The sequence below is a fragment of the Patiria miniata genome, unplaced genomic scaffold, assembly GCF_015706575.1.
Source record: "Patiria miniata isolate m_02_andy unplaced genomic scaffold, ASM1570657v1 HiC_scaffold_3, whole genome shotgun sequence".
In the NCBI taxonomy this organism is placed as follows: Eukaryota; Metazoa; Echinodermata; class Asteroidea; order Valvatida; family Asterinidae; genus Patiria; species Patiria miniata.
Window position 1 is genome coordinate 33,913,719 of NW_024037069.1, and position 235,173 is coordinate 34,148,891.

The 235,173-nt window shown below is 38.9% G+C and overlaps 10 protein-coding genes and 1 pseudogene across 10 annotated transcripts; all 11 read left to right on the forward strand.

The window, feature by feature from the left end:
* Positions 1-409: 409 nt before the first annotated feature.
* LOC119736733 (angiopoietin-1 receptor-like) lies at positions 410-17,019 on the forward strand. The gene is made up of 22 exons (XM_038210746.1): positions 410-641; positions 2,801-2,887; positions 6,690-6,793; positions 7,951-8,119; positions 8,232-8,522; positions 8,826-9,043; positions 9,379-9,448; positions 9,649-9,755; positions 10,442-10,646; positions 11,282-11,381; positions 11,742-11,989; positions 12,495-12,530; positions 12,628-12,797; positions 13,112-13,340; positions 13,910-14,017; positions 14,685-14,869; positions 15,135-15,248; positions 15,511-15,581; positions 16,011-16,051; positions 16,163-16,259; positions 16,566-16,671; positions 16,911-17,019. Exons 1-22 carry the CDS (start codon positions 572-574, stop codon positions 16,971-16,973), a joined length of 2,889 nt encoding a protein of 962 aa, XP_038066674.1. The 5' UTR covers positions 410-571; the 3' UTR covers positions 16,974-17,019.
* Positions 17,020-21,382: 4,363 nt separating this feature from the next.
* On the forward strand, positions 21,383-35,321 carry LOC119736734 (tyrosine-protein kinase receptor Tie-2-like). The gene is made up of 20 exons (XM_038210747.1): positions 21,383-21,416; positions 22,273-22,335; positions 23,424-23,510; positions 24,473-24,697; positions 25,241-25,516; positions 25,629-25,919; positions 28,403-28,602; positions 28,908-28,977; positions 29,113-29,219; positions 29,498-29,702; positions 30,479-30,639; positions 31,191-31,419; positions 31,930-32,037; positions 32,712-32,896; positions 33,162-33,275; positions 33,543-33,613; positions 34,304-34,344; positions 34,456-34,552; positions 34,860-34,965; positions 35,216-35,321. Exons 1-20 carry the CDS (start codon positions 21,383-21,385, stop codon positions 35,276-35,278), a joined length of 2,733 nt encoding a protein of 910 aa, XP_038066675.1. The 3' UTR covers positions 35,279-35,321.
* Positions 35,322-50,057: 14,736 nt separating this feature from the next.
* LOC119736736 (angiopoietin-1 receptor-like) lies at positions 50,058-62,327 on the forward strand. Its single transcript, XM_038210748.1, has 22 exons — positions 50,058-50,085; positions 50,652-50,738; positions 52,643-52,867; positions 53,410-53,685; positions 53,845-54,135; positions 54,360-54,577; positions 54,871-54,940; positions 55,138-55,244; positions 55,645-55,849; positions 56,491-56,590; positions 56,950-57,197; positions 57,698-57,733; positions 57,831-58,012; positions 58,352-58,580; positions 59,090-59,197; positions 59,689-59,873; positions 60,092-60,205; positions 60,479-60,549; positions 61,252-61,292; positions 61,476-61,572; positions 61,866-61,971; positions 62,221-62,327. Exons 1-22 carry the CDS (start codon positions 50,058-50,060, stop codon positions 62,281-62,283), a joined length of 3,087 nt encoding a protein of 1,028 aa, XP_038066676.1. The 3' UTR covers positions 62,284-62,327.
* Positions 62,328-68,942: 6,615 nt separating this feature from the next.
* Positions 68,943-81,022, forward strand: LOC119736737 (annotated as a pseudogene).
* A 9,749-nt stretch (positions 81,023-90,771) lies between these two features.
* LOC119736738 (angiopoietin-1 receptor-like) lies at positions 90,772-102,402 on the forward strand. Its single transcript, XM_038210749.1, has 20 exons — positions 90,772-90,864; positions 91,406-91,678; positions 91,791-92,081; positions 93,998-94,215; positions 94,491-94,560; positions 94,699-94,805; positions 95,083-95,287; positions 95,948-96,047; positions 96,396-96,643; positions 97,143-97,178; positions 97,280-97,461; positions 97,798-98,026; positions 98,600-98,707; positions 99,701-99,885; positions 100,187-100,300; positions 100,575-100,645; positions 101,342-101,382; positions 101,566-101,662; positions 101,957-102,062; positions 102,313-102,402. Exons 1-20 carry the CDS (start codon positions 90,822-90,824, stop codon positions 102,373-102,375), a joined length of 2,787 nt encoding a protein of 928 aa, XP_038066677.1. The 5' UTR covers positions 90,772-90,821; the 3' UTR covers positions 102,376-102,402.
* Positions 102,403-107,849: 5,447 nt separating this feature from the next.
* LOC119736739 (angiopoietin-1 receptor-like) lies at positions 107,850-123,315 on the forward strand. Its single transcript, XM_038210751.1, has 23 exons — positions 107,850-107,919; positions 108,669-108,800; positions 109,761-109,847; positions 111,719-111,943; positions 112,502-112,777; positions 112,890-113,189; positions 113,497-113,714; positions 114,015-114,084; positions 114,786-114,886; positions 115,165-115,366; positions 115,649-115,748; positions 116,156-116,399; positions 116,869-116,908; positions 117,644-117,804; positions 118,935-119,163; positions 119,661-119,768; positions 120,446-120,630; positions 120,996-121,109; positions 121,407-121,477; positions 121,761-121,801; positions 121,953-122,049; positions 122,359-122,464; positions 122,720-123,315. The coding sequence occupies exons 1-23, from the start codon at positions 107,850-107,852 to the stop codon at positions 122,780-122,782; spliced, it is 3,240 nt and encodes a 1,079-aa protein (XP_038066679.1). The 3' UTR covers positions 122,783-123,315.
* Positions 123,316-132,879: 9,564 nt separating this feature from the next.
* Positions 132,880-148,403, forward strand: LOC119736740 (receptor-type tyrosine-protein phosphatase mu-like). Its single transcript, XM_038210752.1, has 27 exons — positions 132,880-132,961; positions 134,543-134,773; positions 135,323-135,595; positions 135,708-136,007; positions 136,431-136,537; positions 136,903-137,110; positions 137,818-137,920; positions 139,042-139,279; positions 139,502-139,541; positions 139,951-140,065; positions 140,461-140,531; positions 140,617-141,179; positions 141,753-141,840; positions 142,063-142,139; positions 142,234-142,270; positions 142,444-142,541; positions 142,764-142,883; positions 143,024-143,172; positions 143,493-143,628; positions 143,963-144,112; positions 144,332-144,431; positions 144,828-144,904; positions 145,474-145,608; positions 146,471-146,605; positions 147,075-147,223; positions 147,596-147,731; positions 148,204-148,403. The coding sequence occupies exons 1-27, from the start codon at positions 132,880-132,882 to the stop codon at positions 148,294-148,296; spliced, it is 4,011 nt and encodes a 1,336-aa protein (XP_038066680.1). The 3' UTR covers positions 148,297-148,403.
* Positions 148,404-161,886: 13,483 nt separating this feature from the next.
* LOC119737646 (receptor-type tyrosine-protein phosphatase mu-like) lies at positions 161,887-176,283 on the forward strand. Its single transcript, XM_038212132.1, has 31 exons — positions 161,887-162,051; positions 162,211-162,510; positions 162,805-163,022; positions 163,314-163,383; positions 163,542-163,759; positions 164,039-164,108; positions 164,308-164,525; positions 164,821-164,890; positions 165,017-165,123; positions 165,418-165,622; positions 165,854-165,956; positions 166,561-166,804; positions 167,016-167,055; positions 167,457-167,577; positions 167,977-168,044; positions 168,130-168,548; positions 169,111-169,198; positions 169,420-169,496; positions 169,591-169,627; positions 169,798-169,895; positions 170,406-170,525; positions 170,748-170,896; positions 171,223-171,358; positions 171,687-171,836; positions 172,067-172,166; positions 172,561-172,637; positions 173,170-173,304; positions 174,153-174,287; positions 174,751-174,899; positions 175,268-175,403; positions 175,924-176,283. The coding sequence occupies exons 1-31, from the start codon at positions 161,901-161,903 to the stop codon at positions 176,014-176,016; spliced, it is 4,302 nt and encodes a 1,433-aa protein (XP_038068060.1). The 5' UTR covers positions 161,887-161,900; the 3' UTR covers positions 176,017-176,283.
* Positions 176,284-182,574: 6,291 nt separating this feature from the next.
* Positions 182,575-201,433, forward strand: LOC119736741 (angiopoietin-1 receptor-like). Its single transcript, XM_038210753.1, has 22 exons — positions 182,575-182,608; positions 183,249-183,380; positions 187,351-187,575; positions 188,071-188,346; positions 188,594-188,881; positions 189,191-189,408; positions 189,730-189,799; positions 190,237-190,343; positions 190,722-190,926; positions 191,575-191,674; positions 191,972-192,219; positions 193,454-193,489; positions 193,587-193,768; positions 194,107-194,335; positions 197,411-197,518; positions 198,198-198,382; positions 198,647-198,760; positions 199,028-199,098; positions 199,810-199,850; positions 199,967-200,063; positions 200,368-200,473; positions 200,711-201,433. The coding sequence occupies exons 1-22, from the start codon at positions 182,575-182,577 to the stop codon at positions 200,771-200,773; spliced, it is 3,135 nt and encodes a 1,044-aa protein (XP_038066681.1). The 3' UTR covers positions 200,774-201,433.
* A 4,052-nt stretch (positions 201,434-205,485) lies between these two features.
* On the forward strand, positions 205,486-210,431 carry LOC119736742. The gene is made up of 5 exons (XM_038210754.1): positions 205,486-205,498; positions 206,163-206,294; positions 207,315-207,401; positions 208,347-208,509; positions 210,371-210,431. The coding sequence occupies exons 1-5, from the start codon at positions 205,486-205,488 to the stop codon at positions 210,429-210,431; spliced, it is 456 nt and encodes a 151-aa protein (XP_038066682.1).
* Positions 210,432-212,590: 2,159 nt separating this feature from the next.
* LOC119736743 (angiopoietin-1 receptor-like) lies at positions 212,591-224,581 on the forward strand. Its single transcript, XM_038210755.1, has 20 exons — positions 212,591-212,712; positions 213,984-214,273; positions 214,437-214,736; positions 215,042-215,259; positions 217,025-217,094; positions 217,232-217,335; positions 217,710-217,914; positions 218,562-218,661; positions 219,013-219,254; positions 219,713-219,748; positions 219,846-220,015; positions 220,329-220,557; positions 221,093-221,200; positions 221,869-222,053; positions 222,331-222,444; positions 222,666-222,736; positions 223,401-223,441; positions 223,611-223,707; positions 224,000-224,105; positions 224,349-224,581. The coding sequence occupies exons 1-20, from the start codon at positions 212,591-212,593 to the stop codon at positions 224,409-224,411; spliced, it is 2,871 nt and encodes a 956-aa protein (XP_038066683.1). The 3' UTR covers positions 224,412-224,581.
* The last annotated feature ends 10,592 nt before the right edge of the window (positions 224,582-235,173 follow it).

Genomic DNA, 235,173 nt, shown 5'->3' on the forward strand with positions numbered 1-235,173 from the left:
CATAACTCATAATATAATTATTTCCCTGTTAGAGCTCACATTTGATAAACATGTGATCGCACCTTTCGTTTTTAAAAAGCTCTCTAAATATTTGTCATATTTTCTCCTGGTAGATAATTCCTATGTAGAGTTCAACCCTGATTTGCTGGATTATTTTTTTAATGATTATAGTTATTGTCACTGTTCCTGTGCTGGATTATTTTTTTGTCACTGTTCCTGTTCATTAAGGAAATAAAGGTCAGATAGCACAAATATTATTGATATATACGAGACTATCAATTGTTTAACAAGGAAAACAAGGAAACGACGTACTGCTAAGCCAGTGTTTGGTTTGGCACCCAGCCTCACTGGATGTTGACCCAAAAGAAATGAACTCATTTCCTTTCATGGACTGGTTGTCCATTTCTACTTTCTACTCTCCAGAAGGCATTCACGTCTATACTTGAATTGTTCTCCCATCGTAACTTCAATCTGCACGTGATCTTCATACGCTTTGCATACTTAAAACCACGCGTGTATTTCGCCTCTGAACGACTTGCGATCCACTTATGCAAATAGTATCCAAAACACCATGAGTTCATCAGCAAAATGTCGTCTCCTAGTCCCAGTGTTTGTTTGGGCTTGTGCCATTCTTCACAAAGGTAAATATACAACTAAAAATATCAAAATTACAAGCAGGAAGTAAAGAAATTAAAGATAAGTGTACATGTATTTGTGCCAATGTACATGTACATGTACATGTACATAAAGAATTGCCACCTTGAATGAATATTGGAAGATGTTCTTTGGCAATTTGGACAAAATAGTACTCAGACAAATATAATGTTATTTACAATACTTCAAGTTCAAGTATCCGAAACAATTCGTTGAATCAAATGTTTGAAAAAAAGTAGAAAAAGAAAACGAAGGCGGTGAAAACTTGAACGTGGGCACGTTGGAAATTTTGGCCCGATTGTTTATTAACGAGGCTTCGACTCGCCCGCTATGCGAGAGGGGGAGCTTTGCCGCGTGTCGCCCGCTACGCGGTCGAACGACTTGCGAACAACACAGATACTCAGGTTTGTTTACGGTGTAAATCGAGGATTTCCTTTTGTTCTCATCATCGTTCTTTTTTTCATTCAGCAACAGCTCCCATGTTTTTTGTACACGTTTTCTAATCAAGGACGTCCGCGATTTGATTCCTGTCTTGTATGTGTGTTCACATGTGTGTTTCCTCAATTTACACCATAAGAACACCCACATGAGTGTAATATGTTTCACGGTACCCTGTGGAGACATGGGTATAATAGGGAACAACGTCTCCACAAGGTTATCACGAAATAGATACATAAATTTTGCTCAAAAACTTGGAATTTTTAAGTTGTGTCCTCTTTTGTTCAGCGTCCTCTTTATAATATAGTACAGTATATTTCATTTTTAAGTTGTTTTTAAAATCGCCTTGTAATAAAGGAACGGCGGTTTAATCAATTGAACATATTTTACACTACAAAAGAAAAACTGTTTTGATACAATATTTGTATTACTTTTTATCGGCTTCAATTTTATTTTTAATGTAAAACAGTGCTACTTGTTGTTTCTTTTTTTTCTTTTTAACGTATTGTAAACATGTTTAAAGGGGAAGTGTCATTACAAAGTGTTGGAATTAAACTTTCGGAAAACGTATTAAAATGTGATTTTCGTATTTGTCATATTCTTGTGTGGCTTGTGCCAACCTCTCATACCACCAAAATGGTGAGAAATATAAAACGTATGCATTATTGTTGGGTAGTTTCATCTTTTTTTTTTACATTTTTGACTGTAGGGTTATCCGTTGATCTGGATTTGCGAAACAAGCCAGCCACACAGAGTAGCACTTACTATGCTGATGATCTCGGTATACCTCTTACTGCAGACAGAGCACTAGACGGAGATACCTCAACAATTTCACACACGCGTAATTATTTTCCAAATGTAATAATATGTATATATTAGACTTTATAAAAACCCTAAGGGAAAGATTCCAAAGTTTCATTTTTCAAATGACATTTTTCAATTGATCGAAAAATTATATTGTTTAAACGACGTAGTAAATTAAAAACGTACATAACGAGAAGGCATATTATTGATGTGTTCGTAATAGGCTTACTAATGTTTATTGAGCGCAGAAAAACTTGAACATTATATGATAAACTGTCACTTTAAATATCATGAAAGCCCTCAGTCGAGTTCGCGTCGTACATGGTTCCAAACTATTAAAGGCCAATAAGTTTGTCTCAAAGAAATCGCTCTTGAAGTACATAATTAGCGAGACATTAGCGGACAATATAAAGTTCAGCCTTGTACTCCTACCTGACAATATGCCGAAACGTTTCACGATGATAAATGCATCTCTGGCATGTTAGTGAAGAAGTCAATTGTATTGATCCGTCTGCAAATATTTTAGTTAAGATCGATCGCAAATAACATGCTGGGTTAATATTTTTTTCCAGTGGCGTAGCTAGGTCATTTTATTTGGAGGTGAGGGAAGATACATGAAAAAAAGGCACTTGCATGCCGATCAGGCACTATCGGAAAATAGGTGGCGCTTTTTATGGCAGCACAATTGCCGACGTTCGTGTGACATTCCAAGACTAAGAAAGGACATTCGTGAAAGAAAGGGCACTTGTGAAAAAGAATACCCGTTACACCGTTTTCATCCCTCCTTTCAGAAATGTCTCTTCATTTTTCCCGCCTACCTTAAATGATAAACCATATTTCAATGAATAATCCACACCATGGTTGCAACTTATTTCTATCCTTATTTTCATTCAATTCTCGCCAGTGTGTGCAGGAGACCAATGGTGGAGAGTGGATCTGGAGGCTGCGTACTGCTTGACAAGAATCACTGTAGTCAACACAAATGTTAATGGTAAGTCTAACAATGCGTGTGCAGTAGCAAGCAAGAAAGTTAATTTTATGAATTATCTGGGTTGGGCATTCATTTAAAGACCTGATTTGTATTCTGAGGAAAACTGTTTCATCAACTCACTGCAATTCAACTCAGAAGACTTCGCGGATGGAAAAGTGAAAATAGAAAATAGAAATATTGATGATTCCGTCAGTTCCGTCACTGGTTTTGGGCTTTTCATTAAGAACCTTCTTCGAAGTACAGTGAGACTTGACCTACCTAGAATGTTGATGGATGTTTCGCGCTGTTTCGAATTTGCGCTGTTCATCCATTTAAAAATTTTTGTCAATCTGCTATAACTTTGCGAAAGTCACTCGTTCAACGTACACACTATTTAAAAAAATGAACAATACCTGTACATACAATCACAAGCAGTGGCGTAGCCACGGGAGGGGGGCGTGACGGGGCGACTTCCCCCCCCCATGAATCCTTGTCGCCCCCAGTCGCCCCCACTGAGATTTCGAGTTTCTAAAAAAATATTATTGATCTACATGACGCCCCCCATGAAATGTTCCAGCCCCCCCCCCCCCTCTCCAGCGCCCCCCCCCCCCGGAAAAAATCCCTAGCTACGCCACTAATCACAAGGGACAAAAACCTGCCAATCATAATTATGACATCATAAAACTCAATTAAAACAAAGTCGGAGACACACAAAAAAACAAATTATAATGATGGAATTATTCAAATCAGTGAAGACAATGGTTTATGGACAGGAGTATCATTCAGAACAACTTTCTGTGAAAGAAAGATAACAATACCTCATCCAATAACACATATCGCATATAAATTGAACCCTAGCTCAGAGTTCAAATAGCCTTGTTAAGGGTTTCGACGATAGTGTTCGATGATCGATGGTCTGCCGCTAGCATAAACAGCAGCCGCCTGCTATGAACTCACACGTACTGTAGGGCAAACAGCGACCCCAGATGGCTATAAGCTACAATATGCGAATTAGTTGGTGATGACCGAAAACCTTGGAAAAACCGTCGCGATGGCTTATCTTTTCAGGGCAATTTTCATTATTTTGTCGTTGGATATGAAGCAAATTTCTGGACTCCAAATTTGTTTGAGAACGTAGCCACACTTTTCGGCTCTCTATCTTTGTTAACAAAAATGAGCCACCACAAAACACTGAATAGCAATCTCTCCTTTATTCGCATACGTATTCGTCTTCGGACATCCGGCGGCAAAATAAAGAAAAACATAGGCTAAAGTCACGGCGAATAAGTCGTCACCGTCACAACGAAGTAACACTCATAGTGTGCCAGCCAAACAAGGAAAAGTCCTCTAGAAAAAAATTTCACGGCATTTTTGGGTAATAGCTGGCACCCATGCTAGATCAATTCTTTGAACCATTACAAATAAGGTGTGGGTGGATGCCATCGTCAATTTTGGATTTCAAGGTCATTTTCAAGGTCAAGTGAGGTCAAAATAAAGAAAAACATAGGCTAAAGTCACGGCGAATAAGTCGTCACCGTACATACCAGTAAAAACTAGCAATCGGAGAAAACGGCATCTAAAGTTTTACGCCTTCTAGAACAACTTTTTGCGTCAATACTGCAGGGTATTTTCAGTTGGGTTTCTCGTTGAGGACACTCAAATTTGTTGTTTTTAACCCATTTGTGTATCAAAACAACAAGAAATAAGAGAAAAAGGTGAGTGCTAGTGAGTGAAACCAAAAAAGCTTCGAAACTGTAAATTTTCGTAGCACGCTTCAATGTATTACAACACTAGGAGAGTGTTACTTCGTTGAAACGGAGGTCAGCGCGCGCGTGCTCAAACAAGTGCCCAATTTCATAGCCCTAATTAACAGTAGACTAAAAGTTGTGCTTACTTTAGCAGAAAATCATGCCGCTGCTTAAGCACTATTTCATGCTGACGAGAGTGCGCGCCATACATTACAATGGTAAATAGCGCTTGAGTGTTATTTCGTGAAAACGAAAATGTTCACTCTGGCGCAAAAGTTGCCATGGATAATTAGCATAATTGTAAAGAAAAGCTCTTGAAGCTTTGAAACTTCGTGCAATGCTAGGCCTTGATGGATAATGTGTAAAAAAGTAAAAAAAAAAAAAAAAAAAACAATCAAAAAAAAATTAAAAAAAAAAAAAAACCCAAAAAAACTGAAAACCGAAAAAAAATATGGTTAAACACATGGAGCGTCACTTCGTGGTGTCGGTGACGAAATGTTTCAAGCGTGAGGTCGCTGTTCGCTGGTCACAGTACATTTTGGGATCCAAGAAACCAAGCCGGGAAAAGAGGGAGACAAAACAGAAGATAAAGAGATGAAATAACAACACATAGTGGCATTGCATGGCAACGGACAGCTCAAGATAGAGCGAGATTGAAATTGGTGAAGAGGCTTTCCTTTTGCAGTAGAGCTAAATAGGCTGGATACGTGTGAGTAGGGCAGAGCGCGCGACGCTTAGTTGTTTTAGTGGCCGACCACCAATCATCGGACACTATCGTCAAAAACCTTGACCGATGCTGACATTAAATGAAAAAGAAAAACGCGAAAAAGAAATCCTGTGCGCTTCAATACTTTTAATTTGATTGCAGCGGTTGGAAAAGGACTGTGGATATTACACTCAAGAGTGGTGAAAATATAGTCTTGAATGTCTATAAACGAACCTGAATGGCAGGACCAAAACCATGTGCCCGAAAACAAAATTGAATGCAATAATAGCAAAAAGAAAGCCGGTGTGAACAAAGTACACAAAAAAAACAAGTCTGAAAGTTTGTTGATCAAAATGAACGTTTTAGGCTGAAATCGGTCGGGAAAATCTATATTGATGAGACTTCATTGCAGGTTTGCGACTGAGAGGTGCCGTAGTACGGGCTGGTTTGAGTTCAGATCGCTCCCAGAACACCAAGATAGGATCTGCAGTCACACGTTCCCAGGCAAAGAAAGGAGCAATGATTAATTTCACATCGAGCCAAGCCATCGCTGCTCAATACGTTAGTGTGGAACTGTCAGGGACATGCCTTACTATGGCTGAAGTCAGGATTAGCACAGGAAACGTCATTACCAGCGGTAAGAGTAGAACTTGTCGATGAAGACTCAATAATCGCCGCATTCCGAATCATGGTGACCGATGATACAGGCGGCATCTCAGCTATGCTGGTGATATAACGAAAAGTCCGGACCACATGTTCACTTATATATCAAGTCATGCGATCACCAACAGAAAGACTTGATCCGTTTAAAAATGGTTGATAAAAGGTGACTCCCATGCTGATTTACAGCCTTCTATAGGCCTAAGCGATTTAATTGTCACGTTTCCATCGGGGTTCTAATTGGATGCTAATGCAGGATATTTTGAAATCGTCCTCACGAAGGGATTAAGTAAAGAGGGGCTGGCTTAAAATAAGGGAAGAGATAAATGATCATGTCTTCCTACGCTTGAGGATTATGGACTTTCATCATGGCCAGTGTGTTGGGAGGTATATGATTTTCACAACTAATTTTATGTAATGGTTAATAATACTCACACACTTTTTTGCCGTTGTAACGCAAACCATGGATTCTACTAGTATAACAGTCAGCTGGTCTGGAGTGCGATGACGCTATACACACACTATTAAGAACCAGATAGACTTACATAATAATATATTGGCTGGTCAATGATTTTCACAATTACTTTTATGTACTCGTATATAACAATCGCGTGTATTTTATTGCCGTAGTAATGCAAACGAAAGCCATGGGTTGTAATAGTTTGACAGTCAGCTACCTAATATCCATGTTCAACATTTCTTTCCATAGTAACGCAAACAAATGTCGATGCTACACGTATGACAGTCAGCTGGTCTACAGTGCCCTGTGCTGATCATTACAGCGTGGAGTATGCCCTGACCTATAAGGATAAGGCCTAAAAAAAAAAAGTGTTATGTTGGCGTAACCCGACCGACCCTAAAAATGCGGCCGACCCTGGATATTTTTTTTTTTTTTGAAGGGAAGAAATATAATTAAAATCTATAGAAATGAATTTTAAATACGTTTTGAAACCATTTCTGACCGTTTCTCCTCAATTGTATGACGATAGCGCGCGTGGAACTTTGGAGTGCACAATGTTTTGCACCTTCCTCTCCATGACACAACGAACATGCAGAAGATCGCGCAGGCCTAGCCTAGTGCGCGTGCGGAGATCGATGCACCATGCATGCATGATAGATGCACATGTACGTGTACAGTACATGTATAGCCTCGTCCTAGACTGTTGCACGGCGCGAACTGCTACATACACTATTGAAAATACTTCGCTATTTATTCCATGTTAAAAAAAAATAGTTCATTATAATATAAATTATTTTAATTAATTTTTCACTATTTAACACGATAACAATTGATATATATTTATTCTAAAAATGGTAAACTATTCTGTAACCCCGGCGGCCGACACGACCCGGCCGCGCCGCGCCGGCCCCCGGCCCGTGGTTACGCGCGTACGCCGTCGCATCATGGCGCCCGGTACCGAAGCGTACAGTGTTTCCATCAAGGGCAAATGGGGATCTTCGGTCATTTTCGACCGTTTAATGCGGATAAATTTGAGTCTAGAGCTGGGGGTAATCGCCCAGAGCTGTGCCGATGGTGTACAAGCGGGTTACACCGTGCTAAACATACAAACTTCAAGGAAGAATCGGGTCCATATAAAGATGTCGATGCCAGATGAAACGGCTAACAGTTTGTCTGATTTTGGATTCCGCTTTTTGATATGTACCTTTGATATGTACCATGCCTTCCTTAAATTTTCCTCGATCTGACAGTTTTTTTTTTATTTGCACAAAAACAAGAAACTATAAAAGAAAGACATAAAAAGTGAAATAAATGTCACTCAGAGTTTAAAAGTATACAAATAGTAGTCTTGTTTTCTTTTGTTATCGTGTACTACTACCGGCTTAATGTCATTTTCGTTGCTGGGATTTAAAAAAAAAAAAAAAAAAAAAAAAAAAAAAAAACCGACCGACCTACCCTATTTTTTCTGGCCCGTTACGCCAACATAACTTTTTTTTTTTTTAGGCCTAAGTGTGAACACATCAATACACCAGCGTACAGTAGCCGCTGCATGTGTCAGGGAAGCATGACAATTATAAACAGTCTGATGCCAAACTCTGGGTACACTGTACGAGTCAAGGCTTATGTATATGGTGCATACGGACCAATAAAAACAGCAATCGTCACAACCGCATCATCAGGTATGGCACTATAGGTTTTACGGTCTTCAGTCTTTTGGCTTGTTTGTTGTAACTTATTGTCTTCATCCAAATGCAATATCTCTAACCCTCTGGTACTTATTTGATATTGCAGCACCGACTGGACCACCCACTATTGTGACACCTGGGTCTCAAGCCCAACGCAGCCTAGCCTTCTCCTGGAGCCTCCCAGTGTGTGGAAACCGAGGCGGTGTCATCACAGGATACGACTATAGGCTTAGTACAAGTGGAGCTGCACCAATGACTCGCCAGACTACAGCAAGCCTCTCAGTTACAATAGATGGACTTACTCCCTTTACTTATTACAGTTTTCAAGTTGCTGCAAGGACTAATGATGGGACTGGACCGTACAGTGCGGCTGTAGCATCAAGAACACACGAAGCAGGTAGTCTAAGACTTTTGTTCTACCTCGATCTCATTTCGCCATCTCCATCTTCTCCTTCGTATTTCGGTTTGATTCTAATTTTGATGCGGTTGTCTTGCAGTTGTTTATGGATTCTATATACAAATAACCCCTCGAACAAAGTAAACAAAAAGGTCAATAATAAAGGAAATTCCTTTAAACCAGGAATTTAATTCAAATACATATTCTTAATTGGTTAATTGTTTTTTTAGTGCACGGTGCCGATAGTTTTATATCAGTTGCAAGAACCAATCAAATATTCGTTTTGGTGTTCAATCTTAACAGCGCCCACAGTTCCCCGCAATGTTCGCATCCTGTCGATAGATTACATGTCCGTCAGTCTGGGCTGGAGTGTACCGGATCCACCGAATGGACGCATCACACACTACAATGTTCGCTACTGGAGGAGTGGAGACATGCAAAACATGGAGACTGATCCTATTGTCATAGGATTGATGCACAGTATCACGGGCCTTGAAGCCGGTGTGCCATACCTGTTCGTGGTATATCATATTCTTTATTTTTTCTATAAATCGGTACAACTATTATCGTTACAAGATAATTGGTGCATCAGAAACTAATGTTCTTCCCACGTGTATCTAAAACTGACAAGTTTCGTCTACGATCCCAATTATATCATGGCAGAGGCAAACACCATCAAACTGCTACATTGACATGATTAACAATAGATAACTTTGCGTAACAACATTAAATGTTCGCCTACGTTTTTACGAAAAACAGAACTTATAGTGTTTGAGGATCACAAATAATTTTAACCGATTTCATCTGAAGCATCGAATTGCAATAAAATGGCAGGGTTTTGATATGATTGCTACAGGTGCAAGCTGTGACGTCTGTTGGTCCTGGCCCTTGGAGTGACTATATCGAAGCAACGACAGCAATCGGAGGTAGACTATCTGGGAAAAAACAGTGAAATAAACTACAATGAGACGCTTAAGTCGATTTCTTTGTTCAACTTTAATCTTGATCTTTGTGTATTGTTTCTTTGGTATTTATATCAATGACGTAAACACATCGTTCTGATTGTATTCCACAAAAGTATATCGTTCACATAATATTGTGCTAATGTAAACTTTGATTTCCGCAGTTCCTCGACTTGTAAGGAATCTGAACTTCACGAAGAGGACAGAGACATCTATCACTTTGGTCTGGAACCCACCGCTACGACCTAGAGGACCAATCACTGGTTACATAGTATGTACACTTGTCCATCTATCCCATTGGAAAATTGTGTGTAATTCAAATCCAAAATGAAAAGTATTTAAAAAAAGTATACATAGTCCTAGGACGGAGCATGCAGCGGCGTAGCCAGGGCTCTCATCCTGGCGGGGGCGGGGGGGGGTGGAGGTGCTGGATGTTACAGTGGAGGGGCGCCCAATTTGATCCGTACTCTAAGGTAGACAGGCTTTTCCATCGGACAGCTGGCCTCCATAAAATCAAATAGTGTGAGGGGACACCATCTTTTAATGAGGGCCCTGAACAAAACCAAATTCATGGTAATTGTCAGACAATAGTATTGCTATACGCATTCCAAGGGACGTTAAAATAATCAGCCAATTGCGAAAATTAGAGTTTTTTTCGATTGCCTAATTTTCAGAGTGGGAAGGGGGCGACTGGGGGAGCGACGAATTTTTTTTTATAGGGTGCGCCCCCACCCCCGTGCGAAGCGAGTAGTGCTGAGGATGTCAAATGAGATCAAGGACTGACACCTACGTTGCTCCTGAAATTATTGTTAAGATGTGAACATTTTGCGTTGACATAGGTCCTGCTAGGACTGACATGTTAGGCCACCTTTTTTTTGTGCTTAATCAACTCCCCGAACACAATCTTCTCAGAAAGTGCCTGGATTCTACTTTGGAATTCTCTCTCTTTTTTGGTAGGTAGAGTACCGTATCTTGGACAGGCCTTATCGACCAGACTTCACAGCAGGGGACACATACGAAGGCAGTGAAGCTCAGAATTCACCCTTTACAATAACCAACCTGGAACCTGGTACTAAATATGAGTTTAGGGTGTTGGCAAAGAATGAAATGTTCACAGGGACAGAACACCGAGTGTTGGAAGTTTACACGAAGCCGATGACGGGTAAAAATATTTCCTTTTTTTAATTAATGATTGTCAATACGTATTAAACCTGTGCGATTCGTCTGATGATCAAGACGACAGCCACGAAGGTTGGGTTTAAAATCCGTTTCGAAATGTACCCTTTGGCGACTACATTGAAATATTGTCTTGTTGGGCCCATGTACTACATGACAGAACGGTTAGTTAGATTTCAGTTTAAAAATTTCATGTCAAAGAGAAAGAGATATCGCTAAAACGAAATCTTGACAGGAACACTAAGAACTTGACAGGTGTATACAGAGCCACAATCAGGTATGATGTCCGAGTCACTGAGTAGTTTATGAATGTCAGTCGATCATAAAATTAAAACAGTCGTGTAGAATACTTTTGAAAAGCTGACTGATTCCTCTGTTGATCTTGAGAACTGACTTTAACGTCTACGAGATTTTCAAAGAAAAGGAAAACAACAACAACAACAATGGCCGACTGTTTCCACTTTCGAAAATATTCCAATTCAACTTAAATTTTCTATTTATTATCACAAAATATATTTATTGTATATATTTACCCATCTGAAACTATAAGACTAGGACAATTTTAAAAAGGATTTTGATGCTTTTATTTAATGACAAACTGCAAATTTTTAATTTCAACAGATCCACCTGCTCCACCCAAACCCACTCCAATTCAAGAGAAAACAACAGACATGACAGTCACAATCAGTTTGGCAGCTCCAAAGTCTGTTGTGTACATTGAGTAAGTAAACAGAAACAACCCTTTTTTTTTAGAAAAAGACGTCGATTTAAGATATACTTTTAACACCAAAACCTATTATAGCAAAATATAAATGGGATCTATTGTAAGAGCAGCTACCAACGTTTTTGAGTTTGTTTATCTTGAATGTTTTTGAAAACCTGACCCTTGTTACGATCAATAATTGTTTTAAGTTGCGCCTTGCAACTGCAATGCTTAATTTTCATTGATGGCATGCACATTTCGATGTGTTATGGTATAAGTTAACATGTCCGTTTAAAATGTAGTATTAGACAACATTACATGCTACATTTAAAAATCATGTATTTTCAATTACAGTTGTATTATTACATTTTATTACAGATCATACGTGATTGAGGTTAAGAAGGCTGGTACATTGTCTGTGACCAAAAGAGATGTTCTCGTTACGAGACGTTCTGAGGACCTGGGTGACGGTTACATTGCTGCTGAATTTCCTAAGAATAGCCTTCCTGCTGAATTCGTAGTCGGAGACTCTAAGATGTATGGCGGCTACAGGAACGCACCGCTGCAGCGAGATGCTGTATACAACATCCGTGTTGGGTCTGTTACCAAAGGCAACGAAACTGTGAGTTTCCATAACAAGGTTTTGCCCAAAAATGTGCCAAAACAAAACAAAACAAAATATCAACGAATGTTTATTATTTGCTTACGCTGGACGGTCGTATAAAGGGTGTATGTTATTCTAATTAAATAAGCCTCTGTTATGGTGACATCACACTTTGTTTACATGTGTGTTTTTTGTGGGAGCCTGGTAGGAACGACGCTTTCGTAGCCCAATAGAAACTCGTACAAGTAAACAAAGTGTCACGTCAGAGGCTTATTGAGTTCATGAAAAGTTCACTCATAGCAACACGGCGATTTTAGAAGCTGATATGGTTCCCCATTTTGAATGACAGTTCTTTATGTTAAAAATACTCTTGGCAGAAGTGATTAATTTTCCCATTTCATGTTTCCGATGTTTCTTACAAAATTAGTGATACCAGTTTCTTTCATGTTCTTTAGTTACCTATAATGTCGTAATTACAATGTTCTTCGTATCGCTCACTTTGAGTCACATTGTCGTTCTGCAGGAAGCCACGGTAACATATTCTGAGCCACTGACAGTCATTGGTAAGTATATATGAAGAATTTATTACAGAACAGCAAAATACCGTAAAAGTGCTATGGAAATAACTGACTGGACTAAAACTTCTGAATTTCTTTTAAGTGCAAAAACCATCAACGAATGGCAACGGAATCATTATTGCTGCTGCCGTGTTTAGTGCGATAGTGGTTGGTTTTGTCCTAATTATTTTCGTTGGATGTGTGGTGTGGAGGAGACGAAATCGCCAGAATGCTTCAAACAGTTCTCTAATAGTGCCCAGACCTGTGGAACTGGTAAGTGTCACTCTCATAGCGTGCAATTTGGTATTGATTTTTTTTCATGTGATTATTTGTTTGATCTAGTTATGAACTGTAAGGTACACAACTAGGATTGTTTATTGGATGAGTTAATGTGTAGGCTCTGATGCATACAGTGTTATTGCGAAACTAAAACAACCAAAATATTTCTTCTGTCATTTGAGCTAATTGACTTCAACAAAATGTGTTTCACTTACTTTCAATCATTGTCAAAACTTATTTCATTATTGATTGTGCAGCTTTCAGCTTTATAGGGATTTTTTTTTTACCTTTTTTTATTTATTTCCTAGGTTGCCAAACCCACAACCTACGAAAACTACCCACCAAGAGCTGTCAACCCCGATGGCGATATATATGAGGATGTTGGGCTTCCCGTCTGGGCCAGGAAACTGGAAATCAAATGGGAGAATTTGATGATCGATGATGAGATTCTTGGTAAGGGTAACTTTGGCGAGGTACGGGCAGGAGGCGTGAGAATCAGAAGCCAGGTCACCAAAGCAGCCATCAAAACTCTCAAAGGTAACTGTACTCGTGATTAGGATAAACACATCGTAAATGCTGGTTCCCACAGTGCCAGTCCTGTGTTCTCTTACTTCATGACGCACTCACCGACTGACTCACTCAGTGACTCACTGAATGTCACATAATGATCCCATCAGAGATGGACCAAGTCACCCTGCATCGACGATGAAGGGGCTATAAACAGATGCATGAAGAGGCTTCAAGGAATAGCCATGTTGAATCAATAGCGTAAAACTGTGTGCGTTATGCAACCACAGACTGAGTGACTGACTGACTGAAGTTCAGATAATATCCTAAATCAAGGCTTTAGGTTCCAGCTTGGCAAACCTTGTGTTGTTCATCAATCAAAGATTGACGATGCGACTTCCTTGTTTGTCGGTATACTGTATTTTCATTACAGTAATTCGCATCGCACTGTAACATACTCATTTTTAAAAAAAGTAGAATTACCAAATAATGAACTGTAAAATATCTATATTTACTGTAAAAATATTTTGGCGGTCAGCTGAGAACGAATTTTTGAAAGACATGTCAGATCTGATATTTGTTTCCTTTTCTATATACAGACAGCACCTCTGATGCTGCTACGGACTTCAAGGCAGAGTTGCAGACGATGGTGGGCATTAAACCACACCCTAATATTGTACGTCTCCTTGCCGCATGTTTTCATGAAGGTAAACTAATCATGATTTCTATACCAAAAGACAGCCCAGTGTTTTACATTTTGTAACTACTTTGCGCTAGTCAAGACTGGGCGTTTAGCAAGGTCAGAATTGAACCAGTTACTGGAATTAATTATCTCCAACATTAATCATATCAACTGAAATATGACCAATTCAAGTTCAAACTACATAGTTTATTTTGATTACAGACAACTAATTATTACTCTATATTTGTAACTCTATAACTTCTATGGAGCTTAAACTTGAAGAACACACACTCAAACATTTGAACTGCTTGAACCCAGACAAGAGGCCATACTTTCAGGTAGAAGCGTAAGTTAATTAGCTGACCGGACTTTTGTCAATCTGAATTTACGTTACCCTACGTAGAATCACACCATGAGGCAAGTGAATTCACAACCATTGTTTTATAAATTATTGCAAGTTAAGCTAAATTGTTTGAGAAACGACAACTAATCCTAGTTATTCTAGCTTCGATAGAGCTTAAACGTTAATAACAACTAATAGACACGTGGACATACTTTTAGGCAAAAGGGGAAAAGTGAATTGGCCAACTGGACTTTTGTCAATCTCAATTTTGATAACCTAACGCAGTATCACATCATGAAGCGAGGCTATTTCAAAAGAAAACCCCTTGTAATTATTTTTCTTATCAAAGGCATTCTGTATGTGGCACTGGAGTTTCTTCCCAATGGCAATCTTCGTGATTATCTGAGGAGCATTCGCCCGAAGCAGAAAAGAGCTGGCCACTCAACTGACGGCGCATCTCCGGTGACTTCTTCAAACTTGTTGAAATTTGGCACAGACGTTGCCAAGGGGATGGACCATCTCTCCAAGACAGGAGTAAGAAGTCTATTCCAACATTTTAAATTATTCTAACTTTTGCATGTATTAGTTTGAATACCACAGCTCTGTCGTGATTCTAATCACTTTCAGCATCTTCATATGCCATTCTATCTCTACGAAATTCCTAGGGAAAATGTCCTTTTCCATAGTCTAGTGTAGTCACAGGTGAATGTTTGCTTGAGGCTTGCAGTAAATGTTCTGGATGTCACTTAATTGTTAGATAATTGCACATGGTCGGTTGAAATACTTGTCTGTTTTATAGATTATCCATCGTGACTTGGCAGCAAGGAACATACTTCTGGCCGAAGACCTGACCGCCAAAGTGTCTGATTTCGGCCTTTCACGAGGAGAGAACATCTACGTTCAAAAATCATCGGTAATGTGCAGAAAGTAGAATCATCTTTAAAGGATAATGACTAATCAATACGAGAGGAATAACTCAATTGCTTTTAGTGAACATTGTAACAAAACATCTAAAGAATTACACATACAAAAAATCATCTCGGTGTTGTTTGGTGTCAATCAAGTACCCAAGAAAGACGATGTTTACCAATCATAAATTTCGGCTGAAATTCTTTCGGTTTATATGGCACCTTATTTCATGAAAAGAGTTGAAATATATGTTCTTTCGATTGTAGACCAGGATTCCCGTTCGCTGGTTGGCTATCGAATCTTTGACGCGTCGTGTCTACAAGTCCAAAAGTGATGCGTAAGCAAAATTTAATGCAACATAATTTTGTCACAGAATTTGATTCTCACACCGTTACTTAGTTTAAAAAAAATACAAAGGAAAAACATATGAACTCTATATAATTGGCCTCCGCCAAGGAGGTAATGTTTTCATCGGATATGGCTTGTTTGTTGGTTGGTCAATTTGTTGGTGTGTTTATTAACAAGATAACTAAAAAAAGTATGGGCGGATTTGCCTGAAATAATGTTTAAGTACAAATCGATTACATTTGGCCTTGGCGGAAGTTTGCGCTCTATGAGTGATTTCTAGTTGAATATGAGTTTAAATCAATGATTTTCATTGTTTACCTCAGTTTTCTATCCTAGGGAAAACAATTCAATCGTCTTGCTAAGGTATTTCCATTTTCATTTTTGCGAATCATCTGTTCATCATCTGTTCATCTTTTAGGTGGTCGTTTGGCATCTTGCTGTGGGAGATAGCAACATACGGTAAGTTATGTAAGCTGGGATAACTCTGTACTGTCGTAAGATTGCTGCTAATGCTAACACAATGGTACTAATTAATCCAATTTACAACTATTAGTGGATCATTGCTTTTAGGAGCCACTCCGTACCCTGGTATTGAAAGTAAGTCACTGGCCGAGAGATTGCTGGATGGATACCGCATGCCCAAGCCGGACAACTGCGCCGATGAAATGTAAGGAAACACACTACTCTCCTTTAGCAGTATGAATACAGATTTCGATTTCAATTCACCAATATTCACTGAACTATTCGAATATAAACCTTGCAATAACTATTGTTTTGATAATGATAAGTAAGAATTAATTGTAAAAAAGGGCAGCAATTTCAAGTGAAGACAGACGATTTTTAGAAGTTTTCTTTGGGCAGCGATGACGCAGGAATAAGACGTTCAGACCTACTTGAGTAACTGTGACATGTGTTGATTTAGACTCTCACTGGGACTCTCATTTTAGTTTTCTTTGAATTTGTATTGATTCAGTTATAATCTGATGTTGAAGTGCTGGCATGAGGTGCCAAGTAAGCGTCCAACCTTCAAAGTACTCTACGAAACTCTCGAGAAAATGAACTCCAAATCGTATGAAAATGTAAGCGTGCTGCCGAGTTTCAAGAACACTTTTAGGTTACAGATCTGATAAATATTAGATACATTGGATACCTTCTTTTACCAAAATGTATGATAGATGCAAATAACAATTATCAATGTATTTGGTTTGGCTATTTCTCTCAGTACATTAAAGCAAACCTTATTTTCTTTGATAAACAGATTTTGTTTTGTTCGATGTTTTGAACAGTTCACTAATGCAACATCTTTTGATTTTTGTAGGTTGTCTTGTCACCGACTGTCTACGAGAACTTCATCATCAAGCATGAGTTTGATGACAACTAGATGACGTCATTATCTTTACGCTGTAATGCATCATCTTCGAAATTACTCAAGCATGTGGTTCAGCATTTTTCCCGATTATTTTCAGTGTCGGGTTTGAGTGTTAGCATTAACGCAGACTTTTTTTTGAACAATGTCAAGTAGAATATTTAAATCATCTTATGTCCTTGTACATAGTGGATCTTAATTCGTTCAGAATTTAGCCTCTTATATTATATATTTGTTACAAGACTTACTAAGCATGTTTACATTATTATCAAATTTATAACTCGTTTACAGTTTTAGAGTAAGCATTTATATTATGTTAAATATCGTAGTAGGCTGCTTAGAGTGTTGTTTTAAATCTCAAAAGCTTTCGCAGAAGATCAGGTTTCAAAATGTAATTGTACAGCGAGGACGTACCGAATTGTGTATAGTTCACTCCTAAAGCATTGTAATTAAATCAACTGTTGTATTGAACAGCGAGGACCTATGCCGTGAAATACCGATGTACTGTATGTAGTTCACTCCTAAAGCATTGTCATTAAATCAACTGATGTTGTATTGTATAGCGAGGACTCACCATGAAATACCAATGTACTGTGTGTAGTTTACTCCTAAAGCATTGTCATTAAATCAACTATTGTATTGTATGGCAAGGACTTACCATGAAATACCGATGTACTGTGTGTAGTTTACTCCTGAAGCATTGTCATAAAATCAACTGTTAATTGTATCGTATAGCGAGGACTTACCATTAAATCAACTGCTGTATCGTATAGCGAAGACTTAGCATGAAATACCGATGTACTCTGTGTAGTTGAACTCTAAAGCATTTAACCTTTGGTATAGCGCAGGGCTATTTTGTTTTGTAAATAATGTGTAATCAACATTATTTACTGAAATTAACGATTTTAAGGATCAATTGTGTATGTACAAACGAATCTGTTATTTTCAATCACACATATAAATGGTTTATAACTAAAACATTTCTTCCTGTGTAGCTGTCAGTACTGTCAGAAAAAAATATGCATCTAGGATTAGTGGAATGCTTGTATGCTTAATACGTTTTATTGTCAAATGATGTTATCAACATTACCTACTCAGATTAACGTTTTTAAAACTAAATAATACCTAAACATTATAGTGTAATTTTCGATCACTGATATTTAGCCGATAAAAAGTTCTGAAATATATTTTTTTTCAAAGGTTATTTCGTTAATTCTGTCAGAGAGATTAGGAAGGATATTACAACTTATTTTCAAAATAGGAACTTACGACAGCTGTTTAAATGTAATCTCAACATTCTCAATCTTCACAAATATGTTTATTTCAAAGGGTCAGCGTTTTTATAAGAATCGTATTTTTTTTTTCAGATTGGTTAGTCTTTGTTATGAGACAACGACATGTCGTTATGTTGATTATGTTGAAATCCTTTGAATTGTTCTATATTCGACGCTTTTTGTTCCGAAAAACAAATGATTGACCCCCCAAAAAAGTGGAAAATAGCCCCTTACGTTCAGTGACAGTGTGAGATCAATTTGCGTACACGGCTTCATTATTTGTAGTTGATAACAAATTAAAAAAAATCTGAATGCCAACAGTTTTGCTTCCGTAAATTTCACAACCATGGACTTTATACTGTGAATAAATCGCACACCATCCGTTGATGAATATGAATGGCATAACGCAAGAGTAATGGGTTTAGGGAAGGAATGAATTTCTCCAATCACAAATTCATTCCATCGGTCATTAATTTTGATGTATTTTTGTCAACGGTTCCAGTATGTGCAAACTGTGTTCTTGTTGGAAGTAACGTCGCCCTCTATCGCAAAGTTGTAGGTTTGCGTGTCCAATAAATAGCGCCCTCTTAATTTTTATGAAAGCTTCGGGCGGTTATTTTGGACCCGTGTTAAAGTGATGACTTCTTTTAGGGGAAATGGGAGATTATATGTTTGTGACCTCATAATGTATGCGTTCTTATTAGGTAGATTTTGTTTTACCGACGCAAGGGTCACACACCACGCGCAAACTACCTGTGTATACGAGAATGTACGGGCACCGACCGTAAAAACGGCACTACGAAGTATACTTTTCCTTTAAAAGATTTTGTGAAAACAGAGAGCGGTTATCAGCAGTGGGTGCAACCGAATATAGCCTATAGCTTGTGAGAGCTGGTTGGAACTTGTCATGTGAGGGCGCACAAATTGAGACTTTGCTCACCCCAACAGCTCTCTGTCAATGACCTTTACTTTCTTTTGAAGTCTAATGAGACACTTTTTGGGCGGCACGTGTCCAATGGTCGGCAAAGACATATGCACACGCGACCCGAACGTACGAAAAAGAGGCCTTTGCTAGGGCAATGACTTCGGAACCCAACCGTCACCCATGTGAAAGCTCACCGCTTGAACCAGGACTACCATTCGAGCTACATCACGACCAGGAAACAAATCTGTAAAAACAAATCTGGATATTTCAACATGTAGCCTACGTGCCGAAAAAAATGACGTGTACCGCTATTACAAGTATAGACTGAAAACGTCTATGATGACCCCGAGACTTTTGCGTACCGAGTGTGGGACTGAAAGGGGAATTCCCCGGCATTGTGACTGCTCTGTATAAGAACGGGTTGGGACAATAGACTGGAATTGAGTGACGTGTGCTTTAGGCTCCGGTTTCTGGTATGGAGCTTGCCCAAAAAGTGATGCGGCGACGCGGCTTTTTTTTCCCTGTTTTATTTGCTTCAAATGTCGGCTGATGACTGCAAATGGTGCCCGATTAAACTAAGTGCAAATATTATGGGAGACCAGAGAGGCCACATAAAGCTTATTCTCGATCATAACCCCATCTAAAAACACGTTAAAATTGTGCAGTAGCAGGATTCCAGTCAAACCAGTGAGTTTGGCGGTTATGAAACATCATTTTTCATTGAAAAAAAAACTTTCATTTTGCCGACGCGCATGGCTACGGCGACGCGCGCGCATACCAGAAACCGGAGATTTTTTTTTTTTTTTTTTTTTTTGGCCTTATAAAGTGTACAGCCTCTAACCAATGATACTAACCACACGCAAGCCCTGCATCTGGAAGGAAATAAATTCGACCTGATTTTTGTGTCAACATTTCCCCACGATAACTGAATGCAGCAAATGTCATGCACAAGTTAAATCTCACTGTTCGTAAATTCAAGCAAACCCGTTCATTACGAGGACAACACACAACTCAAGCAGAAATATCCATCTTTACCGAGCACAGACTTTTCATGCACGACCTGATCAAGTTTCGCAGAAATGTGGATGTTCAGCAGATGATACAGAAGTTTTAAATTTAATTTGGTTTTCCGAACCCCCCCCCCCACACACACACACCCAGACACAACCCACCCACACACACAGACTTGTTTCACATACCTAGTGTGGACTTTCCTTTCTTTTCGTGTAGTTAAGGAACACCAGTGGAAAACTCATTTTTCTCAAACTGTGAAAACTCTTACAACCCAATTTTTTTTCAATGATTCCCTTTAGTGTTTCTCTTCATTCTGCTACGGATAAACCTAACCCAAAAATGCCTCTAAACCTGTTTTCCAGAAATGGGGAAACACTGTGTGGACGTGGGCAAGTCCACACTTCGTCGCTGCTACCTACATTATGTGGACGTCTTTTGTTCGGAAGTCCACACTGTGTATGTAAGACAAGCTCACCCAGACTAACCCTCCCAGACACACACACACACTCACATATTCCTCGAGGTAATTCTTGTCTTTTAATTTGAAAATTCCTAAACAACCGTCAATCTTTCTGTTTAGATTTTAAAAGCTAGAATTTTCAGTAAAACCCATAATAATTTTCTTTCCCCATTGGCTCACTTTTGATAAATATTAAAAAGCTGTCTAAATATTCAGTTTGTCTTTTTTTCCTGGTATATATCGTTAATTCCTATGAAAAGTTCAATTCTGAGTTCTATAATTATTGTTAGTTTTTTGTTACTGTTCCCGTTCCTTAAGGAAATAAAAGTCAGATAGTATGAAGATTATTGATATTATACGCGACTATCAATTATTCAACGAGGAAGTGAATTCTAGGCCAGTGTGTGGTTTGGCACACATGCAGCCCCTCTTGATATGGTTGACTCAAAAATGAACTCATTTCATATTCACGGTTTCATTTCAGACAGCATTCACGTCTAAATGAATAGTTGTTCTCCCACAAGTTCAATCTACACGTGACCTTTACACGCCTTTACATATTCACGACTGCGCATGTATTTCGTATGTGACGTTTGTGAAGGAAACCAGTTTTCTCTCTATTCTGCATGGAACATGACGACTTTCGCGTTTCGACTTGCGATCCATTTTCCCAATTAGTATAAAAACAAAATATTGTTGCTGTACATATGACACCATGGGTTCATCGGCAAAATGTCGTCTGCTAGTCCCAATGTTGTTGTGGGCTTGTACCATTTTCCACACAGGTAAATATACTACATTTACAACCCGAAAATGATATAAATAAATGTGTCTTGATGTATATCGCACCAATCTATATAGTACATGCAAATCGCGACTTTGATTGAATTATGTAAAAGAAAGGTCTTTGCCAACTCAGGCAAAATATAAACACAACCGATATCATGTTCCTCACAATTGTTTGGCTGAATCATTTGAAACAATCTTTCGAATCATAAGTACGACAAAATTAAATTTACTTAGAAAAAAAATCCTGCTTTTCCCGGCGTGAATCAAATCATTAATATAAAACAGGGTTGCACTCTTTTTTTTTAATCATGTTATACTCGCCTCAACATACAATAAAAATAATAAATTGAACATATTTTACACTGCAAAGTTTGCTGTATTTTTACATTCGTTTCCCCCTTTTTTAGTTTAACAGTTTTGATAGTAAAACAGCAGTTGCGTAGCCAGGAATTTTTCAGTGGGGGTGCTGGGGGGATGGAACATTTCATGGGGGGGGCGTCATGTAGATCAATGATAATTGTTTTCGAAACTCAAAATCTCAGTAGCGGGCGACAAGATTTCATGGGGGGGGGGGCGGCTATCGCCCCCACGCAACCTCTCCCCCCCCCCCCCCCCCCCGGTGGCTACGCCACTGTAAAACAGTGCTATTTTTGTTTGCACTTGTAAACATGCGGTGGAAAGTGTCGAGGAAACGGTTGGACTTTTTAAACCTAATTTTCCATCCTGCCTTTTCCATGGGTTTTGCCAAACTCTCATGTTCCGGAATCATAAAACTAATGAATTATCGAGGAATACTCTTTATCTTTGTATTAAATAAAATGTCCGTGTTTTTGTTTTATTGTTTGATTGTAGCTTTATCCGTTGATTTGGATCTGCGAGGCAAGCCGGCCACACAGAGTAGCGATTACTATGCTAGTGATCTCCGTCTAAATCTAATTGCAGACAGAGCATTAGACGGAGATACCGCAACATTTTCACACACTCATATGTATTTTCCAAATTTTCCAAAAAATATACACGTATATATCAGGCCCGTACATCAAACCCTTGAAGGCAACGATTTGAAATCGTGCCACATAATTTAAATATTTTGAATTGATCGAAGTAGGATTTATTGCGATTCCGATCCACTGAAATAATTCAACTATTTTTAAGGCGACGTAGTAGATTAAACATGTGTATCATGAGAAGGCGTCTATAGTATTATTTCTTTGTTACAGGCCTTCTTATGATTTACTGTAGAAAAACTTGAACATTACGGTAGACAGTAAATTAAACTCGAACCAACGACCTTGTCTGATATAAGACGCGTTTGAATCGCATGAATAGCAAAACATCAGGGGCGGATACAGGAATTTTCGCAGGAGGGGGGGGGTTCATCGGCAAAAAAATCCGAAATCTAGACAGGTTTTTTCTCCAGACACTTGGACTCCGATAATCAAAGGTGGGGGTGGAGGGGCGGGGATGGAGGTGGCTCGTGCCATATTTTCAATGGGGGCGCTGTTCAAATCCGACGATTATTAATACTATATCACAGAATAGTGTACATAGGGCCTATAAACCAAGCTGGCTCTGTCCGTATTTTGTGCAAAGGCGGACATTATTACCAGAATATAATGTTGGGTGTCAGAGCAGGGGGGGGGGGGGGTAGCATTTGTTTTCATGAACTTCTATGGTATTTTTTTTTGGACAGAGCTGGGGTTTTTTACCCCCCCCCCCCGCGGATCCGCGCCTGGACATGAGAAGAACATGTGAAGTTCAACCTTGTGCACATACCTGACATATGAAGAAGTCAATCGTATCATTCGTCTCATGCAAATCTGTCTAAATGTTGAGATCGTTTCAAATAATAGCATCTGATATTTCGCCTAGCTTGTATCCACATTTTAGGCATGCTAAACCATAAATTTAATAAAAAATCCATGTTCACATAAAAGATGCAACTTTTTTTGAGGAAGCGTTACTTCATTACTATCTTTGTTTATGAATTCAATTGTTGCCAGAGTGCCGCGGAGACCAATGGTGGAGAGTTGACCTGGAGGCTGCGTACTGCTTGACAAGCATCACTATAGTCAACAGAAATTATCAGGGTAAGTCTATGATCGGGGTGCAGTAGCAAGCAATACAGTGGATTTGAAGAATATTCCCTTCGGTCGGCATTCGTTTAAGAACCAGTTGTGTAGTATAAGGAAAGCTGTTTCATCAAGTTACTGCAATCTGGTGATATTGGGAAAGAAAAAAAAAACATATCACCTCAAAATGATTGACCTTATTCGTTAGTATATTACCTTAAACTAAAGCAAAGAAATACGAAAAGCCGAATCTTCACAGCATGGAGTCCTCCATTAGTCTAGAATTATGATTTGACTTATACATTATTCGTGTTCTTCAGTCAGAAAGGATTTTTTTCTCCAACACATCAATGCAAAAAAAACCTTAATTGTTGGCTCCCCATTGAGGGCAGAATAATTAAAGCTACAACGGTAATTTTGCAGTGCTTAATACTCGTCTGCATTTAACAGCCATTCTCAACATGTGTTTTTATGTTAATTCGTTGAATGCACAAGTGGTCATACTAACCCATATTCAATAAAAACACAAACTTCAAAGATAACTGTAGTTTAAACGATTTCCGAATACATAAATGTGTTATGAAATAGAAACATGAATGCGAAAGGTTTCGTTCCCATCAAGTGAAAGTTATATTCAAAAATGCAATGTATAACAAGAAATAATGGAACGCACTTGTGCAATAGATTATTATTATAAATATTTAACCACATTTACAGACGCAATTTGCTTTAATAAAATGCATAATTTAATTTTAAGTCGGATTAAATCATCACATATATGCATGCACTAAAACAAAGCCTCCGGCAGCCAGTTGACGTTTTGCAGCTGCGTGTAACTTGAATTTGACATTCAGGAAAACAGTAATTATTGAAACAGTCAGTTAACTTTGTTAATTTAATGCATCGCAAACAGCCCAGATTATCAATCAAAAAGAGTAAGTCTAACAAGAACCAGCATACTGATGATCTTTTTTTTGCAGGTTGGCGACTGACAAGTGCTGTAGTTCGTGCTGGTTTGAGTCAAGTTCACTCCCAGAACACACAGATAGGAGATGCAGTCACACGTACCCAGGCAACTAACGGAGCAGTGATTGATTTCACATCGAATCCGGCCATCTCTGCTCGATACGTTAGTGTGGAACTGTCAGGGAATTGCCTTCATATGGCTGAAGTCAGGATCAGCACAGAAGACGTCATTACAAGAAGTAACAATAAACCTTAATCTTCACATTCCGAATCATGATGGCAGATGACACAACATTTGCATCTCTGCCATGCTGGTGATATAACAAACAGTTCATTGACAAACCAAGTCTTACGGTCACAAAAAGAAATATTTTATTTTCGTTCGAAAAGAGGTTGGTAACAGGTGAGTCCAATAATATGCAGATTGGCAATCATATAAAGGTTTTTATTTGGTCGCGTTTCCATCGAGATTCTAATTGGTAGCTAATGCAGATATTTTGATATCGTTCCCACGAATAGAATCAGCAAAGATGGCTGGCCTAAAAACATGCAACGAATTAAATGAGTGTGCCTTCTTCCGCAACTACCTGGCTTAAATAGTCCTATACACTTTCATAATAATACATGTATATTATTTGGCTGGTCAATGATTTTCACAGGAAATTTTATATACTCTTATATAATAACCACGTACATGTTTTGCCGTAATAATGCTAACAACTGTTGTGGGTTAGTTTGACAGTCAGCTACCTAATATCCATGTTTAACTCTTCTTTCCATAGTAATGCCAACAAATGTCGATGCTACTGGTATGACAGTCAACTGGTCTACAGTGCCCTGTGCTGATAATTACAGCGTGCAGTATGCCCTGACCAACAGGGATAACTGTGTAAACATCAGTTCACCATCGTACAGCAGTCCCTGCAATATGTGTAAGAGAAACATGACAACTATAAACAGTCTGATGCCAAACTCCGGGTACACTGTGCGAGTCAAGGCTCATGTATACGGTGCATACGGACCAATAAAAACAGTAATCGTCACAACCGCATCATCAGGTATGGCACTATAGGTTTTACCGTCTTCAGTCTTTTGGCTTGTATGTTGTAACTTATTGTCTTCATCCAAATGCAATATCTCTAACCCTCTGGTACTTATTTGATATTACAGCACCGACTGGCCCACCCACTTCTGTGACACCTGGGTCTCAAGCCCAACGCAGCATAGCTTTCTCCTGGAGCCTCCCAGCATGTGGAAGCCGAGGCGGTGCCATCACAGGATACGACTATAGGCTTAGTACAAGTGGAGCTGCACCAATGACTGGCCAGACTACAGCAGGCCTCTCAGTTACAATAGATGGACTTACTCCCTATACTTCTTACAGTTTTCAAGTTGCTGCAAGGACTAATGATGGGACTGGACCGTACAGTGTGGTTGTAACATCAACAACACAAGAAGCAGGTAATCTATGTTTCCTGTTGTTCTTCCTAAAACTCAATCCCCTATCTCCATCTTCTCCTTCTTAATTGGGTTTGATTCTAATTTGGGTGCGGTTGTCTTGCAGTTGTTTATGGATTCTTTACACAAATAATCCCTTGAGCAAAACAGACAAAAACGCCGGGAATAAAGGAAATTTCTTTAAACCACGGAAGTTTAATTCCAATAAGCACTCATTATTGGTTAATTGTTTCTTAGTGCACGGTGCCGATATTTATATATCAGTTGCAAGAACAAATCAAATATTCCTTTTGGTGTTCAATTTCAACAGCGCCCACAGTTCCCCTCAATATTCAAATCCAGTCGACAGATGACGTGTCTGTCAGTCTTGGTTGGAGTGAACCAGATCCACCGAATGGACGCATCACGCACTACAATGTTCGCTACTGGAGGAGTGGGGACATGGGGACCATGCAGACTGACTCCAATGTGATGGGGCTGATGTATCGTGTCATGGGCCTTGCAGCCTTTGTAACATACCAAGTTCAGGTGTTTATTTATTTTGTTTTTCAAATGAAAAACACTATCCCCATTATACGTCTCCTGGTCGAAACTTACATCTTTCCAACACAAACATACAAGGAACAGTTTCATTGATGATTGTAATTATTTGGCTTATGGCGATGGCTTTTGAAGCACAGGTCATTTTATTTTTTTTGTCAGAAAGATTGGAATTGCAATTAATAAAAGAGTTTGACAAATTGTTCCCTATTGTTTTCAGGTGCAAGCTGTGACGTCTGCTGGTGCTGGCCCTTGGAGTGTACAAATCGACGTAACAACAATGCAAGCTGGTGAACTAACTCTTTCGTTTTCATCTAAGTTTTTTTTTTCTTTTGCATCAGAACTTCTATATTTCTTTTCCAATCCAAACTCTTTTTGTACCCCCAAATTGATGTAGACTTCCGATTGATCGTGTAAACGCTAAGGTGTGCAAAGTAAATCTAAACGCATAGGCCCAGTAAATAAGGTTATTGTCTCGATGTTCAATTCAACAGCGCCCACAGTTCCTTTAGATGTTCGCATAGAGTCGACAGATGACATGTCTGTCAGTCTGGGCTGGAGTGAACCAGATCCACCGAATGGACGCATCACGCACTACAATGTTCGCTACTGGAGGAGTGGGGACATGGCAACCACGCAGACTGACTCCAATGTGATGGGGCTGACGCATCGTATCATGGGCCTTGAAGCCTTTGTAACATACAAAGTTCAGGTCTTTATTCATTTTGTATTTTAAATGAAATGCACTATCCCCATCATACATCTCCTGGTCGAAACTTACATCTTTCCAACACAAACATACAAGGAACAGTTTCATTAATGATTGTAATTATTTGGCTTATGGCGATGGCTTTAGAAGCACAGGTCATTTTATTTTATTTGTCTGAAAGATCGGAACTGCAATTAATGATAGAGTTTGACAAATTGTTCTGTATTGTTTTCAGGTGCAAGCTGTGACGTCTGCTGGTGCTGGCCCTTGGAGTGTACAAATCGATGCAACAACACTGCAAGCCGGTGAACTAACTTTTTCGTTTGTGTTTAAGTTATTTTTTCTTGTGCATTAGATCTTCAATAATTCTTTTCCAACCTCAACTATTTTCGTACCCCGAATTGAGTTCGACCTCGGATTGATCGTGTAAACGCTAGGGTGTACAAAGTAAGTCTAATGACTTAAGCATAAACACATAGTAAATCAGAAATTGTCTTGTTCAATTCAACAGCGCCCACAGTTCCATTAGATGTTCGCTTAGAGTCGACAGATGACAGGTCTGTCAGTCTGGGCTGGAGTGAACCAGATCCACCGAATGGACGCATCACGCACTACAATGTTCGCTACTGGAGGAGTGGGGACATGGGGACCATGCAGACTGACTCCAATGTGATGGGACTGACGCATCGTATCATGGGCCTTGCAGCCTTTGTAACATACCAAGTTCAGGTGTTTATTTATTTTGTTTTTCAAATGAAATACACTATCCCCATTATACATCTCCTGGTCGAAACTTACATCTTTCCAACACAAACATACAAGGAACAGTTTCATTGATGATTGTAATTATTTGGCTTATGGCGATGGCTTTAGAAGCACAGGTCATTTTATTTTATTTGTTTAAAAGATCGGAACTGCAATTAATGATAGAGTTTGACAAATTGTTCTCTATTGTTTTCAGGTGCAAGCTGTGACGTTTCCTGGTGCTGGCCCTTGGAGTGTACAAATCGATGCAACAACACTGCAAGCCGGTGAACTAACTTTTTCGTTTGTGTTTAAGTTATTTTTTCTTGTGCATTAGATCTTCAATAATTCTTTTCAAACCTCAACTATTTTCGTACCCCGAATTGAGTTCGACCTTGGATTGATCGTGTAAACGCTAGGGTGTACAAAGGAAGTCTAATGACTTAAGCATAAACACATAGTAAATCAGAAATTGTCTTATTTAATTCAACAGCGCCCACAGTTCCTTTAGATGTTCGCATCCTGTCGATAGATTACATGTCTGTCAGTCTGGGCTGGAGCGAACCAGATCCACCGAATGGACGCATCACACACTACAATGTTCGCTACTGGAGGAGTGGAGACATGGGAAACATGCTGACTGACACCAATGTAGTGGCGCTCATGCATCGTGTCACGGGACTTGCAACCAGTGTAACATACCAATTTCAGGTCTTTACATGTATTCACTCTCTTTTATTCTGACTCATCTATCGTTATTATACACGATGATTCTCCAGAGAGGAACTAAGGTCTTTCCCGCAGCTTCTTTAATATCCATCAGTTAACTACATCTTGACACAATCAATAATAGGAATGTTAATGTTCACATACATTATTTGCGATCTATTTCGAAATGAACAAAACATAACTTCCAGAATTCAAGTAATTTTAAACAATTCTGTGTGATGTTTTGAACCTAAAATAAAATTGTAGGGTTTTAACACAAATTTTCGCAGGTGCGAGCTGTGACGTTTCCTGGTCCCGGCCCTTGGAGTGACCCTACCGAAGCAATGACATCAATCGGAGGTAGACAATCGTAAACAATTTTTCCCATTGTATTCATAACAAATTAACAAGTAGTTTCCATGGTCGCTTGGTATTCTATAAAATATGTGCTCATCATATAAAAGATATCACCATTATGTGATCTTTTTTCTTTAGTTCCTGGACCTGTTCAGGATCTAAATGTCACAGTGAGGACAGAGACGTCAATAACTTTATCCTGGATCCCACCCCTGCAACCTGGAGGAGTCATCACTGGTTACATAGTATGTTATTTCATTTTTTTATCAATGTCAGGGCCCTATGGAAGATCACTGAATGGTGAATATACTAGGCAATCATGGATAAATATTAGAAATAGATTAGTGTACCCTTTCGAAATTGTATCCTGACGTCGAGGTTGTGAGCATTTTGTGTATTACACCGCGACATCTAGATATAGTATTAAAGGTCCTTCTCCCTTTTGTTAAACCAGCATCCATAAATAAAGGGATTATAAAGAAATCAAGCTCTCAATCTATAGTTTTCAATTCCCTTTTGTTAGGTGGAGTACCGTATCTTGGAGAGGCCTTATCAACCAGACTTCACAGCAGAGGACACATACAAAACCAATGATGCTCAGCATTCACCCTTCACAATAACCAACCTGGAACCTGTTACTAAATACGAGTTTAGGGTGCTGGCGAAGAATGAAATGTTTACAGGAAATGAACACCGAATGCTGGAGGTTTACACAAAGCCGATGACAGGTACACGTATTTTCAAGTACATGATATGATTGTCAATACGTATTAAACCTGTGCAATACGTCCGATAATCAAGACGACTTCATGAAAGCGGGGTTTAAATCCGTTTGGAAATGTATACCGTTTGGCGACTACAGTGAAGATTGTCTTGTTGGGCCTATGTAGTACATTACAGAAAGGTTAGTTAGATTTCAATTTCCTGTCAAAGAGAAAGATACATCGGCTAAGAACGAAAGTTGACTGGACCTCATAGGAATCGACAGGTGTACACAAAGCCACAATCAGGTATGATGTCTGTGTCACAGTTTATGAATATCAGTCGACGATAAACTGAAAACTGCCGTACAAAATATTTAAAAACACTGACTGGTTTCTCTGTGGGTCTTGAGAACTGACTGAAACTTCTACTTACATTGAAAAAACAAAGGCAGATTATTTCCCCTTTGGAAAAGATTGTTTTGTCCGTTGTCCTGGGCAAATTTTCGTTCAATCAAGGAGATATGAACACGTCCGTATTTCATTATATTTAAAGGGTATTTATCAGTGCGTAGAACAGTAAATGATCAGCGATGGACAGCTAAATGACAGTGTTTATTAAAATAGACATAAGTTGGGAATGTGGTATGCGAGTTACGTGAGATTGTCACAGTTACTGGTCAATTACATATACTTATGCATGGTTTTTTTTATTAAATGTGCGAGCCACACATTTGAGAAATGATTTGTTCTCATTCCGGCACTATCTTTTGGACTCACCCTGTATGACATTTTGTTCTCAGTGCAAATGCCATCAGCTAGTGCCGCCGTCATTGCTGCTGCCGTGCTTGGTGCGATAGTTTTCGTCTTGGTCCTAATGATTGTCATCGGGTGTGTGGTGTGGAAAAGACAAACTCGCCAAAATGCCACAAATAGTTATCTAGTGCCCACAGCTATGGAACTGGTAAGTGACTTCTAAAGACATGCGATTTGCCACTACGTTTTTCATATGATTTTTGTTCTAGTTATGAGCTGTTAATCTGTTACAGGCACAAAATAGTGACTGATTATTGCATGAGTTCATGCTCTCAAACTTGATGGGTACAGTTCACAAGAAACTAACGCTAACCAAATACTCTTCTACCTAATACAAATTTTGTTTTGATCACTTAAGCTAAGTTAATTCATAACAGGTGTTTTACTCACTTTCAATCGTTGTCACCATTTAAGTCGACAATGGACCGATCCAGTAAGCAACGCCCCATGGTATTCTGACCAATCACAGCCGTGATTTATGTCCGACATGCGTGCACAAACGTCCGACATGCGTGCACGCGCGTATGATGCGCGCGGCAGGGAAATGCAGTGTGGCATTGGAGAGGAGCGAGTGTTAATTTGCCCACGTGCGCAGTGGGAGGAGCTTACTGGATCGGTCCATTGTCAGCAGACCCTTAAACTAATATTGATTTTGAAGCGTCACGGGATTGCATTGCATTGTTTTCGTTATTCCCAAAGGGTGCCAAATCTACAACCCACGAAAGTGACTCACCAAGTGCTGCCAACCCTGACGGCGAGATATACGAAGATGTTGGGCTTCCCTCCTGGGCGCGGAAACTGGAAATCAAATGGGAGAATATGATCATCGATGATGAGATTCTTGGAAAGGGTAACTTTGGCGAGGTACGGGCAGGAGGCGTGAGGATCAGAGGCCGAGTCACCGAAGCAGCCATCAAAACTCTCAAAGGTAACTGTACTCATGATTAGGATAAACACATCATAATTGCTGGTCTCAGCGGGCCATTCATGTGCTCTCTTACTTCCTGGTGTACTCACCGACTGACTCACTCAGTGACTCACTGCATGTCACATAATGATCCCATCAGAGATGGAACAAGTCACCCTGCAACAACGATGAAGGGGCTATGAACAGATGCATGATGAGGCTTCAAGGAATAGCCATGTTGAAACAATAGCATACAACTGTGTGCGTTATGCAACCACAGACTAAGTGAACAACTGACTGAAGTTCAGATAATGTCCTAACTCAAGGCTTTAGTTTCCAGCTTGGCAAACCTTGCGTTGTTCATCAATCAAGTATTGACGATTTGACTTTGCAGTTTACTTGGTAGTTTACTTGGTCTTGAAATATCTACAGTCCTTTCCACACTCATATAAATAAGTAGAATTACAAAAAGATGTAACTGCAAAATATTCAAACATTTTAGGACTGTTTTTTTTTCTTTTCTAGATACAGACAACACCTCTGATGCTGCTGTGGATTTCAAGGCGGAGTTGCAAACGATGGTGGGAATAAAACCACATCCGAACATTGTGCGTCTCCTTGGCGCATGTTTTTATGAAGGTAAACTAATCATGATTTCTATACCAAAAGACAACCCAATGTTTGACATTTTGTAAATACTTTCCACAATTTAAGACTGGGCATTTGGCAAGGTCAGAATTGAGCAAGTAAAGCTACTGGAATAAAATATCTCTAACATTAATGTTATCAACGGAAATTTTACCTTTTAAAGTTCAAATTGCATAATTTATTTTGATTAAAAACAAATAATACCGGTTACTCTATAACATCAATAGGGCTTAAACGTTAAGAACACAACCAATCAAACATTTTTTACTGCTTGAAATCAGACAAGAGGACATACTTTTAGGTGGAAAGCGTAAGTATATTGGCCGACCAGACTTTTGTCAATCTGAATTTGGGTTACCCTATGTAGAATCACAGAATGAAGCAGGGCAAGTTCAAAACCATTGTCTTGTAATTTATTGCAAGGTGAGCTAAATAGTTTGAGAAACGACAAGTAATCCTAGTTAATCTAGCTTCGATATAGCTTAAACGTTAATAGGAACTGTTACGAAATAGACACGTGGACATACTTTTAGGTAAAAGGGCAAAGTGAATTGGCCAACCGGACTTATGTCAATCTCAAGTTTGATAACCTAACGCAGTATCACATCATGAAGCGATGTTTTTTTCAAAATAAAAACCCCTTGTAATTATTTTTCTTATCAAAGGCATTCTGTATGTGGCGCTGGAGTTTCTTCCCAATGGCAATCTTCGTGATTATCTGAGAAGCATTCGCCCGATGCAGAAAGGAGCTGGCCACTCAACTGACGGAGCATCTCCGGTGACTTCTTCAAACTTGTTGAAATTTGGCACAGACGTTGCCAAGGGAATGGATCATCTGTCCAAGACAGGGGTAAAGTCTATATTCCTTCATTTTAAATTATTCCATCTTTTGTGTGTGTTAGTTTGAATACCACAGCTCTGTCGTGATTCTGATCACTTTCAGAATCGTCATATGCCATTCTATCTCTACGAAATTCCTAGGGAAAATGCCCTTTTCCATAGGCTAGTGTAGTGACAGGTGTATGTTTGCTTGAGGCTTGCAGTAAATGTTCTGGAGGTCACCTAATTGTTAGATAATTGCAAGTGGTCGATTGAAATACTTGTCCTTTTTATAGATTATCCACCGTGACTTGGCTGCAAGGAACATACTTCTGGCCGACGACCTGACCGCCAAAGTGTCTGATTTCGGCCTTTCACGAGGGGAGGACATCTACGTTCAGAAATCCTCGGTAATGTACGGAATGTAGAATCATCTTTAAGGGGCTACGTTAAATGATAATGACTAATCATACCAGAGAAATAACTTAATTTTAGTGAACACTGTAACAAAACATCTAAAGAATTAAACACACAAAATTATCGGTGTTGTTCGGTGTCAATCAAGTATCCAAAAAAGACGATGTTTACCGATCATACATTCGGGTGAAATTCTTTCAGTTTACATATGGCACCTCATATCATGAACAGAGTTAAAATATATGTTCTTTTGATTGTAGACAAGGATTCCCGTTCGCTGGTTGGCCATCGAATCTTTGACGCGTCGTGTCTACAAGTCCAAGAGTGATGTGTAAGCAAAAGCAATATACTTTCGTCACAGAATTAAAATCTCACGCAGTTATTTTAGAACACACACAAAAGCTTCAAGTAATTTGTTAATTTGTCCAAAATAAGTCAAGCAAAAATGAGTTTCTGTCGTATTGCTGTTAAAGGTACAGTCCATCATTTGTAATTTGTGCATTTTGTTCGTTTGATTTTAATGTAACATAATTTTGTCACAGAATTTGATTCTCTCAATGTTACTTACTTTTGAAACATAGTATTTAACAAAAGTTGCATTTGTGCTTTGCCGTGCACAAATATGGGCTACAAGCCTTTTGTTCATTTGTCTTAAAAAATACAAAGCAAAAAGCATATGAACTCTATATAATTATACCGCTGCCAAGGAGGTTATGTTTTCATCGGATATAGCTTTGTTTGTTGGTTGGTCAGTTTTTTCGTGTGTCTGTTAACAAGATAACTAAAAATTGGGCGGATTTGCATGTAACAACGTTTAAAGGGGGCCCTTGCTACAAGTACAAATCGATCAAATTTTGCCTTGGCGGAAGTTTTCTAGTTGAATATGAGTTTAAAATCAATGATTTTCATTGTTTACCTCAATTTTCTATCCTAGGGAAAACAATTCAATCGTCTTGCTAAAGTATTCCCATTTTCATATTAATTTTGCGAATCATCTGTTCGTCCTCTGTTAATATTTTAGGTGGTCGTTTGGCATCTTGCTGTGGGAGATAGCAACATACGGTAAGTTGTGTAAGCTGGGATAACTCTGTACTGTCGTAAAATTGCTGCTAATGCTAACAACATGGTACTTATTAATCCAATTTACAACTATTAGTGGATCATTGCTCTTAGGATCCACTCCGTACCCTGGTATTGAACGCAAGTCACTGGCCGAGAGATTGCTCGATGGATACCGCATGCCCAAGCCGGACAACTGCGCTGATGAAATGTAAGGAAAAACTCCACTCTCCTTTAGCAGTATAAATACAGATTTCGATTTCGATTCACCAATATTCACTGAACTATTCGAACATAAACCTTGCAATAACTATTGTTCTGATAATGATAAGTAAGAATTAATTGTAAAACAAAAAGGCAACAATTTCAAGTGAACAGACGATTTTCAGAAGTTTTCTGTGGGCAGCGATGACGCAGGTATTAGACGTTCAGACCTACTTGAGTAACTGTGACAGGTGTTGATTTAGACTCTCACTGGGACTTTCATTTTAGTTTTCTTTGTATTTGTATTGATTCAGTTATAATCTGATGTTGAAGTGCTGGCAGGAGGTGCCAAGTAAGCGTCCAACCTTCAAAGTACTCTACGAAACTCTCGAGAAAATGAACTCTAAATCGTATGAAAATGTAAGCATCATGCCGACTTGAAAATCAAATTTCATGAACACTTTTCAGGTTACGGATGTCATAAATATTAGATACATTGGATATCTTCTTTTACCGAAATGTACGACAGATGCAAATGGCAATAATTATGTATTTGTTTGGCTATTTCTCTCAGAACATTAAAGTGAACCGTGTTTTCTTTAATATACAGATTTTGTTTCGTTCATTACTTTGAACAGTAAGGCAATGCAATATTTTTGATTTTTTGAAGGTTGTCTTGTCACCGACTGTCTACGAGAACTTTATCATCAAGCATGAGTTTGATGACAACTAGATGACGTCAATATCTTTTGATACGCTGTAATGCATCATCTTCGAAAGTGGTTCAGCATTTTTCCCGATTGTTTTCAAGTGTCGGATTTGAGTGTTAGCATTAACGCAGACTTTTATTTGGTAACAATGTCAAGTAGAATATTTTAATCATCTTATGTCCTTGTACTCAGTGGACCTTAATTCATTCAGGATTTAGCCTCTTATATATTTGGAACAAGACTTACTAAACTTACATTTATTATCAAATTTACAACTCGGTTTAGAGTAAGCATTTACATTATGTTAAAAATCGTAGTAGGCTGGTTAGAATGTAATATTGTATAGCGAGGACGTACCGATGTATTGTGTATAATTCACTTCTAAATTATTGCCATTAAATCAACAGTTGCATTGTATAGCGAGGACTTACCATGAAATACCGATGTTCTGTGTGTAGTTGACGCCTGAACTATTCAACTTTTTGTGTAACGCGGGGATATTTTGTATTGTAAAATAAAGTGATATCAACATTATCTACTTTGATTAACAATGGTGTATGTACAAACCATTTTGTTATTTTCAATATGAATGTAATACTGAATAATCTACTCCTTAGGTAGCTGTTGGTACTGATAGAGTTTTTGTCAAAACAAAAACTTGCAAAATATTTTGGACACATTAGTCAAGCTTGTTTCTTCTTTGTATAAGTTTGTTGATATCGTATTGAAGACAGCAGATCAGTGGCATATTTGTGTGGCCCAATGCAGTTTTACTTATTGTTATTGTCAAATGATGTGTCATCAACATTATCTACTCAGATTAACATTAAGACTAGATGATAAAAAAAAAAAATCGTAATGTTCAATTACTGACAATCTTTTTATCTACTAATCAGCTGTTATTAAACAAAATTTCTTGAAATGTTTCAATGTTTTCAAATTTTTCTTTTTTTTTCAAAAAGATTCTCAAGGCTTAACGCACGTTTAATAGCGAATTTTCGAAATTTATTGTCCATAGTTGTATAAATGTAATTTCAACATTCTCAATCTTCGCAAATATTTGTAGTCCAAAAGATCATGAGGTTTTTGAGAATCGTAATTGTTCAGATTGATCGGTCTTTGCTCTGTGACATTAAAGACTGTGTTATGTCGTCATATTTAATTTAGTATTCTATCTAATTCCTTTATTGTTCCCTATAGTTTGACGCCTTTTTTGAAAAATCATGACTGACCATACAAACGGGGGTTAAGAGCCCCCTTAAGTGGCAGTGTAAGATCAAGTTTTTAAAACTACAGCATTTATTTTTTAGTACATGGCTTAATTATTTGTCATTGATAACATAAATTCAAACATTCTGATTGCTAGCCTTAACACAGTTTTGCCACCGTCAATTTAACGAGTATCAGTGGCGTATCCAAAAGGGGTGACCAGAGGGGGCACTTTGCCCCTGGAGGATTTTTTTTTTACATTTTTTTAAGTTCAGCAATTATTTCAATAAATGGTTATAGACGTCAATCCCAAAAAAATAAAACCAGCTCAAAAACCATTACAATGCGCCGTGAAAATGGGTATATAATTTGCAGTATGCATAATAATGGTCTGTTTGTGAAGAGCGCCCCCATTTAGAAGGTGTACTAGCGCCCGCCCCGCCCCCCCCCCCGTTTTTTTTTTGATTTTACGGAGGCCAAGTGTCGGAAGAAAAAAACTATGTCTACATTTCGGCGCGGATGTGCGGTTGCCCCCCCCCCCCCCCCCCCCCCCCCGACATCCAAAGCTGGATACGCTATTGACGAGTATGGATATTTTATTCTTTCAAAAAGCAAGCCGATGATGCACTGGAATGGCGTAACGAATAAAGAGTAAAGTGAGGGAAAGAAATTCTCCCATCACAAATTCATTTCATCGGTTATAAATAAGTTTGATGTATTTTTGTCAGAGTTTTCATTGTGCGCGAATGGTTGTCTTGTTTGAAGTAATATCGCCCTCTGTCGGAACGTTTTACGTGTCAAATGAATAGCGTCCTCTATTATGAAAGCTATGGGCAGTTTATTTGGAAGTTGAAGTATAGTGACTTCGTTTAGGGGTAATTGGAAATTACATTTGATGACCTCAAAATATCTTTGCGCTCTAATGGATAGATTTAAATCCACCGGTTCAGAGTCACACACGTCCACTTGCTCAAAATACCGGATATACGAGAATGTACGGGTACTGAACGTGGCTGAAAGTTGCCCTCACGTTTCTTTTTTTGCTTCAAAAGATTTTGTGGCAAATGATAAGCGCCGATCATTCGTGGGGCAACCGAATATTGCCTGTAGCTCGCAACTGGTTGATACGTGTCATGTGAGGGCGCACATCTATGAGACTTTGCTCATCGCCACTGCAGAATGTCAATGACCTTTACTTTCTTTTGAGCTAATTTGAGACAATTTTGTGCACACGTCCTGTACACAAGCACTATCAGTCAATGGTGGCTTTTATGAAGGCGATGACCTCGAAGCCTAACAGCACCCTTGCAATCTCACCGCTTGAACCAAGACTACCATTCGAGCTACATTGCGAACAGGAAACAAATGTGTAGAAAATATATGGGCATTTATGCATACCGAGAAATGCTGCATACCCACTACAATGGATGCCGAAAATAGAAGCAATGACGTAAGCCTACTCAGTGGGGGACGGAACGGGGAATTCCCTGGCATTGTAAATGTTTCTTACAACCCGATTTTATATGTACGGGACCTTAATAAACACATGGTTGTGTGAGCTTCTGTACACTTTCACTATGCAATCAATACCCAACCCGTGCAAGGCCCGATTTTTCTGTCAACATATCCACATGATAACTGAATGAAGCATGTATCACGTACAAGTTAAATCTCACTGTTGAAAAGTTTAAAGGGAATATACATCATTTGCTTTTGCTGTAATTTTTAGAAATGGATGGAATTGGGGGGTTGGAAATATATAGCAAATATAGTTATACTGACTTTTTTGAAGTTTTGGGTTCAAGACTAAATGATACAAAAACATGGAATCGTAATGTTCAATTACTGACAATCTTTTTTTTATGTACTTATCAGCTGTTAATTAGGGCAAAAATTTCTAGAAATGTTTCAATGTTTTACAATTTTATTTCGTTCATTCTTTGAGAATGATTCGCAAGGCTTCACGCACGTTATAGCGAGTTTCAAAAATACCACTTTTCTTGAAAATGACAGTATACCAAGGTGCCATGATTTTACAGGATGCTTTACACTGTCATTCATTAACAGTCCAGCAAGGTATTTCAAAATGATTTGGTAGTTTTTTTTTTTTAAGTTTGCAAATGTTGTATTTTCCCTTTAAGTAAACCCGTTCTTTCAATGACCTCACACAACTAAATCTCCACTTTGCACAGACTTGTTTTGCAAGTCCTGATCAGGTGTCGCTGAAATGTAACTCAGCACACATAACTTACTAAATGGTTTTCTAGGGAGAAAGGTCCCGCCTGACATGTTCTTTGATGTATGTCTGGTATTTAAACTTAAAGGTGAACTTTCTAAAAGTAAACTTTTCCCTCTTTACGTTTCTATTATAAACATTAGTATAATTATTAAAACTAATAATACAATAATTTCACCAATTGGCTCGAAATGGATCAAGAATTGACTGCACCACATACGTTTTAAAGAAACTTTTTAAATGTTTGTCAAAGGTTTTTTTTTACCTCTGCCGGTATCACATATGAAAGGTTCTATTTTGAGTTGATGAGGAGCGCTGAATTTCTTTAAAATGCAAATGTAATAATATAGCCTAGTCGATTACTGCAGTGACTAGGGCACTGCAGCGTCTGAGTTTTATTTCCTTAAACAGTGCACTATGTTCCTGTTCCTAATAAGAACTCGGACGACACGAATGTTATCTATTATATGAGCGACTTTCAGACAAGGAAGCGAATTGTGGGCCAGTGTTTGCTTTGCCACACAGCCCCGCTGGATATGGTTGACTCAAATATGAACTCATTTCATATTCATGGTTTTGTTATGATGCCTTTGTACTTTCTATAACGCATTCACGTCTACGTGAATATCTAATCTCCAACCGCAAGTTCAATCTGCACGTTACCTTTACACGCTTGGCTTACTCGCAACTGCGCATGTATTTTGTCTGTGAAGGAAACCAGTTTACTTTCTGTTCTGCGCGGAACATGGCGACTTTTGGGTTTCGAGTTGTGATCTGGTTAGTGAATTGACGTCCAGAAGACATATTTTCGTTAAACAAAAGATAAGATGGGTTCATCTCCAAAATATCTTCTCCTACTCCCGGTGTTTTTGTGGATTTGTGCCATTCTTCACACAGGTAAATATACAACTTCATATGTCAAAATTACTACCCGGAAATAAATAAATTTAATTTTGGTGTATGTGTAGTATGCCAAATGTGCATGTACTATGTACATATCGCCACTTTGTTTGAATGTTAGAGAAGGTTCTAAAGCAATTTGGACAAAATGGCACTGAGACACAAATACAATGGCCTTTACAATACTTCAAGCTTAACCATCCGGAACAATTCGTTGAATCAAAGGTTAGGAAAAAGAAAATAAATGCGGTGAAAACTTGAACGTGGGCACGTTAGAAATATTTACCAGATTATTTATAAACGCGGCTTCACCTCGCCCACTGTGCCGGGGGGGGGGGGGGGGGGGGCTCTGCCGCCTGTCGCCCGCTTCGCGATCGAGCAACTTGGGATCGAGCAACCTGCCCCCCCCCCCCCCCCCACATCCAAAGCTGAATACGCAGTATTGACGATGGAGGTTTTATTTTAAAAAGCAAGCCGATGATGCATTGAAATGGCATAACGAATAAAGTGTTAAGTGAGGGAAAAAATTCTCCCATCACAAATTCACTTCATCGGTTATAAAATAAGGTTGATGTATTTTTGTCAAAGTTTTCATTGTGCGCGAATGGTTGTCTTTTAGAAGTAATATTGCCCTCTGTCGGAACGTTTTACGTGTCAAATGAATAGCGCCCTCTAAATTTTATGAAAGCGGGCAGTTAATTTTGACTCATGTTGAAGAAGTGACTTCGTTTAGGGGTACTTGGAGATTACATTTGGAGACCTCATAATATCTTTGCACTCTAATGGATAGATTTAAATCCACTGGTTCAGAGACACACACGCCCACTTGCTCAAAATACCTGGATGTATGCGAGAATGTATGGGTACTCCCCACAAGAACCAAAGAGCTAACCCTAACACTCCGGTGAGAGACATACAAGTACTGAAGGACCATCTCCCAACGCAGTTTGATACCTTCGATGACTTAGACGCGCCCTCTCCTACAACTCAAGCCAGATACTCGGCCCCACATAAATTGTCACGTAGGTGCAGCGTTCATGTCAAACCGAAACTGCAAGTCGAGCTGAAAGAGTTGAAGAAAGACTAGGTCATACGAAAATTCTCCCATCACACGGACGGGTACATACTGAACGCGGCTGAAAGTTGCCCTGCGAATCTAGTTTTTCTAAAAAAAAATATTGTGGCAAATGATAAATGGTGATCATTAGTGGGGCAACCGAATATTGTCAGTAGCTCTTGGGAACTGGCTGCAACGCGTCATGGGAGGGCGCGCTACTAAGACTTTGCTCGTCCTCACATGCAGAATGACCATTATAGTCCGGGATCCAGAATGCCAAAATCGCTTTAAAAAAGTTTAACCCTACACAATTTCCTCCCCTTAATTTCTTGTTTGTATACGATTCGTGATTTTTTCTTATTTAGAATCAGGACGGTGGAAGAAAATTAACCCGGCGAAAGTGTTGTTTTTATGCAAAATTGTTTTAAAAATCCAACGTAAAAGATCAGGAAATAAATCTGTCCAGTACCCCTCTCACGAGACTTGTTTAACAATGCATAGTTTTTGGGTACCAGTCTCTTTTAATGCGTGCAGCCAACCTCGTTGCCATGGTCTGCACGGAGAGCGCGCCGCACGTATGCTTCCCACCGGAAAGCGTAGTGGAGTCAAACGAGTATGGGACAGAGGTTAATTTGCAACATGGCGTTGAAGTAGAAGCACAAGCAGACGAATCGCGAGCAGACGATCGAGAAAATTTGTACTTTTTAGATATTTTTGAGAGTAAGTTGAACCAGTGTTATGCCACATGAACGTTGTCGGAATAAATGAAATAAAATCTTCAAGAAAATATCCTTTGTATGTAAACTGGGTTGAGAATACACAACAGACGAATAAAAAACTGATCCACTTACGGTCTTCTGACCGTGAATCCGTCAATTCTGGTCGGGGTTTCCGTAGCGACAATCGGTATGGTTATGCGTGTTAACGCGATGCGCGCAGAGCTAGTGTCGTACTTTGAATCATATCATCTTGTGATTGCCGAACTCAAGTTTTTGTCTGAAGTGTTAACACAACATCCTTTGAAGAGTGAAGGACGGCTTTACAACAAACGTGGTAAGAAATTGTTTTCACTTTTCACTCAAACATCATGTCAAAGCATGGGCGTCGCCAGGATATTTTCTAGAGGGGGGCAGGGACATGTTGCCCCCCCCCAACTCATTAAATTTACACCACTTTGTCTTCGCGCCTCTTTTTCTTTTCTTTTTTCTCTTTTTTTTCTTCTTCTTCCTCCTTTTTTTTTTTTTTTTTGCTTTTCCAGGGGGGGGGGGGAAGTGCCCCCCTTGCCCCCTCCTCGCTACGCCCATGTGTCAAAGCCTTCGGTAAATATTGCAGGCCTAGATTCTTGAGATGAGTCGGTGGGGCTTATTTATGGACTCGGGTTCGGAGTGACAAGCATTTGGGTGAGACTTCATTTCCACAAATTCAAAGTAAAATAAAATAAGAAGTTGTAAGCCAGCCTTTACATAAATTTGTACTATAGGCCCCAGTATATTTTTGAAAGTTTTTGTTTCTTTGCTAGAGCCATCCAATAATGCTGGCAGTCCCCTATTTTAGAACAATTCTTTTGGCAAATAGGGACCTGGGTTAAAAAAAAAACCAATGAATATAGGCCTAATGGTTGAGTTCTAAAAAGAGTTTCACTTATAATTCTCACTGAGACTGAAGGGGGGGGGGGGGTAATAGACTTGTGTGGTTTAATTTTTTTAACAACTGCCTGTACTAGAGATTTGGGCTAACCACCGATAGGGGAATCTCTGGCCAATTTTTTCCTGTGGTGATGACAGTGTATCTTCTTTCTAGTGGCATTGTGATGTACATTTGTATACAGTAATCGTAGGCTATATATTCTTTTTTAAACCTCAGGCTTTACTAATTTTTTGTAAACACAATGGGCTAACTTCCATAAGAAAGCCCCTGGCCATTTTTTCCATGGTGATGCCTATTACTTTCTTGACTATTTTCTTTTTTTTACCACTGCTTAATGAATATCTTTTTTCAATGTGTTGTACATGTATACAGTAACTTATTTCTTGTTTAAACCACAGCCTGTGGTGTGTTTTTATTTTTTTTACATTCTATATCACAATGGGCTAACCACCCATAGGGGAACCCCTGGCCATTTTTTTCCATGGTGATGCATATCTTTCTTGATAAGTTTTTTTTTTTACCACTGCTTAAGGAATATTTTTTTTTCATGGTGATATACATGTATGTATACAGTACGTTTTATTTCTTGTTTAAACCACAGCTTGTATTGGTTTTTTTCACATTCTATATCACAATGGGCTAACCACCCATAGGGGAACCCCTGGCGATTTTTTTTCCCATGGTGATGCATATCTTTCTTGACTACTTTTTTTACCACTGCTTAAGGATTTTTTTCATGGTGATGCATATAGTAAACTTATTTCTTGTTTAACACAGCCTGAAGTGTTTTTTTTTTACATTCTACAATGTACATGTATATCACAATGGGCTAACCACCCAAAGGGGAACCCCTGGCCATTTTTTTCCATGGTGATGCATATCTTTCTTGATAAGTTTTTTTTTACCACTGCTTAAGGAATATTTTTTTTTCATGGTGATATACATGTATGTATACAGTACATTTTATTTCTTGTTTAAACCACAGCTTGTATTGTTTTTTTTTCACATTTTATATCACAATGGGCTAACCACCCATAGGGGAACTTCTTGGATTTTTTCCACATGGTGATGCATATCTTTCTTGACTACTTTTTTTTACCACTGCTTAAGGATTTTTTTTTATGGTGATGCATATATTAAACTTATTTCTTGTTTAACACAGCCTGAAGTGTTTTTTTTACATTCTACAATGTACATGTATATCACAATGGGCTAACCACCCAAAGGGGAACCCCTGGCCATTTTTTTTCCATGGTGATGCATATCTTTCTTGATTGTTAGGAGGCGCAGACAGATGGTTTCAAGAAGCTGGCATAGGCCAAGTACTAGCTAAATGTAAAAAAAAAACAGAAGAAACGCACAAACCGAACACAGTCATAATCAATTTTTACCTGCCAATATTAGCTTTTGCCCTTCTCCTGCCTCCCGAGTGATACAAATACAATGTTAAGTAGATTGTGTATTAAAGGGCATCCCACAATTTTGTGATTCTGTTATCATAGTATCCTAGAGGTTTGTTTTTAGTGAGGTCAGAGGCAACTTAATATGGGTCAAGGCATTGTTTATGCCGTGCAGCGGCAGACTAGTTACCCATTCCAAACCTATTCATACTGTGAACAGAATACAGATTATATATGTCTTGTCTTGTTTCAGTGTGAGGTGCTGGTTCTTCCACACTTTCCTCTGTAGCCCACACCTTGACAGGCCTTTGGCCTTGTGATTGGCGATTTGCAGAAAAAAGGCACCAGTGGCTAATGTTCAACTTATAAATGTTATAAATCTTACTGTTGTTATTGTCCTAGAGATTAAAACAAACCTACCATCTTTCTTTTCGATATATGTTTTTACATCATGCACAGGTTTCAAGTGGCTAACTTTTTCATTTTTTTCTTTCAGGTATGATGTCCAACTGCGGGGTAACCTGACAGGCTGAATGTCAACAATGGCCGAGTCTATCAAGCTTTTGCAAAGTCCCTCGGAAAAAACCATGAGCAGAAACAGACTTCAATAAATGTATCATATGCCAAAAGGTAACCAATGAGAATCCAAACAATTTTACTGAGGCCAGTTTTAAAACAATATCTGCTGTTATAGATGTTAGACAAGACTCAACATCTTATCGTCTTCAGACAGAGATTGACTCCAAAGATGATTTCCTCAAGAAGCAACCAAAATGGCATCGTTCATGTCGTGGCAAATGGACAAGAACCAGTATTCTCAAAACGGCCAAGGACACTAGTTCCACATCACCTTCATCTGTATCGACAAGACAATCAGTGCTTTGATGTGTGATGTTACAGAGCCCCTTCATACCGGCAAGGTGTTCTTTACATCGACTTTGAAACAGATGTATCAAACCCATCTGTCAAATTGTGGCCTCGATACGGAATCAGTGGCTCAGTATCGCACATCTAGTCTCAAAAATAGACTCCAAAAACACTTCGGCTCAATTGTTCTATTTGTGTCTCAAGGAGGTCAGCAACCCGACTTGGTCTGCTCTGCTCAGATGTCAGTTGTAAAACTTGTACAAGCTTTGAGAGCTCTAAGGAAAGATGTAGATGAAAACTACCTTCGCATTGATGTTGAGTCAGAAGATGAGGAAGATGACAATAGAAATATCCTTGGTGAGCAGCATGCTGTCGAAGCCAGCAAATCTTTTTCCAAGACATGCAACTGGGATATTCCAATACAAACGCTATGAAGCCAATATATGCACATAACAAACTAGTCAGTGAACTGCAGGTTTAGCTGCCACTTGGGCAACATTTATTAAATAATCCTATTCTTTCTGAAATAAGTCAGATGTACTTTCCTACTCGAGGAGGGTTTTTTAATGAAGACTGAATTCATTATTGGCCACATTTCATTTAGATATGCGGTGAACCCCTGAAAGAAATCAGTAAGTTTTATTGAGCAAAAAATATATTTCCTTTTTTTTTTTTTTTAAATAACATTCCGACAACGAATACAGAAAATACAAGGGACAACTTTTTTTTTTCATATTGTGGCCATCATGTAGATTTTGGTGAAAGGAACATGCAGGCAAAATCTTCACACAAATCGGCTGACACTGGGAAATCATACACAGGGGTTTCTCCTACCTGCTACGGTTAAGATTTAACCAATGGTGTTCATCCGTTTGTGTAGGGGGCAATTTTAATATCTGAAACTCATTTGGGCCAGATTTGAATAAAAATATACCTTTTTTTAAAGAAAACTTATTAAAGATGCGTTTTCTTGTTTTTATTACGCAAAAATGGCTGCCATTGTGGATTTTGCAAAAATTCTCAAATAGCCCCAATGTGAAATTTTGTACAAATACTTATCTACCACAAGTCACATTCTGAGCCAAATTTGGGTTCAATCGGTCGATTATTGATGAATTTATTAAAAAAATCATACTTTTGATGTTTTTTTGGGAGGAAGTGGCGGCCATATCGGATTTTGACCTAAAAATGCGTTTTCGCCGGGTCAAATTTTAATCCACCGTCCAGATTCTGAATCAGCAGGTCTTACTGCATACGAATATGTAAAAATATTGTGGGGAGGAAATTGTGTAGGGTTAACTCATTTTTGGGGTTCTGGATCCCGGACTATTACTTTCTTTGGAGCTAATTTTATAAATATCAGGGGCGGATCCAGGAATGTTCGCAGGGGGGGGGGGTTTCATCAGCAAAAAAAAGGAAAATGTACACAGGTTTTTTTCTCCAGACACTTGGCCTCCGTAAAGTCAAAAACTGGGGGAGAGGGGGAGGGGGGGTACCATATTTCAATAGGGTGCTGTTCAAATTCGACGATTATTAACACTACATAACAGAATGGTGTACCGCATTTTAAACAAGCGGACATTATACCAGTATAATTTTGTAATTTTAATTTTTTTTTATGGACACCCCCCCCCCCGGATCCGCGCCTGCATATATACATGTCCTGTACGAACGAAATAGCAGTCAACGGTGGCATTTTTAGGCGATGACTTCAGAGCCTAAAAGCACCCTTGCAAGCTTACCGCCTGAACAAAGACTACTATTCAAACTGCATCGCGAACAGGAAACAAATGTTAGAAAACATATGGGCATTTATGCATACTGAGAAATGACGCGTTCCCGCTTCAATGGATGCCGAAATATTGGCAATGACGTAGGCCTACTCAGTAGGGGACGGAACGGGGAATTCCCTGGCATTGTGATTGTTTCTTAAAGACCGGAATGAGGATATTTGCTGGACCTTAATAAAAACATGGTTGTGTGAGCTTTTGTACACTTTCACTCTCCAATCAATACTCATCACGCACAAGCCCGATTTTGAGAGGAAAAAAGCTCAGACCCAATTTTTCTGTCGACATATCCACATGATAACTGAATGAAGCATGTCTCACGTACAGGCTAAAACACAGTTCGAAAGTTTAACTAAACTCGCTCTTGCAATGACCACACACAACTAAATCTCCACTTTGCACAGACTTGTTAACAAGTCCTGATCAGGTGTCGCTGAAATGAAACTCGGCACACAGAACTTATTTGGTTTTATAGGGATAAAGGTCCTGACTGACATAATTCATTGAGGTACAGGGGCGGATCCAGGAATTTTCGCAGGGGGGGGTTCATCGGCCAAACAAATCTGAAATGTTGACACTTTTTTCGCCGGGCACTTGGTCTCCGTAAAAAAAAAAAAGCGGGGGGGGGGGAGTTTGTACCATACTTTCAATGGGGGCGCTGTTCAAATCCGACGATTATTTACTATATCACAGAATAATGTACATACCCCTAACCAAGCTAGCGCTAAGTGCAAGGCAGACATTATTACTAGAAAAAAGATTGAGCTAGCGGGGGGGGGGGTCCGGATTTTTTAAAGGAATTTCTACGGGAAAAAAAATCAATTTGGGACAGAGCTGGGGGAGTTGGACAGAGCTAGACCCCCCCCCCCCTACCCCTCTTGATCCGCGCCTGAGATATGTCTGGTATTTTAACTTAAAGGTCACATTTCTAAAAGTAACTTTCCCTCCTTCAGTTGCTATTATAAACATTAGTATTATTATTAAAACTCATCATACAATAATTTCACCATTGGCTCGACATTGATCAAGAATTGACTGGACCACATACGTTTTAAAGAATCTCTCTTAATGTTTGTCAAAGGTTTTTACCCCTGGCAGATATTGGTATTACACATAAAAGGTTCGATTTTGAGTTGACGAGAAGCGCTTAATTTTTTAAGATTGCAAATGAAATAATATAGCCTAGTCGATCATTGCAGTGACTAGGACACTGCAGCGTCTAAGTTTTATTTCCTTAAACAGTGCACTATGTTCCTGTTCCTTATAAGATTTCGGACGACACGAAGTTATCTATTATATGAGCGACTTTCAGACAAGGAAGCGAATTGTGGGCCAGTGTTTGCTTTGCCACACAGCCCCGTTTGATATGGTTGACTCAAAAATGAACTCATTTCATGTTCATTGTTTTGTTTTCCCTTTGCACTTTCTAGAACGCATTCACGTCTACATGAATATCTAATCTCCCACCACAAGTTCAATCTGAACGTGACCTTTACACGCTTTTCTTACTTGCAACTGCACATGTATTTCGTCTGTGAAGGAAACTAGTTTACTTTCTGTACTGCGCGGAACATGGCGACTTTTGGGTTTCGAGTTGTGATCTGGTTAGCGAATTGACGTCCAAGAAGACATATTTCCGTTAAACAAAAGATAAGATGGGTTCTCCAAAATGTCTTCTCCTACTCCCGGTGTTTTTGTGGGCTTGTGCCATTCTTCACACAGGTAAATATACAGCTTCATATGTCAAAATTACTACCCGGAAATAAATAAATTAAATTTTGGTGTATGTATATTGTGACAAATGTGCATGTACTATGTACATATCGCCACTTTGTTTAAATGTTAAAGAAGGTTCTGAAGCAAGTTGGACAAAATGGCACTAAGACACAAATACAATGGCCTTTCAAGCTTTCAAGCTACAATATTTCAAGCTTAATCATCCGGAACAATTCGTTGAATCAAAAGTAAGAAAAAAGAAAATTAATGCGGTGAAAACTTGAACGTGGGCGTATTAGAATTTTTTGCCAGATTATTTATAAACGAGGCTTCCCCTCGCCCGCTGTGCGGGGGGGGGGGGGGGGGGGCTTTGCCGCCTTTTGCCCGCTTCGCGATCGAGCAACTTGGGAACAACACATACACGCCTGTTTGTTTACGGTGTAAATCGAGGATTTCCTATTGTTCCTCATCATCGATCTTTTTTTTCATCCAGCAACAGCTCTCATTTGTTTTGTACACGTTTCCTAACCGAGGTCGTCCTCGATTTGGCTCCTGTCCTCAATTGACATGTTAACATGTGTGTCCCCAATTTACACCATAAACAAACACACATAAGTGTGATCTGTTACACGGTACCCTGTGGAGACATGGGTATAACAGGGAACACAAGATCGAATACGTCTCCACAGGGCAATTTCTATCGGTGAATAAGTCTCCACAAGGTTATCACGATATAGATATGTGGATTTTACTCAAAAGGTAGGAAGTTTGAAGGTGTGGATGGGTCGCAAATTGAAGTATTTTATGGAAGGGATCTTAACTCCGAATTTCAGTCCAGGAAAATACATTCTGGTTAAAATAGGAGCATTTCGAAACTACACTTTATAACTCGAAAACTTTAGTACACGAGAACAAAGAAATGACTCCACAAGTATACAAATTCCAGTATGTATATATTTGCCTGCAATTGGGGAACCCCTACATTGTCCCTCTTTTGTTTGTACTTTTTAGAAGACCTCCCATATGTTTTGTACACATCGCCAAATTGGGGACCTTCGGGAAATTGGGAACCCTATTGTCCTTTATTGCTCAGCGTCCCCTTCTTTTATACTTCATTTTTAAGTGGTGTTTAAACTCGCCTCGTAATAAAGGAACGGTGGTTTAATAAATTGAACATATTTTACACTGCTTAAGAAATACTGTGTTGATACATCATTGTAATTTCTTTTTTATTGGCTTCAATTTGTTTTTAATGTCATGTGCTACTTGGTTTTTTTCTTTCTTTTTTTACGTATTGTAAACATGTTGGGGAAGTGTCATTAAAAATTGTTAGACTTAAACTTTAGGGAAACGTATTAAAACGTGATTTTCTTATTTGTCATAATTATATTCCTGTGTAGGTTGTGCCAACCTGTCATATCACCAAAATGCTAAGAAATATGAAACCTATGAATTATCGGCGGGTATTTCCATCTTTTTGTTTCAATTTTGATTGTAGGTTTATCCGTTGATCTGAATTTGCGAGACAAGACGGCCACACAGAGTAGCACCTACTATGCCCCTGAACTCGACTTACGTCTGGTTGCGGACCGAGCACTAGACGGAGTTATCTCAACAATTTCACACACGCGTAAATATTTTCCAAATTGAATATGTATATGCTTTATAAAACCCTTAGGGAAAGTTTCGAAAGTTCCATATTTAAATGATATTTTTAATTGATCGAAAAAAACATACTATTTAAACAACGTATTAAATTAAAAACCTACATCTTGAGAAGGAATCTTAGGTATATATCAATGATTTCTTCGTCAGGAGCCTACCGATGTTTGAGTGAAGAAAAAAATCAACATTACGATAAACTGTAATGTTTAAATCAAGTACTCAATCGAGTTTACACCGTACAAGGTTGCAAACTATTAAAGGCCAATGATTTCGCCTCAAAGAAGACGCGTTTGAAGTGTGCATTACTAGCGAGACATGAACGGACAATGTGAAGTTCAGCCTTGTACACATACCTGACAATATATGCCGAAACATTTCATGATGATCAAAACATCTCTGACCTGTTAGTGAAGAAGTAAATTGTATGATCCGTCTGTAAATCTAAACAGTAAGTTCGTTTCAAATGAACGCAAATGACATGCTGGGTTAGTATTTTTTCCAGTGGTGTAGCAAGGTCATTTTATTTGGGTGGTGAGGGAAAATACATGAAAAAAGAAAATGGAGCGCTTCATCCGGTCCCCGGGGGTGGGGAGGGGAACTGGACACCATCTTGTTATGGGGGCTCTGTTCAAAGCGATACGATCAGGCACTATCGGAAAATAAGTAGTGCTTTTCATGGCGGCACAATTGCCGACGTTCGCGTGACATTCCAAAAAAAGCACTTGTTTAAAAAAAGGACGCTCCCCGCTACAGCACTGTCTTCATCCCTTCTTCCAGAAATGTCTCTTCCTTTTTCCCGCCTATGATACTTTTGTATCTACTTACTAATGATAAAACCATATTTTAATGAATAATCTACACAATGGTTTCAACTTATTTTCATACTTATTTTCATTCAATTTTCGCCAGTGTGCACCGGAAACCAATGGTGGAGAGTTGATCTGGAGGCTGTGTACTGCTTGACAAGAATCACTGTAGTTAACACAAATGTTCATGGTAAGTCTAATAATACGTGTGCAGTAGCAAGCAAGATAGTTAATTTTATGAATATTATCTTGGGTGGGCATTCATTTAAAGACCTGATTTGTATTCTGAGGAAAACTGTTTCATCAAGTTACTGCAATTTCAGCTCAGAAGACATCGTGGATGGAAAAGTGAAAATAGAAAATCGCGACGTTTGTCTGATGGCGATGCCACGCGTATTAAACTGAGACAGAAACTTCAATTCGGCCACTGGTTTTGGGCTTTTCATTGAGACCCTTCTTCAAAATTCATTGAGGCGCAAACAACCTAGAATGTTGATGGGTGTTTCGGGCAATTTTTGCTGTTCATCCATTTATAAGATTATCAATCCGCTGTAACTTTACGAGAGTCACTAGTTTATTGCACGCACTATTAAAAGAGTGAACATCACCTGTACATAAATCACAAGGGGAACAATCCTGCCCATCATATGATATCATATGATTTAATTGAGAGACATGCGTAGACACACAAACAAGCACAGAATAATGATGGAATTATTCAAATCAATTAAGACAATGGTTAGTGGACTAGAGTATCATTCAGAACAACTTACAGTAGAAGAAAGATGACCGGAGGCCTTGGAACGACCGTCACGACGACTTATCTTTTCAGGACAATTTTCGTTATTTTGTCGCTGGGTATGAATCTAGTTATATTTAACCTCGTCCCCAGGGTGTCGAGCAGTACCCGTCCACAATAACCTTCTCTCTGACCCTGGTTTTTGATCATTTGCATGTGCAAGATTTTTGAACACGTAAGCTAGTGAGGAATAGTCTGGTGCCTGCCTGTGCATTACATTACGTTTGTTTTCGCATGTGGTGTCTGAGGTAAAAACAGCATCATTTCGTAGCGCTGTGAGTTATAAATGCACGATTCGTTCTTAAGTTAAAATGTTAAAATTTGGCCCGCCACAATGCAGCATCACATTTCATATTAATATGAGCAAACTAGAAAGGAAATGAGTATTTTTGAGAAGGCGTGGACCATAATTACAATGATTGTGAAAACACGTGATGCACGTTGCAAATAACAACACTTACTACGCGATATAAATCCATTACTAGCAAATTGCGGTATCGAATCAGGATACAGGAAGAAAGTTTCTGAACCAGGGCTCACTTTTTGAAACGAGGTTGGAAATAAAGTGAGCACTGGGGACGAGGTTGAGTTATATTTGGTCTGCGGACTCCAAACTTGTTGGAGACTGTAGCCACACTATCCAGCTCTCTATCCATGTAAAAGATGAGCCTCCATTACCAAATACTGAATAACAATCTCACCTTTATTCGCATACGAGGTCGTCGCTGGAAATCCGGCGACAAAATAAAAAAAAAACTTAGCCTAGTCGGATGAATGTTCCAAGGCGTCCATTAAGCACCAACTGATTAGCATACTGTAGCCTATACCCGTGAGAGGTCGCAGTTCGCACTTTGTACAGCATAGCGCGTGCTACTATTTATTTTAGCGGCCGACCATCGATCATCGGACACTATTTTCAAACGCCTTGACCAAAGTTAAGTTTGAGATTCATGTATATTGACTCTAAACAAAAAGAAAAAAGACACACGCAGAAAAAAATCCTATGCACTTTAATTACTTTTAAATTGATTGCACCAGATGGAAAAAGGAATTAAATTGAAGAATGGTGAAAATGTAGTCTCTAATGCCGATAAAAGAAATAGTATGCCTACAGCGCGAACCTGAATAGCAAATCTTAAATCATGTGTGCACGAAAACGGGGAGAAAAGAAACACCAATATGAACAAAATCGAAACATCTGCATGAGTCTGAAAGCGTGTTGATAAAATTAAACGTTTTTGTTATCTGAAATTGGCCGGGAAAATCTATAGTATATTGATGTGACTTCATTGCAGGTCATAGACTGACAGGTGCCATAGTACGGGCTGGTTTGAGTTTAACTCACTCTCAGAACCCACAGATAGGAGATGCAGTCACAGGTTCCCAGGCAACTACTGGAGCAACGATTCCTTTCACATCAAACCAAGCCATCTCTGCTCGATACGTTAGTGTGGAACTGTCGGGGCAATGCCTTCAACTGGCTGAAGTCAGGATTAGCACAGAAGACGTCATTACAAGCGGTAAGAGTATAAACCTTGTCGAAGACGAGTCAATAATCTCAGTTGCATTCCCAATCATTGTGACCGATGATACAGGCGGCATCTCAGCAATGTTAGTGTGATATAAGAGCCTGGACCACATTTTCACAGACAAATCAAGTCTTGCAGTCACAAATAGAAATATTTGATCTGTTTGATAAAAAAAGGTTGATAAGAGGTGACTCTCGTGCTGATTTGCAGCCATCTAGAGGCCTATTAGCGATGTATTTGGTCACGTTTCCATCGGGATATTTTGAAATCGTCCTCACGAAATGATTCAGTAAAGAGGGGCTGGCTTAAAATAGGCGATGAACTAAACGGGCGTGTCTTTTTACGCAACTTTTACCTGGCTTTCATTATATCCAGTATGTTGGGAGGTATATGATTTTCACAACTATTTTTTTTGTACTGTATATAATGTTCACATTCATTTGTTTGCCGTAGTAATAATGCAAACAACTGTGAGTTGTAATACTTTGACAGTCAGCTACCTAATATCCATGCTCAACATTTGTTTTCCATAGTAACGCAGTCATATGTGGATGATACAAGTAGGAAAATCAGCTGGTCTACCGTTCCCTGTGCTGATCATTACAGCGTGGAATATGCCCTGTTCAGCAGGGATCACTGTGAAAGCATCAGTTCACCAACATATGATAGCCGCTGCAGTATGTGTCAGGAAAGCACGGCTACTCTATATGATCTGGTACCATATTCTCGGTACACTATACAAATCAAGGCTTCTGTATATGGTGCATACGGACCAATAAAAACAGCCACCATAACATCCACATCATCAGGTACAGACGTTACTCCAGCCTGTTTCCCTTTTTTTTTTCATTTTTAATGTAACTTAAAAACTTTCAAACCAAATTGCGACAATTGTAGACAATTGTTTTATTCCCTTCTTCACCCAAATGCAATATTCTAACCTTCTGGTAATTTACTTTATATTGCAGCACCGACTGGGCCTCCCACGTCTGTAACACCTGGGTCTCAAGCCCAACGCAGCCTAGCCTTCTCCTGGAGCCTCCCAGCATGTGGAAACCGAGGCGGTACCATTACAGGATACGACTATAGGCTTAGTACAAGTGGAGCTGCACCAATGACTGGCCAGACTACAGCAGGCCGCTCAGTTACAATAGATGGACTTACTCCCTATACCTCTTACATTTTTCAAGTTGCTGCAAGGACTAATGATGGGACTGGACCGTACAGCGCGGCTGTAACATCAACAACACAAGAAGCAGGTAATCTATGTTTTCCGTTGTTCTTCCTCAAAAAAATGTACCTATATCTTCTCCTTCTCAATTGGGTTGGATTCTAATTTCGATGCGGTTGTCTTGCGGTTGTTTGTGGATTCCATACACAGTGATAAAGGAAATTCCTTCATTCGCACTCATTGCCGGTGCCGATATTCTATATCGTTTTCAAGAACAAACCGATTACTCGTTGTGGTGTTCAATTTCAACAGCGCCCACAGTTCCCCGCAATGTTCGCATCCTGTCGACAGATGACACGTCCGTCAGTCTGGGCTGGAGTGAACCAGTTCCAGCGAATGGACTTATCTTGCACTACAATGTTCGCTACTGGAGGAAAGGAGACATGCAAAACATGAAGACTGATCTAATTGTCATAGGATTGATGCACAGTAGCACGGGCCTTGAAGCCGGTGTGTCATACCTGTTCGTGGTATGTCATATTCTTTATGTCATATTCTTTATTTTTCTATAAATCGGTACAACTATTGACACTACAATATGTTTCTTTTTGTCGCAGAAACTACTTTTCTTCCCAATAGAAGCAAAAAACTAAACGGTTTCGTTGACTATAAACTATATTAAGTTCTGCATAAATTTTTACGATCACACTCGAAGCGGACAAAACATACCTTGTGGTATTATGGATTGCAAAGTAATTTTAAACGATTGCGTCAGAGGTGTCGAATAGCAATACATTTATAGGGTTTGACATGATATTTGCAGGTGCAAGCTGTGACGTCTGCCGGTCCAGGCCCTTGGAGTGAACCTATCGAAGCAACGACAACAATCGGAGGTAGATTATCGGAAATTTTATTTTGTTCATGGAAATAAAACTAAATAAGGATATAAAACAATAATCATATCAACTACAATGAAATAAACCATTTATTTTACTGATTCTTGTATATTGTTTACGAGGTACTTAAATCGATAAACGATGTATTATATAAGTATATATATTGTGCTAAAGTTCATTTTTCATTTCCGCAGTTCCTGGACCTGTGGAGAATCTTAACGTCACATTAAGGACAGAGACATCTATCACTTTGGTTTGGGACCCGCCACTACAGCCGAGAGGACCATTCACTGGTTACGTAGTATGTATAAGCCCACATACCCTTGTGACGAAATTGTATGCAATACAGATTTGAAAAAAGCAGAAGTATAAACAGTTTCTGCTTATCAATGGGGAATTGAAGAGGCGTATTTAAGGACTACTTGGGTTGAAATTTTGCTTCCGACAAATTATTTTCGCACGATGTGAAAATATTGCCTTTGCGGAAGGCCCTCCTGGAATGTTAAACCCTCGAGTGTTTTGTTTATTTGTATATTCAGGTATAGTAAGTAAGCAGCTCGCAGCAGTTCTACTCTTTTTTATTTTACGTACTGCATGCACACAGTGGGAAATAATCTATCACATGTTGTTTTCCTAAATCACAACAGAATCAATACAAACTTGACAAAACTGAATTCCACCTCTAAATTCCCTTTTGTTAGGTAGAGTATCGTATCTTGGAGAGGCCTTATCGACCGGACTTCACGGCAGGGGACACATACGACACCAAGGAAGCTCAGATTTCACCCTTCACAATAACCAACCTGGAACCTGGTACTAAATATGAGTTTAGGGTGTTGGCGAAGAATGAAATGTTCACAGGAACTCAACACCGAATGTTGGAGGTTTACACAAAGCCGTTGACGGGTAATAATATTTTCGTTTTTTAATTAATTATTGTCAATACGTATTAAACCTGTGCGATTCGTTTGATGATCAATACGACTACCACCAGGCGGGGTTTAAAATCCGTTTGGAAATGTATACCCTTTGGCGACTTCAGTGAAAAATTGTCTTGTTAGGCCTTTGTAGTACATAACGGAAAGGTTAGGTCAATTTCAATTTTAAAATTGCATGTCAAAGAGAAAGAGATATCGGCTAGAACGAAGTCTTGACAGGAACTCTAAGAATTTGACTAGTGTATACAAAGCCACAATCAGGTATGAAGTCTGTGTCACCGAGTAGATTATGAATTTCAGCCGATCAGTAAATGAAAACAGGCGTGAAGAATACTTTGAAACACTGACTGATTCCTCGGTTGGTCTTGAGAACTGAATAATGTCTACTCGTTTTTTCAAAGAAAGGGAAAACAACAACAATAATGGCCGACTGTTCCAGTTTCAAAAAGATTCCATTTCAACTAAAATTTTCTATTTATTATCACAAAATATATTTACTTTATGTTCATTGTATATTTTACCCATCTTGAACTGAATGACTAGGACAATTGAAAAAAAGATTTTGATGCTTTTATTTAATGAGAAAGTGCAATTTTTTTATTTCAACAGATCCACCTGCTCCACCCAAACCCACTCCAATTCAAGAGAGAACAACAGACATGACAGTCACAATCAGTTTGGCAGCTCCAAAGTTTGCTGTGTACATAAAGTAAGTAAACAGAAACAACCCTTTTGTTTAGAAAAAGACGTCGATTAAAGAAATACTTTTAACACAAAAACCTATTATAGCAAAATATAAATGGGATCTATTGTAAGAGCAGTTACCAACGTTTTTGAGTTTGTTTATCTGGAATGTTTTTGAAAACCCGACCCTTGTTACGATCAATAATTGTTTTAAGTTGCGCCATACACCTGCAATGCTTAATTTCCGTTGCGGGCATGCACATTTCGATGTGTTATGGTATAAGGTAACATGTCCGTTTAAAATGTAGTAGTAGACAACATCACTAGCTACATTTAAAAATCATGTATTTTCAATTAAATTGGTTTTATTACATTTTATTACAGATCATACGTTATTCAGGTTAAAAAGGCTGGTACGTTGTCTGTGATCAAGAGAGATGTTCTCGTTACGAGGCGTTCTGAGGACCACGTCGACGGTTATATTGCAGCTAAATTTCCCAAGACTAGCCTTCCTGCTGAATTCGTAGTTGGAGACTCTAAGATGTATGGCGGCTACTGGAACGCACCGCTGCAGCGAGATGCTGTATACAACATCCGTGTTGGGTCTGTTACCAAAGGCAACGAAACTGTGAGTTTCCATATCAAGGTTTTGCCCGCAAATGTCCAAAAACATAACAATGTTTTGCCCGAAAAAAATATCAACGAATGCTTATTATTTGCTTACGCTGGACGGTCGTATTAATGGTGTATGTTATTCTAATTTAATAAGCCTCTGTTCTGGTGACATCACACTTTGTTTACATGTGTTTTTTTGTGGGAGCCTGGTAGGAACGACGCTTTCGTAGCCCAATAGAAACGTGCACAAGTAAACAAAGTGTCACGTCGTGAAAAGTCCACTCATAGCAACACGGCGATTTTAGAAGCTGATATGGTTCCCCATTTTGAATGACAGTTCTTTAAGTTTAAAATACTCTCTTGGCAGAAGCGATTTATTTTCCCATTTCATGTTCCCGATGTTTCTTACCAAATTAGTGATACCAGTTTCTTTCACTTTCTTTATTTACATATAATGTCGTGATTACAATGTTCTTCGTATCGCTCACTTTGAGTCACATTGTCGTTCTACAGGAAGCCACGGTAACATATTCAGAGCCACTGACAGTCATTGGTAAGTATATATGGTGAATGTATTACAGAAGAGCAAAATACGGTAAAAGTGCTAATGAATTAACTTACTTGACTGAAACTTCTGAATTTGTTTTAAGTGCAAAAGCCGGAAGATGTCACCCCATCAGCGAGTGGCAACAGAAGCACCATTGTCGCTGCCGTGGCTTGTGTGATAGTGTTCGTCTTGGTTCTAATCATTGTCATTGGGAGTGTGGTGTGGAGAAGACGAACTCGCCAACATGCATCAAATAGTTCTCTAGTACCTAGAACTATGGAACTGGTAAGTGACTCTCATAGCATGCAATTTGGTATTGATTATTTGTTCATGTGATTAAAATTTGTATCTAGTTATGAACTGTAAGGTACAAAACTACGACTGTTTATTGGATGAGTTCATGTGTTTGTTCTGATGTTTGATTTGCGCAGTTAATGTTGCGAAAATAAAGCAACCAAAAAACTCTTCCACCTAAATTTCTTCTGTCATTTGAGCTGACTGCATGGCTTACTTTCAATCATTGTTAAGACTTATTTTAAAGTTGTTTTAACAGACCCTTCAATAAATTATTGATTGTGCAGCTTCAAAGGGATTGTCTTGAAATGTTTTTTTTTTATTTCCTAGGTTGCCAAACCTACAACCTACGAAAATGACCAACCGAGAGCTGTCAACCCCGATGGCGAGATATATGAGGATGTTGGGCTTCCCACCTGGGCCAGGAAACTGGAAATCAAATTGGAGAATTTGATCATCGATGATGAGATTCTTGGTAAGGGTAACTTTGGCGAGGTGCGGGCAGGAGGCGTGAGGATCGGAGGCCAGGTCACCAAAGCAGCCATCAAAACTCTCAAAGGTAACTGTACTCGTGATTAGGATAAACAGATCATAATTGCTGGTCCAACAGTGCCAGTCCTGTGTTCTCTTACTTCCTGATGTACTCGGCGACTGACTCACTCACTGACTCACTGAATGTTACATAATGATCCCATCAGAGATAAACCAAGTCACCCTGCAACGACGATGAAGGGGCTATAAACAGATGCCTGAAGAGGCTTCAAGGAATAGCCATGCTGAATCAATAGCATAAAACTGTGTGCGTTATGCAACCACAGACTGAGTGAAAGACTGACTGAAGTTCAGATAATGTCCTAAATTAAGGGTTTAGGTTCCAGCTTGGCAAACCTAGTGTTGTTCATCAATCAAGTACTGACGATTTGACTTCCTTTTTTTGGCAGTTTACTTGGTCTTGAAATATCTACAGTCCTTCCCACACTCATATAAATAAGTAGAATTACAAAAAGATGTAACTGTAAAATATTTAAACATTTTAGGACTGGTACTTTTTTTCTTTCCTAGATACAGACAGCACCTCTGATGCTGCTATGGACTTCAAGGCGGAGTTGCAGACAATGGTTGGCATCAAACCACACCCTAATATTGTACGTCTCCTTGCCGCATGTTTTCATGAAGGTAAACTAATCATGATTTCTATACCAGAAAAACAACCCAATGTTTACATTTTGTAACTACTTTCTGCAAGTCAAGACTGGGCGTTTGGCAAGGTCAGAATTGAACCAGCTATTTGAATTAAATATGTCCAACACACACGATCAAACATTTTAACTGCTTGAAACTAGACAAGAGGACATACTTTCAGGTAAAAAGCGTTAGTTAATTGGCCGACCGGACTTTTGTCAATCGGATTTTGGTACCCTACGTAGAATCACATCACGAAGCAAAGCAAATTGAAAACCATTGTTATATAAATTATTGCAATTTAAGCTCAATTGTTTGAGAAACCACAACGTATCCTTATTCTAGCTTTGATAGAGCTTTAACGTTAACAACACAATCTTAACTCTGTTTATCAATCTGAATTTTGATGACCTTACGCAGTATCACATCATAAAGCGAGGCTTTTTCAAAATAAAAACCCCTTGTAATTATTTTTCTTATCAAAGGCATTCTGTATGTGGCACTGGAGTTTCTTCCCAACGGCAATCTTCGTGATTATCTGAGGAGCATTCGCCCGAAGCAGAAAGGAGCTGGCGATTCAACTGACGGAGCATCTCCGCTGACTTCTTCAAACCTGTTGAAATTTGGCACAGACGTTGCCAAGGGAATGGATCATCTGTCCAAGACAGGGGTAAAGTGCATTTTCCTTCATTTTAAATCATTCCAACTTGTGCATGTGTTAGTTTGAATACCACAGCTCTGTCGGGATTCCAAGGGAAAATGTCCTTTTCCAAAGGCTAGTGTAGTGACAGGCGAATGTTTACTTGAGGCTTGCAGTGAATGTTCTGGAGGTCACTTAATTGTTAGATAATTGCAAATGGTCGATTGAAATACTTGTCCTTTTTATAGATTATCCACCGTGACTTGGCTGCAAGGAACATACTTCTGGCCGACGACCTGACCGCCAAAGTGTCTGATTTCGGCCTTTCACGAGGGGAGGACATCTACGTTCAGAAATCCTCGGTAATGTACAGAATGTAGAATCATCTTTAAGGGGTTAAGTTAAATGATAATGATTAATCAATATGAGAGAAATAACTTAATTGCTTTTGGTGAACATTGTAACAAACCATCTAAAGAATTACACAAAAACAATCATCTCGGTGTTGTTTGGTGTCAATCAAGTACTCAAGAAAGACGATGTATACCAATCATACATTTCGGGTGAAATTCTTTCAGTTTATATGGCACCTCATTTCATGAACTGAGTTCTAATATATGTTCTTTTGATTGTAGACCAGGATTCCCGTTCGCTGGTTGGCCATCGAATCTTTGACACGTCGTGTCTACAAGTCCAAGAGTGATGTGTAAGCAAAGGAACATACTTTCGTCACAGAATTTGATTCTCACGCAGTTATTTTAGATCACACAAATAAGGCACAAGCATTTTGGTCATTTGTCCAAAATAAGTCAAGCAAAAAAGGAGTTTCTGTCGTATTGCTATTAAAGGTACAGTCCATCATTTGTAATTTGTGCATTTTGTTCGTTTGATTTTAGTGCAACATAATTTTGTCACAGAATTTGATTCTCGCACTGTTACTTGCTTTTGAAACATAGTATTTAATAAAAACTTGCATTTGTGCTTTGCCGTGCTCAAATATAGGCTACGAGACTTTTGTTCATTTGTCTTAAAAATTACAAAGCAAAAACCATATGAACTTTATATAATTACCTCCGCCAAGGAGGTTATGTTTTCATCGGATATGGCTTGTTTGTTGGTTGGTCAGTTTGTTGGTGTGTCTGTTAACAAGATAACTAAAAAAAGTATGGGCGGATTTGCCTGAAACAATGTTTAAGGGGGCCCTTGGTACAAGTACAAATCGATTACATTTGGCCTTGGCGGAAGTTTGCGCTCTCTGAGTGATTTTCTAGTTGAATATGAGTTTAAATCAATGATTTTCATCGTTTACCTCAGTTTTCTATCCTAGGTAAACAAGTATATCGTTCTGTTAAAGTATTCCCATTTTCATATTTAAGAATCATCTGTTCGTCCTCTGTTAATCTTGTAGGTGGTCATTTGGTATCTTGCTGTGGGAGATAGCAACATACGGTAAGATATTAGGTTAGATTAGATTAGAAATGTATTGTCCGCATCATAAAAATACAGAAATTTAGTTTCCATTGGCTCATTGTAAGCTGGGATTACTATCTTCTGCTTTAAGATAGCTGCTAATACGAACACTTTGGTACTAATGAATCAAACTTTTAACTATTAGTTGATAAATGTTTTTAGGGTCCACTCCATATTCTGGTATTGAGAGCAAGTCACTGGCCGAAAGACTGCTGGATGGATACCGCATGCCCAAACCGGACAACTGTGCTGATGAAATGTAAGTAAAAAATAATAGTCTCCTTCAGCAGTATGACTGCAGATTTGAATTAACATTCACTGAATTATTCAAATATAAACCTTTCAAAAACCATAGTTGCGATAATGATAGGTAAGAATTTATTGTAAAAAAGCAACAATTTCAAGTGAACAGACAATTTTCAGAAGTTTTCTGGGGGCAGCGAATACTCAGAAATAAGACGTTCAGACATACTTAGGTAACTGTTACAGGTGCTAATTTAGACCCTCACTTGGACTCTCATTTTAATTTTCTTTGTATTTGTATTGATTCAGTTACAACCTGATGTTGAAGTGCTGGCATGAGGTGCCAAGTGAGCGTCCAACCTTCAAAGTACTCTACCAAGCTCTCGAGAAAATGAACTCCAAATCGTATGAAAATGTAAGCATCATGCCGACTTGAAAATCAAATTTCATGAACACTTTTCAGGTTACGGATCTCATAAATATTAGATACATTGGATATCTTCTTTTACCGAAATGAACGACAGATGCAAATGGCAATAATTATGTATTTGTTTGGGTATTCTCTCAGAACATTAAAGTGAACCGTGTTTTCTTTGATATACAGATTTTGTTTCGTCTATTACTTTGAACAGTAAGGCAATGCAATATTTTTGATTTTTTGAAGGTTGTCTTGTCACCGACTGTCTACGAGAACTTCATCATCAAGCATGAGTTTGATGACAACTAGATGACGTCAATATCTTTTGATACGCTGTAATGCATCATCTTCGAAATTACTCAAGAAAGTGGTTCAGCATTTTTCCCGATTGTTTTCAGTGTCGGATTTGAGTGTTAGCATTAACGCATACTTTCATTTGGTAACAATGTCAAGTAGAATATTTTAATCATCTAATGTCCTTGTACTCAGTGGATCTTAATTCATTCAGGATTTAGCCTCTTATATATTTGGAACAAGACTTACTAAACATTTTTACATTTATGATCAAATTTACAACTCGGTTTGAAGTAAGCATTTACATTATGTTAAAAATCGTAGTAGGCTGGTTAGAGTATTGTTGAAAATCTAAGAAAGCTTTCGTAGAAGACCATGTTTCTAAATGTAATATTGTATAGCGAGGACGTACCGATGTATTGTGTATAATTCACTTCTAAATTATTGCCATTAAATCAACAGTTGCATTGTATAGCGAGGACTTACCATGAAATACCGATGTACTGTGTGTAGTTGACGCCTGAACTATTCAACTTTTTGTGTAACGCGGGGATATTTTGTATTGTAAAATAAAGTGATATCAACATTATCTACATTGATTAACAATGGTGTATGTACAAACCATTTTGTTATTTTCAATATAAATGTAATACTGAATAATCTACTCCTTATGTAGCTGTTGGTACTGATAGAGTTTTTGTCAGATCAAAAACATGCAAAATATTTGGGACTCATTCGTCAAGCTTCAATGTATACGTTTGTTGATATCGTATTGAAGACAGTAGATCAGTGGCATCTTTGTGTGGCCCAATGCAGTTATACTAATTGTTATTGTCAAATGATGTGTTATGAACATTATCTACTCAGATCAACATTAAGACTGGATGATACAAAAAAATGAAATCGTAATGTTCAATTACTGACAATCTTCTTATCTACTAATCAGCTGTTATTAAACAAAATGCCTAGAAATGTTTCAATGTTTTCAATTTTTTCTTTTTTTTTCAAAAAAAGATTCGCAAGGCTTCACGCACGTTTAATAGCGAATTTTCGAAATATATTGTCCACAGTTGTATAAATGTAATTTCAACATTCTCAATCTTTGCAAATATTTGTAGTCCAAAAGATCATGAGGTTTTTTGAGAATCGTAATTGTTGACTGATCGGTCTTTGCTCTGTGACATTAAAGACTGTGTTATGGCGTTATATTTAATTTAGGATTCTATCTAATTCCTTTATTTTTTCTTCTTTAGTTTAACGCCTTTTTAAAAAAATCATGACTGACCATACAAACGGAGGATAAGAGCCCCTTTACTTGGCAGTGTAAATCGAGTTTTTAAAACAACAGCATTTATTTTTTAGTACATTGCTTAATTAACCTAAATTCAAAAATTCAGATTGCTAGCCTTTTGCCACCGTCAATTTAATGAGTATCAGTGGCGTATCCAGAAGGGGGGGGGGGGGGGGGGACCAGAGGGGGCACTCTGCCCCCCCCCCCCAGGATTTGTTTCACAATTTTTTTAGTTCAGTAATTATTTCAATAAATGGTTATAGACGTCAATCCAAAAAAATTAAAACCAGCTCAAAAACCATTATTAGGTGCGCCGTGAAAATGGGTATATAATTTGCAGTATGCATAAAAATGGTCTGTTTTTGAAGAGCGCCCCCATTTAGAAGATGTACCAGCCCCCCCCCCCCCTTCTCGGCTTTTTTTTTTATTTTACCGAGGCCACGTGTCCGGAGAAAAAAAACATGTCCACATTTTGGCGCGGATGTGCGGTTGCCCCCCCCCCCCGACATCCAAAGCTGGATACGCTATTGACGAGTATGGATATTTTTTTCTTTAAAAAAGCAAGCCGATGATGCATTGGAATGGCATCACGAATAAAGCGTTTAGTGAGGGAAAGAAATTCTCCAATCACAAATTCACTTCATCGGTTATAAATAAGTTTGATGTATTTTTTTTCAGAGTTTTCATTGTGCGCGAATGATTGTCTTGTTAGAAGTAATATCGCCCTCTGTTGGAACGTTTTACGTGTCGAATGAATAGCGTCCTCTAAATATTATGAAAGCTATGGGCAGTTTATTTGGAAGCTGAAGTAGTGACTTCGTTTAGGGGTAATTAGAAATTACATTTGGAGACCTCATAATATTTTTGCACTCTCATTGGATATATTTAAATCCACCGGTTGAAGTAGTGACTTCGTTTAGTAGTAATTGGCAAATACATTTGGTGACCTAATAATATTTTTGCACTCTCACTGGATAAATTTAAATCCACCGGTTCAAGAGTCACACACGTCCACTTGCTCAAAATACCGCGTATACGAGAATGTACGGGTACTGAACGTGGCTGAATGTTGCCCTCACGTTTCTATTTTTGCTTCAAAAGATTTTATGGCAAATGACAAGCGCTGATCATTCGTGGGGCAACCGAATATTGCCTGTAGCTCGCAACTGGTTGCTACGTGTCATGTGAGGGCGCACATCTATGAGACTTTGCTCATCGCCACTGCAGAATGTCAATGACCTTTACTTTCTTTTGAGCTAATTTGATACAATTTTGTGCACACGTCCTGTACACAAGCACTAGCGGTCAACGGTGGCTTTTTTTAAGGCGATGACCTCGAAGCCTAACAGCACCCTTGCAAGCTTACCGCTTGAACCAAGACTACAATTCGAGCTACATCGCGAACAGGAAACAAATGTGTAGAAAATATATGGGCATTTATGCATACCGAGAAAGGACGCATACCCGCTACAATGGATGCCGAAAATAGAAGCAATGACGTAGGCCTACTCAGTTCGGGACGGAGCTGGGAATTCCCTGGCACTGTGATTGTTTCTTAAAGACCGGATTAAGGATATGTACTGGACCTTAATAAAAAAAAAAACATGGTTGTGTGAGCTTTGAACACTTTCACTCTGCAATCAATACCCACCCCGTGCAAGACCCGATTTTTCTGTCGACATATCCACATGATAACTGAATGAAGCATGTCGCATGTAGGCCTACAGGTTAAATCTCACTTTTGGAAAGTTTAAGTAAACCCGTTCTTTCAATGACCACACACAACTAAATCTTCACTTTGCACAGACTTGTTTTGCAAGTCCTGATCAGGTGTCGCCGAAATGTAACTCAGCACACAGAACTGAACTTGGTTTTCTAGTGAGAAAGGTCCCGCCTGACATGATCTTTGATGTATGTCTGGTACTTTAACTTAAAGGTGAAATTTCTAAAAGTAAACTTTCCCCTCTTTACGTTTCTATTATAAACATTAGTATAATTATTAAAACTCATAATACAATAATTTCACCAATTGGCTCGAAATGGATCAAGAATTGACTGCACCACATTTTAAAGAATCTCTCTAAATGTTTGTCAAAGGTTTTTTACCTCTGCCGGTATCACATATGATACGAATATGAATTTCTTTAAATTGCAAATGTAATAATATAGTCTAGTCGATTACTGCAGTGGCTATAGGGCACTGCAGCGTCTGAGTTTTATTTCCTTGAACAGTGCACTGTTCCTGTTCCTTAAAAAAACTCAGGGGACACGAAGGTTATATATTATATGCGCGACTTTCAGACAAGGAAGCGAATTGTGGGCCAGTGTTTGCTTTGCCACACAGCCCCGCTTGATATGGTTGACTCAAAAATGAACTCTTTTCATATTCATGGTTTTGTTATGATGCCTTTGTACTTTCTATAACGCATTCACGTCTACGTAAATATCTAATCTCCAACCGCAAGTTCAATCTGCACGTGACCTTTACACGCTTGGTTTACTCGCAACTGCGCATGTATTTCGTCTGTGAAGGAAACTAGTTTATTTTCTGTTCTGCGCGGAACATGGCGACTTTTGGGTTTCGAGTTGTGATCTGGTTAGTGAATTGACGTCCAAGAAGACATATTTCCGTTAAACAAAAGATAAGATGGGTTCATCTCCAAAATGTCTTCTCCTACTCCCGGTGCTTTTGTGGGCTTGTGCCACTCTTCACACAGGTAAATATACAACTTCATATGTCAAAATTACTACCCGGAAATAAATACATTTAATTTTGGTGTATGTATAGTATGCCAAATGTGCATGTACTATGTACATATAACCACTTTGTTTGAATGTTAGAGAAGGTTCTAAAGCAATTTGGAAAAAATGGCACTAAGACACAAATACAATGTCTTTTACAATAATTCAATCTTAATCACCCGGAACAATTCGTTGAATCAAAAGTTAGGAAAAAGAAAATTAATGCGGTGAAAACTTGAACGTGGGCGCGTTAGAAATTTATACCAGATTATTTATAAACGAGGTTTCACCTCGCCCGCTGTGCGGGGGGGGGGGGGGGGGGGGGGGGGGGGAGGGGGGGGGCTTTGCCGCCTGTCGCCCGCTTTGCGATCGAGGAACTTGGGAGCAACATATACACGCCAGTTTGTTTAAGGTGTAAATCGAGGATTTCCTATTGTTCCTCATCATCGATCTTTTTTTTCATCCAGCAACAGCTCTCATTTGTTTTGTACACGTTTTCTAACCGAGGTCGTCCTCGATTTGGCTCCTGTCCTCAATTCACATGTTAGCATGTGTGTCCCCAATTTACACCATAAACAAACCCACATAAGTGTGATCTGTTACACGGTACCCTGTGGAGACATGGGTATAACAGGGAACACAAGATTGAATACGTCGCCACAGGACAATTTCAATCGGTGAATAAGTCTCCACAAGGTTATCACGATATAGATATGTGGAGTTTACTCAAAAGGTAGGAAGTTTGAAGGTGTGGATGGGTCGCAAATTGAAGTATTTTAAGGAAGGGATCTTAAGTCCGAATTTCAGTCCAGGAATTCATTCTGGTTAAAATAGGAGCATTTCGAAACTACATTTTATAACTCGAAAACTTTAGTACACGAGAACAAAGAAATGACTCCACAAGTATACAAATTTCAGTATGTATATATTTGCCTGCAATTGGGGAACCCCTACATTGTCCCTCTATTGTTTGTACTTTTTAGGAAGACCTTCCATATGTTTTGTACACATCGCCAAATTGGGGACCTTCGGGAAATTGGGGACCCTATTGTCCTCTATTGTTCAGTGTCCCCTTCTTTTATACTTCATTCTTCAGTGGTGTTTAAACTCGGTGGTTTAATAAATTGAACTTATTTTCCACTGCCAAGGAAATACTGTTTTGATACATTATTTTAATTTCTTTTTTATTGGCTTTAATTTTGTTTTAATGTCATGTGCTACTTTTTTTGTGTGTTTTTTTGCGTAGTGTAAACATATTGGGGAGGTGTCATTAAAAATTGTTGGACTTAACCTTTCGGGAAACGCATTAAAACGTGATTTTCTTATTTGTCATATTCCTGTGTAGGTTGTGCCAACCTCTCAATACCACCAAAATGCTAAGAAATATAAAACCTATGAATTATCGGTGGGTATTTCCATCTTTTTGTTTCATTTTGGATTGTAGGTTTATCCGTTGATCTGGATCTGCAAAACAAGCCGGCCACCCAGAGTAGCACCTACACTGACCGTACACTCGGCTTAACTCTGGTTGCGGACCGAGCACTAGACGGAGATATCTCAACAATTTCACACACGCGTAAATATTTTCCAAATTGAATATGTATATGCTTTATAAAACCCCTAAGGGAAAGTTTCGAAAGTTCCATATTTAAATGACATTTTTAATTGATCAAAAAATATACTATTTAAACAACGTATTAAATTAAAAACCTACATCTTGAGAATGAATCTTTGGTATATATCAATGATTTCTTCGTCAGGAGCCTACTAATGTTTGAGCGAAGAAAAAAAAATCAACATTACGATAAACTGTAATGTTTAAATCAAGTACTCAATCGAGTTTACACCGTACAAGGTTGCAAACTATTAAAGGCCAATGATTTCGCCTCAAAGAAGACGCGTTTGAAGTGCATTACTAGCGAGACATGAACGGACAATGTGAAGTTCAGCCTTGTACACATACCTGACAATATATGCCGAAACATTTCATGATGATCAAAACATCTCTGACCTGTTAGTGAAGAAGTAAATTGTATGATCCGTCTGCAAATCTAAACAGTAAGTTCGTTTCAAATGAACGCAAATGACATGCTGGGTTAGTATTGTTTCCAGTGGTGTAGCAAGGTCATTTTATTTGGGTGGTGAGGGAAGATACATGAAAAAAGAAACTGGAGCGCTTCATCCGGTCCCCGGGGTGGGGAGGGGAACTGGACACCATCTTAATTGTTATGGGGGCTCTGTTCAAAGCGATACGATCAGGCACTATCGGAAAATAGGTAGTGCTTTTCATAGCGGCACAATTGCCGACGTTCGCGTGACATTCCAAAAAGGGCACTTGTTTAAAAAAAGGACGGTCCTGAAGGAAAGGGCACTCGTTTAAAAAAGGGCACGCGTTACAAAAAAGTATGTATCGCCCCCCCCCCCCTCACACACACAGCACTGTCTTCATCCCTTCTTCCAGAAATGTCTCTTCCTTTTTCCCGCCTATGATACTTTTGTATCTACTTACTAATGATAAACCATATTTTAATGAATAATCTACACAATGGTTGCAACTTATTTTCATACTTATTTTATTCAATTCTCGCCAGTGTGCAGAAAAAACCAATGGTGGTTAGTTGATTTGGAGGCTGCGCACTGCATGACAAGAATCACTGTAGTCAACATCAATGTTAATGGTAAGTCTAATAATGCGTGTGCAGTAGCAAGCAAGATAATTAATTTTAAGAACATTCTCCTTGGTGGGCATTCATTTAAAGAGATGATTTGTATTTTGAGGAAAACTGTTTCATCAACTCACTGCAATTTCAGCTCAGAAGACTTCGCGGATGGAAAAGTGAAAATAGAAAATCGCGACGTTTTTCTGATGGCGATGCCACGCGTATTAACCTGAGACAGAAACTTCAGTTCGGCCACTGGTTTGGGGCTTTTCATTAAGACCCTTCTTCAAAATTCAGTGAGGCGTGACCTACCTAGAATGTTGATGGGTGTTTCGGGGTATTTGTGCTGATCATCCATTTATAAGATTACCAATCTACTGTAACTTTGCGAGAGTCACTCGTTTACCGCACACACTATTAAAAGAGTGAATCCTGCCCATCATATGATATCATATGACTCAATTAAGAGGCAGGCGTAGACACAAAAAAACACAGAATAATGATGGAATTGTTCAAATCAATTAAGACAATGGTTTATGGACAAGAGTATCATTCAGAACAACTTACAGTGAAAAAAAGATGACCGGGGGCCTTGCAACAACCGTCACGACGACTTATCTTTTCAGGACAATTTTCGTTATTTTGTCACTGGGTATGAATCGAATTATATTTAACCTCGTCCCCAGGGTGTCGAGCAGTACGCGCCCACCATTGCCTGCTCTCTCACCCTGGTATTGGATCATTTGCATGGGCAAGATTTTTGAACACGTATGCTAATGAGGAACAGTCTGGTGCCTGCCTGTGCGTTACATTAGCGTTTGTTTTTGTATGCGGTGAAAACAGCATCAATTCGTGGCGCCGTGAGTTATAAAAACACGATTCGTTTTTAAGTTAAAATGTATCACATTTCATATTTATATGAGCCAACTGGAAAGGAAGGGAGTATTTTTGAGAAGGCGTGGATATTATAATTGCAATGATTGTGAAAACACGTAATGCACGTTGCAAATAACAACACTTACTACACGATATAAATCCATTACTAGCAAATCAAATCCGGATACAGGAAGAAAGTTTCCTATCCAGGGCTTTCTATTGGAAACGAGGTTGGAAACAGAGTGAGCACTGGGGACGAGGTTGAGTTATATTTGGTCTACGGACTCCAAACATGTTAGAGAATGTATCCACACTATCCAGTTCTCAATCCATGTAAATTATGAGCCTCCTTTACCAAGTGCTGAATAACAATCTCACCTTTATTCGCAAACGAGGTCGTCGCTGGAAATCCGGCGACATAATAAAAAAAAAGATAAGCCTAGTGGACGAATGTCCCAAGGCGTCCGTTAAGCACCAACTCATTAGAATAATGTAGCCTATAGCCATGAGAGGTCGCAGTTTGCACTTCGTACAGTATACGTGTGAGTGCATAGCGCGTGCTACTATTTATTTAGTGGCCGACCATCGATCATCGGACATTTTCTTCAAACGCCTTGACCAAGACTAAGTTTGATATACATGTACATTTATATTGACTCTAAACAAAAAGAAAAAGGACATGCAGAAAAAAATCTGATGCGCTTAAATTACTTTTAATTATTTTGATTGCACCAGATTGAAAAAGAAATTAAATTTAAGAATGGTAAAAATGTAGTCTCTAATGCCGATAAAAGAAATAGTATGACTACAGCGAACCTGAATAGCAAAAGTTAAATCATGTGTGCACGAAAACGGGGAGAAACGAAACCCCAATATGAACAAAATCGAAACATCTGCACGAATCTGAAAGCGTGTTGATAAAATTAAACGTTTTTGTTATCTGAAATTGGCCGGGAAAATCTATAGTATATTGATGTGACTTCATCGCAGGTCACAGACTAACAGGTGCCATCGTACGGGCTGGTTTGAGTTCAACTCACTCCACGAACACACAGATAGGAGATGCAGTCACAAGTACCAAGGCAACTAACGGAGCAGTGATTGATTTCACATCGAACCAAGCCATCTCTGCACGATACGTTAGTGTGGAAGTGTCAGCGACTTGCGTTCAACTGGCTGAAGTCAGGATCGGCACAGAAAACGTCATTACAAGCGGTAAGAGTATAAACCTTGTCGAAGACGAGTCAATAATCTCAGTTGCATTCCCAATCATTGTGACCGATGATACAGGTGGCATCTCAGTCGTGTTAGTGATATAAGAGCCTGGACCACATTTTCACAGACAAATCAAGTCTTGCGGTCACAAATATAAATATTTGATCTGTTTGGAAAAAAATGGTTGATAAGAGGTGACTCTCGTGCTGATTTGCAGCCATCTATAGGCCTATTAGCGATGTATTTGGTCACGTTTCCATCGGGATATTTTGAAATCGTTCTCACGAAATGATTCAGTAAAGAGGGGCTGGCTAAAAATAAGCGACAAACTAAACGGGCGTGTCTTTTTACGCAACTTTTACCTGACTTCAGGCCTATGGACTTTCACTATAGCCAGTATGTTGAGAGGTATTTGATTTTCACAACTAATTTTTTGTCCTGTATATAATATTCGCATACATTTTGTTTGCCGTAGTAATAATGCAAACAACTGTGGGTTGTAATAGTTTGACAGTCAGCTACCTAACATACATGTTCAACATTTCTTTCCATAGTAACGCAAACAAATGTCGGTGCTACAAGTGTGACAGTCAGCTGGTCTACCGTGCCCTGTGCTGATCATTACAGCGTGGAGTATGCACTGACCAACAAGGATAACTGTGAAAGCATCAGTTCACCAGCGTACAGTAGCCACTGCAGTATGTGTCAGGGAGGCACAACCACTATAACCAGTCTCTCACCAAACTCCCAGTACGCTGTACGAGTCAAGGCTTATGTAAATGGTGCATACGGTCCAACAGAAACAGCACATTTCACAACCGCAGCATCAGGTATGGCACTATAGGTTTTACGGCTTCAGTCTTTTGGCTTGTATGTTGTAACTTATTGCCTTCATCCAAATGCAATATCTTTAACCTTCTGGCACTTATTTGATATTGCAGCACCGACTGGGCCTCCCACTTCTGTGACAGCTGGGTCTCAAGCCAAACGCAGCCTAGCCTTCTCCTGGAGCCTCCCTGCATGTGGAAACCGAGGCGGTGTCATCATAGGATACGTCTATAGCCTTAGTACAAGTGGAGCTGCACCAATGACTGGTCAGACTACAGCTGGTTTCTCTGGTGGAGCAGTTACAATATATGGACTTACTCCCTATACTACTTACAGTTTTCAAGTTGCTGCAAGGACTAATGATGGGACTGGACCGTACAGTGTGGCTGTAACATCAACAACACAAGAAGCAGGTAATCTATGTTTCCTGTTGTTCTTCCTCGAATTCATTTCCCTATCTCCATATTCTCCTTCTTAATTGGGTTTGATTCTAATTTGGGTGCGGTTGTCTTGCGGTTGTTTTTGGATTCCATACACAAAATAATCCCTCAAGCAAAAAAATGACAAAAACGCCGATGATAAAGGAAGTTCCTTTAAACCACTAAAGTTTAATTCCAATACGCACTTATTATTGGTTAACTGCTTCTCAGTGCACGGTACCGATATTTTAAATCATTTGCAACAACAAACCAATTACTCGTTTTGGTGTTCAATCACAACAGCGCCCACAGTTCCCCGCAATGCTCGCATCCTGTCGACAGATGACATGTCCGTCAGTCTTGGTTGGAGTGAACCAGTTCCAGCGAATGGACTTATCTTGCACTACAATGTTGGCTACTGGAAGAGTGGAGACATGCAAACTATGAGGACTGATCCTATTGTCATTGGGTTGATGCACAGTGTCACGGGCCTTGAAGTCGATGTGCCATACATGGTTGTGGTATGTCATATTCTTTATTTTCGATAATTGGCTGATTTTTGTCGCAGAAACCACTTTTCTTCCTAAGGGTAGCAAAAAAAATGAACGGTTTCGTTGACGATCAGAATAATTTCAAGGCAAACACCATCAAACTGCTACATTGACAAAATCAATAGTTTGGAGTTCAAATAAACTCTATCAACTTTAGCATATGTTTTAACGATCACTCTCGAAGCGGAGAAAACATATCTTATGGTATTATGGATTACAGGTAAAAACGGTTTCATCAGAGGTGTCGAATAGCAATACACTTACGGGGTTTGGCATGATTTTTGCAGGTGCGAGCTGTGACGTCTGCTGGTCCAGGCCCTTGGAGTGAAGCTATTGAAGCAACGACAACAATCGGAGGTAGATTATCGGAAATAAAACAATCAAGTTAACAAGGAACCACTTCGTCTCCTTTAGTTCGTTTTAAGGAAATAAAACTCCCTCCTATTTTAACAACTATCACAAACTGTCAAAATACTTCCACAAATCCCTAGTTTGACCACTAATGCAGGTACAGCTTATGTAGCAGCCATTTTAAAATGGTCAATTGTACCAATATGAGGGCAGTTTGCAGATTTGGTAAAATCTGTCATCAGATAATATTCACTTCGCACAGGAGGGTTTCAATTAAAGGAAATAAAACTTTAAGAAAATGAAACTATATTCATGTAAACTATAATGAAATAAAACATCATTTATTTTACTGATCTATATGTATTATTTACGTGGTATTTAAATCAATGAACGTTAACATCGAGTGTATTCTATTGTGCTAAAGTTCATTTTTTATTTCCGCAGTTCCTGGACCTGTTGGGAATCTTAACTTCACAGAGAGGACTGAGACATCTATCACTTTGGTCTGGGAGCCGCCACTGCAACCTGGAGGACCAATCATCGGTTATGTAGTATGTATTTATGCTCACACGTCCTACTGAAAAATTGTATGCAGTTAAGATTTGAAAAAGCAGAAGTATAAACAGTTTCTACTAATCACTGGGGAATAGAAGAGGCGTATTTTAAGGACTACATGGGTTGAAATGTTGCTTCCGACATATTGTTTTTTCAGGATGTGAAAGTATTGCCTTTGAGAAAGGCCCTGTCGGAATGTTAAGCCCTCGAGGATGTTTGTATATTCAGGTCTATCTAGTAAGTAAGCAGTTCGCAGCAGTTCTATTCATTTTCATTTTTACGTACTGCATGCACACAGTCGGAAATAGTCTATCATATGATATAATCTTTACAAACAGCTGTCTGAATTCTACTTTGAAATTCCTGTTGCTAGGTAGATTACCGTACATTGGAGAGGCCTTATCGACCGGACTTCACGGCAGAGGACACTTACGAAACCAATGAAGCTCAGAATTCACCCTTTACAATAACCAACCTGGAACCTGGTACTAAATACGAGTTTAGGATGTTGGCGAAGAATGAAATGTTTACAGGAACTCAACACCGAATGTTGGAGGTTTACACAAAGCCGGTGACGGGTAAAAATATTTTCGTTTTTTAAATTAATTATTGTCAATACGCATTAAACCTGTGCGATTCGTTTGATGATCAATACGACTACCACCAGGCGGGGTTTAAAATCCGTTTGGAAATGTATACCCTTTGGCGACTACAGTAACAAATTGTCTTGTTAGGCCTTTGTAGTAAACGGAAAGGTTAGGTAAATTTCAATTTTAAAATTGCATGTCAAAGAGAAAGAGATATCGGCTAAGAACGAAATCTTGACAGGAAATCTAAGAACTTGACTGGTGTATACAAAGCAACAATCAGGTATAAAGTCTGTGTCACCGAGTAGTTTATGAATTTCAGCCGATCATTAAATGAAAACAGGCGTGTAGAATACTTTTGAAAAACTGACTGATTCCTCAGTGGATCTTGAGAACTGACTTTAACGTCTACTTGTTTTTTCAAAGAAAGAGAAAAGAACAACCACAATGGCCGACTGTTTCCACTTTCGAAAAATTCCAATTTAACTTAAATGTTCTATTTATTATCACAAAATATATTTACTTTATATTTGTTTTAAAAAAAATTGTGATGCTTTTATTTAATGAGAAACTGCAAATTTTTAATTTCATCAGATCCACCTGCTCCACCCAAACCCACTCCAATTCAAGAGAGAACAACAGACATGACAGTCGCAATCAGTTTGGCAGCTCCAAAGTCTGCTGTGTACATTGAGTAAGTAAACAGAAACAACCTTTTAGTCAGCAAAATATTTCAAGTAAAGAAATAATGTGAACACAAAAACCTATCATAGCAAAATATAGATGGATCTAGTTTAAGATCATTTAAGATTTTTTAGCTACCGACGTGTTTCAGTTTGGTTATCTTTGAAAACCCTTACCTCGTTACGTACTGGAGTTGTAAGTTGCGCCTTACATCTGCAATTTTTTTTTTCCGTTGATGGCATCAAGTTTCGATGTGTTATGGTATAAGGTATTATGTCAGTTTAAAATGTAGTATTAGACAACATCACATGCTACATTTAAAATCATATATTTTCAATTAAATTTGTATTATTACATTTTATTACAGATCGTACGTTATTCAGGTTAAGAAGGCTGGTACATTGTCTGTGATCAAGAGAGATGTTCTCGTAACGAGACGTTCTGAGGACCCGATGGACGGTTATATTGCAGCTAAATTTCACAAAAATAGCCTTCCTGCTGAATTCGTTGTCGGAGACTCTAAGATGTATGGCGGCTACTGGAACGCACCGCTGCAGCGAGATGCTGTATACAACATCCGTGTTGGGTCTGTTACCAAAGGCAACGAAACTGTGAGTTTCCATAAAACAATGTTTAGCCGGAAAAAAAATATCAACGAATGCTTTATTATAGGCTTACGCTGGACGGTCGTATTAAGGGTGTTTGCTATTCTTATTCAATTGAGTCCATAAAAAGTCCACTCATAGCAACACCACCAGTTAGAAGCTGATGTAGTTCCCCATTTTGAATAATAGTTCTTTATGTTTAAAATACTCTTGGCAGAAGTGATTTGTTTTCCCTATTCATGTTCCCGATTTTTCTTACAAAATTAGTGCTACCAGTTTCTTTCACGTTCTTTAGTTACATATAATGTCGTGATTACAATGTTCTTCTTATCGCTCACTTTAAGTCACATTGTCGTTCTGCAGGAAGCCACCGTAACATATTCTGAGCCACTGACAGTCATTGGTAAGTATATATGGTGAATATATTACAGAAGAGCAAAATAAGGTGAAAGTGCTATGGAAATAACTTACTTGACAGAAACTTCTGAATTTGTTTTAAGTGCAAAAGCCGGAAGATGTCAACCCATCAGCGAGTGGCAACGGAAGCACCATTGTCGCTGTCGTGGCTAGTGTGATAGTGTTCGTCTTGGTTCTAATCATTGTCATTGGGAGTGTGGTGTGGAGAAGACGAACTCACCAACATGCATCAAATAGTTCTCTAGTACCTAGAACTATGGAACTGGTAAGTGACTCTCATAGCATGCACTTTGGTATTAATTATTTGTTCATGTGATTACATTTTGTATCTAGTTATGAACTGTAAGGTACAAAACTACGACTGTTTATTGGATGAGTTCATGGTTTGTTCTCATGTTTGATTGACGCAGTTAATGTTGCGAAAATAAAGCAACCAAAAAACTCTTCCACCTAAATTTCTTCTGTCATTTGAGCTGACTGCATGACCTACTTTCAATCATTGTTAAGACTTATTTTAAAGTTGTTTTAACAGACCCTTCAATAAATTATTGACTGTGCAGCTTCAAAGGGATTGCTTTGAAATGTTTTTTTTATTTCCTAGGTTGCCAAACCTACAACCTACGAAAATGACCAACCGAGAGCTGTCAACCCCGATGGCGATATATATGAGGATGTTGGGCTTCCCATCTGGGCCAGGAAACTGGAAATCAAATGGGAGAATTTGATCATCGATGATGAGATTCTTGGTAAGGGTAACTTTGGCGAGGTGCGGGCAGGAGGCGTGAGGATCGGAGGCCAGGTCACCAAAGCAGCCATCAAAACTCTCAAAGGTAACTGTACTCGTGATTAGGATAAACAGATCATAATTGCTGGTCCAACAGTGCCAGTCCTGTGTTCTCTTACTCCCTGATGTACTCACCGACTGACTCACTCACTGACTCACTGAATGTTACATAATGATCCCATCAGAGATGGACCAAGTCACCCTGCAACGACGATGAAGGGGCTATAAACAGATGCATGAAGAGGCTTCAAGGAATAGCCATGTTGAAACAATAGCATAAAACTGTGTGCGTTATGCAACCACAGACTGAGTGAATGACTTACCGAAGTTCAGATAATGTCCTAAATCAAGGCTTTAGGTTCCAGCATGGCAAACCTTGTGTTGTTCATCAATCAAGTATTGACAATTTGACTTCCTTTTTTTGCAGTTTACTGTATTTATCATTGGTCATTAAATATCTACAGTCCTTCCCATCATACTGTAACACAAATCATACTGTCCTGAAATTTTAGGACTGGTATTTTTGTTTTAAATACAGACAGCACCTCTGATGCTGCTACGGACTTCAAGATGGAGTTGCAGACAATGGTTGGCATCAAACCACACCCTAATATTGTACGTCTCCTTGGCGCATGTTTTCATGAAGGTAAACTAATCATGATTTCTATACCAAAAAAAACTACCCAATGTTTACCTTTTGTAACTACTTTCTGCTAGTCAAGACTGGGCGTTTGGCAAGGTCAGAATTGAACCAGATACTGGAATTAAACATCTCCCACATTAATCTTATCAACGGAAATATGACCATTTAAAGTTCCAACTACATAGTTTATTTTGATTACTGACAACTAATTGTTACTCTATATCTGTTACTCTATAACTTCAAGGCAGCTTAAACTTTAAGAACACACACAATCAAACATTTGAACTGCTTGAAACCAGACAAGAGGCCATACTTTCAGGTCGAAGCGTAAGTTTATTGGCCGACCGCACTTTTATCAATCTGAATTTAGGTTACCCTACGTAGAATCACATCATGAAGCAAGGAAAATTCAAAACGGAAACCATTGTTTTATAAATTATTGCAATTTAAGTTGTTTGAGAAACGACAACTAACCCTAGTTATTATAGCTTCGATAGAGCTTAAACGCTAATAACAACTGTTAAGAAATAGACACGTGGACATACTTTTAGGTAAAAGGGCAAAGTGAATTGGCCAACCAGACTTTTGTCAATCTCAATTTTAATAACCTTACGCAGTATCACATCATGAAGCGAGGCTATTTCAAAAGAAAAACCCTTGTAAATATTTTTCTTATCAAAGGCATTCTGTATGTTGCACTTGAGTTTCTTCCCAACGGCAATCTTCGTGATTATTTGAGGAGCATTCGCCCGAAGCAGAAAGGAGCTGGCCACTCAACTGACGGAGCATCTCCGCTGACTTCTTCAAACTTGTTGAAATTTGGCACAGACGTTGCCAAGGGAATGGATCATCTGTCCAAGACAGGGGTAAAGTGTATATTCCTTCATTTTAAATCATTCCAACTTTTGCATGTGTTAGTTTGAATACCACAGCTCTGTCGGGATTCCAAGGGAAAATGTCCCTTTCCAAAGGCTAGTGTAGTGACAGGTGAATGTTTGCTTGAGGCTTGCAGTAAATGTTCTTGAGGTCACCTAATTGTTAGATAATTGCAAGTGGTCAATTGAAATACTTGTCCTTTTTATAGATTATCCACCGTGACTTGGCTGCAAGGAACATACTTCTGGCCGACGACCTGACCGCCAAAGTGTCTGATTTCGGCCTTTAACGAGGGAGGACATCTACGTTCAGAAATCCTCAGTAATGTACAGAATGTAGAATCATCTTTAAGGGGTTAAGTTAAATGATAATGATTAATCAATACGAGAGAAATAACTTAATTGCTTTTGGTGAACATTGTAGCAAACCATCTAAAGAATTACACAAAAACAATCATCTCGGTGTTGTTTGGTGTTAATCAGGTACCCAAGAAAGACGATGTTTACCAATCATTCATTTTGGGTGAAATTCATACAGTTTATATGGCAACCCATTTCATGAACTGTGTTAAAATAGACACTCTTTTTATTGTAGACCAGGATTCCCGTTCGCTGGTTGGCCATCGAATCTTTGACACGTCGTGTCTACAAGTCCAAGAGCGATGTGTAAGCAAATGCAACAATATAATTTTGTCATAGCACTTGATTCTCAAGCCGTTATTTTTGAAACATAGTATTTAATAAAAGTTGTATATGTGCTTTGCCGTGCACAAATATGCTACAAGCCTTTTGTTCGTTTGCCTACAATAAAAGGCCAAGCAAAAAGTATGAAACTTTATATAACTACCTCTGTCAAGGAGGTAATGTTTTTATCGGATATGGTTAGTTTGTTGGTTGGTTGGTTGGTTGGTTGTTTTGTCTGTTAACAAGATAACTCAAAAGGTATGTACGGATTTGCTTGAAACTTTTTTTAGAAGTGGTCCTCAACACAAGTACAAATCGATTATATCTCGACAAGTGATCTGGAGTTGGGTCTGGGTCCAGGATTTTTGTAAGGATTCTTCACTATATATGCGAGTGTTTCTTTTACTGACAACATGGCGGGGAATTGTTTAGCCTGGGCGGAAGCTTGCGCTCTCTGAGTGCTTTCTAGTTGAAGTATTAAGTTTAAATTAATGATTTTCATTGTTAACCTCAGTTTTGTATCCCATGGAAAGGAGTTTGTATCGTCTTGCTATTTTTACATTTGTGAATCCTCTGTTCATCATAATACGGTCATCTTTCAGGTGGTCGTTTGGCATCTTGCTGTGGGAGATAGCAACATACGGTAAGTTATGTGAGCTGGCATAACTCTCTACTGCTGTAAGACTGCTGCTAATGCTAGCACCATGGTACTAATTAATCCAATTTACAACTATTTGTTGTTATATAACCGACATACAGATCCTAGTCATTTGATTGGTGGAACTCACATCACGTGGCATTCGTTATTGCTCCCATTCATGCCACGGCTCAAAAAGTACTATCCGCCCATGGGGAATGGGAAATACTATTCAACAGTTAGGATCATGACGCGGTATTTGTGTGCAAATGCATGCTGGTGTGCGCGTTCAGCGTTGCGCGTAGCGCGTATTGTTCCAAAGAGCCAGCGCTACAGCATTGGGTTAAAACATTTTCGTAAAGGGGTGGTTTGGAAGAGACAAATACATTTTCCTCCAGGTTTGTACTGAAATAAAAGTTCAAATATATCAAATGACAAGGATCTATATGTCAGTTATATAAAACAAATATTGAGTGGCTTTAAATTGTGAATTGGGAGGAATATTGTCGCTCGGTAAAATCTGGACTTTTCCATTTCACTCGGCTTCGCCTCGTGAAATGGAAAAGTCCAGATTTTACCTTGCGATAATATTCCTCCCATTCCACGCTGAGCCATTCAATATTTGTATAATAATTGCTTTTAGGATCCACTCCATACCCTGGTATTGAGAGCAAGTCACTGGCCGAGAGACTGCTGGATGGATACCGCATGCCCAAGCCGGACAACTGCGCTGATGAAATGTAAGGACAAACATTACTCTCCTTTAGCAGCATAAATACAGATTTCGATTTGAATTAACACCCACGGAACTATTGGAATATAAACCTTTCAAACACTATTGTTGTGATAATGATAGGTAGGAATTTATTGTAAAAAAGGCAACAATTTCAAGTGAACAGACAGTTCATTTTAGTTTTCTTTGTATTTGTATGGATTCAGTTACAACCTGATGTTCAAGTGCTGGCATGAGGTGCCAAGTGAGCGTCCAACCTTCAAAGTTCTCTACCAAGCTCTCGAGAAAATGAACTCCAAGTCGTATGAAAATGTAAGCGTGATGCCGACTTGAAAATCAGATTTCATGAACACTTTTCAGGTTACGGATCTGATAAAAATTGGATATCTCCTTTTACCAAAATGTACGATAGATGTAAATGACATAGTTTTATATCTGGTTTGGCTATTTCTCTCAGTACATTAAAGCGCACCATAGTTTCTTTGATAAACAGATTTTGTTTCGTTCAATTTTTTTTAACAATTCAGCAATGCAATATCTTCTGATTTTTGTAGGTTGTCATGTCAACGACTGTGTACGAGAACTTCATCATCAAGCATGAGTATGATGACAACTAGATGACGTCATTGTCTTTTGATACGCTGTAATGCATCATCTTCGAAATCACTCAAGCGAATGGTTCAGCATTTTTCCGATTGTTTTCAGTGTCGGGTTTAAGTGTTAGCATTAACGCAGACTTTTATTTGATAACAATGTCAAGTAGAATATTTAAATCATCTTATGTCCTTGTACATAGTGGATCTTAATTCGTTACGAATTTAGCCTGTTATATTATATTTGAAACAAGACTTACTAAACATTTTTACATTATTATCAAATTTATAACTCGTTTACAGTTTTAGAGTAAGGATTTACATTATGTTAAAAATCGTAGTAGGCTGGTTAGCGTGTTGTTTTAAACCTCAATGTTTTAAAATGTAATTGTACAGCGAGGACGTAGCGATGTATTGTGTATAGTTCAATCCTAAAGCATTGTCATTAAATCAACTGTTGTACTGTATAGCGAGGTGCCGTAAAATACCGATGTACTGTGTGTAGTTGACGCCTAAAGCATTGTCATTAAATCAAGTGTTGTATTGTATAGCGAGGACTTACCATGAAATACCGATGAAATGTGTGTAGTTGACGCCTAAAGCATTTATCCTTTGGTGTAACGCGGGAATATTTTATTTTGTAAAATAACGTGTTATCAACAATATAAACTGGGATTAACAATATTAAGGCTCAATTGTGTATGTGCGAACCAATCTGTTATTTTAAATCACTCATATACTGTTTTGCAAATAAACAATTTCTTCTAGAAAAAAACATGCATAATAGGATTAGGCTTAGTGGCATGTTTGTATGCCTAATAAATGTTATTGTCAAATGATGTTATCAACATTACCTATTCAGATTAACGTTTTTAAAAACTAAATAATACATAAACATGATAGTGTAATTTTCTATCACTGACATTAAGCCGATAAAAAGTTCTAGAAATGTATTTTTTTTAAGGTTATTTCGTTAATTCTGTCAGAGCGATTAAGAAGGATATTACAGCTTGTTTTTAAAAGTGGAACTTACGACAGCTGTTTAAATGTAATCTCAACATTCTCAATCTTCACAAATATGTATATTTCAAAGGGTCAGCGTTTTTATAAGAATTGTATTTTTTTCAGATTGGTTAGTCTTTGTTATCAGACAACAACATGTCATTATATTGATTATGTTGAAATCCTTTAAATTGTTCTATATTCGACGCCTTTTTTTTCCGAAAACAATGATTGACCACACAAAAAGTGGAAAGGAGCCCCTTACTTTCAGTGACAGTGTCAGATCAATTTGCGTACACGGCTCAATTATTTGTAGTTGATAACAAATTGAAAAATTCTGAATGCCAGCAGTTTTGCTTCCGGCAATTTCACAACCATGGATTTTATACTGTGAATAAATCGCACACCGTTCGTTGAGGAATGGGAATGGCTTATGCAAGAATTATTCTTTTAGGGAAGAAATGAAATTCTCCAATCACAAATTCATTTCATCGGTCATTAATTTTGATGTATTTTTGTCAATGGTTCCAGTATGTGCAAACTGTGTTCTGGTTGGAAGTCGCCCTCTATCGCAAAGTTGTAGGCCTGCGTGTCCAATAAATAGCGCCCTCTTAATTTTCATGAGAGCTACGGGCGGTTATTTTGGACCCGTGTTAAAGTGTTGACTTCTTTTAGGGGAAATTGGGGATTATATGTTGGTGAACTCATATGTATGCGTTCTTATTGGTTATATTTTGTTTAACCAATGCAAGGGTCACACACCATGCACGCGCAAACTACCTGCGTATACGAGAATGTATATACGGGCACCCAGGCCTGGATCCAGTTTTTGATTTCACCGAGGCCAAGTATCCGGAGAAAAAAACTGTGTACATTTTCAGATTTTATGGCTGATCAACCGCCCCCCCCCCTGCGAAAATTCATGGATCCGTCGGTGCCACCGACGGTGGAAACGGCACTGCGAAGTATACTTTTCCTTTAAAAGATTTTGTGAAAACAGGGAGCGATTATCAGCTGTGGGTGCAACCGAATATAGCCTATAGCATGTGAGAGCAGGTTGGAACTTGTCATGTGAGGGCGCACAAATTGAGACTTTGCTCGTCCCAACTAGTCTCTATCAATGACCTTTACTGTCTTTTGAAGTCTAATAAGTGTCCAATGGTCCAGTGGCGTAGCCACGGGGGGGGGGGGGGGCATAAGGGGGGAGGGGGGGGGGAAGGCCCCACCCCATGAAACCTTGTCGCCCCCAGTCGCCCCCCACCCCCCACTGAGATTTTGAGTTTCTAAAAAAATTATCATTGATCTACATGACGCCCCCCCCCCCATGAAATGATCCAGCCCCCCCCCCCCCCCCCCCCCCCCCCCACTGAAAAATTCCTTGCTACGCCTCTGCAATGGTCGGCACAGACAATGGGCACAGACACGCGACCCGAACGCACGAAAAAGAGGCCTTTGCTAGGGCGATGACCTCGGAACCCAACAGCACCCCTGTGTAAGCTCACCGCTTGAACCAAGACTACCATTCGAGCTACATCACGACCAGGAAACAAATCTGTAAAAAAAAAAATCTGGGTATTTCAACATGAAAACGATGTGTATCGCTATTACAAGTATAGACTGAAAACGTACGTCTATGATGACCCCGAGACTTTTGCGTATCGAGTGTGGGACTAAAAGGGGAATTCCCCGGCATTGTGACTGTTCCGTATGAAAACGGGTTGAGACAATAGACTGGAATTTAGTGACGTGTGTTTTATAATGTGTACAGCCTCTAACCAATCATTAGTTCGACCTGATTTTTGTGTCAACATTTCTCCATGATAAGGCCAAAAGAAAAATAAGTCGGTCTCTGGTCAGCGCGCGCGTCGATTTTAATCATGCGCGTCGAATTTATTTTTTTCCAAAATGTTCCGCGGTAGCTCCAACAGCGCCCTCTATTTCCGCACCTCCTCATTTTTTTTTTTACTAAAGACCACCAAGGAATGGGAAAAAGCACCAAGGCAAATGATCGAAAGCACCAAAGCAAATTATGGAGGACACCAATGTACATGAGGACACCAACAAATAAAATAGTACCCCAACTTGTCCGTACAATCCAAGCTTGAAGAAAAAAAAAAAGCGAAAAAAAAAAGCCGCGTGGCCGCGTCAATTCCGGAACTATGGTCTGACCAGAGACCGAATATTTTTTTTTGCCTAACTGAATGAAGCAGATTGCATGCTCACAGGTTAAATCTCACTGTTCGTAAATTCAAGCAAACCCGTTCTTACGAGGACAACACACAACTCAAGCAGAAATATCCATGTTCACCGAGCACAGACTTTTCATGCACGTTCTGATCAAGTTTCGCAGAAATGTGGATGTTCAGTAGATGATACAGCAGTTTTAAATTTAATTTGGTTTTCCGAATAGAACCAACCCCCCCCCCACCAACAACCACCCACCCACACACGCACACTTACATATTCCTCGAGGTAATTCTTGTCAGTTAATTTAAAAATTCTTAAAAACTGTCAATATTTCTGTTTAGATTTTAAAAGCTAGAATTTTATTAAAACCCATAATAAATGTCTTTCCCCATTGACTCACTTTTGATCAAGAATTAATCAGACCATTCGTGTTTAAAAAGATGTCTAAATATTTGTCTTTTTTCCTGGTACATGTCGTTTATTCCTATGAAAAGTTCAATTCTGAGTTCTATATTTATTGTTACTGTTCCTGTTCCTTAAGTAAATAAGAGTCAGATAGTATGAAGATTATTGATATTATACGCGACTATCAATTATTCAACGAGGAAGTGAATTTTAGGCCAGTATGTGGTTTGGCACATAGCCCCGCTTGATATGATTGAGTGAAAACTGAACTCATTTCATATTCATGGTTTCCTTTCTACTTTTTAGTCAGCATTCACGTCTACATGAATTGTTGTTCTCCCACAAGTTCAATCTACACGTGACCTTTACACGCTTTACTTATTCACGACTGCGCATGTATTTCGTCTGTGACGTTTGTGAAGGAAACTAGTTTAATTTCTATTCTGCGCGGAACATGGAGATTTTCGCGTTTCGACTTGTGATCCAGTTACCCATTTAGTATAAAAACAAAATACTGTTGCTGTACCAATGACACCATGGGATCATCGGCAAAATGTCGTCTACTGGTCCCAATGTTTTTGTGGGCTTGTACCATTCTCCACACAGGTAAATATACTACATTTACAACCCGGAAATGATATAAATAAATGTGTCTTGAAGTATATCGAACCAATCTATAATAGTATGTGCAAATTGCGACTTTAACTGAATTATGTAAAAGTCTTTAGAAAGGTCTTTGCCAACTCAGGCAAAATATAACCAAAACTGATATCATGTTCCTCACAATTTTTTGGCTTAATCATTTGAAACAATCTGTCGAATCATAGGTATGACAAATTAAATTTACTTAAAAAAACATCCCTGCTTTTTCCATCGTGAATCAAATCATTAAAATAAAAACAGGGTTGCACTCTTTGGTTTTTTTTAAATCAATACATACAAGAACGGTGGCTTAATAAATTTAACATAATTTACACTGAAAAGTATGATGTATTTGTACATTCGTTTTCCCCTGTTTTTTAGTTGAACAGTTTTGAAAGTAAAACAGTGCTATTTCTGTTTTCACTTATTGTAAACATGCGGTGGAAAGTGTTAAGGTACGGTGGCCCACAACTGTCACGGCAAAAGCAAAAGCGCCACGGCAAGCGCAAAAGCGCCGCGGCAAGCGCAACAGCGCCGCGGCAAGCGCAACAGCGCCACGGCAAGCGCAAAAGCGCCACGGCAAAAGAAAAGGCGCCACGGCAAAACAAAAAGCGCCGCGGCAAAAGAAAAAGCGCCACGGCAAAACAAAAAGCGCCGCGGCAAAAGAAAAAGCGCCACGGCAAAACAAAAAGCGCCGCGGCAAGCGCAAAAGCGCCGCGGCAAGCGCAAAAGCGCCACGGCAAGCGCAAAAGCGCCACGGCAAGCGCAAAAGCGCCACGGCGAAAGCAAAAGCGCCACGGGTTTATTGGGAAGGGGCGTAATCATACATAGGGCTACTACATCAAAAATAAAATGGGAAGGAGAATGGCCGCCACCAGGAATTCCTATTAAGCACAGAATTTAATTCTTTGAGAAGTGATTTTATGGCTGAGAAAATAGCAAGGCCAAGGAAAACCGGTCAGGAAATAAATCGTCGATATTAATTTGTTGTAGGATTATTATTATTCCAAGAGAGTTGCTGCCGTGAATCAGAGTTTATAAAGGAGTGGGACTCACTATCAGCACCATCAGGGCCGTTCCTCATTTCTTTACATTTCGTGGGATGCAAACAATTAAGAGGACGGGAGGCTCTGTGAGCGCTTCCCCCCCCCCCCCCCGGAATAGCACACAAAAAAAGGAAGGGGAAAAAAAGAGAAAAAAAGAAAAGAAAAAGAGGAGCGAAGTCATAGTGGTGTAAATTGAATGAGTTGGGGGGGGGGGCAAAATGTCCCTGCCCCCGTCTAAAACTGAGAAATCGAGAATTTGTTCAGAAATACAAAAAAAATTTGGGAAAAATATGTTTTGCCCCCTCTAGAAAAAATCCTGGCGACGCCCATGAGTTCACCGGTGTGTATACAAAAGTACCAATGTAGGCACACAATTTAGCTGCCCAGAGTTTGCATATAGAAAAAGAAAGAAAGAAATTAACTCAGAACCTAGAACTCATTGGCCCACCCACCCCCGGCTCAAGAAACCAACAAGCCGAACAAGACCTCATGATGCTTAGCGATAGCGATGATGAGTTGCCCTGTGGACAGTCTTCCACATCATCGCAGAATCAGCCTGCAGGGCAGAAAGAGGGCTTGTTTCCGGCATCAAAGAGTTCCGTATTCACTCGAAACAAAGCAAACGGCTCTTTTCAGAGCCACCAAATTTTCATAGAAGAGCTTAGAACTGTGCATCTCAACGATAACACTTCTCCTTTGTTTAGTGTCTCTCCCTTACCCCCCCCCCTTTTTTAAGTTGATTTATTTCGTTCTTATTCTATATCCGAAGTCTTCGCCTGTGTTACGTTCCTTACATGAAATCCACGACCTTAGCTCCTCTGTCGAAAGCGTTGCAACTGTCTAATAGAACGATCCATTTCTCGATTTGTGAGTTATCTTCAACTCAGCCGTGCTTATTGGGAAGGGGCGTAATCATACATGCCGCCCCTACATCTAAAATTAAATGGAAAGGAGTATGGCCGCCACCATGAATTGAGAAGTGATTTTATGGCTGAGAAAATAGCAAGGAAAACCGGTCAGTGCAAGCAACGTTCAGCGAAGAGTTTTGAAATTCCCGCTTTCTGGGAATTTTTAACCTAATGGGCCCGCGGGCGAGTTACGTGTTGACAAGCCTTACCCACCCACTGCCGCAGCCCTGCAGGAGAGCCTTAATCGACTTCCTCGATGTGTATGATATACTGAAAAAGAAAAAAAAAATAACTCATACACTCTGGGCAGCTCACTTGCGTGCATACACTGGTATACACACCTGTGAAAAAAGGCTCAAATTAACGGAACTCTTCTCTGCATGCTAGTCGGAAGGGGAAAAAATGTCTTTAAAAATGCATCAGCTCACAGAGCCTCCCGTCCTCGTAATTGTTTGCATCCCACGAAATGTAAATAAATGAGGAACGGCCCTGATGGTGCTGATATAGCGAGTCCTACTTTCCCTCTCCTTTATAAACTCTGATTCACGGCGGCAACTCTCTTGGAATAATCTTGGAATCATCCTACAACAAATTAATATCGACGATTTATCAGTCCCTGAACGTTGCTTCACTGACCGGTTTTCCTTGCTATTTTCTCAGCCATTAAATCACTTCTAAAAAAATTAAATTCTGTGCTTAATAAGAATTCCTGGTGGCGGCCATTCTCCTTCCCATTTTATATTTTGATGTAGTAGCGGCATGTATGATTACGCCCCTTCCCAATAAACCCGTGGCGCTTTTGCTTTCGCCCGTGGCGCTTTTGCGCTTGCCGTGGCGCTTTTTGTTTTGCCGTGGCGCTTTTTCTTTTGCCGCGGCGATTTTTCTTTTGCCGTGGCGCTTTTTCTTTTGCCGCGGCGCTTTTTGTTTTGCCGTGGTGCTTTTTGTTTTGCCGTGGCGCTTTTGCGCTTGCCGTAGCGCTTTTTGTTTTGCCGTGACGCTGTTGCGCTTGCCGCGGCGCTTTTGCGCTTGCCGTGGCGCTTTTGCTTTTGCCGTGACAGTTGTGGGCCACCGTATTAAGGAAACGGTTGGACGTTTGAAACGTGATTTCCCATCTGGCCTTTTCCTATGTGGGTTTTGCCAAAATCTCATGTTCCGAATCATAGAACAAATGAAGTGTCATTGAATGTTCTTTTCATTTCTGTGTTAAATAAAATGTCTGTGTTTTTGTTTTATTGTTTAATTGTAGGTTTAGCCGTTGATCTGGATCTGCGAGGCAAGCCGGCCACACAGAGTAGCTCCTACCATGCCATCGATCTCACTCCGCCCATATATCTATCTGCAGACAGAGCGCTAGACGGAGATACCGCAACAATTTCACACACTCGTATGTATTTTCTAAATTCTTAAAAAAATATACACGTTTATATTAGGTCCGTATATCAACCCCTTGAAGGGAACTATTTGAAATCGTTCCACATAATTTAAATATTTTGAATTGATCGAAGTAGGATTTATTGCGATTCCGATCCACTGAAATATTTCAACTATTTTTAAGACGACGTAGTAGATTAAAATTGTATATCATGAGAAGGCGTCTTAGGTATAGTATTAATAATTCCTTCATTATATTCTTATGTTTTACTGTAGAAACATTTGAACATTATGGTAGACAGTAATTTTAAACTCAAGCCAATGAACTTGTTTGAAATAAGACGCGTTTGAATTGCATAAATAGCGAGACATCAGGGGCGCGGGATTTTCGCGGGGGGGGGGGGGTTCAGCGGCCAAAAAAATCCGAAATTTAGACCGTTCTTTTTGTCCAGACACTTGGCCTCCGAAAATCAATAGGTGGTGGGGGGGGGGGGGGCTTGTGGCATATTTTCAATGGGGGCACTGTTCAAATCTGACGATTTTTAACACTATATCACAGAATAGTATACAGTACTGAACATATACCCTCTTACCAAGCTGGCTCTGTTCGTATTTTGTGAAAAGGCGGACATTATTACCAGAATAAAATGTTGGGTGTCAGAGCAGGGGGAGGGGGGGATGGTTAGCATTTTTCTCATGAATTTCTATGGAAAATTCTTTTTTTGACAGAGCGGGTTTTTTTACGTTCACCCCCCCCCCTCCCCCGATTTGCTCCTGATGGACATGAGAAGAACATGCGAAGTTCAACCTTGTGCACATACCTGACAATATGTACACAAGTCAATCGTTTCATTCGTCTCATGCAAATCTGTCTAAATGTTGAGATTGTTTCAAATAATCGAAACTGATATTCCTCCTAGCCTGTATCCACATGTTATGCATTTTAAACCATAACTTTAATGACTAATCCATATTCACATAAAAGACCCAACTTATTTTGAGGATGCGTTACTTCATTACTATCTTTGTTGATGAATTCAATTTTCGCCAGTGTGTACCGGAGACCAATGGTGGAGAGTTGACCTGCAGGCTGAGTACTGCCTGACAAGAATCACTATAGTCAACAGGATTGACGATCGTGGTAAGTCTATGATCCGGGTGCAGTAGCAAGTAATAGAGTGGACTTGAAGAATATTCCCTTCGGTCGGCATTTGTTTAAGAACCAGTTGTGTAGTATAAGAAAAGCTGTTTCATCAAGTTACTGCAATCTGGTGATATCACCTCAAAATGATTGACCTTATTCGTTAGTATATTACCTTAAACTAAAGCAAAGAAATACGAAAAGCCGAATCTTCACAGCATGGAGTCCTCCATTACTCTAGAATTATGATTTGACTTATACATTATTCGTGTTCTTCAGTCAGAAAGGATTGTTTTTCTCCAACACATCAATGCAAAACAATCTTAATTGTTGGCTCCCAATTGAAGGGCAGAATAATTAAAGCTACAATGGTAATTTTGCAGTGCTTAATACTCGACTGCATTTAACAGCCATTCTCAACATGTGTTTTTATGTTAATTCGTTGAATGCACAAGTGGTCATACTAACCCATATTCAATAAAAACACAAACTTCAAAGATAACTGTAGTTTAAACGATTTCCGAATACATAAATGTGTTATGAAATAGAAACATGAATGCGAAAGGTTTCGTTCCCATCAAGTGAAAGTTATATTCAAAAATGCAATGTATAACAAGAAATAATGGAACGCACTTGTGCAATAGATTATTATTATAAATATTTAACCACATTTACAGACGCAATTTGCTTTAATAAAATGCATAATTTAATTTTAAGTCGGATTAAATCATCACATATATGCATGCACTAAAACAAAGCCTCCGGCAGCCAGTTGACGTTTTGCAGCTGCGTGTAACTTGAATTTGACATTCAGGAAAACAGTAATTATTGAAACAGTCAGTTAACTTTGTTAATTTAATGCATCGCAAACAGCCCAGATTATCAATCAAAAAGAGTAAGTCTAACAAGAACCAGCATACTGATGATCTTTTTTTGCAGGTTGGCGACTGACAAGAGCTGTAGTTCGTGCTGGTTTGAGTCAAGTTCACTCCCAGAACACACAGATAGGAGATGCAGTCACACGTACCCAGGCAACTAACGGAGCAGTGATTGATTTCACATCGAACCCGGCCATCTCTGCCCGATACGTCAGTGTGGAACTGTCAGGGAATTGCCTTCATATGGCTGAAGTCAGGATCAGCACAGAAGACGTCATTACAAGAAGTACGAATAAACCTTAATCTTCACATTCCGAATCATGATGCAGATGACACAACATTTGCATCTCTGCCATGCTGGTGGTATAACAAACAGTTCGCTGACAAACCAAGTCTTACGGTCACAAAAAGACATATTTTATTCCGTTTGAAAAATGGTTGATAGCAGATGAGTGCAATATGCAGATTGGCAATCATGTAAGGATTTTATTTGGTCACGTTTCCATCGAGATTCTAATTGGTAGCTAATGAAGGATATTTTGATATCGTTCCCACGAATAGAATCAGCAACGATGACTGGCCTAAAAATATGCAACGAATTAAATGGGCATGCCTTCTTCTGCAACTACCTGGCTTAAATAGTCCTATATAGTTGCATAATTATACATGTATATTGGCTGGCCAATGATTTTCACAAGTAATGTTGTGTTCTCGCATGTAATAATCACGTACATTTTGTTGCCGTAGTAATGCAAACAAACAACTGTGGGTTCTAATAGTTTGACAGTCAGCTACCTAATATCCATGTTCAACATTTATTTCCATAGTAACGCAAACAAATGTTGGTGCTACAAGTATGACAGTCAGCTGGTCTACCGTGCCCTGTGCTGATCATTACAGCGTGGAGTATGCCTTGACCAACAGAGATAACTGTGAAAGCATCAGTTCATCAGCGTACAGTAGCCACTGCATGTGTCAGGGAAGCACAACTACTATAACAAGTCTGATGCCAAACTCCGAGTACTCTGTACGAGTCAAAGCTTATGTAAATGGTGCATACGGACCAATAAAAACAGTAATCGTCACAACCGCATCATCAGGTATGGCACTATAGGTTTTACGGTCTTCAGTCTTTTGGCTCGTATGTTGTAACTTATTGTCTTCATCTAAATGCAGTATCTCTAACGTTCTAGTACTTATTTGAAATTACAGCACCGACTGGGCCTCCCACTTCTGTGACACCTGGGTCTCAAGCAAAACGCAGCCTAGCCTTCTCCTGGAGCCTCCCAGCGTGTGGAAGCCGAGGCGGTGTCATTACAGGATACGTCTATAGGATTAGTACAAGTGGAGCTGCACCAATGACTGGTCAGACTACAGCAGGCCTCTCAGTTACAATAGCTGGACTTACTCCCTATACTTCTTACAGTTTTCAAGTTGCTGCAAGGACTAATGATGGGACTGGACCGTACAGCGCGGCTGTAGCATCAACAACACAAGAAGCAGGTAATCTATGTGTTCTGTTGTTATTCCTCAAACTCATTTCCCTATCTCCATCTTCTCCTTAGTATTTCGGTTTAATTCTAATTTTGATGCGGTTGTCTTGCGGTTGTTTATGGATTCCATACACAAATTACCCCTCAAACAAAAAAGACCCAAAAAAACTGGTGAACGAACTTTGTTGTTTCCCTTATGCACATGATTTTCGCCAATTCTTCTCTGACCAAAACTAATTTGTAACTCGGGTTGATTCCTACCTTGAATGCAGTGACTTTAGAATGAACTCTAATAAACCTGACATTATTTTGGTGTTTAATTTCAACAGCGCCCACAGTTCCCCTTAATGTTCGCATCCTGTCGACAGATGACATGTCTGTCAGTCTTGGTTGGAGTGAACCAGATCCACCGAATGGACTTATCTTGCACTACAATGTTCGCTACTGGAGGAGTGGAGACATGGGAACCATGCAGACTGACTCCGATGTGATGGGGAGGATGCATCGTATCACGGGCCTTGAAGCCGATGTAGCATACCTATTTCAGGTCTTTATTCATTTTATCAAATGGAATAAACTATCATCATTATACATCATGATTCTCCTGGTCGAAACTAACATATGTCCCAAATTATACTAAATGGACAAGTCCATTGATTATCCCAGTTATTGCATGGTATAATCAACACATTGAAATTCACATGAACTTTATTTTACACTGACTTTATTTTTTAAGATTTATGAAGCATAACTTATATTTGTGCGTGAAGAGCCCAGGTCATTTTAATCATTTTTGCAATATTATTGCAAAAATGATTAAAATGAAGTAACATCCTTAGTAACAAAGTAACATCCATAGTTTTGACAAACACATTTCAGGTGCAAGCTGAGACGCATCCTGGTGCTGGCCCTTGGAGTGGCTCTATCTCTGCGACAACAATGGAAACTGGTGAACGAACTTTGTTGTTTCCCTTATGCACATGATTTTCGCCAATTCTTCTCTGACCAAAACTAATTTGTAACTCGGGTTGATTCCTACCTTGAATGCATTGACTTTAGAATGAACTCTAATAAACCTGACATTATTTTGGTGTTTAATTTCAACAGCGCCCACAGTTCCCTTGGATGTTCGCATCCTGTCGACAGATGACATGTCTGTCAGTCTGAGCTGGAGAGAACCAGATCCACCGAATGGAAACATCACGCACTACAATGTTCGCTACTGGAGGCGTGGGGACATGGGAAGCACGCAGACTGACTCCAATGTGGTGGGGCTAATGCATCGTGTCACGGGCCTTGCAGCCTTTGTAACATACACATTTCAGGTCTCTATTCATTTTTATCAAATGGAATAAACTACTACCATTAAACAAGTACATCATGACTCTCCTCGACGAACCTTACATTTTCCACACTGAACGGTATCATTGATGAATCCAATTATGTCATGGTAGAAGAAATGCCTGATTGACATAATCGATATATTGGGAATTCACTCGAACTAAATATAACACTAACCTCAATATTTTTCACAGCAAATAAAGGATAGCTTATCGTTGTGATTGAGGAGCCCAGGTCATTTAATCATTGTCATTTGTAGGATTTAAACAATGATTGAGTATCAGCAAATATCATGTTTTTTTCTCAGGTGCAAGCTGAAACGTCCCCCGGTGCTGGTCCTTGGAGTGAACCTATCGAAGCAACAACACTGCAAGCTGGTAAACTAACTTTGTTTTGTGAATGCTTTGTTTCCCATGTGCAGATCTTCTCAAATTCTTCTCCGACCAAAACTATTTTCATAACTCAGTTTGACTCCTACCTCTATTTGCGATCCTCTAAACGCTTAGGTACAGTATTAGATTATGTAACGACTTTACAATATACGCATAATAAATCTGATATTATCTTGATGAGTAATTTCAACAGAGCCAACAGTTCCCATAGATGTTCGTATTCAGCCATTGGATAACACTTCTGTGATTCTGAGCTGGAGTGAGCCAGATCCACCGAATGGACTTATCTTGCACTACAATATTCGCTACTGGAGGAGTGGAGACATGGGAACCATGCAGACTGACTCTAATGTGACGGGGAGGATGCATCGTGTCACGGGCCTTGAAGTCGGTTCAACATACCAATTTCAGGTCTTTACATGTATCCACCTTTTCTATTCTGACTAAACTATCATCATTATACACGATGATTCTTCTGGAAGGAACTAATGTCTTTCCCAAAGTTTCATTGATATACATTATTTAGCGACATATTTGACACAATCAATAATAGGAATGTTAATGTTCGCATACATTATTCGCGATCTATTTCAAGGCGAATAAAACATATCTTGTGCTCTTCTAGAATTCAAGTAATTTGAAACAATTCTGTCTAATGTTTTGAACCTCAAATAAAATGTTTTCAGGTGCGAGCTGTGACGTCTCCTGGTCCTGGCCCTTGGAGTGACCCTATCGAAGCAACGACGGCAATTGGAGGTAGACAATCGTAGACAATTTTTCCCATTGTATTCATAACAAATTAACATATAGTTTCCATGGTCGCTTGGCATTTTATAAAGGATGTGATCTTCATAAAAAAATATATTATCATTATGTGATCTTTCTTTTCTTTAGTTCCTGGACCTGTTCGAAATCTTAATGCCACAGTGAGGACAGAGACATCAATCACTTTAACCTGGATCCCACCCCTGCAACCTGGAGGAGTCATCACTGGTTACATAGTATGTTGTTATTGTCATTTTTATCAATGTCAGGGCCCTATGGAAGACCACTGAATGGTGAATATAGGCAATCCTGGATAAATAATAGAAATAGTTAAATGCACCCTTTCGAAATTGTATCCTGACGTCGAGGTTGTGAGCATTTTGTGTATTACACCTCGACATCTAGATATAGTATTAAAGGTCTCTCTCCCTTTTGTTAAACCAGCATCCATAAATAAAGGGATTATAAAGAAATCAAGCTCTCAATCTATAGTTTTAAATTCCCTTTTGTCAGGTGGAGTACCGTATCTTGGAGAGGCCTTATCAACCAGACTTCACAGCAGAGGACACATACGAAACCAATGAAGCTCGGAAATCACCCTTCACAATGACCAACCTGGAACCTGGTACGAGATACGAGTTTAGGGTGCTTGCGAAGAATGAAATGTTCATAGGAACTGAGCACCGATTTCTGGAGGTTTACTCAAAGCCGATGATGGGTAAAACTATTTTCGTTTTAATTTTAATTACTGATTGTCAATAATTATATGTTAAGCCTGTGTGATACGCCTGATGATCAAGACGACTGCCACGAAGGTGGGGTTTAAAATCTGTCTCGAAATGCACCCTTTGGCGATTACAGTGAAAGATTGTCTTGTTTGGCCTATGTAGTACATGAAGGAAAGGTTAGGTAAAGTTCAGTTTTAAAATTGCATCAAAGAGAAAGAGATATCGGCTAAGAACGAAATCTTGACAGGAACTCTAAGATCTTGACTGGTGTATACAAAGCCACAATCAGGTATGATGTCTGTGTCACTTTATAAATTTCAATCGATCATAAGATAAAAACATGCGTATAGACTACTTTTCAAAAACCACCGGTGCAAAAAATGACTGATTCCTCTGTGTGTCTTGAGAACTGACTTGAACGTCTACTCGTTTTTCAAAGAAAGAGAAAACAACAACAACAACAATGGCCGACTGTTTCCACTTTCGAAAAGATTCCAAATCAACTTAAATTTTCTATATTTTATCACAAAATATTTTTACTTTATATTTAGTGTATCCTTACCCATCTGAAACTAAAAGACTTGGACAATTATAAACAAGATTTTGATGTTTTTATTTAATGAGAAGCTTCAAACTTTTAATTTCAACAGATCCACCTGCTCCACCCAAACCCACTCCAATTCAAGAGAGAACAACTGACATGACAGTCGCAATCAGTTTGGCAGCTCCAAAGTCTGCTGTGTACATTGAGTAAGTAAGCAGAAACAATACTTTGTTTAGAAAAAGACGTTTCGATTAAAGATATACTTTTAACACAAAAACCTTTTATAGCAAAATATCAATGGGATCTGGTTGAAGAGCAGCTACCGAGGTGTTTGAGTTTGCTTATCTTGAAAACCTGACCCTCGTTACGATCGTTTATTGTCTTATGTTGCATTATACACCTGCAATGCTTAATTTTCATATAAGGCATGCACGTTTCGGTGTGTTATGGTAGCAGGTAACATGTCCGTTTAAAATGTAGTATTAGACAACATTGCATGCTACATTTAAAATCATGTATTTCAATTACAGCTGTATTATTACATTGTATTGCAGATCATACGTTATTCAGGTTAAGAAGACTGGTACATTGTCTGTGACAAAAAGAGATGTTCTCGTTACGGGGCGTTCTGAGGACCCAGTTGACGGTTATATTGCAGCTGAATTTCCTAAGAATAGCCTTCCTGCTGAATTCGTAGTTGGAGACTGTAAGATGTATGGCGGCTACAGGAACGCACCGCTTCAGCGAGATGCTGTATACAACATCCGTGTTGGGTCTGTTACCAAAGGCAACGAAACTGTGAGTTTCCATAACAAGGTTTTGCCCGAAAATGTCCAAAAACATAACAATGTTTTGCCCGAAAAAAATATAAACGAATGCTTATTATTTGCGTACGCTGGACGGTCGTATTAAGGGTGTATGTTATTCTAATTCAATAAGCCTCTGTTCTGGTGACATCACACTTTGTTTACATGTGTGTTTTTTTTTGTGGGAGCCTGGTAGGAACGACGCTTTCGTAGCCCAATAGAAACGCGCACAAGTAAACAAAGTGTCACGTCAGAGCCTTTAATATTGAGTTCATGAAAAGTCCACTCATAGCAACACGGCGATTTTAGAATGACAGTTCTTAATGTTTAAAATACTCTTGGCAGAGGTGATTTATTTTCCCATTTCATGTTTCCGATGTTTCTTACCAAATTAGTGATATCAGTTTCTTTCACTTTCTTTAGTTACATATAATGTCGTGATTACAATGTTCTTCGTATCGCTCACTTTGAGTCACATTGTCGTTCTGCAGGAAGCCAAGGTAACATATTCAGAGCCACTGACAGTCATTGGTAAGTATAATTATATGGTGAATATATTACAGAAGAGCAAAATACGGTAAAAGTGCTATTGAAATAACTTACTTGACTGAAACTTCTGAATTTGTTTTAAGTGCAAAAGCCGGAAGATGTCACCCCATCAGCGAGTGGCAACGGAAGCACCATTGTCGCTGTCGTGGCTAGTGTGAAAGTGTTCGTCTTGGTCATAATCATTGTCATTGGGAGTGTGGTGTGGAGAAGACGAACCCGCCAACATGCATCAAATAGTTCTCTAGTACCTAGAACTATGGAACTGGTAAGTGACTCTCATAGCATGCAATTTGGTTTTGATTGTTTTTGTTCATGTGATTAAATTTTTTATCTAGTTATGAACTGTAAGGTACAAAACTACGACTGTTTTATTGGATGAGTTCATGTGTTTATTCTGATGTTTGATTTGCGCAGTTAATGTTGCGAAAATAAAGCAAACAAAAAACTCTTCCCCCTAAATTTCTTCTGTCATTTGAGCTGACTGCATGACATACTTTCGGTCATTGTTAAGACTTATTTTAAAGTTGTTTTAACAGACCCTTCAATAAAGCATTGATTGTGCAGCTTCAAAGGGATTGCCTTGAAATGTTTTTTTTCCTAGGTTGCCAAACCTACAACCTACGAAAATGACCAACCGAGAGCTGTCAACCCCGATGGCGATATATATGAGGATGTTGGGCTTCCCATCTGGGCCAGGAAACTGGAAATCAAATGGGAGAATTTGATCATCGATGATGAGATTCTTGGTAAAGGTAACTTTGGCGAGGTACGGGCAGGAGGCGTGAGGATCGGAGGCCATGTCACCAAAGCAGCCATCAAAACTCTCAAAGGTAACTCCACTCATGATTAGGATAAACACAGTTGCTGGTCCCAGAGGGCCAGTCATGTGTTCTCTTACTTCCTGATGTACTCACTGACTGACTGACTCTTTGACTCGCTCAGTGACTCACTGAATGCCACATGTGATCACACCAGAGCTATGGACCCAATTACCCTGCAATGACGATAAGGCCTAACAGACGCATGAAGACACTTCAAGGAATAGCCATGCTGAACCAATAGCATAAAACTGTGTGCGTTATGCAAGCACTGATGGAGTGACTGACTTACCGAAGTTCGGATAATGTCCTAAATTAAGGCTTTAGGTTCCAGCTTGGCAAGCCTTGTGTTGTTCGTCAATCAAGTATTGACGATGCGACTTCCTTGTTTGTCGGTATACTGTATTTTCATTACAGTAATTCGCATCGCACTGTAACATACTCATTTTTAAAAAAAAAGTAGAATTACCAAATAATGAACTGTAAAATATCTATATTTACTGTAAAAATAATTGGGCGGTCAGCTGAGAACGAATTTTTGAAAGACATGTCAGGACTGATGTTTGTTTCCTTTTCTATATACAGACAGCACCTCTGATGCTGCTACGGACTTCAAGGCAGAGTTGCAGACGATGGTGGGCATTAAACCACACCCTAATATTGTACGTCTCCTTGCCGCATGTTTTCATGAAGGTAAACTAATCATGATTTCTATACCAAAAGACAGCCCAGTGTTTTACATTTTGTAACTACTTTGCGCTAGTCAAGACCAAGGGCGGATACAGAACACAATTTTTGGGGGGGGCCAAAAAAAAATTTTGGTCCCCCAAAAAAGTGGGTCAAAAAATTACGGCGTGGGGTTCGGGGCCCGCTTAAGGGCCCCGAAAAAATTTTGGATTCTAGATGCTCTGTGGTGCGATCTGAGGCAATTTCTGACCACTTTAACCAATGTTTTTTTGAGGAAAAGATGGTGGTGTACCCATTGCCTACCTTTATTGCAATGTCACATTAAAAAAAAAAAAAAATTGGTTTCGTTTTGGGGGGGGCCATGGCCCCCTTTGCCCCCCCCCCCCCTGGATCCGCCCTTGGTCAAGACTGGGCGTTTGGCAAGGTCAGAATTGAACCAGTTACTGGAATTAATTATCTCCAACATTAATCATATCAACGAAAATATGACCATTTCAAGTTCAAACTACATAGTTTATTTTGATTACAGACAACTAATTATTACTCTATATTTGTTGCTCTATAACTTCTATGGAGCTTAAACTTGAAGAACACACACTCAAACATTTGAACTGCTTGAACCCAGACAAGAGGCCATACTTTCAGGTAGAAGCGTAAGTTAATTAGCTGACCGGACTTTTGTCAATCTGAATTTACGTTACCCTACGTAGAATCACACCATGAGGCAAGTGAATTCACAACCATTGTTTTATAAATTATTGCAATTTAAGCTAAATTGTTTGAGAAACGACAACTAATCCTAGTTATTCTAGCTTCGATAGAGCTTAAACGTTAATAACAACTAATAGACACGTGGACATACTTTTAGGCAAAAGGGTAAAGTGAATTGGCCAACTGGACTTTTGTCAATCTCAATTTTGATAACCTTACGCAGTATCACATCATGAAGCGAGGCTTTTTCAAAAGAAAAACCCCTTGTAATTATTTTTCTTATCAAAGGCATTCTGTATGTGGCGCTGGAATTTCTTCCCAACGGCAATCTTCGTGATTATTTGAGGAGCATTCGCCCGAGTCAGAGAGGAGCTGGCGACTCAACTGACGGAGCATCTCCGCTGACTTCTTCAAACTTGTTGAAATTTGGCACAGACGTTGCCAAGGGAATGGATCATCTGTCCAAGACAGGGGTAAAGTCTATATTCCTTCATTTTATACTTTTGTATGTGTTAGTTTGAATACCACAGCTCTGTCGTGATTCTGATCACTTTCAGCATTTTTCGAGGGATTTTTTGAAAGAACGTTATTTTTTAATCGTTTCTACAGTTAATATAACTTGCAAAGACGAAATTCCGAGGGAAAATGTCCTTTTTCATAGGCTAGTGTAGTGACAGGTGTATGTTTGCTTGAGGCTTGCAGTCAATGTTCTGGAGGTCACCTAATTGTTAGATAATTGCGAGTGGTCGATTGAAATACTTGTCCTTTTTATAGATTATCCACCGTGACTTGGCTGCAAGGAACATACTTCTGGCCAACGACCTGACCGCCAAAGTGTCTGATTTCGGCCTTTCACGAGGGGAGGACATCTACGTTCAGAAATCCTCGGTAATGTACAGAATGTAGAATCATCTTTAAGGGGTTAAAGTTAAATGATAATGATTAATCAATACGAGAGAAATAACTTAATTGCTTTTGGTGAACATTGTAACAAACTATCTAAAGAATTACACAAAAACAATCATCTCGGTGTTGTTTGGTGTCAATCAAGTACTCAAGAAAGACGATGTATACCAATCATACATTTCGGGTGAAATTTTTTCAGTTGATATGGCACCTCATTTCATGAACTGAGTTCAAATATATGTTCTTTTGATTGTAGACAAGGATTCCCGTTCGCTGGTTGGCCATCGAATCTTTGACACGTCGTGTCTACAAGTCCAAGAGTGATGTGTAAGCAAAAGCAACATACTTTCGTCACAGAATTTGATTCTCACGCAGTTATTTTAGACCACACAAATAAGGTACAAGCATTTTGGTCATTTGTCCAAAATAAGTCAAGCAAAAAAGAGTTTCTGTCGTATTGCTATTAAAGGTACAGTCCATCATTTGTAATTTGTCCATTTTGTTCGTTTGATTTTAGTGCAACATAATTTTGTCACAGAATTTGATTCTCACACTGTTACTTGCTTTTGAAACATAGTATTTAATAAAACTTGCATTTGTGCTTTGCCTTGCTCAAATATAGGCTACAAGACTTTTGTTCATTTGTCTTAAAAATTACAAAGCAAAAACCATATGAACTTTATATAATTACCTCCGCCAAGGAGGTTATGTTTTCATGGGATATGGCTTGTTTGTTGGTTGGTCAGTTTGTTGGTGTGTCTGTTAACAAGGTAACTAAAAAAAAGTATGGGCGGATTCGCCTGAAACAATGTTTAAGGGGGGCCCTTGGTACAAGTACATATCGATTACATTTGGCCAAGTTGGCGCTCTCTGGGTGATTTTCTAGTTGAATATGAGTTTAAATCAATGATTTTCATCGTTTACCTCAGTTTTCTATCCTACGTAAACAATTATATCGTTCTGTTAAAGTATTCCCATTTTCATATTTAAGAATCATCTGTTCGTCCTCTGTTAATCTTGTAGGTGGTCATTTGGTATCTTGCTGTGGGAGATATCAACATACGGTAAGTTATTAGGTTAGATTAGATTAGAAATTTATTGTCCGCATCATAAAAATACAGAAATTTAGTTTCCATTGGCTCATTGTAAGCTGGGATTACTATCTACTGCTTTAAGATAGCTGCTAATACGAACACTTTGATACTAATGAATCAAACTTTTAACTATTAGTTGATAAATGTTTTTAGGGTCCACTCCATATCCTGGTATTGAGAGCAAGTCACTGGCCGAAAGACTGCTGGATGGATACCGCATGCCCAAGCCGGACAACTGTGCTGATGAAATGTAAGTAAAAAATAATTGTCTCCTTCAGCAGTATGACTGCAGATTTGAATTAACATTCACTGAATTATTCGAATATAAACCTTTCAAAAACCATAGTTGCGATAATGATAGGTAAGAATTTATTGTAAAAAAGCAACAATTTCAAGTGAACAGACAATTTTCAGAAGATTTCTGGGGTCAGCGAATACACAGAAATAAAACGTTCAGACATTCTTAGGTAACTGTTACAGGTGTTAATTTAGACCCTCACTTGGACTCTCATTTTTAGTTTTCTTTGTATTTGTATTGATTCAGTTATAATCTGATGTTGAAGTGCTGGCATGAGGTGCCAAGTGAGCGTCCAACCTTCAAAGTACTCTACCAAGCTCTCGAGAAAATGAACTCCAAATCGTATGAAAATGTAAGCATCATGCCGACTTTAAAATCAAATTTCATGAACACTTTTCAGGTTACGGATCTCATAAATATTAGATACATTGGATATCTTCTTTTACCGAAATGAACGACAGATGCAAATGGCAATAATTATGTATTTGTTTGGCTATTCTCTCGGAACATTAAAGTGAACCGTGTTTTCTTTGATATACAGATTTTGTTTCGCTCATTACTTTGAACAGTAAGGCGATGCAATTTTTTTTTATTTTTTGAAGGTTGTCTTGTCACCGACTGTCTACGAAAACTTCATCATCAAGCATGAGTTTGATGACAACTAGATGACGTCAATATCTTTTGATACGCTGTAATGCATCATCTTCGAAAGTGGTTCAGCATTTTTCCCGATTGTCTTCAGTGTCGGATTTGAGTGTTAGCATTATTGCAGACTTTTATTTGGTAACAATGTCAAGTAGAATATTTTAATCATCTTATGTCCTTGTACTCAGTGGATCTTAATTCATTCAGGATTTAGCATCTTATATATTTGGAACAAGACTTACTAAACATGTTTACATTTATTATCAAATTTACAACTCGGTTTAGAGTAAGCATTAACATTATGTTAAAAATCGTAGTAGGCTGGTTAGAGTATTGTTGAAAATCTAAGAAAGCTTTCGTAGAAGACCATTATTCAAAATGTAATATTGTATAGCGAGGACGTACCGATGTATTGTGTATAATTCACTTCTAAATTATTGCCATTAAATCAACAGTTGCATTGTATAGCGAGGACCTACCATGAAATACCGATGTACTCTGTGTAGTTGACGCCTGAACTATTCAACTTTTTGTGTAACGCGGGAATATTTTGTATTATAAAATAAAGTGATATCAACATTATCTACTTTGATTAACAATGGTGTATGTACAAACCATTTTGTTATTTTCAATATGAATGAATACTGAATAATCTACTCCTGATGTAGCTGTTGGTACTGATAGAGTTTTTGTTAGGACAAAAACCTGCAAAATATTTGGGACACATTCTTCAAGCTTCATTGTTTATAAGTTTGTTTATATTGTATTGAAGACAGTAGATCAGTGGCATCTTTGTGTGGCCCAATGCAGTTATACTATTTATTATTGTCAAATGATGTGTCATCAACATTATCTAATCAGATTAACATTAAGACTAGATGATAAAACAATGAAATCGTAATGTTCAATTACTGACAATCTTTTTTATCTACTAATCAGCTGTTATTAAACAAAATTTCTAGAAATGTTTCAATGTTTTCAAATTTTTCTCTTTTTTTTCAAAAAAAAGATTCGCAAGGCTTCACGCACGTTTAATAGCAGTTGTATAAATGTAATTTCAACATTCTCAATCTTCGCAAATATTTGTAGTCCAAAAGGTCAGAAGGTTTTTGAGAATCGTAATTGTTCAGATTGATCGGTCTTTGCTCTGTGACATTAAAGACTGTGTTATGTCGTTATATTTGTTTAGGATTCTATCTATAGTAATTCCTTTATTTTTTCTTCTTCAGTTTGACGCATTTTCTAAAAAAATCATGACTGACCATACAAACGGAAGATAAGAGCCCCTTTAAGTGGCAGTGTAAGATCGAGTTTTTAAAACAACAGCATTTATTTTTTAGTACATTGCTTAATTAACATAAATACACAAATTCTGAATGCTAGCCTTTTGCCACCGTCAGTTTAACGAGGATCAGTGGCGTATCCAGAAGGGGGGGGGGGGCAAGAGGGCGCACTCTGCCTCCCCCAGGATTGTTTTCACAATTTGTTTAGTTCAGCAATTATTTCAATAAATGGTTATAGACGTCAATTCAAAAAAAATAAAACCAGCTCAAAAACCATTATTACAATGCGCCGTGAAAATGGGTATATAATTTGCAGTATGCATAAAAATGGTCTGCTTTTGAAGAGCGCCCCACTTAGAAGATGTACCAGCCCCCCCCCTCCCCCAGCTTTTTTGTTTTATTTTACGCAGGCCAAGTGTCCGGAGAAAAAAAACATGTCTACATTTTGGCGCAGATGTGCGGTTGCCCCCACCCCCCTCCCGACATCCAAAGCTGGATACGCTATTGACGAGTATGGATATTTTATTCTTTAAAAAATCAAGCCGATGATGCATTGGAATGGCATCACGAATAAAGCGTTTAGTGAGGGAAAGAAATTCTCCCATCACAAATTCACTTCATCGGTTATAAATAAGTTTGATGTATTTTTGTCAGAGTTTTCATTGTGCGCGAATAGTTGTCTTGTTAGAAGTAATATCGCCCTTTGTTGGAACGTTTTACGTGTCGAATGAATAGCGTCCTCTAAATATTATGAAAGCTATGGGCAGTTTATTTGGAAGTTGAATTATAGTGACTTCGTTTAGGAGTAATTGGAAATTACATTTGGTGACCTCATAATATTTTTGCACTCTCTCTGGATAGATTTAAATCCACCGGTTCAGAGTCACACACGTCCACTTGCTCAAAATACCGAGTATACGAGAATGTACGGGTACTGAACGTGGCTGAAAGTTGCCCTCACGTATCTACTTTTGCTTCAAAAGATTCTGTGGCAAATGATAAGCGCTGATCATTCGTGGGGCAACCGAATATTGCCTGTAGCTCGCAACGTGTCATGTGAGGGCGCACATCTATGAGACTTTGCTCATCGCCACTGCAGAATGTCAATGACCTTTACTTTCTTTTGAGCTAATTTGATACAATTTTGTGCACACGTCCTGTACACAAGCACTAGCAGTCAACGGTGGCTTTTTTGAAGGCGATGACCTCGAATCCTAACAGCACCCTTGCAAGCTTACCGCTTGAACCAAGACTACCATTCGAGCTACATTGCGAACAGGAAACAAATTTGTAGAAAATATATGGGCATTTATGCATACCGAGAAATGCCGCATACCCGCTACAATGGGTGCCGAAAATAGAAGCAATGACGTAGGCCTACTCAGTTCGGGACGGAACAGGGAATTCCCTGGCACTGTGATTTGAACACTTTTACTCTGCAATCAATACCCACCCGTGCAAGACCCGATTTTTCTGTCGACATATCCCCACAGAAGTGTAAATTTATGTTGTGTAAAACTGATCAATATTGAGCAAATTGAAAATTTCGCTTGTACCTCCTACTTGTGTCAAATGTGTTACACACAAGGTTAAATAATAACCAACATTGACTACAAGTCCCAGCAGCACAGGCAAAAAGTTAAAATCGTCGTATTATTACCCAAGTGAGGGGTTAAAGAAACCGGATTTACCCCACAACTATGTAACAATTCTTTCATTGAACACGTCGAAGAGTAGAATTTACCACGACATTAGTAAAATGTTACCACGGTGCGGGGTAAACTGACGCACGTGACAACGTTTTCCCAATATTGTGCACGCGTATCACTCATGTACAAAATGGCCGCCGCCTATGAGACCTTCAACAATTTGGGGGTTTTGAAGACGAGATTTCTTTGTTCCAGGTAAGTCAGTGAAATGAATTTCAGTGTCGTTTCCTCCAAAAGCGATGCTGATGTATGAGGATTAATATCGGGGAGATTGGAGAAGTGACATGCTTATTATTTAGACATTATTTGCAACTTGGACATCACGGCTCTGCCAACCACGATTCCATGCACAATGCATGCGTTTCATGCACCGTATAGCGAGTGTACTCAGATCTAGTGACCGACATTTGGGGAATTGTTTGAGTTGATTGAGGGACATTCTAACACCCCTGCCCATCATTTAGCCCACGTTCCTCATAATAGTCCTCATGCATCAGCACCATATTTGGGGAAATATTTTCTTATTCATTTTATTGACTTTCCAACCCAGGACTCAGTTATTGTTTATGAAATCCCTCGCGATAGCATGCAATTCACATTGCAGAGTTCAAAGTTGAATAAAACCGCAAGGGTAGGTACACAGCAACTAATTTAAAATCACCCAAGTGATGGGTAAATTTAGAACCAAACAGCGCAGGGTAAAAATTAGAACCCAATATCTGGGTAAGAAACTGACACAACACTTGGGTAAAAGGAGGGTTGAGTAAAGTTTACCCAATAATTGAGTAAAAAGGGAACATGGTCGTCACATGGGTAAACTTTCTTACCCAACTTTGTTGTGCAAACACGTTACACAATTATGGGTAAAGGTTACACTGAAATGGGTAGCCTACTTTTTTTTACACTTAAGCTGTTGTGTAAAAAAAACTACACCAGTTGATGACCATGTTCCCTTTTTTACTCTCGAAAAGGTAGAAATTTTACCCAATATTGAGCAACTTTTTTTTTAGAGTGCATGACAACTGAATGAAGCATGTCGCATGTACAGGTTAAATCTCACTGTTGGAAAGTTAAAGTAAACCCGTTCTTTCAATGACCACACAAAACTAAATCTCCACTTTGCAGAGACTTGTTTTGCAAGTCCTGACCAAGTGTCGCCGAAATGTAACTCAGCACACAGAACTTACTAAACGGTTTTCTAGGGAGAAAGGTCCCGCCTGACATGTTCTTTGATGTATGTCTGGTACTTTAACTTAAAGCTATAGTCCATCATTTGCAGCCATCCGAAAAGTAACTAGCGTAATTATTGTTGAAAAACAAACTTGGTTGAAAGATAGTAAGGGGACTAAACTCCCTGTGAAATTATTCTTTTTGGGAAGCTGTCATTTTGAAGTAATCAACGAAAGAAGGCATTTCCAACGGTGATTCTTAAGAAGCACCGTAGGAAAATTTAAATTAGTAGTTCGTTTTGATTCAGCGCAGCGCGCACAAGTATTGGAACGACGCACACGCGCGCGCGGTTGTTATAATTCGTCGGATCAGTGCACGACGTCGCGTATAGCTGCAATTCAAAACAATTCAAAACACGATTCAGTAACTTTTGATTTGAAATTGAGATCTTTAGAATGCTTTTTTCTTGGAATATACAGCTGAAGCTGAGCTGAAACTTCATCAGGTTAGTTGTTCAGTATCCTTCATTAGATTTTGAACTCTTCTGTTGCTTCAAACGAACAAAATACTCAAATTACAAATGATGGACTGTAGCTTTAAGGGTGAAATTTCTAAAAGTAAACGTTTCCTTATTCACATTTCTATTATAAACATTATTATTATTATTAAAACTTATAATACAATAATTTCACCATTGGCTCGAAATTGATCAAGAATTGACTGCACCACATACGCTTTAAAAAATCTCTCTAAATGTTTGTCAAACTTTTTTTCTTCCCCTGGCAGATATCAGTATTACCTATGAAAGGTTTAATTTTGAGTTGATGAGGAGCGCTGAATTTTTTTAAATTGCAAATGTATTAATATAGCCTAGTCGATTACTGCAGTGACTAGGGCACTGCAGCGCCTGAGTTTTATTTCCTTAAACAATGCACTGTTCATGTTCCTTATAAGAACTCAGACGACACGAAGGTTATCTATTATATGAGCGACTTTCAGACAAGGAAGTAAATTGAGGGCTGGTGTTTGCTGGTGTTTGATATGATCGACTCAAAAATGAACTCATTTCATATTCATGGTTTTGTTATGCCTTTGTACTTTCTATAGAACGCATTCACGTCTACATGAATTGCTAATCTCCCACCGCAAGTTCAATCTGCACGTGACCTTTACACGCTTGGCTTACTCGCAACTGCGCATGTATTTCGTCTGTGAAGGAAACTAGTTTACTTTCTGTACTGCGCGGAACATGGCGACTTCTGGGTTTCGAGTTGTGATCTGGTTAGCGAATTGACGTCCCGGAAGACATATTTCCGTTAAACAAAAGATAAGATGGGTTCATCTCCAAAATGTCGTCTCCTACTCCCGGTGTTTTTGTGGGCTTGTGCCATTCTTCACACAGGTAAATATACAAAGGTGTGGATGGGTCGCAAATTGAAGTATTTTAAAGAAGGGATCTTAAGTCCGAATTTCAGTCCAGGAAATTCATTCTGGTTAAAATAGGGGCATTTCGAAACAACACTTTATAACTCGAAAACTTTAGTACACGAGAACAAAGAAATGACTCCACAAGTATACAAATTCCAGTATGTATATATTTGCCTGCAATTGGGGAACCCCTATATTGTCCCTCTTTTGTTTGTACTTTTTAGGGAGACCTCCCATATGTTTTGTACACATCGCCAAATTGGGGGCCTTCGGGAAATTGGGGATCCTATTGTCCTTTAGTGTTCAGCGTCCCCTTCTTTTATACTTCATTTTTCAGTGGTGTTTAAACTCGCCTCGTAATAAAAGGAACGGTGGTTTAATAAATTGAACATTTTTTTCACTGCTAAAGAAATACTGTTTTGATACACTATTTGCATTTCTTTTTTATTGGCTTCATTTTTGGTTTTTAATGTAAAACAGTGCTACTTAGTAGTTTTTTTTTTTTTAACATATTGTAAACACGTTCGATGGGGATTTGTCATTAAAAAATGTTTGACTTAAAGTTTCGGAAACATATTAAAACGTAAATTGTCTTATTTGTCATGTTTCTGCATGTGTAGGTTGTGCAAACCTCTCATACCACCAAAACACTGAGAAATATAAAACTTACGCATTATCGTCGGGTATTTCCATCTTTCTTTCTTTCTGTTTTTGTGATTGTAGGTTTATCCGTTGATCTGGAATTGCGAGACAAGACGGCCACCCAGAGTAGCACCTACTATGCCCCTTCTCTCGGCATTGATCTGGTGGCAGACCGAGCATTAGACGGAGATATCTCAACAATTTCACACACGTGTAAATATTTTCCAAATTGAATATGTATATACACTTTATTAGGCTTTATAAAAACCCTTAGGGAAAGATTTGAAAGTTCCATATTTAAATGACATTTTTTAACTGATCGAAAAAATATACTATATAAACAACATAGTAAATTAAAAAACTTACATCTTGAGAAGTAATCTTAGGTATATATCAATGATTTCTTCGTCAGGAGCCTTCTAATGTTTGAGCGGAGAGAAAAAAAATCAAATTTTCGATAAACTGTCATTTTAAATCAAGACGCGTTTGAAGTGCTTAACTAGCGAGACATGAACAGACAATGTGAAGTTCAACCTTGTACACATACCTGACAATATATGCCGAAACATTTCATGATGGTCAAAACATCTCTGACCTGTTAGTAAAAAAGTAAATTGTATGATCTTTCTGCAAATCTAAATGGTAAGTTCGTTTCAAATGAACGCAAATGACATGCTGGGTTAGTATTTTTTCCAGTGATGTAGCGAAGTCATTTTATTTGGGTGGTGAGGGAAGATACATGAAAAAAGAAACTGGAGCGCTTCATCCGGTCCCCAGGGGTGGGGAGGGGAACTGGACACCATCTTGTTATGGGGGCTCTGTTCAAAGCGATACGATCACGCACTATCGGAAAAATAGGTAGTGCTTTTCATGGCGGCACAATTGCCGACGTTCGCGTGACATTCCAAAAAGGGCACTTGTTTAAAAAAAAGGACGCTCGTGAAGGAAAGGCACTTGTTTAAAAAAGGGCACTCGTTACAAAAATGTACGTATCCCCCTCCCCCCCCCCACGCTACAGCACTGTCTTCATCCCTTCTTCCAGAAATGTCTCTTCCTTTTTCCCGCCTATGATACTTTTGTATCTACTTACTAATGACAAACCATATTTTAATGAATAATCTACACAATGGTTGCAACTTATTGTCATACTTATTTTCATTCAATTTTCGCCAGTGTGCAGCGGAAACCAATGGTGGAGAGTTGATCTGGAGGCTGCGTACTGCTTGACAAGAATCGCTGTAGTCAACATAAATGTTAATGGTAAGTCTAACAATGCGTGTGCAGTAGCAAGCAAGATAGTTAATTTTAAGAATAGTGTCTTGGGTGGGCATTCTTTTAAAGACCTGATTTATATTTTGAGGAAAACTGTTTCATCAAGTTACTGCAATTTCAGCTCGGAAGACATCGCGGATGGAAAAGTGAAAATAGAAAATCGCGACGTTTGTCTGATGGCGATGCCACGCGTATTAAATTGAGACAGAAACTTCAGTTAGGCCACTGGTTTTGGGCTTTTCATTGAGACCCTTCTTCAAAATTCATTGAGGCGCAAACAACCTAAAATGTTGATGGGTGTTTCGGGCAATTTTTGCTGTTCATCCATTTATAAGATAATCAATCCGCTGTAACTTTACGAGAGTCACTAGTTTATTGCACGCACTATTAAAAGGGTGAACATCACCGTACATACAGTCACAAGGGAAACAATCCTGCCCATCATATGATATCATACGATTCAATTAAGAGACAGGCGTAGACACACAAAAAACACAGAATAATGATGAAATTATTCAAATCAATTAAGACAATGGTTTATGGACAAGAGTATCAAAGATGACCGGGGGCCTTGGAACGACCGTCACGACGACTTATCTTTTCAGGACAATTTTCGTTATTTTTTTTCGCTGGGTGTGAATCGAGTTATATTTAACCTCGTCCCCAGGGTGTCGAGCAGTACCCGCCCACAATTACCTGCTCTCTCACCCTAGTTTTTGATCATTTGCATGTGCAAGATTTTTGAACACGTATGCTAGTTAGGAATAGTCTGGTGCCTGCCTGTGCATTACATTGGCGTTTGTTTTCGCATGTGGTGTCTGAGGTAAAAACAGCATCAATTCGTAGCGCCGTGAGTTATAAAAACACGATTCGTTCTTAAGTTAAAACGTTAAAATTGGGCCCGCCAAAATGCAGTATCACATTTTATATTAATGTGAGCAAACTAAAAAGGAAATGAGTATTTTTGAGAAGACGTGGACGTTATAATTGCAATGATCGTGAAAACACGTCATGCACGTTGAAAATAACAACACCAACTAAACGAAATAAATCCATTACTAGCAAATTGAGGTATCGAATCAGGATACAGGAAGAAAGTCTCTTATCCAGGGCTCACTGGGAAAAAAAGTGAGCACTGGGGACGAGGTTAAGTTATATTTGGTCTGCGGACTCCAAACATGTTAGAGAATGTAGCCACTTTTTATCCAGTTCTCTATCCATGTAACTTATGAGCCTTCTTTACCAAGTACTGAATAACAATCTCACCTTTATTCGCATACGAGGTCGTCGCTGGAAATCCGGCGACAAAATAAAAAAAAAGGTAAGCCTAGTCGAACGAATGTTCCAAGGCGTCCGTTAAGCACCAACTGATTAGCATATTGTAGCCTATACCCGTGAGAGGTCGCAGTTCGCACTTTGTACAGCATAGTGCGTGCTACTATTTATTTTAGCGGCCGACCATCGATCATCGGACACTTTTTTCAAACGCCTTGACCAAGGTTAAGTTTGAGATTCATGTATATTGACTCTAAACGAAAAGAAAAAAAGACACACGCAGAAAAAATTTCTATGCGCTTCAATTACTTTTAATTTGATTGCACTGGATGGAAAAATGAATTAAATTGAAGAATGGTGAAAATGTAGTTTCTAATGCCGATAAAAGAAATAGTATGACTACAGCGAACCTGAATAGCAAATCTTAAATCATGTGTGCACGAAAACGGGGAGAAAAGAAACCCCAATATGAACAAAATGGAAACATCTGCACGAATCTGAAAGCGTCTTGATAAAATTAAACGTTTTTGTTATCTGAAATTGGCCTGGAAAATCTGTAGTATATTGATGTGACTTCATTGCAGGTGACAGACTGAGAGGTGCCATAGTACGGGCTGGTTTGAGTTTAACTCACTCTCAGAACACACAGATAGGAGATGAAGTCACAAGTACCCAGGCAACTAACGGAGCAGTGATTGATTTCACATCGAACCAAGCCATCTCTGCTCGATACGTTAGTGTGGAACAGACAGGGACTTGCCTTCAACTGGCTGAAGTCAGGATCGGTACAGAAGACGTCATTACAAGCGGTAAGAGTATAAACCTTGTCGAAGACGAGTCAATAATCTCAGTTGCATTCCCAATCATTGTGACCGATGATACAGGCGGCATCTCTGTTATGTTAGTGATATAGGAGCCTTGACCACATTTTCCCAGACAAATCAAGTCTTGCAGTCACAAATAGAAATATTTGATCTGTTTAAAAAAAAAAACAAGTTGACAAGAGGTGACTTCCGTGCTGATTTGCAGCCATCTTGAGGCCTATTAGCGATGTATTTGGTCACGTTTCCATCAGGATATTTTGAAATCGTCCTCACGAAATGATTCAGTAAAGAGGGGCTGGCATAAAATAAGCGACGAACTAAACGAGTGTGTCTTCCTACGCAACTTTTACCTGGCTTGAAACCTATGAACTTTCATTATTGCCAGTATGTTGGGAGGTAGATGATTTTCACAACTAATTTTTTTGTACTGTATATAATATTCACATACATTTTGTTTGCCGTAGTAATAATGCAAACAACTGTGGGTTGTAATAGTTTGACAGTCAGCTACCTAATATCCATGTTCAACATTTCTTTCCATAGTAACGCAAACAAATGTCGATGCTACTGGTATGACAGTCAGCTGGTCTTCAGTGCCCTGTGCTGATTATTACAGCGTGCAGTATGCCCTGACCAACAAGGATAACTGTGAAAGCATCAGTTCACCAACCTATAGCAGTCCATGCAATATGTGCCTGGGAAGCATGACAACTATATACAGTCTGATGCCAAACTCCGGGTACACTGTGCGAGTCAAGGCTCATGTATACGGTGCATACGGACCAATAAAAACAGTAACCGTCACAACCGCATCATCAGGTATGGCACTATAGGTTTTACGGTCTTCAGTCTTTTGGTTTGTATGTTGTAACTTATTGTCTTCATCCAAATGCAATATCTCTAACCCTCTGGTACTTATTTGATTTTACAGCACCGACTGGCCCACCCACTTCTGTGACACCTGGGTCTCAAGCCCAACGCAGTCTAACCTTCTCCTGGAGCCTCCCAGCGTGTGGAAGCCGAGGCGGTGTCATCACAGGATACGATTATAGGCTAAGTACAAGTGGCGTTGCACCAATGACTGGTCAGACTACAGCTAGTCTGTCTGGTGGAGCAGTTACAATAGATGGACTTACTCCCTCTACTTCTTACAGTTTTCAAGTTGCTGCAAGGACTAATGATGGGACTGGACCGTACAGCGCGGCTGTAACATCAACAACACAAGAAGCAGGTAATCTATGGTTTCTGTTGTTCTTCCTCAAACTCATTTTCCTATCTCCATCTTCTCCTTCTCAGTTGGGTTTGATTCAAATTTTGATGTGGTTGTCTTGCGGTTGATTATGGTTCTATACACAAATAATCCCTCAAACAAAACAGACAAAAACGCCAGGTATAAAGGAAATTTCTTTAAACCACGGAAGTTTAATTCCGAAAAAGCACTCATTATCGGTTAATTGTTTCTTAGTGCACGGCGCCGATATTTTTATGTCAGTTGCAAGAACAAATCAAATATTCGTTTTGGTGTTCAATTTCAACAGAGCCTACAGTTCCCCTTAATGTTCGCATCCAGTCGACAGATTACATGTCTGTCAGTCTGAGCTGGAGTGAACCAGATCCACCGAATGGACGCATCACACACTACAGTGTTCGCTACTGGAGGAGTGGAGACATGGGAACCATGCTGACTGACACCAATGTAATGTGGATGATGCATCGGGTCACGAGCCTGCAAGTCAGCTCAACATACCAATTTCAGGTCTTTATTCATTTCCAATCTAACTAAACGATTATCCTTATACGTTAGGATTTTCTTGGAAGAAATGTATTGTCTTTTCCGCGCATGTAATTGAGAATATCATTTTTTTCAACGACGTATTGACACATTACATTGAAAATCACGTGAACTATAATAATGTTCGGATTAATTTTACGACCCCTTTTGAAGCGAACAAAAAAATAACTGGTTCTGTTTCAGAATTCAAGTATTTTAAAACATTTTTATCGGAAGCTTTGAGCCTGCAAAAAAAACTAAACGATTATAACATTGTTTTATCAGGTGCAAGCTGTGACGTCTGCTGGTCCCGGTCCTTGGAGTGAGCCTATCCAAGCAACGACAGCAATCGGAGGTAGAAAATCGTAGACAATCTTTTATATAGTATTTACATCAAACCGTTCCACGCATGCTCAGAAATTACCCTTTTCAATCACAACCAGGGAACCTGGTACTAAATACAAGGTTGACACGAGGGATAGTCCAGCTAAAACCTGTTTTAGTTACTAACCGTCATTGCGAATTAAACGTATGCGATAAGTCTATGATCAGACGACTACGATGATGACGGATTTAAACACCGTTTAGAAATTTACCTGTTTGGACCTATATGCATGAGGAAAAAGAACAATCTAAAATATAATAGCTTTTTAATTAGATGTTGGATTTTTAATGTCGAAGAGGAACATTTTGATAAAGGGCTTCAGTCTCGGTATTGAATAGTGTTTAGCGGTTTAAGGTTACCAAATGCTGGTGAAACTGATCAGGGAAATTGATGACTTCGCGAAATTATGCCCACTTGGGAATTATTCATCAGTGCAATAGTCATTCAAGCACACTGTTGGGATTTTTTGAAAGAATTATTTGATTTTTTTTACGGATAAGGTATTTATAAATGAAAAAATTATGTGCTCGGTCGGTATTTATCACTCTGTTTAATACCGCTTAGAGTCTGGGTGCTGACATTTATTCCCTTATTCAAGCACACTGTTGTGTTTGTTGACCTTGGATATTTCATCTGGACAACATTTAATAGTGATTTGCTCTTATCGACAGTTCCCGGGGCTATTAGGAATCTCCTCTGGACCGAGAGAACTGAAACTTCCATCACGTTAGAATGGAGCCCTCCGATTGTTGGATACATCGTTGGTTACACTGTAAGTCTTCAAATTCACATGGTTTTTATTTCAACGGTTACTCTTTGTTTGGTAATTTAATAGCACCCGGAAGCAGAGACATGCATTAATGCATGTGGAGTGTAATGCTTGAGGCAAGGTATATCGTAGTACCCTGCATACAGGAAGATTCATCAATGGCGTGTGTCTTAAGACGTCTCTCAGCAAATCTTGCCTGAAAAATATATAAACTCTTTACTTAGACGTTTTACTTCACTGAACATTTTTTTTATCAAAGAAGTCTCTTTTATATATAAAAGGTGGAGTACAGAATCTTAGAGAGGCCTTACGACCAGGAATACACCGCAGAGGACACTTACATCACAGAAGACATTCCGAGTGCACGATTTGTTAAAGACGATCTTGAGCCAGGCACAAAATATGAATTCAAGATATCGGCTAAGAACGATATGTTTACGGGAGATCCAAGAACCTTACAGGTGTATACAAAGCCACAATCAGGTATGACTTCCGCTTCTTGGCATAACTGAGCAGTTTATTGATAATGATCTGTTGTTTCAACATTCGAACAGACTTCAATTCAACCTTATAACTCCATGATTCAACGTAAGTTGTCCAGTAGTCATTAAAAAGAAATACTTTGAACGATTTACCACTATACCATCTTTAATTAAATAACAAGTCCAGTAAGCTTGATTAGTAAAAAAAAATGGGACAAGACTATGACAAGCACAGCGGTAAATGATTACATTTCAATGTAATTGATATGTTTTTCTCAAATAGATCCACCTGCTCCTCCCAAACCCACTTCAATTCAAGACACAACCACAGACATGACAGTCACAATTCAGTTGGCAATTCCGAAGTCTAACAAGTACATAGAGTAAGTAATTATTCTACTTAAGAACGATTCCAACGTCCGTTGTACAAAGGGTTACACGAAATGTCAATAAAAAATATCTCGTCCGGGACAAATAGATATTAATGTGTTTTAAAAGCCTTTGAATGCTTTGGTGTTTCGGTTTTTCTTTGAGTTTTGAACTGGCGTTTTGGAATATTTTTAAGCAACCCATTTGTGCCATAACATATTTATTTGGTGCTCGTTTTATGCTGATTAAGACATTATGATTTCTACCTTGGTGTCTAGTACATTGAAATAAATGTATTCACGTCATTAGAAGGTAATAATGTCTCTTATGTTTGCAACCGACGTTACATTTTAGCTGTTATTAATGGTAAATATTTGCAAAACGCGCTGTTTATGAAATATTTTCAAATTGTTACATTTAGGTCACATGTTATTGAAGTAAAGAAGACTGGAACATTATCTGTGACCAAGAGAGATGTTCTCGTTCCAAGACGTTACGAGGACTCCGTAGACGATTACATTGCTGCTGAATTTCCTAAGAATAGCCTTCCTGCTGAATTCGTAGTTGGAGACTCTACGATGTATGGCGGCTACAGGAACGCACCGCTGCAGAGAGATGCTGTATACAACATCCGTGTTGGGTCTGTTACCAAAGGCAACGAAACTGTGAGTCTTAATAAAACCATTATCTTTCAGACAACAAACACTTTAGTATAGACTTTACGCATGGCTGCCATATTAGGAGATCTCTGGTATTCAAATTCAGTTATATTGAAATCATGAAATGTCCACTCATGCATATCCAAGTGTAACAAAATGATTGCTAACGTCTTTTTTGACGAACAAGCAACACAACTATTTTTTTTCAAAAGGCAAAGGCTGTGGTAGTTTTTCTTATTTAAAAAACAGGTGGCATTTTTCACTGGGCTGGAAGTTGTTTTCTGTCCACAATAGGCCTATGCTTCGCGGAAGGTGATTTGTCTTCCAATTTTACATTCACAAAATTTGCCACACAAATACATGTTCGTCTCGTGCTTTAGTTTATTTCGTATTAACTGGTGATCTTCTTTGTTTCTTGTTTAGCTCTGTGCAAAAAGATTTCTTTATTTCATTAAGTCATACTTTTTTTCTGCAGGATGCCACTGTGACATATTCAGAGTCATTGACAGTCATTGGTAAGTATTTATGATGAATTTAGTTTAAACCTTGGAAAAAGCATCAACAATGGCATATGATGAAACATAACTTGAAGTCAGTTGACTTGAAATATGTGAGCCAAAACAAGGTCACCTGGATAAGGGATTTTTTTTTCCTTTAAAAAGCAATTAAATTGAAAAGCTAATAATCCATTTATCAAACGAGCACGTTCTTCCCTTCATGTGAAAATAAGAGTTACTGAAATTGACTGATGCTATAAAAAGGTATGTATGTTTTACAGCAACCCATTTTTACAGCTATCCATGAAATGCCATTTAATAATACGCTCAGTGAGAATCTGAGATTATACACAGGCATGCTACCGTCAGATTGTGTGCTATCAAAATGTGGAAAACAAGGAATGATTGTTTTTTGCAATAATGATGTCATGTTTTGTCTGTTGTCCTGGGCAAATTTTTGTTCATTCAAGGAGATATGAACACGTCCGTATTTCATTGTATTTAAAGGGTATTTATCAGTGCGTAGAACAGTAAATGATCAGCGATGGAAATCTAAATGACAGTGTGTATTAAAATAGACATAAGTTGGGAATGTGGTATGCGAATTACGTGAAATTGTCACAGTTACTGGTCAATTACATGTACTTATGCATGTTGTTTTTATTAAATGTGCGAGCCACACATTTTAGAAATGATTAGATCTCAGTCCGGCACTATCTTTTGGACTCACCCTGTATGACATTTTGTTCTCAGTGCAAACGCCATCAGCTGGTGCCGCCGTCATTGCTGCTGCCGTGCTTGGTGCGATAGTTTTCGTCTTGGTCCTAATGATTGTCATCGGGTGTGTGGTGTGGAAAAGACGAACTCGCCAAAATGCCTCAAATAGCTCTCTAGTGCCTACAGCTATGGAACTGGTAAGTGACTTCTAAGGACATGCGATTTGCCACTATGTTTCTCATGTGATTTTTTCTAGTTATGAACTGTTAGGCACAACATAAGAACAGTTTATTGCATTGAGAACATGTGATGGTTCTGATACTAGATTGGTACAGTTAACGCAAAACTAACGCCGACCAAATACTCTTCTAACTTTTGTTTTGATCATTCATGCTAATTGACTTCATAACAGGTGCTTTACTTACTTTCAATCATTGTCACGATTCAAGTAAACAAATTGTCAGCAGAGCCCTTAAACTAAGGCAAAGTAAAAAAAAAAAAAAAAAAGTTTCTCGTCCCCGCCCGCTTCCTTTTTGGAGGCCGCCTGGATTGTTTGATTATTTTTTTATTTTTGAAAAATGCAGTACAAACACTGAAAAAGTCCACAAATTCATCGGAAAATAAATACTTGCGAAATATGTGAGTCGAAGTTTACAGTATAGACTCTGTCGGTCACTTTGTACACCACATAATATCGACGTGTGATCGCTACCCCTGCGACAGTGCGAGCATGGCGAGTTCACAACAACTCACCCACTTGGTTCCCAGACCAAAAGATTCGGACTATTCCTGATGAATCTACGCGCCCATGGAGTCGAGGCTGAGACGTGAGCGTCAGGAATAATTGTCAGGTCTAGGGAACCAGACTACGTACATGTATGTCTATTGATAGTTTTAGACTACAGTCGTTTGAAAATTCAACCGGAATCTGTCTGCCGTACCGTATGCGGTAAATGCTTACTTCAAAGCCAGAATGCAACCGGTATGAGACTAGCTCACGCTGGAGCATGTGTTTAAAGAATTCGCTCGCGACTTTTGGCGGTTAAAGCAAATGCATCTAAAACTGTTCTTGGTAGACCAATACAACTCTAAAGGACACTGTAAATATGTTCAGTTCTCTTGTCCAACTTGTCTTTCATTTTAAAAGTGTCTTTGAACAGTGGAAACACCAACGGTTGAAGGAAATTTTAAAATGGTGCCCATCTTGAAAAAAATTTAAAATAAATAGCCCCTCTTCCTCCTATTTTTCAAAAACCCGGACGAGAAACTTTTTTTTTTTACTCGGCCTAATATTGATTTGCATTGCATTGTTGTTCTTATACCCAAGGCTGCCAAATCTACAACCCACGAAAATGACTCACTAAGTGCTGTCAACACTAATGGCCAGATATACGAGGATGTTGGGCTTCCCGCCTGGGCCAGGAAACTGGAAATCAAATGGGAGAATTTGATCATCGATGATGAGATTCTGGGTAAGGGTAACTTTGGCGAGGTACGGGCAGGAGGCGTGAGGATCAGAGGCCGAGTCACCGAAGCAGCCATCAAAACTCTCAAAGGTAACTGTACTCATGATAAGGATAAACACAATTGCTGGTCCCAGAGGGCCAGTCATGTGTTATCTTACTTCCTGATGTACTCACTGACTGACTGACTCTTTGACTCGCTCAGTGACTCACTGAATGCCACATGTGATCACACCAGAGCTATGGACCCAATTACCCTGCAATGACGATAATGCCTAACAGATGCATGAAGAGGCTTCAAGGAATAGCCATGCTGAATCAATAGCATAAAACTGTGTGTGTTATGCAACCACTGACGGAGTGACAGACTTACCGAAGTTCGGATAATGTCCTGAATCAAGGCTTAAGATTCCATCATGGCCAGCCTATAGTGTTGTTTATCAATCAATTATCGACAATTTGACTTCCTTTTTTTTGCAGTTTACTGTATTTTCATTGGTCTTTAAATATCTACAGTCCTTCCCATCATACTGTAACACACATCATACTGTCCTGAAATTTTAGGACTGATATTTTTTTCTTAAATACAGACAGCACCTCTGATGCTGCTATGGATTTCAAGGCGGAGTTGCAGACGATGGCGGGCATCAAACCACACCTTAACATTGTACGTCTCCTTGGCGCATGTTTTCATGAAGGTAAACTAGTCATAGTTTCTATACGAACAGACTACCCAATGTTTTACATTTCGTAACTACTTTGTGCTAGTCAAGACTTGGCGTTGGGCAAGGTCAGAATCAAACCAGCTACTGAAATTAAATATCTCCAACACTAATCTTATCAACGGAAATATTACCATTTGAAGTTCAAACTACATATTTTATTTTGATTACAGACAACTAATAATTACTCTATATTTGTTACTCTTTAACCTCGAGGGAGCTTAAACGTTAGGAACACACACAATCAAACATTTGAACTGCTTGAAACCAGACAAGAGGCCATACTTTCAGGTAGAAGCGTAAGTTAATTGGCTGACCAGGCTTTTGTCAATCTGAATTAAGGTTACCCTACGTAGAATCACATCATGAAGCAAGGCGAATTCAAAACCATTGTTTTATAAATAATTGCAATTTAAGCTAAACTGTTTGAGAAACGACAACTAATCCTAGATATTCTAGCTTCGATAGAGCTTAAACGTTAATAACAACTGTTAAGAAATAGACACGTGGACATACTTTCAGGTAAAAGGGCAAAGTGAATTGGCCAACTGGACTTTTGTTAATCTCAATTTTGATAACCTTACGCAGTATCACATCATGAAGTGAGGCTTTTTCAAAAGAAAAACCCTTTGTAATTATTTTTCTTATCAAAGGCATTCTGTATGTGGCACTGGAGTTTCTTCCCAACGGCAATCTTCGTGATTATCTGAGGAGCACTCGCCCGAAGCAGAAAGGAGCTGGCGACTCAACTGACCTAGCATCTCCGCTGACTTCTTCAAACCTGTTGAAATTTGGCACAGACGTTGCCAAAGGAATGGATCATCTGTCCAAGACAGGGGTAAAGTGTATATTCCTTCATTTTAAATTATTCCAACTTTTGCATGTGTTAGTTTGAATACCACAGCTCTGTCGGGATTCCAAGGGAAAATGTCCCTTTCCAAAGACTAGTGTAGTGACAGGTGAATGTTTGCTTGAGGCTTGCAGTGAATGTTTTGGAGGTCACTTAATTCTTAGATAATTGCAAATGGTCGAATGAAATGGGTACATACCTATGTTTCCCAATACCGATGTTCCCCGAACTCCTTACCCTATAACCCTAACCCTCACCCTTATCCTAAGTATTTAGGGGAACATAGGTATTTGGGAACACAGGTATTGGGGAACCTGGGGTAGACCCCATTGAAATACTTGTCCTTTTTATAGATTATCCATCGTGACTTGGCTGCAAGGAACATCCTCCTTGCTGAAGACCTGACCGCCAAAGTGTCTGATTTCGGCCTATCCCGAGGGGAGGACATCTACGTTCAGAAATCTTCGGTAATGTACAGATTCATCAAATGTAGAAGCATATTTGATTTACATTCATCGCATAGGATTTAGTTTATTAATCGTGAGCGATCAATACAAGAGAAGTATTTTAAATGCGTTTAGTGAATGTTGTAATATAAATTCTAAAGAATTACTTATTCATAACGGTGTTGTTTGGTGACAATCAAGTACCCGATAAAGACGATGCTTTATACCAATCTTACATTTTGGGTGAAATTCATCCAGTATAATATATAGCAACCCATTTCATGAACTGGATTAAAATAAACACTCTTATGATTGTAGACCAGGATTCCTGTTCGCTGGATGGCCATTGAATCTTTGACGCGTCGTGTCTACAAGTCCAAGAGTGATGTGTAAGCAAACGCAACATACTTTCGTCACAGAATTTGATTCGAACGCAGTCATTTTAGAACCACTGTATCTCACAAAATAGTATCGATGCATTGCCACACACTGGTAGGCTGCTAGCCCTGCGTTCATTAGTCCAAAAATTCAAAGAATAAAGCAACATGAAACTTTTATACTTCTGAATTCAAATGTCCTACTGGTGGTTGATGTAATGGACCAAAGGAGTTTCTATCGTCTTGCTAAACTGTTTCTGTTCTTAATTTTGCGAATCCTCTGTTCATCTTTTAGGTGGTCGTTTGGCATCTTGCTGTGGGAGATAGCAACATACGGTAAGTATGTAAGCTTTGATATAGCTAAGCTATGATGACCAGAACAGTCTACTGATAACCAGAACTCTCTACTGCTGTTTAATTGCTACTTTTGCTAACACATCGATACCATCTTCCAGATTGGCATCTTCTTTTTGATAATTGCTTTTAGGATCCACTCCGTACCCTGGTATTGTCACCAAGTCACTGGCCCAAAGACTGCTGGATGGATACCGCATGCCCAAGCCGGACAACTGCGCTGATGAAATGTAAGGAAAAAACACTGCTCTCATTTAGCAGTATGAATACAGATTTTGATTTCAATTCACCAACATTCACTGAAGTATTCGAAAATACACATTTCGAAAAGTATTGTTGTGATAATGATATGTATATCAATTAAATGTTTAAAAAGGCAACAATTTCAAGTGAACAGACGATTTTCAGAAGTTTTTTTGTGGGCAGCGAATTCACAGAAATAAGACGTTCAGACCTACTATAGTAACTGTGACAGGTGTTAATTTAGACTCTCACTTAGACTCTTATTTTGGCTTTATTATTTATCTGTATTGATTCAGTTATAATCTGATGTTGAAGTGCTGGCAAGAAGTTCCAAGCAAGCGTCCAACATTCAAGGTACTCTACGACGCTCTCGAGAAGATGAACTCCCAGTCAGATGAAATTGTAAGTGTGATGCCGACTTTAAATTCAAATTTTGTGAACACTTTTCAGGTAACGGATCTGATAAAAATGAGATACATTGGAAATCTTCTTTAACCAAAATGTACGATAGATGCAAAAGACAATAATTATGTATTTTGGTTTTGCTATTATCTCAGTACATTAAAATAATCTGTGTTTACTTTGATAACAAACACATTTTGTTTCGTTCATTATTTTGAACAGTTCAGTAATCCAATATCGTCTTGATTTTTGTAGGTTTACTTGTCACCAACTGTCTACGAGAACTTTATCATCAAGCATGAGTTTGATGACAACTAGATGACGTCATTACCTTGACGCTGTAATGCATCATCATCGCATCTATTCAAGTGGTTCAGCATTTTTCCTGATGGTTTTCAGCGTCGAGTTTAATCATTTATGCAGACTTTATTTTGTAACAATGTGAGGTGGAACATAGCAGCTTATGTCGCTGTACTCAGCAGATCTTAATTCATTCAGAATTTAGCCTGATAAATTTACAGCAAGGCTTACTAAATGTATTGTATTTCTTATCAAATGTACAGCTTATTTACGGCTTTATAATATGCCTTTGCATTAGGTGACAGATCGCAGTATGTGTGTCATACTTTTGTTTTAATCTCAAATGAATTTCGCATGAGACCCTGTTTCAATAAATCAATTGTTAAGTTGTATAGCAAGGACGTTACCATTAAATACCGATGTATTGTATATACATGTAGTTGACGCCTTAAGCATTTAACCTTTGGAGTAACACTGGGATATTTTGTATTGTTAAATTTGGTTATTGACATTTTTACTCAGATAAACAATTATAAGGCTCAATTGTGTATTCACAAATGCATATGTATTTGCAATCGCTGATATAAATGTATAAAAAAAAATCCACTCTGCATATGGCTGTTAGTACTAATAGAGTCAAAAGAATTTACACGGGACCTTGTCCCATTCATTAATGTTGTATTGTATAGCGAGGACGTTACCATCAAATACCGATGTATTGTACATAGTTGACGCCTAAAGAATTTAACCTTTGGTGTAGCGCGAGAATATTTTATAAAATAATGCGTTATTGACATTATCTACGCAGATTGACAATAATAAGGATCAATTGTGTATGTGGTTTTCAATCACTCATATCAATGTATAATGAAAAATCTACTCCTCATGTAGCTTTTAGAGTTGTTGGCAGAAAAAAATGCAAAATATTTGGGAAAAATGTGTCAAGCTTGATTACATGAGTTTGTTTATATCGTACTGAAGCGTAAGATCAGTGGCATCTTTCTATGTCCTAATTAATACATTTTGTAATTGTCAAATGATGTGTTATCAACATGATCTACTCAGATTAACATGATTAAGACTAAATGATACATAAACGTGTATTCATAATTTTCAGTCACGAACATCTTTTTTTTTACCCGCTAATCAGCTGTTATTTAGCGCAAACAAAATATCTAGAATGTTTTAAGTGTTTTCAAATGTTATTTCGTTAATTCTTTGAGAAAGATTCGTAAGGCTTCATGCTTCGAATTTAAGATTCAAAATTCAAAATAAGATTTGTCTACGGCGGTTTAATTGTAATCTCAACAATCTCAATCTTCGCAAATACTTGTAATCCGAAAGGTCAGCAGTTTTAGGAGAACCATGATTTTTCAGATTGATCGGTCTTTGCTCTGTGACATCAAAAACTGTGTTGGCGTTATATTGAATTTAGGATTCTATCCAATTCCTTTATTTTTCCCCTGTAGTTTGACGTCTTTTCTGAGAAATTATGACTACCATACAAAAGGGGGATAACAATCCCTTTTTAAGTGGACGTGTACGGTCAAGTTTTAAAAACAATACCATTTCAATTTGTGTACATGGCTATAATTTGTCATTGATAACTTCAATTAAACATTTCTGATTGCCAGCCTAAAAACAGTTTTGCTTCCGTCAATTTAGCGAGTATGGATTTTATACTGTAACAAAAGCTCAGAAGCAAACCGATGCTGAATGGAAATGGCATAACAAATAATGCGTTGAAATTCTCCCATTTTAAATTCATTTTATCGGTTATAAATAAGGTTGATGTATTTTTGTCAAAGTTGTCATTGTGCGCGAATGGTTGTCTTGTTTGAAGTAACATCGCCCTCTGTTGGAACGTTTTACGCGTCATATGAATAGCGCCCTCTAAAATTATGAAAGCTATGGGCAGGTAATTTGGACTCGTATTGAAGTTAGTGTTTTGTTTTAGGGGTACTTGAACTTTACATTTGGTGACCTCATATCTTCGCGCTCTCATATTTAAATCCACCGGTTCAGAGTCACACACCTCCACTTGCTCAAAAAAAACCTGGGTATACGAGAATGTCTGTACTGCAGGAAAAGTTGCCCTGTGAAATGTATTTTTCTTTCAAAAGATTTGGCAGCCAATGATATGCGCTGATCGTTAGTGGGGCAACCGAATATTGCCTGTAGCCTGTGCGAATTGGTTGCAACGCGTCATGCGAGGGCCCACAACTTTGAGACTTTGCTCATCCCCACTGCAGAATGTCAATGACCTTGCTGTCTTTTGAGCTAATTTGATACAATTTGGTTAGCACGTGACCAAGTTTCGGCACGTACATGTGCACACGTCATGTACACAAGCAATAACGGTCAACGATGTTTTTTTTTCTTCTTTTTTTAAGGCGATGACCTCAAAGCCTAACAGCACCCTTGCAAGCTCACCGCTTGAACCAAGACTACCATTCGAGCTATTTCGCGAACAGGAAACAAACGTGTAGAAAATATATGGGCATTTATGCCTACCGAGAAATGCCGCATACCCGCTACAATGGATGCCGAAAATAGAAGCAATGACGTAGGCCTACTCAGTTCGGGACGGAACGGGGAATTCCCTGGCACTGTGATTGCTTCTTAAAGACCGGATTGAGGATATGTACTGGACCTTAATAAAAAAAACATGGTTGTGTGAGCTTTTGAACACTTTCACTCTGCAATCAATACCTACGAAAGCCCGTTAGTGCCATCGAATGTATAAATTGCTCTTTTGCAAGTATATGTTTGGTGAATCTTGTTTTTCGGATGTACATGTTTGTGGAATCTTGTTTTTCGGATGTATATGTTTAGCAAATCTTGTTTTTTGGATGTATATGTTTAGCAAGTCTTGTTTTTTGGATGTATATGTTTGGCGAATCTTGTTTTTTGGATGTATATGTTTAGCAAGTCTTGTTTTTTGGATGTATATGTTTGGCGAATCTTGTTTTTTGCAAGTATATGTTTCCCGAGTCTTGTTTTTTGCAAGTATATGTTTCCCGAGTCTTGTTTTTTGCAAGTATAAATTTGGCAAATCTTGTTTTTTGCAAGTATGTTTCGCGAGTCTTGTTTTTGTGAAGTCTATTTTTAGTAACAGTCTTGTTTTTTGCAAGTATATGTTTCCTGAGTCTTGTTTTTTGCAAGTATGTTTCGCGAGTCTTGTTTTTGTGAAGTCTATTTTTAGTAACAGTCTTGTTTTTTGCAAGTATGTTTCCCAAGTCTTGTTTTTGTGAAGTCTATTTTTAGTAACAGTCTTGTTTTTTGCAAGTATATGTTTCCCGAGTCTTGTTTTTTGCAAGTATATATTTCCAGAGTCTTGTTTTTTGCAAGTATATGTTTCCCGAGTCTTGTTTTTTTGCAAGTATAAATTTGGCAAATCTTGTTTTTTGCAAGTATGTTTCGCGAGTTTTGTTTTTGTGAAGTCTATTTTTAGTAACAGTCTTGTTTTTTGCAAGTATATGTTTCCGAGTCTTGTTTTTTGCAAGTATATATTTCCCGAGTCTTGTTTTTTTGCAAGTATATGTTTCCCGAGTCTTGTTTTTTGCAAGTATATGTTTCCCGAGTCTTGTTTTTTGCAAGTATATGTTTCCCGAGTCTTGTTTTTTGCAAGTATATGTTTCCCGAGTCTTGTTTTTTGCAAGTATAAATTTGGCAAATCTTGTTTTTTGCAAGTATGTTTCGCGAGTTTTGTTTTTGTGAAGTCTATTTTTAGTAACAGTCTTGTTTTTTGCAAGTATATGTTTCCCGAGTCTTGTTTTTTGCAAGTATATGTTTCCCGAGTCTTGTTTTTTGCAAGTACATGTTTGGCGAGTCTTGTTTTTAGGAAGTATATATGTAGGGACCCGATCTGCTCCTCCCCACACAAAATTGTTCCACCCCTATTTTTATTTTTGGAATAGTCCTACTAGCTAGTACTCATGGCGACCGTTTTAACCGATTTTCGGCTAACTTTTTGTTAAAAAACGAGTTTGACAATATTGATAGTTTCTCTATCAATATTGATACCACTCTGAACGCATCGCAAGTGCATTCATCTATAGGGGTCCACTGTACTAATTCAAGCCCCATTGAAAACAGTGTAAAATCAACGAAGTTCAGGGCCAAGTAACATGCAAGCCAACATCACTGGGGTTTCTGAAACAAAAATTAAATTATTGTCTTGTCTTTCATCTTTTCATTTCTTTTCAATTTTACGTACATTAGCCAATTACATTTTTAAATATTCACACCCAAATAAAATCACCTCCCGAAAAGTGATAGTTCCCGAGCCTGCATGTAGCCATTTTACAAGTGGCACCCTTCCACTTTCACAGGCAAATAGGACCCATTTTTTCATCCGTGATTTTATCAAGCCTGCCCTCAGATGGAAGCCCTAAAACCAGGGAGTTGATCCTTGGGTATATTTAAAAAATTCCACCGTTTTTAAAGCCAAACGGTCTCCGTTTTCAAAAGAAATTGTGGGGGGGGGGCACTTTTTATGCTAATCAGCTGGCGTAGAAATTCTCGCTTGAATTAGTTCAGTGCACCCTATAGGCCCTAGCCATGCAGTTGCCCGGATGTTTGCAACTCTCCTTCAATAAAGGTGGCGACGTCTACAATATCGGTGTGACTTTTTCGCCGAAAAAGACCTAAAACTCGCAGTTTCCGGTTAAGATGCCGTTTGCTGATGATAATATTGTTGTTTGCGAGAAGTGATGCAATTATTTCGTCGCAATTAAGGCCTAAATTGAAGTAATAACGAATTAATTGGTGGCATGGCTATACTTTCATCACAAACAACAGCGCCCTCATGATGCACACCGCAGCTATAACAGACTTAAAACAAGTCAGGTGTGTTTACAAACACAAATGCCCCGCCGTGACTATTCCAATGACATAACAGCACTCTTTTAACATCAACTTACATGTACCTTGGTCACATGGAACGTTCATTGACAGCATTAGTGTCTTCTGTAGGTTTTATATGAATTAATCCCTAATCCCTATGATCTCAGAATAAATACAAGATTTTTGAAGTTCATATGTTAAGGATTTCTCAAGTTATCGCGCTGACAAGATTTGTCCGGACACACACACACACACACACACACACAGACTTGTTTCACATACGTAGTGTGGACTTTCCTTTCTTTTCGTGTAGTTAAGGAACACCAGTGGAAAAACTCATTTTTCTCAAACTGTGAAAACTCTTACAACCCAATTTTTTTTCAATGATTCCCTTTAGTGTTTCTTTTCATTCTGCTACACATAAACCTAACCCAAAAATGCCTCTAAACCTGTTTTCCAGAAATGGGGAAACACTGTGTGGACGTGGGCAAGTCCACACAACGTCGGTGCTACCTACATTATGTGGACGTCTTTTGTTCGGAAGTCCACACTGCGTATGTAAGACAAGCTCACACCCACGCACACATTCTCAAATTTGTATCCTTGTGGAGACATTCCTTTGTTCTCGTGTAGTAAAGTGTTCAATTTTGAAAGTGAAGTTTCAAAATGCTCTTATTTTAACCAGAATTAGTTTCCTTGGCTGAAATTTGGACTTAATATCACTTTTCTAAAACTCTTCCATTTGTGACATATCAACCCACCTTGGAAATTCCTAGTTTTTGAGTAAAACCCATATATCTATTTCGTGAAAACCTTGTGGAGACCTATTCATCTATAGAAATTGCCCTGTGGAGACCTTTACAATGTTTTGTTCCCTATTGTGTGTGTGTCTCCACAAGGATACGAATTTGTAGTCACACGCACACCCACCCACCCAGGTTTACGTTACATACCTTGTGTGGACATTCCTTTGTTTTCGTGTAGTTAAGAAAACTCGGTACAAAAAATAACTTTACTTAAACTGTGAAAACTCTTTTAACCCAATTTTTTTTCTATGATTCCCTATAGTGTTTCTCTTCATTCTGCTACAAATAAACCTAACCCAAAAATGCCTCTAAACCTGTTTTCCAGAAAGGGCAAAACCTTATGTGGACACGGCTTAGTCCACATAACGTTAACACAACCTGCATTATGTGGACATCTCTTGTTCACAAGTCCACATAGGGAATGTAAGACAAACTCACCCCCCCCCCCCCACACACACACACCCCCACACACACACGGAAGGACAAGGCGGAAACAGTATGCCCCTTCGGCTTCGCCGCGGGGCATACAAAACCAAGATTTGCCAAACATGTACTTGCAAAAAACAAGATTCGCCAAACATAATTATACTTCCAAAAAACAAGACTCGGGAAACATATACTTGCAAAAAACAAGACTTGGGAAACATATACTTGCAAAAACAAGACTCAGGAAACATATACTTCAAAAAAACAAGACTGTTACTAAAAATAGACTTCACAAAAACAAGACTCGCGAAACATACTTGCAAAAAACAAGACTCGGGAAACATATACTTGCAAAAAACAAGACTTGGGAAACATATACTTGCAAAAAACAAGACTCGGGAAACATATACTTGCAAAAAACAAGACTCGGGAAACATATACTTGCAAAAAACAAGACTGTTACTAAAAATAGACTTCACAAAAACAAGACTCGCGAAACATACTTGCAAAAAACAAGACTTGGGAAACATATACTTGCAAAAAACAAGACTCGGGAAACATATACTTGCAAAAAACAAGACTGTTACTAAAAATAGACTTCACAAAAACAAGACTCAGGAAACATATACTTCAAAAAAACAAGACTGTTACTAAAAATAGACTTCACAAAAACAAGACTCGCGAAACATACTTGCAAAAAACAAGACTCCGGAAACATATACTTGCAAAAAACAAGACTCGGGAAACATATACTTGCAAAAAACAAGACTCGGGAAACATATACTTGCAAAAAACAAGACTCGGGAAATATATACTTGCAAAAAACAAGACTTGGGAAACATATACTTGCAAAAAACAAGACTCGGGAAACATATACTTGCAAAAAATAAGACTCGGGAAACATATACTTGCAAAAAACAAGATTCGCCAAACATATACATCCAAAAAACAAGACTTGCTAAACATATACATCCAAAAAACAAGATTTGCTAAACATATACATCCGAAAAACAAGATTCCACAAACATATACATCCGAAAAACAAGATTCACCAAACATATACTTGCAAAAGAGCAATTTATACATTCGATGGCACTAACGGGCTTTCGTAAATACCCACCCCGTGCAAGACCCGATTTTTTTTTTCTGTCGACATATCCCCAAGATAACTGAATGAAGCATGTCGCATGTACGGGTTAAATCTCACTGTTGGAAAGTTTAAGTAAACCCGTTCTTTCAATGACCACACACAACTAAATCTCCACTTTGCACAGACTTCTTTTGCAAGTCCTGATCAGGTGTCGCCGAAATGTAACTCAGCACACAGAACTGACTTGGTTTTCTAGGGAGAAAGGTCCTGACTGACATGTTCTCTGATGTATGTCTGGTACTTTAACTTAAAGGTGAAATTTCTAAAAGTAAACTTTTTCCTCTTTACCTTTCTATAATAAACATTAGTATAATTATTTAAACTCATAATACAATAATTTCACAAATTGGCTCGAAATGGATCAAGAATTGACTGCACAACATAAGTTTTAAAGAATCTCTCTAAATGTTTGTCAAAAGTTTTTTTTTACCTCTGCCGGTATCACATATGAAAGGTTCTATTTTGAGTTGATGAGGAGCGCTGAATTTCTTTAAATTGCAAATGTAATAATATAGCCTAGTCGATCATTGCAGTGACTAGGGCACTACAGCGCCTGAGTTTTATTTCCTTGAACAGTGCACTGTTCCTGTTCCTTATAAAAACTCAGGGGACACGAAGGTTATCTATTATATGTGCGACTTTCAGACAAAGAAGCGAATTGTGGGCCAGTGTTTGCTTTGCCACACAGCCCCGCTTGATATGGTTGACTCAAAATTGAACTCATTTCATATTCATGGTTTTGTTATGATGCCTTTGTACTTTCTATAACGCATTCACGTCTACATGAATATCTAATCTCCCACCGCAAGATCAATCTGGACGTGACCTTTACACGCTTGGCTTACTTGCAACTGCGCATGTATTTCGTCTGTGAAGGAAACTGGTTTACTTTCTGTTCTGCGCGGAAAATGGCGACTTTTGGTTTCGAGTTGTGATCTGGCTAGTGAATTGACGTCCAACAAGACAAATTTCCTTTAAACAAAAGAAAAATGGAATCATCTCCAAAATGTCGTCTCCTACTCCCGGTGTTTTTGTGGGCTTGTGCCATTCTTCACCAAGGTAAATATACAACTTCATATGTCAAAATAACAACCCGGAAATGAACAAATTAAATTCCAGTGTTTGTATATTGTGGTAATATACATGTCCATGTACATGTTAGCCTACCATGTACTTATTGCCACCTTGATTGAATGTAAGAGAAGGATCTCGGGCATTTTTTTTCCAAAATAGAACTAAGAGACAAATGGTCTTGACAATATGTTAATCTATAACAATTCGTTGAGTCAAACAGCATGAAAACAAAGAAATCAATATATAAAATTGAAAAAATAAAAATGTATGTTTTAGCGGTGATTTGATAAAATCTTTTACACGACAACATAAATACTGTTTTGTTATTTTCGTCTTGATTAGCTTTTCCAACAAAAATTCAATTAAATAAGTTTCTGTTTTTGCGAATTATATACATGCTGGGAAAGTGTCACTAAAAACGTATGGACTTCACGGTCTTTCGACAAACGTTTTTAAACGCAATTTTTTATCTGGAATATAGCTGCGTATGTATGCCAAAGTCTCATACCATCGCACTGCAGATAATTATCAAACTTATGAATTATCTTCATTTATATGCTTTTCATCTCTGTTTACATACAATTTCCGTCTGTTTGTTTGTCTGTTTCATATTTTGATTGTAGGTTTATCAGTTAATCTCTATCTGCAAGACAAGACGGCCACCCAGAGTTCCACTTACTATGCTACAGATCTCGGCATAAATCTAAGTGCAGACCGAGCAATAGATGAAGATACCACAACAAGTTCACACACTGGTATGTATTTTACAAATGTTCAAAAAATATACACGTATATATTAGGCCCGTATATCAAACCCTTGAAGGGAACGATTTGAAATCGTTCCACATATTTAATATTTTTAATCGATCGAAGTAGGATTTTATTGCGACTCCGATCCACTGAAATAATTCAACTGTTTTAAGACGACGCTGTAGATTACAAATGTATGTCATGAGAATATGTCTTCGGTATAATATTAATTATTTCTTCGTTATAGGCCTACTAATGCTTGAGTATAGAAAAACCTTTTCACAGAGTGTAATTTTAAACTCAAGCACCCAATCTATTTCACGCCGTACGAGGTTACAAACCATTAAAGGTCATGACCTTGACTGAAATAAGACGCGTTTAAATTGCATACATTATGACGGAATTATGATGACGGAACTCATCCGTCATCATCAACCTACTCGACAGCTTGGCTCCACAGACACTGGTCTCCTACAAGTTCCACGCACCCAACGGTCATGGGGAAATCATTCTTTCTCTGTGTCAGGGCCATCTTCCTGGAACTCACTCACTCCCTCTTAGTTTCCGGCAGCAGATGACGTATTCCCAATTTAAGACTCAATTGAAAACCTACCTGTTTGCTACTGCATGAATGAATATTGAGTAATTATGCGCCACTATTATATGTATGAAATTGTCAACACTTCTCATAATTTGCGCCAGGAGTGTCATATTGACAGATATGGCGCGGTATAAATGTTCACTATTATCAAATAGCGAGACATGATAAGAACATGTGAAGGTCACATGTGTAACAGTAAATAATGCGGACACTTTTCATGATTAAAGCCTTTCTGCCCCTATATGAAGAGGTCAATCGTATCATCTGTCTCATGCAAATCTGTCCAAATGTTGCGATCGTTTCAAATAATCGCAAAGGACCTTCCTCCTAGCCTGTATCCATATTTTATGCATGCCAAAACATAAATGTAATGAATATTCCATATTCACATAAAAGATGCAACTTATTTTGAGGAAGCGTTACTTTATTACTATCTTTGTTATGATTTTCGGCAGAGTGCATGGGAAACCAATGGTGGAGAGTTGACCTGGAGGATGCGTACTGCTTGACAAGCATCACTATAGTCAACAGGATTGATCAGGGTAAGTCTATGATCGGGGTGCATTAGCAAACAATACAGTGGATTTGAAGAATATTCCCTTCGGTAGGCATTCGTTTAAGAACCAGTTGTGTAGTATAAGGAAAGCTGTTTCATCAAGTAACCGCAATCTGGTGATATTGGGAAAGAGAGAAAACATATCACCTCAAAATGATTGACCTCATTCGTTAGTATATTACCTTAAACTAAAGCAAAGAAATACGAAAAGCCGAATCTTCACAGTATGGAGTCCTCCATTAGTCTAGAATTAAGATTTGATTATTCATCATTCGTGTTCTTCAGTCAGAAAGGCATTTCTTCTCTATCACATCAGTGCAAAAAAAATCTTAATTGTTGGTTCCCTATTAAAGGGAAATTAATTAAAGCTACAACGGTAATTTTGCAGTGCTAAACACTGACTGCATTCAGCAGCCTTTCTCGACATGTGGTTTTATGTTAATTCGTTGAATGCACAAGTGGTCATACCAACCCATATTTAATAAAACACAAACTTCAAAGATAACTATATAGTTTAAACGATTTACAAATACATAAATGTATCATGAAATAGAATTCATAAATACCTCAGACAGTTTAGCCATTCCTAGTGGTCGAGAGCCCGTCACGTGGCCGGTCTTAAACAGATGATAAAGACATGACTAGCTGGTCTTAAACACTTTTCCAGTGTCACATAAAATGTGGACTCCAAAAAATCCAGTGCCTCTTACCGTTTCATTGGTTGAACGTTTATACAATCCTCACGTAGGCATGCGCAACACTACCAGTGAGTCCGAGTTTTATAGGTCTAAATTCGAAACGCAACGCCCCAGGTGCGTTCTGCGCGACATCGCGCAGAACGTGCCACACGCGCGTCAATCTCCATAAAAGGGTTTTTTACATCTTTACTCGCCAGCTGAACACTCCATTATTTTGCTAGAGGGATGTTTCAAAAAGCTGGAGTGAACTTGTTGATCAAAATCGGGATATTTTGAACGAATTCCTTGGTTTTTTTTTTACCGAAAAGGTATTTATGAATGGGAATAAATATGTGCTCGGTCGGTATTATTCACCCTGTTTAAGACTGCTTAGAGTCTGGGTGCTGATTATTACCCTCGCCTCCGGCTCGGGAAATTATCAGCACCCAGACTCTAAGCAGTCTTAAACAGAGTGATTAAAACCTCTCGAGCACACATTTATTCCCTTAATATAATTTCGAAAGGTTTCGTTTAAATCAAGTGAAAGATATATTCAAAAATGCAATGTATAAAAAGAAAAAATGGAACGGATTTTTGCAATAGTGTATTATTATATACATTCAACCACATTTACAGACGCAATTTGCTTTAATAAAATGCATAAGTTTAATTTTGAGTCGGATTAAATCATATGCATGCACTAAAACAAAGCCTCCGGCAGCCGATTGACGTTTCGCAGCAGCTGCGTGCAACTGGAAATTAACATTCAGGAAAACGGTTATTAACACTCAGTTAACTTTGTTAATTTAATGCATCGCAGACAGCCCCGATTATCAATCAAAAAGAGAAAGTGTTACAAGAACCAGTATACTGATGATCCTTTTTTGCAGGTTGGCGACTGGCAGGTGCTGTAGTACGGGCTGGTTTGAGTCCAGATCGCCCCCAGAATACACAGATAGGAGATGCAGTCACAAGTACCCAAGCAATTGACGGAGCAACGATTCCTTTCACAACGAACCCGGCCATCTCTGCCAGATACGTTAGTGTTGAACTGTCCGGGAAATGCCTTCATATGGCTGAAGTCAGGATTGAAATCGTGACAGAAAACGTGATTACAAACGGTAAGAAAAACTTTTCGACGACGACTCAATAATCTTTACATTAGGAAACATAATGGCAGATGACACAACATTTGCATCTCTGCCATGCTGGTGATAAAACAAACACTAACAAACCAAGTCTTGCGGTCCCAAAAATAAATATTTTATTCCGTTTGAAAAATGGTCGATAGCAGGTGAGTGCAATATACAGATTGGCAGTCATATAATGGATTTTATTTGGTCGCGTTTCCATCGAGATTCTAATTGGTAGCTAATGCAGGATATCTTGATATCGTTCCCAGGAATCGAATCAGCAAAGGTGGCTGGCCTAAAAACATGCGACGATTTAAATGGGCGTGCCTTCTTCTGCAACTACCTGGCTCAATAGACCTATACTTAAGATAATAACATATTGGCTGGTCAATTATTTTCACAAGTACATGTACTTTTATGTACTCATATATGATAATCAATCTCGTACATTTTTTGCCGTAGTACTGCAACAACTGTGGGCTCTAATAGTTTGACAGTCAGCTACCTAATATCCACGTTCAACATTTATTTCCATAGTAATGCAAACAAATGTCGATGCTACTAGTATGACAGTCAGCTGGTCTACAGTGCCCTGTGCTGATCATTACAGCGTGCAGTATGCCCTGACCAACAGAGATAACTGTGAAAGCATCAGTTCACCAGCGTATAGTAGCCACTGCATGTGTCAGAGAAGCACAACTACTATAACAAGTCTGATGCCAAACTCCGGGTACACTGTACGAGTCAAGGCTTATGTAAATGGTGCATACGGACCAATAAAAACAGCAAGCGTCACAACCGCATCATCAGGTATGGTACTATAGGTTTTACGGTCTTCAGTCTTTTGGCTTGTATGTTGTAACTTGTTGTCTTCATCCAAATGCAATATCTCTAACCTTCTGGTACTTATTTGATATTGCAGCACCGACTGGGCCTCCCACTTCTGTGACACCTGAATCTCAAGCCCAAAGCAGCCTAGCCTTCTCCTGGAGCCTCCCAGCGTGTGGAAACCGAGGCGGCGTCATCACAGGATACGTCTATAGCCTTAGTACAAGTGGCGCTGCACCAGTGACTGGTCAGACTACAGCTGGTCTGTCTGGTGGAGCAGTTACAATAGCTGGACTTACTCCCTATACTTCTTACAGTTTTCAAGTTGCTGCAAGGACTAATGATGGGACTGGACCGTACAGTGCGGATGTAACATCAAGAACGCAAGAAGCAGGTAATCTATGTTTTCTGTTGTTCTTCCTCAAATTCATTTCGTCTCCTTTAATTAGTTTTTAAGGAAATAAAACTCCCTCCTATAAATACAACTATCACAAACTGTCAAAAAAACTCCAACCTCCACTGCTCTTGACAGTTTTTACATATGCTGTTCTGCAACTGCCACAAATCCCTAGTGTGACCAGATAATATCATCATATATATCCCTGTCATCAGATAATATTCACTGAGCACAGGAGGATTTCAATTAAAGGAAGAAAAAAATTAAGAAAATGAAACTATATTCATGTAAACTATAATGAAATAAAACATCATTTATTTTACTGATCTATGTGTATTGTTTACGTGGTATTTGAATCAATGAACGTTAACACCGAGTATTATTCTTTTGTGCTAAAGTTCTTTTTTTTTATTTCCGCAGTTCCTGGACCTGTTGGGAATCTTAACTTCACAGAGAGGACAGAGACATCAATCACTTTGGTCTGGGACCCACCACTGCAACCTAGAGGACCAATCATCGGTTATGTAGTATGTATTTATGCCCACTCACCCTACTGAAAAATTGTATGCAATTAAGATTTGAAAAAGCAGAAGTATAAACAGTTTCTACTAATCACTGGGGAATTGAAAGGCGCTTCTCAGGATGTGAAAATATTGCCTTAGAAAAAGGCCCTACCGGAATGTTAAGCCCTTGATTATGTCTCCATTTGTATATTCAGATCTATCCAGTTAGTAAGCAGTTCGCAGCAGTTATATTCATTTTTATTTTACGTATTGCATGCAAACAGTCGGAATAGTCTATCATATGTTGCTGTCCTAAATCAAAACAAAATCCCTGAATACAATCTTCGCAAACAGCTTTCTGAATTCTACTTTGAAATTCCTTTTGCTAGGTAGATTATCGTATCTTGGAGAGGTCTTATCAACCGGACTTCACAGCAGGGGATACATACGAATTAGGCAGGGAGGCTCAGAATTCACCTTTCACAAAAACCAACCTGGAACCTGGTACTAAATACGAGTTTAGGGTGGTGGCGAAGAATGAAAAGCTCACAGGAACTGAACACCAAATGTTGGATGTTTACACAAAGCCGAGAACAGGTGAAAATTTGTTTCATTGAAGGGATATTACGGAAAGCCTCGACTGGGCTACAAAACAGGTTTTAAACGAAATGGTGTTATTTGGAAAGAATTTTATTAGTAGGATATAATTATAAACGTCCACACAACAATCCTTTCAAAACGGAGCGGTTTTGTGTTATTCTTGCAAGAAATGTTTGACTCGACAATCAAGCTGTTGAGTGCTTGTGGTGAATCCTGCCGCATTCAGTTCACCGCATTCTGCAGACGCGCGAACCACATTTGTGTATTGGTACTGTGTGTTTATTATGTGACACACAAAACGTTCAGCGTGCATAGAATTGAAACTGCTTGAAATACGTATGTATGTGCCACAAAATGTCCACCTCGTCAGAAGTAAACAACTGGGACATTAGGTTAGATTCCTTTCAACCAGACCTTTAAAAAAGGATATGTAAACAAATCAAAACATAAAATGTTCGGGGACTTCAGGCCGTTTTACCTGTTTAATGATTGCCATTATAAAAGTGTTAGGCTAAAGGTTTAGTGGAAAGATCATGAACCAAAATTCCGACCATTTCCATTGAGAATCATGGTAGTATATAGGAAGTTTACGTAGTTTTGATGGCCAAACATTACTTTTCAGTGTTCCTCCTTCATTGATTTCAGGTAACAATGGGCAAGCAATAGATGTAGCGTGTTCCTGTTTTAAATTTTCCTTTCTGCAGATCCAACTGCTCCACAACAACCGAAAACATACGAAGAGGAAGCGACGAATTCTACAGTAACAATTGGTCTGGCAAACATTGTCTCTGACGATGAGTATGTCAGGTAGGTAAAAACTGTCTCAGTTTAACTCTCCGATGTGCCACTGTACTATTTTTCATAGTCGCTTCGCTGTAAAAAAGCAATGACTTTTTCATCCTGCGTTAAAAAAATCTCATATTACATGTATTCCTAGTTCAAAGCAAGCCAAATAACATGGTAAGTGCCGCTTGAACCCTGGTTGAACCGGTGACCCAGCTTTTTGCAAAACAAAGTGCTGCCCCAAAAGTCTCCCATTACTTTGTATACATAAAGCCCAAGCAATTAATAGTCATCGATGGCCAAATAAACTATCGACATGCTGGGATCGGAATATATTCAGACACTATGGGAAAGTACTGTGTTGACATATAAAGCCATCAAACCGAACAGCATTGGGGTTATTACACGAAATACAAGCGACTATGAAAAATAGTACGGACGCACGTTCGTGTAAAAACAGTACAAGTGGCACATCGGAGGGTTAATGAAGCGATGATCAAATCGATGGGCGTCGCAAAGGGGGGGGGGGGGGCAAGGGGGCACCCCCCCCCCGCCCGGGAAAGCAAACAAAAACAAATGAAAAAGTCAGAATGATGTTAATTTCATACACATTTAACAAAAGGGGCGTCCGCATGGGGGTCAATGGGGGTGGGGTGGACAACTGCCCCCACCACCCTCGGGAAATGGTAAATTTACAACATGCTAGAGAAAGTAAAAGGATTTTGGAAGGAAATGTGCTTTGCCACCCCCCCCCCCTGGCAAAACAAATCGTGGCGACGCCATGATCAAACAATATTTTAATCACAATATGAATCCTGAAAGAAATGTTCCTGAAAATAATTAAATTGCTTTAATATACATTATTAATGGGCAAGTGAACACAATCGTCTTTGTATTTTCACAAATGCCAAACAAATTAACAAATAATTACGTAAAACCTGCACTGTCGTTAACATGTCTCACCGTTATACCCGGTTAACTTTCGTAATCATTTTAAGCAGTGATTTTAATCAAATTTGCTAAGCTTATTGAAGCGCGTATTATCATCACACCTTACCAGTTTGGGTTTTTTTTCTTTCAATCATGACTGGTCCGTGTTTCTCGTGCAATAAACTTATGGTCAACCACAACCGTTTTAACCATAGCTCATACGTTGTGCATGTCAAGAGGACTGGTAGCAGGTCGAAGAGGGAAGCGCTCACTCCACAACGTTACGAAGACTCCGCCGGTGACTATATATCAGCCGAAATCCCCAAGCAAAACTTGAAAGAGAAATTTGTCGTTGGGGACAATGAAACCTACGGATCGTACAGGAATGCGCCGCTGCAAACAGGTGCTGATTATGAAATTCGTGTGGGGTCTGTAAGCAAGGGCAATGATGAGGTAAGCGTTGAATTTGCATTTGTACTTGACTTACTTGTATTACTGTTACTGAACACAGAGTCGAATCTACGAGTGAGTGCCTTCTTGTGGTTATACTAAAATGGGTGCTTTAAAGCTACAGTAGCTTCTTCTTTACACTTCAGTAAATTGAAAGAACGAGAATTTAAATTTGCCTGACTCTACATAAATTAAGTCTAATGAAAATATTGTTGTCACATGTAGGAGATCTTCGTGACGTATTCAGTGCCGATAAACGTTACAGGTACGTTTCTTTTATCTTAAATCTTCGAATTCGCTATTTTCTTTTCGAAAATTCTGGGGATTCATCGATTGAAATTTGATGCATGTGACTTCGTAGCAATATTGTCTAAAGCGACACAACTAAACTATCAAAAAATCTGCACAAAATAAATGTCTAAAATCTTCCACACAAATCTTAAAACTGTTAGAAAATACCGTGTAGTGAATGTCATTCAAATCTTACATAAAACTCTTGTATTCAAATATTATATTGATAAGTTTCATTACAGTAATTAAGACACAAGTTATTTTGGAACGGTGTGATTGTTTCGATTAATGGAGCAAAATTCTAGGCTGAAAATAATGTGCCACACAACTGGCATCAAACCATGTTTAATATGTTAACATTTATTTATCTTTTACTTTCACAGTGAGGCAATACCAGGCTCCTGTTGATCCATCACCCTCGGCTGTTGTTCCAGCTGTAGTCGCGGTCATTGTCGTTGTCGCTTTGGTGCTTCTCATCATAGTCGTGGTTTACAGACGGTAAAGAATACGTGACGATTACCTGTCCCGGTGTTTGTCACGCACAAAATCTAGTATTCACCAAATCTGACAATTATCACTAACGGAATGCAGATACATATAAAGTATCCATCCGTTGTAATGCATACTTTACGGGAGACAAGTGGTAGTTCCTTTCTATCAAAAAAAAAAACCCAGATTTTTCGTTTAAAAATCATGAAAATGTTTGCTCGAAAAATAGCAGCAACTGCGCCTACCCCACCTCTTTGCAAACAAAATTATAAACATGTAAACAGAAAACTTTATACACAATTATAAGACGACCCCTTTCCACAAAGATTTTTACAATAAAAAAAAGGTTTGCATTGTTTTTTCCTTAGAAAACACTTACTTAGAATGATTCTGATTTATTTCAGGAGGCGATCTGCACGCGCGAAAAAGCAATCGGATACCGATGGACAACTGCAGTCTATCAATGATTACGAAGGTAAGGAGGTTCACTTTTTGGACAAATTCTCATTTCCTACAGGGAATAAGACCAAGTTACGTTTATGTTTGATATTTAATTTCAGCTGTAGTGCCCCCTGAAGAGCCTAAGCCATCGACCACCAACACTTACATGAACCAAGGTGCAGCGGGTGGGACATGTGACTCGCCATCCCTGAGAAAGCCCAAGCTTCTACCCAAGCCACAACAGCAACAGAGCGACCCGCCCATAGACGGGCCCCAAGACCCTCCGGTATCTTCCTCCAACAACATCCGCATTCACACGGCAGCAGTGGCTGGGACATGTGACTCGCCATCCCTGAGAAAGCCCAATACTCTATCCAAGCCTCGACAGCAACAGAGCGACCCGCCCATAGACGGACCCCAAGACCATCCGGCATCTTCCTCCAACAACATCCGCCTTCAGACAGCAGCAGTGAGTGGGACATGCGACTCACCATCCATGCGAAAGCCTAAGCCCCCGCCCAAGCCACAACTACAAGAGACCAAACCGCCCCAACCAGCTCAACCCCCGGACGAACCTGGCGTGGCATTCACTCCGCTTCCTCCTGTACGCTTGGAAGACTTGGAGAGCTACATTAACATGAAGGAATCGGCAGGTGACAAAGGGTTCGAGGCTGACTACAAGGTAAACAGATCTAATGGAACAAATTTTAGTCACATGTGTGGCACCGTTGCCATTTTTGAACATGCGATTGATACAACTTACGTAGTTATCAATGTCATCAAACCATGGCAATGCCGTTGTTAAGACATATAATATTGGGTTTTTGCCCTTCACCGAGGAATGGTTAAGATGAGTAAAAATATGTAGACATATATCGAGTATAATGTTCTAGAGACATCTGCCCTCTACAAAACATGTCATTTCAAGGCCTCCGTAGGAAAAATTATGAACGGTATGGACTTTTTGAGTTCTGCAGCCTCCCTTGAGATGTTTTTGTTTGTAAAAAAATGCAAAAGAGGTATTCTCATTCAGAACCAAAGCACACACCGCACATAATTATGGCCCAGCAGGTTCACATGATTGATTTCATAAACTGCTGAATGTCAAGTACAGACAGATGAAGACAAACACTGAAACGACTACCTTAAATACAAATAATTACCACATGGATGTGTGCAGTACAATATCAATAATTAACACTATCAGAAATCAGTGTTAATAAATACTTACCATGTTGAGATGAATTCTGTCCAGACTCTTCCGAATGAACAGCTACACCCGTGGACAGTTGCCTCGAAACCAGAAAACCGAAAGAAGAATCGCTATGTGAACGTGATAGCTTGTAAGTACATGTATATTGGCGTTCCCCAGACACATTCTAAACTTTCCTTAAAGGGTTAAAACATTTATCTGGTAGCCAAAACATTACGTTACGATTAAGGAGTCTACAACTTAAATTTTCGTAATCCTAGCTTTGTCTTTAACATACAGTCATCCTTGACAAAATCACTTCATGTGGATGAGTTTCTTGTTAACAACAAACTCTTCACTCTGTGTCCTGTAGATGACCACTCCCGTGTTGTTCTCCAGCCATTGGAGGGAAATCCTCACTCGGATTACATCAATGCTTGCTACATCGATGTGAGTTGATTTAAAGTGCACCTCCAAAGTTTGCTAACTGAATTATTTTTATTTTGAGAAAGAGATAACTATGTTGATATTGTTTACTCCGCAGGGATACCACCAGGAAAAAAAATACATAGCTAGTCAAGGTGAGTACAGTAAGGTTTATCCTTCTAATAACAAAACTAGGTATTTATTCATTTTACCGAATTAAAGGCACATTTTTCCCAATCAGTGAATGAAAAGTCCTTTTTAACATCGAAAACCCAGTTCAATGAAAGACAAGCTTTGACAATTGAACTCCGTGTTTCGATATTTGCAGGACCCAACCAGGAATCTATCAAGGACATCTGGCGAATGGTCTGGCAGTTGGGCATCGATAAGATTGTCATGCTCACCAATCCGGTGGAAAATGCCAAAGTAATGAGTGTCTTTGAGTTCATAAATCAGATTGATGTTAAAACAAATATATACCACGCCTATTCTGCTGGCTGAAATACAGTGTTCCTGTGTATCTTATAAACGAAGTTTATAAATATTAGGTTCTCGTCAACTTTCCAGCCATATATATAACCAGGCTAATCTATGAAGGAATATCAAAGAAATGCCTTTCCAATTTTTGTAATAATGTTCTACCATTAGCGGAAGTGCCTGCAGTACTGGGCTGATACCGGATCTACCACCATCTCGGACATCGTAGTGATTACAGACAAAGAGGAGGTTTTTCTGGATTACACCATTCGTAATTTCAGCATTCATCCGGTAAGAAAAGATAATTTCCCATAACTCTTTATGACCAAACGGTTACGGCACACAAGCTTATATCTTGATACTTTGCACTTAAGTCACTTTTCTTAATTTTTGTATGGATACTTAACTGTCGTGATGCCTGTTGGATTCAGGTTGGCAGTGAGGATACGAGACTGGTGAAGCAATTCCACTACACCACCTGGCCCGACATGAAGCCGCCTGAGTACCCAGCACCATTGCTCAACTTCATGCGCGTGGTCAACGCTTACCAGAATCCCGGTCAAACTGTCATACACTGCAGGTATGCTCCCCTCCAGTTGTTACAGTTACAAAGTACCAAACAAAAGGACAAGCCATCAACATTGTTCATGTAGCACTTACAAACGAGACCCGAGAGATCAGTCGATGTTGAAGTCATCACAAAAGACATACAGTCTCGACCAAATACCACACATCTTGTTTAAATCGACACTCTTGTCAATTCCTTGTGCAATAGTTTAAACCCATGCAAATGAAAGGTGGGTCGTTACAAAGTAGCAACTGTCAAAAGTTAGCAACTGCTTAGAAACGAATTTCGAGACAGGTTGGGGGTTTAATTTAAATGTTTTGATCTTTGTACAGTGCTGGAGTGGGACGCACTGGTACATACATTGCCCTGGAAGCAATGATGGAACAATTGGCGAAAGAAGGACAAGTCGATGTTCTTGGCTTCATCTACCAAATGAGACAAAATCGCATCAAGATGGTCCAGACACCGGTAAGTCCAATTTCACCTCAGTTGGCCAGACTTTAAAGCAAGGTAACAGCACTGAACTACTGACCACACAAAGTAACTCTTCCAAAACGATTATTCTGAAGATTTATGACACAGGGAATATCAGAGATTTAAAATATAATTACCTTTGTGACGGTCAGATTGATGGACAGAAAACTGTCTTTGATGAAACTGTCAAGGGAGTGAGAATCAAAGACGTTTATGGTCAAATTTTGTCCCCACACTGCTGAGATGTGCCTTTTTTCATTGTACTGTCATTGTCTGTCATGTTTATGTTATATTTCAATGTAATAATTTCCCCCCATGTTATCCCTAGGAGCAATACAAGTTCATCTTTGATGCTCTGCTGGCATCATCTCAGACTGGTGACACGACCTACCATGACCAGAACTTTCAACAAAAGCTGTCTGCACTGAAAAAGCCCGAGAGGGGTTCCAAGAGTACTGGGATGACTAGACAGTTTGAGGTAGGCTAATAAAATGCAGTTTACACCTACCTATCACTATACAAATGTGAAGTTGATTCCAAAGTATTATGAACATTAAACGGCGTTATCAAATCGATGAAAGCATCAACGACATAAAGGGTGTATGCACTTGGGTCATTGTAGATTCAGTGAATTAAAATGTACAGAAATATTTAAGGGAAAGTGCACTTACCCCTGGGCTTGCGTTTGTTTTTCTAGATGTTAGGCAAATGGAGTGTTCCTCATGGAAGCAGTAAACCCAAGTCCGGACTTCGTCCTGAGAGCATCGCTAAGAATCGGTTCAAGGACTTCATTCCCAGTAGGTTATCCCCGCCATTGATGAACATTATGTTTCTCTAATTGATGCAGTTTGCTGTCTAAAGAAATAATGAATTAAGGAAACAGTAATCAGAAAATGTATTAAACATCAACAGCAAACCTTTTTGAATCTGATTTGTTACTTTCATTTTTGTCTTGAGAATGATGAAACATGGACAGACGAGGAATTTAAAAATTCGAAGAAGTGTGAAAATGAGACACGTTTCTACATAAAACAGCTCTCTTGCATGTATAAATGTATAAAAGGTATACATCGTTTAGTGTAATTAAATTGGAATATTAATTTCTGTCGTCACTTTTGATTGATATTAACCTCAAACAGAAGTTAGTTAGACTGACTTAGCAATAATTGATATTTCACTTGATCACACTGCAGCTGACCGAGCCAGACCGTATTTGATGACACAAGTGCATGAAGGTGACAACGATTACATCAATGCAAACTATCTGCCCGTAAGTACCAATTATCAGTACCTTTCATACAGGATCTTATTGTGAAAGCTGCGCGAAAGCTTTTATTAGAAACCATTTGAATATAGACACCATCAGAAATGGTATGCGTACGGGATACGTATGCCGCCTATGAATCACCATTTTGTGTAATCCCACATACACGTATACACCTGTTAATGGTACCTCAAGCAGACATTTTGTCGTCATAAATTATACCTTAATTGGGAGACACCGGACATTAAGGAGACATTTCAATGTCTCCCTTATGTCACAGCTCCTATTAAGAGGCAAATTTTAATGTTGCAAAAAGGCTAGATCGATTGCTTGTGGTCCTAAACATCAATATGCCGAAATTTGTGGGGGTAGGATAAAAAAATAAGGTAAAAATTGGGGTTACGTAAGGGGTCATTAAAGTTGGAAAATGTTGTGCAAAAGGCTAATGGGAATGTCTCCCAAATGACCCATTATAGGCAACATCTTAACTTCTTGATGTGAAGTATAACTGCCCATGGTGTGCCAGATGAAATAACCACGCAGAATTGTGCCATTATGTGTCGGTTTTTAATCAGAGCTACCGCAAGAAGAATGGATACATCGGTACGCAGATGCCCATGCCGAGCACCGTCGTCGATTTCTGGCGCATGGTGTACGACCACAAAGTGACCAGCATTGTGATGCTGAACGCCCTGGATCCAAAGGACAAAGTGAGTCTACTTTCCCATTTTTTAAATAGACCTCATGCTTTAAGGCGGAGTTGGAGGACAGTGTATTTGTATTTGTAGGATAGGTATGAGTAATCCTTTTTGTACATTCATTGTAAACAAAATTAAAATACCAAAGAATACCTTTAACGCATAAGGTGTACTCTTGTTCCTAGCCACATTCCGAGCCATATTATGGGCGTGATAGATATGAACTCGGTAACAGAGTGCCCGATAATGTCTACAAATGGAACACATGTTGTCATATCAGAAACTTTCCGAATACAGTGTCCTGGGTGTACAGGCTTCAGTGCTGTTTGCTATGTAGTTATGATTTGCATGGGTATATAACTTTGTAAAGAATGGGGTTCAGCTTTCTGCTTTGTTCCCTGTGATTCTTTTGTAAGTGCCATGTAAGTTCACAACTCCTGTTGGATTGTGATGCAATGAATATAATGACCAGTCATCCATCAATGTAATTTAGTGTTACTTAATTTATTTTTAAATTTTGACGTGTAGAGCAATTGAACTAATTTTCTCACTTAAAAGTACTTTAATAAATGGGCTTCCAAGTCATAACTCATTTTGGTGCTACATATTGTTTAAAATATGAGATATATTTCTTTGTGTTTGGGTTCCGCTTAATTTTACTCACCCTGTATATTTTTTTATAATGTTTTTTTTTATTTATCTCTGTCGCTTGAAAAAAAAATGCTGTCGGAAGCTTAGCAATTTAGTCATCATGCCTCCGTGAATAAACGACGATGATGACATGCATGAAATAGCAAACTAATCAAAGAAACTAGGTGCAGAAGCTACTGTGTATGTTGCTCATTATTTCATGTGGATTTGTTTTTCCCAACAGACAATGGCTCGCTACTGGCCCGAGTCCGGACACATTAAATTCGGCCCTCTTGTTATTGAGCTGAATGAAACAGAAGAGTTCAAAGGAGTGTCTAGACGTACCTTTACTCTGCGTAACGAACAGGCTGATTTCGAGGTAAAGCTGCACAGTCAAAATAACAAGACTCGTTGATTTCCTTTTGATATTTTCACGTGTGATACCTTTCCATTTTTTAAAGTTGCACTCTTTTTCCAAATGTGTAATACCTTGTTGTATAGGTAGGGATCCAATGTTCAACTTTCTATTTGTATGATTAGATGTCAAATTCCTTATTTTACCTTTAGAGATCAACGTTTTAATCATTTTAGCACGTTGTCAGTGTAGATTTACTGCAAGTGTCCAGTGAGGAATTTTCTGAGTAACAGCTAGCACACTGCATTCACCATTGAAGGGGGCCACCTTAAATGCTGACTGTAGCATTCTCGGATTGGCCTACACTTAACTACTAAACTTAACTACTAAGGCCCGGTGTAAATGACATAGCAAAGACTACGCTGATCGTACATTAAGGATGAGATAGTTGGAGTCGGTCTTTAAGAGAGTTTGGATGGGGCTTTTTTTGTAGACCGAAGATACGCGAAGGGTGACTCAGTTCCAGTATCACGACTGGCCATCTGACAAGGAGGTACCGAGCTCCTTGGATGGAATGCTTTACTTACTGAGGGTTACTCAAGACAGCCGCCAGGATAAGGGACTTATCGTGGTCCATTGCAAGTAAGAATATAAGAAGGCAATTGATTTAGATAAGATGAAACGTGGAAGAGATTAGTTCATATTGCTAACAAAATTATTGTTGAGTTTATAATCAAAATGTTTTTCAAGAAAAGGCAGTGGCTTACTTCATGTGATTATTAATGAAAACTAAATTCAAGGCTCAATTATCTGCAGTTATACATTTTAAAAGGACTAATGTCTTCCTACTCATAATTTCAAATTAGTCTGGCCTATCCATTTCATTACAAGACTCCTAAATTAAACCTGTAATTTGATATTGTGGGGTTCCTTTGAAAAAAATTCAATTTTTCAGGGTTCATATTTCAGAGAGTAGTGAGCTAATCAAACTTTATTGAAACATGCATTTTGCAGGGACGGATATGGCGCTACGTCTGTGTACTGCGCGTTGATGGCGCTGTTGGAACAGTTCAATATCGAAAAAGCCGTGGATGTGTTCCAAGCAGCTCATCGTCTGCGCATGGTCGACCCAAACATGATGTACTCGGAGGTAAGTTCACACATTGGTGAGACGAATGGAGAGAAAGCTCAGTAAATAAAGGCGGCCGCCATAGGAGGGCGCCCTTTAGTCCAGTTAAATACAAAGTAGTTTAGCCAAACCAGATCCCCAAAATGTCTAATATTCGGAATATTATGAGTTTAAAGCATTGTCTTATTTTTATCATGCAATTGAACAATAAATTGTAGATCTTGTTATTTTCGCAGTTGCATAAAAAGAGTGGCCGAAAGCAAACACTGCAGATTATTTCTAGACTAAAGTTCATAAAGATGTTTAACTCAACTACAAGGTGAAAAGAAATTCTAACTAAATAAATGCATCAGAATGCATTTTAAAAATAGGGGGAAAAAAATAGAAATTATTGCTTGTGTTGTCGGTGTGTCTTTTGGCTACTGTTCTTATTTCTATTAGTCAAATCTGCGTTTCAACATTTTGTATTTTCATTGAAATATTAATTTTCCAGCACCAGTATGCCATGTGCTATGATGTCATCCAAGCATACATGAACTCGACCAGCATCTATGAGAACTTCACACCGGAAGGCCTGGTTGGATAGTCATCCATCATGGTGTGAACGGGAAGACATCGACCAACATATTGTTTGTACATTAGAATAAATTTTCATGTAAATGGTAGAAAACTAAGCATCACGTAAAAACGTACCTAAAAACTGTTAATGTATAGCCTATGCACATCTATACGTAGAAACATGAGTAAAATAAGGAGTACTGTGGTGAGGCTTTTCCTAAAAAAGCAGAATCATTAAACGATATAAATTCTTACGGCTTTTCAGTTTTGTATATAAATGCGTCTTACGATACAAGCATACTATCCAGAAGCAAATATGTTAGTAATTGATAAAGAATTTTACACACATTGAAAAGAAACTGCTATGAAAAACTGTCTAACGCATTTTTAAGCTAGCTTATATATATGGGGAAGATTAGAGGACATTGTTTTCAGTAGAGCAGACAGCTCACGACGTTTAATGCATTCGTCGTGATTGTAACAGTCTGCACGTTATACAAAAAGAGACAGTTTCGGTGAAAGATCATTTAGTTAAACAAGCGGCATGGATTTATAAGAAGTATTTTCGTTGAAAAAAATGTTTTTCAAGAAATTACGTTGATATTCAGATGTATTTGTTATTGATTTCGTAGTGTGTATATTTGCAACAGAAATGTGATGTAATTACTCAGTGGCGTGTACAAAGTCTGATTTCATAGCTAATTTGAATACTTAAAGTTAGGTTTATACATTGCAAAATCACTATTGGGTAAAACAGTCTCGATTTTAAGCGATGTACATGTATCTGAGATGCAATCTATATTACTCAACATGTATCGCTAAATAGTATACAAATATTGAGTGGCTCAGCGTGGAATAGGAGGAAAATTATCGCAAGGTAAAATATGGACTTTTCCATTTCACGAGGCGAAGCCGAGTGAACTGGAAAAGTCTAGATTTTACCGAGCGATAATATTCCTCCCATTTTACAATTTTAAGCCACTTAATATTTGTTTTATATAACTGACATATAGATCATTGTCATTTGATATATTTGAACTTTTATTTCACTACCAAATTGATGGGAAATGTATTTCTCTATTCCAAACCACCCTTTCACGAAATGTTTGAGCCCCACTCTGTAGCGCTGGCTCTTTGGCACAATACGCTCTACACGCAACGCTGAACGCGCACACCACCATGCCTTTGCAAACACATACCGCGTCTTGAAACAAGAATGATCCTAACTGTTCAATAGTATTTCCCATTCCCCATGCACAGATAGGACTTTTTGAGACCCGGCGTGAATGGGAGTAATAACGAATGTCACGTGATGTGAGTTCCACCAATCAAATGACTAGGATATGTATGTCGGTTGTATAACATTATATTGATGATAACACACCTTACTCCCAATAGGGTGTGTAAATTATTGTTAATATTAGATGATTGTAGAATGTTGGGCTTAATGTAGCCAGTTTGCTTTTGTCACTCAAATTGTAGTTGACATCAAATTCGCTTCGCTTTCGCATTCGCTTGAAGTATGAACCGGGCTTAACGCGTGGATGTTCTGTATTGTGAAATAATGTGTGGTCAACACTCGCTACTTTGATTAACAATGGTGTATGTACAAACGAATCTGTTATTTTCAATCACTCATATAAATGTATAATAAAAAATCTACTCCTTATGTAGCTGTTGGTACTGATAGAGTTTTTGTCAGAACAAAAACATGCAAAAGATTTGGAACACATTCGTCAAGCTTCATTGTATAAGTTTGTTTATATCGCATTGAAGACAGTAGATCAGTGGCATCTTTAAGTGGCCCAATGCATTTTTACTTATTGTTATTGTCAAATGATGTGTTATCAACATTATCTACTCAGATTAACTTTAAGACTTAATGATACAAAAACATGGAATCGTAATGTTCAATTACTGACAATCTTTTTTATCTACTAATCAGCTGTTTTTAGCGCAAACAAAATTTCTAGAAATATTTCAATGTTTCAGGCACGTTATAGTGAGTTTTCGAAATTTATTGTCCACAGTTGTATAAATGTAATTGCAACATTCTCAATCTTCGCAAATATTTGTAGTCCAAAAGGTCAGGAGGTTTTTGAGAATCGTAATTGTTCAGATTGATCGGTCTTTGCTCTGTGACATCAAAGACTGTGTTAGGTCGTCATATTTTATTTGGGATTCTATCTAATTCCTTTTTTTTTTTTCTTCTTTAGTTTGACGCCTTTTCTGAAAAATCATCACTGACCATACAAACGGAGAATAAGAACCCTTTAAGTGGCAGTGTAAGATCAAGTTTTTAAAACAACAGCATTTAATTTTTAGTTAATGGCTTAATTATTTGTCATTGATTACATAAATTCAAAAATTCTGATTGCTAGCCTTAAAACATTTTTTTTTGCCACCGTAAATTAAACGAGTATCAGTGGCTTATCCAGAAGGGGGTGACCAGAGGGGGCACTCTGCCCCCGGAGGATTTTCTTTTCACAATTTTTTTAGTTCAGCAATTATTTCAATAAATGGTTATAGACGTCAATCCCATAAAAAAACAGCTCAAAAGCCATTACAATGCGCCGTGAAAATGGGTATATAATTTGCAGTATGCATAATAATGGTCTGTTTTTGAAGAGCGCCCCTATTAAGAAGGTGTCCCCCACCCCACCCCCCCCCCCCTCCCCGCTATTTAGATTTTACGGAGGCCAAGTGTCCGTAGAAAAAAAACATGTCTACATTTCGGCGCGGATGCTGCCCCACCCACCCCCCTCCCGACATTTTCAAAGTTGGACACGCTATTGACGAGTAGGAATTCAAAAAAGCAAGCCGATGATGCATTGGAATGGCATCACGAATAACGCGTTTAGTGAGGGAAAGAAATTCTCCCATCACAAATTCACTTCATCGGTTATAAATAAGTTTGATGTATTTTTGTCACAGTTTTCATTGTGCGCGAATTATTGTCTTGTTTGAAATAATATCGCCCTCTGTTGAATGTTTTACTTGCCAAATGAATAGCGCCCTCTAAATAGTATGAACGCTATGGCATTTAATTTGGAACGGTGACTTCGTTTAGAGGTATTTGGAAATTACACTTGGTGACCTCGTGGTATTTCGCACTCTCATTGGATAGACTTAAATCCAACCGTTGAGTCACACACGTCCACTTGCTCAAGTGGTCGGCACGTACATAATTATACACATATCATGTACACATGAAATAGCCGTCAACAGTGGCCTTTTTTGAGCAGATGGCGTTGGTCTATTTATAGTGGGGGGGGGGGGGGCGGAGGCGGCACGGGGAATTCCCTGGCACTGTGATTGTTTCTTAAAGACCGGATTAAGGATATGTACTGGACCTCAATAAAAACATGGTTGTGTGAGCTTTTGTACACTTTCACTCTGCAATCTATACACGCCCCGCACAAGCCCTGATTCTGAGAGGAAAACAGCTCCAACTCAATTTTTCTGTCGACACATCCACATGATAACTGAATGAAGCATGTCTCACGTTCAGGCTAAAACACAGTTCGAAAGTTTAACTAAACTTGCTCTTGCAATGACCACACACAACATATTATATTATTATTACATATTAACCGAATATTGCCTGTCGCTGGTTACAACGTGTCATGTGAGGGCGCACAGCTGTGAGACTTTGCCCGTCCCCGCTACAGATTATCAATGACCTTTACTTACTTATCAGCTAATTTGATACAGTTTGGGTAGCCAGTGGTCGGCACGTACATAATTATACACATATCATGTACACATGAAATAGCCGTCAACAGTGGCCTTTTTTGAGCAGATGACTTCAGAGCCTAACTGCACCCTTGAAAGCTCACCGCTTGAACCAAGACTACCATTCGAGATACATCGCGAACAGGAAACAATGTGTGGAAAACATATGGACATTTATGCAAACCGAGAAATGCCGCATACCCGCTACAATGGATGCAAAAATATTAGCAATGGCGTTGGTCTATTTATAGTGGGGGGGGGGCGGGGGCGGCACGGGGAATTCCCTGGCACTGTGATTGTTTCTTAAAGACCGGATTAAGGATATGTACTGGACCTCAATAAAAACATGGTTGTGTGAGCTTTTGTACACTTTCACTCTGCAATCTATACACGCCCCGCACAAGCCCTGATTCTGAGAGGAAAACAGCTCCAACTCAATTTTTCTGTCGACACATCCACATGATAACTGAATGAAGCATGTCTCACGTTCAGGCTAAAACACAGTTCGAAAGTTTAACTAAACTTGCTCTTGCAATGACCACACACAACAAAATCTCTACTTTGCACAGACTTGTTTTGAAAGTCCTGATCAGGTGTCACTGAATGAAACTCGGCACACAGAACTGACTTGGTTTTATAGGGACAAAGGTCCTGACTGACATATTCATTGAGGTACAGGGGTGTATCCAGGAATTTTGGCAGGGGGGGGGGGGTTCATAGGCCAAACAAATCTGAAATGTTGACACTTTTTTCGCCGGGCACGTAAAAAAAAAAAGCGGCGGGGGGGGGGGGGCTTGTGCCATACTTTCAATGGGGGCGCTGTTCAAATCCGACGATTATTTACTATATCACAGAATAATGTACATACCCCTGACCAAGCTAGCGCTAAGTGCAAGGCAGCCATTATTACTAGAAAAAAAATTGGGTGTCGGAGCCAGCAGGGGGGGGGGGGGGGTTCCGGATTTTTTTAAGGAATTTCTACGGGAAAAAAATCAATTTGGGACAGAGCTGGGGGAGTTGGACTGAGCTAGACCTCCCCCTACCCCTCTTGATCCGCGCCTGAGGTATGTCTTGTATTTTAACTTAAAGATGAAATTTCTAAAAGTAACTTTCCCTCCTTCGGTTGCTATTATAAACATTAGTATTATTATTAAAACTCATCATACAATAATTTAACCATTGGCTCGAAATCGATCAAGAACTGATTGGACTATATACGTTTTAACGAATCTCTCTTAATGTTTGTCAAAGGTTTTTACCCCTGGCAGATATCGGTATTACACATAAAAGGTTCGAATTTGAGTTGATGAGAAGTGCCTTATTTTTTAAAATTGCAAATGAAATAATATAGCCTAGTCGATCATTGCAGTGACTAGGACACTGCAGCGTCTGAGTTTTATTTCCTTAAACAGTGCACTATGTTCCTGTTCCTTATAAGAACTCGGACGACACGAAGGTTATCTATTATATGAGCGACTTTCAGACAAGGAAGTAAATTGTGGGCCAGTGTTTGCTTTGCCACACAGCCCCGCTGGATATGGTTGACTCAAAAATGAACTCATTTCATATTCATGGTTTTGTTTTCCCTTTGTTTTTTCTAGAACGCATTCACGTCTACATGAATATCTAATCTCCCACTACAAGTTCAATCTGAACGTGACCTTTACACGATGGGCTTACTTGCAACTGCGCATGTATTTCGTCTGTGAAGGAAACTAGTTAATTTTCTGTTCTGCGCGGAACATGGCGACTTTTGGGTTTCGAGTTGTGATCTGGTTATTAGCGAATTGACGTCCCAGAAGACATATTTCCGTAAAACAAAAGAAAAGATGGGTTCTCCAAAATGTCTTCTCCTACTCCCAGTGTTTTTGTGGGCTTGTGCCATTCTTCACACAGGTAAATATACAACTTCACATGTCAAAATTACTACCCGGAAATAAATAAATTAAATTTAGGCGTGTGTATATTGTGCCAAATGTGCATGTACTAGAACATATCGCCACTTTCGTTTGAATGTTAGAAAAGGTTCTGAAGCAATTTGGATAAAATGGCACTAAGACACAAATACAATGGCCTTTACAATACTTCAATCTTAATCACCTGGAACAATTCGTTGAATCAAAAGTTAGGAAAAAGAAAATTAATGCGGTGAAAACTTGAACGTGGGCGCGTTAGAAATTTATACCAGATTATTTATAAACGAGGTTTCACCTCGCCCGCTGTGCGGGGGGGGGGGGGGGGAGGGGGGGCTTTGCCGCCTGTCGCCCGCTTCGCGATCGAGGAACTTGGGAACAACACATACACGCCGGTTTGTTTATGGTGTAAATCGAGGATTTCCTATTGTTCCTCATCATTGATCTTTTTTTTTTAACCAGCAACAGCTCTCATTTGTTTTGTACACGTTTTCTAACCGAGGTCGTCCTCGATTTGGCTCCTGTTCTCAATTCACATGTTAACATGTGTGTCCCCAATTCACACCATAAACAAACCCACATAAGTGTGATCTGTTACACGGTACCCTGTGGAGACATGGGTATAACAGGGAACACAAGATTGAATACGTCTCCACAGGACAATTTCTATCGGTGAATAAGTCTCCACAACGTTATCACGAAATAGGTATATGGATTTTACTCAAAAAGTATGAAGTTCCAAGGTGTGTGGATGGGTCGCACATTGAAGTATTTTATGAAGGGATCTTAAGTCCGAATTTCAGCCCAGAAAATTAATTCTCGTTAAAATAGGAACATTTTGAAACTTCACTTTCAAACTCAAAAACTTTAGTACACGAGAACAAAGAAATGGCTCCACAAGTTCCATTATGTATGAAGTTGCCTGCAATCGGGGACCCCCTATATTGTCCCTCTTTTATTTGTACTTTTTAGGAAGACCTTCCATATGTTTTGTACACGATCGCCAAATTGTGGACCTTCAGGAGATTGGGGACCCTATTGTCCTCTATTGTTCAGCGTCCCCTTCTTTTATACTTCATTCTTCAGTGGTGTTTAAACTCGCCTCGTAATAAAGGAACGGTGGTTTAATAAATTGAACATATTTTACACTGCCTAAGAAATACTGTTTTGATACATTATTGTGATTTCTTTTTTATTGGCTTTAATTTTGTTTTAATGTCATGTGCTACTTGGTTTTTTGGGGGATTTTTTACGTAGTGTAAACATATTGGGGAATTGTCATTAAAAATTGTTGGTCTTAAACTTTCGGGAAACGCATTAAAACGTGATTTTCTTATTTGTCATATTCCTGTGTAGGTTGTGTCAACCTCTCAATACCACCAAAATGCTAAGAAATATAAAACGTGTGAATTATTTTTGATTGTAGGTTTATCCGTTGATCTGGATCTGCGAAACAAGCCGGCCAACCAGAGTAGCACCTACCGTGACAGTACACTCGACTTAACTCTGGTTGCGGACCGAGCACTAGATGGAGATATCTCAACAATTTCACACACGCGTAAATATTTTCCAAATTGAATATGTATATGCTTTATAAAACCCCTAAGGGAAAGTTTCGGAAGTTCCATATTTAAATGATATTTTTAATTGATCGAAAAAAACATACAATTTAAACAACGTATTAAATTTAAAACCTACATCTTGAGAAGGAATCTTAGGTATATATATCAATGATTTCTTCGTCAGGAGCCTACCAATGTTTGAGTGAAGAAAAAAATCAACATTACGATAAACTGTAATGTTTACATCAAGTACTCAATCGAGTTTACACCGTACAAGGTTGCAAACTATTAAAGGCCAAGATTTCGCCTCAAAGAAGACGCGTTTGAAGTGCATTACTAGCGAGACATGAACGGACAATGTGAAGTTCAACCTTGTACACATACCTGACAATATATGCCTAAACATTTCATGATGATCAAAACATCTCTGACGTGTTAGTGAAGAAGTAAATTGTATGATCCGTCTGCAAATCTAAACGGTAAGTTCGTTTCAATTGAACGCAAATGACATGCTGGGTTAGTATTTTTTTCAGTGGTGTAGCAAGGTCATTTTATTTGGGGGTGAGGGAAGATACATGAAAAAATGGGCACTTGCATGCCTCATCCGGTCCCGGGGTTGGGGAGGGGAACTGGACACCATCTTAATTGTTATGGGGGCTCTGTTCAAAGCGATACGATCAGGCACTATCGGAAAATAAGTAGTGCTTTTCATGGCGGCACAATTGCCGACGTTCACGTGACATTCCAAAAAGGGCACTTGTTTAAAAAAGGACGCTCGTGAAGGAAAGGGCACTTCTTTAAAAAAAGGGCACTCGTAACGAAAATGTACGTATCCCCCCCTCCTCCCCCGCTACAGCACTGTCTTCATCCTTTCTTCAAGAAATGTCTCTTTTTCCAGCCTATGATACTTTTGTATCTACTTACTAATGATAAACCATATTTTAATGAATAATCCATACAATGGTTGCAACTTATGTTCATACTTATTTTCATTCAATTCTCGCAAGTGTGTACCGGAGACGAATGGTGGAAAGTCGATCTGCAGGCTGCGTACTGCTTGACAAGAATCACTGTAGTCAACATAAATGTTAATGGTAAGTCTAACAATGCGTGTGCAGTACAGTTAATTTTAAGAATATTCTCTTGGGTGGGCATTCATTTAAAGAGATGATTTGTATTTTGAGGAAAACTGTTTCATCAAGTTACATAGAAAATCGTTACGTTTCTCTGATGGTGATGCTAAGCGTATTAAACTGAGACGGAAACTTAATAATAATAATAATTTAGTAATTTATAATGCGCAAATTCCATTTAAAATATGTTCAAATGCGCATTACAGTCATAAAAAAATTAAAATAAACAGACGTATACGCAAAATTCAACAATACAATGAATACTGATACAGGGTACAAAAAATCAATAAAAAGCTCTCATAAAAAGGCTACTTGCTTCTCGGATATTTAATGGCAGTGCATTCCATAACGTAGGAGCAGCACTCTCAAATGCACGATCACCAAGGGTGACCTTGTTTCGACTTGCTGATGGCATAAATATAAGGGAGCTAGACCATTAAGAATTTTACAAGTTATTAACAGAATTTTAAACTCAATCCTGAATCTCACCGGAAGCCAATGTAAATCAAAAAACAGTGGGGTGATATGACAGTACTTGTAACCGTTACAGACTAGTCTGGCGCAGGAATTTTGCACACGTTGAAGCTGTGATATTTGAACATCAGGCAATCCATAGAGGAGGCTATTGCAATAATCCAACCGACTAGAAATAAAAGGGTGAATTAACGTTTCAGTACATTCCCTGGTCAGATACTTTCTGATACGTCTAATATTATGTAAATAATAAAAAGCCGTATCACACGTTTTTGTGATATGAGTAGACATTGTCAAGTTTGCATCGAACCAGGCACCCAGACTCGTCATAACGGAGACAGGGGAAAGTCTGGACTCCCCAACATTGATGCTGTCAATATTAACCTTAGCCAATTGTTGACGAGTACCCATGATAATAAATATAGTTTTATTATCGTTTAACATCAACCCATTACTGAACATCCATTTACGCACAACATGTATACAACCCTCCATTGCAGAAAGAGCAAACGCCTGGCTCGATGCATCATCCGGGCAAAAGGAAAGATAAAGTTGCGTATCGTCAGCATAACAATGCACATCTGGAAGTTGAGTCTCAATAATTTCGAACAAACTACTGGTATATAAAATAAACAACAAAGGACCTAAACAGGATCCTTGGGGTACACCCCACTCAAGGTCAAATTTCTGAGAAAGTTTCCCATGAACAGAGACCCGTTGAGATCTTTCAGACAAATAAGATTTAAACCAGAGGAGAACAGTCCCATCAATACCAAACTTGGACTGGAGCCTGTTCAACAAAACCGTATGATCTAAAGTATCGAAAGCAGAACTTAAATCAAGTAAGACTAATAAAGAAACAAGTTGTTTGTCCATAGCCATTAGTAAATCATTTTTTAACTTTCAATAAAACTTTCGTCTCAGTACTATGGTGACTACGGTAGGCCGACTGAGTAGTTGGATATAAACCGTTCAATGTTAAATGAGATTGTAGTTGGAATGCAACTGCCTTTTCCACCAACTTAGATATGAATTGAAGATTACTAACAGGCCTAAAATTTTCCATATTTAAGTCTAGACTAGGCTTTTTAAGCAATGGTAAAACCACTGCTGATTTCCAGGCTGCTGGGAAATGACCAGTACATAAAGAGGAATTGATCATTCTGGTTATAACAGGCAATAACAGATCTAAAGAACTCATAAGTAACTTCATTGGAATAGGGTCAAGGATACAACACTTCTTACTAGAACCTAAAATGAGCGTACGAACACCATCTTCAGAAAGTTGAACAAACTTCAGTTCGGCCATTGGTTTTGGGCTTCTCATAAAGACCCTTCTTCAATATTCAGTGAGGCGTGACCCACCTAGAATGTTGATGGGTGTTTCTGGATATTTGTGTTTTTCATTTATTTATAAGATTATCACTCTGCTGTAACTTTGCGAGAGTCAATCGTTTACTGCACACACTATATTAAAAGAGTGAACATCACCTGTACATACAATCACAAGAAAAAAATACTGCCCATCATAATGATTATCATGATGACTTAATTAAGAGACAGGCGTAGACACAAAAAATAACAGAATAATGATGGAATTATTCAAATCAATTAAGACAATGGTTAGTGGACTACAGTATCATTCAGAACAACTTACTGTGAAAGAAAGATGACAATACCTCCTCCAATAAACCATATCACATCTAAATTGAACCCTAGCTCAGAGTTTGAAATAGCCTTGGTTTAGGGTTTCGACGATAGTGTTCGATGATCGATGGTCGGCCGCTAACATAAACAGCAGCCGCCTGCTATGAACTCACACGTACTGTAGTGCAAACAGCGACCTCAGATGGCAAGCCTATAAGTTACAATATGCGAAGTAGTTGGTGATGACCGAAGGCGTTGGAACAACCGTCGCGATGGCTTATCTTTTCCGGACAATTGTCCTTACTCTGTCGCTGGATATGATTCGAGTCTGGGGACTCCAAACTTGTTGGAGAATGTTGCCACACTATCCAGCTCTCTATCCATGTAAAGGATGAGCCTCCATTACCAAATACTGAATAACAATCTCTCCTTTATTCGCATACGGGGTCGTCGTTGGAAATCCGGCTGCAAAATAAAGAAAAACATAAGCCGAGGCGAACAATTGTTTCAAGGCGTTCGTCCATCACCAATTAGCATATTGTAGCCTAGCTGCGTGAGATCGCTGTTCGCGCTTCGTACAGACTACAGTACATTTGGACTCTAAGAAACCAAACCAGGAAAAGAGGGAGACAAAACATAAGATGAAGGGATGAACTAACAACACATAGTGGCATTACATGGCAACAGACAGCTCAAGATAGAGTGAGATAGAAAATTTGTGAAGAGGCTCTCCTCCTGCAGTGGTGCGAAATAGGCTAGACAGAACAGTACGTGTGGGTGCAGAGCGCGCGACGCTTAGTTGTTTTAGCGGCCGACCATCGATCATCGTCGAAAACCTTGACCAAGGCTAAGTTGAAATATATTGACTTGAAATGAAAAAGAAAAAAAACGTGAGATAGAAATTCTGTGCGCTTCAATTACTTTAATTTATTGCACCCGTTGGAAAAGAACAGTAGAAATTGGGACAGAGCTGGTGAAAATGTAGTCTTGAATGCCTGTGAACGAAATAGAATGCCCAAACCGGATCTGAATGGCAAGACTAAAACCATGTGTGCCCGCAAACGAAATTGAATGCGATATGAGGGAAAGTAAAGCCAGTGTGAACAAAGTTATAAAAAAAAAAGGCCGAACGAATCTTAAAGTTTGTTGATCAAAGTGAATGTTTTTTTGGGGAAATCGGTAGGGAAAATCTATACTGATGAGACTTCATTGCAGGTGGGCGACTGACAGGTGCTGTAGTGCGGGCTGGTTTGAATTCAGATCTCTCCCAGAACAGACGGATAGGAGCAGTCACAAGTTCTCAGGCAACTAATGGAGCAACGATTCCTTTCACATCGAACCAAGCCATCTCTGCTCGATACGTCAGTGTGGAACTGTCGAGGGAATGCCTTCAACTGGCTGAAGTCAGGATCGGCACAGAAAACGTGATTACAAGCGGTAAGCAAAACCTTTCAATGACGACTCAATAATCTTCACATTCCGAATCATGATGGCAGATGACACAACATTTGCATCTCTGCCATGCTGGTGATATAACAAACAGTTCACTGACAAACCAAGTCTTACGGTCACAAAAAGAAATATTTTATTCCGTTTGAAAAATGGTTGATAGCAGGTGAGTTCAATATGCAGATTGGCAGTCATATAAAGGATTTTATTTTGTCGCGTTGCCATCGAGATTTTAATTGGTAGCTAATGCAGAATATTTTGATATCTTCCCCACGAATAGATTCATTAAAGATGGTTCAGCCGCCTAAAATATGCGACGAATTAAATAGGCGTGCCTATCCGATTCGTTAGTGACTTCGTCATACACGCGCGCGCACCACTGATTACAAGCGTCCATTTGCTAAGTGCTCAAGTTGCGTTAACCTCCGGTATTGATATCCAGATGAAGAAATTACAATGCTCGCAAAGCTTATAAAAAGGGAAGAACACTGAATACAAAATAAATTAATAGTTAAAATTTATATATACCAGATAAAAACATTGCACGTGAAGGAGAAGCCTGTACCTGTCACCCACTGTCTAGTCATCCAAAACAAATTCATCTTTCAAAAATGGCATTGAAGAATTTAATTCCCATTGGGACAAAAGAGTGAAGATGGTGATTGGTGCGAGCAGCCGGCAGTATCATTCTTCCCCTTCTAGGAATAATATGACCTGCAAGCTCAGCGCACAGTGGGTGGCTTTCGTCGTCCAAAATACGACCAAACATACCAATCACTCCCTCCCGGGACAGAGAGTCCACCGACTGCAAGCACAACCCCGATATCCTCTCAACTTTCCTCACTAGCCGATCAATCATACCTTTATCCTTTTTCAAGGCATTCCCACCCCATCCCGTCAAACAATAACTCCATACCCCACATATCACTGCTGAACAATAGAATGTGACAAGAATTCCCGTTTTGACCTTAAAAAACATTCATTTTAAGGAGACAATACATGCGCGAGTTAAGCTTTTTCATTACGTAATCCAAGTGATCATTCCAATCAAGTTTAACATCGAACATTATGCCAAGATATTTATATGTATGAACCCTTTCAACACAGCTGTTATTGATCACAATATTACTAGGCTCACTCTTTTTTTTTACGAAAGTCAATGACAAGCTGTTTAATCTTAGCAACATTAAGCATTTTCCTCATTAGCATTAGTATGCCCATCATCATCATGTTTAATTAGTCCAAGCAATGCAGTATCATCAGCAAATTTAATCACTTGACAGTCAACGTGACAAGATCGAAACCCAGATGTATATACCGTGAAAAGAAATGGAGCTAACACTGTACCTTGAGGAGCGCCTGTGTTGGTGATAATGCGTCCGGACTTAACTTTTCATTTAACTTTACAAACTGACTGCGATTCGAAAGAAAATCAAGGATAAGCCTAACCAGCTGATGGGGAACGTCCATGTTCAACAACTTTTGGATGAGTAAAAACGTAACTTGTTTGGCCTTTGTAAATGCAAACAACTGTGGGCTATAATAGTTTGATAGTCAGCTACCTAATATCCATGTTTAACTCTTCTTTCCATAGTAACGCGTACAAATATCGATGCTACTAGTATGACAGTCAGCTGGTCTACATTGCCCTGTGCTGATTATTACTACATGGAGTATGCCTTGACCAACAGGGATAACTGTGAAAACATCAATCCACCGATGTATAGCAGTCCCTGCAATATGTGTCAGAGAAACACGGCTACTCTATATGGTCTGACACCATTCTCTCAGTACACTATACAAGTCAAGGCTTATGTATATGGTGCATACGGACCAATAAAAACAGTCATCTACACAACCACATCATCAGGTATGGTACACTAGACGTTGCTCCAGTCCATTTCCCTATTTACTTTTTAATGTTACTTAAATGAATTGAATCCAATTTGCGGCATTGTAGAAATTGTTCCACCTCCTTGTTTACCAAAATGCAATATTCTACCTTCTGGAAATTTACTTTATATTGCAGCACCGACTGGACCTCCCACTTCTGTGACACCTGGGTCTGAAGCCAAACGCAGCCTAGCCTTCTCCTGGAGCCTTCCATTGTGTGGAAGCCGAGGCGGTGTCATCACAGGATACGACTGGAGGCTTAGTACAAGTGGAGCTGCACCAATGACTGGTCAGACTACAACTGGTCTGTCTGGTGGAGCAGTTACAATAGATGTACTTACTCCCTTTACTTATTACAGTTTTCAAGTTGCTGCAAGGACTAATGATGGGACTGGACCGTACAGTGCGGCTGTTACATCAAGAACACAAGAAGCAGGTAATCTATGTTTTCTGTTGTTCTTCCTCAAACTCATTTCCCTATCTCCATCTTCTCCTTCGTATTTCGGTTTGATTCTAATTTGGGTGCGATTGTCTGTGGATTCCTTACCAAAAAAACCCTTAATCCAAAATGGCAAAAACGCTGGTAATAGGGGCATTTTATTTAAATCACAGCAATTTAATTCCAATACGCACTTATTATTGGTTAATTGTTTCTTAGTTCACGGTACCGATACTATAAATCAGTTGCAAGAACAAATACAATGTTTGTTTCTGTGTTTAATTTCAACAGCGCCCACAAGACCTCTTAATGTTCACATCCAGTCGACAGATGACATGTCTGTCAGTCTGAGTTGGAATCAACCAGATCCAGCGAATGGATACATCACACACTACAATGTTCGCTACTGGAGGAATGGAGACATGCGAACCATGCTGACTGACTCCAATGTGATGGGACTGATGCATCGTGTCACGGGCCTTGAAGCTGGTGTAACATACCTATTTCAGGTCTTTATTCATTTTTATCAAATGGAATAAACTATCATCATTATACATCATGATTCTCCTGGTCGAAACTAACATATGTCCCAAATTATACTACAATGGACAATTTCATTGATTATCCCAGTTATTGCTTGGTATAATCGACACATTGAAATTCACATGAACTTTATTTTACAATGACTTTATTTTTCAAGATTTATGAAGCATAACTTTTATTTGTGCGTGAAGAGCCCAGGTCATTTTAATCATTTTTGCATTAAAGTAACATCCATAGTTTTGACAAACAAATTTCAGGTGCAAGCTGAGACGCATCCTGGTGCTGGCCCTTGGAGTGGCTCTATCTCTGCGACAACAATGGAAACTGGTGAACGAACTTTTTTGTTTCCCTTGTGCACATGATTTTCGCCAATTCTTCTCTGACCAAAACTAATTTGTAACTCTAATTGATTCCTACCTTGAATTCAGTGACTTTAGAATGAACTCTCATAAACCTGACATTATTTTGGTGTTTAATTTCCACAGCGCCCACAGTTCCCCTTAATGTTCTCGGCCAGCCGACGGATTACATGTCTGTCAGTCTTGGTTGGAGTGAACCAGATCCACCGAATGGACGCATCACACACTACAATGTTCGCTACTGGAGGAGTGGAGACATGGGAACCATGCAGACTGACTCTGATTTGATGGGGATGATGCATCGTGTCACGGGCCTTGCTGCCTTTGTAACATACAAATTCCAGGTCTCTATTCATTTTATCAGATGGAATAAACTACCACCATTATACATGTACATCATGATTCTCAACAAACCTAGCATATTTTCCACACTGAACGGTTTCATTGATAATTTCAATTATTTCATGGTAGACGAACTGCCTGATTGACATAATCGATACATTAGAATTCACAGGAACTAAACCTCAATCGTGCTTGAGGAGCACAGGCCGTTTAATCATTGTCGTTTGTGGGATTTAAATAACAATAGACTACCAGCAAAAAGCATGGTATGTTTTTTTCAGGTGCAAGCTGAGACGTCCCCCGGTGCTGGTCCTTGGAGCGAACCTATCGAAGCAACAACACTGCAAGCTGGTAAACTTACTTTGTTTTGTGTGTGTGCTTTGTTTCCCATGTGCAGATCTTCTCAAATTCTTCTCCGACCAAAACTATTTCCATAACTCAGTTTGACTCCTACCTCCATCAGCACTCCTCTTCACGCTATTAAATTGTGTAACTACTTTAGAATTAATGCGCAAGAAATGCCATTTTATATTGACGTGTATTTCAACAGCACCAACAGTTCCCATAGATGTTCGTATCCAGTCAGTGGATAACGATTCTTTCAGTCTGAGCTGGAGTGAACCAGATCCACCGAATGGACTTATCTTGCACTACAATGTTCGCTACTGGAGGAGTGGAGACATGGGAACCATGCAGACTGACTCCGATGTGATGGGGATGATGTATCGTGTCACGGGCCTTGAAGTCGGTTCAACATACCAATTTCAGGTCTTTATAAGTATTCACTTTGTTTTTATTCAGACTAAGCTATCATCAATATACATGATGATTCTCCTGGAGGGAACTAATGTCTTTCCCACATTTTCATTGATATTCATTATTTAACGACATATTGACACAATCAATAATTGGAATGCACGTGAACTACACTTAACGTTCGCGATCTATTTCGAAGCGAACAAAAAATAACTTATGCTCTTCCAGAATTTAAGTAATTTGACACAATTTGTCTGATGTTTTGAACCTTCAATAAAATTGTAGGGTTTAAACAAAATTTATGCAGGTGCAAGCTGTGACATATCCTGGTCCCAGCCCTTGGAGTGCCTCCATCGAAGCAACGACAGCAACCGGAGGTAGACAATCGTACATAACCTTTTCCATAGTATTCACAACAAACCGTTTCATGCATGGTATTCAGAAAAATATGTTTTCTTCACATTAAAGATGTCATTCTATCATTTTTCATTTTTTTTTTTCAGCTCCTGGACCTGTTGGGAATCTTAACTTTACAGAGAGGACAGAGACATCAATCAATTTGGTGTGGGACCCGCCACTACAACCTGGAGGAGTTCTTATTGGCTATAAAGTACGTGCTTATGTCAATGTTACCTTTCGAAACTATCAAACAATTGGCTTAACACGTGTCTTCTTATCATCGGATTGTAATATAAACTTTCAGAGAAAAGGAAAACAGAGTTCTGGGATTGACAAACAAGTTCCTGATGTATTTTGTCTCAGGATGTGGGTATTTTTTTATCATAATGTCGACATCCGGAAGTAGCATTAAAATGTTTTCCCCTTCGATAAAACTGCATCTCAAGAGATTTCTTTATAAGGGAAAAAAGCTCTTAACTCATATTCTGATATATCTTTTTTGCAGGTAGAGCATCGTATCTTACAGAGGCCTTATCAATCCGATTTCACAGCAATAGACACATACGAAAGCGATGAAACTCGGGAACCTCCTTTCCTGAAAACTAATCTGGAACCAGGCACTCAATACGGGTTCAGGGTTTTTGCGAAGAATGAAATGTTCACCGGCGGTTACGACCGAGTGTTAGAGGTTTACACTAGGCCTAAGTCAGGTAAAGGATTGTTTTGCTTAATGATAAGTATTACTGATTCGCGTTTTTTGTATGAAATGACAGGTTAAAGAATATTTCAACATAAGAAAGACAAAACATAATAAGCCAATGTTTGGTATGAGGAAAACATTGAATGTCCAGTGTTCTTTTTTCCTATTTCGCTGGCCTTTTGTAGAATTGGGTAGATAATGTCCACACAGTAGATTCATATAGTTATTTTTGCCGTTACAGATCCACCTGCACCAAAACAACCCAAAACATACGAAGAGGAAGCGACGAATTCTACGGTAACAATTGGCCTGACGAACCTTGTATCTGACAACAAGTATGTCAGGTAAGCATGAAATGATATGAAATGATGGAATCTATGATAAAAGACTGATTAAAATATTTATAGGCAAGGATTTGAGACTAACCCCGGTACCTCATACGTTATGTCATTGAAGTGATGTAATGGGACTGAAATGAAGGTTGTTGCTGCATAGACCAATCCGGGCACGCTATCATTTTCTATCACGGACGGAGGCTCCCTTCAATGGCGAAAAGCAGTGTGCTAGCTATTGTTCAGATAATACATCACAAGGCAGTTGCTTTGAAGAGACTGCACAATGGTTTCTCCATAGAAGGGGTCTCCGTGAGTGTCTCGTGATCACGTGCAAAAATTCACGATATTTTCGTGCAAGTCAGTTCATAAACATGCACTTAAACATTGTTATATTTTGTAATATTCCTTTGATATAAGCGAGTATAGTATGGTATAAGTGCATATCAAAAGGCCTACTTGAGCTTCATAATTATTACAAACAATCTGAGAGTGATTGTGAACGCAATCGTTTTATCCTGCTGATGGAAAAACAATAACTCGCCATTTTTCAACAATCAACATATAGCATTATGTGTTTGTCAGGCCATACGTAATAGGTCACTTTTTGCCACAGTTCATACGTCGTGCATGTCAACAAAACCTCCGCTTCCCGCAAGTCCAAGAGGGCAGCTCTCACTCCAAAACGTTACGCCGACTCCGCCGATGACTACATAGCAGCCGAAATCCCCAAGCAAAACCTGGCAGAGAAATTTGTCGTTGGAGACAATGAAACCTACGAATCGTACAGGAATGCACCGCTGCAAACAGGTGCTGATTATGAAATTCGTGTGGGGTCTGTGAGCAAGGGCAATGATGAGGTAAGCGTTGAACAATTTTGTTTTCTTGAACCATTTGGTTTACTGTTAATGAATAAAGGGCCGAATCTACGAGCGAGTGCTTTCTCATTAGTGTACTGAAATGCGCGTCTTGAAAAGATTTTACTTTTTAACTGTAAGCAAACTGAAGGAGCAATTTCTTTCAGTCTAGGTAAATAAACTCTTATATGAAAATATTGTCTTTGACATGTAGGAGATCTTCGTGACGTATTCAGTGCCGATAAGAGTTACAGGTAATTGTTTTTATATTAAATCTTCCAATTAATTTAGACAAATCCAGTTTTGTAGCCTCTGTTGCCTATATAGACACATACAAAAAAACTCTATTACGAATTTTTGCCGATAAATTTTTAAAATCTCCCACACAAAATATTATATTCCTAGAAAATAAAACTGTATTTAGCATTATATGAGTCTGTTTTCAGCATTATATGAGTTGTGTATCCCTTCAAATTTGACATAAAAGTATTGCATTTGAATATTATATATATAAGTTTAATTATACAGCATCTGGACACACGTTATTTTGAACAGCGTGATTGTTTAGATTAACGGAGCAAAAGCCATGCATGCTTTAAAAAATGCTTACACACACCTGGCATCAAACTTCTTTTATTTCAACTTTTTTTCACAGTGGAGCAGTACCAGGCATCACCGACACAGGATCCATCATCCACGGCAGTCGTTCCAGCTGTTGTCGCGGTCATTGTCGTTGTCGCTTTGGTGCTTCTCATCATAGTCGTGGTTTATAGACGGTAAAGAATACGTGACGATTACCCGTCCCGGTGTTTGTCACGCACAAAACCTAGTATTCACCAAATTTGACAATTATCACTAACGGAATGCAGATATACAGTTAAACTATCCATCCGTTGGAATGCATACTTTTCGAGAGACAAATGATAGTTCCTTTCTATCTGGAAAAAATCCCGGATTTTTAGTTTAAAAATCATGAACATTTTTGCTTGAGAAAACGTAGAAACCGCGCCTACCCCACCTCTTTGCAAACAAAATTATAGACATGTAAACAAAAAACTTTATACACAATTATAAGACGTCGACCACTATCAACAAAGATTTTTACAATAAAAAAGTTTGCATTGTTTTTTCCTTAGAAAACACTCACTGAGAATGATTCTGATTTATTTCAGGAGGCGATCTGCACGCGCGAAAAAGCAATCGGACACCGATGGACAGCTGCAGTCTATCAATGACTACGAAGGTAAGGAATTTCGCTTTTTGGACAAGTTCTCATTTCCTACAGGGAATAAGACCAAGTTACGTTTATGTTTGATATTTAATATCAGCTGTAGTGCCCCCTGAAGAGCCTAAGCCATCGACCACCAACACTTACATGAACCAAGGTGCAGCGGCTGGGACATGTGACTCGCCATCCCTGAAAAAGCCCAAGCTTCTACCCAAGCCTCGACAGCAACAGAGCGACCCGCCCATAGACGGGCCCCAAGACCCTCTGGTTTCTTCCTCCAACAACATCAGCCTTCAGACAGCAGCAGTGGGTGGGACATGCGACTCACCATCCATGCGAAAGCCTAAGCCCCCGCCCAAGCCACAACTACAAGATACCAAACCGCCCCAACCGGCTATACCCCCGGACGAACCTGGGGTGGCATTCACTCCGCTTCCTCCTGTACGCTTGGAAGACTTGGAGAGCTACATTAACATGAAGGAATCGGCAGGTGACAAAGGGTTCGAGGCTGACTACAAGGTAAACAGATCTAATGGAACAAAGTTTAGTCACATGTGTTTCACCGAACTTGCCATTTTTGTACACGCGATCGATACAACTTACGTAGTTGTCATCAAATCATGGAGATGCCGTTGTTAAGACATTTAATATTAGGTTTTGCCCTTCACCGACGTATGGTTAAGATGAGTGAAAATCTGTAGACATATATCGAGTATAATGTTCTACAAACATCTGCCTTCTACAAAACATGTCCTTTCAAGGCCACCGTAGGAAACAACATGAACGGTATTGGCTTTTGAGTTCTGCAGCCTCCTTTGAGATGTTTTCGTTCGTAATATTAAATGCAAAAGAGGTCTTTCATTCAGAACCAAAGCATACACCGCATATATGGCCCAGGTTCACATGATTGATTTCATAAACTGCTGAATTTCAAGTGGAGACAGATGAAGACAAATACTGAAACGACTACCTTAAATACAAATAACAACCACATGGATGTGTGCAGTACAATATCAATAATTAACACTATCAGAAATCAGTGTTAATAAATACTAACCATTTTGAGATGAATTCTGTCCAGACTCTTCCGAATGAACAGCTACACCCGTGGACAGTTGCCTCGAAACCAGAAAACCGAAAGAAGAATCGCTATGTGAACGTGATAGCTTGTAAGTACATGTATATTGGCATTCCCCGAACACATTCTAAACTTTCCTTAAAAGGTTAAAACATTTATCTGTTAGCCAAAACATTACGTTACGATTACGGAGTCTACAACTTATTTTCCGTAATCCTAGCTTTGTCTTTAACATACAGTCATCCTTGATAAAATCACTTCATGTGGATGAGTTTCTTGTTAACAACAAACTCGTCACTTTGTATCCTGTAGATGACCACTCCCGTGTTGTTCTCCAGCCATTGGAGGGTGATCCTCACTCGGATTACATCAATGCTTGCTACATCGATGTAAGTTGATTTAAAGTGCACCTCCAAAGTTTGCTTACTGAATTATTGTTATTTTGAGAAATAGCTAACTATGTTGATATTGTTTACTCCAAAGGGATACCACCAGGAAAACAAGTACATAGCTAGTCAAGGTGAGTACAGTCAGGTTTATCCTTCTAATAACAACACTGGGTATTTCATTTTACCGAATTAAAGGCACATTTTTCCCAATCAGTGAATGAAAAGTCCTTTTTTACATCGAAAACCCAGTTCAATGAATGACAAGCTTTGACAATTGAACTATGTGTTTCAATATTTGCAGGACCCAATCAGGAATCTATCAAAGACATCTGGAGAATGGTTTGGCAGTTGGGCATCGATAAGATTGTCATGCTCACCAATCCGGTGGAAAACGGCAAAGTAATGAGTGTCTTTGAGTGTAATAATAATAATATTGGGTATTTATAAAGCGCACGTATCCACCAGGACTGGTGCTGAAGGCGCTACATCATTATTACCCTCTTCTCATTGGGCCCATGAGACATTCCAAATACCATCTCAGCCCCCTGGGGTGTATACAGCTCGATGCTGCCTGTTATGCGCAAGGAAGCTAATTCAACCACAATAACCATCTCTGCCATCACCCATTTACTCCTGGGTGGAGAGAAGCAATGAGTGACAAAGTGTCTTGCCCAAGGGCGCACCAACACAACCCCTGGTTGGACTTGAACCCATAACCTACAGCTTTACCCGTTGATAAATCACACTGGTGTTAAACCCCAAAAAATACCACGCCTAGACCACAGGTGTCCCTGTGTATATAGACGAAGTTTATTAGTATTATACTCTACTGAACTTTCTTGCCGTATATATAACCAACTAATCTATATAGAAGTATTCAAAGAAATGCCTTTCTCGTTCTGCCATTAGCGGAAGTGCCTGCAATATTGGGCTGATACCGGACCTACCACGATCTCGGGCATCGTCGTGAATACAGACAAAGAAGAGGTCTTCCTGGATTATACCATTCGTGATTTCCGCATACGCGAGGTAAAACACGCTGTTTAAACTATTTCATAATCGTCACAAAATTACTGACTGACTGGATCAAAATCGACCAGACCTGGCCTTATAGCGTATTAGTTTAGATGTATGAAGAAAGGTGGGATGTATCGACACAACCCGTTATGGACAAGCATCCCGGACACTCGATCTGCAAATTCTGATATTTTGGCACAGAGATCAAAATGTATCCTATCATGTTTGTCTCAGGTCGGCAGGAAGGATACGAGACTGGTGAAGCAATTCCACTACACCACCTGGCCCGATATGAAGCCGCCTGAGTACCCAGCACCATTGCTCAACTTCATGCGCGTAGTCAACGCTCACCAGAATCCCGGTCAAACTGTCATACATTGCAGGTATGCCCCCCTCCAGTTGTTACAGTTACAAAGTACCAAACAAAATATAAGGACAAGCAATCAACATTGTTCATGTAGCACTTACAAAGGAGACCTGAGAGACCAATACTGATAATATTATTGTTAGATTCATCACAAGAGACAGTCTCGACCAAACGCCACACATTTTGTTTAAATCGAACCCTCTTGGCAAACCCCATGCAAAAGAAAGGTAGGTAGTTACAAGGTATCGACTGTTAAAAGGTAGCAACTGCTTATATACGTATTTCGAGTGGTTTAATTACGTAGTTTGATGGTTTAATTTAAACGTTTTGATCTTTGTACAGTGCTGGAGTAGGACGCACTGGTACATACATTGCCCTGGAAGCAATGATGGAACAAATGGCCCAGGAACGACAAGTTGATGTCCTGGGCTTCATCTACCAAATGAGACAGAATCGCATCAAGATGGTCCAGACACCAGTAAGTCCAATTTCACATCAGTTGGCCTGATTTTAAAGCTACGTAACTTTACTGAACTACTAACCAAACAGAGTAACTCTTCCAAAAGGATCATTATGAAGATTGTGACATATAGAATAAAAGAGATTTAAAGTATAATCACCTTCGTGACAAGAGATTTGATGGTCAGAAAACTGTCTTTGATAAAACTGTTGATTGAGTAAGAATCAAAGACGTTTGTGGTAAAATGTTGTCCTCAATCTCCTGAGAATAGTCCATTTTCATTGTATTCTTGTCTGCTTGTGTTATATTTTTATGATATACTTTTACCCAAAAATGGTATCTCTAGGAGCAATACAAATTCATCTTTGATGCTCTGCTGGCATCATCTCAGACTGGTGACACGACCTACCATGACAATAACTTTCAACAAAAGTTGTCTGCACTGAAAAAGCCCGAGAAGGGTTCCAAGAGTACTGGGATGACTAGACAGTTTGAGGTAGGCTAATAAAATGCAGTTTACACCTACCTATCACTATACAAATGTGAAGTTGATTCCAAAGTATTATGTACATCAAACGGCGTTATCAAATTGATGAAAGTATCAACGACATGAAGGGTGCATGCACTTGAGTATGATTTGGTCATTGTAGATTCAGTGAATTCAAATGTACAAAAATATTTAAGGGGAAAGTGCACTTACCCCTGGGCTTGCGTTTGTTTTTCTAGATGTTAGGCAAATGGAGTGTTCCTCACGGAAGCAGGAAACCCAAGTCCGGACTTCGTCCTGAGAGCATCGCCAAGAATCGGTTCAAGGACTTCATTCCCAGTAGGTTATCCCCGCCATTGATTAACGCTATGTTTCTCTAATTGATGCAGTTTGCTGTCTAAAGAAATAATGCATTAAGGAAACATTAATCAGAAAATGTATTAAAATCAACAGCAAACCTTATTGAATCTGATTTGTTACTTTGATTTTTGTCTTGAGAATGATGAAACATGGGCAGACGAGAAATTTTAAATTCGAAGAGGTGTGAAAATGAGACACGTTTCTGCATAAAACAGCTCTCTCGCAGGTATAAATGTATAAAAGGTATACATCGTTTAGTGTAATTAAATTGGAATATTAATTTCTGTCGTCACTTTTGATTGATATTAACCTCAAAAAGAAGTTATTTAGACTGACTTAGCAATAATTGATATTTCACTTGATCACACTGCAGCTGATCGAGCCAGACCGTATTTGATGACACAAGTACATGAAGGCGACAACGATTACATCAATGCAAACTATCTGCCCGTAAGTACCAAGTATCAGTACGCGTCATACAGGATCTTATTGTGATAGCTGCGCGAAAGCGATTAGAAACCATTTGAATATAGACACCATAAGAAATGGTAGGCGCACGGGATACGTATGCCGCCTATTAATCACCATTTTGTGTAATCCCACATACATGTATACACCTGTTAATGGTACCTCAAGCAGACATGTTGTCGTCATAAATTATGCCTTAATAGGGAGACACCGGACATAAGGGAGACATTTCAATGTCTCCCTAATGTTGCAAACAGGCTAAATCGATTGCTTGTGGTCCAAAACATAAATTTACCGAAATGTGTGGGGGTAGGATAAAAAATAAGGTAAAAATTGGGGTAACGTAAGGGGTCATTAAAGTTGGAAAATGTTGTGCGAAAGGCTATGGGAATGTCTCCCAAATGACCCATTATCGGTAACATCTTAACTTCTTGATGTGTATTATAACTGCCCATAATGTGCCAGATGAAATAACCACGCAGAATTGTGCCATTATGTGTCGGTTTTTAATCAGAGCTACCGCAAGAAGAATGGATACATTGGTACGCAGATGCCCATGCCGAGCACCGTTGTCGATTTCTGGCGCATGGTGTACGACCACAAGGTGACCAGCATTGTGATGCTGAACGCCCTGGATCCAAAGGACAAAGTGAGTCTACATTCCCATTTTTTAAATAGACCTCATGCTTTAAGGCGGAGTTGAAGGACAGTGTATTTGTTTTTGCAGGATAGGTATGAGTAATCCTTTTTGTACATTCATTGTGAACAAAATTAAAATACCAAAGAATCCCTTAACGCATACGGTGTACTCTTGTTCCGAGCCACATTCCTAGCCAGATTATATGAACTTGGTAATAGAGTGCCCGATAATGTCTACACATGGAACAAATTTTGTCATATCAGAAATTTTCTGAATACAGTGTCCTGGGTGTACATGTTTCAGTGCTTTTTCCATTGTACTAATGATTTACATGGGTATATAACTTTGTTTTGAATGGGATTCGGATTTATGTTTTCCGCGTAAAATTCTTTTGTTAGTGCCATGTACTGCTCACAACTCCTGTTGGGTTGTAATGCACTAAATAGAATGACCAGTCCTCCGTCAATTTAATTAAGTGTAACTTAACTTATTTTACAATTTGAACGTGTAGAACAAGAACAATGTAACTAATTTTCTCGCTTAAAGATAGTTTAATAAATGGGCTTCCAAGTCATAACTCATGTTGGTGCTACATATTGTTCAAAATATGAAATATATTTCTTTGTGTTTGGGTTCCGCTTAATTTTACTCACCCTGTATATGGTTTTATGATGTTTTTTATTTATCTCTGTCATTTGAAAAAGAAATGCTGTCTGAAGCTTAGCAAGTCATCATGCCTCCGTGAATAAACGACGATGATGACATGCATGAAATATCAAACTAATCAAAGAAACTAGGTGTAGAAGCTACTGTGTATGATGTTCATTATTTCATGTGGATTTGTTTTTTCCCAACAGACAATGGCTCGCTACTGGCCCGAGTCCGGACACATTGAATTCGGCCCTCTTGTCATTGAGCTGAATGAAACAGAAGAGTTCAAAGGAGTGTCTAGACGAACCTTTACTCTGCGTAACGAACAGGTTGACTTTGAGGTAAAGCTGCACAGTCAAAATAACAAGACTCATTGATTGCCTTTTGATATTTTCACGTGTGATACCTTCCCATTATTTAAAGTTGCACTCTTTTTCCAAATGTGTAATACCTTGTTGTATAGCTATAGATCCAATGTTCAACTTTCTATCTGTGTGATTAGATGTCAAATTCCTCATTTTACCTTTAGAGATCCACGTTTTAATCATTCCAGCACGTTGTCAGTGTAGATTTACTGCAAGTGTCCAGTGAGGTAGTATCTTAGTAACAGCTAGCACAATGCATTCACCATTGAAGGGGGCCACCTTAAATGCTGACTGTAGCATTTTCCGATTGGCCTTCACTTAACTACTTCCAGAAAAGGCCCGGTGTAAATGACGAAGCAAAGACTACGCTGACCGTACATTAAGGATGAGATAGTTGGATTCGGTTTTTAAGAGAGTTTTGATGGGGCTTTTTTTATAGACCGAAGATACGCGAAGGGTGACTCAGTTCCAGTATCACGACTGGCCATCTGACAAGGAGGTGCCAAGCTCCTTGGATGGAATGCTTTACCTACTGAGGGTTACTCAAGACAGCCGCCAAGATAAGGGACTTACCGTGGTCCATTGCAAGTAAGAATATAAGAAGGCAAATGATTTAGATGAAACGTGAAAGAGATTAGTTCATATTGTTGACAAAAAAATTGTTTGAGTTTATACTCAAAATGTTTTTCAAGAAAAGGCAGTGGCTTACTTCTAGTGATTATTAATGAAAACTAAATTCAAGGCTCAATTATCTGCAGTTATAAATTTTAAAAGGACTAATGTCTTCCTACTCATAATTTTAAAATAGTCTGGCCTATCCATTTGATTACAAGACTCCTAAATTAAACCTGTAATTTGATATTGTGGGGTTCCTCTGAAAGAAATTCAATTTTTCAGGGTTCATGTTTCAGAATGTAGTGAACTAATAAAACTTTGTCGAAACATGCATTATGCAGGGACGGATATGGCGCTACGTCTGTGTACTGCGCGTTGATGGCGCTGTTGGAACAGTTCAATGTCGAGAAAGCCGTGGACGTGTTCCAGGCAGCTCATCGTCTGCGCATGGTCGACCCAAACATGATGTACTCGCTGGTAAGTTTACACATTAAATTTTGTGAGACGAACGGAGACAAAGCTCAAACGGCGACAGCCATAGGAGGGCGCTCTTTAGTCCGGTTTAAATACAAAGAAATTCAGCCAAACCAGATCCCCAAAATGGCATATACTCGGAATATTATGAGTTTAAAGTATTGTCTCATTTTTGTCATGAAACTGAACAAAACAATTGTAGATTTAGTTATTTTCGCAGTTGCATGCTTCACGTTTTGGTATTCATAGAATCATATTTACCCAACCGAATGACAAAAAGAGTGGCCAAAAGCAAACACTGCAGATTATTTCTAGACTAGAGTAAATGAAGATGTTTAACTCAACTACAAGGTTAAAAGAAATTCTAACTTAATAAATGCATTAGAATGTATTTTACGAAAATAGCAAAAAATAGAAATCATTGCTTGTGTTGTCGGTGTGTATTTTGGCTACTGTTCTTATTTCTATTGGTCAAATTTGCGTTTCAACATTTTGTATTTTCATTGAAATATAAATTGTCCAGCACCAGTATGCCATGTGCTATGATGTCATCCAAGCATACATGAACTCGACCAGCATCTATGAGAACTTCACACCGGAAGGCCTGGTTGGATAGTCATCGATCACGGTGTGAACGGGAAGACATCGACCAACATATTCTTCGTACATCACGTCAAAACGTTTCTAAAAACTGTTAACGTATGGCCTATGCACAACTTTTTATACATTTGTATACGTAGAAACATGAGTAAAATAAGGAGTATTGTGCTGAGGCTTTTCCTAAATATCAGAATCATTAAACGTATAAATTCTTACGGCTTTTTAATTTTGTGTATAAATGCGTCTTACGATACAAGCATACTACCCAGAAGGAAATATGTTACTTATTAGTTTCTGAAAAGAAACTGTTATAAAAACTGTTTAACCCTAAAAGGGCCGGGGCGGAATCCGCCCCCCCCAACCCGAGCTGTTATGACTTTTTATCCTCGAGCTTTGCGCATCATTTGATACCAAAAACATAAAAATTCGACCACGGGTTGGCACGTAGCGAAAAATGTTCCGGTGCTACGCGCCGTATACGTAAAAACTGAATTTTCCCATATAATTAAGTCGTGCACACAGAGCAGAATTGCCATTCGTACATTATGAATAATTAATAAGCCATAATTCTAAAACCTATTAACCTATAGTCATGGAATTTCCTGGGTGTATTTAAGAAGAGTTTCTCTATGGGTGTACTGAGTTTCAAATTTTTTCGTCACTCGATGGCCGAGATCTGGGGGCGGAATCCCCCCCCCCCGGGCTGAGAGATGGTCAAAATAACCCGGCCCTTTTAGGGTTAACGCATTTTTACTCCAGCTTATATATATGGTGAGAATTAGAGGACATTGTTTTCAGTATAGCAGACAGCTCACTGCGACGTTTAATGCATTTGTCGTGATTGCACAAGTCTGCACGTTTTACAAAAAGAGACAGTTTCTGTAAAAGATCATTTAATCATATGACTTGAAGCTTTGCATGGCGATTGAGATCAAATAGAGGAAATTTTCGGGTGACACCATGTAGAAAGAAATCTCTTCTTGGAAGAAGTGTGGTTCTGAAAAGAACCGGTTGGTTGAGTGTATAACTGGGCACAACTCATCAAGCAGCATGCATCAACCACACCTCAGCGCATCCAGCATCCTACATCCGACGCACAAGCATCCAGTCACACCGCAATGCACACGCACAGCCATAAAACCTCCAGTATCATCCACATCTCATCACTCGCATTCCTGAGGACGAACATAGCACACTGTCCGAAACGTTCGAGTTATACACTCAACCAACCAGTTCTTTTCAGAACCACACTTCTTCCAAGAAGAGATTGCTTTCCACATGGTGTTATCCGACAACTTTCTCTATTTTATCATTCAGTTAAACAAGCGGCATGGAATTTTAAGAAGTATTTACAGTAAAAAGAATGTATTTCAAGAAATTACGTTGATATTCAGATGTATTTGTTATTGATTTCGTAGTGTGTATATTTGCAAGAGAAATGTGATGTAATTACTCAGTGGCGTGTACAAAGTCTGATTTCAACGTTAATTTAAATGCTTAAAGTTAGGTTTATACATTGCAAAATCACTATTGGGAAAAACAGTCTCGATTTTAAGCGATGTACATGTATCTGGGATGCAATCTACATCACTCAACATATATCGCTAAAATGTATACAAATATTGAGTGGCTCAGCGTGGAATAGGAGGAATATTATCGCAAGGTAAAATCTGGACTTTTCCATTTCACGACGCGAAGCCGAGTGAACTGGAAAAGTCCAGAATTTACCGAGCGATAATATTCCTCCCATTTCACAATTTAAAGCCACTCAATATATGTTTTATATCACTGACATATAGCTCCTTGTCATTTGGTATATTTGAACTTTTATTTCACTACAAAATTGATGGGAAATGTATTTCTCTCTTCCAAACCACCCCTTCACGAAATGTTTGAGCCCCACTCTGTAGCGCTGGCTCTTTGGAACAATACGCTCTACACGCAACGCTGAACGCGCACACCATCATGCCTTTGCAAACAAATACCGCGTCTTGAAACAAGAATGATCCTTACTGTTGAATAGTATTTCCCATTCCCCATGGGCGGATAGTACTTTTTGAGCCGCGGCGTGAATGGGAGCAATAACGAATGTCACGTGATGTGAGTTCCACCAATCGAATGACTAGGATATGTATGTCGGTTTTATACACCACCTGAATAAATCCCCGTCATCTGATTGGTGAATTGTAGATCACGTGACATATTATTATTCGGTATAATGCACGGTGCGACCATGCGTTATACCCATGCGTTATACCGTTTCACTTTGCGCTTGTTCCATGACGCGGTATTTGCGTGCAAACTGCATGCTGGTGTGCGCGTTCAGCGTAGCGTGTATTGTTCCAAAGAGCCAGCGCTACAGCGTTGGGTTCAAACATTTTCGTGAAGGGGTAGTTCAACATCTTTAAAATCAAAATAAATTGTAGTTTATAATTTACCAATCAAATGACGAGAATTTATTCAGGTGTTGTATAAAACAAATAACGAATGTTTTACGTTCGTGCGATGGAAAGAATAATTTCATTCGGTGACAGATTGAATGTTCTATTCCACTCGGTTTCGCCTCGTGGAATAGAACATTCAATCTGTCACCTCATGAAATTATTCTTACCATCACACTCACAAACATTCGTTATTTGTATAATATAACATTATATTGATGATAACACACCATACTCCCAATAGGGTGTGCAAATTATTGTTAATATTAGAGGATTGTGGACTGTTGGGCTTAATGTAGCCAATTTGCTTTTGTCACTCAAATTGTAGTTGACTTCAAATTCGCTTCGCATTCGCATTCGCATGAAGTATGAACCGGGCTTAACGCGTGGATGTTCTGTATTGTTAAATAATGTGTGGTCAACACTCGCTACTTTAATTAACAATGGTGTATGTACAAACGAATCTGTTATTTTCAATCACTCATATAAATGAATAATGAAAAAATCTACTCCTTATGTAGCTGTTGGTACTGATAGAGTTTTTTTCAGAACAAAAACATGCAAAAGATTTGGAACACATTCGTCAAGCTTCATTGTATAAGTTTGTTTATATCGTATTGAAGACAGTAGATCAGTGGCATCTTTGTGTGGCCCAATTCAGTTATACTAATTGTTATTGTCAAATGATGTGTTATCAACATTATCTACTCAGATTAACTTTAAGACTTAATGATACAAAAACATGGAATCGTAATGTTCAATTACTGACAATCTTTTTTATCTACTAATCAGCTGTTTTTAGCGCAAACAAAATTTCTAGAAATATTTCAATGTTTTCAAATTTTATTTCGTTCATTCTTTGAGAATGATTCGCAAGGCTTCAGGCACGTTATAGCGAGTTTTCGAAATTTATTGTCCACAGTTGTATAAATGTAATTTCAACATTCTCAATCTTCGCAAATATTGGTAGTCCAAAAGGTCAGGAGGTTTTTGAGAATCGTAATTGTTCAGATTGATCGGTCTTTGCTCTGTGACATCAAAGACTGTGTTAGGTCGTCATATTTAATTTGGGATTCTATCTAATTCCTTTATTTTTTTTCTTCTGTAGTTTAACGCCTTTTCTGAAAAATCATGACTGACCATACAAACGGAGAATAAGAACCCTTTAAGTGGCAGTGTAAGATCAAGTTTTTAAAACAACAGCATTTAATTTTTAGTTAATGGCTTAATTATTTGTCATTGATAACATAAATTCAAAAATTCTGATTGCTAGCCTTAAAACAGTTTTGCCACCGTAAATTAAACGAGTATCAGTGGCGTATCCAGAAGGGGGGGGGGGACCAGAGGGGGCACTCTGCCCCCGGAGGATTTTCTTTTCACAATTTTTTTAGTTCAGCAATTATTTCAATAAATGGTTATAGACGTCAATCCCATAAAAAAACAGCTCAAAAGCCATTACAATGCGCCGTGAAAATGGGTATATAATTTGCAGTATGCATAATAATGGTCTGTTTTTGAAGAGCGCCCCTATTAAGAAGGTGTCCCCCCACCCCCCCCCCCCCCCCCCCTCCCCGCTATTTAGATTTTACGGAGGTCAAGTGTCCGTAGAAAAAAACATGTCTACATTTCGGCGCGGATGCTGCCCAACCCACCCCCCTCCCGACATTTTCAAAGTTGGACACGCTATTGACGAGTAGGGATTCAAAAAAGCAAGCCGATGATGCATTGGAATGGCATCACGAATAACGCGTTTAGTGAGGGAAAGAAATTCTCCCATCACAAATTCATTTCATCGGTTATAAATAAGTTTGAGTATTTTTGTCAGAGTTTTCATTGTGCGCGAATGGTTGTCTTGTTAGAAAAAATATCGCCCTCTGTTGGAACGTTTTACTTGCCAAATGAATAGCGCCCTCTAAATAGTATGAATGCTATGGCATTTAATTTGGAACGGTGACTTCGTTTAGAGGTATTTGGAAATTACACTTGGTGACCTCGTGGTATTTCGCACTCTCATTGGATAGACTTAAATCCAACGGTTGAGTCACACACGTCCACTTGCTCAAAATACGTTGATATACGAGAATGTACGGGTACTGAATGTGGCTGAAAGTTGCCCTGCGAATTTATTTTTTCTTCAAAAGATTTTGTGGCAAATGATTAGCAGTGATAATTATTAGGCCAACCGAATATTGCCTGTCGCTGGTTGCAACGTGTCATGTGAGGGCGCACATTTTGATTTGATACATTTTGGGTAGCCAGTGGTCGGCACGTACATAATTATACACATATCATGTACACATGAAATAGCCGTCAACAGTGGCATTTTTTGAGGCGATGACTTCAGAGCCTAACAGCACCCTTGAAAGCTCACCGCTTGAACCAAAACTACCATTCGCGCTACATTGCGAACAGGAAACAATGTGTGGAAAACATATGGACATTTATGCATACCGAGAGATGCCGCATACCCTCTACAATGGATGCCAACAATATAAGCAATGGCGTTGGTCTATTTATAGTGGGGGGGCGGCACGGGGAATTCCCTGGCACTGTGATTGTTTCTTAAAGACCGGATTAAGGATATGTACTGGACCTTAATAAAAACATGGTTGTGTGAGCTTTTGTACACTTTCACTCTGCAATCTATACACACCCCGCACAAGCCCTGATTCTGAGAGGAAAAAAGCTCCAACCCAATTTTTCTGTCGACATATCCACATGATAACTGAATGAAGCATGTCTCACGTACAGGCTAAAACACAGTTCGAAAGTTTAACTAAACTCGCTCTTGCAATGACCACACACAACTAAATCTCCACTTTGCAGGGACTTGTTTTGAAAGTCCTGATCAGGTGTTGCTGAAATGAAACTCGGCACACAGAACTGATTTGGTTTCATAGGGATAAAGGTCCTGACTGACATAATTCATTGAGGTACAGGGGCGGATCCAGGAATTTTCGCAGGGGGGGGGGTCGTCGGCCAAACAAATCTGAAATGTTGAAATGTTTTTCGCCGGGCACTTGGTCTCCGTAAAATAAAAAAGCGGGGGGGGGGGGGGGGGCCTTGTACTATACTTTCAATGGGGGCGCTGTTCAAATCCGACGATTATTTACAATATCAAAGAATAATGTACATACCCCTAACCAAGCTAGCGCTCAGTGCAAGGCAGACATTATTACTAGAAAAAAATTGGGTGTCGGAGCTAGCAGGGGGGGGGGTTCCGGATTTTTTAAAGGAATTTCTACGGGGAAAAAAATCAATTTGGAACAGAGCGGGGGGAGTTGAACAGAGCTAGACCTCCCCCCTACCCCTCTTGATCCGCGCCTGAGGTAAATGTCTGGTATTTTAACTTAAATGTGAAATTTCTAAATATAACTTTCCCTCCTTCGGTTGCTATTATAAACATTAGTATTATTATCAAAACTCATAATACAATAATTTAACCATTGGCTCGAAATTGATCAAGAATTGACTGGACCACATACGTTTTAACGAATCTCTCTTAATGTTTGTCAAAGGTTTTTACCCCTGGCAGATATCGGTATTACACATAAAAGGTTCAATTTTGAGTTGATGAGAAGCGCTTAATTCTTTAAAATGGCAAATGAAATAATATAGCCTAGTCGATCATTGCAGTAACTAGGACACTGCAGTGTCTGGGTTTTATTTCCTTAAAAAGGGCACTATGTTCCTATTCCTTATAAGAACTCGGACGACACGAAGGTCACTCATATAATAATATGAGTGACTTTCAGACAAGGAAGTAAATTGTGGGCTGGTGTTTGCTTTGCCACACAGCCCCGCTGGATATGGTTGACTCAAAAATGAACTCATTTCATATTCATTGTTTTGTTTTCCCTTTGTACTTTCTAGAACGCATTCACGTCTACATGAATTGCTAATCTCCCACCACAAGTTCAATCTGCACGTGACCTTTACACGATTGTCTTACTCGCAACTGCGCATGTATTTCGTCTGTGAAGGAAACTAGTTTACTTTCTGTTCTGCGGGGAACATGGCGACTTTTGGGTTTCGAGTTGTGATCTGGTTAGTGAATTGACGTCCAAAAAGACAAATTTCCGTTAAACAAAAGAAAAATGGGATCATCTCCAAAATGTCGTCTCCTACTCCCGATGTTTTTGTGGGCATGTGCCATTCTTCAAAGAGGTAAATTTACAACTTTATATGTCAAAATTACAACCCGGAAATGAACAAATTAAATTCCAGTGTATGTATATTGTGCTAATGTACATGTAGGCATACTATGTACTTATCGCTACTTCGATTAAATGTAAGAGAAGGCCATGGGTACTTCTTCCAAAATGGAATTATGATAAAAATATATTTTTCCTAACAATAATTTAATCTGAAACAAATCGTTGAATCAAAATATGAAAATATAGAAATTATTATATAAAGTTTAATTAAAAATTTTTAAAAAATTTTTAAGCGCTGATTTTAAATTGACCATCTTTTGCACTGCAACATAAATTCTGTTTTGTTGCAATATAGCCTACTCACGTCTAGATCAGCTTAAAATAATCTTAAGTAAATCAGTGCTATTTCTGTTTTTGACGAATTGTAAACATGCTGAGAGAGTGTCACTAAAAATGTATGGACCTTATCTTTCGGTAAACGTAAAACGCGATTTTTTTTTATATGGCATATACCTATATAATGTATGCCAAACTCACATACCATCTAAATGTTGAAAAAAATCAAACCTATTAATTATCGTCAGGTTATGCTTTTCATCTCCGTGTTCCATAAAATATCCGTCTGTTTGTTTTATATCTTGACTGTATAGGTTTAGCCGTTGATCTGGATCTGCAAGACAAGACGGCCACCCAGAGTAGCGATTACTATGCTAAAGATCTCAGTATAGATCTTGTTGCAGACCGAGCAATAGATGGAGATACCACAACATTTTCACACACTGGTAAATATTTTTCCAATTTTCAAAAAATGATATTAGGCTATATAATAAATCCTAAGGGAACGATTTGAAATCAAGTTCCACAGATAATGGCATATCTCATGAGAAGGCGCCTTAGGTAAAATATTGATAATTTTGTTGTTATAAGCCTTCTAATGTTTGAGTGCTAAAAATCAAGCACTCAATCAAGCTCACGTCGTATAAGCTTGCAAGCTATCTAATGGCCAATGATTTCGCCTCAAAAGAAGACGCGCTTGAAGTGCATAACTAGCGAGATAAGAGAGTGAAAAATATGAAGCTCAACCTTGTACTCATACCTGACAATAATGCTGACAATTTGTATGATTATGAAAGCAATTTCTACCCAATCATTGAGGATGTCATTGTATTTGAAAATCCGTCCACATGTTTAGATCGTATCAAAGAATCGGAAATGACCAACGAGGTTACTTTTTTCCATTGGCGTAAAAAAAATGTATTTTTTTGGGAGGGGTTTGTTTGGAAAAGGGAGGGTACACATGAAAATGGGCACTAGCCTTAGTATCAAGTGGTGGCGGCCACTGATTTCTATTATACTGACTGGATAGCGCTTCGAGCCGTGGGGATGTAGTCACTGGACCGTGGATGCCATTTTCACCCTGCCGCTCCCCATTTAGTCACGTAAAAGTATATCAAATACATAAAATTACAAAAATATTTACGTGGGTAAAATAAAACTGTGGGCAAAATGAATAAGTAAAAACCTGTTTGTTGATCCCAAATCACTTCCTAAACTATTATTATTTTGTGCTTTTATATAAATGGATCCAGCCGTGTGGTTGCGAAGGCCGAAGTCTAAAGGTTACGTAATACTTTATTTGGAATGAAACAACATGCACACAGACATGTTCACGTTGACGGACGAAATCTTTGAAAAGACCGTACCTTTATGCTACTTTCATATTTTTTTCCCTTATAATGAGCCAAGTATGTGTTTTGATAAGTTCAGTACTTTCGTTGAGATTGAACAAAGCCTGGCTACGTGCATTTTTAAAAGTTGAAACAATTGTGTTTGGAATATCTCTCAATCTTGTTAAGCCTCACGAACATTAATAAGGTTCCTATCCTTTATGGTGTGCGATAAAAACAATTGTAGAATCGCTTCCTTTACAAATTATTAAATAAAAAATATCACCATTTTTGCCGGCTCCCATTGGTCGATGCCGAGACCGACGTGAAATCACACCGAGTGACGCTAATGAATATGCTAACATGCGCCACTTTATTGTTGCCCCCAAAACAGCCAACCTCAAAACTATGCACGTGAGTTAATTTGGTCGGCAAAACAATCCTCGTCCAAACTTACGTTTGAGATAACAAATTAAGCTGGAATTCGGAATAAACTTAGATGACATAAGTGTTCAATTACTCGTTAAATAACGACTGGAGGGGATTCCTATATTTTGAGATAAATACATAGAGTTGGAGACATTTTCAAACGATTTCTTCCTGACTTTAAGGTCAGTTTTACAAGCAACCAGGTTTGACGTTTCAGCATCGATGATGACGATTTTTTTCACTGACATTTATTTATGTGTTTATTCATTACATTTATTTACCCAGGGTGTGCCCAAACAGTCAAAAACTGCATTGAGGCCCTGCATTAAATTAAAATAATGACTACAAACATTTATACAAATACCAGGTACAATATTGTACAAAAGGTATAATACATTACAAATACAATACAGTACAATACAATGGGATATAATGTTATCGAATTAATGCATGCTTGTTAAGCAAATATTATAAATACTATACCTGTATTGTAAAACTATTATAACTACGTATACAGTTTGAAACAACATCGCTTACACGCTTTACTAAAAGGTTAATTCAGTAAACACAAAGAATGTTGATCTATTTCGAACATCAAGAAAATATAATTTTTTTTGCTGATTACGAGAGGGGCGAAAAACCCGCGAAAAACCCTTTTGGGAGAAAACACGGACACGACTATTGGACAATATGTGGTGCTTTTCATGGCGCACAATTGCCGACGTTCGCAGGACGTTAAAAAAGGGCACACGTTAAAAAAGAACGCTCGTGAATAAAGGGCATTTGTGGAATAAAGGGGAACTCGTTTTAAAACTGGGGTTTTTAAGGGGGGAACCCCTCCATCCCATCGCTGGCTACGCCACTGTTTTCATGCCTCCTTCAAAAAACTTCTTTTCCTTTTTCTCGCCTAGCTTGTAGCCACTTTTGAATCTTTTGTATAATAAATTCAATGGATAAGCCACATGTTGGTTTCAATTTACTTTAACCCTCCTGCTGTTTTTACAGTCACAGACAGTCCAAAATTTCTATCCACTTCCCCAATACTTTAATACAGGCTAGTCACCAGCATTCAGTTCATACACGTGTGTCAAGCAAGCACTGTGACTAGTCAAAGTCAGTCTAACACAACATGAACAGACAAAGCAAGCAGAGTGATGGGCAAAGCTGTCGCAGGCCAACCTAGCCTATTTCGACAGTCCCTACGCTATTTTTTTTTCCGGGGGGGGATGAAGGAAAAACCCCGAAAACAATCAATTACTACCTTTTACCCTTGACTACACACACACCTCTATGATCAAACACAAAAAATGCCCCCTTCCCCCCGAAAAAAATCCCGACCTACCTATAGCTACCCTTTTTTCAAATGCCATGTAATCGGAAGCAGAACTGTTTTCGGGTCTTAACACTTATACCAACAGTTAAAGCATAGCTCAACAGTCACGGCCAGTCAATCCTGCTTTATATAGGCTGCAAATCCTTAACTGTTGAAAACAGTCACTTGATTGATTTTGACTAAAAGGACTACTTGGAACAGAATGAATGTTTGCATATTAAGGTTCATGAAGGGTAACTTGATTTTTTTTAATGAATTCAATTTTCGTCAGGGTGCCGCGGAAACCAATGGTGGAGAGTTGATCTGGGAACTGCGTACTGTTTGGCAAGAATCACTATAGTAAACAGAAATAGCAATGGTAAGTCTGATTATGCATGTGCAGTAGCAAGCAAAAGAGTAGATTTTAAGAATATTCTCTTGAGTGAACATTCGTTTAAGGACTCGTTTTGTAGTTCGAGGAAAACTGTTTCATCAAGCTACCGCAATTTCCTGACTGTCGCTGTTTATTTTTTGTTCGTCTGGTGATCTTTGGAAAGAAATATAATGTGACCTCAAATGACTGCATTGGTCAGTAACATACACTATATAGAAATACGAACAGCCGATTGCTCACAGCATGGAGTCCTCTATTAGTCTAGAATTAAGATTTGACACATACATCATTCGCATTCTTCAGTCAAAAAGGATTTTTTTCTCTATCACTTCAATGCATAACAAATCTTAATTGTTGGCTCCCAGTGAAGGCAAAGTGGTTCAAGCTACAACCGTAGGCCTATGGTTATTTTGCAGCACTAAATACATTGACTGCATTCAGCAGCCTTTCTCGACATGTGTTTTTATGTTAATTCGTTGAATGCACAAGAGGTCATACTAACCCCTATTCAACGAAACACTGACCTCAAAGATAACTGTAGTTGAAACATTTTATAAATATGCAAAGGTATTTTGAAATCGAAATATTTCCAAGTAAAAATATTCAGAAACGCAGTGTATGAAAAGAAATAATGGAATACACTTTTACAACGGTTTGTTATTGTAGGTCTAAACATTCAAACACAGTTAGGGAGAGAAACGCAATTTGCTTTAATGCATTGGTTAAAGTTGGAGTCGGATTCATTATCAGATATGCATGTACCAAAAACAAAGCCTCCGCCAGCCGGTTGACGTTTTGCAGCTGCTTATAACTGAAATTTGACTTTCAGGAAAATAATTATTAACATTAAGTTAACGTTGTAAATGTAACTTCATAAACAGCCCCGATTACCATTCTAACAAGAGATGGGGTTATGCAAGAGTTAGTATACCGATGATACTTCATTGCAGGTGGGCGACTGAACGGTGCTGTAGTGCAGGCTGGTTTGGATCCATCAGATTTCTCACAGAACACACGGATAGGAACAGTCACAAGTTTCCAGGCAACCAACGGAGCAACGATTCCTTTTACATCGGACCCGGCCATCTCTGCTCGATACGTTAGTGTGGAATTGTCAGGGAATTGCCTTCACCTGGCTGAAGTCAGGATTAGCACAAACGACATAATTACAAGCAGTAAGAGAAAAACTTTTTGATGACGAATAAATAATCTTAGCATCATGATGACCGACAATACAACATTTCCATCTCTGCCACGCTGGTGATATAACAAACAGTCTCGGCCACATTTTCACTGATAAACCTTACGGTCACAAAAAGAAGAAAAAAATATCCGTTTGAAAAATGGTTGATAAGAGGCAAATTCCATGCAGAGTGGTAGTCTTATTTTCATTGGTTGCATTTTCATCGAGATTCTAATCGGGAGCTAATGAATAGAATCAGCAAAGATTGCTCACCTAAAATATGAGACGACTTAATGGGCGTGCCTGCTTTAACCACTAGCTTTAAACCTATCTACTTACGATGTAACATTTCCTGGTCACTGATTTTCACAAATACTTGTATGTACTCGTATAAAGTAATCACGTGCATTTTTGGCCTTAGAAGATGCAAACAACTGTGGCTCTAATAGTTTGACAGTCAGCTGCCTAATATCTGTTCTTTCCATAGTAACGCCAACAAATGTCGATGCTACAAGTATGACAGTCAGCTGGTCTACAGTGCCCTGTGCTATTTATTACTACATGGAGTATGCCTTGACCAACAGGGATAATTGTGAAAGCATCAATCAACCGACGTATATCAGTCCCTGCAATATGTGTCAGGGAAACACGGTCACAATAAATGGTCTAGTACCATTCTCTCAGTACACTGTACGAGTCAAGGCTTATGTATATGGTGCATACGGACCAATAAAAACAGTCATCTTCACAACCACATCATCAGGTATGGTACAACATGGACGTTACTCTTCTGCCCATTTTCTTTTTTTAATTTTGTACTTTAACTTAAAAACTTTGAAACCAAATTGGTTTTTATTGCTAGAAATTGTTTTACCTCAGTACACCCAAGTGCAATATTTTAACCCTTGATATTTTTAAAACGAAATAGCGGCAATTGCAGAAACGTGATGATAACAGTCTTTACCAAAATGCAATAATTTAACCTTTTGGTAATTCATTTTCCATTGCAGCACCGACTGGACCACCCACTAATGTAGCACCTGGGTCTCAAGCCCAACGCAGCCTAGCCTTCTCCTGGAGCCTCCCAGCGTGTGGAAGCCGAGGCGGTGTCACAGGATACGACTATAGGCTTAGTACAAGTGGCGCTGCACCATTGACTGGCCAGACCACAGCAGGCCTCTCAGTTACAATAGATGGACTTACTCCCCATACTTCTTACAGTTTTCAAGTTGCTGCAAGGACTAATGATGGGACTGGACCGTACAGTGTGGCTGTAACATCAACAACACAAGAAGCAGGTAATCTATGTGTTCTGTTGTTCTTCCTCAAACTAAATTCCCTATCTCCATCTTCTCCTTCTTAATTGGGTTTGATTCTAATTTGGGTGCGGTTGTCTTGCGGTTGTTTTTGGATTCCATACACAAAATAATCCCTCTAGCAAAAAAATGACAAAAACGCCGATGATAAAGGAAGTTCCTTTAAACCACTAAAGTTTAATTCCAATACGCACTTATTATTGGTTAACTGCTTCTCAATGCACGGTACCTATATTTTAAATCATTTGCAACAACAAACCAATTACTCGTTTTGGTGTTCAATCACAACAGCGCCCACAGTTCCCCGCAATGTTCGCATCCTGTCGACAGATGACATGTCCGTCAGTCTTGGTTGGAGTGAACCAGTTCCAGCGAATGGACTTATCTTGCACTACAATGTTCGCTACTGGAGGAAAGGAGACATGCAAACTATGGAGACTGATCCTATAGTCATTGGGTTGATGCACAGTGTCACGGGCCTTGAAGTCGATGTGCCATACATGGTCGTGGTATGTCATATTCTTTATTTTCGATAATTGGCTGATTTGTGTCGCAGAAACCACTTTTCTTCCTAATGGTAGCAAAAAAATGAACGGTTTCGTTGACGATCAGAATAATTTCAAGGCAAACACCATCAAACTGCTACATTGACAAAAATCAATAGTTTGGAGTTCAAATAAACTCTATCAACTTTAGCATATGTTTTAACGATCACTCTCGAAGCGGAGAAAACATATCTAAGTTATGGTATTATGGATTACAGGTAAAAACGGTTTCATCAGAGGTGTCGAATAGCAATACACTTATAGGGTTTGGCATGATTTTTGCAGGTGCGAGCTGTGACGTCTGCTGGTCCAGGCCCGTGGAGTGAACCTATTGAAGCACCGACAACAATCGGAGGTAGATTATCGGAAATAAAACAATCAAGTTAACAAGGAACCACTTCGTCTCCTTTAGTTCGTTTTAAGGAAATACAACTCCTCCTATTTTAACAACTATCACAAAATGTCAAAATACTTCCACAAATCCCTAGTATGACCACTAATGCAGGTACAGCTTATGTAGCAGCCATTTTAAAATGGTCAATTGTACCAATATGAGGGCAGTTTGCAGATTTGGTAAAATCTGTCATCAGATAATATTCACTTCGCACAGGAGGGTTTCAATTAAAGGAAATAAAACTTTAAGAAAATGAAACTATATTCATGTAAACTATAATGAAATAAAACATCATTTATTTTACTGATCTATGTGTATTATTTACGTGGTATTTAAATCAATGAACGTTAACATCGAGTGTATTCTATTGTGCTAAAGTTCATTTTTTATTTCCGCAGTTCCTGGACCTGTTGGGAATCTTAACTTCACAGAGAGGACAGAGACATCAATCACTTTGGTCTGGGACCCGCCACTACAACCGAGAAGACCAATCATCGGTTATGTAGTATGTATTAATGCCCACATGTCCTACTGAAAAATTGTATGCAATTAAGATTTGAAAAAGCAGAAGTATAAACAGTTTCTACTAATCACTGGGGAATAGAAGAGGCGTATTTTAAGGAATACATGGGTTGAAATGTTGCTTCCGACATATTGTTTTTTTCAGGATGTGAAAGTATTGCCTTTGAGAAAGGCCCTGTCGGAATGTTAAGCCCCCGAGGATGTTTGTATATTCAGGTCTATCTAGTAAGTAAGCAGTTCGCAGCAGTTCTATTCATTTTCATTTTTACGTACTGCATGCACACAGTCAGAAATGGTCTATCATATGATATAATCTTTACAAACAGCTGTGTGAATTCTTTTTTAAAATTCCTGTTGCTAGGTAGATTACCGTACATTGGAGAGGCCTTATCGACCGGACTTCACGGCAGAGGACACTTACGAAACCAATGAAGCTCAGAATTCACCCTTCACAAAAACCAACCTGGAACCTGGTACTAAATATGAGTTTAGGGTGTTGGCGAAGAACGAAATGTTCACAGGAACAGAACACCGAATGTTGGAGGTTTACACAAAGCCGGTGACGGGTAAAAATATTTTCGTTTTTTAATTAATTATTGTCAATACGCATTAAATCTGTGCGATTCGTTTGATGATCAATACGACTACCACCAGGCGGGGTTTAAAATCCGTTTGGAAATGTATACCCCTTGGCGACTACAGTGAAAAATTGTCTTGTTAGGCCTTTGTAGTACATAACGGAAAGGTTAGGTAAATTTCAATTTTAAAATTGCATGTCAAAGAGAAAGAGATATCGGCTAAGAACGAACTCTTGACAGGAACTCTAAGAATTTGACTGGTGTATACAAAGCAACAATCAGGTATGAAGTCTGTGTCACCGAGTAGTTTATGAATTTCAGCCGATCAGTAAATGAAAACAGGCGTGTAGAATACTTTGAAAAACTGACTGATTCCTCTGTTGGTCTTGAAAACTGACTTTAACGTCTACTCGGTTTTTTCAAAGAAAGGGAAAACAACAACAACGATGGCCGACTGTTTCCACTTTCGAAAAGATTCCAATTCAACTAAAATTTTCTATTTATTATCACAAAATATATTTACTTTATATGTATTGTATATTTTTACCCATCTTAAACTGAATGACTAGGACAATTTTAAAAAAAGATTTTGATGCTTTTATTTAATGAGAAACTGCAAATGTTTTATTTCAACAGATCCACCTGCTCCACCCAAACCCACTACAATTCAAGAGAAAACAACAGACATGACAGTCACAATCAGCTTGGCAGCTCCAAAGTCTGCTGTGTACATAGAGTAAGTAAACAGAAACACAAAAACATATTATAGCAAAATATAAATGGGATCTATTGTAAGAGCAGTTACCAACGTTTTTGAGTTTGTTTATCTTGAATGTCTTTGAAAACCTGACCCTTGTTACGATCAATAATTGTTTTAAGTTGCGTCATACACCTGCAATGCTTAATTTCCGTTGATGGCATGCACATTTCGATGTTTTATGGTATAAGGTAACATGTCCGTTTAAAATGTAGTATTAGTAGTATAAAAATCATGTATTTTCAATTAAATTTGTATTATTACATTTTATTACAGATCATACGTTATTGAGGTTAAGAAGGCTGGTACGTTGTCTGTGATCAAGAGAGATGTTCTCGTTACGAGGCGTTCTGAGGACCAAGTTGACGGTTATATTGCAGCTAAATTTCCCAAGACTAGCCTTCCTGCTGAATTCGTAGTTGGAGACTCTATGATGTATGGCGGCTACAGGAACGCACCGCTGCAGCGAGATGCTGTATACAACATCCGCGTTGGGTCTGTTACTAAAGGCAACGAAGCTGTGAGTTTCCATAACAAGGTTTTGCCCGAAAATGTCCAAAAACATAACAATGTTTTGCCGGAAAAAAATATCAACGATTTGTAGCGAGCGCGGAGTAGCGCCGTGGGGCTTGAGTCTCGTTGGGGGCGAGTTGACATACACACACACAGCGGAGATTAAGTTTCACGGGAGAATCACTGATTATTTATTCATTCATTAATGTTCATTCGTCTTCATTGGTTGCTCAGAGTCGAAGGGAAGGAGGTAGCCAGTCGCTGCACCAGGCTAAGAACGACAAACAGTAGCTTTCATCATGATTTCCAGCGGTATTCGGGGGAATTATCTCCCTACTTTCCCCAATTCGGAGGCCATTCCTCTCATCTCTCCCCGTGACTGACCCAGATTTCTATCCTTTTCGTTTGACACTAGTTCCGGAGCACTGCCCCGCGAAGCCTGTTTACCGCTGTCTGGGTTACCTCTCCCTTCTCTTCCAATAAACAGCTTTTGTATCACTCTAAACAACCTTAGTAATATTCAAAGAGTATACTTAACTACCAAATTATGTAAGATACAGTCTTTTATAAACACCAAACAATAATTAATGAGGCCCTATATTATCTTACACGACACCGAATGCCAGTCTTTGCAGACATATCCCTACGCTGCATGGATACACGTTCTATTTTTAGAATATTGTGCACACACCTGGGCAGGCCAGCTTTTGGCAATTAATGGTGAGTAGGCGAGCGCCCTCTGTTGGCCAAATTTGTGAATGATCAACAACAAATCACTATCATAAGTCATTTCTCCACAGAATGCTTATTATTTGCTTACGCTGGACGGTCGTATTAAGGGTGTATATTATTCTAATTTAATAAGCCTCTGTTCTGGTGACATCACACTTCGTTTACACGTGTGTTTTTTTGTGGGAGCCTGGTAGGAACGACGCTTTCGTAGCCCAATAGAAACGCGCACAAGTAAACAAAGTGTCACGTCAGAGGCTTATTGAGTTCATGAAAAGTCCACTCATAGCAACACGGCGATTTTAGAAGCTGATATGGTTCCCCATTTTGAATGACAGTTCTTAATGTTTAAAATACTCTTGGCAGAAGTGATTTATTTTCCCATTTCATGTTCCCGGTGTTTCTTACCAAATTAGTGATACCAGTTTCTTTCACTTTCTTTAGTTACATATAATGTCGTGATTACAATGTTCTTCGTATCGCTCACTTTGAGTCACATTGTCGTTCTGCAGGAAGCCACGGTAACATATTCAGAGCCACTGACAGTCATTGGTAAGTATATATGGTGAATATATTACAGAAGAGCAAAATACGGTAAAAGTGCTATGGAAATAACTTACTTGACAGAAACTTCTGAATTTGTTTTAAGTGCAAAAGCCGGAAGATGTCACCCCATCAGCGAGTGGCAACGGAAGCACCATTGTCGCTGTCGTGGCTAGTGTGATAGTGTTCGTCTTGGTCATAATCATTGTCATTGGGAGTGTGGTGTGGAGAAGACGAACTCGCCAACATGCATCAAATAGTTCTCTAGTACCTAGAACTATGGAACTGGTAAGTGACTCTCATAGCATGCAATTTGGTATTGATTATTTGTTTATGTGATTAAAATTTGTATCTAGTTATGAACTGTAAGGTACAAAACTACGACTGTTTATTGGATGAGTTCATGTGTTTGTTCTGATGTTTGATTTGCGCAGTTAATGTTGCGAAAATAAAGCTACCAAAAAACTCTTCCACCTAAATTTCTTCTGTCATTTGAGCTGACTGCATGGCTTACTTTCAATCATTGTTAAGACTTATTTTAAAGTTGTTTTAACAGACCCTTCAATAAATTATTGATTGTGCAGCTTCAAAGGGATTGTCTTGAAATGTTTTTTTTTATTTCCTAGGTTGCCAAACCTACAACCTACGAAAATGACCAACCGAGAGCTGTCAATCCCGATGGCGATATAAATGAGGATGTTGGGCTTCCCACCTGGGCCAGGAAACTGGAAATCAAATCGGAGAATTTGATCATCGATGATGAGATTCTTGGTAGGGGTAACTTTGGCGAGGTGCGGGCAGGAGGCGTGAGGATCGGAGGCCAGGTCACCAAAGCAGCCATCAAAACTCTCAAAGGTAACTGTACTCGTGATTAGGATAAACAGATCATAATTGCTGGTCCAACAGTGCCAGTCCTGTGTTCTCTTACTCCCTGATGTACTCACCGACTGACTCACTCACTGACTCAAGGAGGTCGGATGTGAAACAGTTCCATGAACTTATTACTTCTTTTGGCCTTATTCAACATGTCCAAGTTCCCACCCACGAGAAAGGACATACACTGGATTTAGTAATAACTCGTTCAACAAATAACTGCGTCTTGGATTTCGAATTTGAAAATACCCTACCGTCAGATCACAGCACGATTCATTTCACATCGGACACGATAAGACCTAGAGTTTCTCAAGTGAAGCGGGTCAGTCGGAAAACATCATCGGTTTCTGCTGAGTCATTAATAGAATGTCTTAGTACTAACCCAGTTCCCATTACTGACGCTGATTCTGTCGACCAATTGGTCCAAAACTACAACTCTACAATGAGACGTGTTATTGATCGTCTTGCTCCCGAAACCACCAAGTTCTTTGTGGTCAAACCCAGAGCGCCGTGGTTCTGTGATGCGATCCGTCAGAGCAGACAAGAAACTCGTCGACTGGAAAGGAACTGGATAGCTAATCCTCTGCAGGTAAACATGCAGATTTTTAAAGCCAAGCGGTTAGGACACAATCGTCTTGTAAAACAAATAAAGGAGTTGTATTACCGGCATAAAATCCAGAACTGCGACCAGAGAAAACTATTTTCTGTAATAGATGACATGATTGGCAACAAAGCAGCCGCAGCAAAGAATTTGCCTCAACACGACAATGATCAAAAATTAGCCGAACAGTTTCTAGACTTTTTTAATAGCAAAATAAATCGTCTTCGAGGGCAACTGATGCATGTTCCTGGTGATATTCCATGTGTATCTACTGAACATGGTCACTCATTCATGCATTTTAGTACAATTAACGAAAAGGTTCTGATCAAATTCATGAAATCAATGAACTCTAAATCGTGTGTTTTGGATCCGATCCCGACTCACTTTTTGAAAGCTGGTCTTCCTTATGTTTCTACGCATTTATTATCGATTGTGAACAAATCTTTTGTTTCGGGCGTTTTTCCATCAGAATTAAAAACGGCTATCATAAGACCTCTGTTTAAAAAGTCTGGATTGGATCCAAATGAATTGTGTAATTACAGGCCTGTGTCACATGTTCCTTTTGTTGGTAAATTAATCGAGAAAATAGCTGCTCACCAGCTTCATGCATATTTGGTCCGATTCTCATTGTTATCCAAATTTCAGTCAGCTTATCGGCAGTATCACAGTACTGAGTCAGCACTGTTGAAAGTTCAAAATGATATTTTGATTTCACTTGACAATCGGAAAGAGGTTATTTTAGTTATGCTTGACTTGACTGCCGCTTTCGATACCATTGATCAGTCCATTTTACTTCATAGATTGAAAAACAGGTATGGGATTACAGATTTAGCGCTCCAGTGGTTCACTTCCTATTTAGTGGGTCGTACCCAAAGGATTTGCATTGGGTCAGCAAAGTCAGAAATGAATCCTTTGCTTTTTGGTGTGCCACAGGGAAGTGTACTTGGGCCAATTTTGTTCACATTATACCTTGCACCGTTAGACGATATTTTCAAGAAACATGACATCAATTTTATGTTGTATGCTGATGACACCCAGCTGTACGTATCCTGTAAGAATGGTAATAATTCAAAGACTCATCTTGAAGCATGTGTTAAGGAAATTAGACAATGGATGTTTTTGAACAAGCTTAGTTTCAATGATTCGAAGACTGAGGTGATTCATTTTCATTCCTCGTTTCGTAAATGTGACCTTTTGTCAGGTTTGCACGTTGGAAATAATGATATTACTCCTAGCACAGTCATTAGGAATCTCGGTGTGTATTTTGATAATCACTGTAATATGGCTACTCATGTCTCTAAAATGTGCCAATCAGGATATTTTGCTTTGCACCGCATTAGTAAAATTCGCAATGTTTTAGATCACACCACTACTGAACGACTTATTCATGCCTTCATTACGTCACGACTGGATTATTGCAATAGCCTGCTGTATGGCCTTCCTGACTATTTAATCCATAGGCTACAATTAGTTCAAAACTCAGCCGCTCGTCTTATTACCAATACTAAGAAATATCAGCACATTACCCCTGTTCTCCAAAGTCTTCACTGGATTCCAGTGGCACAGCGTATTGAGTTCAAGATCCTTATCTTGGTTTATAAAATCTTACATAAACACGCACCTGGTTATTTGTTGGATTTGTTGACAGTTCGGGAAAGTTCTATAGCCACTCGCTCCTCCAATGAAACACGCTTAGTCCAGCCCCGTTTCAATCAAAATCATTATGGCATGCGTGCCTTTTCAGTAGCAGCACCCAGTATATGGAATAAGCTTCCTTATTTTATTCGGAACGCACCTTCTTTTTTATCTTTTAAGTCAGCACTAAAAACGTATTACTTCCGTCAGGTTTTTAAATAACATTCATGATGATTGACTGATTGTGGTTTTAATGTATTTTTAATGAGTTTTACTTGGTATTTAAATCAATAGATTGGTGATGTATTAATATTTTTAATGATCCTTTTTAGTGTATATAATGACATTTGTTTTATTACTTTGTAAAGCGCATTGAGATTGTGTCAATGATGTAATGCGCTATATAAGAATTAATTATTATTATATTATTATTATTACTCACTGAATGTTACATAATGATCCCATCAGAGATGGACCAAGTCACCCTGCATCGACGATGAAGGGGCTATAAACAGATGCATGAAGAGGCTTCAAGGAATAGCCATGTTGAAACAATAGCATAAAACTGTGCGCGTTATGCAACCACAGACTGAGTGAATGACTTACCGAAGTTCAGATAATGTCCTAAATCAAGGCTTTAGGTTCCAGCATGGCAAACCTTGTGTTGTTCATCAATCAAGTATTGACAATTTGACTTCCTTTTTTTGCAGTTTACTGTATTTATCATTGGTCTTTAAATATCTACAGTCCTTCCCATCATACTGTAACACAAATCATACCGTCCTGAAATGTTAGGACTAGTATTTTTGTTTTAAATACAGACAGCACCTCTGATGCTGCTACGGACTTCAAGGTGGAGTTGCAGACAATGGTGGGCATCAAACCACACCCTAATATTGTACGTCTCCTTGGCGCATGTTTTCATGAAGGTAAACTAATCATGATTTCTATACCAAAAAAAAACTACCCAATGTTTACCTTTTGTAACTACTTTCTGCTAGTCAAGACTGGGCGTTTGGCAAGGTCAGAATTGAACCAGATACTGGAATTAAACATCTCCAACATTAATCTTATCAACGGAAATATGACCATTTAAAGTTCCAACTACATAGTTTATTTTGATTACTGACAACTAATTATTACTCTATATCTGTTACTCTATAACTTCCAGGCAGCTTAAACTTTAAGAACACACACAATCAAACATTTGAACTGCTTGAAACCAGACAAGAGGCCATACTTTCAGGTAGAAGCGTAAGTTAATTAGCTGACCGGACTTTTATCAATCTCAATTTAGGTTACCCTACGTAGAATCACATCATGAAGCAAGGCAAATTCAAAACGGAAACCATTGTTTTATAAATTATTGCAATTTAAGTTGTTTGAGAAACGACAACTAATCCTAGGTATTATAGCTTCGATAGAGCTTAAACGCTAATAACAACTGTTAAGAAATAGACACGTGGACATACTTTTAGGTAAAAGGGCAAAGTGAATTGGCCAACCGGACTTTTGTCAATCTCAATTTTAATAACCTTACGGAGTATCACATCATGAAGCGAGGCTATTTCAAAAGAAAAACCCTTGTAAATATTTTTCTTATCAAAGGCATTCTGTATGTGGCACTGGAGTTTCTTCCCAACGGCAATCTTCGTGATTATCTGAGGAGCATTCGCCCGATGCAGAAAGGAGCTGGCCACTCCACTGACGGAGCATCTCCGGTGACTTCTTCAAACTTGTTGAAATTTGGCACAGACGTTGCCAAGGGAATGGATCATCTGTCCAAGACAGGGGTAGAGTGTATATTCCTTCATTTTAAATTATTCAAACTTGTGTGTGTGTTAGTTTGAGTACCACAGCTCTGTCGTGACTCTGATCACTTTCAGCATCTTCATATGCCATTCTATCTCTACGAAATTCCTAAGGAAAATACCCTTTTCCATAGGCTAGTGTAGTGACAGGTGTATGTTTGCTTGAGGCTTGCAGTAAATGTTCTGGATGTCACGTAATTGTTGATAATTGCAAGTGGTCGATTGAAATACTTGTCCTTTTTATAGATTATCCACCGTGACTTGGCTGCAAGGAACATCCTCCTTGCTGAAGACCTAACCGCCAAAGTGTCTGATTTCGGCCTATCCAGAGGGGAGAACATCTACGTTCAGAAATCCTCGGTAATGTGCAAAATGTAGAATCATCTTTAAGGTGTTAAGTTAAATGATAATGACCATTCAATACGAGAGAAATAACTTACTTGCTTTTGGTGAACATCGTAACAAACCATCTAAAGAATTATAAAAAAAATCATATCGGTGTTGTTTGGTGTCAATCAAGTACCCAAGAAAGACGATACCAATCATACATTTCGGGTGAAATTCTTTCAGTTTATATGGCACCTCATTTCATAAACTGAGTTAAAATATATGTTCTTTTGAATGCAGACCAGGATTCCTGTTCGCTGGTTGGCCATCGAATCTTTGACGCGACGTGTCTACAAGTCCAAGAGTGATGTGTAAGCAAAAGCAACATACTTTCGTCACAGAATTTGATTATCACGCAGTTATTTTAGCACACACAAATAAGCTACAAGCATTGTGTTCATTTGTCGAAAATAAGTCAAGCAAAAAGGAGTTTCTGTCTTATTGCTATTAAAGGTACAGTCCATCATTTGTAATGTGTGCATTTTGTTCGTTTGCTTTTAATGCAACATAATTTTGCCACAGAATTTGATTCTCACACCGTTACTTACTTTTGAAACATAGTATTTAATAAAAGTTGAATATATATGTATGTGCTTTGCCGTGCACAAATATAGGCTACAAGACTTTTGTTCATTTGTCTTAAAAAAAATACCAAGCAAAAACCATATGAACTCTATATAATTATACCTCTGCCAGGGAGGTTATGTTTTCATCGGATATGGCTTGTTTGTTGGTTGGTCAGTTTGTTGGTGTGTCTGTTAACAAGATAACTCAAAAGTATGAGCGGATTTGCCTGAAACGATGTTCAAGGGGGACCCTGAATACAAGTACAAATCGATTAGATTTGGCCTTTGCGGAAGTTTGCGCTCTCTGAGTGATTTCTAGTTGAATATGAGTTTAAATCAATGATTATCATCGTTTACCTCAGTTTTCTATCCTAGGTAAACAATTCTATCGTTCTGTTAAATTATTCCTATTTTCATATTTGCGAATCATCTGTTCGTCCTCTGTTAATCTTGTAGGTGGTCGTTTGGCATCTTGCTGTGGGAGATAGCAACATATGGTAAGTTATGCATGTAAGCTGGGATAACTCTGTACTGTCGTAGGATTGTTGCTAATGCTAACACTCATGGTACTTATTAATCCAATTTACAACTATTAGTGGATCATTGCTTTTAGGATCCACTCCGTACCCTGGTATTGAAAGCAAGTCACTGGCTGAGAGATTGCTGGATGGATACCGCATGCCCAAGCCGGACAACTGCGCCGATGAAATGTAAAGAAAAACACTACTCTCCTTTAGCAGTATGAATACAGATTTCGATTTCAATTCACCAATATTCACTGAACTATTCGAATATAAACCTTGCAATAACTATTGTTCTGATAATGATAAGTAAGAATTAATTGTAAAAAAGGACAGCAATTTCAAGTGAACAGACGATTTTCAGTAGTTTTCTGTGGGCGGCGAATTCACAGAAATAAGACGTTCAGACCTACTTGAATAACTGTGACAGGTGTTGATTTAGACTCTCACTGGGACTCTCATTTTACTTTTCTTTGTATTTGTATTGATTCAGTTATAATCTGATGTTGAAGTGCTGGCATGAGGTGCCAAGTAAGCGTCCAACCTTCAAAGTACTCTACCAAGCTCTCGAGAAAATGAACTCCAAATCGTATGAAAATGTAAGCGCGATGCCGAGTTTCAAGAACACTTTCAGGTTACAGATCTGATAAATATTAGATACATTGGATATCTTCTTTTACCATAATGTATGATAGATGCAAATGACAATATAAATGTATTTGTTTTGGCTATTCTCTCAGTACATTAAAGCAAACCATATTTTCTTTGATAAACAGATTATGTTTCGTTCAATGTTTTGAACAGTTCAGCAATGCAATATCTTTTGATTTTTGTAGGTTGTCTTGTCACCGACTGTCTACGAGAATTTCATCATCAAGCATGAATTTGATGACAACTAGATGACGTCATTATCGTTACGCTGTAATGCATCATCTTCGAAATTACTCAAGCAAGTGGTTCAGCGTTTTCCCGATTGTTTTCAGTGTCGGGTTTAAGTGTTGGCATTAACGCAGACTTTTATTTGATAACAATGTCAAGTAGAATATTTAAATCATATTATGTCCTTGTACATAGTGGATCTTATTTAGCCTCATATATTTGGAACAAGACTTACTAAACATTTTTACATTATTATCAAATTTACAACTCGTTTACAGTTTAAGAGTAAGCATTTACATTATGTTAAAAATCGTAGTAGGCTGGTTAGCGTGTTGTTTTAAATCTCAAAAGCTTTCGCAGAAGATCATGTTTTAAAATGTAATATTGTATAGCGAGGACGTACCGATGTATTGTGTATAGTACACTCCTAAAGCATTGTCAATAAATCAACTGTTGTACTGTATAGCGAGGACTTGCCGTGAAATACCGATGTACTTTGTGTAGTTTACTCCTAAAGCATTGTAATTAAATCAACTGTTGTGTTGAACAGCGAGGACTTGCCGTGAAATACCGATGTACTGTGTGTAGTTGACGCCTAAAGCATTGTCATTAAATCAACTGTTGTATTGTATAGCGAGGACTCATCATGAAATACCGATGTACTGTGTGTAGTTCACTCCTAAAGCACTGTCATTAAGTCAATTGTTGTATTATATAGCGAGGACTTGCCATGAAATACCAATGTACTGTGTGTAGTTGACCCATAAAGCAGGGATATTTTGTATTGTATTATATACTGGGATTAACAATATTAAGGATCAATTGTGTTTGTACAAACGAATCTGTTATTTTCAGTCACTCATACAAATGGTTTGTAAATTAAAAGTATCTTCCCGTGTAGCTGTCAGTACTGTCCAAAAAAAACAAATATGCTTAATAGGATTAGTGGCATGCTTGTATGCGTATTACGCTTTATTGTCAAATGATGTTATCAACATTACTTACTCAGATTCACATCTTTAAAAAAAAAAAAAAAAACATGATACATCAACATGATAGTGTATCTTTTCTATCACTGATATTTAGCCGATAAAAAGTTCTAGGAATATATTTTTTTCAAAGGTTATTTCGTTAATTCTGTCAGAGAGATTAGGAAGGATATTACAGCTTATTTTCAAAATAGGAACTTACGACAGCTGTTTAAATGTAATCTCAACATTCTCAATCTTCAGTATCAAATATGTGTATTTCAAGGGGCCAGCGTTTTTATAAGAATCATATTTTTTTCAGATTTGTTAGTCTTTGTTATGAGATGACAACATGTCGTTATGTTGATTATGTTGAAATCCTTTGAATTGTTCTATATTCGACGCCTTTTTTTCCGAAAAACAATGATTGACAAGAAAAAAGTGGAAAATAGCCCCTTACGTTCAGTGACAGTGTGAGATCAATTTGCGTACACGGCTCCATTATTTGTAGTTGATAACAAATTTTAAAAAAATCTGAATGCCAACAGTTTTGCTTCCGTACATTTCACAACCATACATTTTATACTGTGAATAAATCGCACACCATTCGTTGATTAATGGGAATGGCATAACGCAAGAATAATGGGTTTAGGGAAGGAATGAAATTCTCCAATCACAAATTCATTTCATCGGTCATTAAGTTTGATATATTTTTGTCAACGGTTCCAGTATGTGCAAACTGTGTTCTTGTTGGAAGTAACGTCGCCCTCTATCGCAAAGTTGTAGGCCTGCGTATCCAATAAATAGCGCCCTCTTAATTTTCATGAAAGCTACGGGCGGTTATTTTGGACCCGTGTTAGAGTGGTGACTTCTTTTAGGGGAAATCGGGGATTATATTTTTGGTGACTTCATCTGTATGCGTTCTTATTGGGTAGATTTTGTTTTACCGACGCAAGGGTCATACACCCAGTGGCGTCGCCAAGGGGGGGGGGGGGGGGGGGGGGGGGGGGGGCGCAGGGGGGCACGTGCCCCCCCCCACCCTGGAAAACCTAGTGCCCCCCCCTCCAAGTGCCCCCCCCCCCAACAAATGCTGGTGCCCCCCCCTATCCTCTGCAAAATTCTGCGCGTTGTTAAAATCATTACCTCAAAAATAGTAATTTCTGGAGATATCTTCAGATCGAAATTTAGCATCAAATGTGGCACCATTTTGCATCTAGCCCATCCTCCGTATGCGAAAATTTTCAAAAGGGGAGGGGGTACCCCCTCCCCTTAGACCCTTAGACCCCTCCCCCAGGCACCCCTCCCCTTAGACCCCTGCCCCAAGACGGCGATCCGTATCCACCTAAGTGCCCCCCCCCATCATATGCTGGTGCCCCCCCTGTGCCCCCCCCCCCCCAGACTGAAAAGTCTGGTGACGCCACTGCATACACCATGCGCAAACTACTTGCGTATACGAAAATGTACGGGCACCCAGGCGCGGATCCGGGGGGGGGGTTGAAAGTAAAAAAAAAAAAAACAGCTCTCACACCTTTCTGTAATCTAGGTTCAATAATCGTCAAATTTGAACAGCGCCCCCCCCCCCCCCACCATTTTTTTTTATTTTACGGAGGCCAAGTACGTGTCCGGAGAAAACAAACCTGTGTGCATTTTCAGATTTTTTGGCTGATGAAAACCCCCCAACGAAAATTCCTGGATCCGTCGGTGCCACCGACCGTGGAAACGGCACTGCGAAGTATACTTTTCCTTTAAAATATTTTGTGAAAACAGGGAGCGATTATCAGCAGTGGGTGCACCGAATATAGCCTATAGCTTGTGAGAGCTGGTTTGAACTTGTCATGTGAGGGCGCACAAATTGAGACTTTGCTCGTCCCAACAGCTCTCTATCAATGACCTTTACTTTCTTTTGAAGTCTAATAAGATACTTTTTGGGCGGCACGTGAACAATGGTCGGCACAGACAATGTGCACACGCGACCTGAATGCACGAAAAAGAGGCCTTTGCTAGGGCAATGGCTTCGGAACCCAACGGCACCCCTGTGTAAGCTCACCGCTTGAACCAAGACTACCATTCGAGCTACATCACGACCAGGAAACAAATCTGTAAAAACAAATCTGGATATTTCAACATGTAGCCTACGTGCCGAAAAAAATGACGTGTCCCGCTCCAGAAGTATAGACTGAAAACGTCTATGATGACCCTGAGACTTTTGCGTGCCGAGTGTGGGACTGAAAGGGGAATTCCCCGGCATTGTGACTGCTCTGTATAAGAACGGGTTGGGACAATAGACTGGAATTAAGTGACGTGTGCTTTAGGCCCCCAAAAAAAGTCTTCGGTTTCTGGTATGGAGCTTGCCCAAAAAGTGGTGCGGCGACGCGGCTTTTTTTTCTGTTTTATTTGCTTCAAATGTCGGCTGATGACTGAAATGGTGCCCGACTAAACTAAGTGCAAATATTATGGGAGACCAGAGAGGCCACATAAAGCTTATTCTCGATCATAACCCCATCTAAAAACACGTTAAAATTGTGCAGAAGCAGGATTCCAGTCAAACCAGTGAGTTTGGCGGTTTTGAAACATCATTTTTCATTGAAAAAAAAACTTTCATTTTGCCGACGCGCATGGCTACGGCGACGCGCGCGCATACCAGAAACCAGATACTTTTTTGTTTGGCCGTATAAAGTGTACAGCCTCTAACCAATGATACTAACCACACGCAAGTCCTGCATCTGGAAGGAAATATATTCGACCTGATTTTTGTGTCAACATTTCTCCATGATAACTGAATGCAGCAAATTTCATGCACAAGTTAAATCTCACTGTTCGTAAATTCAAGCAAACCCGTTCTTACAAGGACAACACACAACTCAAGCAGAAATATCCATCTTCACCGAGCACAGACTTTTCATGCACGTCCTGATCAAGTTTTGCAGAAATGTGGATGTTCAGCAGATGATACAGCAGTTTTAAATTTATTATGATTTCCGAACCCCCCCCCCCCCCCGAACACCAACCCACCCACACACGCACACTCACATATTCCTCGAGGTAATTCTTGTCTTTTAATTTAAAAATTCTTAAACAACTGTCCATCTTTCTGTTTAGATTTTAAAAGCTAGAATTTTAGTAAAACCCATAATAATTTTCTTTCCCCATTGGCTCACTTTCGATCAAGAATTGATCGGACATTCGTTTTTAAAAAGCTGTCTAATTATTCAGTTTGTCTTTTTTTCCTGGTATATATCATTAATTCCTATGAAAAGTTCAATTCAGAGTTCTATAATTATTGTTAATGTTCATGTTCCTTAAGGAAATAAAAGTCAGATAGTATGAAGATTATTTATATTATACGCGACTATCAATTATTCAACGAGGAAGCGAATTCTTGGCCAGTGTGTGGTTTGGCATACAGCCCCGCTTGATATGGTTGACTGAAAAATGAACTCATTTCATATTCACGGCTTCCTTTCTACTTTTCAGACAGCATTCACGTCTACATGAATTGTTGTTCTCCCACAAGTTCAATCTACACGTGACCTTTACACGCTTCACTTATTCACGGCTGCGCATGTATTTCGTCTGTGACGTTTGTGAAGGAAACCAGTTTACTCTCTATTCTGCGCGGAACATGGCGATTTTCGTGTTTCGACTTGTGATCCAAAAGTTACCCATTTAGTATAAAAACGAAATATTGTTGCTGTACAAATGACACCATGGGTTCATCGGCAAAATGTCTTCTGCTAGTCCCAATGTTTTTGTGGGCTTGTACCATGCTGCACACAGGTAAATATACACCTACATTTACAACCCGGAAATGATATAAATAAATGTGTCTTGATGTATATCGCACCAATCTATATAGTATGTGGAAATCGCGACTTTAATTGAATTTGGTAAAAGAAAGTTCTTTGCCAACTTAGGCAAAATATAACTACAACCGATATCACATTCCTCACAATTGTTTGGCTTAATTATTTGAAACAATCTGTCGAATCATAGGTATGACAAAATAAATTTACTTAAAAAAACATCCCTGCTTTTCCCATCGTGAATCAAATCATTAAAATAAAAACAGGGTTGCACTCTTGGTTTTTTTTTTAATCATGTTATACTCGCTTCGACATACAAGAACGGAGGTTTAATAAATTGAACATTGAACACTGAAAAGTATGCTGTATCTTCACATTTGTTTCCCCCTGTTTTAGTTGAACAGTTTTGATAGTAAAACAGTGCTATTTCTGTTTTTACTTATTGTAAACATGCGGTGGAAAGTGTTAAGGAAACGGTTGGACTTTTGAAACGTGATTTCCCATCCGGCCTTTCACTATATGTGGGTTTTGCCAAACTCTCATGTTCCGGAATCATAGAACTAATGAAGTGACGATGAATACTCTTTTCATCTCTGTGTTAAATACAATGTCCGTGTTTTTTTATTGTTTGATGATAGGTTTATCCGTTGATCTGGATCTGCGAGGCAAGACGGCCACACAGAGTAGCGACTACTATGATACTGATCTCGGTATACCTCTAACTGCAGACAGAGCATTAGACGGAGATACCGCAACATTTTCACACACTCGTATGGATTTTCCAAATTTTAAAAAAATATACACGAATATATCAGGCCCGTACATCAAACCCTTGAAGGCAACGATTTGAAATCGTTCCACATAATTTAAATATTTTGAATTGATCGAAGCAGGATTTATTGCGATTCCGATCCACTGAAATAATTCAACTATTTTTAAGACGACGTAGTAGATTGAACATGTATATCATGAGAAGGTGTCTTAGGTATAGTATTAATAATTCCTTCATTATAGGCCTTCTTATGTTTTACTGTAGAAAAATTGAACATTATGGTAGACGGTAATTTTAAACTCGAGCCAATAACCTGGTCTGAAATAAGACGCGTTGGAATTGCATAAATAGCGAGACATCAGGGGCGGATCCAGGAATTTTCGCAGGGGGGGGGGTCTTCGGCAAACAAAAATCCGAAATGTAGACAGGCTTTTCTCCGGACACTTGGCCTCCGAAAATCAATAGGTGGGGGAGGAGGATGGGGGGGGGCGCTTGTGCCATATTTTCAATGGGGGCGCTGTTCAAATCCGACGATTATTAACATTATATCCCAGAATAGTGTACATAAACCCCCTAACCAAGCTGGCTCTGTCCGTATTTTGTGCAAAGGCGGACATTATTACCAGAATGAAATGTTGGGTGTCAGAGAGGGGGGGGTAGCATTTTTTTTTCATAAATTTCTAGTGATATTTCTTTTGTTGACAGAGCTATTTTTTTACGTCCAACCCCCCCCCCCGATCCGCGCCTGGACATGAGAAGAACATGTGAAGTTCAACCTTGTGCACATACCTGACAATATGTGCACAAGTCAATCGTTTCATTCGTCTCATGCAAATCTGTCTAAATGTTGAAATCGTTTCAAATAATCGCAACTGATATTCCGCCTAGCCTGTATCCACATTTATGCATGCTAAACCATAAATTTGATGACTTATCCATATTCACATAAAAGATGCAACTAATTTTGAGGAAGCGTTGCTGCATTACTATCTTTGTTTATGAATTCAATTTTCGCCAGTGTGCACGGGAAACCAATGGTGGAGAGTTGACCTGGGGGATACGTACTGCTTCACAAGAATCACTATAGTCAACAGAAATGAACTCGGTAAGTCTATTAATGCGTGTGCAGTAGCAAGCAAAAGAAAAGATTAGAGAATATTCTCTTGGTACGGCATTCATTTTAAGATCAGTTCTGTATTTTGAGGAAAGCTGTTTCATAACGTTACCGCAATTTCCTGTTTGTCACAATTTATTCTTGTATACATATGGTGATATCGGGAAAAAATAATTTGACTGCATTCGTTAGTTTATTACCTTAAACTAGAGTAAAGAAATTTGAACAGCCGAATCTTCAAAGTATGGAGTCCTCCAGTAGTCTAGAATTAAGATTTGACTTACACATTATTCGTGTTCTTCAGTCAGATAGGCATTTCTTCTCTATCACATCAACGCAACAAAATCTTAATTGTTGGCTATTCATTGAAGGGAAAATAATTAAAGCTACAGCGGTAATTTTGCAGTGCTAAGTACTGACTGCATTCAGCAGCCATTCTCGACATGTGTTTTTATGTTAATTCATTGAATGAACAAGAGGTCATACTAACCACAACACAGACCTCAAAGATAACTGTAGTTAAAACATTTTATAAATATGCAAAGGTATTTTGAAATCAAATATTTCCAAGTAAAAAAAAATTCAGAAACGCAGTGTATGAAAAGAAATAATGGAATACACTTTTACAACGGTTTGTTATTATAGGTCTAAACATTCAATCACAGTTAGGGAGAGAAACGCCATTTGCTTTAATGCATCGGTGAAAGTTTGAGTCGGATTCATTATCAGATATGCATGTACCAAAAACGAAGCCTCCGCCAGCCGGGTGACGTTTTGCAGCTGCTTATAATTGAAATTTAACTTTCAGGAAAACAATTATTAATATTAAATTAAGTTAACGTTGTAAATGTAATGCTTCATAAACAGCCCCGATTACCATTCTAACAAGAGATGGTGTTATGCAAGAGTTAGTATACCGATGATATTTCATTGCAGGTGGGCGACTGAACGGTGCTGTAGTGCGGGCTGGTTTGGATCCATCAGATTTCTCACAGAACACACGGATAGGAACAGTCACAAGTACCCAGGCAACCAACGGAGCAACGATTCCTTTTACATCGAATCCGGCCATCTCTGCTCGATACGTTAGTGTGGAATTGTCAGGGACTTGCCTTCAACTGGCTGAAGTCAGGATTAGCACAGACGACATCATTACAAGCAGTAAGAGAAAAACTTTTTGATGACGAATAAATAATCTTAGCATCATGATGACCGACAATACAACATTTCCATCTCCGCCACGCTGGTGATATAACAAACAGTCTCGGCCACATTTTCACTGATAAACCTAACGGTCACAAAAAGAAAACAAAATATCGGTTTGAAAAATGGTTGATAGGAGGCAAATTCCATGCAGAGTGGTAGTCTTATACAGGATTTTCATTGGTTGCGTTTCCATCGAGATTCTAATCGGGAGCTAATGAATAGAATCAGCAAAGATTGCTCACCTAAAATATGAGACGACTTAATGGGCGTGCCTGCTTTAACCACTAGCTTTAAACCTATCTACTTACAATGTAACATTTCCTGGTCACTGATTTTCACAAGTACTTTTATGTACTCGTATAAAGTAATCACGTGCATTTTTGGCCTTAGAAGATGCAAACAACTGTGGCTCTAATAGTTTGAAAGTCAGCTACCTAATATCTGTTCTTTCCATAGTAGTGAGGTACCTTAGTGACAAAAATGCCAAGGATCGTGACACGGTGGACAAAAGCACCATTTTTTTACCAAAGCATCTCCATGGTATACCTTATCGAAAAAAAGACGGACGCAAAAAATTGGATGATGGGAAGGGCATGTATGACGTCATTATGACGTCATCAGCTAATTATTACATGAAATATATATAAATTGATAATATCTTCTGAACTACAACCATCACAACAACAAAAGTCGCATCAAATAAAAGGGAACAACAAGATCTTTCATTTGAGTGGTATGTCAGGGGTGTGGAATGTAGTAAAGGGTGGTTTTGGGGGCCAAAAAGCACTTTTTTGGTAAAAAAAACCCTGATTTTTGGCTAAATTCATGTATTTTTGTTTGGCACCTTGTTTAACATGCAAACCGTATGTGTTATTGTGAGATTTTGTTTTGAAGTCAGAGGAAAAGGTTCAAATTCTATGCCAAAAGAGTTTTTGCAATTGATTATTATTTTTTTGTAATTGATTATTAGTATCTTAAATGCGTACACTTGAAAAACATATAAATTGATAATATCCTCAGAACGATAAGTATTACAACAACAAATGTGGTATCAAATTAAAGGGAACAACAAGATCTTTCATTTGAGTGGTATGTCAGTGGGATGGAATGTAGTACAGGGTGGGTTTTTTGCCCAAAAGTACCCTTTTTGGTAAAACAAAAACAAAATTGGTGCTTAAATCATGGATTTGGGGTAATCATTTTGGCACCTTGTTTTAACATGCAAACCGTAAGTGGTATTGTGAGTTTTGGTTCTTAAGTCAGAGAGAATGGTTCAAATACTATGCCAAAAGAGTTTTCGTAATTGATTATTGGTATCTTAAATGTTTAAACTTATTCCAAAGATAGGTGGACAAAAAAATGTAACATAAGTTACAGTCGGGTGCCCATTCCAGTGGATCTCAGTTACAGATTCATCACATGTCTCGTTGTCGAGCTTGGAGGGGTTGGGCAATCTGCCGGGTGCATCTGCGATCACCATCATAGCACCAGGTTTGTAGACATCGTCGAAGTTGTATCCTTGTAGCTTAAGACGCTGCAAGCGGTGTGGTGTTCTGGCTAGGATTTTGCGCCAGATCGTAACCAATGGTTTTAATGGTCAGTGACAACAATGAAGTTGGAGCCGAATGAAGTTGCAGCAGTGCCACAGCTTCCCTCTCGATATTCGAGAATTTGCTCTGGGAAGAGGATCTATAGGCTCTTCGAGGAAAATGCGATGGGTTTACCTTCCTGGGTGTTGCCCAATCCTCTTTCAGATGCATCTACTTTGAGGATTGTTTCTATACCTGTGTGTCGGAGAATCGTAGCCAGGACTGAGTTCAGATGGAGTGTTTAAGGGTTGTAAAAGAAGCTTGATGGTCCTCTTCCCAGAGAAATGGTACATCTTTTCGAAGAAGATCGCTGAAGGGAGCAACTTTGTCTGCGCAATTTGGGGTGTAGTGTGAGACATTGTTGACTATGCTAAGGAACCAGCAGTTTCCATCAGGGCGATGAGACATTCGGCCGCTCGTCATGCTCTTCAAGGGAGACCGAACACTGCAATGTCGTCCCGGTGATTGTTCCAATGCATCAAGGCATCTAGCTTATTTTGCCATCAATATTTTTTGGGACCATTATCTTGGCTTACTGATAAGCCGATGAATGGGCGACGAAAGCTGTTAACAACCAAATTGTATGTTGTTAGTTTTTTAGACTGCCCTAGGTGAGCAGACCAATACTCTGCTTTTGACGTCTAGCTTGGAGGAGAACCTTTCCAGTGCAAATTCTGGCTTGAGCTCCTCAAGAGTGGGGATCTTTAGAAAACATTATGTGCTTAGCTGCTTGGGATCCGGACACATCCTGAACGGGCCGTCTTTTTGGCAGTTGCTGTGATAGAGCTGCACCCGTCCGTGTGATGGGAGACTTTTCGTATGACCCAGCCTTTCTCAGTCTTTTTCAGCTTGGTCTGCGGTTTTGGTTTGGCATGAAAGCTGCACCTATGTGGCGGATTTATGTGGGACTGAGTATCTGGCTTGAAGTGTAGGAGAGCGCGTATCTAAGTCGTCGAAAGTATCAAACTGCTTTGGGAGCCGGTCCTTCAGGTCTTGTGTGTCTCTCACCGGAGTGGTAGTGGTCAGCCCTTTGGTTCCTGTGGGGGCCTGAGGCTTTGGGGGCAGTGTGCCAGTGTAGGTTTTGACCAAGTGTAGGGTGCGGCTCGTAGGGTACGTGCGGCTCGTATAGTAGGGAGCCCATTGATAGCTGGTCCTGGCACAATGACCACTTGGAACTTCTCACGTTGCCAGTCATTCTGCTGGTATACCCATAAGGTGTATCGAACCATGGCACATGATTCCGGAAACATTATATGCCTTCCTTGGGAGGGTTGGTTTCTCCAATTGTCTCCGTATTTGTGACGCATCAACGAACTGGTAAGGTATTTGCTCTCGAGTTTGTGTTAACCTAGTTGCAGACATGTTGCTAGAGATGATCCGGACAGATCACATCCAGTGTTCGGCGGTGTTCAGCTGTTGTGCACATCATATGTCCGATGCTGATAAGGTAATGGAGTTGAATGTTTTGATGACTTGGAGACATCAAATCTTCTGCAGTAGCCTGAAGAGGCCTTTTCTACTGACGAAGGTCGAAGGCCTTCATCGGCAAGGCCGGTGGTCAGTACATCGGTCGTCGCTGCTCTCGGCACTTCTCCTGGAGCTGCCGTAAGTCGAAGACAATGGAGAAGATAATGTCGATCTTTAATCTTTCAGCTCTGAAACCGCACTGCCTCTCAGGGTATATGCACTCAGCTCGCAGCTGCGATCTGTTCGACACTACAAGGGCGAAGGCCTTCTTAACGATATCGAGGAGGGAGATTCCTCGTGTTGCACAGATCTGGGATTGACGTCCTGGCGATGTCAAGGGCGGATCCAGAACACAATTTTGGGGGGGCCAAAAAAAAAATTTGGTTCCCCCAAAAAGTGGGTCAAAAAAATTACGGCGTGGGGTTCGGGGCCCGTAAGGGCCCCGAAAATTTTTTGGATTCTAGATGCTCTGTGGTGCGATCTGAGGCAATTTCTGACCACTTTAACCAATGTTTTTTGAGGAAAAGATGGTGGTGTACTCATTGCCTGCCTTTATTGCGATGTCACATAAAAAAAAAAAAAAATTGGTTTCGTTTTTGGGGGAGCCATGGCCCCCTTTGGCCCCCCCCCCCCCCCTGGATCCGCCCTTGCGATGTTTGAAGTATGGGCGTCTTTTTTGCCTTGAGCGGTGGATCTGTTTATTTGGGAGTGGTCTGTATTACAGTCAGCGCTGCGTGTGATGAGAACGCAGTTTCGTGAGGGTCTTCCTGTGATGATGAGATGAAGCTGAAGCCAGTGACGGGATCTGAGGTGCTTCTGCAGCCTCTGCCCGTTCTCAGTTAGCTTGCCAACGCCAACGTGAGTGATGCAGCTGGGCCAGGAGTTGTGGTCAGATCCCACTCGGGCGTTGAATTCGCCATGGAGGTACAGTTGTTCTACGACAGGGATACCTCTGATGGTGGTGTTGAGTTCCTCGTAGAACTGGTCCTTAGAGTTTTATTGGAAGATGATAATGTTGAGACGCTGTGCTATGCAATGGGGTACTTCAGTGGAGATAGGGCTGCTCATTTCTCCATTTCATCCCAGCACATCCTAACCGATTTGACCCCAAATGGATTAGGCTTACTCCTGACTTATTCTAATTGTTTATGTGCGATTCCACGACAACTTTACATTTTCAGGCACTTTGAGACGCAAAAAAGGAGTCTCACCACTAAATGCATTGGTTTCTAAAATCAATTTCAACATAATGAATACAAAGTGGTAAGCTTTTATTTGTGGGCTGTTGCACAACAGTTTAAGCTTTTTTACTTTCGATATATAAAAAGAACGTAGGCCTATGCATGATTTGTTGGAGGTCTTGATTCAAAAGTCTCCTCAAACTGGACATGCATTGATAAAAGTAATGCACACCATCTATTTGCTGGCAACTAAACTATGTATTAGGCCCAAAAAAAATGATAGTAAACTGTTCTGCTTCCGGTTTCCCTACCTACCCTATTCTGACAGGCCCTACCCTAATTTGTTTTATGGGAAAAATGAGAAAAAAAACCCCAAAACAATCAATTTCTCCCTTTCACCCTTGACTAAGCGCAGACGCCTCCATATATGATTGTACACAAACAAAAAAATCCTTACCTACCAACTCTGTTTTCAAATGCCATGTAATGGGAAGCAGAACTATTTTTTGGGCCTTATCAAGGTAAGACAGGAAATCTTAAGTCCCATTTTGGCCCATACCCTAAAATGGTGATAACTTTCCTTACGGTAACTGCAGTTTTTCCACCTATCTAAGGAACAAGTGTAAGCATTTAAGATACTAATAATCAATTATAAAAAATAATAATCAATTGCAAAAACTCTTTTGGCAAAGAATTTGAACCTTTTTGTCTGACTTAAAAACAAAATCTCACAATAACAAATACGATTTGCATGTTAAACAAGGTGCCAAACAAAAATACATGATTTAAGCCAAAAATCTGGGGTTTTTTTACCAAAAAGGTGCTTTTTGGCCCCAAAAACCACCCTTTACTACATTCCACGCTCCTGACATACCACTCAAATGAAAGATCTTGTTGTTCCCTTTTATTTGATGCGACTTTTGTTGTTGTGATGGTTGTAGTTCAGAAGAAATTATCAATTTATATATATTTCATGTAATAATTAGCTGATGACGTCATAATGACGTCATACATGCCCTTCCCATCATCCAATATTTTGCGTCCGTCTTTTTTTCGAAAAGGTATACCATGGAGATGCTTTGGTGAAAAAATGGTGCTTTTGTCCACTGTGTCACGATTTTTTCACTAAGGTACCTCACTATAGTAACGCCAACAAATGTCGATGCTACAAGTATGACAGTCAGCTGGTCTACAGTGCCCTGTGCTAATTATTACTACATGGAGTATGCCCTGACCAACAGGGATCATTGTGAAAGCATCGATCCTCCGACGTATATCACTCCCTGCAATATGTGTCAGGGAAACACGGCTACACTGTATGGCCTGCTACCATTTTCTCAGTACACTGTACAAATCAAGGCTTATGTAAATGGTGCATACGGACCAATACAAACAGGCATCTTCACAACCACATCATCAGGTAAAGTACACTTTACGTTACTCTTTAGCCCATTTCCTTTTTTAAATTGTACTGTAACTTAAGTACTATGAAACCAAATTGCTTTTAATTGCTAGAAATTGTTTTACCTCAGTACATCCAAATGCAATATTTTTACCTTCTGGTTCATTATTTTCTACTACAGCACCGACTGGACCACCCACTATTGTGACACCTGGGTCTCAAGCCCAACGCAGCCTAGCCTTCTCCTGGAGCCTCCCAGCATGTGGAAGCCGAGGTGGTGTCATCACAGGATACGACTATAGGCTAAGTACAAGTGGCGTTGCACCAATGACTGGCCAGACTACAGCTAGTCTGTCTGGTGGAGCAGTTACAATAGGTGGACTTACTCCCTATACTTCTTACAGTTTTCAAGTTGCTGCAAGGACTAATGATGGGACTGGACCGTACAGTGCGGTTGTAACATCAACAACACAAGAAGCAGGTAATATATGGTTTCTGTTGTTCTTCCTCAAACTCATTTCCCTATCTCCATCTTCTCCTTCTCAATTAGGTTTGATTCTAATTTTGATGCGGATGTCCTGCAGTTGTTTATGGATTCTATACACAAATAACCGCTCGAACAAAACAGACAAAAACGCCGGAAATAAAGGAAATTCATTTAAACCACTGAAGTTTTATTCCAAAACGCACTCATTATTGGTTGATTGTTTCGTATTGCACGGTACCGATATATTAAATCAGTTGCAAGAACAAATACAATATTTGTTTCGTGTTCAATTTCAACAGAGCCCACAGTTCCCCGCAATTTTCACGTGCAGTCGGCAGATGACATGTCTGTCAGTCTGGGTTGGAATCAACCAGATCCACCAAATGGACGCATCACGCACTACAATGTTCGCTACTGGAGGCGTGGAGACATGGGAACCACGCAGACTGACTCCGATGTGATGGGGATGATGCATCGTGTCACGGGACTTGCTGCCTTTGTAACATACACATTCCAGGTCTCTATTCACTTTATCAAATGGAATAAACTATATCATTATACGTCATGAATACAACGGACAGTTGTATTGATGATCTCAATTATTGCATGGCATAATCGATACATTGAAATTCACATAAAGTTATTTTACACTTAACTTTATTTTTCGAAGCTAATGAAGTATAACTGATCTTTGTGCTTGAGGAGCACATGTCATGTTAATCATTTTCGTCTGAAGGATAGGAATTGCATTAAGTAATACAGTTTTGTTTTGTTTTTCAGGTGCAAGCTGTGACGTCTGCAGGTGCTGGCCCTTGGAGTGTAGAAATCGATGCAACAACACAGCAAGCCGGTGAACTAACTTCTTTGTTCTTGTGTCCAAACCTTTTATGTAACTCAGTTTGATTCATACCCTTGTGCAATCGTCTAAACTCAAATTTAATAACTTGAACATAAACGCACACTAAATGTGATATTTTTTGTGTGTACTTCCAACAGCGCCAACAGTTCCCTTAGATGTTCGTTCCCAGCCAGTGGATAGCGCTTCTATCATTCTGAGCTGGAGTGAACCAGATCCATCGAATGGACGCATCACGCACTACAATGTTCGCTACTGGAGGAGTGGGGACACGGAAACCATGCAGACTGACACCAATGTGATGGGGATGATGTATCGTATCACGGGCCTTGCTGCCTTTGTAACATACAGATTTCAGGTCTCTGTTTATTTTATCAGATGGAATAAACTACAATCACTGTACAAGTACTTCATGATTCTCTTTGACGAAACTAACATATTTTCCACACTGAAAGATTCCATTAATTATTCCAAATATTTCAAGGTAGACGAACTGCCTGATTGAAATAATCGATACATTGGAATTCACAGGTATTAAACATAACGCTCACCTAATTTTTTTTTCTCAAAGCAAATACAGGATAGCTCATCGTTGTGCTTGAGGAGCACGGGTCATTTAATCATTGTCGTTTGTAGGATTAAATATTAATAGACTACCTGCAAAAATAATGGTATTTTGTTTTTCAGGTGCAAGCTGTGACGTCCCCCGGTGCTGGTCCTTGGAGCGAACCTATCGAAGCAACGACACTGCAAGCTGGTAAACTAACTTCGTTTTGTGTGTGTGCTTTGTTTCACATGTGCAAATCTTCTAAAATTCTTCTCCGACTAAACCTGTTTTCACAATCCAGTTCGACTCCTACCTATAATTGCAATCCTCTAAACGCATATGTACGCTATTAAATTATGTAGCGACTTAACGCACAATAAATGTAATTTTATATTGACTTGTATTTCAACAGCACCAACCGTTCCCTTAGATGTTCGTATTCAGTTAGAGGGTAACGCTTCTGTAATCCTGAGCTGGAGTGAACCAGATCCAGCGAATGGACGCATCAGGCACTACAATGTTCGCTACTGGAGGAGTGGAGACATGGGAACCATGCAGACTGACATGAATGTGGTGGCGCTGATGCATCGTGCCACGGGCCTTGCAGCCGGTGTAACATACCAATTTCAGGTCTTAACATGAAATCACTTCCTTTTATTCTTTATGTCTTTCCCACAGTTTCGTTAATATCCATCAGTTAACGACATATTGACACAATAAATAATATGAATGTTTATGTTTGCATACATTATTCGCGATCTATTTCCAAATCAGCAAAACATAAATTGTGCTCTTCCAGAATTCAAGTGATTTTAAACAATTCTGTCTGATGTTTTGAACCTAAAATAAAATTGTAGGGTTTTAACACTAATGTTGCAGGTGCAAGCTGTGACGTCTGATGGTCCCGGCCCTTGGAGTGAACCTATCGAAGCAACAACAGTAACCGGAGGTAGACAATCGTAGACAATCATTCCCATTGTATTCATAACAAATTAACATGTAGTTTCCATGGTCGCTTGGTATTCCATAAAAGATGTGACCATCATATAAAATATATCATCATTATGTGATCTTTCTTTTCTTTAGTTCCTGGACCTGTTCAGGATCTAAATGTCACAGTGAGGACAGAGACGTCAATCACTTTAACCTGGATCCCACCCCTGCAACCTGGAGGAGTCACTGGTTACATAGTATGTTGTTATTGCCATTTTTATCAATGTCAGGGCCCTATGGAAGGCCACTGAGTGGTGAATATTGGCAACCCTGGATACATTTGAGAAATAAATATATGTACCCTTTCGAAATTGTATGGAATTAAACAATTCGCTTAAAAACGTATTGCCCTGTTATCGAACTTTCAGAAGACAAAAAGGAAAACACACAGAGTTCGGGGGCTAAAATCCAAGTTCCTGAAGTGGAGGTGTGAGCATTTTGTGTATTACGTCTCGACATCTGGAGTTAATCTGAAAGGTCCCTCTCCCTTTGGTTAAACCGGCATCCATAAATAATGGGATTATAAAGAAATCAAGCTCTCAATCTATAGTCTTAAATGTTCTTTTGTTAGGTAGAGTACCGTATCTTGGAGAGGCCTTATCGACCAGACTTCACGGCAGGGGACACATACGAAACTAAGGAAGCTCAGAATTCAACCTCCACAATAACCAACCTGGAACCTGGTACTAAATACGAGTTTAGGGTGTTGGCGAAGAACGAAATGTTTACAGGAACTGAGCACCGAATTTTGGAGGTTTACTCAAAGCCGATGATGGGTAAAACTATTTTCGTTTTAATTTTAATTACTGATTGTCAATATGTGTTAAACCTGTGCGATACGTCTGATGATCAAGACGACTGCCACGAAGGTGGGGTTAAAAAATCTGCTTCGAAATGCACCCTTTGGCGATTACAGTGAAAGATTTTCTTGTTTGGCCTATGTAGTACATAACGGAAAGGTTAGGTAAAGTTCGGTTTTTTTGCATCAAGAGAAACAGATATCGCCTCAGAACGAAATCTTGACAGGAACTCTAAGAACTTGACTGGTGTATACAAAGCCACAATCATGTATGATGTCTGTGTCACTTAGTATTTATAAATTTCAATCGATCATCAGATGAAAACAGGCGTATAGAATACTTTTCAAAAACCACCGGTGCAAAAAATGACTGATTCCTCTGTGTGTCTTGAGAACTGACTTTAAGTCTACTCGTTTTTCAAAGACAGAGAAAACAACAACAATGTCCGACTGTTTCCACTTTTTAAATATAGAAAATATTTTGTGATAAAATACAGAAAATTCAACTTAATTTCTTGTTTTTTATCGCAAAATAAATTACTTTATATTTATTGTATATTCACCCATCTGAAACTAAATGACAAGGACATTAAATGAGAAACCGCAAACTTTTAATTTCAACAGATCCACCTGCTCCACCCAAACCCACTCCAATTCAAGAGAGAACAACAGACATGACAGTCACAATCAGTTTGGCAGCTCCAAAGTCTGCTGTGTACATTGAGTAAGTAAACAAAAACAACCCTTTTGTTTAGAAAAAAAGACCCTTCGATTATAGATATACTTTCAACACAAAAACCTATTATAGCAAAATATAAATGGGCTCTAGTTAGCCGACGTGTTTAAATTTGCTTATCATGGATTTTTTAAACCTGATCCTCGTTACGATCGTTAATTGTCTTAAGTTGCATCATTCACCTGCAATGCTTAATTTCCATTTGAGGCATGCACATTTCGATATGTTATGGTATAAGGTAACTGTTTAAAATGTAATACATGTATTCGACAACATCATATGCTACATTAAAAATCATGTTTTTTTCAGTTAAATTTGTATTATTAAATTTTATTACAGATCATACGTTATTCAGGTTAAGAAGACTGGTACATTGTCTGTGACCAAAAGAGAAGTTACGAGACGTTCTGAGGACCTGGGTGACGGTTACATTGCAGCTAAATTTCCTAAGAATAGCCTTCCTGCTGAATTCGTAGTTGGAGACTCCAAGATGTATGGTGGCTACCGGAACGCACCGCTGCAGCGAGATGCTGTATACAACATCCGTGTTGGGTCTGTTACCAAAGGCAACGAAACTGTGAGTTTCCATAACAATGTTTTGCCTGAAAATTTCCAAAAAACATACTAATGTTTTGCCCGTAAAAAATATCAACGAGTGTTAAATTATTGGCTTTGCTGGAGGGTCGCATTAGGCGTGTCTCTTATTATAATTCTATTCTCTTATTCTAGTAGGGACGAAGCTTTCGTAGCCCAATAGAAACACGCACAAGTAAACAAAGTGCACGTCATCAGTACAGAGGTTTATTGAGTTCATGAAAAGTCCACTCATAACAACACGGCGATGTTAGCATTTTGAATAACCGTTTTTATGTTTAAAATACTCTTAACAGAAGTGATTTATTTTCCCATTTCATGTTCCCGATGTTTCTTACAAAATTAGTGAAACCAGTTTGTTTCATGTTCTTGAGTTACCTATAATGTCGTCTTACAATGTTCTTCGTATCCCTCACTTTGAGTCACATTGTCGTTCTGCAGGAAGCCGCCGTAACATATTCAGAGCCACTGACAGTCATTGGTACGTATATATGAAGAATTTATTACAGAACAGCAAAATACGGTAAAGGTGCTGTGGAAATAACTCACTTGACTAAAACTTCTGAATTTGTTTTTAGTGCAAAAACCATCAGCGAGTGGCAACGGAATCATTATTGCTGCTGCCGTGTTTAGTGCGATAGTGGTTGGTTTCGTCCTAATTATTTTCGTCGGGTGTGTGGTGTGGAGGAGACGAAATCGTCAGAATGCTTCAAACAGTTCTCTAATAGTGCCTAGACCTATGGAACTGGTAAGTGACTCTCATAGCATGCAATTTGGTAATTTTTTCATGTGATAATTTGTTTGATCTAGTTATGAACTGTAAGGTACAAAACTAGGACTGTTTATTGGATGAGTTAATGTGTAGGCTCTGATGCTTGATGTGTACAGTGTTATTGCGAAACTAAAACAACCAAAATATTTCTTCTGTCATTTGAGCTAATTGACTTCAACAAAATGTGTTTCACTTACTTTCAATCATTGTCAAAACTTATTTCATTATTGATTGTGCAGCTTTCACCTTTATAAGGATTTCTTTGACCTTTTTTTAATTTATTTCCTAGGTTGCCAAACCCACAACCTACGAAAACTACCCACCAAGAGCTGTCAACCCCGATGGCGATATATATGAAGATGTTGGGCTTCCCGTCTGGGCCAGGAAACTGGAAATCAAATGGGAGAATTTGATCATCGATGATGAGATTCTTGGTAAGGGTAACTTTGGCGAGGTACGGGCAGGAGGCGTGAAGATCAGAGGCCAGGTCACCAAAGCAGCCATCAAATCTCTCAAAGGTAACTGTACCCATGATCATTCCTGGTCCCAGAGTGCCAGCACTGTGTTCTCTTACTTCCTGACGTACTCACCGACTGACTCACTCAGTGACTCACTGAATGCCACATGTGATCAGAGCTATGGACCCAATTACCCTGCAACAACGATAACGCCTAACAGATGCATGAAGAGACTTCAAGGAATAGCCATGCTGAATCAATAGCATAAAACTGTGTGCGTTGTGCAACCACAGACTGAGTGAATGACTGACTGAAGTTCAGATAATGTCCTAAATCAAGGCTTTAGGTTCCAGCTTGGCAAACCCTGTGTTGTTCATCAATCAAGTTTTGACGATTCGACTTCCTTGTTTGTCGGTATACTGTATTTTCATTTGTCTTTAAATATATACGGTGTTTTGCATCACACTGTAACATACTCATTTAAAAAAAATAGAATTACCAAATAATGAACTGTAAAATATTTGGGCAGTCAGCGGGGAATAAATGTTTCAAAGAAATCTTAGGACTGATATTTGTTTCCTTTTTCTATATACAGACAGCACCTCTGATGCTGCTGCGGACTTCAAGGCAGAGTTGCAGACAATGGTGGGAATCAAACCACACCCTAATGTTGTACGTCTCCTTGCCGCATGTTTTCAAGAAGGTAAACTAATCATGATTTTTATACCAAAAGACAACCAAATGTTTGACATTTTGTAAATACTTTCCACAATTCAAGAATGGGCGTTTGGCAGGCCATAATTGAACAAGTAAAGCTACTCGAATACAATGTCTTCAACATTAATGTTATCAACGGAAATTGTACCTTTTAAAGTTCAAACTACATCATAATCGTATCATTAAAGACAACTAATACCGGTTATTCTACAACTTCGATATAGCTTAAACGTCGAAAACACACACGATCAACATTTTGCACTGTTTGAAACCAGTCAAGAGGACATACTTTTAGGTGAAAAGCGTACGTTAATTGGCCGACCGGACTTTTGTCAATCTGAATTTGGGTTACCCTACGTAGAATCACATTATGAAGGCAAGTTCAAAACCATTGTCTTGTAATTTATTGCAAGGTAAGCTAATTTGTTCGAGAAACGACAACTAATCCTAGTTGTTCTAGCTTTGATAGAGCTTAAACGTTAATAACAACTGTTAAGAAATGGACACGTAGACATACTTTTAGGTAAAAAGGCAAAGTGAATTGGACAACCGGAATTTTGTCAATCTCAATTTTGATAACCTTTCGCAGAATCACATCATGAAGCGAGGCTATTTCAAAAGAAAAAACCCTTGTAATTGTTTTTCTTATCAAAGGCATTCTCTATGTGGCACTGGAGTTTCTTCCCAACGGCAATCTTCGTGATTATCTGAGGAGCATTCGCCCGAAGCAGAAAGGAGCTGGCGACTCAACTGACGGAGCATCTCCGCTGACTTCTTCAAACTTGTTGAAATTTGGCACAGACGTTGCCAAGGGGATGGATCATCTGTCCAAGACAGGGGTAAAGTGTATATTCCCTTATTTTAAACTTTTGTATGTGTTAGTTTGAATACCACAGCTCTGTCGTGACTCTGATCACTTTCAGCATTTTTCGAGGGATTTTTTGAAAGAACGTTATTTTTTAATCGTTTCTACAGTTAATATAACTTGCAAAGACTTGCATAGGCTAGTGTAGTGACAGGTGAATGTTTGCTTGAGGCTTGCAGTGAATGTTCTGGATGTCACTTAATTGTTAGATAATTGCAAATGGTCGATTGAAATACTTGTCCTTTTTATAGATTATCCACCGTGACTTGGCTGCAAGGAACATACTTCTGGCCGACGACCTGACCGCCAAAGTGTCTGATTTCGGCCTTTCACGAGGGGAGGACATCTACGTTCAGAAATCCTCGGTAATGTGCAAAATGTAGAATCATCTTTAAGGGGTTAACTTAAATGATAATGACTAATCAATACGAAAGAAATAACTTAATTCCTTTTGGTGAACATTGTAACAAACCATCTAAAGAATTACACAAAAAAACAATCGTCTCGGTGTTGTTTGGTGTCAATCAAGTACTCAAGAAAGACGATGTATACCAATCATACATTTCGGGTGTTCTTTTGATTGTAGACCAGGATTCCCGTTCGCTGGTTGGCCATCGAATCTTTGACGCGTCGTGTCTACAAGTCCAAGAGTGATGTGTAAGCAAAAGCAACATACTTTCGTCACATAATTTGGTTCTCACGCAGTTATTTTAGATCACACAAATAAGGTACAAGCATTTCGGTCATTTGTCCAAAATAAGTCGAGCAAAAAGGAGTTTCTGTCGTATTGCTATTAAAGGTACCGTCCATCATTTGTAATTTGTGCATTTTGTTCGTTTGATTTTAGTGCAACATAATTTTGTCACAGAATTTGATTCTCACACTGTTACTTGCTTTTGAAACATAGTATTTAATAAAACTTGCATTTGTGCTTTGCCGTGCTCAAATATAGGCTACAAGACTTTGTTCATTTGTCTTAAAAATTACAAAGCAAAAACCATATAAACTTTATATAATTTCCTCCGCCAAGGAGGTTATGTTTTCATCGGATATGGCTGGTTTGTTGGTTGGTCAGTTTGTTGGTGTGTCTGTTAACAAGATAACTAAAAAAAAGAATGGGCGGATTTGCCTGAAACAATGTTTAAGGGGGGCCCTTGGTACAAGTACAAATCGATTAGATTTGGCCTTGGCGGAAGTTTGCTCTCTCTGAGTGATTTCTAGTTGCATATGAGTTTAATAATTGATATAATACAATTATATCGTTCTGTATTACCATTTTCATATTTAAGAATCATCTGTTCGTCCTCTGTTAATCTTGTAGGTGGTCATTTGGTATCTTGCTGTGGGAGATAGCAACATACGGTAAGTTATTAGATTAGATTAGATTAGAAATTTATTGTCCGCATCATAAAAATACAGAAATTTAGTTTCCATTGGCTTATTGTAAGCTGGGCTTTAAGATAGCTGCTAATACGAACACTTCGGTACTAATGAATCAAACTTTTAACTATTAGTTGATTAATGTTTTTAGGGTCCACTCCATATCCTGGTATTGAAAGCAAGTCACTGGCCGAAAGACTGCTGGATGGATACCGCATGCCCAAGCCGGAAAACTGCACTGATGAAATGTAAGTAAATAATAATAGTCTCCTTCAGCAGTATGACTGCAGATTTGAATTAACATTCACTGAATTATTCGAATATAAACCTTTCAAAAACCATAGTTGCGATAATGATAGGTAAGCATTTATTGTAAAAAAGCAACAATTTCAAGTGAACAGACAATTTTCAGAAGTTTTCTGGGGCAGCGAATACACAGAAATAAGACGTTAAGACATACTTAGGTAACTGTTAAAGGTGTTAATTTAGACCCTCGCTTGGACTCTCATTTTAATTTTCTTTGTATTTGTATGGATTCAGTTACAACCTGATGTTGAAGTGCTGGCATGAGGTGCCAAGTGAGCGTCCAACCTTCAAAGTACTCTACCAAGCTCTCGAGAAAATGAACTCCAAATCGTATGAAAATGTAAGCATCATGCCGACTTGAAAATCAAATTTCATGAACACTTTTCAGGTTACGGATGTCATAAATATTAGATATCTTCTGTTACCGAAATGTACGACGGATGCAAATGGCAATTATTATGTATTTGTTTGGCTATTCTCTCAGAACATTAAAGTGAACCGTGTTTTCTTTGATAATATACAGATTTTGTTTCGTTCATTACTTTGAACAGTAAGGCAATGCAATATTTTTGATTTGTTGAAGGTTGTGTTGTCACCGACTGTCTACGAGAACTTCATCATCAAGCATGAGTTTGATGACAACTAGATGACGTCAATATCTTTTGATACGCTGTAATGCATCATCTTCGAAAGTGGTTCAGCATTTTTCCCGATTGTTTTCAGTGTCGGATTTGAGTGTTAGCATTAACGCAGACTTTTATTTGGTAACAATGTCAAGTAGAATATTTTAATCATCTTATGTCCTTGTACTCAGTGGATCTTAATTCATTCAGGATTTAGCCTCTTAACTATTTGGAACAAGACTTACTAGACATTTTTACATTTATTATCAAATTTGCAACTCGGTTAAGAGTAAGCATTTACATTATGTTAAAAACTGTAGTAGGCTGGTTAGAGTATTGTTGAAAATCTAAGAAAGCTTTCGTAAAAGACCATGTTTCAAAATGTAATATTGTATAGCGAGGACGTACCGATGTATTGTGTATAATTCACTTCTAAATTATTGCCATTAAATCAACAGTTGCATTGTATAGCGAGGATTTACCATGAAATACCGATGTACTGTGTGTAGTTGACGCCTGAACTATTCAACTTTTTGTGTAACGCGGGGATATTTTGTATTGTAAAATAAAGTGATATCAACATTATCTACTTTGATTAACAATGGTGTATGTACAAACCATTTTGTTATTTTCAATATGAATGTAATACTGAATAATCTACTCCTTAGGTAGCTGTTGGTACTGATAGAGTTTTTGTCAAAACAAAAACTTGCAAAATATTTTGGACACATTAGTCAAGCTTCTTTATTCTTTGTAAAAGTTTGTTGATATCGTATTGAAGACAGCAGATCAGTGGCATATTTGTGTGGCCCAATGCAGTTTTACTTATTGTTATTGTCAAATGATGTGTCATCAACATTATCTACTCAGATTAACATTAAGACTAGATGATAAAAAAAAAAATCGTAATGTTCAATTACTGACAATCTTTTTATCTACTAATCAGCTGTTATTAAACAAAATTTCTTGAAATGTTTCAATGTTTTCAAATTTTTCTTTTTTTTTTCAAAAAGATTCTCGAGGCTTAACGCACGTTTAATAGCGAATTTTCGAAATTTATTGTCCACAGTTGTATAAATGTAATTTCAACATTCTCAATCTTCGCAAATATTTGTAGTCCAAAAGATCATGAGGTTTTTGAGGATCGTAATTGTTCAGATTGATCGGTCTTTGCTCTGTGACATTAAAGACTGTGTTATGTCGTCATATTTAATTTAGTATTCTATCTAATTCCTTTATTTTTTCCCTATAGTTTGACGCCTTTTTTGAAAAATCATGACTGACCATACAAACGGGGGTTAAGAGCCCCCTTAAGTGGCAGTGTAAGATCACGTTTTTAAAACTACAGCATTTTTTTTTTAGTACATGGCTTAATTATTTGTCATTGATAACATAAATTCAAACATTCTGATTGCTAGCCTTAACACAGTTTTGCCACCGTCAATTTAACGAGTATCAGTGGCGTATCCAGAAGGGGTGACCAGAGGGGGCACTTTGCCCCTGGAGGATTTTTTTTTTTAATTTTTTTAAGTTCAGCAATTATTTCAATAAATGGTTATAGACGTCAATCCCAAAAAAATAAAACCAGCTCAAAAACCACTACAATGCGCCGTTAAAATGGGTATATAATTTGCAGTATGCATAATAATGGTCTGTTTTTGAAGAGCGCCCCCATTTAGAAGGTGTACTAGCGCCCGCCCCGCCCCCCCCCCCCCGTTTTTTTTGATTTTACGGAGGCCAAGTGTCGGGAGAAAAAAATTATGTCTACATTTCGGCGCGGATGTGCGGTTGCCCCCCCCCCCCCCCGACATCCAAAGCTGGATACGCTATTGACGAGTATGGATATTTTATTCTTTCAAAAAGCAAGCCGATGATGCACTGGAATGGCGTAACGAATAAAGAGTTAAGTGAGGGAAAGAAATTCTCCCATCACAAATTCATTTCATCGGTTATAAATAAGTTTGATGTATTTTTGTCAGAGTTTTCATTGTGCACGAATGGTTGTCTTGTTTGAAGTAATATCGCCCTCTGTCGGAACGTTTTACGTGTCAAATGAATAGCGTCCTCTATTATGAAAGCTATGGGCAGTTTATTTGGAAGTTGAAGTATAGTGACTTCGTTTAGGGGTAATTGGAAATTACATTTGATGACCTCAAAATATTTTTGCACTCTCTCTGGATAGTTTTAAATCCACCGGTTCAAGAGTCACACACGTCCACTTGCTCAAAATACCGGGTATACGAGAATGTACGGGTACTGAACGTGGCTGAAAGTTGCCCCCACGTTTCTTTTTTTGCTTCAAAAGATTTTGTGGCAAATGATAAGCGCTGATCATTCGTGGGGCAACCGAATATTGCCTGTAGCTCGCAACTGGTTGATACGTGTCATGTGAGGGCGCACATCTATGAGACTTTGCTCATCGCCACTGCAGAATGTCAATGACCTTTACTTTCTTTTGAGCTAATTTGAGACAATTTTGTGCACACGTCCTGTACACAAGCACTATCAGTCAACGGTGGCTTTTATGAAGGCGATGACCTCGAAGCCTAACAGCACCCTTGCAATCTCACCGCTTGAACCAAGACTACCATTCGAGCTACATTGCGAACAGGAAACAAATGTGTTGAAAATATATGGGCATTTATGCATAACGAGAAATGCCGCATACCCGCTACAATGGATGCCGAAAATAGAAGCAATGACGTAAGCCTACTCAGTGGGGGACGGAACGGGGAATTCCCTGGCATTGTGAATGTTTCTTACAGACCGGATTATATATGTACGGGACCTTAATAAACACATGGTTGTGTGAGCTTTTGTACACTTTCACTATGCAATCAATACCCAACCCGTGCAAGGCCCGATTTTTCTGTCAACATATCCACATGATAACTGAATGAAGCATGTATCACGTACAAGTTAAATCTCACTGTTGAAAAGTTTAAAGGGAATATACATCGTTTGCTTTTGCTGTAATTTTTAGAAATGGATGGAATTGGGGGGTTGGAAATATATAGCAAATATAGTTACACTGACTTTTTTGAAGTTTTGGGTTCAAGACTAAATGATACAAAAACATGGAATCGTAATGTTCAATTACTAACAATCTTTTTTTTATCTACTTATCAGCTGTTAATTAGGGCAAAACTTTCTAGAAATGTTTCAATGTTTTAAAATTTTATTTCGTTCATTCTTTGAGAATGATTCGCAAGGCTTCACGCACGTTATAGCGAGTTTCAACGCTGGTCGGCCGACCAGCGTTGGAAATTGGTACAAAAATACCACTTTTCTTGAAAATGACAGTATACCAAGGTGCCATGATTTTACAGGATGCTTTACACTGTCATTCATTAACAGTCCAGCAAGGTATTTCAAAATGATTTGGTAGTTTGTTTTTTTTTAGTTTGCAAATGTTGTATTTTCCCTTTAAGTAAACCCGTTCTTTCAATGACCTCACACAACTAAATCTCCACCTTGCACAGACTTGTTTTGCAAGTCCTGATCAGGTGTCGCTGAAATGTAACTCAGCACACATAACTTACTAAATGGTTTTCTAGGGAGAAAGGTCCCGCCTGACATGTTCTTTGATGTATGTCTGGTATTTAAACTTAAAGGTGAACTTTCTAAAAGTAAACTTTTCCCTCTTTACGTTTCTATTATAAACATTAGTATAATTATTAAAACTAATAATACAATAATTTCACCAATTGGCTCGAAATGGATCAAGAATTGACTGCACCACATACGTTTTAAAGAATCTCTCTAAATGTTTGTCAAAGGTTTTTTTTTACCTCTGCCGGTATCACATATGAAAGGTTCTATTTTGAGTTGATGAGGAGCGCTGAATTTCTTTAAAATGCAAATGTAATAATATAGCCTAGTCGATTACTGCAGTGACTAGGGCACTGCAGCGTCTGAGTTTTATTTCCTTGAACAGTGCACTGTTCCTGTTCCTTATAAAAATAATATTATATGCGCGACTTTCAGACAAGGAAGCGAATTGAGGGCCAGTGTTTGCTTTGCCACACAGCCCCGCTGGATATGGTTGACTCAAAAATGAACTCATTTCATATTCATGGTTTTGTTATGATGCCTTTGTACTTTCTATAACGCATTCACGTCTACGTGAATATCTAATCTCCAACCGCAAGTTCAATCTGCACGTTACCTTTACACGCTTGGCTTACTCGCAACTGCACATGTATTTTGTCTGTGAAGGAAACCAGTTTACTTTCTGTTCTGCGCGGAACATGGCGACTTTTGGGTTTCGAGTTGTGATCTGGTTAATGAATTGACGTCCAGAAGACATATTTCCGTTAAACAAAAGATAAGATGGGTTCATCTCCGAAATATCTTCTCCTACTCCCGGTGTTTTTGTGGATTTGTGCCATTCTTCACACAGGTAAATATACAACTTCATATGTCAAAATTACTACCCGGAAATAAATAAATTTAATTTTGGTGTATGTGTAGTATGCCAAATGTGCATGTACTATGTACATATCGCCACTTTGTTTGAATGTTAGAGAAGGTTCTAAAGCAATTTGGACAAAATGGCACTAAGACACAAATACGATTGCCTTTACAATACTTCAAGCTTAACCATCCGGAACAATTCGTTGAATCAAAGGTTAGGAACAAGAAAATAAATGCGTTTTCAACGTGGGCACGTTAGAAATATTAACCAGATTATTTATAAACGCGGCTTCACCTCGCCCGCTGTAGGGGGGGGGGGGGGGGGCTATGCCGCCTGTCGCCCGCTTCGCGATCGAGCAACTTGCCCCCCCCCCCCGACATCCAAAGCTGAATACGCAGTATTGACGATGGAGGTTTTATTTTAAAAAGCAAGCCGATGATGCATTGCAATGGCATAACGAATAAATTCTCCCATCACAAATTCACTTCATCGGTTATAAAATAAGGTTGATGTATTTTTGTCAAAGTTTTCATTGTGCACGAATGGTTGTCTTTTAGAAGTAATATCGCCCTCTGTCGGAACGTTTTACGTGTCAAATGAATAGCGCCCTCTAAATTTTATGAAGGCGGGCAGTTAATTTTGACTCATGTTGAAGAAGTGACTTCGTTTAGGGGTACTTGGAGATTACATTTGGAGACCTCATAATATCTTTGCACTCTAATGGATAGATTTAAATCCACTGGTTCAGAGACACACACGTCCACTTGCTCAAAATACCTGGATGTATGCGAGAATGTATGGGTACCCCCACAAGAACCAAAGAGCTAACCCTAACACTCCGGTGAGAGACATACAAGTACTGAAGGACCATCTCCCAACGCAGTTTGATACCTTCGATGACTTAGACGCGCCCTCTCCTACAACTCAAGCCAGATACTCGGCCCCACATAAATTGTCAGGTGCAGCGTTCATGTCAAACCGAAACTGCAAGTTGAGCTGAAAGAGTTGAAGAAAGACTAGGTCATACGAAAATTCTCCCATCACACGGACGGGTACATACTGAACGTGGCTGAAAGTTGCCCTGCGAATCTAGTTTTTCTATAAAAGATATTGTTGCAAATGATAAATGGTGATCATTAGTGGGGCAACCGAATATTGTCAGTAGCTCGTGGGATTTGTTGCAACGCGTCATGGGAGGGCGCGCTACTAAGACTTTGCTCGTCCTCACTGCAGGGAATTACCATTATAGTCCGGGATCCAGAATGCCAAAATCGCTTTAAAATAGTTTGACCCTACACCATCTCCTCCCCTTAATTTCTTGTTTGTATACGATTCGTGATTTTTTTCTTATTTAGAATCAGGACGGTGGAAGAAAAATTAACCCGGCGAAAGTGTTGTTTTAAAGCAAAATTGTTTTAAAAATCCAACGTAAAAGATCAGGAAACAAATCTGTCCAGTACCCCTCTCACGAGACTTGTTTAACAATGCGTAGTTTTTGGGTACCAGTCTCTTATAATGCGTGCAGCCAACCTCGTTGCCATGGTCTGCACGGAGAGCGCGCCGCACGTATGCTTCCCACCGGAAAGCGTAGTGGAGTCAAACGAGTATGGGACAGAGGTTAAAGGGAATATACATCATTTGCTTTTGCTGTAATTTTCAGAAATGGATGGAATTGGGGGGTTGGAAATATATAGCAAATATAGTTACACTTACTTTTTTGAGGTTTTGGGTTCGAAAATGCTATAAAAACCAAGAAAAACGATCATTTTCCTGTAGTCTGGTTCCCTGACTCCATATAAGAAGAAACAGAGCAGTTTACATACATTGGGGAATTGTAAGGTCAGGGAACCAGTCTAGCTGGCTCGTACCCGTTTATAGGTTTGTAATCGATTGCAAACAAGAGCGATGGTCAATTGGGGCCAGTATTTGAAAAAAAGCCAGTTTTTTCCAACGCTGATCGGCCGATCAGCGTTGGAAATTGATACAAAAATACCACTTTTCTTGAAAATGACAGTATACCAGGTGCCATGATTTTACAGGATGCTTTACACTGTCATTCACTAACAGTCCAGCAAGGTATTTCAAAATGATTTGGTAGTTGTATTTTTTTATGTTTGCAAATGTTGTATTTTCCCTTTAATTTGCAACATGGCGTTGAAGTAGAAGCACAAGCAGACGAATCGCGAGCAGACGATCGAGAAAATTTGTACTTTTTAGATATTTTTGAGAGTAAGTTGAACCAGTGTTATGTCACATGAACGTTGTCGGAATAAATAAAATAAAATCTTCAAGAAAATATCCTTTGTATGTAAACTGGGTTGAGAATACACAACAGACGAATTTTAAAAAAAAACTGATCCACTTACGGTCTTCTGACCGTGAATCCGTCAATTCTGGTCGGGGTTTCCGTAGCGACAATCGGTATGGTTATGCGTGTTAACGCGGTGCGCGCAGAGCTAGTGTCGTACTTTGAATCATATCATCTTGTGATTGCCGAACTCAAGTTTTTGTCTGAAGTGTTAACACAACATCCTTTGAAGAGTGAAGGACGGCTTTACAACAAACGTGGTAAGAAATTATTTTCACTTTTCACTCAAACATCATGTCAAAGCCTTCGGTAAATATAGCAGGCCTAGATTCTTGAGATGAGTCGGTGGGGCTTATTTATGGACTCGGGTTCGGAGTGACAAGAGTTTGGGTGAGACTTCATTTCCACAAATTCAAAGTAAAATAAAATAAGAAGTTGTAAGCCAGACTTTACATAAATTTGTACTATAGGCCCCAGTATATTTTTGAAAGTTTTTGTTTCTTTGCTAGAGCCATCCAATAATGCTGGCAGTCCCCTATTTTAGAACAATTCTTTTGCCAAATAGGGACCTGAGTTAAAAAAAACACAATGAATATAGGCCTAATGGTTGAGTTCTAAAAAGAGTTTCACTTATAATTCTCACTGAGACTGAAGGGGGGGGGGGGGTAATAGACTTGTGTGGTTTAATTTTTTTTTAACAACTGCCTGTACTAGAGATTTGGGCTAACCACCCATAGGGGAATCTCTGGCCATTTTTTCCTGTGGTGATGACAGTGTATCTTCTTTCTAGTGGCATTGTGATGTACATTTGTATACAGTAATCGTAGGCTATATATTCTTTTTTAAACCTCAGGCTTTACTAATTTTTTGTGAACACAATGGGCTAACTTCCATAAGAAAGCCCCTGGCCATTTTTTCCATGGTGATGCATATATCTTTCTTGACTATTTTCTTTTTTTTTACCACTGCTTAATGAATATCTTTTTTCAATGTGATGTACATGTATACAGTAAACTTATTTCTTGTTTAAATCACAGCCTGTAGTGTGTTGTTTTTTTTTACATTCTATATCACAATGGGCTAACCACCCACAGGGGAACCCCTGGCCATTTTTTTCCATGGTGATGCATATCTTTCTTGATAAGTTTTTTTTTACCACTGCTTAAGGAATATTTTTTTTTCATGGTGATGTACATGTATACAGTACATTTTATTTCTTGTTTAAACCACAGCTTGTATTGTTGTTTTTTTTCACATTCTATATCACAATGGGCTAACAACCCATAGGGGAACCCCTGGCGATTTTTTTTCTCATGGTGATGCATATCTTTCTTGACTACTTTTTTTACCACTGCTTAAGGATTTTTTTCATGGTGATGCAATATAGTAAACTTATTTCTTGTTTAACACAGCCTGAAGTGTTTTTTTGTTACATTCTACAATGTACATGTATATCACAATGGGCTAACCACCCAAAGGGGAACCCCTGGCCATTTTTTTCCATGGTGATGCATATCTTTCTTGATTAGTTTTTTTTTTATCACTGCTTAAGGATTTTTTTTTTTTCATGGTGAAATACATGTATACAGTAAATTTATTTCTTGTTTAAACCACAGCCTGTACTTTTTTTACATTCTATGTCACAATGGGTTAACCATTTAACGAAACATTTTTTTAATGTTGATGTATATAGTAATTTTAATATTTATGCTCTCCCCCCCCCACCCCCCCCCCCCCCCCCCCCCGCTTCGTGTAGTGATTATGATTTATTGCATCATTTTGTATCACATTGGGTTAACCACTCATAACCCCTGGCCATTTTTTCTTCCATGTTTTTCATGGTGATCTAAACAGTAGCCTTATTTCTTTTTTTTTTACAGGCACGGTTTTAACAGGTCATACCTGAGGCGCAGGCAGATGGTTTCAAGAAGCTGGCATAGGCCAAGTACTAGCTAAATGTAAAAAAAAAAACAGAAGAAACGCACAAACCGAACACAGGTATAGTAAGTCATAATCAGTTTTTACCTGCCAATATTAGCTTTTGCCCTTCTCCTGCCTCCCGAGTGATACAAATACAATGTTAAGTAGATTGTGTATTAAAGAGCATCCCACAATTTTGTGATTCTGTTATCATAGTATTCTAGAGGTTTGTTTTTAGTGAGGTCAGAGGCAACTTAATATGGGTCAAAGCATTGTTTATGCCGTGCAGCGGCAGACTAGTTACCCATTCCAACCCTATTCATACTGTGAACAGAATACAGATCATATATGTCTTGTCTTGTTTCAGTGTGAGGTGCTGGTTTTTCCACACTTTCCTCTGTAGCCCACACCTTGACAGGCCTTTGGCCTTGTGATGGGCGATTTGCAGAAAAAAAGGCACCAGTGGCTAATGTTCAACTTATAAATGTTATAAATCTCACTGTTGTTATTGTCCTAGAGATTAAAACAAACCTACCATCTTTCTTTTCGATTTATGTTTTTACATCATGCACAGGTTTCAAGTTGCTAACTTTTTCATTTTTATCTTTCAGGTATGATGTCCAACTGCGGGGTAACCTGACAGGCTGAATGTCAACAATGGCCGAGTCTATCAAGCTTTTGAAAAGTCCCTCGGAAAAACTATGAGCAGAAACAGACTTCAATAAATGTATCATATGCCAAGAGGTAACCAATGAAAATCCAAACAATTTTACTGAGGCCAGTTTTAAAACAATATCTGCTGTTATAGATGTTAGACAAGACTCAAAATCTTATCGTCTTCAGACAGAGATTGACTCCAAAGATGATTTCCTCAAGAAGCAACCACAATGGCATCGTTCATGTCGTGGCAAATGGACAAGAACCAGTATTCTCAAAACGGCCAAGGACACTAGTTCCACATCACCTTCATCTGTATCGACAAGACAATCAGTGCTTTGATGTGTGATGTTACAGAGCCCCTTCATACCGGCAAGGTGTTCTTTACATCGACTTTGAAACAGATGTATCAAACCCATCTGTCAAATTGTGGCCTCGATACGGAATCAGTGGCTCAGTATCGCACATCTAGTCTCAAAAATAGACTCCAAAAAAACTTCGGCTCAATTGTTCTATTTGTGTCTCAAGGAGGTCAGCAACCCGACTTGGTCTGCTCTGCTCAGATGTCAGTTGTAAAACTTGTACAAGCTTTGAGAGCTCTAAGGATGAAAACTACCTTCGCATTGATGTTGAGTCAGAAGTTGAGGAAGATGACAATAGAAATATCCTTGGTGAGCAGCATGCTGTCGAAGCCAGCAAATCTTTTTCCAAGACATGCAACTGGGATATTCCAATACAAACGCTATGAAGCCAATATATGCACATAACAAACTAGTCAGTGAACTGCAGGTTTAGCTGCCACTTGGGCAACATTTATTAAATAATCCTATTCTTTCTGAAATAAGTCAGATGTACCTTTCTACTCGAGGAGGGTTTTTTAATGAAGACTGAATTCATTATTGGCCATATTTCATTTAGATATGCGGTGAACCCCTGAAAGAAATCAGTAAGTTTTATTGAGCAAAAAATATATTTCCCTTTTTTTTTTTTTTTAAATAACATTCCGACAACGAATACAGAAAATACAAGGGACAACTATTATTTTTCATATTGTGGCCATCATGTAGATTTTGGTGAAAGGAACATGCAGGCAAAATCTTCATAAAAATCGGCTGACACTGGGAAATCATACACAGGGGTTTCTCCTACCTGCTACGGTTAAGATTTAACCAATGGTGTTCATCCATTTGTGTAGGGGGCAATTTTAATATCTGAAACTCATTGTGGCCAGATTTGAATAAAAATATACCTTTTTTTAAAGAAAACTAATTAAAGATGCGTTTTCTTGTTTTTATTACGCAAAAATGGCTGCCATTTTGGATTTTGCAAAAATTCTCAAATAGCCCCATTGTGAAATTTTGTACAAATGCTTATCTACCACAAATCACATTCTGAGCCAAATTTGGGTTCAATCGGTCGATTATTGGTGAATTTATTAAAAAAATCTTACTTTTGATGTTTTTTTGGGAGGAAGTGGCGGCCA

Excerpts from the sequence above, each read along its gene's own strand:
- LOC119736740 (XM_038210752.1), top strand. The coding sequence starts at position 132,880 with ATGGGAAACCAATGGTGGAGAGTTGACCTGGAGGATGCGTACTGCTTG. Across the intron at positions 142,542-142,763 it reads ATCCGGTGGAAAATGCCAAA|CGGAAGTGCCTGCAGTACTG; the intron begins GTAATGAGTGTC and ends TTCTACCATTAG. Across the intron at positions 142,884-143,023 it reads GTAATTTCAGCATTCATCCG|GTTGGCAGTGAGGATACGAG; the intron begins GTAAGAAAAGAT and ends TGTTGGATTCAG.
- LOC119737646 (XM_038212132.1), top strand. The coding sequence starts at position 161,901 with ATGTATAGCAGTCCCTGCAATATGTGTCAGAGAAACACGGCTACTCTA. Across the intron at positions 164,109-164,307 it reads AGCAACAACACTGCAAGCTG|CACCAACAGTTCCCATAGAT; the intron begins GTAAACTTACTT and ends GTATTTCAACAG. Across the intron at positions 167,056-167,456 it reads AGTGCCGATAAGAGTTACAG|TGGAGCAGTACCAGGCATCA; the intron begins GTAATTGTTTTT and ends TTTTTTTCACAG.
- LOC119736743 (XM_038210755.1), top strand. The coding sequence starts at position 212,591 with ATGGAGGTACAGTTGTTCTACGACAGGGATACCTCTGATGGTGGTGTT. Across the intron at positions 219,255-219,712 it reads CAAAGGCAACGAAACTGTGA|CCGCCGTAACATATTCAGAG; the intron begins GTTTCCATAACA and ends TTCTGCAGGAAG. Across the intron at positions 220,558-221,092 it reads AGCCATCAAATCTCTCAAAG|ACAGCACCTCTGATGCTGCT; the intron begins GTAACTGTACCC and ends TTCTATATACAG.
- LOC119736736 (XM_038210748.1), top strand. The coding sequence starts at position 50,058 with ATGAACGGACAATGTGAAGTTCAGCCTT. Across the intron at positions 56,591-56,949 it reads AAGTTTGCTGTGTACATAAA|ATCATACGTTATTCAGGTTA; the intron begins GTAAGTAAACAG and ends ATTTTATTACAG. Across the intron at positions 58,013-58,351 it reads TACCTAGAACTATGGAACTG|GTTGCCAAACCTACAACCTA; the intron begins GTAAGTGACTCT and ends TTTATTTCCTAG.
- LOC119736738 (XM_038210749.1), top strand. The coding sequence starts at position 90,822 with ATGGCTGAAGTCAGGATCAGCACAGAAGACGTCATTACAAGAA. Across the intron at positions 91,679-91,790 it reads CGTCACAACCGCATCATCAG|CACCGACTGGGCCTCCCACT; the intron begins GTATGGCACTAT and ends TTGAAATTACAG. Across the intron at positions 97,179-97,279 it reads AGAGCCACTGACAGTCATTG|TGCAAAAGCCGGAAGATGTC; the intron begins GTAAGTATAATT and ends ATTTGTTTTAAG.
- LOC119736739 (XM_038210751.1), top strand. The coding sequence starts at position 107,850 with ATGGGTTCATCTCCAAAATGTCGTCTCCTACTCCCGGTGTTTTTGTGG. Across the intron at positions 112,778-112,889 it reads CGTCACAACCGCATCATCAG|CACCGACTGGCCCACCCACT; the intron begins GTATGGCACTAT and ends TTGATTTTACAG. Across the intron at positions 121,110-121,406 it reads TCTACGTTCAGAAATCTTCG|ACCAGGATTCCTGTTCGCTG; the intron begins GTAATGTACAGA and ends TTATGATTGTAG.
- LOC119736734 (XM_038210747.1), top strand. The coding sequence starts at position 21,383 with ATGTTGTTGTGGGCTTGTACCATTTTCCACACAG. Across the intron at positions 29,220-29,497 it reads GAGTCATCACTGGTTACATA|GTGGAGTACCGTATCTTGGA; the intron begins GTATGTTATTTC and ends CCCTTTTGTTAG. Across the intron at positions 32,897-33,161 it reads ATCATCTGTCCAAGACAGGG|ATTATCCACCGTGACTTGGC; the intron begins GTAAAGTCTATA and ends TCCTTTTTATAG.
- LOC119736741 (XM_038210753.1), top strand. The coding sequence starts at position 182,575 with ATGTTTTTGTGGGCATGTGCCATTCTTCAAAGAG. Across the intron at positions 189,409-189,729 it reads ATGTGCCATACATGGTCGTG|GTGCGAGCTGTGACGTCTGC; the intron begins GTATGTCATATT and ends TGATTTTTGCAG. Across the intron at positions 200,064-200,367 it reads GACAACTGCGCCGATGAAAT|TTATAATCTGATGTTGAAGT; the intron begins GTAAAGAAAAAC and ends GTATTGATTCAG.
- LOC119736733 (XM_038210746.1), top strand. The coding sequence starts at position 572 with ATGAGTTCATCAGCAAAATGTCGTCTCCTAGTCCCAGTGTTTGTTTGG. Across the intron at positions 9,044-9,378 it reads GTGTGCCATACCTGTTCGTG|GTGCAAGCTGTGACGTCTGT; the intron begins GTATATCATATT and ends TGATTGCTACAG. Across the intron at positions 16,052-16,162 it reads GTGGGAGATAGCAACATACG|GAGCCACTCCGTACCCTGGT; the intron begins GTAAGTTATGTA and ends CATTGCTTTTAG.
- LOC119736742 (XM_038210754.1), top strand. Across the intron at positions 206,295-207,314 it reads CGCAACATTTTCACACACTC|TGTGCACGGGAAACCAATGG; the intron begins GTATGGATTTTC and ends AATTTTCGCCAG. Across the intron at positions 207,402-208,346 it reads AGTCAACAGAAATGAACTCG|GTGGGCGACTGAACGGTGCT; the intron begins GTAAGTCTATTA and ends ATTTCATTGCAG.